A 288,358-nucleotide genomic window follows, 5' to 3' on the forward strand; every position below is an offset into this window, starting at 1 on the left:
CACAAACACCCACACCCAGGCAGGAAGCAAAAATAACTAGGCGCCTCATGGTATGCCTCATACCTCAACCCCTCCCCAAGCTCCCTCTCCTACACCTCTGGAGACACCTGGAGGGAGAGCAGGGAGGGGAAGAGAGTGGGCAACAAATCCACCCAGGGCTTCATCCATGCTGCCACAGAAAGTCAGATTCCCTTCCCTTGTGAGAAGCCAGAGCTCTGGGTTCCTCTCCCCAGGGCGGCCACACCACCTGCAATAACAGTTCCTGCTCCCAGCCTGCTCCTAGGTGCCTGTCAAACCTCCCGGATGAGCTGGCCCCAGCCTGACTCCCCGTTTCTCCAGCCTTCCCTGGCCTGAGTCACGTGTGTGTTTGTTTCTTCGGAGTACGTATATTAGTAGAAAGGCTGGAATGAGTGAAAAATGAACCCCTCTTCTGGGAACCCCCAAGCCAGACCCAGAATCTTTAGGAGACTCAATCACCAAAGGACCTTCCTCTTAGAAGGTCCAACTGTGTGTCCCTTCACCAGAGGTGCCCTCAAGTCCTAACTCCTAGAGCCTTTGAATGTGACAGGGAAACGGACCAGTGGGAGTCTGAAGTTAAGGCCAACGGGATTCTTTCTTCACCTACCAGCAATCACACCTGGGCCGAACTATGGCCTCAGGGCCTCGGTTGCCCTCATCTGTAAAAAGTGCAGGACAACCATGCCAGTTGTGAACTCCGAGACCCACACAAGGAGCTTTATGAAGCACTGAATGCCTGGCCTGGACTTCAAGCCAAAACGGGTTTTTATCTGTCCTAACCAAGACTTACGTCCCCAAGGCATGCTAATGCTAGTCTTCACCATAAGGGCACATCCCCCCAAGTCCCGGATTCTAAAACTCTCCATAGTTCCAAGAAGGAAAGGGCAGAAAAAGAGATTTAATAATACCAAGGAAATAGTCTTAAATTATTAAAAACCCGAGCTTCATCCTGGTTGCTAGGGTAAGGGAAAATAGTTTTAAGAAAATCTAATTTGAGAACCCATTTAAAGAGGCAGCTGGAACCATCAGGTAGAAACATACAAAAGAGCCTCTGTCCCTGGTCAGCAGGACACGGGAAGGCAGTGAGTATGGTCCAGCCTCTGCCCCTGGTCAGCAGGACACGGGAAGGCAGTGAGTATGGTCCAGCCTCTGTCCCTGGTCAGCAGGACACGGGAAGGCAGTGAGTATGGTCCAGCCTCTGCCCCTGGTCAGCAGGACACGGGAAGGCAGTGAGTATGGTCCAGCCTCTGTCCCTGGTCAGCAGGACACGGGAAGGCAGTGAGTATGGTCCAGCCTCTGCCCCTGGTCAGCAGGACACGGGAAGGCAGTGCATGCGGTCCAGCCTCTGCCCCTGGTCAGCAGGACACGGGAAGGCAGTGAGTATGGTCCAGCCTCTGCCCCTGGTCAGCAGGACACGGGAAGGCAGTGCATGCGGTCCAGTGGCAGCCGCACATCATGAAGGCTTGCCTCCATGCTGGGCTACAGAACAAAGAAAATGCCTTAGAAGACGTTGGTTTTATATAGTTTACCAGACAGAATCTTCTTCACCATCCCAGTTCTGGCTACTGTTTGGTCGAGTGGCTGAATGCCTGGGGTTGGGCTGGGGTTGGGTTTTGTTGTTGCTGCTGCTGACGTCTGTTTCAGCTTTGTTTTGTTTGAGACAAGATCTCATTATGTAACCCAGGCTAGCCTCAAAGTCCCGATCCTCCTGCCTGTGCCCGGTAAGTGTTGAGAGTACAAATGATGGCAAGCAGACTTACAACTGAGTGTGTGTGTGTGCCTCTCTCTGTGTGTGTGTGTGTGTGTGTGTGTGTGTGTGTGTGTGTGTGTGTGTGTGTGTGTGTTGCATACCAAAAGTACGTGAAGGGACTGTCAGGCTTCTTCTCGCCCTCGCCCTCCACCTCCACCCTACTGTCCCTTCCCATCACCGTTTCAGCGAGGCTGGTTGACTGCAGGTTCTTGGCAATTGCCTGTCTCTTCCAAGCAAGGCTAGGATTATGGGCATGGCCAGTGTTTCTTAAATCAAGATGCTGAGAATTCTAATTCAGGCCCTCCCGTTTGCACAGTGTGATAGTTAATTTCAGTTGTGTCCACTCGATGAGATAGAGAACGACTGACGTAAGAGACAGGGCTCTGGGAATGCCTCGGGGCCGCAGGGGAGGAGTTCCAGGGGAGGCAGGAGATTACTGTCTTCATTGAGTTCACTGGAAGTGGGAAACCTGCCCAACTGTGGGCGACACCATTCCCTGGGCTAGGAACTTGGACTGTATATAAAGTCTTGGGTTTTTAATATTTAATTAATTTTCTAATACCATCTCAGCAACACTAAATAAACGAGTTACTCATGACTCACAGTGTAAAGTGTAGAAACTCCCTTCCTGTGAGGCCTTTTAGAAACTGCTTCTGTTTCTAAAATATTTCATTCCAACTAAATTCTGAAGAAAATGCCCAGAATCTCCTTCCCAAAGGCAGTCTTCTCTAGAAACACAATGTGTTTACTCTTCTGGGCTGCAAGTGGCTACTCTTCCCTCTTCCCCTTGCTGCAACAACTTTCCTGCCTCAGTTTACACAGTCTGGAACCTTCCTCACTGCCATGCGCACAGGCTGTGTCCTAGGTGATTCTAGACCTATCAGGTTCACAATCAGTATCAACCACAACAGGAGAAGTTAAAATGTTCTAGAATAAGCCGCAGAGGACTAGAGGTTCAAAATAAACAAGCAAAAAGACTTCAGAGCAGGGTGTGGAGGCACAGGCACAGGGCATGGTGCCTCATGACTTGGTAGACTGAGGAAGAAGGAGCAGAAGTCGAAGCCCTCTGTGACATGCAAGTTCGATGCCAACTTGGGCCACACACACATTGGTCTCAATGAACAAACCATGAGCAGACAGCATCTCCAGAAGGCTCACACAGGAAGGTTTGTACCAACCCTTTCAAAACATCCTTCTTAACTATTTTTTAAAATATTTCTTTTAGGTATGTGAGTACACTGTAGCTGTCTTCAGACACACCAGAAGAGGGCATCGGATCTCATTACCGATGATTGTGAGCCGCCATGTGATTGCTGGGAATTGAACTCAGGACCTCTGGAAGAGCAGCCAGGGCTCTTAACCACTGAACCATCATCTCTCCAGCCCACATAAAGCCTTTCTTACTCTGAAGTGAAATACAAGTGTCTGAGGCACGGGACACAGATTTTAGGTTTTCCCAGATAACATGTCTGATGGAACAAAAAAGTCATAAAATGACACACTTTTCAAATCAATTGGCAGGTAAAACATGGATGGAGGTGGGTTACAGGGACGTGTGGCCAATTCTGTGGTAAGCCTTAGATGTTGTCACACAGCATCCTTAGCCCTTACATTGGTGGAAACTAAGGGCCCACATTCCAAAGGATTTACCTTTGGAATTTACCTTTGTTAGGTCACACACAGAGAAGGACAAGAGTGGCCATTACATAGGCTAAAGATATCCCAACACAGTTGGGGGTCTAGACTTGCAACATTTCAACCTCCTCTCATCACTGAAGTTCTCATCTGTCCCCCAGCCTTTCTCTAGGAATTCTTTCTTGTTCCCATCTCTCAGGTGCAGACCCTAGGTCTTGAGAGGGAGAAAGGGAGGGAGGGAGGGAGGGAGGGAGGGAGGGAGGGAGGGAGGGAGGGAGGGATCTGACTGTAGAAAGGGAGGGGCAGAAAGGAAGAGATCATAAGGCAAGAGAAGAAAAGGAAGAGGGTGGGGGAGGGGAGCAGAAATGGAAACGATGTGGCATTAAAACTAGAAGTGGGGATTGTCTGCCGGAGTGAGGGGGAGGCCAACAGGAAGAGGAGGTGAGGGGTGGGCATTGGGAAACAGATGACTAAGAACAAAGTATGGTGGCCTGTGTATATAAATACCCTAATAAACCCAATATTTTGCACTCTAACCTTTAAAAGTCTGAAAAAATAATATGTAAACAGACATAATAAATACGAATATAAAGAAGTAATAATTCTAAAGGAATTAGGCCTGTAGAAGTCCAGACAGTTTTGTGGGAGGGCACATACCTACATTTATCCTAGAGGAATCTCCCTATGCAGGGAGTCTGTCTCGGTATTTCCCATTCCTGTCCACCCATGCATGGTTCTTACAGAGACTCCATACCAGAACATACGGGAGGGAGGAGCAGGAAGTCCCTGATTCGAAGGATGCTCTGAGCCCAGCCTCCTTCTCCATCCCTTCCTCCACCCGCTCCCTCAACTTCAGGACCTATGACTGGAGACAGAGACCGTGCTCCAGACTTTGCAATCAGAGATGTTTTCACCCAAAGGTAATGGACATGCAGGACTTAGAAAGTCAAAGCTGGTCTCGGCTGGGGAGGTAATCACACAGTCAAACTGGTTCAGCCAGACAGCCTGCCAATTCTGGGTTTCTGCTCCGGGCTTCTAAAGGTGACCAAGCAAGTCCTCGGATAAGAATGCAAGTGAGCAAAATAACAAATTCTTCTGATACGACCTTTTCTTTCTCTGAAACACGATCTCACTGCCTAGCTCTTGCTAGCGTGAAACTCACTCTGTAGACCAGGCTAGCCTCTAACTCACGGAGATCCGCCTGCTTCTTCCTCCCAAGCGATGGGCTTTTGTTAGGATATAATACCTTAGTCCTCAAAGTCTCCAGGAAGACAGACAGCAGAGGCCTGGACCTAGCTGTCCCTGGAGAAGCTGCAGGACAGGTGCAGCTATAATGGCCTGTGCAAGAAGGAAGCTTCCTGGAGCACACATGCGGCCAGAAGCATCAGAAGGGCCCACTGTGGTCCGGGCCAGCTCCTGTTACAAGTCAGATGTTGGAGGGATTTGAGAGAGTCACTTCATTCCTTCTGACTCTCGTTGGTTCTATCACACAAGCGGCTTCCAAACCTACCTTTAAGGTTCAGGCACAAAAGCTTCAGGAAGTCAAGCGTCTGTTTTCAAGATGGGTATAAAGGACCGTACTAGCTTGCAGAGAAATGGCTGCACTTTCATAGACACAGAAGAAGGCTCCTACCCAACAGGTACGGACAACTCCCCCTGCATGCTGCTCAAAACAGCTATGAATGTGGTCCAACACAGAGCTATACACTTATTTAAAACATGAGAGTGTGTGTGTGTGTGTACACACGCACGCATACACACATACACACATGTGTTTCTGTGTGTGAAACTCCAGTTAGAATTTTTCTTGTGTCACAGCACACATGAGAAGGTCAGAGGTCAACCTGAGGAGTCAGATCTCCTTCCACCATGCAGTCTCAGGGATGCTTGTCAGACTTGATGGTGAAGTACCTTACCCACTAAGCCATCTTACCAGTCCTGACATCATTTCCATTGTGAACTTGGTAGATGACACTCCACTTTCAGCTTTCCTTTTCCGTCACTGTCTAGCCAGGGGTCAGATCTCCAAAACGAGCCCTACAATCAGCCTTCCAGAGTTGGCCTGGAGTGCTCACCCTTCGCTCGCCTCGTTAGAAGAATCCCATGCACACGCTGAAGCCAGCTGAGAATCCCTGCTAAGCTTTCGGGTGAGCTTCCCTCTGCATGATCCCAACGCACAGGGCCGCCCAGAGCATGGCTCCTGGATCTCAGCACTAACACTGAAGCTGTCACAGCCGGCTGAAACCTACTCAGTGACAGACTGGTGTGGTAGCAACACAGCAATCAGTGCTTTACCAAGCTCCCCCGAAGGGCTCCTGCTAATGCCCATAACTGACCCCCACCATAGAGCCAGGTTCACTGAAAAGTGACCCCTGCTCCCCTCCCTTCAGCCTCACAGCTTTCTTAACTGTCCTGTGGAAGAGAAGCCCTTCCTTAGGTTCTAGTTAAAACTGCATGAGATGGAAGTCTAGCATGAGGCCCAGAGGCCCCAGGCCCAGGTGAGGATGACATCACCCTGTGCATAGACTTCACTCCACTGTCTCACTATAGCTCCCTCTTTCTCTAAGACTTCCCGGGCTGGTGACATGGCTCAGTGGATAGAGGCTTGCCACCAACCCTAAGGACAAAAGTTAGGTCCCAAGCCTCCTGCAATCTGTCCTCTGACCCACACACATGCCTCAGCACACACATGCGCAGGAAGCAGACACACACACACACATACACACACATACAGACACACACACACAGACACACACATACACACACACACAGACACACACATACACACATACAGACACACACACACATACACACACATACACACACACGCATACAGATACACACACACAAACACACACAGAGACACACACACACATACACACACACACATACACACACACGCATATAGACACACATACACACACATACAGATACACACACAGACACACACACAGACACACACACACAAACAGACACACACACACACATACACATACAGACACACACACACTATATATATATATATATATATATATATATATATATATATATATATTATTCTATAAACAAAGAATACCTCTTTGCATCCTGAAGACTCCCGAATAGACTTTTGAGATGGAGTCTTCTTCAGGTCTGGCTTTTGAATGACCCTATTTCCATTCACCGCCTTCGGTCTCAAGAACGTTGAATAGATAGATGGACAATTCTGGTTACAATTCAGCAGTTATACAGAACACTTAGTGCCTACCTAGTCCCTTTCCAGAGAAAGCCCCCAACACATCAAGATACCCTGCAAACACGCACTTGTGGGATTTGACCAATGAGTGTGCTCCAGAACTAGAAAGGGCCGTGTGAAATTAGCAACTATACCAGCTACTACCAGCCCTCCACCTACAGTGCTCCCCAGACAAAAAAAAAAAAAACATGAATTCTGAAGAATGAGACCAGAATTTCTGTGGAGCAGTTCACATGACAGAAATGAGAACAAGGCGCCCACTCATGGCCACCATTCCAAAATGCTGGCTGGGTGCTGGGAGTAACACCAGTTTGTGTGTCCACCAGCTCCACGGGGACGGCGGGGCTGAACCACTCCCAAGGATTACCCAACAAAGGCAAGTCCTTCAGGGCAATTAACCTCTTGCCACATCAGATCTTAGGCTTGCAAAACCCAAAGGCACTGGCTGGTGAGATGGCTAAGCAGATAAAGGTGCTTGCTGCTAACACTGACGCCCTGAGTTCAATCCCCGGGACCCACACATTGGAAAGAAAGAACCAACTCCCACAAGTTGTCTCCTGACACACACACACACACACACACACACACACACACACACACACACACACACACACACAATGAAGAAATACATTTTTAAGAAAAGAACAGTGCACTATATTAGTACCTACACAACACGACCCACTGAAGATAAAACAGAAGCACAAGACACATCACTATCAGGCAACAGGTACCAGGCTCCCCCTCCGCCAGGCCTTCTGCTGGGTGTCACAATGCTGTGCTTAGAGTCCCCAATCCCAACACACGTCTCAGAATGCACCCACTTCCGGTCGCAGGATGCCGCCCGGCTGTCGAGTGTGGGCCAGGCACACTCACGGTCCGGGCTTGATCCCCAGAACTGAAGCAGACAGAGCGCAGGACACACCCCGGGCTTTCAGCCGTCACCACCTCTTCAAGGCTTCGTTTTCCTCACAAGAGCTTGTACACACACAAAGATTAGTAAATGAAGCCAACCTGTCCGCCACCTGTCAATCTGTCTTTCTTGATAGTCTACATAAACTCTAAGATGCAAAAAGGAGAGAGATTTTTTTTTTGCCTCTTACAACAGGCAGCTGGGAGAAGCAAAGTTGGATCCCTGCCTAAATCCCTGGGAGAGCCCACGCTCTGTTGCCAGCACCTTGACTGGAACATCAATATTGGACATCTGGCCTCGGACCTAGGAAAGAACGTTGGTATTGTTTTTGACCACCAAATTGTGGCTTAGGAAACTAATACCCTCATTAATCACTCCCTCTATTTTTCTCAAAAGCAATCTACACGAGCCAGTATTGTCGCCAGCGTGTGAACAAAGAGAGCCGACTCCTGGGTAGAGCAGCACACTCCAAGGCATAGGCATGGGACAGAGCCAGGTATGGACCACATCCATGTCACCTTCTAAAAATGCCTTACTGGCTCCAACGAACCGACACATGGCTCGTTAGCCTTCAGGAAGAATCTAGAAATGCTGCCCCAGTAACATTCAGCAAGCAGAGGGAGCTCTCGGCCTGTCCATCGACAGTGACACTGTCACCATGGCGGCCCTCTACCCTCCATCCTCTTCAGCATTGAAGCTGTTACGGCTTTAATGTAAGACATCTCAGGTCCACGCGATGGGACAGTCTCCACCTTGTGGCACTGCTTTGGGAGGTTGTGAACCGTGACATGATGGGGTCTGGCCGGAGGATGTGGGTCACTAAATAAACAGGCTTTGAGGTTTAACTAGTGGCTCCAAGTCAACTCCTCTGCCCTTGATTTGCTGAGGTGTGAGCAAGCTCTTCCTGCCACAGAGCTGCCTGCCACCGCGACGCCTCCACCATGTCTCCTAAAACAAGATAAGCCTCTTCTAAACTGCTTCAAAGCCCTTGACAACTGCACCAGGCAAAAGAGCTATGTAAGGAAAAGCCGTAGCTGGCCTTCCCTAAGGCATCTCTCATTTCACTGTAACCCCAGAACTGCTGCTAGCATCCCGAAGTGTGCATTATGTGCCTACCCCGGTGGTGCTCCTGACAAGCTGCTACTAGAAACCAGACATGGAGGATTATGGGTAATGGAGGTTCTCAATGAACACATCACTCACCATTCAAGTCTGAAATACACCTCCACCTCCACACTTCACTATAATACCAACCCAATTAATAACGATCGGTGGGAATTATGAAACATCTGTTGAACATACTGGTGTGGAGACCAGGATTCTACTCAGGAAAGGATGCAGTGACAGCTACCAGAAGGGCACAGTACCCTGTGAAATAATCACCGAAGACTTGAAATGATACTCAACTTGTGATGCCTGATCACGAGGGACATGCAAATCAAGCCACAATGTGATATCATTCCAGTCACTCAGACGGCCATCATCAGAGCACAGGGGGCGGGGGTGGGGGGGATGCGTGACAAGGCTGTGGAGAAATCGGAGCCCTTGTTGGGCAACCTTGGAAACAGCATGTGGTGTATCAGGAAATTCAGTATAGAAGCCACTGCAATCCGTCAATCCCTCATCTGGGTTAAGACCTGAAGGACGTGAATGGATACTTGTGCGCCTGATTGATAGAAGCATTGTTCACAGAAGTCAACAGATAGAAGGATGGCTGGGAGATGCCTCCCTCACACGCTGGGCCACGACTGCTCTTGCAGAGGACATGGTTTTGGTTCCCAGCACCCACACTGGCCAGCTAACAAACCCCTGTAAGTCTAGCTCCAGGAAATCCAGTGTTCTCTGCCGGCTTCTGAAGGCACCTACATTTGTGTGCACATACTCTCACATATATAATAAAAACTAATAATAATCATTTTTTAAGATTTATTTATTTATTATATATAAGTACACTATAGCTGTCTTCAAACACACCAAAGAGGGCATCAGATCTCATTACAGATGATTGTGAGCCACCATGTGGTTGCTGGGAATTGAACTCAGGACCTCTGGAAGAGCAGTCAGTGCTCTTAACCACTAAGCCATCTCTCCAGCCCCCCCCCCTTTTTTTTAAAAGAATGGAAGCAACCCTGTGATCATTTAAAGATAACCAGAAAAGGAAAGGAGCCACACAGTAGCAGGCTGCTCCACCTCAGGATGGAAGGAAATTCTGACACAGCATGGATGAAACCTGAAGACACTGTTGCCAAGTAAAATGGGCCAGGAGCAAAGGCCGAATGTTGTATAACTCTGGTGGTGTGAGACCGGTACATGCAAACCTGACACAGAGAAAGATGGTTTCCGGGGGCTGAGTACAGGGGAGAGGAATGAAGAGTTAAGGTTGACTGGAGGTCAAGCTTCCATTTGGAAAGAGAAAGTTCTAGAGTTGGAGGGTAGAGATGGCTACTTTGCAGATGTACTTAGTGGCCAGGAGCGAGCCATGAGAAGTGGTTACAGTGAAACACTGTAGCTCAACATGGTTAACCACAGTAAAAGTTCTGAACTAGAGCAACAGGTAATTAAACAACGCTGTGGCTAGCGGTGGCTCAGAGCTAGAGAGAGCACTTAGCTTAGACAGACTCCGGGTTCAATTCTCACCAACACACACACACACACACACACACACACACACACACACACACACACACACATGAGGAGAGGGGCGTGCACAAAGAATGTGGGGTTATGGGTGAGGCTTTATTTTTTGCTTCCTTTTGGAATCCTGAATTTCCATTCCTAAGAGCTGGGGATATAGTTCCGGCCTACCTAGATGTACAAGGCCCTGGATCTGATCACGAGTACCATAAAACAGAGAAACAAAAGCACGTGGCTTACTTAAATTCCCATTCATGAAATTTCTCTTCTAAGCACATGTGTTATTAGGTACCCAAAAGGGAGCAGACATCTGTCCCGAGGCCAGCCAGCTCACTCAGTGTCCATGGCTTCGGGCTCACTGGGTTCTGCGGTAATGGCTTTTCCCACTTCTGTAATATGAATTATCCTGAAGTGAAAATCCAATACCCATCCCATGTTTATGAAAGCCATTCCTTTCAGACAGCTGAAGCAACAGAGGCTGCCAAAAGGCACTTACTTCACAGCCACCCCACTGGAGATTTATATCGCTTCTGAGCATAAAGAAGCATTATGTAACTCAAGCGGTGGCCACAGGCCTTGAACCCAGAAGCTGAATTCAGGACTGGTTTTATTCTCCAATTCCCAGCACTGGACCAATTACAATCTCTCTGGGTTTATGCCACCTTCTCTGAATGGCAAAACACCTGCCTCATAAGCTAACCATAAATCCTGAAACAGGCCTGGGCCTTAAATGTGTCAGGGGTTTAGGCACAGCGAGCATGACAGACACAGCCTGCCCAGAGCAGGTGCACGCCAAACGACACCGCATGCTGACGGCATCCACAGGACACCGTTATACCAGCAGCTTCCTGCGCACATAAACTAAACCTTTCTTTAAATGAAATAGATGCTGTTTTCTTCTCTGCCTCTGTGGTATACTGAGCCACACCTAGCCCTGGGTTTTGTTTTTTTTTTCTTGTGTCTTAATAGATGGGACCTCACATAGTCCAGGCTGGTGCAGAACTCATGTTGTCAAGGACATCGTTAAATTCCAGATCCTGATGCCTGCATCTCCCGGCATGACCGGTCTGTGCCAGCACACCCGGGTTAGCCAGTGCTGAAAACTGAATTTTTAAGTGCCCACAAGCACTCTACCAACTGAGACACAACCCCAGTCCAAAGCCTATTCAACTGCCTCAACTCGGCCACCTTCTGTAAAATGAAACCTTCATGCTAAAACTCTTCTTTAAATTGTGTAGGTGTGTCTGTCTGCCTGTCTGTCTGTCTGTCTATGGTATATACATACTAGTTCAGGTCCCTGCAGAGGACTGAGGATCATCTAGAGCAGGAGTTACAGTTGTCACCTGCCTGATGTGGGTCCTGGGAATCGAACCCAGGTCCTCTGCAACAGCAAGTGCTCTTAACAGCAGAGCCACCTCTCCAGCCTGCTTTGTCCTAAGGTTGTTAGTGAAGTTGGCTTTCCACTTTATGATCAGGTGGCTGGAACTCATTGAAGGGCTGACAAAGTACCAACCAGTAAGTGTCATTTAAATTCAATAAGGCTTCTCAAGTTTTTCCTAACGATCATATTTTTCCTAATAATCACATCCTAGAGATTATGAAAACCTAAGCTATTAAACCCTGAGTCAATAACTCAACTTCTCTGAGCCCTGGTCTTTATAACGTAAGTGAGAGAGTAAAACAGACATGTGCGCTGGGCCGCTCTAAGGCATCAAGGCCAGTAGTGGTTCTAACTGTGAAGAAATTACCACCGTGCCCCACCATGAAATCATTACCACTTGTCTGCTGTGCGAGAGCCCTTGCCTAGATGGAGCCTGGGCATCAGACTCGTCACTGGCGTGAGTAGTTCACGAGTTCTCTAAAGGGATGCGTCCTCAACAAATCTGCAACAGTACTTGAAAGTCCCTCCCCCGCCAAAAAAAAATCTTGAAAGATAGTTCTGGGCAGATGAAATCACTGGGAACCAATCACATACAACACTGAACACAGCAATTTAAATAACAAATCAGAGTGTCTCTTTCCCGTCCTGGTAACACATCCTGGAATCTCATGGTGACCAGTTTTAGTCACAAACCACAAATTCTACCATTTGTCTTTGGTCTGGGTTTGGCTTGGCTTGGTTTTGGTTTTGGTTTGTTTGGTTTGTTTTGGCTTTTAGACAGACAGTTCCACATTGCCAACGCTGGCCTTGAACTCCATATATAGTGGAAGACTCTTACTCTCTGATTTCTCCACTCACACCTCTGAGTGCTGGGATCGTGGGCCTTTGCCACCCAACATCGAAACTGTTTTAAGTTTAGAAGAGTCAGTCATACTTCAGCTCCCAGCGGCAAAACAAGTTTCAGCACAATCTGAAGGGACAGCCGTCACAAAAAGCCTTAGATACCATTGCCATTGTCCCCAACACTGCTGTGTCGTGCTGTACTGTGTTGGGCTTGGCTTTGTTGGGAAATAGGGTTGACTGATTGGTTGTGAGTCTAGGTAGGGTTTTTTTGGTTGGGGGGGGTTGTTTTTTGGTTTTTCAAGTTTTTCCCATTACATTTGTTTGTGTGTTTGCCTGCATGTGTACCCGTGTGGGGATGCACAACGGCGCGAGCCAGAGAACGGCTTGCAGGAGTAGCTTCTCTTTCTACTATGTGGGTCTCGGAACCAAACAGCCATCAGCTTGACAGCAAGCACTTTTACTTGCTTTTACATGCTGAGCCATTGCCCTAGACAAAATTTCATTCAGTTTTTGAAATAGAATCATCGCCCTCTGTGTCCCGTACAGGCCTTGAATTCATGACCACCTCCTGCTTCAGCCTCCCAAGGGCTGGAACCACTTACAGGAGGCCCCATTCCCAGCTCCAACTCCATGTTTTAACTCCTTTGCAAACCAAGATTTCCACCTGCAAAGACAGATCAATCCAACCTAATATATAAATTGTATTTATCTTTCTTTTTAGAAATAGCATTGTGATGGTTAGTACATGCTTGGCCCAGGGAGTGGCACTATTAGGAGGTGTGGCCTTTTCGGAATAGGTGTCACTCTGGGCATGGGCTTAAGACCCTCATCCTAGCTGTCTAGAAGTCAGTATTCTGCTAGCGACCTTCAAATGAAGATGTAGGACTCTCAGCTCTGCCTGCACCATGCCTGCCTGGATGCTGCCATGTTCCTACCTTGATGGTAATGAACTGAACCTCTAACCTGTAAGCCAGTCCCAAATGAATGTTGTCCTTATGACAGTTGCCTTGGTCATGGTGTCTGTTCACAGCAGTGAAACCCTAAGTAAGACAAGCACCAAAACAATAAGACACAGAACAGCCTGAACTTGGGGTTGGGGATTTGGCTCAGTGGCAGAGCGCTTGCCTAGGAAGCGCAAGGCCCTGGGTTCGGTCCCCAGCTCCAAAAAAAAGAACCAAAAAAAAAAAAAAAAATTGTCCTCTGGCCTTCACATGTGCCTGTGTGTGCATGCATACACAGATAAACAGATAAAAAAAAATTTAAGTTATTTGGGCTGGGGATTTGGCTCAGTGGTAGAGCGCTTGCCTAGGAAGCGCAAGGCCCTGGGTTCGATCCCCAGCTCCGAAAAAAAAAAAAGATCCAAAAAAAAAAAAAAGAACAGCCTGAACCATGGCTGGGTGCAGTTCTCAGTAAAAATAGCCTAATGAAGTGAACGGCTAACTAGTTCAGTGCTGTCACAGGAAAAACCCCACATGTGCACTCACAGAGAAGACTGAGAACGGACATCCTTATGTAAACCGCAGCCATTGTCAGCTACAAGTAAGGCATCTGAGACACTGGGGAGCACTTGTCACCTCAGAGGACAGGACACGGCCATTCTGAGCACACTGCTCGGTGCTCTCAAGCTCCTAGGATCCACCATTGGACGATCGTATGCCGCTGTCTTTCTGTGCCATCAGCTTGTGGAGATTAACCACACAGTCTCAGTCTACCCTACAGCCATCATAATTCCCAAAACCAACATTAAATAAATAAATAAATTAATTAATTAAGTGCTAAATTCAGGATCCAGTGCCCACTAGCAAAGCCCAGAAGCAGGACCCAACAGTCTGTTTTCTTACTGCACGGTAACAAGTCTTTGCAGCAGGGAGGACTTTAATTCTGAGACTTTGGGAAGAGGAAACGAACAATCAGGACCAACCAGAATCCACCAATGTACAAAGCAGAAAGGCTAGCGCTCTTCGACAACTGGGTGCCCATGTGCCAGTAGCCACTTTATCATGGATGCTTCTTTAGCTGGCCCATCAGAAGAAACATCCAGAATCACCCATGAGCCACTTATCCTTTCCCATGCTCATGAGGAAGACCAAGCATCCCTACTCTGAAAATCTGACATTGGAAGTATTCCCCAGGTCTGGAGATGGCTTAGTAGTTAAGAGAACTTAATGTTCTTTCAGAGGACTCTGGTTCAGTTCCCAGAACCCACAGCTCACAATTTCCATTAACTCCAGGTCCAGGGAATCTGATGCCCTCTACTGGCCTCCCTGGGTAACTGCAGTCACAGGTACATACCCCCACAAATACACACCTGCACACACTTAATCAAAAATAAAAATAAATCTTTTAAGTACCTTACAAAGAGGAGGCAGGTGAAAATAATGTAATTATATTTTAGTTAAAATTTTAAACTTTAACTATATACATTTGGATAGATATAAATCCCTAAACTTATGTGAACACAGATTTCAGAGATCTCCCTTTTGGGGATTAGAGAAGCTGAACTGAAAACATCTATGCAGATATTCCAAACCCAATGTACTGGATGGTATTATGTCAACTTGATACAAGCTAGAGTTGTCTGAAAGGAGAAAACCTCAATGATCAAACGCCTCCATGAGATCCGGCTGCGGGGCATTTTCTTAATTAGTGATTGATGGGTGAGGGCCCAGCCCACGGTGGGTGGGGCTATCCCTGGGCTGGTGGTCCTGGCTTCTGTAACAAAGCATGCCTAGCAAGCCAGGAAAAGCAAGCCAGTAAGCAGCACACTTCCATGGCTTATGCATCAGCTCCTGCCTCCAGGTTCTTGCCCTGTTTTGAGTTCTTGTCCTGACTCTTTTTGGCGATGAACAGCAATGTGGAAGTGTAAGCTGAATAAACCCTTTCCTCCCCAAGTTCCTTTGGTCACGGGTTTTCATCACAAAATTCCAAAATCCAGCTTCTGTGGAGAAGCAATTTAAACTGAAGCTAATCAACTCCTGAAATAACAGACTTATTGCTGAGGTACTGTGGTGGGAATGAAGATTAATAAGACACGTGCTGCTGGGCTGGAGAGGTGGCTCAGAGGTTAAGAGCCCTGACTGCTCTCTCAGAGGTCCTGAGTTCAAATCCCAGCAACCGCATGGTGGCTCACAACCATCTGTAATGGGATCCGATGCCCTCTTCTGGTGTGTCTGAAGGCAGCTGCAGTGTACTTATAGATAATAAATAAATAATAAATCTTTTTTTTTTAAATCACATGCTGCTGCCAGCACCCTGGAGAACTACTAAGATCCGAGAGGACTCCAGGTTTAAGCATTTACCCCTTAGGCAAGGTGCTCCCAGAGGGAAAGGATGGAGCTAAAATCATCCAGTCGGAAGCTACCTGAACCCTCCCTACCTCGTCCTGTCACCCATCAGAGGCCAAAGACAGAAAGACAGCGCAGAAGTTGCCAAGTCGGACCCAACGTTGGACCCTCCCATCCTCGGTCTCCACCCTCCCCACCCACTGAATTCTACTCGAGGTCAAATCATTGCTCTTTAGAGACCATTTCCCTCCCAAAGAAAGTCCTCCTGAATAACACAATCAGAGAAGGCTCTGTGGAGCCCAACAGGCAGACGGGCTGTGTCCATATAAACGTCACAGGAAGATGAGAAAAGATGTTCAGAGTAGAGATCCAAGCCCCAACCACACAAGGAGGTGAAGGATCAACAGTTCAGAAAGGGAAATACATACGGGGGGCCCCGAAGATGGAAGCAGGGTCAATCAAGCACAGCGCTCGGGACAGGGAGCACAGGCACTCGCCCAGCGCTCACCTCTGCTGAAAATACCCAGGGTGAACCTTCAGCTTTATTCAGCACGCCCTTAGGAAACAGGAAGAGCGGAGATCACAGACTTGGAATCCATCGGTAACCTTTCAAACAGATTCTCAGGTCCAGGGATGGCGGGAAGCAGAGAAACACCGCACGGGGTGAGATGGGGGGAATAGTCACAGGGCTAAGGTCAACAGCCAGCGTGACCGTGGGTGGGAAGGAGTGGGGGCTCACCCAGGCCCACAGAGGACACAGAGGCGGCGAGCACACACTCCCCCGTCTATCTCAGATGCCCAACTTCTTCTTCAGAATTTCCTTTCGGGGAATTGAAGACCTTGTGGGTCAGGGCTGCATGCCCAGTTCAGGCCCAGGAGGAAAAATAAAGGACATAAACCAGGTCATGCTTCTCCTCCCTAAAATAGATCCTCCTCAAATGCTAAGCCAAAGTCACCGCAACATGGCCGCTTTGACAGGAGTCTGGAAACCTAAGAGCCCAAAACCTGGTGTCACCTTCCCTCCAACTCCTGGGGACACTGCCAATTCCCAACCCTTCCTCTCAGGACCATCTAGGTATTGCTGTGCAAAATGCTGCTCATGCAGAGGGGACTCCATCCTGCTCTGGCCGGTCTGGGGATGTTTCCTGTGGCTAGCCATCATTTACCTGTTGGCCTCTTTGCTTATTGGTCCTTGATTATTGTAGCCATTATAAACCCACGCTGAGTTTGATTACAACTCAGGCTACACAACAAGACCCTGGGTCAAAAAAAAAAAAAAAAAAGGCAGAAAAATCAAAACCTATGTAGGAAGAACTACTGGCAACATTGTCTCGAGGGGCAATCACATCTGTTCCCGTCTCCCAGGGACTTGGGTGTAAAAGGCTTTCCTATGAAGTACATGCAGACGTTTTACAAAGAAACTGATGCTGAGAAACTAAGCATCTCGGGTAGCATGGACAACAGCTCTAACCCCAAAATGCCCCTCTCTTCACTTGAGGCAGTCTTGTCTCCCATCAGGAGAGTGTGGTTTCTCAGACTAACACCAGGTACTCAGGCCTGCTGCGTGGCCATGAAGTTTCTAACACAACAGTCACACACCGTGTGACCCAACAACCAACCACGGGAGCCTCCTGGTGACAGACACCTGGACAACAGGCCCCTTCAAGTTCATGTGCAGCAGTCAGAGCTGTCTCGGCCAGCTGTTTGGCCACATTGCTGTCCCCAGAACAAACCTCCAGGCCCTGGGCCTCTGCCTGGAAATGCAGACTAGACAGAGGAGGCCACCTATTCTGTTCACCTGGGAGGCCTCGCCTCACACATCGAGGTTAAGGCCGGGCTGGCTCTGCTCCTGAGTAGTGAATCCAGGAGTTGAAATGATAAAGCAGGTCCCTACTGATTCCCAGAAGAAACAGCTCGACAGTTCTAGCCCCGCTCTGATTTGCACTCAAGGCAGCAACCCCGGCCAGGTCCTCTTCTGATGGTGGCCTCTACTTTTCCAGGCATGGAATCATCCCCCAGAGTCCCGCCCTCCTCCCGCTCTTTACGTTTTCCCAGCATCTTCTCTGTGTTCTGTGTGCCCAGAATATCACAACACCTCCATATGCACTGCCACCTACAGATTTCATTAGCGGACTGTTTACTGCCTCCTTCCCTGTTTGGAGGAGCTTAAGTAGACCCAGGCCTTCACCACTGTGAAGTGTGCAGTGTGAGCCTTGGATACAGCACAGACTCAGGCAGCCTGGTCACAGGTCTGAGTTCACTCTCTGTCCAACGCCTGCCCTTCATCATGGCCCATGACTGTGCCTGCACGTGAGACCACACAACACAGCCATGTTCTAGAATCTGCCACTTTGGAGCTACTGAGCAACAGGTGAGGTAGAAGGCCTAAAGCAAGGGCTGTATGTACCACAGGGCTCTAGAGGCCCTAGGCAAGAACAAAACCATCCTCTTCCAACTTCCAGTGGCTGGTGAACACTACCATTCCGTTTTGACTTCCAACTTCACATCTTTCCCTCTGTGTGTGTGTGGGGGGGGGGGGGGAGCTTATCATGTACATATATGTACGTTGTATGTCTGTATGTGTGAGAGAGGGAGAGAGAGAAAAGAAAGTGTGTGTGTACAAGTCACACACACATGGATTTTGAGCCCACAATTCCCCAGTAGCTTTCTCTTAATTCAATTGCAAGGACCCCATGTACAAATAATGACACGCTCAGACATTTGATAGTGTGAGGGACTTTGGGTTTTTATTTTGTTTTGTTTTTAGAAGGGCTGTTACTCAAGCTACTGCATGGGTTCTGGGAAAGGATGAAAATCACAAGCGTGAAAGGGAGCACGACATGGACACACACACACACACACACAGAGAGACCATATACACATACACACACACACCACAGATCACACAGACCACATACATATACACACACACCACAGACCACACACAAACACCACACACACCACAGATCACACAGACCATACACACACACATACATACATACATACATACTACATATATAAACATACACACACATATAGACTACACACACCACACACAGACACACCACACACATACACACACACACACACACACACACACACACACACACACACACACGTACACACACACGACACAGCAGTGTGGCCCATGCAGGGGAGGCCCTAACTTCTGAAAGCAGAGGTACAAACAAGACAAAACATTCGAATATGTACACACCAATGATTCACAGGAAATCTAGGGCTCATCCAAAGGCACAAGGAAGGGTTCACAGCGATGAGAGCAAATTTTCCTTGTGTGTACTTCACTACTTAAATGATACATGTATATTAGCATTTTGTCTGCATATGTGTCTGTACACCATGTGTGTTCTTGGTGCCCTCAGAGGCCAGAAGAGGTGCTGGATCCCTGGAAACTGGAGTTACAGACAGTTGTGAGCCACCATGTGGTTGCTGGGAACTAAACCTAGGGCCTTTGAAGAGCAGCCAGTGCTCTTAATTGCCGAGTCATCTCTCCAGCCTGTACTATTTAATGTCTCCAAACAAAGCAAAAGTAAGAGGACGGGCTTCAGAGGTAAGAATTCCAAGTAGGTGAATCTCACCAACAGAGTCATGAGTCAGAGAAGCAAAACACAAACAAGTGCAGGTATGTGCCACACGAAGTGTGGGAAGCAGAGACTTCATACATGCCTCATACATACACACCTCATACATACACGCCTCATACATACAGACCTCATACATACACACCTCATACATACATGCCTCATACATACAGACCTCATACATACACACCTCATACATACATGCCTCACACATACAGACTTTATACATACATGCCTCATACATACAGACCTCGTACATACAGACCTCATACATACACACCTCATACATACATGCCTCATACATACAGACCTCGTACATACAGACCTCATACATACACACCTCATACATACATGCCTCATACATACAGACCTCGTACATACAGACCTCATACATACATGCCTCACACATACAGACTTCATACATACATGCCTCATACATACACACCTCATACATACATGCCTCATACATACATGCCTCACACATACAGACCTCATACATACATGCCTCACACATACAGACCTCATACATACATGCCTCACACATATAGACCTCATACATACACACCTCATACATACACACCTCATACATACATGCCTCATACATACAGACCTCATACATACATGCCTCAGTCTCACACAATTCTATTGCCCTGCAACATCACAGCCATCTGCATCTGTGCCAAGTTCTCTACAGTGTTCACATAAGGTCACTCGTCTACTGACATGTGAGTGACACATGACCATATACACTGCACCATTCCCTTATCATCTGACTTGGGGCTTGCCCCTGAGACAATCCTGATGGGTGTTTCTGAGGCCATGGTGCGTCTCCAGATCTAAGTGCTGGTTCTACAGATGTGTTCCATCAATAAATATTCATCTGTTACACACTTAAAACTGTGTACTTTTATAGATGTGTGCTATACTTGATGTCAACATTTTTCTTAGAAAATATGAACTGGAGCGGTAGCAGTGCCTGCCTTTAACCCCAGCGTTGATCAGGAGGCAGAGGCAGGTGAATCTCTGAGTTCAAGGCCTGCCTGGTCACCAGAGTGAGTTCCAGGACAGCCAGGGCTACCCAGGGCAATCTTTTTGCAGGGATCAGGCAGGGAAGCAAACATATAATTCACTACATCAAGAAACAGAACCGTCCTAGCTATCCATCGGCAGATGAAAAGATATTAAAGGTGCACTACGTACACATGATAGACTCCTGTTCAGCAGGAAAGAAGTGTGAAATTGTCAAGTCCGCGGGAAAATGGATGGATCTGGAGTATTACAGGAACAGGGGTGACCCAGACTCAAAATACAGATGTCACATGCTCTCTCCAGCATGTGTTTATTGTTTATGTCATATATGTAAGTGGATATGAAACCAGAGTATCTAGAGAGATCAAGATGGGGCAGGGGGAGTGAGGACGGGAGAGGTGGCACAGGACGCAATCAGGAAGGAGGCTGTGGAGATGGGAGGAGAGTGTACACAAAGAGGGGAGATAGACAGGGAGAATCAAAACACAAATTGTGTTTGAAAAACGTCATAATGAAACCTAATACTTTCTATGCTAATTAACAATGAATGGGGAGCTGGGAAGATGGTTCTGTGATTAACAGTGCTTGCTGCTCTTACAGAGGATGTGCGCTCCATTCCCAGCATCCCCGTGGTGACTCAAACTTTAACCTCAGTCCCAGGGGATCTGACAACCTCTTCTGACCTCCACGGGCACCAGGCATATGCGATACATTCATACATACAGGCAGGCACTCATATACATAAAATAAAGTTAAAGTTGGTAAATAACTTAAAAAGCTAAGCAACATATGGGTCAATACTGACTTACAGCCTCCTGCCTGTCCGGTGGGGATGATACCGCCTGTTCCCGGTGCGTGTCCTGTTTGAGGACGTCAATCACTGTCACCAAGCAAGTCCAGTGCCACATGACTGCACGGAAAGGTCTACAGGATGCGATTTTCAAAGTTTCCCCAGAAGTGTGAGTATACCCACGCTTTCATGAGCCACCGGTGTCCCAGGTTTCAATTGGTGCCCTGTCAAAGGCTGAACTCGTAGCCGCAAGCAAGAGGGGGAGAGGTCCCTGAAAACATGGCTGTTCCTAGTTGAAACAAAAGGCCCCAAAATGGATTTTCCAGAAGCAATGCTCGGAGGAGGGGCGAGCTGTCACACCAAGACGGCCTGCCTTCAATGTCCCAGGGAAGCTGCTATTCCAGCCACCTACTAGGCTACCCATCACGGAAACACCAGATTTAAACAGGTGTCAGAGCACCAAGGGGCTCCGTACGTGGGAAATGCAGAGCCCGACAGCTGGTGCGAGAGTGAGGGTTACAGACCCATGTAGTCCCTAGACTTCCGGAGCCTGCTCTCCTTCACCTCTCACACACTTAAGCATCCATTTGCCTCTGAGCATACACACACACACCCCATATATAAAATCTCTCAGCAGGAAATATCTTCCACTCGTAAGTGGTCTCGCCTAAATAAAACGCCTTTGACAGAGCACTAGGAGCTATTACGTTGCATTAAGTGAAAGGAAGAAAAAGAACGAGTTCCTTATTCCATAATAAAGTCTGCTCAGCAGAGTGGCGTTACGTGGGCACAGGGCTGCCCAAAGGGATAAGAAGAATGAGGGACGACGACTTGGCCTTGAAGGCCCAGCCCAGCCCTGTGTGCACCACGTAGTGTCACCCTAGGATAAGCATCTTGATTAGCATATCTAGGTTCGGTGGCCTTCTGCACGTCTTTGGTTCTCTATTTACCTGCAAAAGGAATACTTCTTGAAGGTGTTTTAAAAAGATTTATTTGTGTTTATGTGTGAGCACAAGGATATTGCCAGAAGATGTCAGAAGAAAGCTTTGGACCCCACCAGGAGCAGGAGCTATGAGCTGCCTGCTATGAGTTCTGGGAACCAGATTCCAGCCCACTAGAAAGCAGGAAGTGCTTTTCCCTACTAGAACCAGTCCCAAGAGGATTTTTAACAAGAGAATGTGTGAAAAAGATGCAGCCACTCTCACACAGCCCCACCACTATGAGGTCTGCTTTGCCTTAGGGCCAGAGCAATGGAGTCAACCAGGGTTGAACCTTCTTAAGGACAGTGAAGGGAGGGCTGGAGAGATGGCTCAGCGGTTAAGAACACTGACTACTCTTCCAGAGGTCCTGAGTTCAATTCCCAGCAGCCACATGGTGGCTCACAACCATCTGTAATGGGATACGATACCCTCTTCTGGTATGTCTGAAGACAGCTACACAGTGTACTTATATATAATAAATAAATAAATCTTTAAAAAAATAAATAAATCTTTAAAAAATAAATATAAACAAATAAATCTTTAAGAACGGTGAAGCAAAACAAACCCTTCTTCCCTTGTTTTCTCCAGCATTTCTCACAACCGCAAAGCCAACGCGTTCAGGACTCACACACACGCACAGAAACTGGCAAGATGTTTGGAAGGCAGCATGTCAGTTTAAATCGAGGACCAGCCTGGGAGACAGGACAAGTTCCGTGGAGGAGCCATGTTTAGCATCCATGAAGCTGTGCATTCAATACCTAGCGTTAGAGGCAGGAAGAGCCATTTAACAGATAGCATATCTGGGGAGATTTAACCTGGGCTGACTGGAAGGGGTACAGATTCTGGGGAGATGGCTCAGCAGGTACAGTGTTTGCTACGTGAGCATGAAGTCCTAAGTTCGGATTCCCAGCACTCTAGTCAGAGTTGAACAGGATGTACTTCTGTAACCAATGTTTGGAGGATAGACAACCCCAGAGGTCCACTGGCCAACCAGTCAAACCCAAGTTCAATGAGAGACCCTGTCTCAAAAAAAACAAAGCAAAGAGAAAAAACAAAAAAAAAAAAACCAACATCAACCTCTGGCCTTCACACAAGCATGTATGAGTGAGTGTAACAGAACACACACGTGTGCACACACAGGCACATATGACACACACAAAAGAGGTTTAATCTCGGGTTTTTTTTTAGTGTAGGAGTGCCCTGTCTGCAATACACCTACATGCCGGAAGAGGGCATCAGACCCCTTTACAGATGGTCATGAGCCACCTTGTGGTTGCAGGGAATTGAACTCAGGACCTCTGGGAGAGCAGCCAGTGTCCTTAACCGCTCACCAGCCCACAAAAAAAATAAATAAAATAAAATAAAACAAAATAAAATATTGAGTTCTACTAAAATGACTGTCAGTGACCAACTGAGTGGAGCATGAATTATGGGGGGGGGGGGGGGGCGGGTAGCCTGCGGTAAAGGCTGATGACGTGGTACACGCACAAAACACAAAGCAGTCTCTGAAGTTGCAAATAAGTACAAAGTCGAAGAAAAATAAAAGTAAGAAAAAAGAGATTGGCAAAGAAGTCGCCGTGTTCCTCCAGTAGAACGCTCAGTCGCCATGTTCCTCCAGTAGAACGCCCACTCCATGGATGTTCTTCAATGCTCTTAATAATTCACGTAACTGTCAACACATCTTGAAAGAGCAAGCTAGTCTATAGGTACAACAAAGCCCCTTAGGCCCCACGTGCCTGTCCAGTAACCCTGCTGACCTTGTCAGTCTCAAGCTGCGATCCGCTCACTCTCCATACTCGGGACGCCTTCATCCCTTCTCCCCACAGCCCTCTACCCAGCCTATGCTTACGTGATCACGTGATCATGAAACGCTCGGTCATCCGTCCGTCTGCTGTTGGGTTATCCTACCACCAACCTGAGAACCCATTCTGTTTGAGATTGGGAACTCTGCTCCCCCTCCTCCCTGTCGCCAACACATATAGCCACCCTCAAGACACCCAATATTTTCTACCCACTGACTCACTGCCCAGGCTTTCTGTAGGTTGCTCTTGGGCTTAAGGTCCCAAGTATCCATGCTGTAGATAGTCCAGTCACAGCCGGGGTCCCCCAAAATGGAAGATGTGCTGCTCCAATACCCCTGCGGTTTTTTTTTTTCTTTTCCTTTTTCCCTCTGCTTGTTCGACGGGTTGCCTGACTTCCGTTCCCCCTCATATCTCTAGGCTGCCTGATTTGGGCTCCGGCATCTCATTTACACTGGCTGTAGGGCAGTTCATAAACCAGAAAGCAGCCCTAGAGAAAAGCTGAGTTCGCGGACCCATGCACTGAAGATCAATGGCTACAGAGAAAGGAGAGAGAGAAAGGGAGGTCACCAGCTCTGTAAGGTCAACACATGCCAGGCTCGGGGACACCGGGTTCAAGTCTGATCTGAAAAGGACCCTCGGTGGGGCTAATCCTGCCATTTAGACTTAATCACGGCACTCTGGCTGCCCCCATCCCAGCATCCTTTGTCTTCCCAGAGCCTCTCATTGTTGAGAGGATCCTTCGCAGTTAATCCCCACATGTAAGTGGATTGCAGAATAAGCTAATACAACTTTGTGAACTGAAAGTTTCTGATAGCTTCCATCCACGGTCGATGGACACAAGTATTCCACACTGTGACTTTTCTACTTGTCAAAGTCATATTTGTTTTGGTCTTTATTAAAAAAAAAAAAATACCTAGGGGGTGGGGAGATGGGGGCAGGGACCACATATCAATAGTTCAAACACTCTTTAAAAGTATTTCCAGTGAGTATCTTCCTTCTGACATAATAAAGAGTAGTGACTGAATGTAATCACACCGAGGATGGGAACACTGATAGAATGTTTGCAACCATCCTAGGGAAAAGAATGAAAGGCAAGCAGGCACACAGCGCACACTGGGAGACGGTTGAAGCTTGAGCCCAGGTGATCAAAGGCCATCGCCTGGCTAACACTGCCAGAGATCAGAGAGCTTTTACTGGCATCAAAGGAGCCAATTCAAAGATCTCGTCTGCATCTACTGCTCAGGAGACCAAGAAACAAACTTCAGCCAAGTCCTATTGAAATTGCCTTCATAATTCCAGAAAAGGGGCTTCTCCAAGCTGGAAAAAAATAAAAGTAAAAAACTTACCATGGCTAGAGTGATTTACAAACCCCCTCCTGCCACCCCCCAATTATTTAAGCTGTCAGACTGTTCAAAGGAAGAGTGCTCACAGTTTGCCTCAAGCCCTGGGTCCAATTCCCAGCACCACCAACAGCTAAAAACAATAAGGCTGCCTGGCTTGGGTGGTGCACACCTATAATCTTGGCACTTGGGAGATACAGGACAAGAGAATCGTGAGTTCAAAACCAGCCCAGATGCTTTGTTTCAGGCCAGCCTGAACTACACTGACGTCTGCATCTCAAGAGCTTGAAACAAGACTCTCCTGGCAAATGTACCCAGCCACAGAATCCAGGCTCCTGCAGGTCTACGCATCTCTCTGTGGTAGCTGTGGCTGTGCCCAGGGATCCTGGCAGAACTAGCTCCCTCTGCAGAAAAGGAGGTAAGGCTGTAGTTTTTTAGGAGCCCTATAAACTCACTTCTGCAGCAGTGGACGGGAGTCAGAGGTGCAACATCGCCAGCAGTTTTAACCCAAAGGCAGCTGGTGAGGAACCCTTCCATCTCCTCATACTCTAACGAGCTCCGTCAACCGTGCATGGCGTACAAAACAGGCCTAACCGGGATATCTGCAGTCCTTGGCGTGTGCATCCTGAGCTAATACCAAGCGGCAGCCTCTGTCAGAGAACCCCATCCAGCTTGGACCCCATCTGTCAAAGCTCTCCCCTGAAGGGAGCTAGAGCCGTAGTAGCACAGGCTGCCACAAACACTTTCAGGCTACCCGGGATTGTCCCATACAATTGGTGGGGATTCAGACAGCCAGGGCTGGAGGCAGATGCAACCCCCAAATTAAAGCAATTAACTGTCAATGGGGGGGGGGAGGAGGGGAAATAACCTGGGCAAAAAAAAATTTTTACATCTATTTTTAAATAATTTGTTAAGTTGCTTCGTTAAGTGAAAAACCATAGCTGCGCCATCTTAAATTTTAAATTACAATGAAACGTGAAAGTTCAATGGATATAATTGTAGCATTCAAATTATAATTTCTAATCACAGAACTCAAGATGAGATAATTACTCTAATGTTCATAAAAACTTTTCTAAAATGTCACAGTAGACCTTAGAATGGCACCCAGAACATTCCTCTGAAAACATTTCCAGTGCTTAGTGATCTGCTGGCAGAAGGATGGTGCTGGAGGGAAACGGGGCAGTATTTCTCCTCCACAAGACTTGAGCAGGGCAGACTCGAAGGCTAAGGGAAAACTTTCCATGACACAGCGGCCACCCTGAGTCATGAACTGAGAGGAGTCTCTCAGACTCAGGGAAGTCTGGACCACTGAAAAGTATGCCTAATTTGTAAAACGTCCCACTATTTTAAAAAAAGATGCTAGACTCACTCATTTGGAGACAATAATAATAACCTGATGATGGTGGTGATGATGATGGTGGTGGTGGTGATGATGATGGTGGTGATGATGATGGTAGTGGTGATGATGATGGTGGTGATGATGGTGGTGGTGGTGGTGATGATGATGATGATGGTGATAATGATGATGATGACAACGACGACCCAAAACAGTTCAACAAGGACCATACTCAAGTAGAGGCAATCTGTGAGTTCAAGGCTGACTTGAACTCACAGGCTACACAGTGAGACTCTGTCTTAAAAATAATTGTAATCAGAAGAACAACTGCATAACAAGCTCCTTCCCTACAATTTAAATGTATCAGTGTAACATTTGGTAATACTTATGGAGCTGGGGTAGGGCACAAGCCAGTGGTATAGAGCTTGAAACCATGCTGGGCCCAGGGTTCCAGCATATAGGTGCATGCTTGCACACAGACAGACAGACAGACAGACAGACAGACAGACAGACGACACGCATGCACACATTCATATTCTCTCTCTCTCTCTCTCTCTCTCTCTCTCTCTCTCTCTCTCTCTCTCTCCACCTCCAGCCAGCATAGTCCACACCATGACCTCACCACAATCGTAAATAAACCACATCGTTCTCTGCTGTGTGGACTTCTCTGTGCACTGCAGGCCGCTTGGAAGCATTTTTTGTCTTCTCCCTGGGAGCTGCCTGGTAGAGACCACCAAAAACTACTTCCATTGCTAAATACCCTCATGGAGGCAAGCCGGCCATGGTTGGAAATCCACCCTGATATCCAAAAAAGAAAATGTAACCAGGATGCTCTCCTCTCCCTTCTGTGGGCACTAGACACACATGGTACACACATAAGTCTAAAGCCAACAGCCGATCCTCGAGGACACGCCATTCTTTTCCTTCAACTTGTTTGATAAATAAAACAATCCGCTCACTAAAGGTTTGTTTAAATCTGTGTATGATTGTGTATAACGTGTGTGTGTGTGTGTGTGTGTGTGTGTGTGTGTGTACGCACACGTGCGCTGCGTTTGCGTGTGGGAACCACACATACAACACGTCACAGTGTATGTGTGGATGTCACTGGTCCTCACCTTCCACCTTGCTGAGGTACACAGGGCTTCCCCAGAGTCGTGGGGATCCAAATGTGTAGCTTGGCAAAGTGCTTTATCCACCAAGCCATCTGTCTCCCCGGCCCGACAGATACTTTAAGATAAAGTACTGTTCTTTTAGCTAATTTTATTATGAGCATTTGCCAGGGAGCATTTCTTTTCCCCACATGCATGCCTAGTACCCTCCGAGGCCACAAGAGGGCGTCAGATGCCCGCGAATTGTAGTCCATACGGTGGCGATCTGCCATGTGGGTGCTGGGAACAGAAACAGGGTCTGTCGAAGAGCGGCCAGTGCTTAATCACTAAGACACTTCTCCAGCCAGTAAGTCAGTATTTTAAGATAAAATGTTTCCCATGTGCCTTAACACAACCTTTAACTTAGTTATATAAGTAGAATTACAGGGAAAAAACAAAAACAAAACCCAGTAATCCACACCACTGTGGAGAAATAGTTTTGACAGAATTATGACCAAGAAAACATTTTTTATTGTCAGTCTTGAAAAAGGACAGTACGCAAAGAACATCCAGAAAATTAAATCGCCGTCACAGAATGAAGAAATGCACGCAAACACGTCAGACCTATGGCACATGCGCACAGACGGGATGGGTTGCCAAGAAGGTGCTCCCGCAGCTGGCATGCAGGGAGTCCTGCACTCAGAGCAAACAAATGAAGACTCAATGATAAAGAATTCTTACAGCCAATTAAATGACAAAGACCCAACTGAGGAATCAGCAAAGGACAGAATAGATGTTTTTGGAAAGAAAAAAAAAAACCAACACTCAATTAGCCACAGAGCACCAAAAAGACACTGCATTATCACCAGAGAAATGCAAATCAAAACCCAAAGGAGCCGCTACTTCTGGCTTTCATCAACAGGCCATAGAAGAGTCATCAAGGACACAGAGAAACCTGGAATCTCAGACCCTGTGGATAGGGAGGCAAGATAGTGCAACCATTGTGGAAATCACCTGGTGCGTTCTCCAAGAGGGCAACAGAATTATCATATGGCTGAGCAATGCCGTTCTTAGGCTGATGCACAGAAAAAATTTCAAAGTCAAATGGTACCCTACTGTCCTAGCCACAAGTGACCCTAATGGCCGCCAAAATACACAAACACACTGTAGCCAACCAATGGAATGCTATCCATCCACTAAAAAAAAAAAAAAAAAAAAAAAAAAAAAAAAAAACGACAGATCACAGATACATGCTGCCACAGGAATGGTGCTTAAAGGACGATGCACTGGGACTAGGAGAAAGCTCAGTGGATAACGTATTTGCTGGTTCCCTGGCACTCGCATTAAAAACCCACCTGTGACAGCACTGTAATCCCAGTGCTCAAAGGAAAGAAGAGACAAAACAAAGGCTTCCCCAGGACAGGCTGTCCAGCTAGTCTAACCAAAGCAAGTTCTAGGCTCAGAAGAGGCTCGGTCTCCGTTATAAATAAAGTGGAAATCGGTCAAAGCAGAAACTCAGTGTTAATCTCTGGTCTCCTCACACAAACTCATGCACAGCCAAACACCCATGAGCCCACCCATACCCATGCAAACACGAATGTACATGAGGCACACACGACACACGTATACAAACGTAAGAAAAATTAGGCTGAGCTGTACACAGCGGCACGTATCTGGGATCCCAGCACCAGAGGGGCTGAGGTGAGCGTCTTAAGTTCAAAGACGGGCTGGAGAGATGGCTCAGCGGTTAAGAGCACTGACTGCTCTTCTAGAGGACCTGAGTTCAAATCCCAGCAACCACATGGTGGCTCACAACTATCTGAAATGGGGATCCGATGTCCTCTTCCGGTGTGTCTAAAGACAGCGACAGTGTACTCACACACATCTAATTAATTAATTAATTAATTAATTAATTAAACAGTTCAAAGACAGCTTGTGTGGATACAGCACATGGTCTGTGTGACTGAAAAGGAAACAGGAGCCAACCCAAGTCCCCAGAGACCTTTCCCACGGGAAATCATCACCTGGAAAGTAGCCAGTCACTAAATCCATCCAACCCAGTAGATGAAAACAGCCCCTGAGTCCGCCAGCTCAGTTACACCTGTAACTTCAGCACTTAGAAGGGTGAGTCAGGAAAATCCCGAGTACAAGGTCAGCCGAGGCTACACAGCAAGAACGTCTCAGCGCAAACAAGCAACCACCCACAGGGCTGTTAATACAGCCCATCACACAGAAGAGGTTGTGAAGTTTGAAAATGACCTGCCAAGGCCTGGCCTGAGTCTCAGATCCCTCCCCACACAGCCTGGAACCTTCCAACAAGTAGGAGGACAGAAACAGCCTGCGAAGCAACCAACCTCCCCTCCGGGCCACTCACACACCAGTTCAGACCAGCACATCTCCACCTCCAGCCCGCCTCCTCACCTACACCGTTTCCACAGCCCCCAGTCCTCCATTGGAAACATTCCTGGGTTGAGCCTCACCCTGACAGTCTTCCACCTCCCTGGGCTGACCTGCCCGGTTTCTGGGTTCATTCTCACCTCTGCAGAGCTGAGGCAGGAAATCTGGAGCAGGAGGGAGACTTGATCTGTGTTTATGAGGTTCAGAGCTCTAAGGAAGATGGGAGAGTGGCAGGGGAGATGGATGAGGTCCCCAGTGGTGGCAGATTTCACAAAGGCAGCCTGTTTCTACAGAATATCCTGTCTTTCCCCACCGCTGCAGAAGTGTGTTTGGGACTCCTGAGGAAAAGCAACTGAAAGTTTAGCGTAGTTAAACAGCCTTTTCACCCTGCATCCATTCCAAGCCAGGAAGGGGCTCAGACCCACTACCCCAGTCTTGCAGCCCTCCCTCACACACATGTATACAGCAAGTCTCCTTAAACTAGTTCCAATATCTCCTGCCCAAGGACAGTTCCAAACGAGGCTGACCTGTAGATCCATGGATACAACGACAGACACACAGACACATAGACACACAGACACACACACAGACACACACACAGACACACACACACACACACACACACACTGTCTGTTCCAGCAATATAGATCCATGCTACCTTTAATTTGTAAACATACACAATAAGAAATTCACACTAGAGCCAAGAATCGTGGTACTCTTTCTTTTTTTTTTTTTTTTTTTTTTTTTGTCAAGTCAGGGTTTCTTTTTGTAGCCCTGGCTGTCTTGGAACTCACTGTGTAACCCAGACTGGCCTCAAACTCACAAGATCTGTGTCTGCCTCCCAAGGGCTAGGATTAAAGGTGAGCACCTGACTGGCTCCTGCGGATGCTGGTGACAGAGGTTGGGAAGGGGAAACTGTGTGTAACTATTAGTGTCATAGACACACTTGCACCGCAACATTGTGAGTTCCAAGGCAGCCAGGGTTTTCAAAGTGAGATCCCAACTGGGAAAGAAAGAAGGGGTCAGGAAAAAAAATCACATTAACTAATACAAGAAGTCACGGTAACTGATACAATGTGTCCAAGGGTGCAGCTTAGTGGTGAAACAGTGTATGCAAAGCCTTGGCTGGGTTGGAAGCCCAGCACTTCAAAAATAAATAAATAGAATAATCACAGCCACATACTTTAACAAAAGTTATTTAAAACGTAATGGAGAGACGGCTCAACGGTTAAGAGCACTGACTGCTCTTCCAGAGGTCCTGAGTTCAATTCCCAGCACCCACATGGTGGCTCACAACCATCTATAATGGGATCTGGTGCCCTCTTCTGGTGTCTGAAGACAGCTACAGTGTACTCACATACATAAAATAAATAAATCTTAAAAAAAAAAAAAACAAAAAAAAAACAAAAAACCACCAATACTTTCCCAGGTGTGACAGCACATACTGGAAATCCCAGCTCTGGGGAGGCTAAGGAAGGGAGAAGGTAGAGAGAACTGAATTCAAGAACACCCCGGGCCAGACAGAGAAACTCCATCTCAAAATAATAACCATTGTTTCCAGAACGTCATACTTAATGTGTTTGGACTATCATAAGCAAAGAGCAGTTGAAACTGTGGCTAGAAGGACATCGTAGCCTCTGGATCTAACTCCATGATCCATAGCTGCAGACACTGGAACAGATAAATGAAGGTTGTTTGGGGGAGGTGGATAGTTTCGTTTTATTCAAACACATCCCCCACCCTTCTTTTATTTCTACTTCCCAACTTAAAATGTTCCCAGCAGTACCACACTTCAGTTATCCTAGGTTTCAAAACTGTTGGGGTAACCCCCACACCTCCCACTTCAATCTAAGTCCCCGTTACAGCTAGGTTGCAGCAGGACCTAGCCCCAAAAGACCTTGGCCTACTCTGAAGCCAAGGCTCTGCTCAGCTGCCAGAACCTCCCACAGCCTCTCCGTGAATCATCACTCTTTGTTTAACCTCCTTCAGATGCAGACAGCTGATCTTCGAGTGTAACCCATCTTCTCACATCCTGTGACGGTCACTCCTGCTAGCTACAGCTCGACTTCTACACCCAGTGAGCACAGCCCCTTACTGCACTGCCTTGCAGCAGACTCCGTGATCTCTGGGCAACTGGGAGAGGACTTCTCCAGCTAACAAGAGACCTATGAGGTCGTCTAGAACGATCTACCAACCCTGGAGGAATCCCTCCTACTGCACATACTTGCAGCCCAGGCCCCTGTGAGTTGCTTGCTTAATGAGGTCCCCGGAGACCAAGGGAACAGAGGAAGTCTTATGCTAGATGGGTGTGGAAGAAGGTGGCAGAGGTTGGGAAAGGTACAGAAAGGAAACTGCCTCACTGTGAATGTCTTGTACACATTTACACTGGAACATTGTTCTCCCTCTTCATCTGCTCCTTGTTGGGGACCGTTTAATTTCTAAGTGCCTCTTTTATTTGTCCTTAATATTCTCAAGTAAGTGATATGGCCTACAGTGACGTTAAAAGACCCTTTTCCCTGTGGCACAAAAGTTACAGAAAATAGGATGTTGACAGAGAAAAGGCTTGAAGTGATCGGGATGAGAGAAAAAAAGACAGTGGTGGTCCTGTAGGTCTGACTTTATTGATCTTTTATTAAGATGACTAAGTCCGAAGAAAACAAAAAGGCAAAGAACTGTATACCCTAGACCTGTTCCCTGGATTCAAAAAAGCAACCCTGTGTATGCGCGTGCGTGTGTGTGTGTGTGTGTGTGTGTGTGTGTGTGTGTGTGTGTGTGCATGTATGTATATATCTGGCTAGGTGTCCAGAAAGCCTGAGGTTCTCAAAACACTCAGAAAGTTGGGGCTGAGAAGTTAGGATCCGCACAGCTTTTCCACTTGAATTAGATGAAACAGGGGGAGAGAAAATGCAGAAAGGCAAGGAAAAGTCTTTGTCCTAGCTCTTTGGATGAGCATTCGAGTGTAGTTAAAGTGTCAGCTAATGAGATTTCCTAACCTGGCTCCCTTTTAAGCTTAGGCCCCCAACTGACTTGATCTCTAGACAACAGCAGGGGGCAGGAATATTGGGCTTCAGCATCCCAAAGAGCTAGAGAATTCTCAGAGTTCAGAAAGGATTGGAATCCTTCCTGGGAGTAGAACTTTAAACAAGTTATCGTGTTCACTAATAGATGTCTAGTAAAATGCTACCAGCCTGTTTATGTCAATAGCGCTTGAGGAAGGGGGGAGATGGGGGGGGTGTCTCCTCTTAGGTTAACTGACAGGACCAGGAAATTGGAGAGGGGGGCAGGGTGCAGCTGTGAGTAGGAACCCCTGCAACAACCCTGGTTTTTGTTTGCTTCCTCCCTCCGACTGGAGAGGGCTTCTGAGGTCCACATTCAAAGAATGCGCTGTGGAACCCAGCTCAGTAATTTCCCCAACACCAAAAGGGTGTTAAAAAAAAAACCAAGAAGCAGTTCCTCTACAATATCTTAGCGTTTGTCAACAGAATCCAGATGCTTCTCTAAAACTAATCTGATCATGACTTGTTTTTGATTTGTCGTTTGCTTTGTTTTGTTTTGTTTTGTTTTTTCCAATATAAAACTGGCTTCTCCTTTTTGCCCAGAAAAAAATTTACTGGTGAAGAACCAGGAGAACAGGACACCCAAGTCAAAGCACACCTACAGATGGTGACCCTCCATGAACTCAATTCTCCCTTCCTCCTGCCTTCCCTGCTTAGCCGGCCTCCTCCTCAAGACCTTCACTTCCCTCCGTTCAAAGCAAATTCCTTAGCAACTTCAGTGTTCACCCCTCGGTCCCCAGCTCCTGCAAGTCCATACAAGAGCCTACTCTAGAGCCTAGTGAGGTTCCAGACTTTTCCAGCCACAAGACTTACTGGATTTCGCCTCTGCTAGGAAGTGTCTCCTCCCTCCAGACAGCCCTTTGTTCAAATGGCCCTCCTTCCCACCACTCACTGCTTTTTAAGCCGCTATCGGTTCGCCAGCAAAGGCTTCATACAGCCTTAAGGAAGAAGCATGAAGGAACAACTAGGACCCAGTGGAAAACCACACATAAAAAGACACCTCAAGAGATCAGATAAGAATAATTAAGTCTAAGGCCAAGTGGAACAAGTCCTGTTGGGACAAAAAGAGAAGTCCTCCAGCCTGGTCTAATAAAATGAGATAGAATCCACAAAATGGAAGAAGAGTGGTCTCTCTTCTCTCTCTCTCTCTCTCTCTCTCTCTCTCTCTCTCTCTCTCTCTCTCTCTCTGATTTTCTCTAACGGACAACCAACATAACTTCAATGTTGCCTGTATGGTTGTCTCTGTATTGTGCAGTTCATTTATGTTGTCATTTCATCAAGATCACCTGCTCCCAAAAGGAACCTCATCTCCACTCTACAGACGCATAAATCGAGGCTCTGAGACACTATAGCTCCACCAGAATCACCCGGGACGTAACTAATATTCACCGGGAACTGGACACCGGAACTCTTAGTGACTTCAGACCCAGTCTCTCAACCTCTGTTGCAGCTTTCAAAGTGTGCGCCAACTCAGCAAGCACCGGACCGACACCCCAACCGGGACGCTCTGCCACCTGGATGACGCCCAGCTGCTGCGCGGGACCGCATGGGTACCACAGAAGCAAACGTGAATTGCAGTGTTCCCAAGGGCTCGCGCGCGTCCTTCAAAACCTGCCAGCCACCACACAGGAAAAAGATAGATTAGATTCTGACCCTGGAGAATGGCCAGAGGATGCCACCGGAAAGGAATACCCGTGGCGTGGTCCGCGCCCGCTCGGTCCATCTTGACCGACCCCGGGGCAAAGATATCAGCGCCTCTCGATGCAGATCTGAGAGCGTGAGGTGGGGCGGGGCTGCTGCGAAGACGTGGAATCGGGTCTTTTCCCTGAAGCTTTGGGCCGGAGACCAAGGGAGGAGGCGTCACCTGAAGACATACAGCAACTTCTGACTCCTGGGGGCATGCAGCTGTGGCCTGGCCTTGAGAGCGTACCTCTGGCCCAATGGCGAGGTCCGTAAACAAAAGCCGACCTCACACGGATCTCCAGCCCAGTGGCCAGCCTCACCGTGCACAGGCATAGGAGAAGCAGAACAGGAGAGAGGGCCAGACCCGGATGGGATCCGAAGCGCGTACGTAAAGCACGGCCCCACTACCTGGACCAGTCATTGTCTGCCCACCCAAAGGATTCTGCTTTAAATGCCCCCTCCCTAGCCCACCGCAGGTCCTTCGCCCTGTGTGCCCATCCCCACGGCTCTCCCGCGGTGTGCCCGACCGGGAGCGCAGCATGAATGGCCAAGGTGAACACCCGGCAACGTAGGCGAAGGGACAGGCCCGTAAGTGCCCAAGTCCCGTACCGAGACACACGGACAGATCCAGGCACGCGCACGCGCGCGCACACCACACACACACACACACACACACACACACACACACACACACGCCCTCCCAGAAGTTGATTAAAAATCAGCCGATAAATACATAGAGATGAGGCCGCCGCAGGTCAACGCTGACCTGCTGCCTCCAGAAAGATCGAATGCCAACGCCTGTGCACTGTCACTTGTATTCGGCGCCAGCACCTGGGCTCCGCTGTCTCGCCTGGTTCCTGGACGCTCCTTGGCGCCATACAGATGTGCCTTCCATCCCCAGATTACCTCCCAAGTGTGTGCACACGAAAACAATACAAGCAAAGCCCGATCTGGGGGAGCTAGGACCCACCGGGAGCCCCAGTGTGCGAATGGGAGTCAGGACGTGCCCGTCACCGGCACCGCGGCTCCAGGCATTCTCATCGCCATCCCTCGTGGAGCCTCTGGCCAGTCGGCCCGCCCAGCTTAGGCCAGGGTACTCACCTGTGACGTTCATCCAGGATCTCGGAGACCTGGCCCGGCACAAAGCGGAGCCGCTGGGCCCCTGAGGCTGCGGGCGCCGAAGCCTTAGCGGCGCTGCAAAGCTACGAACCCGACGGCAGCGGCGCTGCTCAGCCCTTCGGCCGCTCGCGGTCTGCCAATGGGAACTGTCAGGGCTCCTGGGCCAGCGGCCTCGGGGGCGGGGCCTCGGAAGCCCGTGGGAAACCGAGCTCTGATTGGAGCTACGGACAATCGCTCCGCCTCCGTCCAGCCAATCCGAGGCGGAGGACGCGGGAGCGGGGCGTTCAGAGTTGGGCTGGAGTGTGACAACAGGCGCACGCCGGGTACCTGAGCGGCATCGGGGCCCTGGCTGGGTCCTGTGGCTGGAAGGATGTCGGGGGTGCACACTCCCGGGGGCGTTGACACGGTGCTCTGGCATAAGCAGCCTGGAGGAACCGCAACAAGAATAACGAGTCGTGCCGGCACGGGCCACGGAGAAGGAGCCCCTAACAAAGCAGCTTCGGGAGGGCCTGCTGGCCTCCGCCTCCTTCTCCAATAGGTCCGTGGAGCTGCCTGTCACCATGCATAGGTGGAGGTGGCCAATGACGCGCACGAATAAGCTGGAGTTGGCGCGCGCGCGCGGTTAGGCAGCGGTGGGATTGGTCGGAGGTAAAGGATTTTCCTGTCACCTAAGGCAGTGGAAGGGGGAACCGAATGGGGGGAGTCGAAGAGCCAAAAAACCTTGTACCTGCGACACGTGGTCTAGTTTGGGAAGCATGTGGCTGGCTCCAGGGAGAAGCAGAAATTTACTTAGGTGAGATAAAATCCCGACTTATCTCCTCCCATAGGAGCCGGATGATGTCGGCCACCAAACAGACTTTAGGTTGGCACAGTGACCTTCGCTAAGTATTGGACAGTCCAGGACTCACTGGGTTAGTGTCCAGCAAGTGAAGTTGAGCATTACGTTCACCTGGACATTGTACATGACTGATGAGGTCCGACATGCCTCGGTTCTCTGTAAAACCGTCGCAGTTGCAGCAGATTGTCTTTTTCAAGATGGTGTGGGGCACAAACAGCCTTAAAGCTACTGGCAAAACCGCTTCTCTAATCCAGGCCTGAGCCTCTCTCGGCTTGCCCCAGGGAGTGGGAGGAGCAGACACCAGGGTTAACTTGTAAACAGTGTACCTACCGGTCTTGAAATTGTACCTAGTGGCTTACTGAGGAGGCTGAAGTGAGTTGAAGACCAGCCTGAAACTTTCAAAAGGAAGAGGAAAATTACACCTTTTCATTCTGCACCCTCTGTCATCTCCCACATCCATTCTGCCTCTCACATGAATCTCCTCGAAGGCATCCACCTTACAGAATGATCGTTCCAAACGGGAAGATCTCAGTCTCTCGGCTCTGATCTCTTCTCTCTCCCCAGGGGTGTGTATATTCCCTCCAAGATTGAAGCATTCCTTCTAGCAGGGAAGGTCCTTAAGTAGAACGGAACACAACTCAAAATACCTTCAGGAGGTCCCTAAAACTGACCGGATTTGCTAGGCCCCTCCCTGCCGTAGTAAGCATTAAGAGCTGAGAGTCTCAGATGAGCCAAGATGCAGACTCTGAGACCAGACCAGCCTCCTGGAAGAGGCAGAAACCAGCCGAGCTGCCTGGAAGAGGTTTAGACCAACTAAGCCACTTAGAAAGGAGACTGTCCAACCTGTTGAGCTGCCTGCCGACTAAGCAGTGTCCTCCAGGTTCCCAGCTCTTGTGAGCTGTCACCATGCTGGGGTGGGCTTTGGTGATGCAGCTGTCTTTGAGTCATTTCTTCTGTTGTAAATAATCCCAATAAAATTCATTGGCTCACTAACTTGGACTTTGCTGATATCCGTACATTGGTCTGTCGTAAAATCCCTGCTAGAGTAGAAGGGAAGTATTGCCTCTCCCCAGGAAAACTTTTGTCACACAAAACCCAGACACTTCTCCTCCCTAGAACAATATTTCTTAGAGCCCAGCTTGGCTGACATTTACTCAGCTTCTGGTGAACCGGGTGTGCTCTCATAGACACCGGGGAGCCAGCCTCCTGTGCCCAGTAAGAATTAGTTGCCCACCCCTGGTTCTCCCTATGGCCTGCCTCTTATAGCACTAAATTGTCAAAAAAACAAACACAAACAAACAAAAGAAAAAAAGCCTTGTGTTTCCTACTCGAGCAGAGCACCCTACAAGTCAGAATATCCCTTTGCTGGGGTACACATCCCAGGGCCTAGCACATGGCACATTGTAAGTGTTCAAGATACATTTAAATAATAAATCTAATGAATAAGCTGTCAAGGGGTTGAAGTGGGCTTGAAGTGCTTCCAAAAGGTAAATTACAGGAGAATGTTTAGGTCAGCAGATCTCAGAGTAACTTGTTTACCATAACTCTGGCTGCAAGGAAATAGAAGAATCCAAACTTCTGACCTTCAGAGGCACCTAGACTTGTGTGTACACACACACACACACACACGCACACACGCACGCACGCACATGCACACCCTTGTCGTTTTATTTTTAAGGAGAAAGGACTGGGAGGATGGTTCTGTAGTTAAGAGTACTGGCTGGTTTTGTGAAGGATCTGGGTTTGACACCCAGCTTCTCAGTAGAAGCTCAAAGTCCCCTGTAACTTTAGTCCCAGGAGATTCAATGGCCCCTTCTGGCCTGCGTGGGTGCTGCATGCACGAGGTGATGTAGGTTAAAAAAAAAAAAAAAAAAAAAAACGTATACACATGAAATTGTGATGACTAAACCTTAGATTGTATGTGTTTTCAGGAAAAGTCTCTTATTTATTTATTTATTTTATTTAATGTATATGATTACACTGTAGCTGTCTTCAGACACACCAGAAGAGGGCATCAGATCTCATTACAGATGGTTGTGAGCCACCATGTGGTGCTGGGCTTTGAACTCAGGACTATGGAAGAGCAGTCAGTGCTCTTAACCACTGAGCCATCTCTCCAGCCCAGGAGAGGTCAAAGTGCCAAGGCCTCTGCAGGCCCCACTACCTACCTCTGCAGTGGAGAGCACCATCTAGGCAAATATTACTTAGCACTATATGCCAGCTACTCTTCTAAACAGCTCTGTAGAAATTGTCCATGCTCACATGCTAAAATTATTTTAGTTTCCTAGGTGGGTGTGATGGTTGTATGTGTTTGGCCCAGGGAAAAGCACTGTTTGTTTGTTTGTTTGTTTTTATTTTTATGTATGAGTACACTGTAGCTGTCTTCAGACTCATCAGAAGAGAGCATTGGATCCTATTAAGATGGTTGTGAGCCACCATGTGGTTGCTGGGAATTGTACTCAGAACCTCTGGAAGAATAGTCAGTGCTCTTAACCTCTGAGCCATCTCTCCAGCCCCGGGAAAAGCACTGTTAGGAGGTGTGGCCTTGTGGCAGTAGGTGTGTCACTGTGGGTTTGGGCTTTAAGACCCTCATCCTAGCTGCCTGGAAGCCAGTCTTCTAGAAGCCTTCAGATGAAGATGTAGAACTCTCAGTTCCTCCTGCACCATGCCTGCCTGGATGCTGCCATGTTCCTGCCTTGATGACACTGGACTGAACTCCTGAACCTGTAAGCCAGCCCCAATTAAATGTCCTTATATGAGTTGTGTTGGTCGGGAGCTGGAGAGATGGCTCAGCGGCTAACAGCACTGACTGCTCTCCCAGAGGACCTGAGTTTAATTCCCAGCAACCACAGGGTGGCTCACAATCATCTGTAATGGAATCCGATGTCCTATTCTGGTCTGTCAGCAACAGACAGCAACAGTACTCATATACGTAAAATAAATAAATCTTAAAAAAAAAAAAAAAAGAGTTGCAATGGTCAAGGTCTCTGTTCACAGCAGTAAAACCCTAAGACTGGGGAAACTGAGGCAGGAAAGTAACTTGTTCTTTGAATATGCGAGGGCTTGAGACTGGCAGCCTGGCTCCAAAATTCGATCGTTAGCCATAGGCAAACTTACTCACAAACACTCTTGGGACCTATGCGCATGCTCAGCCCTTCCCAACATGGCCGCTTCAAACAGGGTGAACAACCTTCCTGAAGGGTCAGTTAGTTCTTCACTGGCTCAGAAAAAGCTGATTTCAGGAATTTTTTTTTTTAAATCTTTCAAATTTGGTGGACAAGTCACTTTGAGATCTGCTTTCTATAAACTGTCCTTAAGAGCTCTACAAACAGAAACACCTCTAACCCGGAAGAACCATTTGCATAAGGACAGTAACTTCCTAAAGTGCTGGGAGCTAGTTCATGTAAGATAACTAGCTACGTGGTTTCACGAAGGCGGGAAGTACGGAAGCTTATGGCGTTTTCCAATATATGCCTCTGAGTAAGGTAACTCTGGCGCCATGCTTTGGGAATCCCGGGTAGGGACCTGGCCTGTGTCCACCATCCTTGTAACTACTTAATAAAGCTTGCTTCAGATTTACCTCAAAAATTGTGCTAGTGGTCATAGCTGGGATTTACAAAATCATGTCTTTAGTGACAATAAATCTCTAAAAATAAACCAGTAGGGTAACCGCCTTTAGCTAATTTTAGAACAATTTGGATGAAGAACACTTTGTCCATTACCCATGTGGGGGGTGGGTGGGGTTTGAGCACAAGGGGATGGCCACTGAAGGAAACACCATTTGAGCTCCTGTCCCAATTCTCTTGCACCCTGCTTGCACTGGCACAGACCTTGCCTCTCAGAACCTGCTCGGAGCTGACAACAGGGAGCCTTGTTCTCAGAGGCTGCTGCTGGGGCACACAGAATGAAGTCTGCGAAGGCCTCAGTTCCAGCTTTTGACCTCACCAACTGGAAGGGCTACCGTGGACTTCTGTGCCGTTTCTTGTGTCTGACCTCAGCAGTATGTGGTTACTTCACACTGTGGAGAGAAAACAGGGCATTTTGATTAAAACACAGACAAATGCCATCTGGCAGAATACTCAGCCATTTTGTCTCCTGAGGATACGGTTGACATCTAAAGAGAAGATGGAATTGGCAGTAAAGGAAAAAAAATAGAGTCATAAACGGCAGAATGAAGGGTTAGTGTGTGTGTGTGTGTCTGTGTGTGTGTGTGTGTGTGTGTGTGTGTAGAACATTTCTAGCGCATGACCCCAGCTTCAAGTCCAAGTCAGCTTTTCCTCCCACACCACTTAATTTTGGAAGTCTCACCAAGCACAGTGGTCTCTAAGTCACAATAAGGTTCTTTCCATGCCCAAGAAGATGGGCTGCCTACTACACTCCCAGCCTTGAAGCTCCGTTATGCATAGGGATATAAAATGACAAGAAAGGCCAGCATAGACTCCAGAAAGGATCCAGACAAGGCCAGGCAACCCTGTGACTTCTCATCTTATTGGTCACTTGTGTAAAGCAGGTGGCCCACCTCCCAAGGTAAAGGGGCCTATCCAACCCGTGGGAGACCTGTGGAGAGTACAAATGCTCGTTGTTAAAAAAGTCACCTTGCGGGGTTGGGGATTTAGCTCAGTGGTAGAGCGCTTGCCTAGCAAGCGCAAGGCCCTGGGTTCGGTCCCCAGCTCCGAAAAAAAGAAAAGAAAAAAAAAAAAAGTCACCTTGCTGATGGTCAGTCAGCCTAACCGAATCTGGGATCCCCTCCGAAGAGGCGGAGTCCCAAGGACGGCTTATTTAGATCAAGTTGGGCTGTGGGTATGAGTCTGGGAAATTGTCTTGATTGCCTTGATTAATGTAGGATAGCTACCCCCCACCCCACCCCCATCCCTGGCTTGGAGGCTTGGACTGTGTTTGAGTAGAGAACTCCTGGGCTAAAGAGACTGCTCTGCAGATGTACCTCTCCGGCAGAGCACCTAAGTCCCACTTTCAGCACCCAACTCCCGTGCTCAACTCTAGCTCCAGGAGACTACAAAACCTCTGTCCACCACAGGCTCCTTCCTTCCATCGTGTGCATATCCCACATGCGCGCACACACACACACACACACACACACACACAGAGTTTTTAAATTAAAAAAATATTTTTATAAGAAAAAAAAGAGAGACAGCTAGCCGAGTGCTAAGTATATATGCACTCATTCTCTTCTGCTCTTGACTCTGGCCGGGATGTGGTGCAGGCGTTGTAACCCCAGCACTCAGGAGCTGGAAGAAGAGGACCCCAATTCAAGGTCATCCTCAGCTACTCAGGGAGGGGAGCTTAAGTCGGCCTAGGCCACCTGAGACGCTGTACCAAAAATCAAACAAGCAAAACGCCCACAGATGTAAATAAATAAATGCTCTGGCCAAGGGCAGGGCACACCTGTGATCCCAACATTTCTGACGGGAGCAGAAGGACCAAGAGGCCACACTGGGCTGTGTGAGACCAGGTCTCCGAAAGGCTAAGGCTGCGTGCTTGGTTTGGTGGGGGACACTAGTTTAACCAGCGAGTTCTTATCTGAGGACAGATACTGAAAGTGGAGAGAGAGAATCCCCAGAGAGCACTTCAAAGCCCAGGCAGGGAAACCTCTGAGCCGTGAGCAACCCTCTACCAGAGAGAACAAGCAGGAGGAGCCCGGACACTCTCGGACTGCCGCTTTCGGAAGAACAGAGCCACACTGTCAAGGTCGCACTCAGAGTCCAGCAGTGTCTCCTTGCCGTTTGCTTTAGTGCTTCTTGTTTCTCGTGTTTTCCCTGAAACAGCACTTTGTGGAGACACTCTCCCTCTTGGCTGCCAAGGGGATCCCAGCAACAGCAACACTTCTGCAGAATTGGCAGGGACTGGCCTGTGGAATATTTCAGAAACTCAGAGGCGAAAGGGACAAACAAACAACCCACCCCTCCCACACACACTCCCACCCGCCCCCACCCCACCCCTGCAATCTCAAAACACATTTTTAAACAGGAGATGAACATCAAAAAAAACGTTACTCAGAATGCACCCAGGGGTTCTCAGAAGACATCCCACTTGATTTTCCTCTCCTCTGCTTCAGCTCACTCTGTCCTGATGATTAATTCATTTATTGACAGGGAGGAAGAGTGAGAGGCAGCTCCTTCCAAAGTGCACTCTGTGAGAGGACTGCAGACCGGGGCAGACCACGACTGACCAACCATCTGTCTGCCCCAGGTGGGTTTCCCTGGACTGACGACCTTCCTCCTCCCCACAGTCGGCGAGCCTCCCCCGACATACACTGGGTGGGATGCAGGGCTATGAGCTGGAGATCCGTATGCCTCCCGCCAGCTTGACTCTCAGTACGTGTGTCCTATCACCCCACTCCAGGAGAATGGGGCAAAAGGGCTGGTATGCCACCATGACAGTTCAGCACAGCAAGCTGGGCTCTGAGGCAATGCTCTGCTCCCGGAGGGAGACTAGCCTGGCGAGGCCACAGAAATCAGCCTGTTATTGGGATAGGGTGATGGCCTACACACAGTCATTGCTCCTATCTGTTGATGTGTGCAATTGCACACATGGTCTGGAAGGCAGCCTATGTGAGGTTCTCATGGACCATAATGATGTACAAAGTAATGGTGAAAGGCAAAGCCCATCCCCAGATCAAACACTTAGGCGAGTCCCTTAGCACCTCTGTGCTTCGTACCCTCAGCGGCAAAGCAAGGCTTTCTTGTAAGATTCTACACACATGGAATGGCTTGAGAAGTGAGTCCCTCGGACAGGGCCTGGCCTGTGTTGGATTCTGTGGGTCCCTGAGTCTCAATAGACGCCAGATCACCTTTGCAATGCTTATTAAGTATTCCTAGACACACCCCCGGGAGACCCAGGAGCCTCCTGAGCTCGGTGTGTTCACCCTAGCTACTCCAGCACATTGCCCACACAAGCCTCAACAAGTCTCCCCACTACAGCCTTCCCAGCCCCTTCCTGGCCCTTCCCTGAAGGCAGGGCCTAAACAATGAGACAGCTTAGGTTTGGCTGGACACGACCTGTCTCTGAATCTGTAGCTGCTTTCTTTTGTAGCTGCTTTCTTTTTTTTTTTTTTTTAAATGCTGACTTCTTCCTAAACAAATGTTCATTTATTATATATGAGTACACTGTAGCTGTCTTCAGATACACCAGAAGAGGGCATCAAATCTCTTTACAGATGGTTGTGAGCCACCATGTGGTTGCTGGGAATTGAACTCAGGACCTCTGGAAGAGTAGTCGGGTGCTCTTAACCACTGAGCCATCTCTCCAGCCCTGTAGCTGCTTTCTAAATGACCATAGAGCCCCATCCCTGCTCTACTCCTAGCTTAGAGAGAGGCTTCTCATCCGATGTACTCTCTAAGAAGCCTGCTCACATAGAAAGGTAAAGGAAAAACCATGCCTCTTACCTTTTAGTGACCCAGCCTTCTTCCTGACTTCCCAAAATGCTCCCAAACTCCCCCCTTTCCCATCCCATTGTCATAGGATGATCCTGGGGCTCCCAACCCACAAGCCTGAGTTCTCTCTGCCTGAGACTTGGCTCATCCTCCAAGGCCAAGCCAGAACTTAGCTCCCTTTGATGCTCCCTCCTCCTCCTCCTCCTCCTCCTCCTCCTCCTCCTCCTCCTCCTCCTCCTCCTCCTCCTCCTCTTCAGTTACCAGCGCCTACAACCTCCAGTTATCATTTGTTCGCATTACGCAGTGTCCATTGGTTTGGGGATTTGTTTAGTTTTATTTGGTTTGAGACAATGTTACTATACAGTTCCGGCAGGACTGGAACTTTCTTCAGTCTCCCCACATCTGCCTCCCTGGTGCTAAAATTACAGTTCACTCAGCTATGTAATTTCATATCACTTGGTGCGGTAACTTTCCAAAATAGGCTATCCACTGTCCAAGTGAAAGATAAAGAAAAAGACATTGGGTGACCTGTCCAAGGCCAGAGGGGCCTGTCCAAGATCAGTCTAAATCTTTAAGACGAGATTGCTAACGTTTGTTTGTACACAAACCCCAGCCCCTTAGCCTTTGCTTCCTTCAGAGACTATCCCGTCCCGTTGAGAGCTAGCAAACACTGGTGTTGGCCTTCAGGAGGTGAGAGGTCTTTCAGTTACTAGAGGTGGGCCTTTAGAAGGGTTAGTGACACCACAGTCATCTTCCTTTTCTCTCTTCTGCTTCTTGGATTTGAGGTGAGCTGTTCTGCCTTGCCATGAAGTCCATCCAACTGTTGCCCCACACAGACCCAGAAGCAGAGAGGTATGGCCGACCCATCAAAGGCTAGAAGCACCAGGAAGTCAAGAGATGTTAGGAGCGATGAACACTGTGTGTATGTTGACCATGGACTGGTTGTGACTTAGCAAGCATTGAAAACTTCCCACCTGCCTGTGAAGCCTGGGGCTATGCATCTGCAGGAGGGGAGATCATGAAAGACAGACTGCCTTCCAGCTTCTCTAGGATTCAAACATGCTCAGAAGAGCACCAGCCAAGACAGCAAGACTGGAAGGTCCACGTGGCAAGAACCTACTTAGCTCTGCAGGTCAGCAGTGTCCCTCCTCAGAGTGCTTTACCGTTCCTGTGGTGACTCCAGGCTGGAGCTCAGGGGAAATGAAACCAGGAAGGGGAATAACAATCGAAATGTAAATAAGAAATACTCAAGTTAATAAAGATAAAAAAAAGTTTATTAGGGTTTGAGGGCTCCTCTTTCACTGTGGAGGATGGAGTCTAGGTTTTGCTAAATACATACTCGGGTTGACCCATATGCCTAGTACTGTGGTGTGTGTGTGTGTGTGTGTGTGTGTGTGTGTGTGTGTGTGTGTGTGTGTGTGCCTGTGTGTTTTGAGACAGGTTTTTACTATGTAGCCCTGGCTCCCCTGGTTGTCTTTAAGTAGACCAGGCTGGCCTTGAACTCACAGAGATCCTCCTACCTCTGTTCCCTGAGCATTAAAATCATAGCCTACCACACCCAGCTAAAGAATGCTCTCTCCAAGGAGTGGTTGTTGCTTGTGCTGGGATCTTGTACTGGGCAAGCACATGCACTGGGCAAGCCCTGGTACTGGGCCAGCACCCCCAACCTTCACCTCCAGCACCCTCTGTTTGATTTCCCCCCAGTGATTGGTAACGAAATACCATTGACTATGTGACATGCATGCCAAAAATTACTCCCTAGGGTTCTGGACGCTGAAGTGCAAGATGTCAGCAGTTCTAGTCTCTTAGGCTCCTCTTGGAGACTGACAGAAGGCCTCCCTCTTCACTACAGCCTCCTGTAGCATAAACTTCCTCTCCTTTCAAGGACACCGGGCTGTATGAGATCTCTGGAATCTCACTCAGATTGAGTCATCTCTATAAAGGCCCTTTCTCTAAAGACAGACATATTCTGAAATACTGTGGGAGTGATTTGAATATCAAAGTACTAATTGTGAGGACTCAACGCTATTCCGAAAATACGCAACACCCCACCCTATCTACCAAGATGGGGCACGGTAGCCCACACCCTTAATCCCCGGAACTTCGGAGGCAGAGGCAGGCAGATCATTGTGAGCTCAAGGCCACAGAGTAAGTTCCAGGACTGTCGCTGCTGTTCTATAGAGAAACCAAAACCTTTCTTGAAAGCCAGCAGTCATTCTGTTGTGTTTGTATCCATTTTCTCAGGAAAGTAACTGCCTATTGTGCTAAATTAAGCTTTTGGTTATTACTTACTGTCACCAACAAAAGGTCTCTCCTCAGGAACCTCTTCTCTTTTTGAATAGAAGAGAAAATGTATCATCTGGATGGCTAAATGTTTCTTTCACAGCCTGTGAGAAGCCAGGCTAGGGGAAAAGGACTGTAACCCCCAGGTTCAGGAGGCAGAGGTAGGTGGACCCCGGGAGTTCAAGGCTATTTACATAGGGAATTCCAGGCTAGTGGGAGCTATATTAGAAGACCCTGTCTGGGAGTGGGGAGGAATGGAGGCGATAGAGAAGTAGGAGAGGGGCAGGGAGAGAGAATAGCTCAGCCTGGTAATGCAGGCCTATAAACCCAGCTACTTGGGAAGCTGGAAAAGATCACAGCCTTGGAGATTGAGACAGCTCAGAATAGGGAATAAAAGGAGCTGACGGCTCAGTAGGGGAAGGCACTCTGCTGCCTGAAGACCTGAGTTTGAGCCTCGGGACCCAATATGGAAGGAGAGAACCCTTCTCAAAGTTACTCTCTGACGCCACACACGTGTCTTGGCATATGTAGATGGATGATTGATAGATGATAGATGGATGGATAGATAGATAGATAGATAGATAGATAGATAGATAGATAGATAGATAGATAGATAGATGATAGACAGACAGACAGACAGACAGACAGACAGACAGAGCAGCTCAGTTGAGAGCAAGGCCTGTGACTGCATCCCTGATGCAGCAACTACACAGTGTATGTTGGCATGTTTTTTCTTTACTGTTTTCCTGGGTTTTTATATCTTATTTTACCCTAATCCCTTTCAACTCCCCAATGCCAGGTAGGATAGGAAGAAGGAGGAGAAATGGAATGTAGGCTTCTTTTGACTACTTCCTACTGATGAGGGGTGTTGAGCTTCTATGGTCCCTCTCAGGACCCTTGCATCTGTACCCTCTCCAGAGTCCCCAGAATTAAACTTTGTGCAGAGGGCAAAAATCATGCGGCACCCAGAGCATGAGACAATCATGACTAACGGCTGTGGACGAACAGAAGCAGTCACGTATCCCGCACTTGGGATTAAAAGGCAAACATATTCATATAACATACCTGGGCTCTGTAAGAAAACAAAGCTCTCGATACATGCACATGACAGAGGACACAAAGCAAAGCCTTGAACTCGGTGTGTGCACCCCGCTCATACCTGACACTAGTAAGCATGTACTTCCATATCCCTGGGGAGAGGCAGCTGAGGCTGCGGGAGCACTGTGCCTCGGGCCCAGGGTGGACGTCCTGAGCTGGGGAAGGCGGCCTCTCCTCCCTGTCTTCCGTGTGGTCCACATGCTTTCACCCATCATACAGTTCCATCTACAGGTACCTTCAGAGCTGCACCACACCTCGCAGCCAGCGCACAGCCTTGCTTTTCGATTTTCCCCCCTCACTGAAACAAGGGCTGCTTTCATCCTCTCAAAAGACATTTCAGATCTTGATATGGCAACTGGATTTCTTCTGATAGATCAAACCCCACCTTTCTAACATAAACTCTGATAACCAAAGGCACAGCACAGCACAGCCGAGAGGTCTCTGCCTCCTCCTCTGATTTACCGCTCCCGTGTAACTTCCGTGGGCAGCTGGCAGAAGCAAAAAACACTAGCAACTGGGTTTTCTTTGTGCTTACTTATCACTCCAAGACAATGCTGGACTGGACAAGTTGTACTTGGGCATTATCGTGACTCGTTTCTAATCGTCAGCTCCTCATGAGCAAGGACAGAATAATCTCTCCTATTAAAAAAAAAATAGCAAACCACTGGTCCAGCTCAGAAAACAGGTGCAGAGCAGGGCTAGGGTGCGCTTGTACTTCTGGTATCTTGCTGCGGTGTAACCCAAGGCCGCGTCCAGGCTGGTCAGCCGCTCTGTCAGTCAGCTAAAGTCCCCTCTATGTATGTAGGATTTACGGGTTTGGGGGTGTTTTTTGTGTTGTTGCTTGTTTTGGGGGCTTTGGGGGGGTTGCTTGTTTATTTGTTTGTTTGTTTTGCTGTTATTTTGACACAGGGTTTCTCTGTGTATCCTTGGCTGTCCTAGAACTCACTTTGTGGACCAGGCTGGCCTCAAACTTACAGATATATCTGCCTCTGCCTCCTAAATGCCGAAATTAAAGTCTGTGCCACCACCCAGCACACATATGTTTTTAATAGGTGTGTACAAAGTTTTTCCCCTCAAATAATTTTTCTGTTTATTTTTTTTATTTAGGCAGGGTCTCATGTACTCTGAGCTGGCCTCAAGCTCACACCATAACTCAAGGTGACATTGAATTTCTGATTCTGCTACTTCATCTACAGGTGCGTTCCACCATGCAAGTTTTCCACACGTAAGGGATGAAAGCCATCATGCATGCTAAGCAAGCACTCTGCTGACTGAGCCCCACGGTGAACCTCCCCAAGAAAGTTTTCTCTGAAGTGGTGAGGAAAATGTCCATCCAACCTCACTAGTACATTGTACAGGATATTTGATGGCTGTATTGAGAGAACCTAATCGTTGGCGAAATATACAAGCTTAAATGTTGTGTTGAAAAATGCAGTCAGGTGTGTTCTGAAAAGAAGCAGTTTGGGTGTGCCTCTAAAAGCCTCTGTAGGAGGAGGAGGAGGAGGAGAAAAGAAGAGGAGGAGGAGGAGAAAAGGAGGAGGAGGAGGGAAGGAAGGAAGGAAGGAAGGAAAGAAAGAAAGAAAGAAAGAAAGAAAGAAAGAAAGAAAGAAAAAAAGAAAGAAAGAAGGAAAGAAAGAAAGAAAGAAAGAAAGAAAGGAAGGAAGGAAGGAAGAAAGGAAGAAAGAAAGAAAGAAAAGTTCCTATTTTAAAGCAAGTTGGTTGGGAGAGATCTTGAGGTCTTCGATGTACGATCCAAAGCAAAGTCCTCTGGATGACCTTGAGCTACCCCACTGTAAAGGTGAAATGGTTTGGTCCTAATGACTGGACTTGAAGTGCTGCCCCCCCCACTGTGACGTGCATGGTTCAGCCTACCAAGTGTAGGTGAGGAACTAGAGACTTCTATAAGCAAAGGACCTTTGATAGGCTCTCTTCAAATTTGGAAGAGCCTTCTGGAAGGAGCTTCTGGTGAGAGATAGGGCTTGCAGGAACAACAGAGAAGCAGTTGCTGGAACACAGGTAATCAGTATTCTAGGAAAGGGAGTTAAGGAGCCCTCTTGGGTTTGGAGAAGCTCAAGAGAAAGGTAGACTAGCTCGGTAGAATGGCAGAGATTTCTAAAGTCCTAGCAGGTTAGTTATAGAATCGGGCTTGTAAATAGATATTTTGTATACAGTTAAGAAAAATAAAGTTACCTCACCGAGTTAACTAGTTTTAAACTCAGTTTATACCTCTCATGTCTTTATTGGTATAAATATTAGATAACTTGGTTACAGTATGTTGGGCTTGCCTACTGAAATACAGACTTGGTTTGTAGCTTGCAAGGTAGATGTTTAAGAGGAGGTAAATTATTCCATTTCTTCCGTATAATAAAACACATGAGTATGGGTACTGAATGAAGAAAAGAATATTGTTTAGCTTACAGTTTTTGGCAAAAATTCCAAGTAAATAGCTTGATCTGTTCAGTTTCTGGTAAGCATTCTGGCTATATCTCATCGAAGACACAGAAGAACAGCTAGCTATATGCAAAAGACACCAAGTTCTGAGAAGGCTAGGCTGATTTCATGAGAGGCTTCAAATTGGCAGTTAAGGTGCCTAAAACTCTGTTCCCAAGAACCGGGCAATTACAGGCAAGCCCAGGCCTCGGAAGCTGCCCCACCACCAGGCCTGAAGCAGGACAATGGGTCAGCAGCAGTTTCCAGACTTCCTTAGGTACTTCCTCAGCAACAGTTTCCAGACCTCCCCCAAAAGTTCCCAACCCCCACAACCCAGTAATGAAAGGTCCCTAGAGATGGACCCAACAGATTAACATAGAGGTCACCTACCCCGGAACTCCCTAGTGTGCTTTAAATGAGGCCTGTGAGCTCACTTGGATGTCTCTCTATTCTGGTAATGGGAGACCCCAGTATGCTGGACTTCTGCAGAATAAACCACTCTTTGTGTATACATACTATGTAAGTCCTGGTGTCATTCTTCAGCCAATCATGAACCCTTACAGTTCATGGGATTGTTTTTTGCTTTGTATAAACCCACTATTGTGAGAACTCACCAGGGTTCAATGAGAACCTATTAATTCTACCTCAGGGCAATATTCCCAGAACTTCCCCCCTCTACTGTACCCTAATTCTTCAAGCTTCCACCAACTCTCAGCATCACCACGCTGGGGACAAAACTTCTAGCATGTGAACCCTTCGGGAACACAAACTCAATTTAAAATGTAATAGAGAAAGAGGAAGGGCAAGGGAGGCATTGGGTGGGCCACCATCCAATCTGAACAAAGACCTCAGGCACCCCCAGGGAAGTGTCAAGCCAACTTCCTCCTTCAGAATGAGACCTCACTGACCTTTGAAGGAGCCACACCAGAAGGGGTCAGGCAAACCTCGGAGCTTCTCACTGGCTCTCAGCCCTTACATCTTACCTCTCCCAAGAGGGGCTTCTCCCAAAGATGAAGAACAGCAGGCCTCTGCTGAATCACATCCGTAAGACTTTTGGTGACTTGGCTCTCTGTGGCCTAACATATTAGCATTTGTTGCCAGTATTGGAAGAAGTACAAGGAGTATTCATTATGTCGCTGTGACAAAACCCCTGGCAGAAACAGTTCCAGGAAGCAGCTCTCCTGACTTTCAGTTTTAAGGGATACAGTCTATCATGGGAGTGGAAGGAGCTTATCACACTGAACACACAGTCAGGGAGAAGACAGGAAAGCGGGCTTATACTACTAAACCTCAGGGCCCACCTTCTGGGACCCTCCTCCTCCAGCAAGGCTTTACTTCCTGAAGGCTCCATGAACTTTCCAAAGACCACCATCAGCTGAGGACAAAGTGTTCAAACTCCTGAATCTATGGGAACTTCTCACAATTAATTTGTAATACGGAGATATTTATCATAAAACTGCAGGGTTGTGCCTTCTTTTGAAAATGAAAAAAAAAGAAAGAAAGAAATCAGAGATTCTGGCTAATTTAACCCAAGTCCATGGACACCAGACATAGGGAAAGCACATTAAACCACACTCAGTTATGTAAACCTGGCTTTTAAATTAATGCTCTCTCTCTCTCTCTCTCTCTCTCTCTCTCTCTCTCTCTCCCTCTCCCTCTCCCTCTCCCTCTCCCTCTCCCTCTCCCTCTCCCTCCTCCCCTGCCTCTCTCTCTCTGACACACACACACACACACACACACACACACACATACATTTTCTTATATTTATTTATTTAATTTCATATGCCTTTGTTTTGCCTGCATTTATGTCTATGTGAGGTTATCAGATCCCCTGAAACTGGAGTTAAAGACAGCTGTGGGGCTGGAGAGATGGCTCAGTGGTTAAGAGCACTGACTGCTCTTCCAGAGGTCCTGAGTTCAATTCCCAGCAACCACATGGTGGCTCACAACCATCTGTAATGAGATCTGATGCCCTCTTCTGGCCTGCAGTCACATATGCAGGCAGGATGCTGTACATAAAAATAAATGAATAAATTTAAAAAAAAAAGATTAAAAAAAAAAAAAAGACAGCTGTGAGCTGCCAGGTAGGTGCTGGGAATTGAACCCAGGTCCTTTGGGAGAGCAGAGCAGCAACACTCTTAATTTCTGAGCCATCTCTCCAGCCCCCAACTCTCCGTTCTCTTCGATGCTAACAAACCAAGTAGCCTTGTATTCAACTCCAATTACTCATTCTCTCAATTAAACATATTTCACAGTAAACAGGAATCTGGAAAAGAGAACGAAAATAAAATAAAATCCACCAACATGTACCTCACTCGTCCTGCACAACCACTGTGTAATTGGTGCTGACGGATATGAGTAACTCGTTCATTTGTAAGGAAACCAATCTCAGTGACATGTGTGACATGTTACAGGGTAATTGCATGTTTGGGGTGGATGGAGGTGAACCAGTTGTAAGAAATGTCATTTTAAAATAATTATTCTTTTTTGCTACAAAGCGTTGTTATCTGCAAACTTGGGCTATTCAATTCAAGTCTCAATGGGGGTTAATGCACTCCTTGGTAACCGGTACTCAAAATATGCCTCGCTCTAGTTTCTCTTCTCACCGCCATGACAGAAGACCAGACCAAGAGCAGCTTAGGGAAGGTAGCTAGGTAGATTGTACCCCAGTCAGGAAGCAGAGGAAGAGAAATAGCAGTTTTTTGTTTGCTTCCTTGTTTTTTCCTTTGGTTTGTTGTTGTTTTGTTTTGTTTTGTTTTTCTGCCCAGGACCCAGCCTATCCAATATTCTTAACAGTGAGTGTTCCCACCTCAGCGTAGTTTCTGCCTCATAGAGATATATGCCCTCCTGACTCCACATCCAGTCAAGCTGATAATAAGAATCAACCACCACACGACGTATCTGAAATCACAGCGGTCTGTTTGATTCAGGCACATAAACCCATCGTCAGAGCACACAGACAACCTTCAGGACTGTCTGCTCCATGTATCCTAACACAGGCCCATGGCTGTGGAAGGCACTCTTGGTGGCTTCACTCCTTACATGTGGGTGGAGCATGGACTTTGAGGGGTGGGACTGTGCCCAGCACATGCGTACCCCACAAGGGATGAAGCCCTTATAACAGGCCAGTATGATGGACAGTCACGGCCTCAAACCTCCCATGCACTTTCTAACCAAAGCAGACTCTTTATTGAGATGTCAGGAAGAGCATGAGGAGGCTTCTGAATTAGGTCTTTTTTTTTCATTTTTTTATTGGTTATTTTATTTATTTACATTTCAAATGTTATCCCCCTTTCCAGTTTTCCTCCAGAAAGTCCCTATCCCCTCCTCTCCCCTCCCATGAGGGTGATCCCCCACCCACCCACTCACTCCTGCCTCAGGGCCCTAGCATTCCCCCACCCTGGGTCATCGAGCCTCCCCTCCCAGTGATGCCAGATAAGGCCATCCTCTGCTACATATGTGGCTGGAGCCATGGGTCTCTCTATGTGTATTCTTTGGTTGGTGGTTTAGTCCCTGGGAGCTCTGGAGGATCTGGTTGGTTGATATTGTTGTTCTTCCTATGGTGTTGCAAACCCTGAATTAGGTCTTTTTAAAAAGGAAAACCCACTAAGATGGATATGGTAGTACACACAGCACTCAGAAAACTGAGGCAAGAGGGTGGCAAGTTTAAGTCCAGCCTGGGCTACATAGTGAGACAGGACACTTGATGTCTTTGAGGAGCAAGGGTTGATCGGCTGACCTAACGTGCTGACTTCAAGGCTCTTTTATTTATTTGTTTGTTTGTTTATTGTTTCTGCTTCCTGATCTTAAATGGAGATGCCATTGACCAAGTCGGGCATTGTTTTGTAAATCATATTTTATTGAAATCCTAGTCCCAATTACTTGCAGAGTGTAACTGCATTTGATGATAGGTCCTTTGAACAGGTAATTAGGGAATGGTTGGCCAAGAGGTGGCACAAGGCCCTGGGTTTGATCTCTGGCACCACATGAATTAGTCAGGAGTGCAAGCTTGCAAGCCCAGCACTGGGAAAAGAAGACGAGATCAGGAGCTCACGGTCGTTCTCAGCTACACAGCGAGCCCAAGCCAAGGCGGGCTATGTGAGACCCTGTGTAAAAAGCAGAGTCAGTCCTGAGGGCACAGGCCACTTCTGCAAGTTGACTGAGGAGAAGAGCAAGTGACCCTGCATCTCCTCAAATGGCAGAACAATCACAGGGGCCACCAACTCTTCCAGGATGTGCAGAAGCCATCTCAAGATGAGTCGGGTAAAACCCGGGAGGCTGTGGAAGCTGCCTTGGCCTTGGAAAAGCATCCGAACTCCCTGGACTCTGCCCACACAGACCCTCATCTCCATGGCTTCTTGGAAAACCACTTCCTGGATGAGGAGATGAAGCTCATCAAGAGGATGGGCAGCCACCTGACCAACATCCACAGGCTGGCTGCACCTCAGCCAACACAGGCTGGCTGTCCCCACCATCTCTGGGCAAGTCTCTCTGTGAGCAGCTCACTCTCAAGTAGAAGGTCTTCTCACTTCCACAGGGCTCCCTCCTCTGCTCCGTACCAAGTAGCCTCGGGACCTGCCCCTGAACTGAAAGTCACTAGGCAGCCCATACCTTTCGATGTGTCTGATTCTTTCTTTCGACTAACAAACCTAGGCCAGCAAAGTCTCCCATGAAGGTTGTGCAACGGCTGGGAGAGAGCTGGCTCACTTCAGTTCAACAAAAGACCCACCCTCCTCATAAGCCTCCTCAGAGGCCCATCCTCTCCCAAAGACTCCACAGTTGTTTCCTGAGCAGCCCTGGCTTCCACAGGAGTGGGAGGCAGCTGGGTTAAGTGAATCTCACTCCTCATCAAAGAAGCTTCTTTTTGCAGGAGATCTAGGCTACTACAGAGACTCACACTGGTCAAAACGATCTCAGTACCCATCAACTAACACATCTGGAGCACAGCCACTATTTCTGAGACCAGGGGACATCATGGAAAAAGAGTCAGAGAGACTCTAAAGGCCAGAGGACCAGGACATCGGCTGTGAGGCTGCCTTCCATGTAGGACAAGAAAGTTGTGTCTAAGAAATCTGAACAGGGGCTGGAGAGATGGCTCAGCAGTTAAGAGCACTGACTCCTCTTTCAGAGGTCCTGAGTTCAATTCCCAGCAACCACATGGTGGCTCACAACCATCTGTAATGGGATCTGATGCCCTTTTCTGGTGTGTCTGAAGACAGTTACAGTGTACTCATACATGAAATAGATAAATCTTAAAAAAATAAAAAAAGAAATCTGACTAGTATAGCCACCTAAACAAGACCTGCACAGTTCTCACACAGTTGACAGCCACTGTGGACGGGGAAATTTTCACAAGAGATGAAAAGTGCCAGGTAGTTAACGGCTGCATAGAAAGGGAAAAACCAACCAAGGGCCGGGTCCTCTGAGGGGTTGCGTAATACCAAGAGAGCAGCTGTAGACACGAATCCAGAAAAGCAACACTGAAGGGACGAAGGTGTGAGTGTTTGGGAGAAACAATAGTAACTATATGGAAGCACAGGTCACGAGTTCAAGAGTGGGAGAAGGAGGGTGGAAAGTAAGTAAATACAGTACTCGCGAAATTCTGGAAAACAAAAACAAGCTAAGGACTTTGTGAGCATCCACTTCGGCTCAGCCTGAGAGACCAGGTGCACTTGAGGAAAAAAAGGAGGCAGATGATGGAGTGCACAGAGGGTAGCCCAACCACCGCATGTGTGTGCGAGCACTGGCGTAGAAGACAAATGAGGCATGGTCTGTTGCAAGGACTCGATTTTCCCCTCTGCAGCACAGTCCCTCCATTCTGCTAGTCCAGTTCTAGAAGCCTGTTGCCCACAGAGAGCTTGCCTAAGGGATGTTGCCAGAGTCCTCCCCACTGGAGTCATCACTGGACCACATGGTCTGGCACGAGACAGCGAGACTCCAGGCCACTCCTCATGGCGAGGGGCAAGTGCATAAACTAGGTCATTCTGAATTTCCCCTCCAGTTTTGCTGTGTAAGCCAAGGACTGCATGACATTCATTCTTGTCTCCAAATAACACAATTTCAGACTTCCTATGAAAAAGATCTGGTCAGATAACAGATCCCACAGCAATCGGGGATCTCAGAGGAATCCTGAGTCCAGCCCTACCTGACTGCAGAAGCTCCCCCCGCCCCCTCCTTCTGCTGCAGTTACAAACAACCAATGCATATATTTTTATCCCATATGGTGTTTTGAAATGTGTTTCTCGTGGTGCCAACAAGAGTGTTAACAAAGACAAGGAGTGGGCCAGAGAGATAGTGTGGGTTGTGAAGAGCACAGACTGCTCTTGCACAAGCCCTACACTGGGTGGCTCACAATCACCTGTAACTACTGCTCTAGAAGATCCAATGCCTCCGACCTCTGCAGGCACAGACACACACACACACACAGACACACACACACAGACACACAAAGACACACAGACACACACACACAGAAACACACACACACACAGACACACACAGACATACACACACAGACATACACACATAGGCACACACACAGAGGCACGCAGACACACAGACACAGACACACACACATACACACTTATAAAACAGTGAAAATCTTATGCTGGGTGCAGTGGCACATGACTTTAATCCCAGCACTCAAGAGGCAGAGGCCTGTGGATCTCTGAGAGTTTCAAGGCCAGCCTGGTCTACAAAGCAAGTTCTAGGACAGCCAGAGCTAAACAAAAACCCTATCTCAAAAAAACCAACAAACAAAAACAAAACAAACAACCCCCCCAAACCTTAGGGGTATAAAGGAAGATGCATTAGAATGTGGAGCAGGGTTAAACAGGAGGGTGGGGGCCGAGGACCCCGAGGCCAGGCTGGACCATCTGCTTCTTTTTTTTTTTTTTTTTTCGGAGCTGGGGACCGAACCCAGGGCCTTGACGCTTCCTAGGCAAGCGCTCTACCACTGAGCTAAATCCCCAACCCCGACCATCTGCTTCTTAAGTCAAGTAAATCCTTTCTGGGATTGTATGGCCACAGGTCGAAGACAATGGGGTAGAGAGGAAAATGGAGGATGCAACAAAGAGAAACACGTGAGAAAAGGAGAGAATAAGCAGCGAGAAGGAAGATTCTGGGGAAAAAGGAGGAACCACCTCCCTTTTGGGGCTCCATCTGTTCCTCCAATAGCTTAGGCGAGCAGGAGCTGCTTTATAATTTACACAACTCAGTACAGAATCAAAACGTGTGGCCCCGTGTTCACACTTCACAGGTTTCAAGTTGGCAGCCAAGCATGGGGGTATATGCCTGTTAGTGCAGGAAGATTGTGAGCTTGAGGCCACAGTAGGCTGCAAAATGAGACCATGTCCCAAGACAACAATAGTATTGATAACAAGAATCCAATATGGCAACGGTACAGTACTAAACACGGTACCACTGTGGGACCCTGCGCAACTGCTCAGGTCACATGATCACAAAGCCTGTCCTGTCCTGTCCTCGGGGAAAGAACTGCTCAGACTTTCCAGGGTTCTGTGTCAGGTTATTTAATCCCATGAAGGGAGGCACGATTTATTCTCCAGCCCAGCCCAGCAGCTCTGAGAAGCCCTGCTGCAAAGACAGAGAACTGGTTTCACTTAGTTGAAACCAACACTCCTCAAATTAGTTTGGCCACAGGTCCATACTGAGACCCCCCACATGACCACTGTGGAAAATACTCAGAGTAGCAGGTTTTGAGTTCCTGGAGCCAGAAGGGGCAACAGCCATCATTCACAGCCCTCTCCCCTGAGATCTCTTAGCAATCTACTCTGCTTGGCCTCCATGATGACACTGGCCTCTTTGTGCCTGATCTGAGGGTGGAGGACTGGGAGGGACAGGGATCGCTGTGGCTGCACAAACTGAAAGGTTCCAGAAGATGGGACATCAAGTCTCCTGGACACCCCTACACCCAAGCACAGATAAGCCTTTGTTTAACCAAAATACGCTCCAATTTCTCTCCTCCTCACCACTTTCTAACAGGTCCAGGGAGTTTCTGGAGGGGCTTTGGAGTCATACACCTTAGTTACAGTGACTAAGATAGACAATGTATCCCTCCCGAGAAGTCCTGTCAGAACCAGCCTTAAGTAGCATTACTCAGAACCAGGTAGTTCCCAGAATGCTCATCTAGCTTTTCATTTTATTAAGAACAGCAAAGCTGGGGCTGGGGATTTAGCTCAGTGGTAGAGCGCTTACCTAGGAAGCGCAAGGCCCTGGGTTCGGTCCCCAGCTCCGAAAAAAAAAGAACCAAAAAAAAAGAACAGCAAAGCTATATGCAAAACATTGAATAAAATAAAACCCTGGAGCAGAGTTCTTTCAGAGTAAAGATTGAGACATTTTGTGTAAGTACCTAGTGTTGACTCTCCTCTCTCTACTGCCTTCAATGTATTAGACAGGTCACCGCATTCTTTCTCTGCACCTTTACTTTCTCACCTGTAAAATGGGAGAGTTGACAGTAACAAAGAGTCCTCTGGAAGTAAGAAAATGCACAAAGGTTCAGTAGTCAAGTGTTTACCATTCTTGCAGAAGACCTAAGTTTGGTTCTTGGTATCCCCCCATAACTCCAGCTCTGGCCTCCTCAGGCATCTGGACCTATGGGTGTGTGAGAGGACACACACACACACACACACACACACCCTCAGCTATAGAACAAGTGTTATGCCAACCTGGACTGCGTGAAACCCTGTCTTAAAGAGCTGAAGGCCAAACCAAATGAACAACAGTAAAACCCCACGAGCTACATTTCCAGTGAGATGTGAACAAATGCTTTCGATTCATAAAGAACAGAGACCGTGAAAGTGCTAGGCAGAGCCCCACTTTTGCCTCCCTGTTTTGGAAACATATCTAGGGTCCTAAAGAAACAGCGCCCAGTGTGCCTCTCAGAGTGCACTGCTGCCACCTTCTGGCATGCACTGGTATTACAGGGCTGGTAACCTTGCACTTGGAAATCCTTTTTTGTGGGGAACTGGAGAAAACTGAGGCTCGGTAGCTGGACCGGTTCCCATGCTCATTGTGCTCCTCAGGGTCAGGAATCTGGACATCACTGGGACCTTGTGGAAATGTAGATCCAGTCTCTGCATTCTAATGAGACCTTCCCTGGAACTGTCAGAGTATACCTCAGTAGCCAGAGGTTAAGTTTGGTGGTACCATGGTGAATTCTTATCACCCCAGCACTTGGGAAGCAGAGGTAGGAGGACCACAAGTTCAAGGCCAGTCAAGGAACCAAATGGATATATGACCTCAAAAATAAAATTTCCAGAAAGAAAGAACAGAAACACCTTCTAGCTGGAAATGGTGGCATAGGAGATCAGGAGTTGGGTGTTCTAGGTCAGCCTCAGCTATGTACAACCCTAGGGCCATCCCAGGCTCCATGACATCTACATCTCAAACAAAGATATGTTTGGGCTACAGAGAGTAACTAGGTGTTGAAGGAAGAGTCCAAGGAAGAAGGTACATTACAGAAATGAACCCAGACCTCTCAAAGGGTTCTACGGTGCTGGTCCCAGCCCTTTGGTACACACGTACACACGGTGCACAGAGTCAGGCTCTCCCCTCCTACACATTGCTTTTGTTTAAAACTCTATTTCCTACTTACTCTACTGAACACATTTTTCCTGTCATAGGAAGTACACAAGTTTGTCAGGGAATGATGAGAGAGCATCCCCATCACAGAGCATCTGCCCCCTCACCCTCAGGACCCTTTATGTGAAGTAGGCTCCAGTGATCCTTTATTCACGAGCTTTGAGTTGTTTAAGCAAAACATTACACGAATGAAACTTATCCGTTCAATACAGTGGTGCACTACAGAAGAATAAGCAGCACCACAAGGCCTCAGACAGAGCAGGAAGCCAGGCTGTCAGGGAAGCCAGGAAGCTGGGGTTTCCAGGACAACACCTTAGAGCAAGAATATTTAGCCTTTCTTGGGTGGCCAATCAATAACCAAGCATCCATTTGAGTCAGCTCGAGTAGACTTGGCTCTGCATAAGGAAGGGCAGGGCTGATTTCAAGCCTCCTGGGGAGTGCATGTGCCTGTTGCCTTGAGCTTGTGTTATGATTGCCCAAGGAATGCCCAGATGGTTCTGCTTGATTCAGATTTCAGCTCTTCTCCCTGGAGACTACTGGATCTCCCAAAGAAAACAGATCTGCTAGAAATAAAAATGAAGAGGAAGATAACAGGCAAGGTTTTCAATTACCAAGTATTGGCAAGTAATGATGCACAGGAGGAAGGGTTGCGCTAGCTCATGGCTTGCGAGCGAACACCGAACAGCGCCATGGCAGGAAAGTTACAGCGGTGTGGCTGGGCCTATGGGAGAGCAGTGGGAGTCTGGCTCCTCAAAACAGCCCATAAGCCTTGACCATATGACCTCTAGCCATCCCACTGCCGACTAAGCCACATGTCCAAAAAAGAAAGAAAAGAGAAGGAAAAAGGTTCTACAATTTCCCAGATCCGTATCACTGGCTGAGGACCAAGGGTTCGAGCACAAGAACCTACTGGAGACATTTCCCATCCAAAACATGGCAGCAGGCAAAACCAACAGCTGGACATCCATCCCTGCATTGTGAGGGACACGCATCATCGATTGACAGATGAGGATGCTAATAACACGTTTAAACGATGTCTTTACTATTCCAAGAACTAACGGCTTACACTGGGTATGTACTAGTCACGGCTCAGAGAGACCTTGGTCATCTTCGGTTCTTTGTCGCTTAGCATTGGGTTAAAACAGCTACTGCACAGTCGAAAGGACCTCTGCCCTCCTGAGGGCATCTCCTTCCCCATGTGACATTCTAACGTCCACTGGCTGCATCAAACAACTGATGAGGACCTTCTGCTCTTCTCTCTAAGAGCTAAAAGGAGAGATGGTACAGCTCTGGGGAGGTGCCGTCACCAGAGCTATGTAAGAGTCTTAGGAAAACAAGTCGGAGGAATAAATAGCCGCTGTCTCATAGCAACGCTGGGCTGAACAATGCTCAGGATGTATTTTGGTTAGAAATCCGTGCCTACAAAAAAAGACTGATGGAATTAGCCACTTCCCACTAATTACAGCTGATGACAGCCTTGGTCCACAGCTGGGAGAAGTGAGCTTCAACCAGGCAACTTGTCTGCTTCCTGGAATTCTGCAACCACTGGCCGGTGTCCTTGGAAAGCAAAAGTGAATGAACCTAGGCTTCGGGGTTCTGGGAAACTCTCCCAGAAGGCCCTCGGGCCTGTTTTCATGTTCTGTGCACTGTTCACAGCTACCTATAACAGCTCATGTTCCTAGCAGCACAGAGGAAGCAGGGCTAGGTCTTCCCAGCCTCCCATGGACATGCCAGCCAGCACAGAGCTAATGCACTCAACCAGACCTGCTGGGATGTCTATCTCTCTGCCCCAAACTCTTCTACACAGTGAAAGCGTGTCTGTACTGCAGACTGGGGAATCTGACATACAACAGTCCAGGTACCTAGCAAATATTCATGTCATGGACTCCTGTTTCAGCTCTAAATTCCGAGTGGATTTTGCCTTCTAAGCTGAACTTGTCTTTAAATGTTTTTATTTATATTTTCTTCTAACAATGTGCGTCTCTCCATTTTTGGCCAATGGGCTTCCATTCTCTCCTGTCACCGAGGTGTTTCTGGAATGTGGACACAATCATCATCCCTGGTCTCAAGGGTCATCCCGTGCCCCACCAATGTGCATATTGTTAAATGAGAAGTTAATGCCTTCTCTCAAACTCCGGAGCCCTGTTGTCTCCCGGGAAAGGTACACATGGTATCCTCTGAGATCACTCACTGCAAGGCAAAGGAGCTGGAGTTCCTCATCTTGCCTCTGACACACAGTTCTAGAAGGAACTAAACCAGGATGTTCACCTGGTCATCTTTTGTATTCATCACCTTCTTGTTACTGAAACAAACAAACAAAACAACAACAACCACCACTACCAGACAAGAGCATGGAAGGAAGGAAGCATTTCCTTTGGCTCAGTTTCAGTCCTGGCATTAGGAGCACTAGGCGATTGGCTACATTGTGAGGCAACTGGCCACATTGTTTCCATGTCACTAAGCAGAGCAGAATGTTTCCTTTATAGTGACTTCGCTACTCGGCCCTTGGAATGCTGCTGCCCAGACAGAGGGTGGGTTCACATCATCTAATCAATCTAATCTAGAAACTCCCTCACAGATGTGCTCAGAGGTGTTTCCATGGTGAAGCTAAATCCTGTCGTGTCGACAATCCAGGTTACCCATCACATCTTTGTGGACTCTGTGGGTAGAAAGGGGGATTCCACAGTGTCCACAGAGACGCCTCTACTGTGCTGACTATACCTGGGGCGCTCAGAAACTCAAACCTGAAACTCTGCTTTCAACCCCCAGCCTCTGACCATGGACTCTGGGAAGCAGGTTCAGGAAATGGATCCTTGAGTTGAAAGCCAGAAGAGTAAGAAGGATGGGACTGGGGTTACACATCTGGATTCCTCTCATCCTTAGGTCTCTAGCAGAGACGTCAGCACCACAGCATTAGCAGAAGCACTATCCACTTCCATCAATGCTGTCCCCCCTGATGTTGGGATGCTTAGAGGGAATTAATGCTTTCCTGGGTGACTGAACTAAGGTTGGATCACATCTTTTTTTTTTTTTTTTTTTTTAATTTATTATGTATACATCTTACAGCTTTCTGCCTGCATGTATGCCTGCAGGCCAGAAGAGGGCACTAGATCTCATTACAGATGGTTGTGAGCCACCATGTGGTTGCTGGGAATTGAACTCAGGACCTCTGGAAGAGCAGTCAGTGTTCTTAACTGCTGAGCCATCTCTCCAGCTCTAGATTATATCTTGACACATGAATAGTGGACAAAATCTAATATTTGAAATTTTACCAGAATAAATGTAAAATCTGGTCCACAGATTCAGAATGTCAAGGGCACATAAACAGCTGATCTACTGGAAAGGACCCAGCTTGGTTTAGCACAGCCTCAACCTGCCCTGCGTCTCCAGGATGGATGTGTCTGTCCCCCTTAAGGGCCCAAAGCTGCTGCTTTGTAAGCTTTGACAGAGTTGGCCAAAGCAAGAAAAAAAGAATCTACTGGGCTCTCTTCTGGTCACATCTGCATTCTAAGTAGGGCTGAGAGGAAGCAAAGACAGACAAGGCCTAGACTGTTAAGCAAACTCAGGTGAGTGCCTCTGGTGGTTGGGGCAGGGGAGGGGGTGGCATAAAAAAAGCCAAGGATTCAGGGCTGGAGAGATGGATAGAGATACCCAACAGAATCCCTCCTGAAATCAGGGGTGACATGAAGAAGTTATGGGTTGCATAAGAATTTAAAAGGGGGCTGGGGATGTGGCTCAGTTAGTAGAGTACTCATCCGGCTCCGGGTTCCACTGCCAATACCACATGCACCAGGTAGGCATGGAGGTAACCTCAGCACTTGGGAGCTGTAGGCGGAAAGATCAGAAGGTTATCATTGGCTACATAGCAAGTTCAAGGCCAGCTTAGGCTTCATGAGATACTGTTTCAGGGGGAGATAGAGGAAAACACACACACACACACACACACACACACACACACATTGGTATACATACACAACTGTGAATCAGAACCCGAATGAGAAACAATTTGCACAAACAGAACTGTGCAGAAAAAAAAAAGGAGGAGAAAAGGAACAGAGAGAAAGAGGGATGGGGGAGAGGTGAGAGGAGAAGGAGGAGGAGAGAGAGAAATACTTCATATGTACACACACACACACACAATTCTATGACCAAGTGTGACCATTATGTTGGTCACATACACAGCTATCTGTGGCCTCTTTTTTTTTTTTTTTTTTTTTTGGTTCTTTTTTTCGGAGCTGGGGACCGAACCCAGGGCCTTGTGCTTCCTAAGCAAGCGCTCTACCACTGAGCTAAATCCCCAACCCTATCTGTGGCCTCTTGTAGCCACAGATTGGACACACCCTGGGAGCACCACCACTTGTCACATGTCAGATGTCCTCCATGGTGTCTAGAGAGCACTTGTGTAAGGGCTCCTGAAGGACAGTGTTGTCCAGAATGTAGCCTGGTTAGCTGCCACCATGTGAGGATGCTAAACTAACAAGCTGCATATTTAAACAGTGCGCTTTGTCAGTTCCTCCTCAACAAAAGCCAAGTCAAATCCTGGAGGGAACAGAAAGACCCAGGACAAAGGAACCCCAAGGTTCAGAGTGGAAAGTCCAGAAGTGGGAGGTACTTGTGCAAGTGGCCGGCAGCAGCCATCCCCACTACACAGGACAAGGGAGAGGGCAAGGTAGGAACACAAGGGCACTGAAACTGAAGTTAGTTTTGTGGGACAGTGAAAGATGCCCTGGTTCCTGGTTGAGGAAGCTTGAACCACAGAGACCCTGAAAGGGACGGTAGGTGCTTAGCCTGACTCCCAGGAAGCCAAGCTGGTCACTAGCCGCAGTCCTCCATAGATTTGTGACCACCAGTCACATAAGGGCATCACCCTAAGCCCCTCCACAGGTAGAGGAGGTGACCAGACAGATCTCCCTTATAATGAGGTGCCTAAAGGCCTGGAGGCTTAGCCAATGAATTTCCCTTCCCAGACACTCCTCCCTGCAAAAGGTATCTAATCTCAGGCCCACCCTGAAAAGTGGGGTATGGTTTTACTCATCCACCTTCCATCATGACAATAAATGTCTTAAAACCATGAACTGTCTCTTTTCATGGGATCCTCCATGGGGAACCTTAGAGAAGCCCTTCACCTACAAAGCCACCACCTAATCTCCCGCAGAAGGCCTCCCTGCGCTCCCACCAGCCACCACCAATCCCAAGCCAGCCACCGCAGTCAAGCCAAAGACTCTCCCCAGTCGGACCATAGCCCCTCCATCCCAGGCTAGATCCAGCCCCATGGGCCCCCACTCCATTCTCAGCTCTTCTGTGGCATCCCAGAGGCGCCTGGACGCCCAAGAGCCTGAGAATCCAATGGCCCGGCCTCCTTGGAGGCCCAGGGACCCCCATATCTCTCCCGTGTTCTGTGCTCAGACCAGGCTTCCCCACCCCCAAAGCAGTGTCCTGAGGCTTCTCACAGCCCAATACCAGCTTGGCCTGTGGGGTAAGCACTCTCAAACTTCCCTTGTCCTGCCTCCCCAGCCCTGTGGCGGAGCAGACACGGGACCTCACCTAACCTACAAGTTTAGTTGTTCATATGGAAGACAGTGTTCTGTGGAATTTCAGAGTCACTTGGAGAGTTTAGTAGGAATTAGTCATGGGAAACCAAGGATGCCAGTTTTCCCTTGTTTTTTGAGTTAGGGTCTTATGGGTAGCCCCGGCTGGGCTCAAGTTCCTAGTGAACTCCTGCCAGCGTTACTGTTACTGGTGTGCACCACTATGCCTGCTTTCTGTGGTGCTGGGGGTCATAGCCAGGACCCCATCCCTAGCCCAGGGTACAGGACTGGATTTAGGTTGAGATGTAATAAAGAAACTCCGCTCGACAGGAATCCATCTTCAGGAAACCGTTCTGGAGGCCGCCCACTGTTCAGCAGTGGCCTTCGAGACCAGACTGGACTTGTAGCTTTACCGTTTCCCACAAGTGGTTGCATCTGTGATCTGAGGAGCTGGCCTACAAGCTCATTAAGACTCCAGAAAAGCAGACTGGAGAGGCGGCTCAAGGGTTAAAAAGGAGTGCTATTCTCTAAAGGGAGTAAGGCTCTATTGCCAGAACCTGTCATATGAGTCTGTAACCCTGGGGTTTTATGCTTTCCAGCCTCCTCAAGATCCCCTTACCCATGGGTACCCACACATACATATAATTAAAAACAAAATGAATCTTAAAATTAAAAGGCCATGAAAGTAAAAAACAAGATTACATGAGCACCTGTTCATTGTCAGCACAAAAATGTCATCACACGTTGGACGAGCACTGGAGCATTGATGCAGTGGCTGCCCACGAGGGCGCTCCAAGACCCCAGAGATGACTGACACGGGACAGGACTGAACTCCACACACACCGTTTTCTCCTATACTTGCCTGAGGTAAACATTGCCTTTTTTACCTAGAGGAAGAATTTTATAGCTTCTCCTTGGCACATCCAAATTGTCAGTTGTATGATCAAAATACATGCTGTATATGCAAGCAAATTTGTTGGCACTGTTAACCATGCATGCTGGAGCCTGAGACAGTTAATCTTCAATGTCATCTTGACAGGATTTGGAATCATCTGGAAGGTAAAACCTTCCACATGACTGTGAGGATGTTCCCAGAAAGGCTTAATTGAGGAGGGAAGACTCACCCTAAATGTGGGTGACACTGTGCATGGGTTGAGGGCCCCAGCTGACTGAAAACGAAAAACCCAACAGTGTCTTCCAACCTCCTGGCTGCGCACACACCACTTTCTTCCTACTCTTGCTGTCATGAGGTCCTCACCAAGGTGGGTTGCCTCAAACCGTGAGCCAAAATAAGCTTTCTTTCCTTAGCTATTTAGTCACAACCCCGAGAAAAGTAGCTGATAAAGGGCCATTACTGAATTAAATGAAGATTACTTGAGCTCAATACTCAGTACCACAAAAGTCAGCTTTCTAACCAAATTGCCTATTGCTGGGGTTCGGAGACTACAGGCTGCACAAAGGCATGCTTCCGACCCCAGGCAGCACAAGGAGGAGCGGTACAAGGCCTCTGAATGCTCTTCAGCACCGTGTGCCGTTACGAGTTTGTTACGATTTATTCACATACGGGACTTTCTACTTAATATTCCCAGACTGTGGGTGACGATAGATATGAAACCATAGGCAACAGAGAAGTAAAGAGAATAAGGTCTTCATATTATACAACAGTACCTGAGCTGTTTAGATGGGGGCACTACGTTATCTAGAGGATTCTCATCTCCATGTTGTGCAAAAGGTGATTACAGGAATCGCACATGGCCTGTGTCCAGAACATTCAAGCCACCTCCCATGCTGACATTACTGTGAGAGTGACCCGGGTAGGTAACATAGGCTGTGAAACACATCCGAGTGCAGCTAAATGCCTCCTGTTCAACCTAACGTTAAGCCCTGGCTTGACTCTGTGCTAAGGACTTCATCTCCCTAGAGAAGGTTCTGTGTGTCAAAGCAAAATGTCCTTGTGAGCCACCGTCCTTCTCTACACCACAGATAGCTCAACTCTGCTAATGCTTTTCAAAACAGCATCGTGAAACTGAGTGCAGAGTTAGCTTCAGGAATATTACTGTTGCCATGGGTAACGTGAATTCGAAAGAGGGATGAACAAAACAGCCTGTGGATATCCGCCCTCAAGTGGGAAGCTAAATGAAGTGCTAGCACACCTTAGAATACCAGAGACACCTGGCAAGGGATAGGACGTACAGCTCAGCAGCATGTGCAACCAGCCTCCATTTGCTAACCGCTGCTAAAAATATTCTCAGGATGATGCTTGTGTCCTGGCAAATACCCAGAGAAAGGAAAACAAATGTTTGAGGCTTTAGCCTACACCATCCAATATACTAGCTATGGCCACATGTAGCCATTTGGTAGAATTTGGTGGTAGCAACGGGAGTAGTATTTGAACCCATGCAAAGTTGAAATTAAGACACAGAACTGAGGCTATAGCTTAGTGTCCCCGAGTTAAGTTCCTAGTTCCACATATGAACAAAAATTTCATTTAAAAGCCAGATGTGGGGGCTGGAGATGGCTCAGCATGTTAAAAGCACTTGCTAGGACTGGAGTTTGATTTCCAACACCTACATCAGGTAACTCACAACTGCCCTGGAACTCACTATGTAGACCAGGCTGGTCTTGAACTCACAGAGACGGGATTGCCTCTGCCTCCAGAGTGCTGGGATTAGAGGCATGCACCACTATTCCCTGAAACCCCTGAGAACTTCTTACACATCAAGAGCCTGCTGAGGAGGCTTTGAGCTTTGGGAGATTCAAATAAGCAGTGAAGACCCTTGAATATAAGAAGCTACAGAGAGGTTGGGGATTTAGCTCATTGGTAGAGCACTTGCCTATGGAGTGCAAGGCCCGGGGTTCGGTCCCCAGCTCCGGAAAAAAAAAAAAGAAAGAAGCTACAGAGACCTCAAGTGGCGTTTGTGGGAGAGGGTGTGACACCTGTCTGAAATGAGTGAAAAGGAAGACAGATGTTACATAAGAGAGCCTTGGTTTCCAAGGAATAGAAGGTGAGGTGGTGAACAACAGAGCTATTAGCAGGATGGTTTAAGTAGGAGTGAACAGAGGAGAACTTCCCTATTGACTTAGTGGGTCTACCACACCCAAGTGTCTTAAGCTGCAGATGCAAACCACAGTTTGTCCACAGTGACAGAGCTGTTGACTCATAACGGTCAGGAAAATACACACCAGCTCTTGATCATATCCATCCCCCGCCCTGTACTCCCTCACTCACCAACACACCCTCTCTTAGTTCCACATCCCCTTTTCTCTTAGTCCTAAGCATATGGGTGCTTTGCTTGCATACCTGTCTGTGCTTCATGTACAACTGTGTACCACATATATGTGTTGCCTGTGAAGATGTCAGATCCCCTAGACATAAACACAGCTACCATGTGGGTGCTAAAAACTGAACCCAGGTCCTCTGGAAGAGTAGCCAGTGCTCTTACCCCATAAGCTATCTATTCAACCTCCGTCCACCCACTTTCTCAAGACAGGGTCTCACTATGTAGCCCTGGCTGGCCTGGAACTTACTATTCAGGCTAGACTAAAACATACAAAGACCCACCTACCTCTGCCTCCTCGGTGCTGAAATTAAAAGTTTCACCACAACCAAATACAGCACCGACTCCAGCTGAGCTGCCCAAAATGTATAGGGATCCATGAGTGCAGGATTATCTGCTGGAACACAGGCAACCTACCAGCAGCCATATCCCAGAAGAAAATTAAGTCTCCATGAACTGCCAATAGCTCCTTGGTCAGAAGTGGGGCTGCATGAGCCCTGCCCCATCCATGCTGTAGCAGTGACTGGTTTGATCTTGTGCAGGTTAGCAAAGCTGCTGTAAGAATGAGAGTTTAACAGTCACGTCATGTCCAGAATTCTGATACTCTCCAGGGAAGGCTTCAGACATTGTGGAGCAGAGATCAGGCCCTTCCAAACTCTGGAGAATTTGTGAACATAAGGGCACTGTGATTTTATAGCCCCATGGCTTGGGTAACTATATACTCATAGATATATTGGTAAATATAACAAAAAACGACTCCACGAAGGGTAAGGGGCAGGCATGGAGATCACCTCATGGATGCTTAATTATCAGCTAAATCCCAGAGGTTGTGACAGTTCCATGGAGCCCAAAAGGGTAAACTGTCTCTGGCCTGGGTAGAGACCTAACGTTCCAAGCTACCAGTGACTGAGTTAATCCAGTTGGGCTGGTTGGTCACCTGGCCTAGCCATCTCTCAAGAAGGGAGTTCACTTTAAGTAATGCTAAAGAGATAAGGGACAATTATCCCCTTAATGAGACATGCTTTTCCATCCCGGAACCTCTGTCCTTGCTCTAGAGTTTTGACGAGGTTCTGTGGAGTCTGTCTGTCTACCTTTCTGAATTCTAACTTTCTCCAGTGCTCCCCTCTCCACCATGAGGCTGCTTGCCCACCATGTGGTTGACCTCCAAGGCAGCTTAACTCAGAACCTTTTCTTCTTCCCTCCCTTCCTCTTTTTACGAAAGACTTATAGCTTGCCACCTGAATCCTTTCTTTTAGATTCTAATAAAATCGTCTTCAAGGTTTCTTTTGAGTCTGTCCTTAAATTCTCTTATTGATGAGACAGAGAATCCTAAGAGAGTCCCTTTAATGGCAATAACTATCCCAATTATCACTGAAATTGACAGGACCATAATTGGCTAGATTGTTAGTCTTGGTCTGGTGACCTGCACTCCCCTTCCCAGTGTCCCTCACTCTCCTAGGACACTGCTGTCATTCCGTTGTAACAAGCCTCTGCTTATGTGAACTGCACCCAGTTTCTTCTACCTACAGGCAGGTGGAGGTTGGCACAGGAGGAACACTTATATTCTATGGAGCCCTTTTGGCTCCCTGGCCAAGCCCCACCCCACTGCTTGGCGAGATGGACCATTCACATCTTTGTGGTCTTGACTTTGAAAGACCGTTCCCTTTGATCCAGAGCTGACCTTAGAATTCTTCCGCATGCTCTCTGTTAAACCAGGCAGAGTCTGGCCATGGATTGAGGCCAAGTGTTGGCACATTTGGTCGGTAGCATAAATACCTTATCTGGGCACCTCCTTTTCCTTTTATTTCACCATGGCCAGTGGGAACCTGCCACCAACTGCCAAGCCTCGTTGTTCCGACATGCTTCAGGTGCGGCAAACAGAGGTTCTCCGCCCTTTCTGCAGGTGTTAGGTAACAGTGCCTCTCCCTACCCACTCTACTGCGTCCCTGGAATGAGGTCTCTCCTGTAAAACGGCTCTCTCCTGCAGATTTTCATCCTCTCTGAGTCGAATTGCTAAACAAACCCAGTGACAAAACCAAGTCTAAGGTCAAAGAAGCCACAGTGATGTTTTAACTATGGAAAGGAATCCCTGCATTTCAACGGCCACTGGATTCCAACAAACCGAGCCAAGAAGGCTTCCTCTGATGGTGACACTGACCTGGGAGAGTGCCAGCTGTGTGTCATGATTGGGCAAGTATGTGATCTAAATGTGCCAGAGAAAACTCGAGGTGCTGCCCAATGCTCTTCCTCGTCCATCAGAAGGTTGATTTCTGGAGTGGGGCACAGTTGTGATGCAAGTCAAAACACAGGCCTGGAAGAACACAGACAATGCTGAGGAAACGTCATAGGAGCCAGGCATCCTCCAACCAGTGTCTGTCCTCCCAGTAACCACAGGGTAGGCAGATGGTTTGGTGTTTCCCACTTTGTACACAGATCAATAGAGGCTTGCAGGGACAACACTGGTGCTCAATTTTATCTGCCCAACAGAGAACAACACATTAATTAATTAATTAATTAATTAATGTGAGTACACTGTTACTGTTTTCAGACACAGTAGAAGAGGGCATCGGACCCCATTACTGATGGTTGTGAGCCACCCCATGTGGTTGCTGGGAATTGAACTCAGAACCTCTGGAAGAAGCAGTCAGTGCTCTTAACCACTGAGCCATCTCTCCAGCCCAGAATAAGATGTTTTAATCACTGGCTTCTCCTGTGTTATGTCTGTCTCCTGTGGTAGGTTACAGGTACCAAACACTGTCTTGCTGCAGATGGCACACAGAAACTAAAGCCCACTAGCTTACATAGACCATCGCCAAGGTTCCATTTCATACAAGGTACTGTGTCTGCTTTTGCAGAAAATAAAAAATGGTGGAGACACAGTGTTCTCACCAGGTGGTAAAGTAGAATATCAGTGGCTGGGAGAGAGGTCTCAGTAGTTAAAGCACTTGCCATCCCAGCAGGAGGACCAAAGTCTGGGTCACGGAAACTGACATCTCAGCAGTAACCCCAGCATTGGAAGACAGAATCCTCCAGCAAGCACACTAGCATACTGGCTGTATCAGCAAGTCCTGGTTTTGACTGAGACCTTACCTCAGCAAATAAAGTGGAAGGGCCACTGAGGACACCTGCCATCAACCTGAGACTTTGCACATCATACTCCTGCATGGGTGACCACACACATGAAATAAACACACACATACATGCACGTACACACGCACACACATACACACACAGGAAGAAACAAAGGAAAGGCACATTGATCCTTCCTATTTTAAATTCCTACATATAGCCAGGGTGAAGATCAGTTGATAGAGTGCTTGCATGAATACTTGTATGAATGAAGCCTGGACTTCACTCTCTGACACTGCACAAACTAGGTTTGGTGTTACGCCAACATTCCCAACCCTTAGGAAGTTCAGAAGTTCAAGGTCGTCCTCAGCTACATAGGAAGTTCAAGGCTCGCCTGGGCTACTGAGACCCTGTTCAATGTTGTTCTTTTTAAGGCTCCTGTATACAATGCTGTGGAAATTCCTCATTTCTATCCACCCAGAACTCTGAATCAACTCAACCATCTGGAATATTCCTTGATGGCTGGTGTCTCATCCTCTCCTTTACCCATGAAAGACAGTGCCTAAAGACTGAAGAAAGTGGAGCTAGGGATTTTTCTCAGCTGACAGAATACTAGCCCAGCATTCAGGAGATCCTGAGTTTAATCGTCAGGATCCCACAAACGAGGTGTGGTAGTGCATGACTGTAATCCCAGCACTTGGGATGCATAGAAGTTCAGGGCTGTTCTCATCTACACAGCAAACTTGAGGACAATCTGGGGTGCAGGAGAGCCTGCCTTAAACAAACAAGCCAACGAGAGGAGTGAGGAAAAGACAGAAATTCACAGAATGAGCAAGAGAAGAGGAGGTTTCCGTGCATGCCAGCAAGGGCAAAAGAGGTCAAGGGGCCACAGCCCAGAGCCGTGCTTCAATTTAAGAAGTACACACCCGAGCCTCCCTGCAAAGTGCAAAGACTTACGTAAGAAGTTGAGAGTCAGACTGGAGAGATGGCTCAGTGGTTAAGAGCACTGACTGCTCTCCCAGAGGTCCTGAGTTCAATTCCCAGCAACCACATGGTGGCTCACAACCATCTGTAATGAGACCTGATGCCCTCTTCTGGTGTGTCTGAAGACAGCAACAGTGTGCTTACATGTATAAAATAAATGCATAAATCTTGAAGAAGAGGAGGAGGAGGAAGAGGAAGGGGAGGAAGAGGAAAAGGAAGAGGAGGAGGAGGGTCACACTTGGATGGAAAAGAAATGTCTGTCTTGTGTGGACCAGGCTTATGCTCAGCTTATTTATGGTCATTAACACAGACTGTGACATTTAGTACTGTTTTATTTTCTCGAAGTAGATTGATAGGTAATTAAGAAGCCCCAGTTGGCCAGGCGTAGTGGCACATACCTTTAATCCCAGCACTCAGGACAGCCAGGCCCAGTTTCATAAGAACCGTATTTAAACTTTCAATATTCCATTTCCTGAAAACATAACATTTTGACAGAGACACATGAGATCACATGATGGAACATGAAAGATTTAGGCGATTTGGGCCTAAAATTGTCTGGAAGATTTTACAGCTGTGACCATGAATCCATCTTGTTTAATATCTGAGAAGCTGAGGAGAAGAAAAGCCTCGCCCGAAAGGTCGGAGTCAGACAGTTCGTCCCCACTGCACATACAGTACTTAAGTTAAAAAGTTCAGTTGACCACTTGACTAGAGTTCGCATACACAATTATCTCAAATACAAGGGAAAGTCCTAGAGCAAACACCACTGCTCTCAGGTTGTCTAAAAGCTCCTGTGGCACCAAGAAGAGGTGGTGGGAATGTAGGGGTCGAGCTGATTAGAGGTCCCTGGCAGAGCATGTGCCTGTGAAGTTACATCAAAATGCTTTTTGCCCACTCCCCACCCTACCCCCTTTCTCCCTCTCTCCCTGCTTCCTGGCTGCCACAAGGTAAGCAGCTTTTGTGTTTCCTCCACTGACCCAAAAGCGATGGAGTCAGCTGACCTCATCTGCAACAGATCATCTCAGGGGTTGGAAAAGACAGCACAACCACGAACGTCAGGAACTGATTGCATCTAGGGAAGAGGTGCTCTGACCTTAGGAAGGAACACACACTTCTGGAATACTCTCAACATGTAAGTTACTAACCATGGGACGATTCTGGAGACGTTTGACTCACAGTTATAAGCGCATTTATATATATATATACATATATATATACATATATATATATAATGCTGTATGATTAAAAGCTTATAAACAGTTTGTGCTAAATTTCTGGATGGAAGGGTTCAGAAATTATAAACCTGAACTATGCTTGAGAAAAAAGCCCGAAATCTTTCAAAGCTGGCAGCCCAAGCAGTCACAAAGAAAGCGCTGACACTGAGAATTAGCACGGCTTCGCTTAGAACAGAATCCAAAAAGATTTGGTTTCTGAGACTTTCTGCAGCCAGACGCCAGGTAGAGTATCAATGTGGCACAGCTAGAGAAGTTCCTCTTTACAGTGGGCACAGTAAAAAGACTGGTTAGAATGCCAGGGGCAAATGACTGTTGAGTGTTGAGGCCTGGTAATGACAGCAACATGACTCCCTTTAGGACCCAAAAGACAGAGGTGGAGGCTGGCGCAGTCCTGGGAAGTGCTGTCTTCTGGCCAGTGCAGTCCTGAGCACACAGCAGCAACAGGACAGCTCCTGGCAGGAGTTCTCTACAAAATAGGGCATGAGAGGAGGAGGGAGGGGAGGTGGGAAGATGACAGGATCTGGGGGTGAGGATGGGACGAGGGACGGTAAAGGGCCAAGCACACTCACAATGCACTACACACATGCAGGGAACCGTAATTTGCAAGATTGGGTTTCAGATTTTACATAGAATTACTAGGATAGTGGACCATGGGTCACACAAAGCATAAGACAAAGATGTCCTGTGTGCTAAACTGAAATGTAGTGTGAACAAAAGGCAGTTTATCTGGAAGACACTCAGGGTGGCCAATTTGGAGCAACACTGCAGGGCTGGGGATGTAGTTCATTGGTGACCTGCATGCCAGCCTGCATGATGCCTTGAGCTCCATTGCCAGCAAACCTGGGAACCTTCTTACCACACAGTGCGAAGGGGGAAGAGTACCCACTTCTTAACGCATGGAGGCCAAACAGGAGCAGGTGAATGGGTTAGGTTAGTGCCTATGGCCTTGCCAAATCTTCTCATCCTGACCCATACATATACATGTATAACAAACACAAAAATAATGCATGCATTTAGTACGCATGTGTTAACATGTCAAGTGTGTGTCACTTTACACTCTGAAATGAGTCCGTTGCATTTTATCACATTTTATTCGTCACCCAGCATAGACTATGTTTCCTGTGAAAATTCTGTCAGGGATGAGCTCCCGATGAGAAAAGCTGAACATTGCTTATCGCTAACATTCCAGAAATCCAGTCAATGACGGAATAAATACGAGAGAACCCAGAGGGCCCACACCCTCGCTGTTAGTAAGAAGACCTACCTGTTGGTTGTTTGTTTGTTGGTGGTGGTGGTGGTCTGTTGCGTTTTGTTTAACAGGACCTCACTATGTAGCTCTGGCTGGCCTGGAACTTGCTCTAAGTGGCTTGTGGCTAGCCTCTAAGTCCCAGATATGCCCCTGCCTCTGCCTCTGTTTTTCCTATTGTGATGTAAGGATGGAAGGAGTTAATCCCAGAAAGTGCGCAGTGCATGGTGCTCCCTCACTAAAGGATCCTCACAATAAGATACATTATTATTTTTTTAAGATTTGTTTTTATGTATGTGAATACTGTCGCTGTCTTCAGACACCAGAAGAGGGCATCGGATCTCTTTACAGATGGTTGTGAGCCACCATGTGGGTACTGGGATTTGAACTCAGGACCAATGGAAGAGCAGTCAGTGCTCTTAACCACTGAGCCACCTCTCCAGTCCCAGTAATACAGATTATTATGTTTGTGAGACGGGGTCTCTCTACAGAGTCTGGCTGTCCGGGAACTATGCAGACCAGGCTGGCCTTGAACTCAGAGATCTACAAGGCGTGTGCTATGGCACCCAGCTGAAGGTTTTCAGTGTAAGAGATAGAAAGTTCCAGGAAAGCACATGTTTAGAAGGAGCTATCGAGGCGACTCACCTTTGAAGTCAAAGGGTAAGAAGGCTGGAGCGGGGGCTGGAGAGATGGCTCAGTGGTTAAGAGCATCGACTGTTCTTCCAGAGGTCCTGAGTTCAAATCCCAGCAACCACATGGTGGCTCACAACCATCTGTAATGAGATCAGATGCCCTCTTCTGGTGTGTCTGAAGACAGCTACAGTGTACTTATATATGATAAATAAATTAATCTTAAAAAAAAAAAAAAAAAAAAAAAAAGAAGGCTGGAGCGGAGGGAGGAGTGAAGCCAATTGTCTCCATCTGGCCTCTGGATCCTTAAGGACAAGTCAGGGAGTCAGGGCTCAACGGTGAACCCTTGCTGCCACCTGCTGGCCACGTAGCCATCATTCTGTGACGTTGGAGGACGGAGCTTTTGGATAGCCCATCCTTTCTCAGCACTTCCCTGCTCAGCCGTTTATCTAAGCATTATTGGTAGCTGTCAATAACAAAATGTGATTTCTTGCGTCAAATCCGTATTGTTTTATTAGGTCTGTAGTGGTTCTAGGAAAACCCAACAGAACCTTGTTTTCATAAGGCAGTGGTGGAAGAAGGTGGGTGTTCAAGTGTATTCCTGGAGTTTTTTTTTTTTTTTAAAGATTTATTTATTTTATGTATGTGAGTACACTGTAGCTGTCTTCAGACACACCAGAAGAGGGCATCAGATCCCATTACAGATGGCTGTGAGCCACCATGTGGTTGCTGGGAATTGAACTCAGGACCTCTGGAAGAGCAGTCAGTGCTCTTAGCCACTGAGCCATCTCTCCAGCCCAATTCCTGGAGTTTTAATCCCAGGGCATTCACTGGCTGATTTTCCCAAATTACTTCACTGCTCAGAGCCTCCCTGTTCTCTGATTTAAAACAGAGCTGCTCACCAGGTTTCCGGACACCAGGGACGATCTGGAGTGGTAGAGAGTGTCTTGGAGACTTTCCCAAGTGACTGAAGGGACACAGGGAATACAAGGAAGACAGCACAACCTTGCACTCCACTGGCTCCCATCTAAAAACCTCTGTCTATAGTCAGGCAGCCAGCTGGCCTCCTGCCCCTCCCCCACACTGCCTGTCGGCCCATCCACTGCATTAATACTCTTCTAAGAAATGCTATACCCCCAACAATCCATCTCAGTGTCCCTCTTGAACCCCAGCTGAAACCTTTGAAGCAGAAGGGGATGCTTGCTCAACTGACTCTGTCCCCTGCCCATCAAGCTGTCCTGAGCTCTTGGGCATCCCAGGGAGATAGAGCAGCACCTCCATTCATATCACCCTTGTTGGAGGGCGACACTTGGTCCCAGGACACTCAGAAGCACTACTGAAGAGCAACGGAGTTCCTGTGATTTCCCACAAGTGCTGGTGACCTTATCCTCTCTTCTTGGCCACACTCTGAGGGTAGGAGTAACCTGTTCATCACATGTATGAGCAGCATCTGTGTGTGAATGTGTGTGAGACAGACAGACAGACAGACAGACAGACAGACGGACAGAGGAGAGAGAGGGGAGAGAGATCTTCATTCTATTTCTCTCCCCTGAACCCACAAGTCATCCCTTTAAGGACACGGTTTGCGAAAGTTACACTTGTTAAGTGTATGACATAAACCCTGATGGTTCATTTTTAAAGATGCCTAAATGAACAGAAAACATTACCCTCCTAATGTCTGCTAGCTTAGCTACGCCCCCAAACTTTGCTAAGCTATGCTCCCAAACTACAAGTTTTAAATAGAAGATTACTAACAGCCGAGCTTGCCTGTGAGGCCATGTATCTGAGCAGTACAGTAAAAAGGAGAAGACAGAGGGATGAACCCATGTGTTGATTTCATTAAGAAAAGAGACAGAGGGAAGGCTAGGACTTAGATGGCCTGTGGGCGGGGGCCTCCTGACTACTGTAAGAGGAAATGGAGGAAGGGTCATGGGGTCAGAGTTCACAGGCTGTTCTTTCCACACAATCTGTGTCTACCTGCCACTGGAGGCCTTGCAACATCATACAATGAGCTGCCTCGTTCCAGCTACAGCTCTTCCTATGGATCGCGGTGACTTGGAGAGAATTTCCCAGCAGGCTCAGTTGATGGCACTGTTTGGTAGGTCTAGGAAGAGTGGCCGTGCTTGAGAAACCCCGTCACCAGGCTTAGCCTTGAGACTACACGGTTCCACCCACTTCCGGTTTGCTCCTCTACTTCTGTTTGCCACCAGGGATAAGAACTCTCAGCTTCGGCTCCTGCTCCCATGCCCACCGCTTGCTGCCATTCCTCAATGCCATGAAAGACCCTTTCCCCTCCAGAACCATAAGCCAAAATAAGCTCCTTCCTCTGTTAATTTCTTCCGGTCATGGTGTTTTATCCCAGCAACAGAACAGTATCTAATACGTCAGGGTCATTTGTTTTTCCAAGGTTAGCAAACACAGATGGCATCCTACTTGAACTTGTAAGTAGGGTGGGTATGGGGACCTGGTCTTCTGTAAAGCATGTGAAATACATGTCAAAACAGCTAGCTGCCATTAGAAAGGTATAAATCCTAAGAGTGCCTGTAGTGACACCTGCAAACATCCAACCTCTATGGAGACTTCTTTCTTCTCTATATAAACATATGTGATAGTTTTATATGTAAACTAGGCACAGCAAGAGACTAACAAGATCCAGTAATAGAATAATTATCACAACAATAAACTGCAACAAAAATTATGTGATTATATGACGTTATTTCTAGAAATTTCCAATTATTATTTTCAAGCTTCAGACTATTGGGGTAATTGAAATCCAGAAAGTTGAAGCTTGGATATAAGGCTGGAGAGATGGCTCAGCGGTTAAGAGCACTGACTGCTCTTCCAGAGGTCCTGAGTTCAAATCCCAGCAACCACATGGTGGCTCACAACCATCTGTAATGAGATCCAATGCCCTCTTCTGGTGTGTCTGAAGACAGTGCCGGTGTACTCATATACATAAAATAAACAAATCTTAAAAAAAGTAAAGCTTGAATGTAGAGAGGACTACTGTCCATCAGCAGGAGGACTACTGTCCATCAGTGGGAGGACCACTGTCTATCACTAGTGTTTCTGCATGCCTCTGTCACCCTGCTTTGTTCTATAAGGGCTAACTTCCATGAGTTTCCTGAGTCCCTTCCCTTGGGCTCTGGGTTTGGTTAATGAGAGGCAGTGAGAAGAAAGCAGAAGGGGCAGGAGAGAGGTCAGTGTTTCTATCCAGTGGCGTGGTTAGCTCTTTCTCCTAGTTCCAGCAGGCTGGTCACACACCTTCTTCCCCTGGCTGTTTCCGTTACTGAAGGCCTTGGTATCCTTTGCTGTATCCATCAGCCTTGGCCAGCTTTATGAAGTCTTTGCAGAACTCAGTCTGATGTCCCCTACACCATCCTGTCGACAAACCAGAACTGTGATCATGCAAGGAAAGTCCTGGCCATGGACAAAAACTAGAAAGGACTTCAAGGAGAGTCTGGGCAGGGTGTTAGCTAACAGGATGCAAACCAGGACAGGGGCAAGGTGGGATGAGTCAGACTGAGTGAATGGTCCTGGCTTCAAGCTACCCAGGATGCTTGTGGTCTAGGAAATGTGGCCAGGCGGATCCCCTACAGCATCAGCAGTCTGCCCATACTCAGCTGGACTGTGCTCAAGAGCTGGGCAGAGACTTCTTTATTTTTGCCTTGGTCATAGTATTTTATTATAGCAACAGAAAAGTAAATAAGTCAGACTATAAGTAATTGAAGATTAAAACAGTTTTTCTTAATCATAAAAAGTTCATGATAAAATTGGGCACAAAAAGAGTAAAAAGCACTCAACATCTGTGCCTGTTAAGGTAGATAGCAATTCCACTAAATATTGCACAGTGTCCCATCCTCCTGCTTAACACAACAAATGGTCCTCCACTTCTGGATCATGGCAGCCAGGTACTCATCCCTTTTTCCCAGCCATTATTTTCAGATTGTGTCCTCCAACAACACTACCTCATGATGGCGGAGCTTCTGGGTCTCCCTAGCGCTGCCACCACCCCGTGCACTCGCCTCAGGCCTGGGAAGAAGGCAGAAGGGAGCCAGGCCTCCGAGCTGAACCATGCTGTATCCCTTGTTCCCTTAGGCGCGGATCCGGGCAGAGACACACAATTCATCCATTTATTCCTTTATGTGTTTAATTTTTCTCTCTGTCTCTCTGTCTCTCTGTCTCTGTCTCTGTCTCTGTCTCTCTTTCTCTCTCTCTCTCTCTCTCTGTGTGTGTGTGTGTGTGTGTGTGTGTGTGTGTGTGTGTGTGTGTATGCATGCATGTATCAGTTTTGAAAAGTATCCAGTTAGGTTAATGAATAGAGCATGGGTTTCCAGCAGCCTCCTCTGCTCAAATGACTCCATGGAGTGTGACCCCAGAAGCACCCTTTTTGGAATGTTCTCTCACTTCTACAGCCTCTGAGGAAGCTCTCACAGGTCATACATCATACTCTAGCACTCTCCGACTGGGGCTGGAGCTGCTGTGGGAACTGCTTGCCACATCTGCCTCTGTTCTATGGGCTTAGCATTTTCCCTGGGTACCTGGTCTTCAATCCTCACTTTTGTTTCCAGTTCTAAAGCAGCAGCTATTATCCACAGAGAGGAACTTAAAGTCATTTTAGGGAAAATATAGCAGACCAGAGATGATTAGCAGGCATGAAAAACATACGAACATGAACGCGCACGCGCGTGCGCGCACACACACACACACACACACACACACATTTGAATCTAGAGTCTATATATGAGGAAGTACAGTATCTGTATAAACCTTATTTCTTTTCACTGTTTTTCAGTTTCCCTTTCTCTCTTTCTGACCCTTTTCTCAATACCCAGGCACTTGATTTGGCGTAAGCTGAACAGAAGAACAATGGCAAAGGCTACAGAGAGATGTGACTGGACACAGTTCCAGACTGTGGCATGCTGCTAAATGGCTAAATTGCATCAAAAGGCCTCTGCACTAGATCATAACATGAGCTAATCTTATGTCGTGAACACAGCACATGCTTTTTAAAACAGTTCAATTATTTATCTATCTGCATCCGTGTGTACAAGGGCACATGCAAGTCACTGTGCAAAAGTGGAGGTCAAAGGACAGCTTGCAGGAGGAGTTGATTTTCTCTCTCCTTCTGCCATGTGGGCTCTGGGGACCGAGCTCAGGTCATCAGGCTTAGCACTGGGAGCCTTTTAGCATCTGAGCCATCTCCCTGCTTTGTAGACATGAGGTGAGTCATGTCCACGACCCAACATAAATACTTACTGGCAGAACAGCTTTGCTCTCTTTAGTCTTCATTTCCGATGTTAAAGAAAACTTCAAGTGTGGCTCTGTGCACACCAAGCACTAGGAAGTCCCGATGTGCCCTGTTATATTAGTCTTTGTCTGTGGTGGGTTTGGTTGTCTGTGTTTTCCTTTGAGAAACTTCAGGCTGGCCTGAATTCTCTGCCTCTCTTCTCAGCTTCCCTCAGGCTGGGATTCCATGTGTGTCTCAATGGTGAGGGTTAAGCCTCCTTAAGCTGTTTTCCCAGTGCTTCTGTGGTCCATCCAGGTTGAACTAGTTTTGGTGACTCTTGTGTATGAATTTGGAACTGTGGCAGCTGGCTGCTGGGGCAGCTTCTGATGAACTTCAGCTCATGATACATTGTATGGTTCCCTTCCCACTGAGATCAGGTTGAGCTGTGGATGGTAGAAGCCTGTAGAAATGATGGTGTGTGGTCTCCAAGATGGGGCCATAAAAACACCACAGATTTTTCTGCCTTGCTCTCCTGGACCACTCATTGAGGAAGGTCAGCTGCTAAGGTACCTGGGCACACCAGCAGCCGCAAGGAGAGGCCTTCCATGGGCAGCCAGCTCCATCAGGCCAGTGGTATGAAAATGTTCCTGAGAAACAGGCTCTCCGGCCACAGTTGAGCTTCAGCTAATGGTAGCCCAACCCAGCCAACATTTGGCAAAAGCCTCAGGATAGATATTGATGGACTGGCTGCCACCCCAGTCTAAAATTACTGAACCATGTAAATCATGACAGACAGACAATGAACATTGCTACCTTAAGTCATGATTCATGGAATGACTGTTTTCAGAATCTAATACAAAACCATCATCTGTCATGGTCAGTAAAAAAGAACCAGTATTACAGGAGCAGAACGACACAAGTAACTGTGCCTGACATTCACCTTAGCTTGAAAGCCATTCATCTCCTTCCATTTATCTTATTCATCTTGGTTATCTTAGCACCCAGATTCATTTCCAGATATTAAAAATAAGTATAATTAGGGCTGGAGAGATGGCCCAGAGGGAAAGAATACATGTTGCTCTTGCAGAGGACCGGGGTTCAATTCTTAGCACCTACAATCATCTATAACCATCCAGTCCCAAGGGATGCAACACCCTATTTGACTCTTGCGTGCAAAAGGAACATATGTGGTACACAGACATATATGCAGGTAAAACATACACATAAAATAATAAATCTTTAAAAGAAATAAGTACAATTATATTTCCAGTTCAAGAACTAAATCTGGAAATGATACTCACAGCCACAAAGCATTCATTCATCAGTTTAAGATCATAAAATGGAAAACTCGTAAGTCTAAGGGAATGTGTATCAAGTTAGTAGCTAAATTCCGTTCCCAAGTATAAGGAATCTAGTCTTCTTTGACTTTGGAGGAAGTGATTGAGGTGATGAACCGAACCTTCTTCAGGAGGCAAGCCAACCAAAAAGACATCTGAGGTTCTCTCTTACTTGAGGGGCCCCGTTCCAAATCTTCAGATGTGATTGTGTAACTTGGAAGTAACCACAGAAGCCAAGAAAGTAAAAGTAAAAGGAGACTTGGCGGGGCTGAGGGAAGCAAGAGAGAGGAATAGCAGAGCAAAAGTAATTCGAAGTGAGGAATGAGGAAAATGGATGGAGAGTAATCCTGAGAGGAAAAAGTTCAACACAGAAGGAGAGGGAGGGAGGACCCAAACAACAGCTAGAATGTCTGAAAAGTTGTAAGAAATCATATTATTAGCTATTCACCTAAAATTAAATATAATATAAATATTTATATAGAGAGTTCAAATGAAAACTTTCCACTTGAATTGGCAACACTCCCTAAAAACACCATAAGATTGTCTTAACAAAACCAACGCTAGACATGAAGTTACCTTTCCATGTAGTTAGTCAGGAAAATCTAAGAGGCTCCTAAAACATACAGGCTAGTGCTGTTGTCTTTGGTTGCCTCCCAGAAGTTGAAGGAAAGCCACCATTGTTAAAGATACCGCACAGTTTGGACACAGGAACAGAGGATCTGAACTGGGTCTGACACTGCAAGCCTCCTTTCATGCTTCTCTTGTGTGGTGGGTACCACAAGATGCCATTTGGCTTCCAAGGAAAGCAACCAATAGTCATACCCAGCCATAGCACTTACGGACTACAATGACCTGCATCTCATGAGCGCTTTCAGAGCACAGTAGTGGTGCCCATGTCTTGGTTGTTACCAATAGCTCTCTAATTGAACTTAAGGTCTGCTCAACAAACCTAGTACTGAAAGCTTAGCTAACTCTCTGGGGTTAGTGAGGTCATGATTTTGGAGGAGAACCTACAAGTCCCACCTCACTAAGCCTTCATTATCCCTAACTATACTCTAAATATTTAATCTTATTCCTCCATACAAGTGTGGTTCTCACTGTTCAATAAGGAAACTCTCTTTGCAACAGATAGAGACCATTTCAGAAAAACACAACCAATAAAAATGCAAAGAACAAACAAGTGGTTGTGTGGTGCTCAGCCCCAAAGAATACAAGCACAACACAGAGAACACAAGGACAGCACAGAGAACACAAGCACAGCACAGAGAACACAAGGACAGCACAGAGAACACAAGCACAACACAGAGAACACAAGGACAGCACAGAGAACACAAGAACACCATAGAGAACACAAGGACAGCACAGAGAACACAAGGACAGCACAGAGAACACAAGCACAACACAGAGAACACAAGGACAGCACAGAGAACACAAGCACAACACAGAGAACACAAGGACAGCACAGAGAACACAAGAACACCATAGAGAACACAAGGACAGCACAGAGAACACAAGGACAGCACAGAGAACACAAGCACAACACAGAGAACACAAGGACAGCACAGAGAACACAAGCACAACACAGAGAACACAAGGACAGCACAGAGAACACAAGCACAACACAGAGAACACAAGCACAACACAGAGAACACAAGGACAGCACAGAGAACACAAGGACAGCACAGAGAACACAAGGACAGCACAGAGAACACAAGGACAGCACAGAGAACACAAGGACAGCACAGAGAACACAAGGACAGCACAGAGAACACAAGGACAGCACAGAGAACACAAGGACAACACAGAGAACACAAGAACAACACAGAGAACACAAGGACAGCAAAGAGAACACAAGGACAGCACAGAGAACACAAGGACAGCACAGAGAACACAAGGACAGCACAGAGAACACAAGGACAGCACAGAGAACACAAGAACAACACAGAGAACACAAGCACAACACAGAGAACACAAGGACAGCACAGAGAACACAAGCACAACACAGAGAACACAAGGACAGCACAGAGAACACAAGCACAACACAGAGAACACAAGGACAGCACAGAGAACACAAGCACAACACAGAGAACACAAGGACAGCACAGAGAACACAAGGACAGCATAGAGAACACAAGGACAGCACAGAGAACACAAGGACAGCACAGAGAACACAAGGACAGCATAGAGAACACAAGCACAACACAGAGAACACAAGACCAGCACAGAGAACACAAGGACAACACAGAGAACACAAGGACAGCACAGAGAACACAAGGACAACACAACTCCTGCACTCCTGCTCCAGGAACACTGTGGAAGAACGATTGTAAGAGCCAGAGGAATAGGATGTCTGCTGTGAGATTTTACCTCCTAGAAATACTAGAAAAGCTATACCCATGAAGTCTCCTCAACATGGTTGCCTAAACAAGGATGGCATCAACAGATGCTAATACAGAAGAAGGAAATCTCATGGAGCCCCAACCCTAGACAACGGGCAACTGAGGATGCTAAGAGCCAGGGAAAAGAGTCTTTCCTAGGGAAGAGTCCCACACCCCAGTTGGTTAAACAATATGAGTGGTCATCCTGAAATTGAATACATACCTTATACAGAGAAAAAGAAAGAATAAAAGAGAAGAGAGAGTGGTAACTTAATCCTTAGTCCCAGCACTTGGAAGGCTGAGGATGAGGATTGCTACGAGGCCACCTGGGCTACATAGTGAGTTCCTAGGCTGCAGAGCAAACTCACTGAGCCATCTCTCCGCACCTACACTGATTTTTACAGTGACTTTATAGAGATGTGGTACTCCACTGTGAGACACACTCTTTTATTCAAAGACATTTTTACATGGTTTAAAGAATTTTTGGAGTTACAAATTATATATTTATATGTTTATTCCAGGCTGCTGTCTATCACCATTGACCATTTATGTAGTTTGTGATAAGTACCTTGGAGTGATATATCCGAAGGGTCCGTGGGGAACCTGGAAGAGAATGGGGGACAAGAGATGTGAAGAAGGACACCAAGACAAGAGTCTGATCAAGGCGACAATTTTATTTTTCCCCAAGACTGAATTTATACCATAACATGGGTAACAGAGGGAGGGGGGAAGTAAGAAACATTTATGCAGGCCAAGGACACAATATTCGTGTGGTCAGCGAATCGGCTGATGTTGACAGGATGTCAGAAAAATCACAGGTTTGTCATATCTATTGATCAGCAGGAGAATTTTATCATATTATTATTTTTCTTGACCACCGGATTTGTATTAGTCTTCTGCAGCTGGCTGGGGATTTTCCATGGACCTAGTCATACTTAATTCTAACCATAATAATAACATCAACAATGGAGGGCTTCAAGGGCATCGCTCCCAACAGAGTGAGATTTCTGCTTTGTCACACTATTAAAGATTCCTTGTCTCCTCTACAGACCTTATATCATTTTGTATTCCCACAAGCTAACTATACAATGGTTTGTTAAGATTTTTAGGCGTTACCATTCTGTTGGATGGTAAGTACATTCTAAGTGATCTACATTTGTTTATTTTATCATGTGTGAAGAGCTTGCATTCACCATGAAAATGGCCCCATAGGCTTTAATTCTGAGAAAGGGTTTTCTGTTGGGCTTTTAGTATTAAAGGAACACTCAATTCCTTTTCTTCCCTCCAGACAAGAGAAATGGTCATATTGTAGGAATGGGATCCTCAAGGTCACAGTCATCAACTGTGCCTAAGCAGAACACTTGTGTCACACCACAGCATCTGCATGGAGCAGGGGACTTCAGTGTCAGTCTCCACAGCACCTCTTCCTGGAGGCACACAGGTAATGTCTTCTCAGTGAGGCAGAAATTAGGAGATTCAAAGAGAGCAAATGGTTTCCTTGGACAGTGGAAAATCTAAGACTAGAAGCACATGTTCAGAGTTGTAGTCCGAGACTATAAACCTTGGCCATGGCTCCCAAGATCACTTCACGTCTCCTAACAGTAAGTACAGCGGCTCTCTCTCCTACTTCCAAAGTCAGTAACTCACTGCATGGCAGCTGTTACTTTACAGTTATGATTTTTTTCTTACAACACAGGACAAAGATTGACAGCATCCAAGGAGGAAAAACACACAGTTTCATGTGCAAAGCTTCCTCACATCCTTTGCCAGCTAAGTCTTGGATGACATCGAGTCTTTTTGGAAATCACGTGTGACTGTGTGACAAAGTGCAGGGCAGGAGCCACCACAGTGTTGGCGCCTCAGATTCTTACCAGGTCAGCCTTCTGAACATGGCTAGCTTCTCTGATGGTCACCTCAGTTTGCAATCACTTCAGGGGTCAAGCTGATACTGCGTGTCCAAATCTCTCACCATAAATTAGACTATCTGGCATTACCCAAGTCCTTTCAGCAGACAGCACTCTTATCCGATAGGTCATCCCAAGAGTTTAGAGATGGTCTTCCAGGAGCTGAGGACAAGGGTTTAGAATTCTTTATTTTGCACAGTCTACTCTCTCTGCAACCCACTATTTAAGGTGCCCTACTCACATTTATTTTATGTGAGTTTCTGTGCCCACATAACTCTAAGAAAGGAAAATTCAATTGGACCACAAAACATGACTGGGAAATAGAATCTAAACATCCAGAAGGGAAAGGGAAGGCACAGGGGTGCACACAGGCCAACTTTATAAAGAAAGAAATACAGTAAATTCTAAGTACAGAGAAGTCATGTCTAGAGTTTTTCTCTATGAAGCAAAGTTTTTCTCTCTAGAAGCAAAGTGCTGGCTGGAGCCCAATTTTTGCTGGTTTCAGTCCTGTTCTCTGACTGCACAGAGGACACCTAGGGCAAGTTTGGGAGTGGGGGTTGGGGGAGTCTGAAAGGCCAAACTCTGGTATCAAGCTGCATTCACACTGAGGTACGGCTTCAGCAATGGTTGGCTTGCAGCCCGTGGGTTCACCCTGCACTTACTTTCTTATCTTTGCTATTGGTAGTTGGAGAACACTGCAACACCATTAGAGCAAAGTTCAGCAGGAAGGAAGTCAAGGCTCAGAGGAGCAGGAGGGGAAAGAAAGACAAAGATGGAGTGCTGAGGGCACGGAGACACGTATTTGTCCACAGGGCAGGGCTTCAGGCAGAAGGGCTTTGGCAGAGGGAGTAAAGCGGCGCTGGGTGGGGTGGGGTGGCGGTGGCACTGAGCGGAGGAAAATCTGGGGCCCTGTGGAGAGCTGGAGGAACTGGGAATGAGAAAAGGGTTCTCTCTTTACCCCACAGTGTGCTTTTGCCACAAGCTGGGCTGACCTCGGAGGACCTGGCACATCTCTCTTCTCCCTAGCTCTGAGCCTACTCTCTGACTCTTAGAATCTCAGTTCTCCAGTCTTCCAGCCCCTGGGCTCCGGACTGCCTCCCAAAGGCTCCTGTGTTAACAGCCTGGTTTCCAGAAGGTGGTGCTGTTGGGAGAAGGTAGAGGATTTAGAAGGGACACTCAGTCCTCAACCATGCCTCAGAGTGTAGGATACTTACAGGGCAAGGCAGCTTGTAACTTAGGGTATGGGGTAGGTGACTAGAGGTGAGCTAGTCATGGTCTGTGTGTCTGTAATCAAGTGGTTTGTCATGAGATGTACAAGAAGAAAAGGGTCCAGTGTGATGGCACACACCCTTGGAGCTGGAGGTAGGAGGATCAGCAGTTTGAGGCCAGCCTGGGCCACACGAGACAAGAGTAACAATAATAATAATTAAAAACAAAAACAAAGAAAAAGAGAAAGAGAAAGGAGAAGAAAGAAGGGGAGAGAGAAAGAAGCCACAGTATTATCATGACTTAAGAATAACATTTTCAGTTTCCTGACAATGAAAGGTCACCCATCAAGTACCTGGACAAACACAGATGGAAGTCAGCAGTTCCTATAAAAAGTCTTTCAAGTTCCTGAAAGGAAACTTAGGCATTACTCCATCCTAAACCGCACGTCAGAGATCCCATCTACAGCAAAGCCAGTGGTGACTAATAAAAGGTAAGCATGTAACCTCCAGGATGAGGGACTTCTAAAGTCAATGAAAAGCAAGTAACTGGGGCTGGGGGCATGGAGCTCGGAGTCAAAGAAATAAGGAGTCCAAAGAGGGGCTAAGCTGTGCCTCACTACGAGAGCACTTTCCCAGCATGCCCGACACCCCAGCACAACAGAGGTCAAGTCAGTAGGAAGAACACTGGGGTGCAGGGCACATTCCCATGGCTTCAGTACATAGGAGGCAGATGGCAGCTGATCAAGAGAACCAGACTATGAAATTTAAAAGCTTTTGCACAGCAAAGAAAATAGTCGATCAAGTGAGAAGACAGCCTGCAGAATGGGGAAAAAAAAATCTCTGCCAGCTATATCTGGCAGGGCATTAACACTTTGAATATACAAAGAATTAAAAACAGACAGCAACAACAAAACAGAGCAGCAAGAAAACAAATAACTCAATTCATAAAATGGGCTATAGATTTGATCAGAGAGTTCTTAAAAGAAATAACACACATTTAAAGAGCCTGGCACCCTTAGCCGCCAGATAGATACAAACCACAATACTTGAGGCTCCGACTCACCCTAGTAAGACAAGCAATAAAGAAAACAACATGGTAAAGACACGGTGAGCATGTGGGAAGAGCAAGTTGGCGTTGGCAGGTGTGTCACTGACACAGCACTGGAAAGTACGTGTGCAGGTTGCACAAACAGCTAAAGCCCAAGCCACCACAGACCCAGCTGTACCATCCCCAGGCAAGTACTAAAAGGACATCACGCCCTGTGACAGACACAGCAGCACGTTCGTGTTCATTGCTGCTGGTGACAACACCTAGGAGATGGAGTCGGCCTACACACTCACCATGAATATTCATTCATGAATAATGCAGCTACGGTGCACACAACAGGGGTCCATTCAGTTATAAAGAAAAAGTATAAAATTGGCAGGGAAATGGATGGAACTGAACAATGTTATACCAAGTGAAGTAACCCAGGCCTGAACGGCAGATGTTGTACAGTTTCTCTCAATTGTAGATGGTAGACTTAAATTTTTAGATTTCCGTGTTTAAGTTGATGTGATCTATGTGGAGGCCAGAAAGGAAGAAAGAAGCCATAGGATACAGGGAGAAGTGAGGACAGAGGTGAGAGAATAGTAAAACATGTGTGATATGGAAAGAGAGAGGGTGGGGATTTTTATAAAGAATTAAATGAGTAAGTGAGAGGGCAATTATGGTTGTTGAGTCCTGGAGACTGAGGCCTTATTTCCTAAGAATGGCTCCCAGGTCCTCGAGAGAGGACGCTTCAGGACACACAGCTGCAACTGTCATCTCTTCTTTAGGCAAATGTCAGGGAGACAGATGTGGCCCATGGAGCAAGGACTGGGTGTGAGTGGACTAAGGAAGTCCTGACTTGCCCCGCATGATGGGGAGTCATGACTTTCTGTGCTACTTAAGATGTAGTTTCACACCCTAGCACAATGATATAGAGATTAATTTGTTTCACAAAAGTTAATAAAGCTGTGATGAGCAGCTTGAGGAGCAGATGGCCCAGTTCTGACGCACTTGCAAGCCTGAGAGCATCAGTTTAGATCTCCAGCACTCAGCTGAGGGTGTGGAGACAGGTAGAACTCACTGGCCAGCCAATCTGGTTGAATCAGCAAGCTCAAGATTCACTGAGAGTCTTTCTCAGAAAAAAAAAAAAAAGCATTGGAGAAAGATTAGGGAAGACACCTAACCTTTGGCTTACACACACACACACACACACATCAACATACACACACATCAACACACATACTCATCAACATACATATTAACACCCATACACATCAACACACAGAACACAACACATATACATACATACACATACACATCAACACACATACATACACACACATCAACACACACATCAACACACATACACATCAACACACAGAACACATATACATACATACACATACACATCAACACATACATATCAACACACAGAACACACATATACATACATACACATACACATCAACACATACATACACACACATAAACACACATACATATCAACACACACAGAACACACATATACATACACCTACACAATACACACAACACACATATACATCAACACACACACAGAACATACATACACACACACATACACATCAACACACACAGACATATACACACACATCAATACACACACAGAACACACACATACATACAGATATCAACATACACATGCATACACACACACACACACACACACACACACACACACACACACACCTGCCATACAGTATCTAATGGGGGGAAAACAACAGAACCAGGGTCTTGGCTGCACTACTGAAACTCAACAAACAGGCTCCACGAGTCTCATCAGCAGACAGAGCTCAAGTTCTAGGTGTGTGACCTCAGGTAAGCACTTCATGAGTTGGAGCCTTAGTCTCCTCAGCCATAAAAGGGGTAATAAGAATCTTTTCTCTTCAACATTACGGAGACACAGAAAAAGCGTTTGCTACACAAGACTAACACCTCAGCTTGATCCCTGGAATCAACTGTGAAATGGGGAAATGACTCCAGAAAGTTTTCTTCTGACCTCCACATGTGCTCCTTGATACACTGGCCTCTGTACATGCTTGTATACACACACATGCATGTACACACAGACACACAGGTACACATACACACACACATATCCTTTCAGGAGATACTGACGGTCAAATGCAAGGACGTGTATAGAGCCAAGCACAATGGATGCATGCTGACATAAGAAGACTTCTACAGAAATATGAGGTTGCCGCTGTACAGAACAAACTGTGGTGACCTCAGGTTCAGAATGGAGGAGACAGACTTGTACCTGGAAGGCTGCTATCAAACCATCTTTTGTGGCAAGAAGCAAATGGTGCATTGTAGTCACTGTTACCTAACTGGTTACATAACCATTTGGGGAAACTAACTCCACTTGAGAGCTGAGATTCAATGGCATGGTTGTTCAGAGGGAAACACTTGCCTCTCAGCTTGCTCTCCCTACTCAGAGTGTGCCCTAGTCCAGCATGATCACTGATGGAACTTACTGGAGGCGCACCACTTCCCTGCCAGGATACCGAGCGGGCTGCAGCCAACTATACTGTCAGAGCTCCGGGAGATTTAATACATGCATGTATGCACATATGTATATATGTATGTATCCATGCCTACACGTACATATGTAATATGCATGAATGTATATATGTATGTATGCATGCATGTGTGTACATATGTATAGATGTCTGATATATGTATGTGTGAGAAGCACTGATGACATCTCTGAGCCTTTCCTTCCTATATTAGGGCCAAAGCAGTGTGTAAACACATTTAACATAAACACAAGTCACTAAAACCTTAAAAGAGTGATTGATACGCATTCAGAGTTGACCTAGCAGGAGAGTAAGCATGGTTTCCCCTTGTGTCTTGGAGGAACAGACTTTATTATACATCCCAGCTTGTTCCTCTGTCTCCTGGGGGCTGGGACTGCACACAAGTGCCACCACAGCCAGCTTAAGGTAAGCCATTCTACATGTTCTAAACAGGGTCAGAACAGCTTTGTTTGCTTGGAGGTTGTGTATTAGGAAAGCCTGTTGCCCTCAGAGCACCGGAATAGCTCTTGTGTCTCTAGATACCATTCCTAGACGAGGAAGCTCACGGCACCTCCGATTCAGTGGATCTGCTTCTTTCATATAGACTTATAAATGGAATCACAGTACTTCTGTGACAGACTAGGTTCACTTGGCACAGTATTCACAAGGTTCATTTATATTGTGTTATATTGTAGTTTTAACTTTTTAGAAAAGTATTTATGTGTTTGCTTGCTTCCTTGTAGGGTCTAGGGGTGGGCTTCAGGTTGCCAGGCACTGAAGCCTGCGTCTTTACTCTGAGAACCATCTTGCTGGTCCTGAACTCTTTTTGAAGGTTGAGTGGCATTCACTGTATGTTCTTATCCCATAGCCTTTGTCTCCTTGACTCCTGAGAGACTTAATGTCTCGGTTGTTGTGAGCAGTGCTGCCATGGACACAGAAGTGTGGACAGCTCTCCAATGGTCTAGTTTCCATGGTGGCCCAGGTCTGTAATCTCAGCACTCAGGAGGCGAGGCGGGAACATCCAAGTTCAAGGCCAGCCTGGGCAGTACTGTGTGATCTTTTATTAAATAAATAAATGGCTTCCAGTAGTGTTGGCTGGCTAGAACAAGAGCAACTCAAGATGGTACCTACCTTGTTCCTCTGGCTTAAAGCCTTTTGGTTTTCACCACTGAGTTTGCTGTACAGACTGGGTACTTCCCTACTGTTTGTAACCTCTTGAAAGTTTCTTTATCTTGAAAAATGGTTTTGTCACATGCTTTTCCTGCGTGTATTGCTATGATCATGTTATTTTTGTCCTTTTGTATAATTTTTGTATGTGGAGGCACCCTGATATTCCAAGAAGTTCTTGTTGATTATGGAGTGTGACCCTTTATGTGCAGTTGTATTTGGTTTGGGACTGCTTGTGGAGGACTTTTTTTTTTTTAAGTTGACACCATATTCTTCAGGGATACTGGTCTACAGGGTTTTTTTTTCCCTTCCATTATCTTTGACTTTGGTTCTAGATAATATTGGTCACATGAAATGAATCTGAAAGTTTTTTCTTCATGTTTCTGGGAAAGACTAAGAAAGATTAGCATTAGTAATTTTTTAAATATTTGGGAGCATTTATCAATGACATCATCTGGCTCTGATAACTAATCCTATTAATCCAATAGCCATATTAGTTACAACTGTTCAGACTGCTTTTCCATTTTGGCGTTCTGAGGAGGGGTGTATACAACTGTTGTATCTTTCTAGTGTACTGACATCTTTATCATTAAATTACACCTCTGTGTCTTGTGAGTTTCTGACCTCAGATCTATTTTGGTGATAGACCATAGCCACTCTTGATCTATTTGGAGATACCTTCTCCTGTCCCTTTAGCCTCCTGGTGTCCCTTAAATCCACAGCGAGCTTCTTATAGAAAGCATATAATTTAGCTTTTTATTTTTAAATCCATTCAGCAATCATATGTCTTCTGATTGGTGACTTTAAAGCTTTACATTTAAAATAAGAACGGATAGAGAGGCTTTGCCACTGCACTTTTATTAACTGTTTTCTCTTGTTTTCATAGTTGTTCTGTACAGATTTTCTTCTCTTTACTTTTGTATTTATATTCTGTGGATTGTTTTTTCTCTCTTTTAACTTCCCTCAGAATCCTTAACTAAAAGTAAAGTCTTTGTTGAGAAGAAAAGGTCAGGATGGACAGGTGGTCCATTCGATGTATGTCACTGGCTTGTCAATTTAAATGAAGTCTTCTTATTTAGAAACAGGACAAGGAGTCAGGCAGAAGCAGGCAGATGTCTGTGAGTTTGAGGCCAGCCTCACTACACAGTGAGGTCTAGGCTAGCCAAGGAAGTAATCACACCATGCTATAGGCAGTGAGGGTCTCCTGGTGTCCACTCACACCAAGCCAAATAAATGAGGAGTGTGGCAGTGCAGACAGCAGCAGCAAGAAGCAGTCCTGGGATGAGGTCTTTGGGGCCCCACCTCACCAGAGCACACCCACTGCAGCAGAGTAAGGCAGTGGGCCTCTCCATGGAGCTCTCTTGCCCACTGTAGCTCTTCCTGCATGGTGCCTACCAACAAACAAACAAACACATAAACAATAAACAGAACAAGTCAGGACAAGAGATTTTTTTGAACTCACAATTTAAATAGAGTCCCTTCCTAACATACTTCAAACACACCTTATGTCCAGTGTCACTGTTCACACTTCTCTGTGTGACTCTCATGTTATGCCAATCACAGACGTAAGTGTCAAGTCCTTCCCAGACTCAAAGCACAGCTGCATCAGATTTTTCAATGCTCTGGACCTAATGCCCCTTCTCTGTAAGGATGTAATTTCACATAATCTGTTTCTGCAAGCTTATGTGAGGGTCAGATTCCATCCAAGTGAGAGAACAATGAGGAGGAGGAGCACACAGGTAAACATTTGAAAAAAGTCCATGGATTAAACAGAATAGACAGCAACTAGGAATAGAAAACATCTTACACACTATCATCAAACAATTTAAGATGTGCTCTGTCAGAAAATGCCTGCCTCACGTCCATGATGAGCTGCATTTGTTCACTAGCAAGTGAATAATCAAAGATTGCTCATCTTAAAAATGAAGCTGACTTCCCAGCTCTCAGACAGGAATTAAGAGGGGAGGACTGAAAATACACAAACATTCTGAAGGACAATTTAGAAGAAACCTATCGAGCACTGCATGTACTTCTAGCAGCTTGCGTTTTACAGTAAGAAATATGCACAGTGCAAAAGAATATACACACAGATCCAGAGAAAGCATGTAGCTCTGTCCTAACATCAGACAACTAAAACAGCCACAGGTCCAACAACAGTTGTAATACACTGAGTTGTGCTATAAAGGTGACCTTACTTGAGAAGCAGGCATTTGAAGATGTGATTAGTCCAGGAGGAGTCACATGTAGGATCTAAAGACTGGCACCCTTTTTTTTTTTTTTTTTTTTTTTTTTGTTCTTTTTTTTTCGGAGCTGGGGACCGAACCCAGGGCCTTGCGCTTCCTAGGCAAGCGCTCTACCACTGAGCTAAATCCCCAACCCCAAGACTGGCACCCTTACAAGAAGCAGAGACAACACACAGGGATGAAGACAGAGTTGAAGATGGTTGCTAAGCACTATTATGGAGTGATGGGGACACCAGCTAGGAACACCTAGAGCCATACAACTCTGAAGGATGGAGGAAGGATTTCCTTGAGCCTGAGAAGGGATAACCATCCTATTGATGCAGAATTATGAGGGAATACATTTTTGTTGTTAGAAGCTATCTCACTCGTTGCACTTATTATGGAAACAAAAGTAACACAAAGAGATCAGTTAAAAATGCAACATCCACATAGCTGGGGCATGGGGGTAGGGCTGGGAGCACGGCTGGGGGCATGGCTAGGGGCACGGCTGGGGGCACAGCTTCTAGTCTAGTCCTTTCTATCCTTTGGTTTTTAAACTATGTGCATAACCATAAGTAAAGTTCCATTTATTCACTTAAAACTTCGCTATATGGACATTATTTTTATACTTCAAAGCCACAATAAAAAGTACTATATTCTTTATTGCAATATTTACACTGCAAGAATTATAAGAAATTACCTAGTCTGACAGATAAGACAGTGGGTCCCAACTATGCCCATACCTTATTCCCCAGTCCCTGCAGTTTGTGCAAAGGGACATTAGAGTGGAGGCTGATTGCTAATCAGATGGCTTTACACTGCTCCTTGGAGCATTCATGTGGACCCGGTGTCATGACAAGGATTTGTAGAGATTTGTATGAGATTTGTATGAGAGGTAGTAGTGGGCATGTAGCTCCATCTGTAATATGCCTGTCTCACAACTGAGGGCCTGACTTTGATTCCAAGCACCCATGTGGAAACACCAGTCCCAGTCGTGGTGGGTGGTATCCTTGTTATCCCAACTTTGGCAAGGTAGAGACAAGGAGGTGGTTCTCTGGCCAACCAGTCTAGACTAGTTAGTAAGCTCCAGGTTAATAAGAAACCCTGTCTCAAAGGAGGTGAATGGCATTTCTGAGAATGACACCCAAGGTTCTCTACACTTGAGCACATGAAAATCTCTCTCTCTCTCTCTCTCTCTCTCTCTCTCTCTCTCTCTCTCTCATGTGTGTGCGTGTGTGTGTGTATGTGTGTGTTTGTGTGTGTATGTGTGTGTTTGTGTGCGCACACATGCAGAGGAGCAGGAGGAAAGTCAATGCAAGAGTAATTTAGTGTGAGAAAGGTTCAAGTGTACTTACTGGCTTTGGTCTTGACAATAAAGGAAAAGCCACAGTGTGGGAAAAGGAAAGAAAACCAACTGACTCTCCTAAGAGACCCTGTAAGGAACACGGGCGGGAAATCCGCTTGACTTGAGCTTTGCGAGAGCAGCATCAGACTTCTGACCTCCAGAAGGGTAAGAGTAATATATACTGCTTCAAACCACCAGTGTGACTGTTCTTTATAAGTGTTTCTTTTTATATACATTCATTCTCTGCCCCTGTGTGTGTGTGTGTGTGTGTGTGTGTGTGAGAGAGAGAGAGAGAGAGAGAGAGAGAGAGAGAGAGAGAGAGAGAGAGAGAGAGTCAGCTCACTCCTAGCACCAGGGTTGCGGGTGAACTCAGGTCTTCAGGCTTAGTGGCAAGTGCCTTTAGCAACGGAGCCACCGCGCCTGTGCAATGCGCGGTCATTTCTCAAGGCAGGTCTAGGAAACTCAAACATCAAGTTACTTGTCCTTTTAAAGAGGGAGAAAAACAAAACAAAACAAAAACAAAACCCCAACTCATTAGAAAGTGGAGAAGCGAACAGAGCTCCTGGTCAATCAGAGCCCTTTCCTTTTCATTCTAAAGCATGCACACAAAGGACTATAAGATAAACAACGCTTCCCTTCAAACAGTTGTATAGTAAGACTCCTGGCACACTTAAAATATGTCCCACTCTTTAAAAAGCTTATTAACAACATTTCTGGGACACTTCTCACTTTCTGAAACAAACACAGCAGTACTCTAGGCTCATTCCTGAATCAACTCATTAAAAGCCACTTTCTCACCTTGCCTAACTGGTCAGACTCGTCTCCTGCAATAAAACTGAACTATAGCTCTCACTTTAGATTCATTCCAAGACTTTATTCCAACAAAAATAAAAAATTTTTTTAAAAGGAACTCCCCCCAAAGACAACGCTGCCAATCCCTCTGGTCCATGAAAAGTTAATGCAGATGTCAGAGGCTCATGGTAACTGTCAAGAGTGAAAACAGAGCCTGCTCATGACTGGTGTGCCTTAAGATGGGGGAACCCTAAGATGTATAACCCAGCATAAGATTAGCCATGGAAGAAGCTGGAAAGGGAAAGAGAGTGCCAACCAGGTGGTATAGAAAGACATTATTTTAGTTAATATGAGAACATTGACATTTGCACAGTAACAGTATGGCTTCTTGTTGAATCAAGACCCATGGGAGTCTTATGAAGTCTATTTGATTTATTCAGACTAACTATGTAAAGTAAGAGTAATTGCAGGGCAGTATTGGAGTACATCTTTAATCCCAGCAAGTAGGGAGGCAGAAGCAGGTGGATCTCTGTAAGTTTGAGACTGGCCTGGTGTACAGAGCAAGTTCCAGGATAGCCAAGGCTACACAGAAAAATCCTGTCTTGAAAAACCAACCAATCAACTAACTAACCAAAGAAGTAAGAACAATGGTAAGAGTTTATTTTAGACTGAAACCAATCTCATCAGGCATTTTAAAGAACACAGCCCTTAGTTCAGGAAACCTGAATCAGGCCTAGTCACTACCATTTATTTCCAGGCTGTGATTATTTTCATGAGTCTATCATTTTAAATCCCACGTTTTAAATGGGACCATGACATCTGTCTGACTTGTGCATGTGAAAACAACATACGGAGGGTGAGGACAATGCATGGCTGAGAGTCAAGGAAGAGCAAGGGATGTGAAGGGGACGGCAGCTGAAAGGACACTGGGATAGTTGCCAGCACAGTGGGGAACACCTGCTTCTCTGGCAAAGCAAACGAAAGACCTCTGTCCCAAACAAGCAGTTTCTTCTGCAAATCCACACACCAAGTGAGCCTCTTATTCCAGAAACCATACTTCTCATCTGCTGGCCAGTTAGTCATTGGCTGTCTTAGTCTACCGCCCTTATCTCTGATTTCTGATTCCCCTCTTCATCTAGTTAAGACATTCAAGAACAGGCAAGCCAGGACAGTCTCCCATCTTACTTTATTACCAACTGGGATGCAAGTGAAGAAACCTTATCTCAAAATGGCTTAACTGATACAATGTCTGTTATCTCCTGAAAGCTTCCAGGGAAGGGCAGATTCTACCTTAGCTAATTAATAGGCTGGAAAGACTGTGTCTTTCAGCTGCAACATTCTTGGCTCCTTTTACTGAAGTTAGTTTCTATCATGTCTGCAAGAAGGCTGCCCTGGGGCACGAGAAGCCAGTCTAACTCTTCATTTTGCTCACCTTCATTTGAGAAAAAGAACATTTCCTGGAAGCTTCCGAGTGGTTCTCTTTCTGTCTGGAGGACCAGAATTAGGTGGCTTGAAAGCTCATGGCTAAGTTCCTTACTGGTGGTAAGAATGGGATGAGTTTTGGTGGGTTTAGATGCACAAGATCTTCAGTCACAGAAGGAAGGCAGACAACAGAACAAAACCTGTCAGTGTGGGATAAATGGAAAAGAGATGCCGTGGAGGTAAGCAACAATGCCTGCAGGATGGGGAAGACCATTTTACTCCAACTGTCTGTAGGAAATGTGCTTAAGGTGAAAGGGCAGGTCCACCGTGGGCTTTTTAGAGACCCTGAAAACCTAACTATACCCAAATGAAACCCATAATGAAACTCATTCCCAAAATGAAACTCATTCTTTCCTCAAACTTGTTCACCTACGCCTTCCCAACCACCTTAATTGCTAACAACCTCTTCTACTTTGCCAACATTCTGGCATTGCCACAGACTCCTTTCTTCTTGAACCCTAAAGTTTGATCACCAGTAAACCCTGTTCGTGTTGCCTTTAACTGTACCTAGATTATACCCTAGGAGACTGTGTGTCAAGATTCTGAGAGGATGGCTGGCTTTCCCTGCATAGTGTAAAACCAGCCATGTTCTGGTACCAGAGAAGTGGAGAGCATCTGAAGCAGCCTCATGGCACAGGATTGGCTGTCCTCATTAGGGGCAGTGGCAAGGAATGAACTTCATGCAGCTCTGTGGATGATGGATGGAATAAGAAACCAGACAGATGTGGATGAACAAGACAGATGTGAACAATAGATGTCCCATGAGGCTGCAGCTGGCCTTCTGGTTTCTGGGCGCATGAGAATATCTGCCATGGGTATGTCCATAAGAAGACATCTGGGGATGTGGCACAGGCTAATTTCCAATAGAGATGGTGAGGGCTTATGTCAGAAGAATGCAGACTGGCTTTACTGTTTTCTGGTTGGTTAGGGTCTCTGGGCAATAGGTCAAAAGCTCCAAATGACAACGAGAATGATGTTTTGAAAATATTAAACTGGGCTGGAGAGATGGCTCAGTGGTTAACAGCACCTGTCTACTCTTCCAGAGGTCCTGAGTTCAATTCCCAGCAACCACATGGTGGCTCACAACCATCTGTAAAGAGATCCGATGCCCTCTTCTGGTGTGTCTGAAGACAGCTACAGTGTACTTATATATAATAAATGAATAAAAAAAAAGAAAATATTAAACCATTGTGGTTTTTTGTTTTTGTTTTTTTTAACATCATATCCTCTGGTACCTTTCACTTCCAAGTTTAATTTTTGTTCCATAAAAGGAGTACTCACTTCCAAAAAAAAAAAAAAAAGGAGGAGGAGGAAGAGAAGGAAGAAGAGGAGGAGGAGGAGGAGGAGGAGAAGAAGAAATAGTAGTAGTAGAGTAGTAGTAGTAGTAGTAAGTACACCAAATGCTAAATATGTTTTCCTTAGGTCTTTGCATGTCCACCTGGGATGGAGCCATCCACACTGGGGGTGAACATGTATCATCATCAGCGACTCATTGGACTCCAGTTTGGACAATGATCTGTAGAGTTACCGTATCTAAGTATTGGTTACTTCTTAGTTGCTATGATAGATAAACTCCATGACCAAAGCAACTCATATAAAAAGCAGTGTATTTTGGCTTACGGTCCTAGAGGGTAAGAGTCCATCATGGTGAGGGAGAGGCAAGGCAGCTAGAGGAGCTCAAAGGGAAAACAACCCTGGAAGTAGGGCAAGAGTAAATAATCTCAAGACCCTCCCCAGTGACACACCTTCTCCAGCAATGCTGCATTTCCCAAACAGCGCCCCAACTGGGAACCAAGTGCTCAAATATCTGGTCCTATGAGGGACATTTCTTATTCAATTCACCGTATCCCACCTTCTTCTTTTAATTAAAAAAATTAAAATTAAACAGGAATGCTTAATTTTTATTAACTTTTTATTGATTCTTTGTGAATTTCACATCATGTATCCCAATCCCACTCACTCCCCCAACCCTCGTACCTGCCTTTCACCTAACCAACGCCTCTGGCTGTGAAAGCTGTAGTGTGTCACAATGTTCTCCACCATCTTTCCTTTGTCCTCTGGCTTCTGTTACGCCATCAATACTGGAACCTTACTGTGACTCCTCTCAGATATCCTGTTGTCATGGAGATGCTGTAGTTCTGAATCTGTAGAACCCGTACCTTCATGTATCCCAGCAGTTTATGGACAGGGTAAATGTTAGGGACCACACCCTATCTTTTATTGACCAAAAATTTTCTAAATTTCTTTGGGATCCAAAATCCAGAGTTAATTTTCTTAAAAGGATCATGGAATTTTACAGTGAGGCAATGGAAGAGTAAATGCTTGAAACGCATGAAACTCCGAGCTTTCTCTCAGCAGTGAAAAAGGAAAGAGAAAATGGATCTTACTACAAAACAGGGGTATCAAGTAGTTAGGGTGAAAAAAAACTACACAATAAGAAAGTCAGACAGTAAGGTAAAGTGATAGCTCTTTAAGGGGGGATGCACAGAAGCGGCTCCTGGAAACTTGTTAGAAACAGTCTAGTGTCTTACTCCTGGGACCTCCTGCCTGACGCTGTGCAGATGGCTGAGTGGCCACTTGTGCATTCCAAAGGTAAACAGAGGAAGCACACGGCCTGAGCCAGGCAGGTCCTCCCTACACGATCTTGATAGGTTTTGGCAGCAAGAGATTCAACAACAGAAGATCTTGAGAACTTCAGAGCACTCATGGTGTGTTTACAGTAGAAGTGGGAAAGCAGCAAAGATTTGAGAACGGCTCCATATGAAAACATTCCAACATCTTAACTGGTACCCAGTATCTTAGAGTTTTACTGCTGTGAACAGACACCGTGGCCAAGGCAAGTCTTTTTTTTTTTTTTTTTTAACAATTAAGTCAATTTATTGAAACAGTTGACTTAGGCATCTGCAATGATGACTTCAACCTCCACTCCTGGCTCAATACTGATGGATGTACTCTACTTAACAATCTTGGAAGGACTATGTAAGTCACTTGTGGATCCTCATCTGGAACCTTCACAAGGTGTTTTTCTGATATCGATTCTCAGTGTCCTGGTGGGCATGCACACTGATCCTTTCATTCAGATTCTTCTCCTTTGTGCCTCTAATCAAGTCTGCACAAACCTTTCAACAGCGACTTCATGTTGTGGCTGGTGGCATGGTTCGAATTCAGTGAATTGCCATGGGTATCTTTCTGGTATCTTTTTTTTTTCTTTTTTTTTCGGAGCTAGGGACCGAACACAGGGCTTTGCACTTGCTAGGCAAGCGCTCTACCACTGAGCTAAATCCCCAACCCCTCTTTCTGGTATCTTTAAATGCCATGGTTGAGGCATGGCTTCCTGAGCAAACAGCAGTGACTCAGGATGGAGATGACAGGGCAGAGCTCCATAGCAATAGGTCTCAGAAAAGACCCAAGGCAACTCTTATAAGGACATTTCATTAGGGCTGGCTTATAGGTTCAGGGGTTCAGTCTATTATCATCAAGGCAGGAACATGGCAGCATCCAGGTAGGCATGGTACAGGAGGAACAGAGAATTTGATATCTTCATCTGAAGGCTGCTAGCAGAAGACTGGCTTCCAGGCAGCTAGGATGAGAGTCTTAAAGCCCACAGCCACAGTGACACACCTACTCCAACAAGGCCACACCTTCTAATAATGCCACTCCCTGAGCCTAGCATATACAAACCATCACACCTGGTGACGGAGCAAGCAGGTATGGAGGAAAGGTATGAAGACAGGGAAGTCTGAGGGACATCGCCTGACCTGAGTCTACCACTCTGACATTTTTGAGGGCCCCTGTGAAGATATGAAGATGCTTTGTTGACTGGTGAAGGCTGTGGGTAGAGCAAAGAGGAGGACCTGGTGATGGGAGGCAAATAGTCAGAACCTCAGGCAACAGAACTAAGGCCAGTCCCACTGTAGCCACGATGCAGCAGATGAATGCTGGGCCAGGAGGCTGTGACAGAACCACATAGCTTGGATATGGTTCCCTCTGGGGCCTGGCCTCTGACAGCAGTGGTAAGGAAAAGGCAGCAGGTAGCTGGGCACAGACCTGTTCACGGTTTGAGGACAGCAGTTGAGAGAAAGGCTCTGAGAATAACAGTAACAGAGAAATCTGACCGCCACACATGGAACTCCCATTAGATCCTCTCATCTCTGTTCGTGGTTACAATATATACTGAACACAATCCTGAGGAGGCTGGCTGCTAGTCCTGGAATCCCTAAACAGCCAGGCTTGGCCGGACTGGTCATCTTTGTTTGGCCACTTAAACAAGCAATAGTGAAACTAAAAAATAAAATCAACAACACAAGCTGGGCACAGTGGCACTCACCTTTAACCCCAATATTCAGGAGTCAGAGGCAGGTGGGTCTTTCTGAGGCCAGCCTGGTCTACATGATAAGCTCCAGGATAGCCAGGACTACGTAGAAAGACCCCGTCTCAACAAACATACCACACATTCAAGACAAAGGAAAGAAAAGTGGCTGAGGTTCTTGCTATTGACCTTTTGCCTCCAGCCACTGGCAGATTTTGCCAGGACAAGACAACTGGTAAGGATCTGTTGAAGGGGAAGGTCAGGAGTTGCCTGGGGCTTGGGTAGGGAGAATGGATTAAGCAAGAAAAAACTTGTTGAGATGGTGAATGTGGTTGTGTTTTGTTTTGTTTTGCAAGACAGGATTCTGGGGATTGGGGATTTAGCTCTGCGGTAGAGCGCTTGCCTAGTGAGCGCAAGGCCCTGGGTTTGGTCCCCAGCTCCTAAAAAAAAAAAAAAGAAAAAAAAAAAAAAAAAAAAAAAAGGACAGGATTCTGTGAGGTTCTGGCTGTCCTGGAACTCACTCTGTAGACCAGGCTAGCCTTGAACTCATAGAGATCCGCATCTCTGCCTCGTAAGTGCAGGAATTAAATGCATGCACTGGCAGCACGCTGCTGAACTAGTGAGCATACTTTAAGAGTACATTTAGTAGAAAACAACCATTTGAATTTACTCAGTAACAACAAAACTAAAACCCTATACTCACAACAGTGAATTTTATGATAGGTAAATTATATGTTAACAGAACTTCTAAAACATGAATTCCTCTGTAGGTAGAATTTCACACCACATACATATCTATGTAAATATATATGCATTTAATTATATATAGGCATAGACATGTGTGTGTGTATGTCCCACACAAAAAATCAACAATTTCCTTCTCTATCAACAGAAAAGCAATTATTACCATGAGCCTCCCTGCTAAGACTCCTTTAGTAACTTGTCCTCTCAATTACTAAGAAGTTGCTTTGTCCGAATATATTGGAAATCTGGTTACCCTTGTTCAGTCAAATACATTTGCTTTTCTTTTGAAGTCATGTCATAAAAACCATTTTAGTGTTGGGGACTGAACTTGGGACCTCTTTCTTGCTAATCATACACTGCACCCGAGCCTCGTCACCAGTCAGGGGTATCGGTGTCACCCTGGGAGAGAGGACCTGATGACATTAGTCACCGTCATTTACAGTTTTGCTTCCTGAGGTTCCCATTACACTTGGTCAAGTGAAGTCTTGACTACTAAATGGAAAATTCCAGCAATCACTGCCCTTAAGTGTTGAAGTCCGTGCCTCATTCTGCATGAATCATCCTCTTGTCCGGCCTACATGTGTGCAATCTGTGGCATTAGTCACTTAGTAGCTGTGGCTGCTAACAGATCTCCTGTGGATCTCAGTGGCTGTGTTCAGTTAACTACTCAACTGTAAGACCAGGGCAAGCTGGATGGCTGCATGTGCCAATGAGAAGGTATGAAGCATGTTGGACTGTGGCTCTAGTAGAGGCCAAGGATGTGCCAGGTCAGGGTCTGAGCCCAAACACTGGAGGGAGAAAAGTAAACAGGAGAAGTCACCAAGTAATTCTTAGCCAAAAAGAAGAAAGTACAAGATATTCTGGAAAAAAGGAGAGACCTTATTCACCTACCATTTATTATAATCAAATTTCCTAATTTATGGTCAATAACTATTAGCCTCTTTCTGTGCCTAATTTATAAATTAAATCCCTTAGAAGAAGAAAAAAAGTACAGAATTTTACCCATAACCTCAACTGAGGAGCTTGGAGTGTGGCCTTGGTAGGTAAGAGGGGCTCACTGTATTTGAAAACAGCAGTGCTCCGATTAACCAAACAGAATGTATCTGTATTACTGACTTTCCTGTTGTGACAGAAGTTCATGGCCACAGGCAACCTAAGACGAGCTTTACTTGCTCATAGCTCTAGATAAGCATCCCTGATGACAGGGAGGCTGGACAACAAGCAGCAGGTGTACAGAGAGCACCAACTAGAGCAGGGCGAGCTATTCGATCTCAAAGCCCACCCTGAGATTTAATTCCACAGGGCTTCACCACCTAAATCCAAATCTCCCCAAACAGAACCACCAAGCAGAAACCAAGGATTTAAATGCCTGATCCTACTGTGGTGCATTTCTCATTCAAAAGCACTAGTTCCTTTTTTATATCCTTTGTCTCAACCTGACCAACAGTTTTGAGACACTTTGTAAAATCGTCAAGGATGATGATCCTTTGGAAGTCTTTTTTTTTTTTTTTTTTTGGTTCTTTTTTTTTCGGAGCTGGGGACCGAACCCAGGGCCTTGCGCTTCCTAGGTAAGCGCTCTACCACTGAGCTAAATCCCCAGCCCCCTTTGGAAGTCTTAATCCCAGTACTTACGTTGTTATAAGTCTTATCTTAATGACAGCCCTGTTAGACTGCAAGTCCAAGATGTGCTCTTTAGCCCACATCCCTCTGCCCTGCCCTGACATACCTGGGACACAACCAACCTGGCAGCCACTGTTCTGTTCTTTCTCTACCTGTGTGACGACTTGTTAACATTTTCTTTCACTTAGTTCTTCTTGAGGCAGAGTGTTACTCAGTGGTCAAGAAGTCAAGTGGCCACCCTGGAACTCAGGATCCTCCTGCCTCAGTCTCTTGAGTACTGGGATTACAAATGGGCACTGCCCCACACTGACTTTATTTTTAGATTGCACATATGACTAAGAGCATGAAGATCTTTTTCTTTTGTTATGTGGCCACTTTCACTTAGCACAGTGTCCTGTAGGCTGACTGCACTGCCTAGTATTGCAGTGTCTTCCTTCCTATGACCGAGCAGCATTCTATGTGAGGGAGTAGAGAGAGGGAGATCGCTATCAGAAGTTCTTATCCCCTCCACCATCCCCCACGGACATGCAGGTTATCTCAGTATTTTGTATATTGTGCATAAAACCTGGGAGCACAGATATCTCCATGAGAAACTAAATTAAATTCTATCAAGAACATACCAGCAGAGGGATCGCTGGGCCATATAGTAAAACTGCAAAAATTTTTTTTAAAGTTTTTAAATGATTTTTTTAATTTACGTTTGTGTACTGCCTGTATGAAGATGTCATATCCCTGGGAACTGGAATTACAGACAGCTGTCAGCTACCATGTGGGTACTGGGACTTGGTCCTTTGGAAGATCAGTCAGTGCTCTTAACTGTTGTGCAATCTCTCCAGTCAGCTCCTAATACTGCAAAGTTTTAACACTGTTTTCAATCATCATTCCCAGCAACAGTGTAGGAAAGTTCTCCTTTTCTATAGCCCCAATAACACTTAATGGTTGGCCCTTCCAGAACAACCGTCCTAATGGGTGTGAAGGGACCATGTATTGTAAAATGATTTATATTCCCTGCTGATTAGTAATCATACAACTTGTTTTCACAAGCTGTGTTCTTTTAAAAAATTTGTGTATATGTGTATGTGTGTGTGTGTGTGTGTATGTGTGTGTATGTGTGTGTGTGTGTGTGTGTGTGTGTGTATGTGTGTGTGTGTATGTGTGTGGACACTTAAGCCAGAGCATGTGTGTGAGGGTGAGGATAACTTACATTCCATCGTATGAGTCCAGGGATTGAACTCGGGTCCTCAGGCTTGACGATCAGCATTTCGACTCGTGGAGCTGCCTCACTGGCCCTCGCCTGTACTCTAAAGTACACTAAAGGTTGTGAATCAATCACTGCTCTAGAGAGACCACTTTAACTACTAAAAAGGTAGCACAATGGATACTCAGTTGGCTCCTAATACCAATGTGGCAGACCATGAAGCAAATATATCCCCTAAGGGGATGGCAGACACAGCATGCCTATATGGCCCAGACTTAGAAATAACCTGGGGCTCGGACAGGTGTCCAAATGGACTCTTCTGGCTTGATGAGTTTATGTGTGTTATACACACCAGAAATGTATATTCTAAACTAAGCCTGGGTTCCTCAAACTCCCTGTGGTAAACAGCAGTGACTCCCTCACCCTGTATATCCAAAGGCTGTTACAGTGAGCTCCAGTTTCATTATCTCTGCCTTTCTCCCAGTAACGGTTTCAGGCCAGGCCCTAACTTATCATGCTTCCCCAAAGGCTTCTCTGCCTCCAGCCTCACCCCCTCTCCTTTCTATGCACACACACAGATACGGAGTGACCATCTTCATAGGGAATCATAGTCAGGCTGTCTCTGCTAAACTGCCCACCATGCCTAACCTCTCAGGAAGAAACTGCCTTTGAGCACTTGGGACAATCTATGTTACACTTGCTTAATCATGTAAAACTTTCTTTTCATGTGTGAGGAACCATGCCTGCTGACCTCAGTCCCAGCCCCACAACCCATGTAAAGGTAGAAGAGAACCGACTTTACAAAGCTGTCCTGTGTCCTTCATACGCAAGCTGTGGCATGTGTGCATCCTGACATGCATCCCACATACTCGAAGTGCAGTGTGGCAGCCCGGTCCCTGTGATGAGGGTTGGTAACTTCCTTTTGTTGTTTCGGCTTGCACTGACAGCTTCCTATCTATCTTACAGCAATGTAATGTGCATTTATAATACAATACACACATTCAAGTTTTAATTTAGCGAGGCCTAAGTTCCTACAGGGATTCTGCTGTGCAGTCAGGCTGACACCTGCTCCACCGAGGTGCCTCTAACAGCTTGATACAAGGTGATGCAGGGGCTCCTGACCATCCGAAACCAAACTGGGACTTCCGAACAGAGAGCTTAGATAGGTTTCATTGCCACGGTGCCTAACTATACATCTAAATCTCAATTCATTTGTAAACTGCTAGGCCAGTGTGTTTACTCCTGCTTAGCAACGTGAATTCATTTTGTTCTGTTCTGTCCTGTCCTGTCCTGTCTCCATTCCTCCCCTATCTCCCTGCCCCAACCCTCTCATTGCTAACTTTCAAAAATGTCTCAGATACTTCAAGCCTCTCTGGTTTAATCTTAGCACTTATGATTATTTTTAATTGTTTAGGTGTTTTGGGTTTTTTTTTTGTAGGGAGGGAGGGAGTTGGAGGGTTAGAGATAAGGTTTCTCTGTGTAGCCTTGGCTATTCTGGAATTCACTCTGTAGACCAGACTGGTCTCAAACTTAGAGATCCTCCCAACCCTGTCTCTCCAGTACTGGAATTAAAGGCATGTGCCACCACCACCACTCAGATGTTTAGTTGGTTTTTTTTTTTTTGTTTTTGTTTTTTAAAATTACATTTAAATGTATGCAGGTAGGACTAATGCCACTTTTGACTAATTTGTACTCTAGTTCTGACTGTATTTGTCCCTTAGCTTTAAAAGAGTGTAGTGAGAATATCTTGTGTATGAATGGATACATCACCTGTCAAAAAACAAAACAAAACAAAACAGAACAAAAAACCAAAAAACTAAACCCTATAGGAAGGGTTAGAATAGAAGGTGGGGCATCTGGTGGGCAGATTCAAGCACGGGGAGATTCAACCCAGACACAGAGGAAGATGGGTGCATGCAACTAAGGACCAGGTAAACACCTACATAACGGGAATGTAGAAAAAAAGGATTATTAAGTTGTGAGATAGTTGGGGGACACGCCTAGCTATGTGGCCTAGGTGTTTGTAAATATATTTGAGTTTCAGAGTCATTATTTCTGAGAGCCTGGGGCCGGGAAGAAAAACCTGTGCTTACAGAAAACTCTTTACAACAGGAGATATCAATCTCCGTGTACATTTCATCTTTGGAGTTTTGATATTGTCCTGCAGTTCGTATAAAAGAATGTTCTGGGGTTAGAGATTTAGTTCAGTGGTAGAGCGCTTGCTAGGTCCTCAGTTAGGTCCTCAGCTCCAGAAAAAAAAAAAAAAAAAAAAAAAAAAAAGAATGTTCTTACCAAGGGTGTTGGGACAAAGGCCTTGGTGACAATCCCTCTGTCACAGGCTTGTGATCTGCAGATTTACACAAAATCTACAAATGACTGAGAATGTTGCCCAGACAGAAACGGTTTGAGTCACAGGAGACAAGTTCTTTAGGGAAGGAGAAAGGTGAAACAAAAGGGGACTGGGAAGAACTGTCTCCACAGGAGGAGGAGGAAAACTGGAAATGTAAGCGTGAGCTCCTGGTCTGCCTCTACCCACCCCTTACTCCACAGAGTAACTCCATGCAACTCTCAGGACACACGGAAGCCTACTAAGTCAAGCCAGAATAGATCGGTAATCTAGCCATTCTGCAGGCTAAAGGAGGAACATCACAGACTAAGGGCTGCTTGGACTACAGCTCAGTTCCAGGCTGGTCTGGGCAAATCAGTAAGAAGTGAGAACAGAGCAGAGTGTGGAGCTCATGGCATGGCACCTGCCTGGCCCCCTGAGCAATCCCAGTACCACAAAAACATCTCACCACCATTCCTGAGGAAACCAGTGTCTCTGGATGGACTGCCCTTACTCTGACAATCAGACTCAAGCCACAATCCAGCGTGTAACCAACAGGGTGGGAGACTACACTGCTGTAGGACTTTGATTTCTGGAGATGACGGCTCTCAGTGGAAGCAGTCTGGAACAGGGGGAAACATTTCACGCTATCCATGCTCCTTCCTAATCCCAGATCAAAATAACTGGACTGACTAGATTAAGAGTCAGGATAGCTCGAAGCCATAGGACTTTGGAATATCAAAGTTGGGATACATTGTCTGATACATTAAACATTTAGATGACATATGCCTTCCCCCAAACCGATGTCATATGTCACAATTACATCCTAGCATCCTGCCTTAACAAATACACTTTTGCAAGTCACCAAAAGGCAAGTTCAAATTTGGAATTCTTGGACTTTGAGTTCTGGGTAGCAGAGTGTATGTAGCAGGGTAGAGCTCGCTGCTTGCTTCTGGCCTTTTCTCTTTCCCTTACTCCTGGTTCTTCATCACACTGAGAGGCCTATGGCCAGCCCAGCTGTGTATCTTTAGTGACACTCTCCTTTTTGTCTGTTTAGGCCCTGGAAACCATATAGGGCAATGATTTGGGCATTAGTGTTCTAAAACAGAAGTTCTCAGGCCAGGGTTACAGATCAGTGGTAGAACCCATGGTTACTATGTACAAGGACCCAGGTCTAACCCCTAGACACCCAGCTCTGATAAAGACGACTTGGTAATGTATGGAGACATTTTCAGTTGTCACAAAATGGGACAACTTAACTTGGAGCTTGGGGGCAAAGGGAAGGATGCTTCCTGTGTGTTGTGAGAAGCAGGCGTGATGTTACTAAGCATCCTGTGATGCACGGGGCCACTGCCACATTGTCTAGCCAAAGATGTCAACAGCACCAAGGTTGTAGAACACAAACACCATTAAGTATCCAACCATTAAGATTCTCAAATCCTGTTTTTGGAGGACAGGTGAGGTCCTAGGTGGAGGTACGTTTTTGGGCTTCATGGGGCAGATGCTGCCCTAGGAAGGGTACAAGACTTCTATAGCCCTGCTGGGGACCCCATTGTCCTGGAAGGCGGCCCAACTCTCTACTCCTGTGGAATGGGAAGCCCTTGCTTGGCTTTCCAGCCTCCAAACAAGATACCACTGCAGCTCAGTTTGAGCGCTTCAAGAGTAGTAATCATTGTCTGAGGGAGGCCCTTTGTACCCATGGCCTGCTTTCTCGGCAGGTTTACAATGGACTGAAATCCAACTCTCTAACTTCCTGGAACCCAAAGAAAGTCTGGCTTTGGACAAAGGCCCTTTGGCTGGGATTTGTGCTTATGTAATTCTTCCGTATGCATGCAAGTCATCTGGAGAATACTAGTGAGAATAAGGACAACCACAGATATGTAAGCCTTTTACCTTACATAGACGTATTTAACAATGGTCTAATACGGCCTTAAGTGTGATCAGTAAGGAAGCGGCAGGGTACGTATCTGAAAGATGACAAAACGTGACTGGAGTGCCTCAAGAAAAAATGTGAACTGTGTATCTCTCACAGAAGACACACCTGGGCCGGCTATGTGCCTGTTTCCTTCAGTTGGATATGTGACCATCACTGCCTAGCGAGTTGTAAGAGTGACTTCTACTCCCAGGCCCTCACAATATCCGACCAACTAACATTTACCCAGGAGGCCCTACCCTCTCTGAAGGCATGCAAGTGGTTAGCAATTGCTGAGAGATGAGGCTCTTCTGTGGTGTAGTGTCTGTGTCCACCTATGCTCCCCTAAGTAACCCAAATAAACTTGTTTATCTGCCATACTGAATTTGGGCAGAATTGTCATTTCTTCAGTTTGTTCAGTACCTTTTCTGTCTGTGGTAAATAGAAGTAAGACTCCCAGGGCTGGAGAGATGGCTCAGCGGTTAAGAACACTGACTGGTCTTCCAGAGGTCCTGGAGTTCAATTCCCAGCAACCACATGGTGGCTCACAATCATCTGTGATGGGATCCGATGCCCTCTTCTGGTGTGTCTGAAGACATATTTAAAAGAAAAGAAAGAAATAAGACTCTCCAGGATAGTCATAGAGCAGAGCCCAGGGGTCTACATAAGTAACTGTATCCCAGTGTAGCCAATCAGTTCCTCCTGTTTCTCTGGCCTAGAGTTAGGTTTCGGTATTTTGCCATCCTCAGAATTAAATCCTGCCTCCTGAGTGTAGCAGAACATGCAGTTTTATGCATGAGCTCTTGGGAGACCACAGAGATTTCAATTTTAAAAAGAGACAGTTTTCTTTTTTAGTTGAGAAACAACTTTAACGGTCCCCAGCTCCGGAAAAAAAAAAAAAAAAAAGAAAGAAACAACTTTAAAAAGAGACAATTCTGTTTTTAGTTAAGAATTCTCTCTCTTACTGATACCCTTTCTTGGCTCCAGGGACTCCCCATATATCTTTCTAGACATTTCTGAGAACTCAAGTAAATATATGGTGATGTCTCCCCACCTTTTTTTGTAGTTTGTACCTTTTGCTCATTCCATACCGTCTTAGAAAATATCTTCCTTGAAGCACTATGTCTCACCCAGTGCATGGAGGTTTCACAAATGACTTCATCAGGCATCTTGTTCTCCAGCGCATGGCTGTCTGAGAACCACTTCAAACAGGCAAGAGGATACAGAATGTTACTATGCAAGTAACACCAGCTGGGGATGGTGGGGCAGACGAGCAATTCTAGTTATTGGGGATGCTGAGACAGGAGGATCTCAAATGGAAGTTTAGTCCCTATCTCTAAAGTTAAAAGAAAGCCAGGTACACGCCTCTAACCCCAGCAACTGGGAGGCAGAGGCAGAGGCAGGGAGAGCCCTGTGAGTTTGAGGTCAGCCTGGTCTGCATAATGAGTTCTGTGATAGCCAAAGGTATACACGGTGTGATATTTTTAAAAGGAGGTGTGTCTAACTGGCAGAGCACATGTCTGTCACGAGGGGTGTGTGTATGTCAAATCCCCAGTACCAGTAACAAAAACATTAGTGAAGAATAAGTAACGTGGTATGTGCCCAGGAATTAGAAACCTGCAGAGAGGGGTTGGGGATTTAGCTCAGTGGTAGAGCGCTTGCCTAGGAAGCGCAAGGCCCTGGGTTCGATTCCCCAGCTCCGAAAAAAAGAACCCCCCCCCCCCAAAAAAAAAGAAACCTGCAGAGAAAAAAAAAAAAACCTGCAGAGACACAGAGGTGTGTCTGGAGATAGAACATGGGCCTTACACATATTACACCGAGCATCCATCTTGGCTCACCCCAACTTTCACACAGCAACTGCGGCGCGCTGCAAAGTCAGTCGCAATCCGCATTTCTAGACAGAGCGGCTTCAGGCCTTCCAGGCGCGCACGCAGGCCTCGCCGAGGTTCTCGGTTTCCGCCGCGACTCGGCCGACGTCACAGTTAGAAGACAATAGCGACTTTCCCAGCTCTGTCTCGATTCTGGAACTTTCTCAGTCCGCAAGCTCCTGAAGCTGGCGCTCCCCTCAGCCCCGCCCCCAACGTGCCCCGCGGCCAGGGAACTTCAGGAAGGGTAGGCAGAGACCGCGGCTAGCGATTGGTTCCCTGCCAAGGTGGGAGTGGCCAGGCGCAGGCATATAAAAGCTCCGCGGCGCTGGGCCCTCGTTTTGCACCTTCGTTTCCTGCGGCGGCTTCTGTCGTCTCCTTGCTTTTTGCTCTCCCAGGTTCCGAGGCCGCCGCGCGTCTCCCGGGGAAGCATGGCGATGAAGGCCGTGTGCGTGCTGAAGGGCGACGGTCCGGTGCAGGGCGTCATTCACTTCGAGCAGAAGGCAAGGCCCGGGGCGCTGGGCGCAGGCCGCGGTGACGCGGGGCACCTGTGCGGGAGCACGCCACGCCCCCGCCGCGGCCTGAGCCCGTTAAATGCTGAGTCACCGCGGCCTTGAGGCAGGGGCCGGGCGCGGGAGAGGGAGGCCGGGGCGCCGCGGGGCCTTCCGGGCGGGTCCCTCTTCGCGCCCCCGAGTGGCCGGGCCGGCCCGAGAGAGCGGGCTTGGCATCCGCTATCCCTCTGGGGCTGCTGCTTTTCCGGTGTCCCTGTCCCACAGGGGCTCAGACCCTTGTGGCCACCGGCTGCATTTGTTGTAAGAATATTTGAACCTGGTGGTGCCAAACCGGACTAACGCAGCAAGCAGAACGCATTTGTGGCATTTTAAAGCCAAGCCCTGGCTATATTAGGTCAGGGTCGTGCCGCAAGGGGGAAAGAAAAGAGATGGCCTTGGGCAGTTGTTTTGCCACCAAGAGCTCCAAGAAAGAGACCTGACTCTGGTTGTTGTCTACGACAGCGAGTCTCTGAGCACAATTTGAAAAGTATACAGAAATATTTTCGAAACTACTGCAGTTCTGCAAAAACACATGCGTCACAAGGAAGATATTTGTGTGGTTAAGAGCGTGTTCAGAGCCTTAGGGGGTTAACATTGTACTCCTTTTAATCCCGAGAGAAATATTTGATAAATGAGCGTTATGTACTCTCTAAAGTGGTTTACATAAATGTGAGGAGACCGACACCATAGTGAATCCAAGTGTTTCCTTTATGAGGAGAACTGATAACGGGAATTTAGAGTTTTTCATAACTAGTCTCAGTTTCTTGGCATTTAAATGTATTTTGTTGTTTTCCTGTGTAAATTTTTTGTTTTTGTCTTTCTCTTCTTCCCACATAATTCACTGTGAGACAGGGCTTTTCCCCCACCCTGAGAAAGCTGAAGACTAGCTAGGTCTACCCCAGTGTCCACCTTCCCAGAGCAGCTTGCAGCATTCTTTGGTGACGCTGCCCTTTGTACCCGATCAAACGATAGTTAAGCATTCCAGGTTGGCAGCTGTAACAACTTGACTATCAAAACTGTTTGATTTAAACTGTTGCCAACTTTTCAAAATCAGTTTTTTTCTACTCAAAGTTCCTAGTCCCTTATTTTGTTGAAAACGTTGGAGAGTTAAAGTAGAAAGGTCCGGTATGAGTGTCCTTGTTTGTTGCAGTTGGTTGCGTCTTGCCTTTTCTCCCTGTTGCTACAATTTCTGAAGTAATACTAAATTTGAATTTTGGATGTTCTTTTCTTTTTTGTTAAGTAGCAAATTCTCTAGATTTGGATGCCTAATGAGACTTTTTTAAAAAGTAGCTCTGGTTAGACCCAAATGGATCCCCACAGGCAGTAGGACACAATTATTTTCTGGCTACTGGATAAAATTATGGGAACTGATAAACATCACTGAATGTGGAGTAGAGGTTTCTGGGCAGCCAATGTTCTGAAAGAGTCAAGCCTGACACAGTGCAGTAGCCATCCATTCCCTAGTTCTGACATTGAGCTGCCCCCTTTTGTTCCTCTGGGTGCTTTTCAAGTGCTGTTGAGTCCAGGTGTCTGCACACGTGCATCTGGAAACAAGTGTTAGGGAAGATGGGTAGGGAGGGAGAGGCCTAGAGCTAAGCAGCTCTAGAGTCACCCTGGAGGAAATGGGTCTACTTGGATTTGGACATAGGTTTGATTTTGTTTTGTTTTTTGACTTGTGCCTTTTACTGTGATTCAGAAGTATTAACACAAACTTGATGTCTTAATTTTTGTATTTTTTTAAATAAAGGCAAGCGGTGAACCAGTTGTGGTGTCAGGACAGATTACAGGATTAACTGAAGGCGAGCATGGGTTCCATGTCCATCAATATGGGGACAATACACAAGGTAAGTCTTAATCTATCTCTACCTGGCTGACTAGTGAGATGAATGGGACTGAGTCAGGACCAATTACTAACCATTTAAAACCATCAATTTTTTTCTTTTTCTTTTAGATTAAGTTAAAATAACCACTTAGGTCAACCTCGGAAAATAGCCACAAAAGTATTTTAGTTAGTATCGAGTATTTCTTGACTCCTTAAGTGGGAAGGTGAGGGTAAATTTTCTTAAATGTGATTATTATAGCTTGACTTTAATATACAGAAACAAATACGCACCTTCCTTATTTTGGATAATCCTTTGAGGTGTTTGGAGCTGGGGGTTGAGGGTGGGTGCTTTAGGCACAGTGTCTAAGGACAGCTATGCACGAGAGGCATAGTGGGACAGAAGTGACAAAAACTGAAGATTCAATATAAATGCTTAGAGTAAAATTTTTTATATTTGGGATTGGAATCAAGTCAGAAAATATAGTGGCTTACATTGCATTTAGTGAACTTTTACCATATTGGAGTAATGATCTGTGTTTGTTTATAATCTTTTAAGAGCCTCATTCATGTTGCTAGAGCCTTTTCTTCCTTTCCCTCTTCTCCCCTGCTTTCCCCTCCCCACATAGTGCATGCTAGCCTGGAATCTGTGCTGGAGCTTAAACCATTTAGTCTTAGATGTGCAGGGTTAAAGGCCATCAACCTGTGTGCAATGTACAGTAATTTGGCCTACAGTTACTTATGTTTGTGTTTGACCCATTCGGATAATTACTAAAGTTCAATCAAGTTGCTTTGCCTCTGGCCTGGTAGCTTTGGTTTGTTAAGTTCCTTCCAGAATCCTGCCCTGTACCTATTTCTTGGTCTGGGTAGAAATTGTAAACTATGTAAGTCCTATTTCCTGAGTTGTTGTTGCTGTTGAGATGTCCCTTGTGAATGATGTCCCTTAGCCCACATGTACACCTCTAATGCTGTTTACACCTGGAGTTGAGAAGCACAGCAGCCTTGACACGTGGGGATAATCTAAAAATCTGTCTGCCCCAAGTAAAAGCCAGATGGCTGAGCTGTTTGGTGGTGTAAGGTCTTGAAAGATAAGTGTTTTTATCATGATCTTAAAAGCAAAGATCTTTAAATGTGGGACTTTAACTTTAGAAGTGCCACTAAAGGTCGCTTCTGTTCCAGTAGAGGAAGGAACCAGAGCTAGACATGCTGTGACACTACCATGCTCCTGGCACTTGGAAGGCTAAGGTAGGAGGGTCATTAACTGCAGATATCATGGGCTGTGGTAGTGAGACCCTGTCTCAAATCTCAAAACAAACAAACATGACAGTCTAGTGAAAAAGCGGGTAGCTTGAAAATGCAAGGCCATATAGTCCAGCTATTTGTACCAGGGTGCTGCTTCCTGTTTGTATCACTCCAGCACATACCAGCTCCATGTTTGCTGTGTTGGAAGTTGTAAGAATTCCGATGTCATTGCATACAGAGGTTTACTTCATAATCTGACTGCTGGTTTCTGGTAAATAGGCTGTACCACTGCAGGACCTCATTTTAATCCTCACTCTAAGAAACATGGCGGTCCAGCGGATGAAGAGAGGTGAGCAGCATTCTCTCTATGCATGGTGGTGGAGAGGGGTCTGTGGAAAACACCTGAAGACAGAACTGAGTGGTCTCACTGCCTTTTCTTTTGTATGTTTCCATTCACCCAACTCCCACATCCCCAAGTACTGGAATAGTTTATATTGGGTGAAGGAGCTGACAAATGTGGACTCTTAAGTGATTTAGTTTTGTAGCATTTATTGAAGATGAACTAATACAAGTGCCAAAAGGAACCAATACAGAAAATATCATGGATAACAGTACTATCAGTCACTAGCAAAGTAAATCATTGTATAATATACTAATGCAGATAATAAAAACTAGTTGAGATTCCGTTTGTATGTGAAACCTTAGGAAAGTCCTACATTTAAAGAGGGGCTAGCTTGCTTTTGGAATGGAGGCCTGGGAGCAAACCTTTGCTAATCAGGAGCTGACATCCTTTTCGAAAGTCCTAGACTGTGGCTCTCTCCTTTAAACTGGAAGAGCTATGTGTCAAGGTATCCTGGCTACCTGTTTTGAAATTTGTGTTTCCAGACCTTTGTCTGGAAAAGCCATCATATTTGATAGTGTATGTGCACTCTTTAATCCACTCATAGCATTTGACTTCGATGTGAATTTAGCTATTGAACTCTATTGATGTGAAATAGATATCATTGCTTATCCACCTGGTGCTGTTTTAATGTTAGGCATGTTGGAGACCTGGGCAATGTGGCTGCTGGAAAGGACGGTGTGGCCAATGTGTCCATTGAAGATCGTGTGATCTCACTCTCAGGAGAGCATTCCATCATTGGCCGTACTATGGTGGTAAGTTTCCATATAGTAGTAGATGTAGGATTTCTTCTAACATAGTTATGTACCTTTCCATGACTTCGTGGTGGTGGTTAAACTAGTTCCTAAAAGATCACATAAATTGGTAAGAGTTCAGAATAGGAAAAAATATTATTTTATTGGATGTAATAGTAAAGAATTAATTTGCCTAGGTCAGTTAAGAACGCTGTTCTGCTGAAGTGCGGTAGAAAGCTGGTTACATTTGATCAGACTGGATCTGAGTTGAGGATACAATAGTCTTTAGTTTAAAACAGCTGGATTTTCTTGCCATGATTGCCCCCTTACAGTTAATCATTTCGTTGAGCTTAAAATCTGCGATGGATGTCAGTATTCAAGTCTGCAGGTTATCGCTTGGTTACCATATGGGAGCCGTCTTCCCAAGTTACCCTCGGGAGATGAATCTGGTTCATGCAGAACACCAAGTAGTAAAAGCTCTTGCCCACTTCGGGCAGCTAACTTTTCAGTAGGCACTTCCTTTCAGTTGACCCTTTATCCTTAGAATTTTCTTCAGCCCTATTGGTGAAGCAGAACAATCATTCATAAATGTTCTAAAAATAAAATTTAAAATCTTGTTGCTAAGTAAAGATATTTAGAATTGCCTCTTATGTGTAGGCCTATAGTTCACTCACCAAGAGATTTTGATAGAGAAATTTGTAAGAATGACTACTGTACAGTGGGGTGAGGGTGAGGGCTAAGATCAGCATGTGCCTGGTAGTTATTTGGGTCCTTAGTATTCATCTAGAAATAGCCACGAGCAAGGAAACACTTAGTGGTCTGCTTTTAGCTGATAGCATAAAAATTAGCTTATTGATTTACTAATAGATTTGAACATTTTCTAATATACATGGTCCTTTGAAGTATTGCTGGGAAGAAGTGCTAATTACTTGATCACCGAAACCTAAATGTTCTTAATTCTTTTCAAAGGTCCACGAGAAACAAGATGACTTGGGCAAAGGTGGAAATGAAGAAAGTACAAAGACTGGAAATGCTGGAAGCCGCTTGGCTTGTGGTGTGATTGGGATTGCCCAATAAACATTCCCTATGTGGTCTGAGTCTCAGACTCATCTGCTGTCCTGCTAAACTGTAGAAAAAAACCAAACCATTAAACTGTAATCTTAACAGTTGTTAACTGTGTGACTCCTTTGACTTGCTCTAAGGACTTGCAGTGAGAGGTGACTGACGATGTTTGGAGGATGTGTAGAACTTCCTGAATGTGTACAACTCATTGAACTAAAATCTGTTGTTTCTGTGCCAGACCTCACTGGTGTTAAGCTGAAATTCTCATTCAAGCCTCTCTCTCTCTCTGTGTGTGTCTGTGTGTGTGTGTGTGTGTGTGTGTGTGTGTGTGTGTGAGAGAGAGAGAGACTGAGACTTATTTAGAGCCTCGAGAGATAGAGACTTATTTCAAGCCTATTAATGTATACCAAAAAGACCTAAGCTCTATACACTGAGCATCAACAACAGACTCAATGAGGCTCTCATAGTATTTAATTTTGAAAGTGTTTCATGTGATACCATCAAAATGACGTGTGGTAGCCCAAACCGGATTTGATCTTAGAAAATTTTCTGCCCTTTGTTATCATCAGAAATTACTGAAAGCTCTCTTTAAGATTCAGAGTACCTAACCTTATTTTAAAATCGTATTAGAGTTAGAAGCCATGATTTAAGATAAAGCCCTTTAGTAAACTTGTATAAAACTCATAAAAGGCAAATAGGTAGCCTCAGCTAGCCAAGTTTAATACCTCCTCTACCTGCCAAGTGAAGTTGGTACCACCTGCTTTTTTAAGGTTGGCACTCAGGAAATACATAGCACTGGGAGATGAGACCAAGTGGTTCTGGCGGTTGTGGCTAAATCGACTTTTACAGCCTCAGTTAATGAAACTGAGTACCTTAATAAATACATCCCAAGAAAGAGAGCTTTGTAAGGGAAATATTAACCTAAAAGGCTCGTGACTATTTGGAACAGTTCAACTGAAATATTTCTGACAAATTTGGTGTAAACCATAGTCCTCTTAATTTTTCAAATACAAAACACTGAAAATTGGAAAAAAATAAGTGTTTCCAGGTTTAAAAATTTTAAGTTTAAATTTCCAATTTAAGATTGCTTATAAGGAATGCATCCATATGTAGTTCTGTTGAAGTTTCAGGTAAATCATACATAACTTATTTCCTTAATGAAGTTTTGATGGGGTGTGTGTGTGTGCGTGCCTGTGTGTGCGCCTGACTCAATGCAGACTAACTTGGGAAGCATCTGGTGGAATCACAAACCAGTGTTTATCAGCTCATTTCTCGGTATTTTTAGTTGGAAATACAAGCTGCAAGTCTGTCCTTGGAATCTGGCTTTGAATAGTCAGGTGCATGTTTTAGCATCTTCCCAGAAATATTCTAGTAGGGACTTAAAAAGCCCAAGTAGGGTCACCATAAAACCAGAACCTGGCATAGCTACAGACACATTTCTTACCATCATTAGGAAGATCTTAAAGAGTTAAATGTCAAGTGGGAGCATCAAAAAGGAGCTTCTCAGTACTCTAAGGTCTGATGAATTATTTTTGTTTAGCCTAGCACTTTGTAGTTTTAAAATCACATTTTCAGGATGTGTGCAAGAGAGGAAAACAAGTTCATGTTCTTCCACCTGTTTTGTCCCTGGGATCACACAGGCCATCAGGATTGGCAGAAAGTGTCTTTACTGGCCAAGTCATCTTGTCTTTCAAATGTAATTTGATGAAAGGAACTTCCAGACTGTAAATAAGAGGTGCTCAACCTGTGGGTTACAACCCCTTTGGAACTTATATCATTCTGCTTATCAGATATTTACAATCCATAATAGCCAAAATTAGTTGTAAAATAACAAAAATAATTTTATGGTTAGCGGTTGGCACAGCATGAACTATATTAGAGAGTCACAGCATTGGGAAGGCTGAGAACCACTGCTGTAAATAAATACCTAGCATTAAGTCCCTGACTCTAGACAACACCACCCCACCTTCTTGGGTTTTTTTGTTTGTTTTTTGTTTTTTTTTTTGTTTTTTTTTTTGACAGGATTTCTCTGTGTATAGCTTTTACTGTCCTGGAATTCACTGTGTAGACCAGGCTGGCCTTGTCTCACAAAAGATCCACCCTGCCTTTGCCTCCTGGGGGCTGGGATTAAAGGTGTGTACCACCACCTGGCAAAATTTGTTTGGGTAAACTTTTTTTGGTTTCTTGAGACAGGGTCTGTGTAGCCCTGGCTGTCCTGAACTTGCTCTGTAGACCAAGCTGGTCTTGAATTCAGAGATGCACCTGCCTGTGCCTTCGCTGGGATTAAAGGTGTGCACTACGACGACCCACTGGGCTCGGACAACACTTTTATGTCAGTGCTTCCAATAAATACTATTAGAGTCTTGGTTTGGCTTCACAAGTAGCAGCAAAGGTTCAGTGTACTTCTTGGGCTATTGAAGATGGTAAAGACAACAGGCAAAGCTTACAAGAAATGTCATACTGTACTTAAGTCTATAAAAAGCTTTCTGGTTGCATATGTTAACACGGGCCTCATTTTACACCTTGGAAATTTCAATGGGATGATTATAAACACGTCAACCTTCTAAATAAGTAATGCCCAAGCAATCAGGTAATTTATAGTATAATGTATAATGTCGGGAATCCAATTATTTCCCCTAACAAATCTTTACAAATTAATTAGGGCAACATTACCACAAAGCCAAGAGGGAAAAAAGAACTGACCTGCAGACACAAATTTCTTAGTTGAACTTTAAGATCACTAACCTTTACCTTATGGTCAAAATACTAAAAGTCAAAAGAATAAAACTCCAAGCACTGGCAAATACTACGTAAGTGTCTTTCTTTCCCCATCAAAGAAGTCTAATTTAGACTCCAACAATTATTAACAGCTCAATCTTTGATGGTTAACATCTGTCTAATCTTAATGCAGTGTATGAAGAATAGCACACATTAAAGTTTGTTACGAAAATAGAGTTTATTAAAAACATCCCTATTGTTTGAGGAGCTTTTCACCGTTACCTTTTCTTAAATTAAAAAAAAAAATAGAGAGCACTTCTAATTAGGATTTGTAAACTTTTAAAAGTCAAAACTTTTAAAAAGTTACAGCAAAAAAAGGGGTAATATATCTTCAGTATTTTTTGTTATTTTGTGGCTATTTTTAAATAGAAGGAAAGCAATCAAATTGCTCACAATCCCCACCAACTACTGTGGAGTGATGTAGCAGGAGCGAATATTATACAGCATCTGTACACCTCACGTTCTACACCCAAGTGTCACTGTCACATTCTGTCAAATCCAGTCTCTAGCGAGGAGCCTCTGCTGCTGAGCCAGAATCCTTCTCAGGTTCAACGGATGAGGTAGCCTCAGCAGGTGACTCTTCAGGTTTTACCACTGTGGCCATGGCCTCCCCCTTATTAAGTTCTGAAACAGTGTCTGTGTTTCCCACTTGGCTAAGGGGAGCTTCGACAGCTTTGTTACCACCTGCCCTGTCTGCCACCTCGTGCTTCTCCTTTCCTCTACTTTCTTCCTTCTCTCTACGGGACTCTCTATCTCTAGAATCCCTGTCTCTGTCCCGATGCCCACTAGAGCGTCTACTTCTCTCTTCCAAGTCTCTGTGTCTGTCCCGCTCAGGGCTCCTCCTTCCCCACTCTCTCCTTTCACGGTTGCTATTATCTCTCTCATCACTACGGCTCCCATACCGCTCCCGGTCATTTTCCACCCTACTTCCAAAAGATCTTCTTCCAAACCTTTCTTGGTCTCTACCTGAGTTGAACTGCTGCCTGTTATCATTTCTAAACTGCTGTGGCTGCTGCTGAGCTGGCGCTGGCTGCTGGGATGGCGCTGGCTGCTGCTGTGTCTGTGACTGCTGTGGTGGTGGTTGCTGCTGCTGCTGCTGCTGCTGCTGCTGCTGCTGCTGCTGCTGTTGCTGCTGCTGCTGCTGCGGTTGCTGTTGCCTTCCATCTCTGTCTTCTGATCCTCCTGGGCCTGGGCCTGGGCCCCCAAGCCCTGGCATTCCACCAGGCCTAACAAAGGGGCCATGTGGTGGGAAAGGCCCTTTCATTCCATGAGGTGGAGGCATAGCAAAGCCCCCTGGTCCTGGTGGCGGACCCCTGTGCATCATGTGAGGTGGCATGGGCCGAGGTGGCATCATAGGGAACCGTTGCAAGTGTGGTGGAGGCATTCCTGGGGGGCGCTGGAGTGGGATCAGGCCGGGTCTGGCACCGAGAAGACCGGTAGAGGGTGCCTGGAGCCCAATCACAGGACCAGGTGCAACTCCTTGAGTGCCTGAAAGAGAACACAAAGAAAAGTGTAAATGCAGTCTGCATTTAGCTGTCTCTGGTGGACGTGGAAAGAAAAGTAAAAGGCAGTCAGTCCTAAGCCAATTTCACTGTGAATTCTGCTGACCTAACCCTGGGCTAGCCAGTAACTAAGGTTCACTGTCTAGGCAGCCATTACAGGCAGAGGGCAGAATACGGAGGGACAGCTGTGAAGCTTCACTTGTCCTCTCTAGCAGCCCTCCTCAGAAGCTGTTTTATCAACACTTAAGACAGCTAAGACAGTCTGACTATGATATGTTCAGTGAGATCAAGGAAGGCCTGCATTCATTCACTGTCAGCTACTTAAGACAGCATAAGGGCATGGTCAGTGTTCTCTCAGCCCAAGCATACAGTCTGATTTCATGTCTTAATGTGCCTACGTGAAGAGGCCCATGACTTAAAGCTATCCCGGACGCTCCATGGAGTTATTATGAATAGGCACAACTGTCCTAGGACAGACAACACAACGTTGTTGGCCATGTGGGGCCCTCAGCAACACAGCCTCTCTTCCTCCAAAGACAGGAAGACTGGCACACTGGCACTGTTTGTAAATCACACTTGCCCATTGCTTTTCCTGCTGGTTTACCAAAGAGCCTGCTCATTCAGGCTCAAGAATCCTGAAAGCTCAACAACCCAGCATTTATAGTAGCAGGGTTAAGGCTTTGTTTTGGTCCTGATAAATCGGCATTAAATCTCCTTCTCTCCAAATCCAAAGACCAAATGGCACTGTGACGAAGAGGGATTCTGATAGTAGAAAAGGGTCTAGAGGGCTGGAGAGATGGCTCAGTGGTTAAGAGCACTGACTGCTCTTTCTGAGGTCCTGAGTTCAATTCCCAGCAACCACATGGTGGCTCACAACCATCTGTAATGGGATCCCATGCCCTCTTCTGGTGTGTCTAAAGACAGCTACAGTGTATTTACATATAATAAATAAATCTTTTTTTAAAAAAAAAAAAAGAAAGAAAAGGGTCTAGACAGTAAAGGACAATGGTCACACCTTCGCCCATGTACCACAGAAGTCTGATAAAGTTATAGCTTATGACCATCAGCTGACAATGGTCAGAAGTGCCTGTGTGATAGAAATACGTCGTAATTTTAGGTTGACAAGTAGAGTCAACTTACATCTACCCATTGTAGAAAATTAATAAAGTAAGTCCTGAAAGTTCCTACATTTTCTGTATGCACAGTCATACTAAGGGTGAACCGGAATTCACATCCCAGTTGCCATTCTTCATAATGTATGAGCTAATGTATGAAACACTGTAAGCTCAGAGACTCGGAGCCACACACAGTGTATGAGTGCACCAAGATGAGCATCCCTCAGGAACTACTTTGGATATCCACTTGAGTAGGCCAAGAAGGGGAAAGGACTGCCTGCCACTTTAAATGGTAAAACTTGCCTGCTCGGGTAACTGGACATTGTTACTCTACACATTTTGTTTAGAAAGGTGATTTTCTAGGACTACGCAGAACATCTTTAAATACAGCATCAATTACGCTTTAAGTCTTTTACTAGCTGAGAAGAACTTAAGGCCAATCAAACTCCAACTGGGTGGCCGTGAGTGGGCAAATGTGACAAGGACTGAGAGAATGTCCTGAGACAATCCTAGTCAACACTCTGGACTACCAGCTTGACTAAGGCCAGAATACTGAAGTGGCAAACTTAGTATTTTTAGTACACTGAGAATATGTCTCACAAAAGCACCTACAACACACCATCCCTCCCACTTAGCAGGGCCCCTTACATAATCCCAAGCACCATACGGAAAGGGTAGAGGAACCCAAACACCACTAGACTTGACTTTGCTATCATCTTTTATTAGAAAGTTTATCTTCAAGGAGTTAAGGACCAATGCTTACTGTTAGGCTGGTTTGTCATCTTCTAGTGCTCGCTACAGGTACACCGCAACAACCTCAAAACACTAAACATTCAGTCAAGTCTGAGAAAGCAAAACCATTCATGTAGGGTCATGGGGAGGTCCTTAACCACCAACCTGACTGGATTGGAAATGCAAGACCAATCCCACACCACAGATAGGATAAAGTGAAAATCTTTATTAACGTAAACCAGTTCCTATGATTAGTCTCATAAATTCTTCACAGGATGGATTTAAGATATGCAGCAATAAACTTGGCCAATGATAATCATGTACCAAATGAAATTAAGAAAAAACAAAACAAACCCCTGCCCAATCTACTGCACAAGTGTGAATGCTTCTATTTGGCATTTGCTGTAAATATTACACAACTGAACCCTTGTCCTTTTGTTAGCAATGCTGGGAAGACATGTTGGATGGGACGGGCTCTTAAGATGCTGAGAAACTCCCCAGTCCCTTCAAGGCAGCTTTTTCTTTTTCTTTTTTTTTTTTTTTTTTTTTTTTTGCTATTTTTGCAGTAACAGCACACTACTTCTGTAATAAAGGGTATAATTAAAATGGTAAGGTGAGTCCTGCAACAGGCACACAGGCCAACAAATACTAACTTTTCAGGGAATCTTCAGGCCAGCATTACACAGCAGTGAAATATAGAAAAGATACGTGAAATCCACAAAGAGCAATTAGGTTTGTCTAGAGTAAGCTGTGCCGCACTGCTGAGTTCCGTACTTAGAAACTTTTCAAAAAGCAACTACTTAATACACCAAAATTTTACTATGAACTCATTTAGGTTGGGAGTTAAAACCAAATCTTTCTTTCAATTGCTACAGATGCCACAGCAAGATGGTAACAGTACAGAAAGGTGGGGTTGACAGACAATGGAGACTCAGTGGGAACACAAAAGAGGGCTGGGTTGGGTAAGGGAAGATGTGACTGGGCAGAGGTTCACTCACTCACTGCTCAAGAGAACTACAGGAGGGTGGCCTTGGGTGCAGAGAGGAGAACCTCTCTACAGAAAGGTTTATGAAGCTGACCAGGTGGGCCAAGGCACTGCAGGGACCTTGACTGTCATGATAAATAACTTAGTCTTTGCCTAATTAGTGGAGGAAGCTAGAGTGGGATCCTGGGCAGATAGATGAATGATCCTGCAGATCTGAAAACAAACAAACAAACAAACAAGCCCAACTTCCTGGTAAGTGCTGTACAGAAAGCAAAGAGGGTCAGACCATTGCATTAGTGGTCAGGTTCTTACCCTCACGCATCTTCGAATGACAACGGGCTAAACTGTAAGTCAGGGGCTAGGGCAGGAGATACACTGAGAACAGCTAGTGGGCAGGGGTGAATCTGGGATCAAGACACATAGACCTCTGTATGAATGAAGGTGTCAATGCAAGATCAAGAACAGTGTTAGGGGACTAATGAGAAAGGTCGCATCTTAGCGCTGAACACTTGGACAGCCTTGCTGAATATGCAGGCAAGCAACAGATGATGTTTGCAGTCAGGGCAGAATCACAGCATTAATATTGGCCAAACAAAGAAAGATCTTAGACCAGAGAAGGCAACACAACACACACACTTTAGAAATCTCTAGTAAAGCCAGGTCTGGGAGATTGAAAAATAAAGGGGGGAGGGGATCCAAATGTCTGCCTGTAATCCCAGAACTCAGAATGTGGAGGCAGGAGGATGGTAGGCTAGCTAGGGTTAGAAAGCAAGGCTGGGGGTGAGGTAGAGGTGGTAAAAACAAAACAAAAAAACTGAAGCTAAACTCAATATAACTGCGTTTCCTAATCATCTCCAAAATGGCTGCTTCAGGTAAATCAGACACAGCTACGGCAAAAGAGATGATGGAAGGGCTTGGGGGGTGGGGGTGGGGGTGGGACAGGCAGAAATTTCTGAAGGTGAAAAGGACATATAAACACAGGGCTTTCAGCTGAAGCCCACAGAGGGCACAGATTAAATAGATCTTTAAAGAACGTGCAGAGATGAGGGCTGGGAGAGCAAGTTCGAAAGGCAGAGAATCTGATCCCCCATCTCTACTGGCCCAAGCTGGTCTTCCCTTTACTGAAAACCCAGGCATTTGACAGGCATTCCCAGCCACTGCCTCCACTTCTCGAAGGTAAAACTTCATCACTGGTAATTACTCAACTCACATGCCAGCCACCCTGTTCACTCTCCTTTCTGAGATTATGTTCTTAACCCCACCAAGCCTACACCTCCAAGTCCCCCTTAGTCCTCGATTCTCATCATGGCTACCTAAAAAAGCTCCAACACCAGTTTGATTTTTTTTTTTTTAAACTGTGGTATTTGGGACTGATTACAGGCCCTGCCATTTTGAGTCACAGTTTGATCCCCAATATCCATTTTAAACCTGGGTCTAAGCATGGCTGTCACTTGAACCCCAAGTATACTGACTTGCCTCCTCAAGAGATTTCCTAAACACAAAACCACACGCTCTCCTCTGCCCAGCAACCTTACATTTTCCTAACACATATTCCCACATCCAGGCTATGTATTTCATAGGCTACTGTTTTCTCCTCAGTTCATTTCTAATTAATTTATTTATAACTTTAAAAGGTAACATTTCTACATTCTCTAGTGTGCTCATACAAAAACTTCAAGCCATGTTTTCTGCATATATATATATATCCTGGGAAGAAAGCTGGCTCCATTAGTGTCATCTCCCTCCTTTCCTCCCCCAGCCCAGCCCACCCAGCTACTTTTTACTTCTGTGAACTTGCCTGTTAGCCAACATTTCATAAAATGGAATCACATGTCATACAATACGTAGTCCTTTGTGAGTGGCTCCTTCCACTTGGCATTTTTCCAAGGTTCATCCAAATCGTGTAGCACGAACAAGTACTTCACTTATTATCAAACAGTCTTCCATTATGTGAACACACCATTTTCTATTTTTATTGTACTTGGCTTTTGCAGTGTTTTGTCCTTTTTTGTTTTCTTGCACCTGTGACAGCTGGATTCATCCACTCCTCCCTATTAACCTATTGCACCCTTCTTTCTTGTATCAGCCTTTCCAGAACCACCCACTATCTATGAATAAAACCAAAGATAACCCCCTTTCTCTGCCATCTTTCAGCATTCAACCATGTGTGTTCCTAAAAACTAACTCTCCTCAGGGATTTAAACCCAACCAACATCCCATTTTCTCCTGTCCCTACATGACCAAACTTATCACCTTCATTTTAAGGGCTAATGTCAAAGGCTCAGCACTTTGTTTTCTCAGACAGCATCTTGCTGCTTGTTACAGGTTGTCCTTAAACTTAGGTTCCTCCTGTTTCTATGTCCTGGGTTTTGGGACTGCACAGCCCTAAGCCACCACAGCAAGATTTAGGAGTTCTGAGCCAGCAATAGCACTCAGGAGCTCATCCCTTCCCCCTCTTTGCCCTTGCATGGCCTCCAGAGCACTTCCCATATTCTAGTCCATTGGCTACATCTTTTTATTACTCTCTGCTGGACAACAGTGCAAGAGGGTAGTGGAATGGAAGACTTCTACTGGAGCAAGCTGGTGCACCTTGACTTTAACCCTCACAATTATAGCTATGGGACCTTAGCTTACTTCTTCTTATGCTTCAGTTTCTCCACCAACTGATTAAACTTCTAACTGCTTAGAGCTGCAAATAGAAATGTCTTCAGCTGTCAGCACCTTATTTTCAACTGTAAAATGCTTAAAGATTCTAGAGCCATGCCCATTTACCAATTCTGTTTCTCAAACTCTGACATGGCATATTATCTGCTTGGCATTGGAATGTCTCTCTCTAGAATTTATCCAGTTTACTTGTGAACCCTCCCCCCAATGGCCACCACCCACTCTCAAACCTGATGATCTCAAGAATGAAGTTACAGCACCAACTGCTCACATACATGTGACACATGTTTACATTTGGAGTGGGACAGTGCTGAAGGGCCTACCTTCAAAATGCATCCAGATCACAAACTTGTACCTTCCACACAGGGCCGCTGTTCTCTTGACAGCTCCCAGTCTGTTCCTTATAAAAGGTTTTAGAACCCAGCACTCCTTCCATTGCACACCCGACTGCCACAACCTCCCCTATATTCATCTGTCAGTCCTCGGAGACTGCTCTACCAGTCTCTTGTGGTTCCTCAAGGCAAATAAAGTTGCTTCTTAATCCAGGTTGCCCTTTGCTGGTGGACCTGAAATGCCAGATTTCCGTACTTACGTGGTTTGTTTTCCTTCATCCTCTACTTGGGTTTCTTTCTCAAAGCTACTTTCTCCAAATGCCCACTCTGGCCACCGTACTGACAATGGTACACTTCGGTATCTTCACCTGCTAACACACCTCTACTTTCTTTCTTCAATGCAAGGGCTTCATGTGATCTTTATTACTTATTTTCCAGAGGAATGGACACACTAGGGAAACCGATCTCACTTTGTCCACTCTGCTCTTGGTACCAAGTAGGTCCCCAGTAGACATGGACCCATGAGTAACACTCATTTGGATAGTGGTTACAGAGGTGGTGACCAGCCTTATCAATAAGATACTTTCCCCCGAGTAGAGGCTACAGGTACCAAAGTGTTGAGAATCTTTTCAACATAAACCCTGGAGATTCTGAACTTTGAAAACACTGCATTTCCCCCCTTCTTTTTCTATTCCTAACTGCAATTGTCTATCACTGTTGCTCTTTAACTTTGACCAACATACGGTCACTGTAGTATTTCCCATTGGGCAGGGTGGGTAGGTGGGTGGTGTTTCTTATACATGAGGGAACTTCATTTCTTTAGGTGTACTGCTGGGAATCCAGCAGACAGCACACAAGAGCCCAGCACACTGAATCAAGTCTCCCTTCAGCCCACTGCCAATGACCCTCAATTTCTCACTAGTCCTTGCTCATCTGTAGGTACACACACACATGTATTTATTTAATCAACCCATCAACAGGACATTTGTTTTGATATCCTACCTTCAGAAAGCTGGCACAAGAATACAATCAACATGTGGGTTTCCTACCCTAGATTTACCAAGTCACAGTATTTAAGGGCTTCCCCTTGAGAACAACCCCAGGCAATGCTTGCAGTGGACTGTGTTGAAAGTTGGTGAAAACTTAAGGAGCTAATTTTCAAGAATGAGAGAGAGCACATTTCACTCACTGTTAGAAACAGGACCTTACATGCCAGAGCGAGCTCTGCGAGGAGTTGGAAGAAGCCACACACTGAGATGTCTCACCTACCTGAGTAAATGGCATATATATATACCGATGCAAGAATTGTAATGAAACCTGAGCACCAGCAATCGTTAAAGATGCTCTGAATTTTTTTAAACAAAATAATAGACACTGTATGGCTAATTAGCCTCCAGCATTTATTACTACTTTAAAAAGTTAATCCATGTGCTACTTGCTAAGTACCGCAAGGTAAAGGACAGATAGGTACGATAACTGAGTTCCACTACTGGGTAGGACACTTGACAGAAGTTAATCTTCCATTACTCAATTTCTGTAGGCAGTGTTAGCTAGAGTCACCTGTGTCTATGAAATCCTTTCTAGGTTCCCGAGTTTCTGCCCTCCCACTCTCAAGGTGTCCCTCAAAACAAGGTGAAAGGTTTACTTCAGGCTAGTCAACACCAGGAAGGTACCGACAGCCTCAGGGACATGGAGACAATGTAGTACCTGGAAGTTCCCTGTAAGATTCTCCTCATGTTCTGTTCGACGTGCTTTCCTTCTGAGATAACATGTTGTATTTATGTATAAAAAGTTTTATCCTAGGCAAATTTCTGTTGCAGAGTGACATTACTTTTGTATCACTCACAAAACAGCATTGTATATTAATCTGAAGGGACCATAATGAGCACTTCCAAACCATTAAAGGAACAACACCGAGGTAGGTACTTTTAACGCTTCCCAAAGAACACTTTCATAAGACAGTGTCAATGGGCTTTTGGTACATCCTCCTAGCTTGTAATTTACTATAACCATATTAAAGTTCAGTATTAAAGTATTAAAATACAGACATTGTTTTAAAAAAACTAGGCATTACTCTTTAAAAAACTATAATTTCTCTAATTTTCTTTTTCTCCCCCCCTTTGTTTATTGGATTTTTAAAATAATTTTCTCTTGATAAGTCTGTTCTTTAATATTAATGATTGTTAACATTAAAATTTAAAATATTAAATAACAGATTGTTACTTTAATGTTCTAATTTAAATATTGTTTAAAATCACTAGTTATAAAAATTATAAAATTCAAGAGTGAGCAGCAAACTCCACAGCTGAACGATCAGAAACCAAATACCCATTTTCAAACAACACCAAAATAGGGTTAAGACTATTACTCTTCTAGGTACGTATTAGGGTTCTTAATATAAAAATCAAACATTTTATATAATTTACGAAGCAACTGAGTCCTCAGTTTCTCTTGAGAAGACCTAGTCTGAGATCCACTCCATGCCTGCTATAGCTATGTAGGGACTCAGTGTGCCAAGCGATCCACGGGCAACTCAGCTAAGCAGCCGCCATGTGAGTCCTGCTTCAAAACCACGGGACATCGCAAAGAAAAGTAATCTTACGTGTAGTATTACTCTCGAAGTGAGAGGTCGTTTATAAACATCACCATCTGCAGCTGCGTAACAAAGGCAGGGAGGGTGTGACAGGAATGGACAAGTGATGTCTGTCAGGAGAAGGCTTTACTGTCCCACAAAAAGAATCAATTCCAGCTGCAGAGTTTGTGTCTTGAAACATATTCTGGAGATCCTTGTAACACAGGACAGATAGGAGGTAACACAAACACATTTTTTGTGTACTTTTTTTTATTGTTTGGAACACCAAAGTAACCCAAACTTTACATTTACAATTAGCTTTTTAATAAATGTGCTATACATCACATTAGCAATACACATCATACAAAGGTTCCGAAAGGCAAACACAGACGTTTATACAATCAAAGAAAGACTGTTATTGCCACCGTCCATCTTCTCTCCTAGGTGACTGACAACTGCAGATGCCATCTTTAGCTTTAACAAAGCACTATGGGTTTCAGCTACTTTGGCCCATGAGATACTAAATCTAGTACTCTTTAAAATCAAGTAATAATGAATAATAGTTGTTGTATGCCTAGTCATTTATATTTTCAAATGATCAGTACTATTAAAGAATCAAAATGTTCTCAAAAATATGGTGGAAAACTTGGGTCCTTCTGAATTCAGCGTTGCTTTTTGGGTCATGGGAGTGGAGTGGAGGGCCTAAGCTCAGCTCTAGTAAGAGGCTGCTCTCTCTTAACCAGCATCCTAACTCAAGCCTGAGGACAGAGTTCTCGAACAACCCCAAGGCACTCCACTATCCTTCCCACTAGTTAGGCCTCAACATGAGATTTTGGTCTGCTTATCTAGTAAGCTGTGCTACCTCAAAACTACTGGCACATATCAGAAATAACTGTGCCAAGGATACATGTGGATAACTACTGCAGAAAGACCTGCCATACTGAGTTGTGTTATGAAATAAAATGCTGCTGATTTAACGTATTTTCTGAGCATGTCAGATAGTGGAGCGTGAGTACTTGCGATCTAGTCTTCTGAACCTTAGAACACACAAGCAACTATACAAAGATAGACTGTTGTTCACAGTGTGCTTTCTACCTGAGAGCACACAAGAGCTGATGACCTAGAGTCCAGCAGGGTCAGCAGACTGCAGAGGCAGTGCTTCTCTCTAGATGTCCTCAGCCCTCCTACCGTTTCTTACCCGTGACAGCTAAGTGCCTCCCAGGTGGCAGGCATTCTGTGTTAACCACTGAATCATCACCATTCCCTCATGTGTCCATGTTATTTCCCTTTACAGACGAGGAAATGGGACTTTGGCATTAGCCTCTAGGAAGATTGTTCTGGTCAACATAGCATCTCATTTTACAGCCTTATGGAAACATCAGAGCACCAAGAAAAGAGGGAATACCTAGTCACTAAGTCCCCACAAGGGGGACACCACCACCTGCACCCAGCTCGTGGTCCACTGGTACTGTGACAGCATAGTGTGATTCTTGCGTTCCTCAATCAAAGTGGTGGAACTGTGATGCTCTTGAATACATTCTCCTTTATTCGAATGCATATGGAAACACAACAACAGCACCTTACTTGTTAAAAAGCTCACCCTGCCAGGCAGGAGGGGCACAGGTGAGCACTGTGACAGTTACTGGTGATGGGTATGTCCAAGGGTCGGCTTCCTTTGTGATTCTTGTGACAGAAGACAATGTGAGAAGAGTGCTGGGATGGTGGGTGTGAGGGACTAGTCCTACCATGCCATTGGCCCTGGGATGAGAACAACGGCCGTTTGGGTGGACACCCACTCACTCACCTCGTCAAAGGGCTTGCTCTACTACAGGGTGAAAACCAGCTCAGGAATGTTTTCACAATAAACTTCTGATTAAACCTTTGTAATAATAAGAAAACCAAAGCTTATTTATTTCTCTGAAAGGTCAAGATTTATGTTACTATCTTTGTTGTTTCAAGATTTCTTTCTTAGAGACAGGGGCTTGCTATGTAGCTCAGGCTGGTCTCCAACTCAAGATCCTTGGACTGCAGCCTCCCGAGTGAGTTCTGGGTATACAGTGCCACAAAGCCCAGCATGTTTCCAGATTTCTGACTGAAGGCATGCACAAGATTTTCCTTCTGTTAACGGAAACTAGACTATTCAATGTTAGTTTAAAGTACTTATTTTAATAAAATAGTTTCCATTTTTATATTATTTTAAACCTTCCAGGATTTGAAACTACCTTCAAACTTCAATTTTTGTCTTAAAAGTTATAAACAAAGACGATTAAAAGTGAAGAGTCCTACATTAAGTCACTCATTTACCTACCCCCCTTAATCACAGAAACCAGTGACCTCTCTCATGACCTTCCACCCTGTGAGGGAAGGATAAATGGAAAGGCCAAGAGGCAATGAGAACCGTGGAGGGAGACTCGGTGCTCTGCAGCCGTGCTGTGCTTACCATGTTAAACTTTTAAGCTTACGAACTTTTGTTTTATTTCGTGTTGGTTGCAAAAGTTAAGTCTGTTGGTGGTAAGAAATAAAGGGCAGGGTCTTCAGGATCTGGGGTAAACAGAAGCAGGTACTCACTCCCAACAGCAGTACCTATGAGCAGGTTAGCAAACTCTTGGAGATTATAACTCTTGGATCTTTCTACTCACTCAGTAAAGTTATGAAGTCCAAAGAAAACCACACATGTACACAACTTTGTAAGTTACAGGCAGCCTGTCAACTACAGACCTTAGACAAGTTGTTTTTCAAGTCAGAGGTATGCACAGGTGGACATGAGAAGGGCTGATTAGAAAACTGCATCTGATTCAGATTCTAAGATTCTCATGCAAGTACTTTAGAAATACGGAAAAAGTCCTATCCAAGCGAGGCCAGGTCATACTGGTGTGCCACGGTGCTTCTCTGCCATTCCCATATAGGGCAACCCTCGAAGCGCCCTGCATTAAACAAATCACCTCCCCAGATCCTTCTCTAACATTCTTTTTCCTGTTTACTATGGAAATTCAAAGTAAAGCTCATTATAAGCCCTAAAGTGCAGCCAGAACGAGGGCAGTATAGCCATTTAAAAAGAAATTGGTATGTTTATCATAAATTAGTTGCATGCACAAAGAAGACATTTCAATCCAGAAGCTCTTGGAGAAGAGTAAAGTGCTTTATCTGAAATCAGCATCCCAAGTCCCATATCCCAGGTCACCAGCTGATTCTTTTCTAAAGCTACATAAGGTTCTGAGAGCAAATGTACACACACACACACACACACACACACACACACACACACACGTATACCTCTGAAAATAAAATGGACTCACACTCATAAGAACTAATTTCCCATTAGGAGAATCAAATGTTGATTATACTTGGTAATATCACTTCAAGTATGACTTATTACCTTAAAAGATGGTCTAGTATAAAAACTATGTGATGGGAAGCACGTAAGGGACATGAGGGTAACTGTAAAACCTCTAGGCTGACCTCTCCCTGACTGCAGTGGTAAGGTTGTGGAAAGGAGCAACTGCAGCAGAAGAAAAGCAAGGAGCTAGTGAGAAAGGCCTCAACTCCACCTCAACTGTACAGCTCTCACTGAAAGACGCCATTCTGCTAGGACTGTCAGATATGTTTGTCAGTCTATGTACTTGAAAAGCTCCCAAAGTCCAGGGGTTTCAGATAGATAAGAAGAGAGAAATATCTACAAGGAGCCAGCTGCTAGAGCTGTAAGTATGGAATCATATTAATCAAGAACACAACTATAACAATTACTTTCACAGAAAGTAATCACATTTGTATACCAAATTAACACATGCAGATGGAAATGTTTTATTCAGGACAACTAGGCATAAGGTGACCTGGTAAAAACAACTGCACAAACCATTTAAGATCTTCCTCAGAGGAACACGGCATTGGGCGTTACTCCGCCAAAATTCACAGTATTTTTAAAGAGCCAAACTTGAAGGGGAAAAAGTACCAATAAAAGAATAATGAACTTACCAAGCAGTGAAACAGGCTGGGTTACAGGAGGGGTGGGCAGACTCGTGGGTGCAGCAGGTGGCCCAGCAGAACCATACATTTTCGCACTGTCAGCAGACTCGGCATTTCCTCTAGCCCCAGACACCACTGTTGGAATGGGATTTCCAATAGATAAGTCTTTTGTAGTGTCTTCATTTATACCAGCGATAGTAGCTAAGGAATAATCACATTGACATGTGAAGCTGAGTGATTAGTCACGCTCCCGGTCAACAACTTGTCCCAGACTACAGACCCTCCTAATTGTTCCCATTCCCTCCTACCCAACTCCAAGACGTCAAGTCAGCATAGAGGAAAGACATGCTTACAGTTTGGGATGCTTATTGGTGGAGTGTGAGGTGGAGGAATGGATACTGGTGGAGTTATAGGAGGTGGGGGTCCAGGAGGAAGAAAACCTAGAGTAAGAAAAACCATGTCAACTCCTGCTACATGATTCTATCTCAGAGCCTAAAAGAGTATTCCCAGTCGAGTCGGTGTACCTGGTGGTAAATGCATTGGGTTGAATCCTGGGCGCAAAAATGGTGGTGGAGGAGGAGGAGGAGGAGGAACACCAGGGCCAAAGCCTGGAGGGGGGATCCCTAAGGGAGGAGTGAAAGCAGGCGGCTGGAGAGCACCAACGACAGGAGGGCCCGGCTGATGCGGTGGGACCTAGAAAAATGAAAAACATACTTAGCTGCTTTCAGTCTATGTGTGCCAAGAAAATAAAAGCAGGAGCTTTTAAATTGTCATTATACCACTATATTTATTAGAATAATGAGACAGTAGGCAACCTGTGCCTACCTAAATGCTGTAACGCTAAGCTCTGCTCTCTCCTGTAAGATGGCCATTCTGACTGGCATCAATTAGTCTTCTGACAGTACAGCATGTCTGAAGATACTCCAGGACTGAAATTTTAAAAAACTGGAAATGCAGAAAGGATAGCTGGCAATATACTTGGTAAATTAATAAGATGAATTATCCCAGAGTCAAACTGTACTGCCTTTCTGGCTATCTAAGCGTTCTAAACTGGAAACATGCCAACTTGAAGAAAGTTTGAGACTAAGTGAGCTGATACACACTCAGTGATGGTGTCTTGACACTGAACACCAACAAATGCAACTCAGCGTTTAAAACCACCAATAAGCCAGGGAGGTGTATCAGCTCATGTAGTCCTAGCACTTGGGAAACAGATAGAAAAAGGCAAATTTGAGGGTAGCCTGAGCTACATGACAACAAACAACAACAAAAACAGCCAACAAACATGGAATTCCATCTTCCACAAAGCAGCTGGGGCTTGGGAAATGTGTATCTGAGTTCAGCACAGTGTAACTCCCTGACAAATGAAGGCCTAGTAAGAAGCAAAATAACATCCACAGTAGTTCTGGATTTCATCTCTAGGACATTATAAATCAGGGCACTGAATAGTCTACACACTTGTGAAACAATCTAAATTTAATCTGGTTTTATTAATATTTATGAAAAAAGCTGGAGTTTACAAATAGATTTAATACCAAAAACAGAGGACACTACTATGTGTGTCTACTCACTTTTTATTTAGACAGAACAGTGAGATTTCAAAAGCAACCTTTCAGACCTTTGAAGGTTAGTCCATGTTCTCAGCCTCTCACCTGTGGAGGTGGTACTGTTATAGGTGCAGGAACAGGAAGGGCAGGCACAGGCACGGGCACAGGCTTAGGGATGGGGGACACTGGCTCTGTGTGGGAGGCTTCTGCACCTCCATTTTGGGCAACTTCATTTTCAGGCTTTTTGGGGATGCCTTTCCAATCTGTGAATTAAACAAAGGTAACAATAAATATTTGCCATTTTCATGTATAACTTCAAATATATAAAGATGAAAATTAAAGATTAGAAAATATTAGCTTCAGGCTGGAGAGATGGCTCAGTGGTTAAGAGCACTGACTGCTCTTTTCAAGGTCCTGAGTTCAATTCCCAGCAAACACATGGTGGCTCACAACCATCTGTAATAGGATCTGATGCCCTCTTCTGGTGTGTCTGAAGAAAGCGACAGTGTACTCATACATTAAATAAATATATTAATTGAAAAAGAAAATATTAGTGTCACTAAACAAATTTCTGTTACTATTTTTAGTAATTATGTAAATGAACAAGTAACAATAGATCTGGGAAACAGATGGACCCGGATGACATGGCCAGTTCTAACAGCCATCCTCTCAGTCACCCCTAATAGTAAACACTAACAGAGCCCTTTCACCTCTTTTGTTATCTTCTAAGAAAGGAAAATCCAGAAAGTTATCGTCCCATTCTGTATTCCAGGGCTTTCCTGGTTAGTAATCTTCTATGTCATCAATAAAACCTCCTAGGACCATGACTTCCAAAGTCCCTTCCACTGGCTGAGTCTCTTTATCCTGGCCACAAGCATACACCTGGACATGGTGAGTTTATTTGTCTGATGAGAAATACAATCTGGCTCCTTCCTGTAAGTGAAAGCGTTCTTCAAATGGGAAGGGGGAGCAGGGTGTCCCTGCTTTTGGTTGTCAACACGCTTTACACATCCTTTATTCCCACAGCAATCTTACTACTAACTTGGCACTTGTAATATTTGTATCCACAAACAACTCAACTTCCTGGTCTAATATTTTGTGTGTGTGTGTGTGTGTGTGTGTGTGTGTGTGTGTGTGTATTTGTGTGAGCGCGCATGCACGCGTGTCTGTCTGTCTGTCTGTCTGTTCTCTGGATATTTACATTTTTCTAAAGAAATTATTTCTGAATCATGGATTAAACCATAATACAGAGGTGAATGTCATCCTATCTTACTAGTACAGAATCTCTCTCTAATCAAGGAGCCCAAACCTAAGTAAGATGCTGTGGTGCTGAAAGTGTTCTGATCTGGGGGCCCTGTGCAGTCAGTTTGTGCCAATGAGGAGTAACGAGGACTAAGTTGTCTGTTTTCAGTGCAAAGGTCTACTTAACCATGAGCCTCACGATCTCTACAGTTCATACTTCTCCACTACAGTCACGTTATACAGAGAAAGATCACAGTGTCTTCAATTTTCAAGAGAGGCAGTCTCCTGCCTGGGACTTAATCTGTCACATGACCATGACCTGTCAGTGACAGATGGGTCTGCTTACCTGGGTTAAGTGTGTCACTGTCCAACATGCCTCCTTCACAGAAACTCTCCAGCTCCTCAGCTTTGACTTTGTCCCATGGAATGTAAGTAACACCAAGTTCAACATCCCAATACTGTTTAAAATCCGCCTTTATTCCTTTGTTTAAGGCCCAGGCAATCTACAATCGGTGAAAATACACAAAGAAAGGAAACAAAGTCATAAACCTTCAGTCTGCTACTCTCCATCATTCTACTGGAGCAGCCTGGACTCACTGTCCCTGGACATTAAGCTTCTCTTTGCGAATCAGATGAATGGTTCTGCTATCTTCCCATTCTGTCTCAGGATAAAAATCTCTATACATTCCTCACAGCCAGCACATAGTGGAGAAAGATCGAGTTATCAGGGAGAAGCCCAACACACTGGACACCGATTTTCAGAGTCTACAGAGAGGGCAACATCTTTTTTCAGTCTACATTAGAGTAGAACCAGGAAGTAATTGCAGCAGCACTGAATCTGACTCCTCAGAGGGCAGCTGTCCATGCGCTTCTAATATTCTTTACTTTTGTTGGGTTTTGGTTTTTTTCAGAGTTAATTCTAAAAAGGGGTGGTAAACCTTAAGTTGTGAAATATCTACATTTTTATATAAGAAAATATTTTATTAGAAAATATCCTTAGGGGGTTGGGGATTTAGCTCAGTGGTAGAGCGCTTTTGCCTAGCAAGCTCGAGGCCCTGGATTCGGTCCCCAGCTCCGGGGGGCGGGGGGGGATCCTTAAAGCACCAATTATAGCTAGACAGACGAGGCACTGTATGCTGCAATTCCAGGACTCAGGAGGAAGATGGAGGAAGATCAGGAGTTCAAAGCCAGCCTGGTAAGTTAAGTACATAAATAAATAAGGTGGCTGGAGGTATAAGGGTTACCTAGTATACATTAAGAGCCCTGGTTAAATTCCCACTACTTTATTAAAAAAATAAATCGTATCAATTAGATTTTTATGTTAGCTAGGTATTGTTAGTACACATCTTTAATCCCAACACTCAGAGGAAGCAGAAATAAGCAGCCTTGTCTACAGACCAAGTTCCAGGATACCCAGGGCTACACAAAGTAACCCTGTCTCAAAACAAGAAAGCTCGTTAGCTTAGCAATAAACTGACTCCTAATGACATTCTGCTATACCCACAGACCAACTCCTGCCCTAGCCATCTCCAGAGAAGGATTTTTTTTGGGGGGGGGGGGGAATTGATAGGAAATAAAAGACCAGCATCCTAAATGGGCTACCTTCATTAAACCCTCCCCTCAGGGTTCAAGGAACTATGTGGAAGAGAAGGTGGAAAAAATTTAGAGCCAGCGGGGCCTGGGTAACTCCAACTGTTGTACTGATGCACTTATGAAATCAGACATGGCAGCATGTCCTGCACAGGTTCAAGCCAGATAGGGTACCAGCTCGAAGAAGTAGAAGCCAGGCTCCTGCCTCTAACTAAGAAGTTACTGAAACTGACATCTGCTTGCAAAAGAAGCATTAGTTTTTCCAAAGGAGCCTCGCTGTGTTTATTACCCTCAGAGGAGGACCCATCCCAGTAGTGCATGGCTGACTTCAAAACAAACTCTTTTTCTAGGGGGTGAGGGTAGACTTTTTATCTCTAGCTGCTTTGGGCATTTTTGTCTTAGTGACTTTTTGCTTGTGTGTTTGGGTTTCTGATTTTCAGGAGGGTGTAATGTTTTCTGTGCTTTTCCCAATCTCATTTTATTGCTTGTTTTCCAGACCAGGGGTGTGGTGTGGTAGGGGGGGCCATGGAGATTCGGGAGGTGGAATCTGGAAGAAGCTGGGGGAGAAGAAAAGCTTGATAAGAATACACTACATTAAAACACTAAGAATCTAAGAAAATTGTTACATAAACTTTTATGTTGGTTAACATTAAGGTAACGTTTTGTTCTAGCTGTGATACTGTGGTTTAGGAGGTAGCTTTTATGACTTAAGCCATTCCCAAGCAGAAAATTACAATTGAAAGAAAACCTCCAACAACAATATATTTACACGTGAAACCCTTTTATAAATGATAAAAATGTACCTTTATGGATTTCTGGTTCACTTTATAGTTTCCTCGGCTCAGTTTCTGCAGGGCACGGTATGCGTCTTGCCTATGAACCATAACTATGTAGGCGCAGCCCCTGGGAGGAATCATCTAAGGGGATCAAAGAACAGGACAGAGGATTTAGTTAGCCACAGCCGTTCTCCTTCACCAGGGCTTTACAGTGCGAGGAAGGGTCCAGGCACTGAAGCACACAGGCACACACGCACAACAACGTCTCAGACCCCAGTACCACCACCGAAACAGGAAGAACCTGTGCTGTTCAATGTTGGCAATTCAAATTTGGTCTTAATTAAACCATGCAAATGTTGTTACAGACTTTCCTAGAAAGGTATTTTAACTTAAACATTGCTGTCTGAGAAACATCTACTACAGAGAATGTGAAGGAAGCTGCACCTGAGCGCTCAAGACCTCAGTCTCAAAGACAACTGAGCACACTTGCTTAGCCAGCACCTTACAAGCCATAAGTACTCACGTTAATTGATTCAATTGGACCAAACTCTTCTAAGAGACTGGCAACATCCTGCTGAGTAGTCCTTTTGTCCAGCTGTCCCACCCACAGTGTGGTGCTGCAAACTGAAAGTAAATCAGTGGTTACAATCCAGCAGCACTGCACATTAGCAAGTGTCATTACCACAGGGCACCCCGGTGCCGAAAGTTTAAATAGAAAACCCCATGTATAAAGTATATAAACTTAAAAGTAGGTATTTAGAAACTAAACCAGGACACAAGAATTGAAAAAGCAATGGTCTCTCTGTGACTAGACCGAAAAATGGCTATGAAGCCTCAGGCCCTAACAGCAGTGACATCTGCTAGCAAGAACAGAACAAAGGGCTAGAACCAAACAACCCAGCCTTAACAAGCAGCCGCCCATTCCTAGCTTTCATGCAGTTTATCTGTATGGTGGCTCCTATGTAAGAGCCTCGCTTTAAATACCCACTGATCACTGTTATGATTTAAAATGTAATAGTTAATGATGTACAAGAATATGCCTACTATGTATGTTCTCAAAATGATGACAACCCAGCTAACCCAGTCTAGAATCTTCCATCAAAGAGGGAAGTAGCCAGTGGAAAGACACACCTCCTATGTGCAGAAGCACTAGAAAGACCATGCAGTACATAAGTCAGACATACATACACAAACCCTATTCAGAATAAAACTCAACCACGATACTGAACCATTTATGGCTTTGCTAACAGTCATAAAACTATCTTAAAGCCACAGCGTGAGAAAGAATAAAGGGACGGTGAAGACAGATTCACTAGTTACCACTTGCAGTCTCTGACTTGATCTGAGGGAGGCCTTTCTGCCGCCGCTCCCTCTCTTTTTCTCGATCCCGTCTTTCTTGAGAGCGAGAGCGAGGCGAGTGCCGGCGCCTATCCCTGGACCGGGACCGAGACCGACGGTGGCGGGATCTCCGAGACCTAGAGCCAGACCTAGATCTTCTTCTTTTTGGTGACCTAATATATTTCCAAAGATGGATAGCACACAGAGAAAGGGGAAAAGGCACATATTAAGTTAAAGAATCCACAAGTACACGAATCAACATTTGGATCTGTATGAACTCAGAAACAAGGAATATACAAGGGTATAATTTATACAAAATAAATAAGGCTGGCGTCGTGTAACTGTGTTCTCTGTTTAGCATCTCTAACACTACCACAACTCCCATCTCCATGGTCTAAGAAGTCCATGCTCTGCTCAGGGCTGGGTACACTGCTGCTCCTCTCCCTTTCTTGTGAACTGTGACTTCAATATGTCATTTCATTTCCACTTCTGTTGTCAGCACAGAACTTACAACTCCTGGAACACCACACACACACACCCACACCACACACACACCCACACCACACCCACCCACACCACACCCACCACACACACACACACACACACACACACACACACACACACACACACACACAAAGTCACTCAAACAAAATGTGGGTAAAATTGGTGACACAATAGTACTTGGCTTTGGGGAGGAGGTGTCTTTTTAAGGGCAGGGTCTCATGTATACCAAGCTGGTCTCAAACCTCTGATGCCTCACTGCTGGAATTGTAGGCGTGCAATACCAGACCTAGTTCAAGCAATGCTCGTGATTGAGTCCAGGGTCTTAGGCACATGAGGTAAGTACTCTGACTTAGCTAAACCCCCCGACTTGATTAAAAAGACAAAATAAAATCAGTATTATTTCTGGTACCTTCTCCTTGTGTACCAACTATTACTATTTTGAACATCAGAAAAACCTAAAGCTGATTGACATCCGTTTAATCACAGCACCCAAAGGGCAGGGGTAGGCGGACTGCTCTGAATTCAAGGCTATACACTGAGTCTGTACATTGAGTCCCCTGACAGTCAGGGCTATACAGTAAGACCCTATCTAACAACGAGAGAAACAACAAGAAGCAGCAGTGCAATGAGGTCTCCCAGTCTTCTTAGATCAGAGCCATAGCTCATCCTTTAAGTTACCTGGATGCTGACCTGGATCTCGACTTTCTGCTCTCAGGCACATGCCGCTTAACCTCTGTGACACAAGGCTGCTCTACTTCCATTTCCTTTAAAAAAAAAATTGGAAAAAATCAGAAATTTAGAAACTGTAAGATATACACATACATACTAATTTTTTGGTTCTCGGATCAAATGTTTATTAGTCACCATTAATAAAAAACAAAATCTTTCACAGTGTTTGCAAACTAAGGGGGAAGTTCTCTACTTGTGGAAGTTACTTTGTATAAATCACATATCGTTTTAACAAAACACCAACCAACACTGTAAACTAGGCACTGGCTGAATGAACCTCTTCCTTCCTCTAGCTCAACCCCCACACTTGATAGTGCTGTGGTATGGAACTTACACTAAACTGTTGGGAGCACCCAGGGTAGAACTAGTGAGTGACACCCAAACAAACAGCAACAAACCACAAGGAAAGTGTGCAGACCAACCTCATAGACTATTACCTGCTGATGTGGCTTTTGTGAATGGGGTTCATTTTGTGGTTGAAAAGTAGGTTGGAAAGTTGGCTGTACTGGTGGAGTTGGAGGCATTCCAGGCTGGGGCATCCCGGGCTGGGGCATCCCGGGCTGGGGCATCCCGGGCTGAGGCATCCCGGGCTGGGGCAACCCAGGCTGAGGCAACCCAGGCTGGGGCATCCCGGGCTGGGGCATCCCGGGCTGAGGCATCCCGGGCTGAGGCATCCCGGGCTGGGGCAACCCAGGCTGAGACAACCCAGGCTGAGGCATCCCGGGCTGAGGCATCCCGGGCTGGGGCATCCCGGGCTGAGGCATGGGAGGAAATGGAGGTGGTGCAGAGAGAAGCCCAAATCCTGGCATCTGTCCGTTAGGAGGAAGTGGGACCTTTGGTTTTAAAGAAGCATTAAATCTATTAAGTAACAGCAACAAAAATAGTTTTGAAAAACTTTAATACATTTTAATTAAGAAAAGCTACCCAGTTTATGTGTAACTTTTTTCTAAACCATCATTATATATTCAAGTATGACATACTTGACAAGTTCCTTAACTCATTCAGAATTCTTTTTTTTTTTTTAAGATTTATTCATTTATTATATATAAGTACACTGTAGCTGTCTTCAGACACACCAGAAGAGGGCATCGGATCTCTTTACAGATGGTTGTGAGCCACCATGTGGTTGCTGGGAATTGAACTCAGAACCATTGGAAGAGCAGTCGGGGCTCTTAACCGCTGAACCATCTCTCCAGCCCCTCATTCAGAATTGTAAACAGTGATTTAAGTAAGGTGCAGCTTTATTTACACAAGGTGGCAATGACAGGCTAACCTTAGCCAAGGAGGGGCTTGATTGAGAATTTCTTCTTTCAACTTTTAAACAGTAATTGAGCTTTTTAGAAGAAAAATTAGCTTTAAGAAGTGGTTTCTTGATTCCTTGAAAAAAAATTGTGTTTGCTAGGCATGATGGTGTGTGCAGCAGAGTGTACATGAGTTAAAGACCAGGCTGGTCTACAATGCAAAACAAAGAACACTGGTCTTATATAGTGCAGCTCAGGCTGGCCTGAGACATAGGATCCTCCTGTGTCATGCACTCAAATGCTATGCTATGTGTTGACACCACACCCAATTAAGCACACAATTCTAGAAATGTTACCAATGGGCCCCCTGACATATCCCCACAGACTCTCTACAAGGATTATTATAATGGGAGTGAGTTTCACCCCTAATTTAGATTCATAGTAAAGTGAACCTACAGTATTCCTGTAACTCTCTGGTGTGCTATACATGCTTTTGTTGCATAGTGTAAACACCAACACAACCTACATAAGGAACAGAAGGCTCTCTGTAGTATCTGATCACCACAGCATGCAGGAAAGAGACTAGCAAAGTGCTGTGTCACTAGGAAGTTTCTTTAGAGAGTCAATGTCACTAAATTAGTTTAATTAAAATACCTATTATTATTAGACTGTGATATCATGTTTACACACTTGTAAATCAAAAGCAACTCAAGGTAGTTGGCCCTCCACAGTGCTCACTGGAGCTGCTGCTCTCCTTAGCAGATTCTGTAGTCACAGCAGTGCTCAGAAGTACAAGGTCAATCCAAGAAAATGCCCATACCTGATGCTGCATGCTATCCTGCTGCAGTGCCATCATTCGAGGTTGAAACTGGTCCACATTTTGATGCTGTGTGTACGCTGGCTGCTGCATGCCGTCTCCAGGGTACCCACTAAGATGAGGTGAGCACTCATTACCCACTAAAGCACTGAATGCCCTAAGTCACTTCTACAGGGCGGAATAACACTCTGGACTAATAGGCAATCAACAAATTTAGTACAATGCAAAAACCACATTTTAAAATGTCTAACTCTGATAAGGACACTATTCCCAATAGAAATTTCTTTAATATAATTTTATAAAACAGAGACTGCACTGCACTGTGTTTTAATCCCAATTGTTGCTGAGATTATGCTTTGCAACTGTTACTATCAGGCTCAGGAAGCACTCACAATGGCGCCTGTGGAGGAGGGGGAGAGGTAGCAGAGGACGCAGGCACAGCAGGAGCAACAGCAGGTGTGGCTGCAGCGGGCACAGGAGGTGCAGCCGTGGCAAGGGCTGTGGTGGCAACGGCGACAGCATCCTCTTTCTTCGAGTCTTCCACAGCTTCTGGCTCATCATCATAATCAAATCTGTCAAGCAGCTTCTGTAACGTGTACGGAAATGTTCCATTTTAAAACACAGACGGAGTCACTAACAAGAAACTTTACAGAAATAACACGTTTGCACCAGCCATACCCCTACCATACATTCAGTATACACAATTTCTTTTTCTCCTGCAAGTTCTGGGGCTCTTGGTCCAAAGATAGACAATTTTGCCATAAGTGCCAGGTTAGAAAAAAAAAAAATACAAGTTTAAATTCTATTTCCCTTTTCCAATTATAAAAGTAGTGTTTTTTTTTTTCCTGATCTGCTTATATCATAGTAAATTTATCAGTACACTTATCTAAAATATCCAACTTGCTTAGACTGACCTTCCGGTGCACATGTTAACTGGTGTATGCTTTCAGGCAGCTGCAGTGCAGACTTTTACCCTATCCCTATAAACACATACGCCTGTGTTATAATCAAAGAAAAAAATTACAGTGTAGGACAGGGCCAAGAGTCTCTTCAGCTGTTTTACTATAAAGTTTCTTTCTCAAAACTTCATAGCTCACACCAATTTTCCCAAACTTTTCTTTTCTTTTCTTTTCTTTTTTTTTTTGCCTATCTGGGGACGGAACCCAGGGCCTAGCAAGCGCTCTACCACTGAGCTAAATCCCCAACCCCCAAACTTTTCTTAAACAACAACAACAAAAACCTAACCTGCATAATCTGTAAGTTCATAGAACTAGAGCAGTAATTTTAAAATAAGACTTATTGGGCCAGTGCAATGGGTAAGCTACCTGTCTTGTAAGCCTTGAGTTCATCCTTAGCACTGAGCGAAGGTGGGAGGGGAAAAAGAAGACTACTCAAAACGTTCTAACCTCGGGCTGGAGAGATGGCTCAGCGGTTAAGAGCACCCGACTGCTCCTCCAGAGGTCCTGAGTTCAATTCCCAGCTACCACATGGTGGCTCACAACCATCTGTAAAGAGATCTGATGCCCTCTTCTGGTGTGTCTGAAGACAGCTACAGTGTACTTATATATAATAAATGAATAAATCTTTAAAAAAAAATGTTCTGACCTCCATGTGTACCGCCCCATATGTAAATCACTCCCATCATAACTTTAAAAAGAATTAAGCTTATTTTAAAAAGGGAATGTAATATACTGAACAGTTACTGTGGCTTCTTCTAAAGAGATTATATATTTTGTAATCATAATAAAACATGTCATATAGATCTGATTTCATACTCTACATAGAAAAGGCTCAGGAGATCCAGCTAACTTTTCTCTCCAGCTATGCCTAAGCACATTGGTTTCCACTTCAGTTCCTAACTCACATTTCTTAAGCTGTTCTGCCTGGAAACTCTAGGGTACATTATGAACGGATTTCTAAGTCACAAAGGAAGGGGCTTCCTTAGACAACACACTACAAAGAACGACACAAAGTGTAAAGAGTGTTTGGTGACGTAGCAAAACTCTTCGTTTTTTTTTCCCCCTGAAACAGGATTTCTCTGTGTAACAGCCTAGGCTATCCTGCAACTCTCTTTGTAGACTGAGCTGGCCTCGAACTCAGAGCTGCCAGCCTCTGCCTCCCAAATACTGGGATTAAAGATGTATGTCACCACCACACATGGTAGCAAACTTCTTTATCAAAGAGCAGTTGGTATTTTCTGAATAGAATCTGTATTTCGGGTACTATGCAGATATACTAGTTTATCTTATGGTACTAAAGAGATACATTTTTTTCAATTTTAATATTCATACATACTGATCTGAAAAAAGATTTGAAACAATTATAAAACTCTCCAGTTTTAGAGGAAATGGAAGGTGTAGAAAGATCTGAATAAAAGTGCTCCCAGTGTCTAGCTTAAAACAGGCTTTACTGAATGGAGAGCACAGCACACAGCATGCACATCCACACCATCGCCCTCACATAATCTTTCTTTTTTGCAAACAATTCCTTCAGGTGAAACCACTGCCGTGGGGGCTGGAGAGATGGCTCAGCGGTTAAGAGCACTGTCTGCTCTTCCAGAGGTCCTGAGTTCAATTCCCAGCAACCACATGGTGGCTTACAACCATCTATAATCAGGTCTAGTGCCCTCTTCTGGCCTGCAGGCACATACACACAGGCAGAAAGCTGTATGATGTATATATACATAATAAATTAATAAATGAAAAAAAATATTAGTTAAAAAGAAAAAAAACCCCACTGCCGTATGCAAGAAGAAAAGCAACAGCAACAGATGGTGCAGAAAATGACAAACAGTACTACCCAGAGATTCCAAAGACTAGAAACCCAAGTATGAATGAAATAAAAAGTCCCAAAGTCTACACAAAGAAAACCATTTACTGAAGTAAATGAACATTCTGTAGGACTCTCAGTACATCTGAAAGCTAAAGGGAGGCATTTATGATACTGTCTACTCAACAAGTACATTGTGATGGCTGACTTTGTGTAAACTTGGATATCTAATATAGGCACCAGTTGTTAAGTCCAACAAAAAAAAAAAAAGACATTACTGCAATTACTGCAGAGGTAAAATATTTTAGATCACGTCAATAGACCAGGAACGCAGCAAGTAAGTGGCCCCCGGACATCTGGACATGATCTTTCCCAAGAACTGTTTCCTCAAGAAGGGCTTCCAGGGAACACAGCACAGAACCTGCCCCAGTTTCTAGCCTGCTGCCCTTTGGGATGTTCTCAGGAAGGTCTACATTGCTAACGCTATATGGACTTAGAGCCTGCTCATGTACCTGAAAAAAAACCTTAAATTTGCTAATTTCTATACGTACACAAACTAATTCTTTAAGAAAATCTCATTAGCTGCAAAGATGTCTTAGCAGTTGAGAGCACTGACTGCTCTTAGAGAGGACCCAATTCAGTTCCCAGCACCCATATATGATGGTTCAAAAAGCATCTTTATCTCCAGTTCCAGAGAATTTGAAGCCTTTTCTGATGTCCACAGGAACTAGGCACTCACATGGTTCATGTATATACACCCAGGTAAAACATTCATACATATAAAATAAATCTAAGAAAAATCTTCCCTTCCATTTATCTACCCGACCATAGATACCACTTGTGGTTTATTTGCAAAACCCATACCTAAGGTCAACAGCACAGCGAAGCCTGAAAAAGAAGAAAGTCAAGTAGAGGTACATTTGGAAATAAGTGTGCCCTCTTATTTATGTCCTGGGTGCTCAGGAATCTGAATATGCTAAGATTTTTTAGTTCAATCCCCAGCACCAGATACATGTTACTTCAACCATCAAGATGCAAAAATAAACATTGGCGTGACAAAGCGCTGGCCAAAAACCAACCAACCAAACAAGCACTAAACATGAACACAAGTAAGACATCATAGTAAATTAAAAAAAAAAAGGGTAAATTAGGTATTTTAATAAGTAAAATAAATATATACGCTTAGCAAAACCTTAAACCATACTGTAAAAAACTCCACTCCAGAAGGAATAGAGACAAATATAATGCACAAACAGATTTCCAAATGATAAATAACAAGGGATTTATATTCACCTGTACACGGAACCAGACCTGCGCACACACATTCAAACGTACCTTTTCAAACCAGTCTACTTTATAACTCTGTATTGTTTCTCCCTACAAACACAAATTCAGGAAGGGTGTGTGTGTGTGTGTGTGTGTGTGTGTGTGTGTGTGTGTGTGTGTGTGTGTGTGTGTGTTCACCAGCTCTAGGCTGGGTATGTTCATTAACTGTCTTTGGTCTTTCTCTGGGTCATAAACTTGGCTAGACCGTCTGACAGCAAACTCCACACAGCACTGGGAATGTGACCGCAGTCATTATGCTTACCACAATGCAAGCACGTCCTAGCTATACCACCTCTCTAGCCCCCTGTGAGGTTTTCCCCCCCACTCAAAATTTAACCCAATCTTTCTTAAAGTCAGTAGTAACTCATTAATCACTAAGATAAAATAATGAAAACTGGAATTCACCTACCACATAATTACTTAGTACTGGTGATAAAGTTTTTTTTTCCCCCTGGAGCTGGGGACTAAACCCAGGGCCTTGTGCTTGCTAGGCAAGCGTTCTACCACTGAGCTAAACCCCCAACCCCGGTGATAAAGTTTTTATCTTATATTAGACAGAATCATAAATTTTAGAGACCATGATATTAAGCAAGTCATTTAATGCTATGATTTTCAAATATATATTTTCTATTTTTTTATGTGAAACCAGAACAAGAACTTTTAGACAACCATAACCCTAAGAAAGCCATGAGAGACAGAAGAACCATGCGGTATAACCCTGCAGACACACAGCCCAGGCACACCTTCAGTATAGCTAGTGTGTTTTACTGTCAGTTGCTCCTCCACAGGCTCATGCTCAACCCTGGTCCCCAGCTGGTGGTGTGATTGTTTTTCTTTTTTCTTTCTTTTTTTTTGGGGGGGGGGGGTGGTGGAGAAAATTTGTGTAGTTAGTTGTAAGAAAGCCACCAGGGGAACAGTTCTCAAAGCTTCACCTGGTCCAGGTCCTTTTCCTTCCCCTTAAAAACTGAAGAGATTCATCTGCCACTTGGTCCTGCTGCAGCCAAGGATTCAACTCTCTGACACCAAGAATCAAAATAGATCTTCCCACTTTCAATTTGCTCTCTTGGGTATTTGGTCACAGTCACACAGAAACAGAATTTCTAAGGATAGCAAGGCCCACTGAGTAAACAGAAGAAAGATGCTGAAGTCCCCCTAGGACTCACGTCACAGACATGGTAACTATGTTTATCACAGCAACAGCAAATGTCTATCAGTAGCAAAATAGATAACCTCAGATGCCTTGTCTACTGTAATCTTAATAACCGTTCAAGCTGGATGCAGACAGACCTAACAGAAGATCACACAGAAGCACAGGCCCACAGTACATTACTTCTGGAGAAGACACAAAACAGACACTAAGCACCAGTGGGAGGGGTGGACGAGTGGGCTAGTGAACAATATCCTTTTGCTCACTTTTCTTTATTCTGTAAATGTTTTATATCGAGCCTGTATCACACACCAGGAAAAATAAACATTTTGATGTTGAGGAGAAAAAAAAATCACCAAACCACAAACAAAAGAACAACCCAGGGAAGCTACAGAAGAGAAGTCTCACAAGCTGCTCTGGGTAAGACAGACAGTGGGGTGATGTGAGAGAAGCGTACCTTGTCAAATGCAGTTTTTTGCTCAGGTGGTTGTGTAGGAGCTGTCTTTAACTGAGCTGTGATAGCCTGAACCTGAGCCATCACAGCACTGTCAAGGGCGGGAGACTGTGGTTTTGGAGGTTGTTGAAAAGTCTGAAGGATCTGCTGAAGCTTAAAGAACGGAAGAACTGATAAACCACAGGACAAAGCAACATCATCAAAGTTAATTTACTGAAAAGAAAGAATCTTCAGAATGACTAAGAACAGCACAGGCCTAAGTAACGGGAAGCACCCAGCCTTGACTAACATATACTGGGTTTGTGAGTGAACACATTACAGTGTACATTGCTTATGGTCAGAATGTATGTTGACCATCCCAACGATACAATCAAGGCTCAAAGAGGAGAGAAAACACATTGAATTATGACAGTAGGTTTTCTAGAAATACAGCAAAGTTCACTCCATATCATCTTGAATCAATCAGCAGTACTAGAATTGTTAGCAACAACACCTGCCACTCCAACAGCTCTCAAGTTCTCAAAGAGGTCTTCTCTATGCTCACATTTCCTCGGCAGCCCTGACTCCAAACATTAGCTCACTGGTAAAGGCTACTCTGATGGAGAAGACATTTCTCAGGTGGAGATACATATGAATTCAGGATACATGGAAACAAGAGGAACGGCATCTAGCTCTGCCAGCATCCGGTCACCAAGCAGCTTACCTGCTGGCCTTGAGTTGTCTGAAACAGTTGAGCCACGGCAGCAAAGGCATCGGAGCTGGGCAGCTGTGGGACAGCAGGCATGGAGTTTGTGGGAGCTTGTGGAAGTTCAGAAGAGACTTTTACTGGGGGTGGAGGTGAGCCTGAAAAAAGCAAAGGGTATCACATACTTCTTCCCCTTTAAAATGCCTTTTGAATTTTGCTGCTCAAACAAAATTCTGCCTAGTTTAACATACAGCAAGATGGACTGATTGTGGTTACCGAAGACTTATACTATATGAGAAATGACAAAGGGCATATTCCCATCTAAAGTAAACTCCAGGAAGAAAAACTGTACCTTCCAAACGCAAATCAATTCTTCCAAGGGAATTTCTACCAGCGAAGAAACAAAACCTTTCACATACAGAAACTATTCTTCTGTTTGTTTGCTTGCTTTTGTTAAGTGCTGACAAGTTATCCTCCCTCCCTCCCTCTCATCTGAATCCACACCCTTTGAAAACAAACAGGCAGCTAAAGAACAATACAAGAAAATATGGTAAGACAAAAGGAAACAAACTGGAACAGGACCACACAGACAGACACACAGACAGAAGGCAGGCAGAGGCAGTGCACTTGCAGGAGCTTCTGTCACTGTACCTTCATTGTTGGTGACATTTTCTGCTCCTGGAGCAGCATTGCTGGTTCCTGCTGCCATGTCCAAAAGCGGCTGAATGATTTCAATTTTGAACACTCCGTTTTTTTGCCAAAGATTTAGCACACGAACTATTTTACTCTGTTATATGTAAGAAAATGAACATACAATAAATATTTATAGAAATAATGTATCCTATCTGATTTTAAAGAGAATTACTGTTTCATAAGGGAGAAAATCCATCAGAATTATCACCCAGTTAAACTCTAATCTTTCCTCAGTGATACAATCCAATGAAGGAACATAAACAGAACACATACCTGGCAAATAAAGAGAAGGTGAACACTTTAAGAGCCATTTCTAAACACACACACACACACACACACACACACACACACACACACACACACACACACACACACTTGCAATTCCCACAATGCCCCTCTTAAAGCAAAGTGTCTCTATTCTCATTACTGAGTATTGTATCTAAGACTCTGTTCTGGAAGACAGAAGAGATGATCTAAACTGTCAAGGGGCAACTTGTGGCCTTTCACAGCTAAGGAGAGGGCTGCTTAACTGTTCCCACCTATACCTACATATTGCCTGCATAGGAACTGGCCTTCTCCTTAGGGTTTCCCTTAAACCTAACACAGGAACAAGAAGAAACAGCATTATTCTCTCTTAGTTTGAACAAACCAAGTTTCCTAAGAATTCAGAGAAACTAAAGCAGCAGGTTACATTAGTGTTAGTAATTGTTTACTGTGAATTCCCACCCAGTTAGAGTACAGGTAACATATCTTTCATGTTCTTTCTGTGAAATCGTGTGTGTGCGCGTGTGCGTGCACATTGCAGTCTTATTGTAGATTAATCACTTACACACAGGTATGTTGGGGAAGAACAACTCTGGGTCTTCCACAGTAGGCAAAAACCTGATGAATATTTTCCCTTAGACAGAGCTGCTCACTGTCTTGTTTCCATAGCGGCCTTCGCTTGCTGTTATTAGCAATCTACCCGCTAAGTGCTGAGATCAAAGGCATGTGTCTCCATGCCCACTAGCAGTATGTTCTCTAAAGTAAGATAATGCTTCCTGAACAAACCTTTTTAGTTTCTTTGAACTGCAGGATATTTAACATGTAATGCATCTTCTCTAGAAATTCTTAGTGTACAAAGATACATAGCTGTTCGCTTTAGCAGAAGCTTTATACCCACTGAGAAGTTACTCCTCACACCCTACTTTTCAGCAGGCTCTGCTCAGCTCAGGGTCTATGACTCTGGTTCCTTCTACAATTTAACATTATAAAAGTCCTTGTGTAGAGGCCTAGTGAATGCACCATTTCACACAGAAGCAAGAATAGGAAATGACCACAGCAGAAAAAACTGAACTTAAAACTCAAGAATTCAGTAATGAAGATATTACCCAGTAACATGACAAGCTTCAAACAACATGAACTTAAGCATATAAAAAGAAAGTAAGCTCAACAAAAACACAAACTGTTAAGTTATTAACCATACCTTATCTTCAGATGGACAAAGATATAAATACTGGAATGTAGCAGTTATATTCTTAGAGAATCTTGGCCCAAAAACATCTTTATCAGTTCCAAACTGGTGCCGAGACTGTCTCACGATGGAGTCAATGACATACAGGCCTGGAACCTTGTACTCTGGCTTACACTGCAGGGGAGGAGACAAGCTTAGTGCAGGAAAGTGAAATCAGTAGTGCACACCTCCAACCCCTGTACGGCAGGGGTAAAGGCGAGTGGGGCTCTGTGAGCCCGACCTAGTCTGGTCTACTTAGTGAGTTCCTGGCCATCCAGGGCTACACAATAAAACCATCTCGGGAACTGGAAAAAGAAAAGGAAAAAAGCTCTGAACACATCTGACACCACTATTCACACATACTAAGCTCACAGTTGAACACATCTGCTGTGCACTGTGCAGAAGATGCTTACGTGCTCCAGCTGTCTGTCTATCTGGCTGTCAGGTTTTTCAACAGTGACATTCTTTGCTACTTCAAAGTCCCAGGACTTTGTTTCCCCAGATCCTGGACTTCACCTCCAAAACTTTCCAGAGCTACTTTACCAACCCACTTTCCTACAATTAATTCAGTTATTCTGAGTCTGGAATAACTTTTTGAAGCTACTAAAACATACTTTTAATTAAACATGCTAGTTTTACTTCTGTTAAAATTTTTACCAGAGAAATAAAAAGAGGAAGGTTCATTTGGGTCTACAAATCTGACAGAAACAATTAACCAAGCATTAGAAAAATGGGAATTTATGTAGGAAAAGACATAGCCCTTCATGAAAGATAATCAATTCAGCAACAAAAATAAAGCCTTATTTGATGTAAGGATTTATGTAAAAAGAACAACATGAATGTACATCTCCCTTTGAGGTCAGCCACTAGAGTTTTGTTTTTTTTTTTTCCTTTTTCTTTCCTTTTTTCCGGAGCTGGGGACCAAACCCAGGGCCTTGAGCTTGCTAGGCAAGCGCTCTACCACTGAGCCAAATCCCCAACCCTAGAGTATTTTAAATACAAAGTAAAAAGTTGGAGAGAGAAATGTATGTTGGCTAAATAAGCCATGGTAACAACCAGAGGGTTATTTTGCAGAAGTTTACAATGCACGTAGTAGGAAAGGCAAGTCAGCAGCCAGTACTGTATCCACTTTTCTTACAGATGCACATGAATCAGCTAAACACAAGTGGACGAAGATGGACATACTGAGATAACTGGAGGCGGAGGCACACGTAAACTTCCGAGTTTCCCATTTACTGCTTTGCCCTTTGATCTGCTATAGAAGCTTCTAACTGATATAAACACCTACTATGTACTTCTTGGCAAAAAGGATTAAGACTTTGACGACCGTGGAAGTGATGGCACACACCTTTATTCCCAACATTCAACAGGCAGAAGCAGGTGGATCTCTGAGTCCCAGGCTAGCCTGGTCTACAGAGTTCGTTCTAGGACAGCCAGGGCTACACAGAGAAACCCTGTCTCAAAACAACAAAACCAAAACCAAACAAACAAAAACCCTAAGACCATTATCAGTTCTGACCTGAAAAGACATGCTACACACACACACACACACACACACACACACACACACACACACACACACCTCACACACTTAAGACAACATACAAGTAAAACAGCTTAATCATGATGATAACAGAGAAAAGTCAGGAAAAATAAAAGGTAACGTCATCTGAAAATCTCACCTGAAAATTAAATGTCAACAGAGTGGATGGGCAGAGTATAGAACAGGCAGGCCTCTTGGGGCTAGGAATAAACACTATTCTCAGGACTAGAATAGTGCCAAGCTCCAACCTTCTTGCCAATACTCAATGAATGGTAGAAATATGGGAAAATACCTTTTAAAACTTCTAAATGCTTAAAATAACTCAATACATATTTTTAAAAACATTTATCATGGGCTGGAGAGATGGCTTAGCAGTTACTGTTCTTCCAGGGGTCCTGAGTTCCATTCCCAGCAACCATACTATAGCTCACAACGTGCGTAATGGGATCTGATGCCCTCTTCTGTGTGTCTGAAGATGGTGACAGTGTACTCATACATGAAATAAATAAATCTTAAGAACAAAAGATTTATCATAAATATATTGAGTGGTTTGTCGGGGTGTGTGTGTGTACGTATACATACATACATACATACATACATACATACATACATACATACATACCATGTGCATATCTGGTGCCCACAGAGCCCAAAGAAGGCATAGGACTTCCTGAAACTGACATTCTGGAAGTGTTAGGAGTCCACGTGGGTGGTAGGAATGGAACCCAGGTCTTTTGGAAGAGACTCCAGTGCTCTTACCTGGTTGAGCCATGGCTCCAACCCCACTAAGTTTTCTAGAATGGTTTTTAGAAGCATGCATTCAAATTTCAATTCACATATATAAATGTGTATCATAAACATGATGCAATAATGAAATCGTTACCTTTTTGATGAACTTTTCTACTATTTGAACAACATGCTTATAAAGCTGAAAAAAAAAACAAAACAAAATTAGTCGGTTTATACATGTCTGTATTTTCCACAATTCAAAACCCTGAAATGTCCAACTTAAAAGAATTAGCAATTATCCCAAAGAGCCGTTAGAAATAGTTCACAATCAACAACTTTAGAATCCCGAGAAAGGAATTAATCAAAACAAGACTACACACTCCTTCATCAATCTTCATGTATCAAGGTATGAGGTTATTTCACTAGGGACAGAAACAGAGCCAAAACTAAGTAATACTATTTCTTAACTGTGCCATTCACTCAAATGTGAGCTTGGGTAACATAGCCCAAGTCTTGACTTCCCCCTTCCCCACAAGCTGGTTTATAAGGATTGAAATATGGCAAAGTGCTGTGAATAGATGTCACAATGCAAATGCACAGTAGTACCAAAAACCTTCAGCAAAACTTAATTCACAAGATAAATTCTGATGTTTAACAAACTTAAAAAAAAAAAATTCAAAGCAGAGCTGGCAAGATGGCTCAGTAGGTAAGGATGTTTGTTATAGAAAGCTGGCAAACTAAGCTAGATCCCAGGTAAAGGTGGAAGAGAACTTTCAAGGTGGTTTTCTAACCTCCACGTGCGTACCACCTCATGCCCTACCTCTGCCACCAATAATTAACTAAACAATTAAAAGTATTCCTAAATTAAATATTTTTCTTACCTTAATAGCTTTAATAGCAGCTTTAGTAATAAGAATCATCTTGGCTCTAGAGATGGGTGGTTTCATATCCATAAGTGAGAAGAGCTTAAAAACAAGAAACAAAAATAACTCACAAACTCAATTCAGAGGTCAATTCCCACTGTTTTACACAGACGTTTCTACCTATTAGCCAAGCGAACAGCAAACATCTGTAACTACGATGTGTCAATCCGGCTATGTATCCAATGTCACTAACAACTCTACAGTCTGTCTGCATCATCACTTAGGAAGGTCACAGCAAAGAAAAAAATGTATGAATGCAGAGGCAAAAGCATTAAAAAAAAAAAAAGCTATAGATTTTCAGTTCCAAATCTTTCTGAGATGTTGGAGAACTTCCATAACCCTAAGGTTCATTCAGATAAACATGTAAAATGTTTAACAATAAATTTAAAATGCCTTGTAAAGTTCCAACTATCTATGATGCTAGTGTGAGAATTTAAAATTTCTTTTCTTTTTTTTTTTTGGAGCTGGGGACCGAACTCAGGGCCTTGCGCACTCTACCGCTGAGCTAAATCCCCAACCCTAAAATTTCTTTTCTTAAAACCTAGCCCACCTCTGAGAATCAGAACTCAGTTTAGTACATCGTTCTAGCAATCAGGGAACCCCATGACCACACACACAATATTCTCTACTCCAAAGACTAAACACAACTAAGGCAATAATAATCAGAACTAGAAGGGTTACAAGCACAAACTCCTGAGATTAAGCACAGGTTTTTAAGGTCTGGGGAGGTCAGTGCTAGTGTGGCAGCCCATGCCCTTAATTCCCTTGGTACTTGGAGGCAGGGGCAGGCAGATCTCTGTGAGCTCCAAAGCAGCCAAGGATAGAGTCTCTGCCCCAAAACAAGAACACCCAGGGAGATGGTTCAGGGGCACAGGACTGAGCTTGATCCCTAGAAGACACATAGAAAGTGGTGTGTGGTTGCTTGTCCTTGTAATCTCAGAGCTGGGAGAAGTAAACTAAAGTACATGACACTTGAGCTTGAACTTTCTCTACACACACACACACACACACACACACACACACACACACACACACACACACACGGTTCTCCTTGAGAATGACTCTAAATGGAAAAGTAGAAAAGCTGTAGTGATGGGTGAAGCTATGTAAATCAATGAACAAATTTAACTACTTCAACTTAAAATCCATAGACTCATAAACACACAACACCGTTTACTATCGTCTCCATCTCTATTTTTAGATGAAGGGCTTCAGAATAGTCAATGCGTGGCTCAAGAGTATATTTTATTGAAGCCTAAGCTAGTATTTGTCTAATGCCAAGATTGTACATAGTGATTTCAATAGTAGGCAAGTCATTTCTTTTAAAGTCCAATGAGGGGGCTGGGGATTTAGCTCAGTGGTAGAGCGCTTGCTTAGCAAGCGCAAGGCCCTGATTCGGTCCCCAGCTCCGGAAAAAAAAAAAAAAAAAAGTCCAATGAGCATACAAGATGTTACTGCCTCCAAGTAAAAAGAAACTGTCATAATCATTTTAAAAATTAAAGCATAGGCTCTCACACAGCAACCGTCAATATCCAGGCAAAAGATTAACAAGAGATGAATAAGGTAGCAAGGTGACTTCACCACCTCTAAGATTTGCTTTCACAAAAAAAAAAAAAAAAAAAAAAAAAAAAGGTGCTAAAAGGGAACCTAGAGCCTACTGAAGCTAGGGATACAAAAAAAGTCCAATACAGCAGAGGAAAGAGCTGCACTAAAGAGTACCAGAGTCAAGTGACACCCTAAAGCCCAGAAAGGCACATATAGCCTTTTCAAACACTCCAAGGCTAATCAGAACGCAAACAGACCCTCGTCTTCTCGTTGAGGAAATTACCAGGGTATAACAGACATGACGGTTTTGTTTATTACAGTTGTCTATGTTGTATGATGTGAGCATGTCACAGTGCACATGCGGAGGACACCAGGGAGTCAGTTTTCTCTTTCTGTTCTGGATCCCAGGGATCCAGCTGCCTGTAAACACCTTTACCCACTGAGCCACCCTGTACAGCCCATGAATTTTCCCATGGGTGACTCCAAAGACCAATTGGTTAAGTTTTCATGTAAGTAGAAATGTCTTCGGGGGTTAATTTTTCACTCAAAAGCTCAGCAAACAGCATACTCTGCATGTAGAGAAGCAGCAGAATCATTTTAAAGCTTTTTATTTAGAGACGGGGTCTGTGTATCCTGGCTGTGCCTGACTCAGGAGTAGACCAGGCAGGTCTTGAATTCAGAGACCAGTCTGCCTCTGCCTCTCAGTTCTGGGATTCAAAGTGTGTGCTACCATGCCTAGCTTATGCTTCAGAACTGTAAGTAAGCAACACAGGTTTCCAGGACACCTAAGCCTCTTTTTAAACAACCTTGACTCTCCTTGACCAACTTTTCTTAACTCTTCAAGTTGTGAATTTGTACTTGATGCAATCTGAGAAAAATGCTTTAGGAAAATGTGAAATTTAGAGATTTTAAACATTTTCTAAAGCTGATAGCTACCAATATCTTACTGACTTGTCAAAGAAACTCTGTGCTCTCTAGAGCACTGGCTCCCTTAGATACAAACCTACCTTCATGGAAACGCCTCCCTGGTAACCATGTGCTCTGACACACATCATCTGGGGAGAAACACCAGGAGCCCTTGTCAGGTAGACATGTTTTCATGTTACATACGAGTGTACTAAGGTACAAGTTGCTAGCTATGTTAACATCCCAGCCCTAAATTACTACAATACTGTGTGTGTGTATTTGTGGAAAGCAGACATCAACTTCAATTGCCTTGCTTAAGGAGATGCTCACCTTAAAAAAACAAAACTAAACAAAAGCCTGACCATTACCACCACCTCCACCTCCACCTCCACTTCCACCTTCACCACCAAGCTAAACCCTGGACAGCAACCCAGGGGGTGGGGGGGTGGGGGTGGCGGCTATCTGTTCAATTCTGAGCTTACAATTACATGCTAGCAGGTCTGGCTTTTTAAATAAATCCTGAGGATTCAACTCAGGTCCCTCCTTGCAAATACTTTACTAACTGAGCTATGTCCTCCGTCCTTATTGTCAATGTTTTGATGGGTAAATGGTCGTACAATTTAATGTCTGCAATACAGTGGCAGGAAGAAAAGGTGAGAGACTTTGGCTGGAACAAGAGGAAGGCCGCTGGGATGGGCCTGTGGAGGCTGCACCTGACCCCTACCCTTGCTCCACTGTGGCATGACATGTCCAAGTGACAAGGATAGCAAAGCACTACAGAAGTGCTGGAAAAGCTGCTCAGTGTAGGCCACTTGCTTCACGTGTAGTACACAAGACCCAGAAGCTTGCCCATGGTGTTCAGGGTCAGAGGGAGGGCTACTGGTTTAATGTGAAATGATGCATGAGATCTCTGGTTTTGAGGTCTCAGCTCTGTGAGCTCAGCAGCGCTCAATAGCCAGCCTTCTGTTGTATACAGCAAGAGTCTACATTCTAAGCACACTCATACAAGCCTCCCTAGGCTTGTTGCCCCCACTGCAACTGCTTCTCAATTTGCTCCCAGGTCTCTAAAAACAATACTGTATTACTTACTGTCCTATGAATTATTAATTATGCTTCCAAATGGAATTATCTAAAAGAGCCCATAATAGTTGTGATTTTTTTCTTTTCCTGCGCTCTATGCCTACCCTTCCTCACATGGACCAACCCTAACTATTTCCTTAAGATCAATTATGCTAAGACCATGACAGCAGCTCTAAGAGAAGCTCTAAGAGTTTACAAGTATAAGGCCAGCATGGGCAACTTGTGAGAGTTTGTCTAAAAATAGAAAGTAAAAAGAAGTGACACATATACTGTTCATCAGTTCTGTATTTATGAATAGCTTCCCTCATTCTAAAGTAAATAATTTACTATTTAGTCCTTCCTCCACTCATCTAGAGCCAAACTGCAATTGAATAATCTTACTGGTGCCAAGGCCACCAGTATTGGCTGAGCAATCTCTCAGATTTATAAAGGCCGACCTTGTGACAATCCAAGATTCTGATTACAGTTACCGAGTCTTCGTAATCTTATTATTCGCAGTCAGAACACAAACCCAATAGTTAACCAACTGCCCACTAAGTTTGCCTCTACCACTAGCTAATGCTGTGAGCGATTCATCGGCACAACGGAAATCGTACCAGTCTGCTTGCTTACGGGAAGGTTAAGTGTGGAGTACAAACGTATTGGAGCACCAATGGGGCACCTTGTAGAGTGAGTGTCCGCGGGGTCTCAGATGACCACAGCACCTTGGAAACCGTTCCTAGCAGTGCTTCTCCCAAACTACAAATTCAAGTACCAACGGAAACCTTAACATATTCACCCTGTGGCACTTACTTGCTCCCCACTGAAGTGGAATAGAATGTGCACGTTCGGTAGTGTACTTCCAATCATCTCTAGACCACTTATAAATCTAGTAAGCAGGGGTTAGAGAGATGGCTCAGCAGTTAAGAGCACTGACTACTCTTCCAGAGGTCCTGAGTTCAATTCCCAGCAACCACATGGTGGCTCACAACCATCTGTGATGTGATCTTGGCACCCTCTTCTGACATACAGGCATATATGCTGGCAGAACACTGTATACATAATAAATGAATAAATCTTTTTAAAAAATCTAGGAAGTAGCAAGTACTATGTAAAAACAAGTGCTCTGATGTACTGCTTAGGTAATATAACAAGAAAAAAAGACAATACTACAAGATACACAACTTTCAAACAAGCGCTGGTGGGAACAAGGACTCTGAACTAAGAGGAAACTTGAGCAATATTGCGTCTGCACATTGCCACTCACAAAACTGCTCAAAGTGACCTCAAGTCATATCCCTTGGAACTCTCTACAATTTCACCCCAATATTTTTATATACATTCTTATTTATTTTATTTAATGTATATGATTACACTGTAGCTGTCTTCAGACACACCAGAAGAGGGCGTCAGATCCCATTACAGATGGTTGTGAGCCACCATGTAGTTGCTTGGGATGGAACTCAGGGCCTCTGAAAGAGCAGTCAGCTCTGAGCCGCTGAGCCACCTCTCCAGCTCTCACCCCAGTATTTTTAAGCCCACACTGGTGAGTTTGCGGTAGGAATGTGTCAACTATACTGTTTCACAGAACTCTGTAGTTTTGCTTGTAGGCACATGACATTTAAACACCTGAGTCTAACAGTAAACCATAAGCAGCAGCAGGCTCTGGATCGCAAAAGCACAAAGCCTCATTGGGCACGGCGTGCATTAGGAAAAGTCGGTTCACAGCACCAGTCTGAGTTAGGCTCTGTGGTCTACAAGTGGAGGACAATTTGTAAGAAAGCCTAAAGTCTATCCTCAACATTGTCCTCTCTCATGCTAGCTTGAGCTGCAAAGTACTTTAAACACAGAGCTTACAGTCATCCCCCTTCCTTTCGTAAAAGACTTAAGAAAAGGAACAAGTACTGTGGCTCTTTTGGAATTCATTCAGCATTGAGGCTCAAAGCTAAGTAACACTCTACTAACTGCACAAGCTTGGCAAATGCCTTAGTTTTGTGAAACCATACAGAATACTACACACTAGGCAATTTTAAAAGGTATGTGGGACAACTACGTTCTCAGCCCATCATGCAATTTTTAAGAAACTTTTGTTTTGGGCTGGAGAGATGGCTCAGTGGTTAAGAGCACCGACTGTTCTTCAGAAGTCCTGAGTTCAATTCCCAACAACCACATGGTGGCATCTGATGCCCTCTTCTGGTGTGTTTGAAGACAGCTACGGTATACTTATATATAATCAATCAATCAATCAATAAATGAAACTTTTGTTTTTAACTGGGATCTTACTCAAACTGAAGGCAATTCTCATACTGCAGTCTCCCAAATGCTGGTGGAAATTTCTTACAATTCTATAGGCTAGAAAGTTCAAGGTGTCCCTTCCTATGTGGAGAAAGCATCCATCTCATAACAAAGGCAGAGGGTAACAGAGTATACAAGGAGAAAGGGGGAGGGACCAAGTCTCCATCTTAATAACCTGTTTTCCTGATAAAGGCAGTGGCTTCCTGGTTTCCCAGCCATCTCTGATTCGGTCTCATCTACCAACACACTTGCATAAACAAAATGAATATGGTTCCACGTATGAATCTAATCATTCATACACATCAGTAATTCTAGACAACCTTTCCAAACCACAAGATTTCTTTCAGTTTGTAAAAAGCCACATTAATAATAGTTCTTATCTCAATCCACAAGGCTGAAATTAAATAAGGCAACGCACACATCTCAAGCCTAATCCCTGCTCCCCCCCTACCACCACATACACACTCAGTAAATGAGCAATATAATGCTCTGGAAATCTTTTTTAAATCTTTATTACCTTTGTCTGTGTACTATGGTGTGTGTATGGACAGAGCACAGAGTCATAGACCACTGCTCTGCCACTCACTAACTTACTCCCGGGAAACAGGCTATGTCAGTGACCCTGCAGCTAAGCTCCAGCAACACCCCAGTCTCTTCCACTCAGTACAGCGATGGGGCAACAAGCGTGCTCACACAACCCCACCAGCCTTTTACATGGGTGCTGGGGTCAGGTCCTCAAGCTTGCACAGCCAAGTGTGCTTCACTTTTGTGCCAATGCAAAGCTACCCAAATGCTACACTCAACAAATTCCAGACTTTAGTAGCTGCAAGTCGGTTCCAAAGGTTAGAGCTGCACATTCTGTTCTGACTTACAATTTAGCCTGAGGCAGAGCAGGGGTCCCTCTCAAATAACAGAATATTCGAAGTCTGACTACCATGCCTTACCCTTACCTTAACTACTATAATGCAAATGATTTCTAAATATAACTATCCCAGGTTATTTTTTAAGTGTGACATCCTAAAATCCCAGTGTTCAGATGTATTCTCTAATATACTGCAAGAGTGAATTAGTCTGACTACTTTTCTACTGATACAATAAAAGTTTACAATGTTCCCCAAAAAGGCTTTACGCGATACATCTTAGACTCTTATTCGTCAAGCATCAACACTGTGGAATGGTTGAACTTGGCTGAACCCTGGACTTCAGTAGAATTCATTTCTTGTATTTCAGCTTCTACATGCCTATGGTGCATGGCCTTTCCATCTACCCCAAAGCACCAAGCATGGTGTCTTCTCCCTCTTACACCACTTGGAGCATCTTTCTTACTACAGTCTCTGCCATTCTTGGATAAGGAGCCTTGTGATTATACAGGGCCCTCCCAGATAATTCAAGTCTCTATACAGAGACCACTAAACCCCCAATTGTTTTGGTATGTAAGCTAACACAGTCCCAGGTTCAAGGAAACCACACTGTTGGGACCTATCTATCTGTATGAGAGGAGTATTTATCACTTTAAATAAAACAGTGCTCTTTTGCCTTATTAAAATCTGCCATCAACTTAAACCCTGTTTTCAATCATCTCTAACAAAACTACATCTTCACAGTGACTATGCTGGGCTTTAATAGTCTTTCCAACCTATTGAGGTAGTTTGGAAATCATTTAACTTTCATTCCACTTCATAAACTTACTTCGTATGCCTTGACTAAGTCATTCGGTGGTTTTGAATAAAAAAGGGGGAGGTGGGGGAACAACTTCTAGGATGACCACAACTGAGTCTTAATATTTTTTATTAAAACTATTTGATACCCTTATCCGACCCCCATTTTTCTAAATGAATTCAGAATAAAGTTATAGCTAATACCTTTCTGAGAAAAACTGTTAAAGTCTTTACTTGACAAAACATTTTTGTTATAAACTGTTAGTGAATACGTTCTGTTTACCAGCAACTAGCAGACTAGATATTCCTAAGAGAAACAGAACCAGAAGAGATAAGGAAACTAAAATTATTAGGAAATTACAAAGTGGTCTTAGTTTTTGCATGAGTGTCATTTTGCCTGTAACATGTGTACTCTAGAACCTACAGTTATGGACATCTGTAACCACCACTGTGCTGCTATGACTCTTAATCCAGGCCCTTTGCAAGAACAAGTCCTCTTAACCATTGAGCTGCCTCTCTAGGCCCAGTCTTAACTGTTTACGGAAAGGAATATATGGTGAATGTTTATGTATGATTGTATGCATGCGTGCATGTATGAGTCTGCCATTGAGGCCAGAGGTCAAAGTCAGATGTCCTTCACCGTTCTACCTCGTTTGAGATAGGGTCTCTCCGTGCATTTGGAGGGCATTCATTGGCCAGATTGGCTGACCAGCACCTCTCTCTCCCTTCCCAGTGCTGGGTTTCAAGGACGCCTGACACAGCAAGCACCTTAACCACTGGGCCATCTCTCTAACACCTTAAGCATCTTTTGAAATTCTTAAACTTCTTAAGTACTTTTCCCTTAGTTTCTTTCAAATGTACTTAGCCCAATCTTTCTCTTCCTTAAACTTGAAAACTGTTTCTCTCAAATTTACTTCCCAATGGATTACCAGTATACCCACCACTCTCTCCTTTGCTAATATCATATAACCTCCAAGATGATAGAGCATTTTCCCTTTAAGTCTTGTTATTCCTATTTAATTACAAAGTTTAAGGAAACAAACCAAAACCCAGGATTGTACAATGGGACAGCAAAGGCCCTTGCCATCAAGCCTGAGCTGGCTCCTGAGATCCACACGGAGGAGAGAACTGATTCTTGAAAGCCGTCTGCTGACCCCCACATGCACATGTGGTACAAAAACAAGGGAGAATTCGTCTAAAAGTCATATAAATATCTGCAGGGACAGGCAGGTGCCAAAGTCTTCAATAAGATGCAGGCATCAAAGGCGCTCCGTTCCATTCCACTCTTGTTTTTTCATTCAGAGTATCAGATGCACAAGTTTTACCCAATCAAAGATTAAAACCAACACAACTGTGATATTGAATAACATAAAAGTACTCATAAATTTCTCAACAAAGATAACTGTTATTTCTGGGGAAAAAATGCTTATCCAGCTAATTATAGCCTAAAGATAACTCCATAAAACTTATTGCTAAAGTAGACCAGGGGTAGCTTACAGTGCCTTCTAACATAGCATTTCATTTTGGGTCTTAATATGTTACTTAACAAAGCAATGTTGAGGAAATATTTTCTCCTAAGATTGGGGAAACCAGACTGGGGAAGGCCAAGCACAATAAAACAGGTACTACTGTGCTGTTCTCCATGAAAGGAGAAGCCCGTGTCTATAGCTACCACGACAGGGACAGAAAACAAGAAAGGGACTGTGAGACTGTTCCCCAGGAAAAATGCTTGCTGCTTGCTAAGCCCACGACTCCTGCAAGTTCTTTCACTTCCATAGGAGCAGAGCCACATGTGCCTCCTCGCTCCATTAACGGAAGCAAAACTCTTCAAGAGACACTATAACTGAAATGCACACAACTCGATTAGCAAAGGAAATCAATAAACAGTAAACTAAAGAGCAACCTTACCAAGCAAAGCTCAAAATATAAATTAAAATGGGCTAGAATTCTATGGTGTTTGATCCAGCACACAGCCAGCCAGCGAGACATGGCTGAAGCGTTTTAATTCCTCAGAGAAATATTGAGGTACAATAACAAAACTAAAAACAAAACAAAAACCTATAACCTTTCACCAACTCTATATCCAAAAATGTAGCAATGTAACAATGGAATGCTCTCAAACTTCTCACAGTTACTATTCAGAAAACAAATGAATAAGAAGCAGTGTTCTGTTACATGGCTGTCGTCACATGGGAAAGAATCTCAAAGTATGCAGGAGGAAAGAACACTAGAACACCTTAAAATTAACAGGTGCCGAATTTAGTGAGCTTACTTTATGGACCAATTTAAATCTGTCTAACTTGTACTTATTTCAAAAAGAAGTTAAATTATGAATGTAAAAGTTAACTTTAATTTGGGTCTAGGACTTTTTTTTTCCCTTTTTGAGACAAGATTTAACTATGAGGATGGCCTCAACGTAAAGTTCTGCCTGCCTCAGCCTGAGTGCTAGGACCACAAGTATGTGCCACTGTGCCTGTTTTCAAGTTATTATAAATGTAATTAAATGAATAAAAAGGCTACTAGCTGGGCATTGTGGCACACCCTTTTAATCCGAACAGACACAGGCTGATGTCAGAATAGCCAGCCAGAGCTTATGTAAAGAGACCCTGTTTCAGGGGGGAAAACCCAAAAAACACAAATATATAAACAAATGAATACCTAAAGTACATAAACTTATCAATGTCAGGTATGACTTGTCCATGAAATAAATTCTATTTGATCGCAGTCTACTCTGCAAATTTTGGAACCTTTTAGTACTGGCAGACTGAACTTAGATATATATCCAGCTCTTCTTGAAAATCTCTAATAAATTTTTTTAATTACAAAAAAATAGTAGTTTAAAAACTTTCCTCTTAAAATTCTTAGCAGTGGGGGTTGGGGATTTAGCTCAGTGGTAGAGCGCTTGCCTAGGAAGCGCAAGGCCCTGGGTTCGGTCCCCAGCTCCGAAAAAAAGAACCAAAAAAAAAAAAAATAATAATAATAAAAAAAATTAAAAAAAAATTCTTAGCAGTGATCTATAAATATAAAACGCAAATCTCGGAAACTATGGATGTATGTCTAATTTTTATTGGCATCTGTGCATTAAAGGGTCCTTTTAAAAATGTCTTATTTCGGGCTGGAGAGATGGCTCAGCAGTTAAGAGCACCCGACTGCTCTTCCAGAGGTCATGAGTTCAATTCCCAGCAACCACTTGGTGGCTCACAACCATCTGTAAAGAGATCTGATGCCCTCTTCTGGTGTATCTGAAGACAGCTACAGTGTACTTATATATAATAAATAAATAAATCTAAAAAAAATGTCATTTCGAGCTGGAGAGATGGCTCAGTGGTTAAGAGCCTTGACTGCTCTTTCAGAGGTCCTGAGTTTAAATCCCAGCAACCACACGGTGGTTCACAACCATCTGTAACTGTATCTGATAGCCTCTTGGTGTGTCTGAAGATAGCTACAGTGTACTTATATATAGTAAATAAATAAATCTTTTTAAAAAAGTCTTATTTCTATATAAATTCTATTTTTTTTTAGGGGCAAATTCTTCGAAGCCTAAATGTTTAACCAAACCCCTTTCAGTTGCTTATATATAGACAGGCCAACCATCAACAGAAAAATAGTTCAACTTCAAAAAAGTTTGTTTAAAAAATAAGCAGGGGAAAGGTACTGTGTTGCTTCATTGCTCCCACAAGCAGTGTCTTGAATTCCTCTTCTTTCCTACCCCTTTTCTGTCCTTCTTGGTACTGGGGACAAACCCTTGGGTTTGTTAAGCAAGTGCTCTCCACAGTCCAACCCAAGGTCTTTAGTTTGATGTAAGTACCATATTCCCCCCCTACTTTATAAAACCATTCAGATCCTGTTTCCAACAACAGACCTTTTCCATTCCTTACCTCCATTTTGGTTCATAGAACTGCTGTCAATCCAAAACTCCTTTTCCTTTGCTCAAGAAATGTGCCAGAAGGTGATTGATTCTAAGAAATGCTAACACTGGCAGGAGGGTTAAAGGTGCTTGCCGTCAAGCCTAATGACCTGAGTCCAATCCCCAGGACCCATGCAGAGGTAGCACTAACTCCCTATGGTTATCCTGACCTGCATGAACACACTGTGGTACACACACACACACACACACACACCCATCATACACAAACAATAGTATAGTTTAGGCTGTTCATTTTTTATCTCTGCCATTGCTCTATTTCATTAACACAGAGCCAGGTTTCAAACACAGTTTTATTATTTTGCTTCACCAGTGAACTTGAACATTAGTATCTCCTCGAAATCGCCTGTGAAGAAATCTTTTCCATAAAATATTTCCACTTAGACATCAAACAAAGAAAAAAAGAGCTTGTTGGAGAACGTAAAATCATTTTATTGGAAAACAATTAGAAAAGTTTTAGCATTTAGACAGTTATTACATAACACTGGCTATAGTGTCTGATTGTTAGCAATGAGCAAACACAGAATTTCTACCCCTCCTGTTTTTCCTTGAATTGTCTCTTCTGGATAACTTCTTAAAAAATCATGTCAAAAACAAAATTCAATAAAATTTAGAAATCAACAAAATAATTTTTTCTTTTAGTTTTTCAAGACAAGGTTTCTCCGCAGTCTTGGTTGTCATTTGCTCTATAGATCAGGCTTGGCTTCAAAATCAAGAAATCCTCCTGGTTCTCCCTCTGCCTCTGCCTGCCAAATGCTGGGATTAAAGGAGTTTGCTGCCACTGTCCACTCAACACAATAATTTACAAAGCCATGTAGTTGGCTAACAGATATTGGTTTCAATCTGACAAATCCAGATCAAGCGAGAAATGGTGAAATGGTATGTCATAATATAACATTTGAGTTTTAAAATGTTTTTAATATAATAAAACTATATGCTAAAACTGTACAGTTCACTGGATTTTAGAATACTGAACAACAGTGAAGGGCCTGTATATAAATTGGGACAGCCACCATAGTGACACACACCCCCCACTATCCCAGCACTTGGCAGAGCCAGGCACTTCTGCTGCACATTCAGAAGTAGTCTGGGCTACAGTGTTACCTGCTACCCAGAATTACAAAGTAAGACCCTGTTCTCAAGAAAGAGAAAAAAGATTTGCAAGTATCAACAATCTCCAGGGCTTGGCAACCCTTTCTATAGTGGACTGACTCCTATTGTTTGGCACCTCTTAGGAGTTAGGTGATACACACATTTTAAAGTGTGTACAGGTGTACCTGCACAAAGCCTTTAATCCCAGCACTCGGTAAGCAGAGGCAGGCAGATCTGTGTGAGCTGGTGGCCGGCCTGGTCTACATAGGGAGTTGTGCGATCCAGAGAAACTTGTGGAGCTCACCCATTGAGCAAGGCTACGTCCAGAAGCCCTCTGCCTGTCTCCCCAGTGCTAGAGTTACAGGCGCAGATTACCAAACCCAGATTCTTCAGTGGTGCTGGGATCCACAATAGGTGCTTATCCTTGCACAGCAGACATGACCAAATGAGCCACATCCTCAGCGTACACATTAATTTTTCAGGGATATCTTGTTATTTAAAGAGTTATATGGTTCAGTGGAGTATCTGCTGCTCTTGCAGTTCAGTTCCCTGTACCCACATGGTGGCTTTATTGCAATTCTCAGAAATCTAACATTCCCTTCTGGCCTTTGCGGGCGGTGTGCACCTGGTGTACAGACATACATTCTGGCAAAATACTTATACAAATTAAAAAAAAAACCTTAGATACATTACAATAATTATATAGTTATACTCTATGTAGGTAGGGTTTTATTGCTTCAGCTAAAAATTAATGCTAACCAAGAACAGGAAAAGACAAAATAGAAATTCCATCAAATACATGAAGACACTAGAAATCTTTCAGAGGGAGATGGATGACATACTACAAAGTCCTGCTCTAATAACACAATAGCACAGAGAGGCAACAGCACCATACAATAGTAAGGGGCTATGATGTATTAGACCAGGTCTAAACAATATTTTCTGTTTATTCTTTATTTATCATAAGCATTTGTAATATAAATACCATAGGAATAAAATATCCCTATCATCCTAGTATCTTCTTAGTTCAGACTCTTTTTTTTTCTTTTTTCAGAGCTGAGGACCGAACCCAGGGTCTTAGCGCTTGTTGCAAGCGCTCTACCACTGAGCTAAATCCCCAACCCCTTAGTTCAGACTCTTAAGTCCTAAAGAGTAGAACAGTGGCTCTTGTTGAGATTTGCCCAGTCTATATGCAACCTAGAGTGCAAACCCACCAAGTATGAGCGCATCAGGAAATAGCCATCTCCCCACCTCAGGCTGTCAGTTCCAAATATCCACCCCGAGATTTCTTTGGGTCTGGTGTCTCCAGTTTTGTGATAAACTTGTGTATATTCCTGTGCTTGATAATATACTCCACTATGCTGGTTAGATCAGTGCCTCCTCCCTGCTGAGACTATATTTCTAATATATTTACAAAGAGCTTAGTGTTGGCTTCAAACAAGTATGTAGTAAATACGAAACTTTAAAACAGAAGCCCAGTGAACAAAAATTATGCAGTGTCATTACTAAGTGACAAACAGTAATTGGGATTATAGATGTATAAACACGAAAAATCAAAACACTGGCTTTGGGGTAAAAAAGCATCACTGATTAAGACAGATGTTTGTGGTATGTGGAGCATGTGGAGGCCAGGTGACAACCTGATGGGATGGCCCATTTTCTGCTGTCTACTCACCTCTGATAAAATATAACAACAAAAAAAACAAAAAAAAATTAAAAAAAAAAATCCTAGTTTCTAGTTCTTAACTGCTTCCCAGAGTTCCACCTGATTTTCAGATTAATCTACCACAGCTCCATAGTAAGGTGTCTACTTACATACATCAGTGAAGAGTTTTAACTATAAAGCAAGGAATATAATCAACAAGCCACATGAATGCTGAACACAACAGTCATGGTCAGGGTTATATAATACTGTGTTATCAAGATATATTTAAAATGTGATTTCAATGTGTACAGACATCCATACAAGGTAACTTGAAATGCTTAAACTGTGTCTTCTTCTATCCCATGGCCAAAAACCTACAACTTATTTCTGTCTTTAAACAAAGAAAGCCACCATTTTGGCATCTTTTAAAAAAAAGTTATAGATTATCCTCAATTCTGTTTAACCATATGTAGAAACCAAACCTTTCTATTACTCAATTTATTATTTATATAGCTAGCTTTTTCTGGAGCTAAATACTTGACAAAAATGTTAAAGAGGAACACATTTTTATCAAGAACATTAGGGATAAATAAGTGCTGTTGGAATGTTCTGAAGAGACAGATTTCCTTCCATTACTACTGTGTAAAGAAAGAGACTTCAAACACTGACAGAGATCACAGTTGGGAATAGAAGAAAACTGTAACTAACGGGATCCAAACACTCCTGGAATAGCAGCACTGCACAGGGAAATGCAGTAAGAAACTGCTAGCAGTTAGTATGCATCCCTTTCACAAAGTAAGAGCATTCTGAACCCTTTTCCCACTCGGACTTCTCAAAAAAGAATGACTAAAAAGTATTAACATTGCAAGTTAAAAAATAGAAACAGTCTCACCAGAAATCTAAACTCCACTGAACAACTGTGCCTACTAACCAAGAGGTAAAACATCACGGGAATTACAGTGTAAACAGGGACAGCAAGCTCCCAGCTGACAGACTTCTCCTTTCAGGGTAAGTGCTGAGTCAAGAGTGGCCTTAAAACATTAGCTCATAACCAAGTGGTCACAGCTCTGTCTGACTTAAAGATAAGCTGGGTCTTAAACTACTCTTACTTTCTTCCCCTTCACTGCAAAGCAGCACTGTGTGCACGCCACACCTCAGTGCTAACACTCTCAGAAAGCCTCTTCGATGGTCTGAGTTCAGAACGTATTCATGTCAGGACTCTAGATGCTTCCTCTCCTTTCTTATTTTCTCACAAGCACAACAGTGCTTCCCAGGGGCTGTTACTACATGGAAAGCTACCCCTCCCACCCTGCCACCAGTATATTTTGGGTTTAAACTTCTAATACATATATAAACATAGTTTGCTGTTGCCTTTAATATTATGAATGTAAAGGAGTCAAAATGCAACGTGAGTACAACTGTCAGCTCAGCGGATATACACAGGAATACATTTGACAAAGTTCATTGCAGTTTATCAGCAAAAATGGATTCTTTGTAGAATTTAAGCACGTTTAATATGCATAATAAGCAACATATGTACAAATACAGTCTCTGTCTTATTGTTCACAGGCCAAAATCCACCATCTGATTGTCCCTGCTGGAAGCAACAAAGAAAAAAGGGCTATTTTTAAGTAACAACTCATTTTCATTTTTAAAAAATTTACATTATGTTTATACTTTCAAGATTTTTAAATTTAGATAAATGGGCAGGATATATTCTTTGAAAGCCTAAAACTATAATTAAAGGGGTTAAAAAAATCTGCAGGGGTTGGAGATTTAGCTCAGTGGTAGAGTGCTTGCCTAGCAAGTGCAGGGCTGGGTTCGGTCCCCAGCTCCGAAAAAAAAGAAAAAAAATCTGTAACTTTCTGCCTCCCAAGTGCTGGGATTAAAGGCACCCATCCCCCAGCTAAAAAGTCCTGTAACTTTTACACATTCCATAAACTTCAGCAGATTTTTAAACTTTTCACACTGAGGAAAACCACAAAGCAACACACAGCATATTGGCCAACATGGACCCACCTTAGTCCACCTTCAAGACTTATCATTTAAAAGAAAAAAGACTTATTACTCTCTTTGAGAGAATAGTGCATCCAAACAGCAATTAATGAATGCCTTTAATTACTTCCCCTTTCTTCTTCTTCTGTACTAAGCAGACTTCAGTGACATCATTCCCAATCTATCCTCTTCCTTTTACCACTCCCAACCTTCAGCTGCTGCTTTAAACTCACCTTTTCATATCCCTTCCCTGAATATGCTCAACTCTATCCTTTAAAGTTCATTTCGTATATGGATGCTCTGTCTGCATGTATGTCTGTGCTCGGGAAGAGGGCATCAGATCCCCTGGAACTGGTTTTATATGGTTCTGTGAATAGCCAGGTCTCCAGCAAGAGCAGCAAGCACTTTTAACCGAAGCAATGATGACTCCAGCCCTAAAGCCTCTTCTACCTAATGGAGACTAGGGTTTATGCCATATTACCTGAAAAGCCCAATTTCATCCATAGTGCCCACCTCTTACCAAAACTAAAACCTTAATGGCCTAAACACATGGCCTGCCATTCAGCAGTGCTAGTTCACTGTTAGCTGGCTTTCCATCACTCATAAAACAGCCTTTTCCTCTAACTGCTCAAAACTAAACAACTAGAGAGGGCACTTGACCTCTTACTTCCTTATCCATTCAACCCTAAACTTCAAATTCCATCAGTGGCCTTAAGTCTGCTGGCCAGACCCTTGTACTCTACAAAGCATATCAATTAAGAAACATTACATTCAAACACTGTCTCTGCCATTATTGAGAAATGTGCGCCTGGGTAAATTTTTATTTAACTTCTTTGAAAATCTGCCTCTATGTATATAACTGGATGTCTGTGCAAGGCTGTAGGAATACATATCTGTTAAAGTAGACACAGTGCCCAACAAGCCAAATCGTATTCTCCTCCTCTCCCCTGCACCCTGGAATTTTTTGCACCAGCACCCATCTGAGAGTGACTCTGTCCCTGTTTTGGCTACTCCCAACTTTAAATATGACATGCCCTATTGCTTGCCAGAAATAACCATGTGACCATTCATTCCACACAGTGACAACTTAACCTATTCCACAACCAAACACACTTTCTTTTCCACTACGTGTAATTTTGAAGACTGGCAGCACCATCACCGTCTCAGCATCTAGAATACAGTGACAAAAGCCATTTATGGAACTGCCAGGCACCAAGGTCCTGAAGTACTTTGGCTCACATCCTTTCATGCTTCTCCTGACCTACACCTGCCTCTCCTGACCACCTGACACCAGCACAAGCTCAACACAATCTTGCCATCTAACTACTTAAAACTTCAATGTTGGGGTTGGGGATTTAGCTCAGTGGTAGAGCGCTTGCCTAGGAAGCGCAAGGCCCTGGGTTTGGTCCCCAGCTCCGAAAAAAAAAAAAAAAAAAACAAAAACAAAAACTTCAATGTTTACTCACAGCCAAAATGACAATCAAGTACTTCAGACATGAAACATCATACCACACACTGCCATCCGACTAGTTCCCAGAATCAAACTACTGCTCACTACTCAGCCCTGCTGCCCCTTCAATCTGCCTCCTCTGAAATCCTAAAACAGATACCTTTTCTTCTGAGTTTTCACTGATACCCCATAGGCACTCCACAACACAGAGGAAAAACTGTTCTTTTTCTATTAGACAGACTCCTTAAGTGAAAGAGAACTGGGGTTGGGGATTTAGCTCAGTGGTAGAGTGCTTGCCTAGGAAGCGCAAGGCCCTGGGTTCCAAGGCCCTGGGTTCGGTCCCCAGCTCCAAAAAAAAGAAAAGAAAAGAAAAGAAAGAAAGAGAACCAGTGTTAAGAACAGTGGAACAACGGAACAGTTTTAAACCACCAGCAATTTGGGAGATTCAATGTTACAAGGACCTGACCTCATCAGTAATATTTTTTGAATGGGGAAAAAGAATGAGCACAAGGGGGGGGGGGGGGGGATGAGCACAAGACTTAGGTTTTAATTTGCAACTTGGCCCAGAGAGTTGGCAATGGCAACCCTCACCTAACAAATGTAACTTCAAGTTCATAAACTAGGATAAAGGTAAATTAACATGAGAAAATGCTTAGCATGCCATCTAAAATGTCAAAATGCTATTTCCCCTTCTCAAAGATTACACACACACACACACACACACACACACACACCTACCTACCTAAGTTTCATATTTCAAAGCAATTCAAATTGACTGCAGTTTTAGGCTATTTTTCCTCATCCACTCAACCAGGAGCTTCAAATTTTATTATCCTTAAAAGGTTTGGTAGCCTTAAGCCTTTAATCTGTTGATCACTCCCTTAGTAGTCTAAAACCCTGATTAAGTGAAATGGCTAACATTAGAAACTTTAACAAAGTACTTGATATCACCTTCCACAATACCTTAAAAAAGGAGTGTTTCTGGTCTTTAAAAACATTAAAAGTCGGGGTTGGGTATTTGGCTCAGTGGTAGAGCGCTTACCTAGGAAGCGCAAGGTCCTGGGTTCGGTCCCCAGTCCCAGGGGGGAAAAAAAAAAAACATTAAAAATCCTCCTTGTTCATTAAACCTTCAGGTTAGCTCTCACCTCAAGCGGTGTGCCTGAAATCTTAAGACTGTGGCATTTGTGTAAGTCCCCATCTATTCAAGAACCATTTGCCAGGCACCTGCTATGATGGGAGCAATTTTATAAAGTCAATGTTCAACGTGAACACTTGGTGCATCATCACTGACTTCTGGAAACCCACATTATTTTACTGTTTTGAAGATCATCTCTGGGCTGGGGAGAGAGCTCAGCGGTTAAGAGCAATGAAAGCCCATCCAGAGGTCCCGAGTTCAATTCCCAGCAACCACATGGTTGCTCGCCATCTGTAATAGGACCCGATGCCCTCTTCTGGTGTGTCTGAAGACAGCAACAGTGTAGTTATATATTATAAATAAATCTTTTTAAAAAAGAGAAAATCATCTCTAGTCAACCCTTTCATCTCACTTCCCACCTGATGCAACTACTGTGGTCTGAGGAGACATGGATTTATCAGTTGAGGAAAAGTATTTTGAAGCGTAATCTGTACAGCAATAAATATTCTCAACTGCAGAATTAATTGGAGAGTTCCCTACTAGGGGGCTATGACTAGAAAAAGGAGTAACACCCTAATACTACTGCGAGTTGAACCATAGAAATCTCATTGTGAGATGGAGCAAGTTCTGACACCACATCAACACGTGTCAAACTATGACATCAGATTTCTTCAATGCTGGTTTATCTTTAGCATTGAAACGAGAAACATAATCCAACCCGACCCACAATAGTTTCCACTCTGCAACTGCGTTTTAAAGCATCAATGGTCGTCTCCTCCTCTCAAATCCACTCAGATAAATAAGATGGTATGGACTTTATGCTCCAAGAGCAGCACCTGGAAGTGAGACACGACCAGAAAGCTATTAAGGTGGTAGGCAGCTTTGTTCCCGGTTTGGGGAGGTTTTCACATGTAAATGTTCCTGAGTAAGGGAGCTGAGGATTAAGTACCCTGAGAGGGCGGTGCGAGGGTAAGCAAGTGGAGACCCAAGCTTTGCCTTTCGGGCAGACTAAACGGGGCGTACACTTCGCTCTCCCATTCAACTTTTTAGGTGTCACGATGTACAGAAAGGGTACGTTCTGGACAGAAAGGCTAAGAAACTACCTCTCTGTGTTTATTTGTGAGCGTGTCAATCCAGGAGGCGGGAGGGCAGACACCCTCTCTAACTCCCCGCCAGCCGGGATCAGAGTCCAGCGGCCGACGCGCCGCGGCCTGAGCAACAGGAGAGCTGAGGCGGCTGCTACGCCGGCCCCACGACCCGCGGGAACTCCCGCCCCTGAGTCCGTCCGCCCGTCCGCCCGCCCGCGCACCGTTGCAGCTCCTGGCGGGATCCGGGCCCCGCAAAACCGATAACGCGGCTGGGAGCACAAGGACCACGTTGAAGCCGGAGCCGGCACAGGCCGGAAGGGGGAGAAGGGGGCACTGGCGGGGGAGGGGCGCGGGGTCAGACCCAGGCGGTGGCCGCGACCTCTCCCCAGCTTCAGGCCCGCTGCCCCGGAACCCAGGGCAGGAAGCGTCCCCGCCCCGACTCGGTGCTCTAAAGCCCTCGGGCAGCGGGAGAAGCGACCGGGCTGGCCCGCAGCAGACTTGCCCTGAGCACCCCTCACCTCCTGGTTGAAGGCGTTGACGGCGTCCATGTTCGCGTTGCGGCGGCGGCTGCTCCGGGCCCGCCGGTCACATAGACCTCGCGCCGCGGCTGAGTAGGGCCGGGAGCCGGCAGGGCCCTAGGGCGTGGGGGGGAGGAGGACGGGAGGCGACAAGCGGCGAAGGCCGAGCAGGAAGGGGCTGCGGCCGAGGCGGCGAGGCTGGGCCGGTCGAGCGCAGACAGAGGCGGCGGGCCCCTGCTCAGTTCTGTGAGCTGGAGGAGAGCTGGGAGGCAGCGGCAGCGCGGGGCTCCAACATGTCCGTTTGGTGGTGGCGGCTGCGCTCTGCGTCGCGCTGACACGGCCCCCCGCGCCCTCACGCACTGGCTCACACTAGCCCAGCCGGCTAGCGGGCGGGCCTCTCTGTCTCTCTCCTCTCTTTCGCCAGCAGGATGGCGGCAGCGACCCGAGTGCACGCCGCGCGAAGCACCCTGGGACAGCTCGGGCCTCCAAGCGCTTCCTGCGCACGGCCCCGCCCCGCTCGTGCTTGGCCCCGCCCCCTCCCCGCCCCCATCGCGCGCAGAGCAGCTAGCGCGTGACGGAGCGGTGTAGCGCGCTTTCCCGCCGGTTGAGGCTGCGGAGGGTCCCGTTCTTCTGGGCTCAGGGTCCGGACGAGGGCTCCGGGGGTGCATTGTGGTGCCGTCGTGCCCAGGCAAGACTGCGCCCCGTTGCTGCGACAAACAAAGCGCGGAGGATGAGCATCTGCAGTCTCTCAAGTCTCTTGCTTCGGTCTCTTGCGTATGGATCTGGTGAAAGCCCTGAGCAGCCTCCGAGGACTGGGCTCCCGAACCCCTAACGCTAATTTCCCCAAATCCTGTTGTGTCTTTCTCGGCAGAAGTGCTGTTCTGATTCACTTTCCTTGAGTTCTCACCGCCTGCCGCGCGCTGCGACCGATGTCTGTCGGGTGTGTGAAAAATGAAAGTTTTTCTGCTACAGAAACCTCACTTTTGTGAAGAGGGCAGGTTCATGGGAGCAGGAGTATAAAAGCAAGAGGGCCTGACACAGGCTGGAAGTCCGGGACTACTTCCCGCAGAAAATGGCGAGAAGCCTAAAAGAATTAGAGAAAGGAGGGACCCTCTGGGCCTTACTCATTGTGCCATCACCTCTCCTTGAAGGACAACTTGCTTGGAAAGCAATCGGCCCTACCGAGACCATTCCCTAACAAAGTTAGGATTTTGTTCTTAAGGGGGCTTCGTGCAGGTTGGCATCCTGCAAAGTATGCGCACAGAAGGGTGTGAAAGTAAGTGGGGTCAGGGACAGCATGGCTTCGGGCCCTGGAGATATGAGGCTGAAAGTATCAGGCAGTGAAGGAAGCACATACTTAGGGAGTGGGTCTGGCACAAAATGGTGTCGGGAGGGAGGATACACAATGCTCCTTGAAAGACGTGAGTGGTGGGTTTGAGTCAACTTGGTAATAATTTCAGGAAGGAATGAGTTTGATGGAGTACCGGTTAATCTTTGCTCCAATCCTCTGTCAGTACCTATCAACAGTGCCTCATTTTACAGTTGAGTGAAGCCTAGTTGAGTTAATCACCATGCCCAAGGTCATCTGGCTGGATAATTATCTTTGGAGGCTTTATCCATTTGAGCTGCCCCTGGGATAGTAAGTGAGGGCTTCTGGGGTATGGGTCAAGTCCAGTAAAATGGCTAAGAGGAGGTAGATACCTGGGAATCAATACTGCACAGCTAAAAGGAGGCAAAGGGGCAGACAGACAAGGACCAGAGGTGTTTAAGAACAAGAGGTTGGGAAAAACAAAACAACAGCAAAAAAAACCTGTAGGGTGTGATCCTGTCCAGGGCTATAGGTTCAAGTTCAACAGTTGTAAGGATCAGGAAATATCTCTCCATAGGATACTGTGGTTAACAAGAATTAACAGTAAATTTCAAAGTAACCATTGGAGGGGATCCTGAATCTATCCCACGCACAGAGAAGTAATCAGACTGGTGGCACATAACTTAAATCCATTGCTCTGGGGTTAAAGGCAGGATCTCAGAGATCAAGGCCAGCCTGGTCTACAGAGCAAATTCTAAAACAGAAAAGCCCTCGTTTAAAAGACCAACATAAGGGGCTGGAGAGATGGCTCAGCGGTTAAGAGCACTGACTGCTCTTCCAGAGGTCCTGAGTTCAATTCCCAGCAACCACATGGCGGCTTACAACCATCTGTAATGGGATCTGATGCTCTCTTCTGAAGACAGCTGCAGTGCACTCACATAAATAAAATAAATAAATCTTAAAAAAAAAAAGACCAACATAAATAATAAAAATCTGCTTTAATGACTGTCTCACTTACCCTGAGCTAACCATTAGTCATTGTATAGTATAGCTGTTCCACACTGTACCTGGTAAATATGTCTAACTATTACATAGCAATTAAAAGTTAAATCACTGGAAAGTGCTGGGTATGTTGGTATAGTATCCAGAAACTTATCTTTTTTTAAAAAAAAAGATTTATAGGGGTTGGGGATTTAGCTCAGCGGTAGAGCACTTGCCTAGCAAGCGCAAGGCCCTGGGTTCGGTCCCCAGCTCCGAAAAAAAGAAAAAAAAAAAAAGATTTATTTGTTAACTATATATAAGTATATATAGCTGTCTTTAGACACACCAGAAGAGGGCATCAGATCTCATTACAGATGATTGTGAGCCACCATGTGGTTGCTGGGATTTGAACCCAGGACCTCTGGAAGAGCAGTCAGTGCTCTTAACCATCAAGCCATCTCTCCAACCCCACCCCAGAAACTTATCTTACATGTTGGCCGGAGTGCTGAGGACAAAACCGCAAGCAATGCTCATGACAGAAGGCAAGGGCAGGTAAAGAAATTGACAGGCAAGTTGAGAAGGCATCGGGGACACTAGGATAAGGGGACAGTTTGTATGAAGGTGTGAAGCGTGCTCATTTATTTGCTGTATTCTTGGCTGGATCCTGTATTAGTCCTTTCCTGTTTTTGTTTTGTTTTGTTTTTTTTATTAAATCGTGTGACACACTTCCACCATGGCATGCATGTGTGTGGCAATTCTCTCCTTCCTAGTGACCAAACTCAGGATAACATTGAACAGTGCCATCTCGCCAGTCTTTTAGTTTATTCTGCGAAAGATCTCACCCATTAAGGGCTGCCCTCAAACTTGATGTGTAGTTGCCTGGTCCTCCCACCTCCTCCTCCCACATGGACCCCCTTAAGTGATTTTAGTTAATTTCTTGTTGCTATGACCAAATACTTGGCAAGAAACATTTTTTTTTAGATTTATTTTTTATTCATATGAGTACACTGTAGCTGTCTCCAGACACACCAGAAGAGGGCATCAGATCCCACTACAGATGGTCACGAGCCATCATGTGGTTCCTAGGATTTGAACTCAGGACCTCTGGAAGAGCAGTCAATGCTCTTAACCACTGAGCCATCTCTCCAGCCCTAAGAAACATTTTTGTTTTGTTTTTTCAAAGGAAACAAAAGGGGTTTCCGTGTAGCCCTGGCTCTACTGGAATTTGATATGTAGACCAGGCTGGCCTCAAACTCATGAGATCTGCTTGTCTCTGTTTCCAGAACACAGAGATTAAAGCCATTCATCCCCACTGCCCAGCTGAGATTTATTTTGGCTCAGAGCAGTGGTCCTGAACCTTCCTGATGCTTGACTGTTTAATACAGTTCCTCCAGGTATGCTGACCCTCAACCATAAAATTATTTTTGTTGCTACTTCATAACTAACTTTTGCTACTGTTAGGAATCACAATGTAACTGTTTCCCTTCTAGGGAATCCCTGTGCAAAGGGTCATTGGACCCCCAGAGGGGTTGAGAACTACTGGCTTAGAGGTTTAAAGGGCTGTGGTTGCTCAGGTAGGGAAAGGCAGAGCCATACAGCCCGTGGTGACAAGAGTGCAGCTGGAGCCCCTCGGTCCCTCACATCTTGATGGAGCAGGAAGAAGAGAGTGGGTAGGAAGTAGGGCAGCTCTCACTCAGTAATCCACTTCCTCCAGCAAGGCTCCACCTTTTTTTTTTTTTTCTTTTTCTTTTTTTTCCCGGAGTTGGGGACCGAACCCAGGGCCTTGCGCTTGCTAGGCAAGCGCTCTACCACTGAGCTAAATCCCCAACCCCTAAGGCTCCACCTTCTTAAGTGTTCAACGGCTTTTCAGAAACAGTGAGGACACACGGGAGACATTTGTTCTGGGATCTGGAGAATGATCTACAGTAACCATATGGACTGAACGAGCGAATTTATTAAGTATATAACTAGCCAAAGTAAAAAAGAAGTAATAGATAAGCTCTCTAGATGACTCTTCCCATGGCTGAACTTCTGGCTTCTCTATCCCGATGCAGGCATTGTTATATCATGGGGAAAGCAATAGCAACTTCTGTTGGGAACGCATTTGCAGAGTTAAGGGCCCAACCCATGCCTGCATGGGGGCTTGAAGAACACTTGAAAGTCTGAAATGGACATGGGGACCCTGTTTCCACGGCTAGGTTCCCAAGCAAAGCATTGGCCACTGCATCGTTTTATACCCAAACCACAGCAGAACCCGGGCTTTCTTTTTTCTTTTTTCTGGAGCTGAGGACTGAACCCAGGGCCTTGTGCTTGCTAGAAAAGTGCTCTACCACTGAGCTAAATCCCTAACCCCAACGGGCTTTATTTTCAAGTCTACTCATTCTCTATCACTTCATGTTGCCTCCCCTCTCACTTGAGGTCCTCTGTATTTTCCAAATCCACTTGCTTCCATGAGAGCTGTCACCCACAGAACAACTAACACTGCATTAGAAAATTCAGGAGTTAGTCGATTTCTAGACTCCCACCCTTGCCTTTCAAGATACTCATTATCTGCCAAATATTAGTTAAACTCTACACATTAAAACCCAAATTTGATCCATCTTTGAATACATCTGCATACTAACAAAAGTGGGCTTCCACCCTCAGCTAAAACAACTCCTGCCCCTCCCTCCACTCAGGCAGTAGGCGGAGCTGCTGACCTTTCATTCTCTGCTTGTTGAACACCTACTTCCTTGTAACAAGCCGTTTCCAGGAAAACCTCCTTGCCCACCTCTTCCTCGGTCTCAGGCACTCCCCGAATGTTTCCATATATCCTGGGTAGCGATTGTCACCCTGCACTGCTGTTATCTGAGCCTGTATCAACCCAACACTGCACACCCCTCTCTTTCTCTACCTCTTCATTAGCTACTTCTCCCCCAGTGGAGCACAATACTTGAAAGACACAACTTGAGAAAAGACAGTTTTATCTTGGCTCACAGTTTAGAAGGTATGGTTCAACATGGGACGGTAAACGTGGTGGTCGAAATGGGTTGGTCCATGGCAGAGGGAGCCAGAAGGCAGAAAGCTTGGGCAGGTACTGGGTAGGCTGTTGTCCTCAGTATTCTCTTCCCAAGACTAGGACTTGCCTTCTAAATGTTTACAACTAGTTGGCACCAACGGTTCAAACGTGAATCGTGAAATCCTGAGTACCTCTTTCTGTGACTCCGGAAGACTCTAAACTAGGCTCATGCAAATGAGATTCTTCCTTTTCAAGCAACAGGATTACTTCTGTTTTGGACATCAAGGCAGTTACTCTGGGTGAGGAATTAGAAATTTGAGACAGAATCACAAAGGGCTTAGGTGAGGATGACAGGCTCAGCTTTGGTGTTCTTGGGAATCCGTGCACCTCAGCTGTTGAGCTGCAGAGTGGTCATTGAACAAGAGAGTGGAAGTCCAAACAAGCACATCTTCTGTGTCCCATCCTGAGATTTGATTTTAAAGCTCCATGTTTTCTGAGGTGGGTAACTTAAGACCTACATACATACTGGAAAGGGCCTTTTGAGTCATCCCTTTCCCCTGAGGGACCAGCCACCGGACGAAGGTATAGAATAGAATACTTTATTCAGGGCATGGGGAGGGGAGTTGAGAGGGTAGTAGAAGCAGAGGGGGGGGGGGGGGGTAGAAGCTGGCCATCAGCATGAGCACCTGGAGAGGTGGGGGGAAGGGAATGGAGAGAGAAAGGGCAAGGGGACAGAGCAGAGAGCAAGAAGGGATGAGCAGGGATTGGGGAAGCAAGCAGGGATGGGGGAAGCAAGCAGGGGTGGGGGAAGCAAGCAGCCCCTTTTCCAGAGAGTCAGGCACACCTGGCTGTTGCCAGGTAACTGGGGCGGAGCTTAAGAGAAAATGCTAACAGCTTTACATTGACTGTTGAGTGTTTGGGAGAGTTAAAGGAGGGTGCTGAGGTTTGACCTGTTACTATGTACTGTAAAGCTAAATACTGGTCCCCCAAGGTCTAGTTACCTCAGGGAATTCTCACTACACTGGGTGATACTATGTAACCTTGCTCCTTAATTTAAAACTTGGTTGAATAAAGATGCTTACAGCCTGTGGCTGGGCAGAAGAGAGGTAGGTGGAACTTGACTTCCAGGACTGGACATGAGCTCTGAGACAGAGACCACAAAGAGGAGAGGAGAGGAAGACAGAAGAGAAGGTACCATGGGGTAAGGGATCCTGAGAACCAGCCATGAGGACTAGCCAGTCGGAATAAAAGAGGCCCAGACAGACTATGGCAAGTTATATGTCAGGGGTATTGACAGGGAAGTAGTCAAAATAGCTTAGAGGTTTGGTATCTGTCCAGCTCTAGTGCTTTATGGCTTACTATAAATGTAAAGGTCTTGTGACTTTATTTGGGAACTGAATAACCAAAGGTGGGGTAGAAACCCCATTTAGTTTTTGCTATAAAACAAGGGCTCGTGCTCTCTTTGGCTGCAAATATACTAAAATTGGAATGACACAAGATTAGCATGACTCCTGCGCAAGCATGACACTCAAATTCATAAAGCGTTCCATAAAAAAAAAAACAAAAACAAACAAACAAAACCCCAAACAAACAAACCAAAAACCAAAAGCACTGGCTCTAGAGATGTGTGCTGTGAGCTAGACTTTGGGAGCCTCCACTGCAACTTTAACATTTCTCTGTTCTGAAGGGTTACCCCTGCAGCCATGTCTGCACAGCTACTGCTAGATTTCCACCTGTCTCCCGTCAGACCAGGCAGATCTCCCGTGGCCACATTCTGAGGCAAATGACGAAATCTCACAAGGGCTGTACTCTGTGGCCAGCCCTTGCTGCACCAGAGTGGACCTACTTAGAAATGTGGCGGGCGGGTTGTAAACAGATGCGAGTGATAAGGAGCAGCAGACACATCAACCACCGCCCACTCGTCCTCTCTTTTGGAGCACAGACTCACGCAGACCCATCTGCTCACGTGGAAGTGGATTGGGAAGCTCCGAAGGCCGGAACCTCCGAACAGCTTGACTTTGAAAAGAGTATAAACAGAACCATCATTCAGAGGACAAAGAATATGGATGGATGGGAGTTATATTTTGGTCAGTCCTGTGTCCTTTACAGTTTGTGAAAGGGACGCTGGCTCCAGTCACAGGTGTGGCCAGAAGACACCTCCCTCCCTAAAGGCTCAAGAGACTACTTTCAAAGAATTGAAAGCAAATGGTTCTTTTTGGTGTTTCCTTCCAGATGGGCCCCACCTGACTCCATTCTGGGCTAACTTCTGTCTTCAAGATCTCCATGCTGCTATTGCCCAAAAGGCAGCGCAGCCTAGAAGGCAGTGGGGGAAAGAAGCGGGACTGTTAAAAAGGAAGCTCTCAATGGCATGGGCAGTTGGGATTTTAGGGAATGTTTTTTCATATTTTTCCAAAAATATACAGAAGCCTTACACAAGGCATGTGGTATCTCTGTGTGTGTGTGTGTGTGTGTGTGTGTGTGTGTGTGTGTTGAGGGGACATGCCACATGTGGAGGTTAGAGGGCAACATTGTGGAGTCAATCCTCCCCTGGGTTCTGGGGTTCAAATTCAAGCCTTTCCCCGTTGAGACATCTCACCGGCCCCATGAGGCAAGATTTAAAAGGAATCCCAGTACCATCTGGGTCTACAGTCTCTCGGGCCAGCAGATACATCAACATGCGTACAAGCAAAAAAAGAAAACAGGAGAAAATAATGAACGAAAGGTAGGTGTAACGGCAGTTACATTTGAACAAATGAACAAATGCAGCCCCTCAGTATCCCCAAGTATGACAGAACCTGAGGTTGCCTGAGTCCTTTACTCAGAGTGCCACGCTCTTAGCACGCCACCTAATGCAGTCAATACTGGGCAGGTAACTGCTCTCCTGCACCGTTTGGGGAATAAGAAGAAAATACCTGTTACCTGTTCCACACAGGTATATATTTTTTCTAAATGTTTCTGATCTGTGGTTGGTTAAGCCTCAAAATAACAGAGGGCTGATCCCAAAGAGGCAGTTATATGGCAGCCAAAATGAACCGCCGTGGTTCTCATAGAACACGCATGCCATCTGCTGAATTGCCACTCAACACTTGCCGCTAGAATTGCCTGACAATTCTAATATCCCGGTCTTTGATCTTGAAAATCCAAGCCCGCTAGAAGAAGCACTCTGTCAACTGAACTACACCTCCTGCCTAAGCTCAGCATCCTTCACACTCTTCCAGTCATACATCACAAAGCGTGACAAGGTGAACCCACGGAGATTTTCCAGGGAAGGCGCCTCATAGCTTCCCCCAACTTTGAGATAATACATACAGGAGTTTGGGATAGCAAGAGAAACCACTGAACAGACAGAGACGCACAATGAAAGAGATTTAGATTTTGGTTTCCTGTCTCTGGCTTCCACTTCTGTTACTTGGGGAGTGAGGCTAGGAGTTGCTTTGGTTTGGATTTTAAATGTCCCTTCTAGCACAGGGGTTGATAAAGTCTTGGTCCCCAGTTGGTGGACCTGATTTGCCCTCTGTGCTTCTAGGATCTCATTTTAGGCAGTGCTGTTTTGAACCCAAGGCGGAATTCCAGTCCTCTACACACTGGGTTACCTCTGCAGCCCCTCGTGGGGTTCATAGGTCCACAGCTGAACAACTGTATACCAAAATTTCTGAAGCCATGAGGCAATCAACCCTTCCTCTCTTTAAGTTGGCTCTTTTAGGGTACTTACCATAGCCAGGAAAACAATAGCCAACAGAGGAAGGTGAGATTTCTTCTAATCCAAGACTCTGCTTTAATTTGGTCATAGTTTCCATAAAGACAGTATGTATCTATGCATGTATGTATGATCTTTATTTTCCTGAGACAGGATAATTCTGGGGAATTATCCACCATGCTGGTCCCAGGTATGGAAGTCAGGTCATCAGGCTTGGCAGCAAGCACCTATATCTGCTGAGCCGATCTACATCTCTTCTATTGCCTAATAACCATGAAGCTTCAAAAATTAGTCTTATCCCAAGAGGTAGCCCAAGATTTCTTCGAGTGAACTTTTTTTTTAATAGACATTTTATTTTCAGTTGCATAAATTAAAGTTTATTGATAACACAATAAACCATTCTTCAGTCAGCATTTTCAAGCTCAAAGAATAAGACCTGATTTACAATTTATATTTTGTTTCACACATTAGGAACTCCATCCATGTCAGCTGTGGAGTTTTAATCCTGAGAGATACTGTTGGTTTCTTGTAGAGATAAATATTGATCAAATCCTTAAGTTTTGCTATCCAACCATTTTTCCTGATCTTTCTAAGGCCATACATTCCGTACTATTCAATGGATTTGTAATAAACTTCCAAAATGAAAAGGAAATGCCTTGCTCATTGTTTGCCTGAAATCTTGGTTTGAGTTCATCTTTTTAAACAAAAAAATAAGCTCCCAAAACACCCACAAGTTCAACGGCTAAAACTCCTTTAAAGATCTTCCTGGCCAGGGGTTCCATGGTCCATGCCGTTCTGAGGCCTTGGCAACCGGATGGCCTCTTCAAGTGAACTTTAACAATATAACTGATATGTTTTAGAAAACCAAGGATATAGATGTAGAGCTCGGTTTGGTACTGTAGGAGGGGAAACCCGGCAGGCCCATGTTGAGCATCCCCCCACCCCCCCCCCCCCCCACCCCACCCCCCCGTCCCCTTGGCTCCCCTCCCCCGCAAAGTACCAGCCACACAACAGGTGTAGTTTAGAATAGAGTTTATTTACGGGCATGGGAGGGGGACAGGGAAAGAGAGGGCCAGAAAAGGGGGTAGGGGGAGAGAGAGAGAGAGAGAGAGAGAGAGAGAGAAAGAGAGAGAGAGAGAGAGGTGGGGAGAGGGAGAGGGAGGGGTGCCGGCCGGGGACACGTGAGGAGAGGGGGAAAGTTGTTAGGAGGGGGAAGGGAGAGAGAGAAAGGGGGCAGAGAAAGAAAAGGGGCACAGAGAGAGAGAGAGAGAGAGAGAGAGAGAGAGAGAGAGAGAGGAGAGAAGGGAGGCCAAAAAGTCCCTTTTATAATAAGCCAGTCCCACCAGGCTGTTGCTAAATAACTGCTGGGCGGAGCCTAATAGGAATGCAAACAGTCCTTTGCCAGAGACTTGATCTGAAAACTAGACATCCCTTGTACCCGCTGTTCCTCTGAGCACAGAGCTTGGCTGGGGGATGGGCATCTGCTACATTTTGGTCTAAAGAGCAACAAGAGGCCCTATTCCTTGGGTCCCGGGGAAACATTGTTCCTACTCTAGAGAGGAGGAGAAAGGCAACAATAGCAAGTTCCATGTGTTTGTCCTATTTGCCCGCATCTGGACACTAGTGTGAGACTGAAGCTGCCGCTGGATGGTGAGGAGACACCACGGAGATTCCTAGAGAAACCAAAGCCTAGCCACTGGATACGACAACTCCGAAGCCCGACAGACTTGCAGGTCTGCAATTATGAGAGCCAGTGCCATTGTCATTGCTCACACCAGCTTGAGTTGTTTATCTTTCCGGGTTTTGTCATTGAGAATAGCTTGATTGGGTTGGGGATTTAGCTCAGCGGTAGAGCACTTGCCTAGCAAGCGCAAGGCCCTAGGTTCAATCCCCAGCTCCGAAAAAAAAAAAAAAAGAAAAAAAAAAGTTAACGAGAATAGCTTGATTGAGCCAATGTAGAATCATCTATGAATATTTATAGGTTTTCTCCGCTGTAGAAATAAGCCAATTCGGCCAAATTACAAGTTAAAAAGGCAGGTTTATTTGGAAATAGGCTCCCGTCGAGTTCTTCAGTCTCAGAGGATGAAACCAGAAAATTCTAGTCACAGACTGTGGCGTGCAAGTTTTTTGTAGACTGTAGGTAAAGGCAAATGAGTTGTTTGCTTCATGCTGGGCTTGTGGGGTGGGGTGGGATGGGTGGCTCCGGGTGGCGGCTGACTTCTGGTGAGGGGGGTTGGGACAGGTGTCGGGAATGTTTGGAATGCGGGATCTGGCTTTTTGGCACCTTTTCTATTAGGAGGCTTTCTGGGTGGGCGGGGTTGGAGAGAGGGAGGAATGAAATTCGCTGGGCCGTGTGGGGGTGGGGGCAAATTTGGGGCTCCAACTCGTAATGATATTCTCCAAAACTGGAGTACCTTCATAGTAACCTCTACTGTCTTGTACAAAGAAAGCTGCGTGAATATGGATTAGATGACAACATGACAATTATAAATACCGATATAAAATAAATTAGTATTGATTGATGAAAGAATGAAAGTGTAAGAGAGGAACGTTAACTTTTGGAATGCGGCATATTAATACCTTATTTCACATCATTTAAATAAACGAGGCACTGTCAAATATTCAGAAAATGCTGTACAAGTGGAAGACAAGCAACCTTTCCTGTATTATTGTTATTGTTATTATTATTATTATTATTATTATTATTATTATTATTATTATTATGCATGGTAGCACCTGGGGGGATTGCTTTGTGATACAGCTTTAGGCAGCAGGAATCTGTTTTTCTCAATATGAAGCTTCTAGTGCAACAATTTTTATTATTTTTTTAAAAAGATGTATTTATTTTATGTATATGAGTACACTGTAGCTGTCTTCAGACACACCAGAAGAGGGCAACAGATCCCATTACAGATGACTGTGAGCCACCATGTGGTTGCTGGGATTTGAACTCAGGACCTCTGGAAGAGCAGTCAGTACACTCAACCGCCAAGTCAACAATTTTTATTCATACCTGTCCAAAAACAAATCATAAAGGCCAGGGCAAGGAAGAGGCAGGTTTTTTTAATTCATCCACGTGGTGCTCAGCTTTCTGGTACTGTCATAAATATTCCTGAAAGATCGATTTATAGAGATAGGTTTATTTTGGCTCCCAGGTATGGAGGTTTCAGCCTGTCAACCATACTGCTTTAGACCTGTGGCAGCCCGCTGTGTTGGGAGTGTGTTGCAGAGGAAAGCCACTCAACTCAAGGCCAGGAAGCTAAAGAGAAAGAAAAAGGTCAGCAACCCTTGCCTCTTTCCAGGGCTCACTTGTCTATAAGGCCCACCACTTCATAGGAGTATCTCTCTTGGGACCAAGCCTTTACCATGGGGACCATACACTGGAAGGAGCACATTGGCTCTGAACGGTAGCAGTCTCAATCCCAGAGGGCTGAAACGGCTCCGCTCACCATGAGCAGATTTCAATTCTACTAGAAATGCTTCGTTCGTTTCCTGTGTGCTGATTTTCTTAATAAAAAACAAACAAACCCCCCCCCAAACAGCAAATGAGCTGACGGTCCTCTTAGAGGCCCCCTTCCCGTGGTTGGTATTCTCCTTCTATTCGATAGATGTAAACAACCGTGAAGACATCTCCACACGCACAGTCTGAAATGGGCAAGTAAGTCCACTCAACAGGAAGGGTCCACAGCATGCCCACTGACCTGACTTAGGGAACTAAGACTTAAGGTGGCCTTCTTGGCCTCCCCGGGCCTTCATCTTCCTTTCCACACGATGGGAATTGCTGTTAGAACTTATTTGACACTGAGTAGCTAGTTCTCAGCCACATCAGCTGTCTGTAGGGTTTTGCATGTGGTAACAGGGACATAGGTTATCGTAGTACAAGGCTTGTTTGGCAATCCTTCATCCTCAGTACCCTTTCTGGACAAAGGTAGGTACCCAAAGATGATATGAACTGTTCCTTCTTCCTTTGGCCCACGTGGCTTTGTTGAGTCCCCACCTCCTTGGTAGAAACTCCAAATTTGTATGAACGGGAAATGGAATGCACCCTTTACCTGCCAGAGCTAATTGTTGCTAACCTAACCTAGGCCTAGTCCTGGAAGCTCGTAGCCTCCGCTCAACCTAATCTAGGCCTAGAATGTTTTCAGTCTCTGAGACTGACTGCAGAATAAGCTCGTCCCTTCCTACTTCTTTCCGACCTCTGGCAGGCTGGTTCGACTCAGCTCTTCTGGCTAAACTCTCTTCAGGCCGACTGACTCAATCTTGCTTCTCTCTCAGCCTCTTCTAAATTGCTCTGCTTGGCCTCAAACTAACTCTGGCAATCTGTTCTAATCTCCTGGCTCCTTCTCATTCTCTGGCCCATTCTGTCTTCACCTGTGTCTAGCTTGTTCTCTCTCTGCAACCTGTCTCCCTATAGCTGTCCCAGTAAAATTCTTCTCTTCTCTCTGCACTGCTCCCTTTCTCTTTCTCCTTCTCCTCATGAGAGTTGGGCATATCCTATTTTTCTGTCAAATCTCTCTCTGATTCATCACTTTGTTGGCCACTCAGTGAGGTATCACTTCCAAACATGGCTGCTTCCTTCTCTAAACTAACTGCATCTTCATTGGGATTAAAAGTGTGTACTAAAGGCCGAGCCACACTGGAACACAATCTCGAGTTTCATAGTGTGATCAAATATCCCACAACAGGGAGCAGGCACGGCTCCTGAAACCCAGTCCATGGGAGTGCTAATGGATGCAACCATTCTCAGGTCACTGTCTCGTTGTTACGGTTTTATTGCTGTGAACAGACACCATGACCAATGTAAGTTTTATAAAGGACATTTAATTGGTGCTGGTTTACAGGTTCAGAGGTTCAGTCCATTATCATCTAGGCAGGAACATGCCTGCATCCAGACAGACATGGTACAGGAGGAGCTGAGAGTTTTACATCTTCACCCAAAGGAAGCCAGGAACAGATTGAGCATCCCCAGGCAGCTAGGAGGAAGGTCTCCAAGACCACCCCACAGTGACACACTTCCTCCAACAAGGCCACACCTTCTAATAGTGCCACTCCCTGGGCCAAGCATATGCAAACCATCACACCCTCCTTCTTCCTATCACCTTTCTTTCCAGGAGACTTTTTTATTTTTTGAGAAATAAGTGAGATAGTATTTTAAGTGTTTGTCTTAGAATACGGCCTTTAATAAGCCATATGCTTTTAAACAGGAAACAACGGTGTCTCGCTCCTGCTATTATCACCACCACTGCAGGTAATCTCTCTCAAGCATTTCCCTTCTAATATTTGTGTCACCTTGATCTTGCTTGTCTGTGCCTATTATGCATGAAAGCATGTGTTATGTCAGGGTATGATGTTTCATTTCATGAGGGGCAATGAAACTATGGTTAAATGCAGCCCACTGACTGTTTTATACATAAAGTTTCATTAGAACACAGATTCCCTCATGTATATACACGTCAATGATACAATTGCTGATAGAGTAAACAATGCATGCCTTGCTCACAAGGCTTGAAATACGTTATTACGGGCTGGAGAGATGGCTCAGCAGGTTAAGAGCACTAGCTCTTCCAGAGGTCCTGAGTTCAATTCCTGGCAACCATATGGTAGCTCACAACCATCTGTAGTGGGGTCTGATGCCCTCTTTTTGTATGTTTGAAGAGAGTAACAGTGTACTCACATACATAAAATAAGTAGATAAATCTAAAAAAAAAAATAAAGAAAAGGAAAGGAAATATGTTATTTAGCCTTCTGAACAAACAGCAGAATTCTAAGATACATTTCTAAGCTACTTGCCTGGAATGTAAGGCCTACAGCATGAAGGAAACGGCGTACCTTTTGTTTTATTTTTTTATTTTATTTTTAGAGTTCATGTTTGTACTGAATCTACACCATTTGTCCTTCACTCTTGCCCCTTCAGCCTCTCCCATCCCCCTCTCACATCCACAGCCTCATTTTCTCTAATCATTGTTGTTGCCTATGTGTGCTATCTAGTTTTTATGCCCTCTTGACATATTTCTCAGTGGAGAAAAATGTTCCCAGCTGAGCAAGCCCGTGGTCCATTTACGGATAGAGAAGGGCCAGCTCATTGTGGGTAGTGCCACCTTTCGGATGATTGCTGGTCTCGGGCGCTATAAGAAGGCAAACAAGTGTTTTTGTCTGCATAGGTTTCAAGGGCTGACCGCTTGAATCAATTAGGGGGCTCATTTCTGGAGAACACTGATTTTTTCTCTCTCATCAGTAATGATGTAGATTTCATCTAGAGGCGGTGCCTTGAAAGATTCCCTCATCCACGCTGGGATGTCAACTGGTATTGTTATTATTCAAGTCTCGTCTGGGCAACCTCAGGGTTCCAGGTCAGATCCAGCATGGTTTTTCCAAGTCCTGTGTCTCAAGTGCATGGTATCTTCAGCAACGGGGACTACGTAATAGGGAGGAATTCATACCTGGTGCTGTAAACCTAGACAGCTACCCATGGCTGGTGAGGCCATGGAGCCTAGAGGAGAAAATACTTTGCCACTTTCTCCAACTAGCAAACTCTTACAATTCAAACAAGATGCACATTTCTACCGGATAACTGAAGCTGAAATGATTCCAACAGAACTGCTCACCCAGCTTAATGACATCACTGATAAGGCTCAGTTATTATTGGTTATTATTATTAATATTATTACAAGTTATAGGTTGCAATTGCCCAGCCCTGTGGATCCATCTGTTTTTGGTGAGGTTTCTTTCCCTCCTCAAAGATGGCTTATGCTCCTCTCCTTTGCACAAGAAGAGTGGCTCACTCCCCTCTGGGTAACAAAGTATCCAGGTCTTGTGCTCGGCTCTCCTCAGTCTTTAAGATATTTCTGAGTTCGACCCAGGCTTCCACTGGGCTGCTTTTATACAGTTTCATTCCTGAAGATGACCTTTCAATCCTGGACATTTTTTTTTTTCTTTTTTTTCCGGGGCTGGGGACCGAACCCAGGACCTTGCGCTTCCTAGGTAAGCGCTCTACCACTGAGCCAAATCCCCAACCCCAATCCTGGACATTTTGTTTTCTAAATATGTGCTGATAAAAAAGTCAAGGGGAAGTGTTGGATGGATCAGCTACAATCTCTCATGTTTTTCCCCTGGGGAAATAGTTCAAGGCCCAAGAAAAGAGCAGGCTCATAAACAGAATGAGTAAACATTCTGTATGGCTGCATCTTCTGTGATATGGGGTGGGTGTGATAGCCAAGGATGATCTATTAGCCTCTGGCTGCCTTTATTACATCATATCTCCTTGTAGTGAATTGCTTTCCTAAGGGCCTGCGTCCAGACAGATGATTTTAGCCCATTTGTCTTTACAGCATCTTAAAATTATCCAAGGATTCTCCCATAATTCTTGCCATTCTAAGAGTCTGTCTCCCCTAGGTGGAACACCTATCATTTTATAATGCCGTGACATCTGTTCATAAATCTTTAACGTGTGCGCTACTCTTCAGATCGACAGATTCTGTTCTTATTACCTGTGACATTTTCATTGACTTCTTTTGCAAAGTGACAGTATCTCCATCCCAGCCAGAGGAGGATTTAATACCTGACATTTCCCACATGCATTTATCAGAATCATTCAGAGGTTCCCCTCCCCCACTTGAAGTATGTGTCCCAAGGCTTCTTTTCTCCTGAATCTATTTCCTAGAAAACTGTTCTCTAGCAATCATTTCATTAATGAGCTGTTACCTGAAGCACAGCTGTCTGGCCTCCGCTGTATCATGCCTTAGTGAAAGAGTGTTTGAACTCTTTCTCATTAAGCTGTAAAGGAAATGCCCAAATCTACTGCTAAGGAAACAGGACCTTTTTCTTTCCCCCTGAGAATGACTCGTATTACTGATCCTGAAACAAACCATCATAATGGGATGTACATGGTCACTTTTGCTAAATTTCGCTAATTATTTTTATTGATTTTACCAATTTGCATGATTATTACCCCATTTGTTTGACTCGAGTCAGGTTTTTGTTGTTTTGTTTTTTGTCAACTTGACACAAGCTAGAGTCATTTTAGAAGAGGGAACTGAATGAAACAAAAAGAGAGTGATAAAAAGGAAAGGACATGACTGTTCCTAGGCACTGTGGGTGAAAGTTTATTATAGAGATGTGGGAGAGCTTAGCCAGAGGCAGACACATCTGGGAGAGTCCAGAGTGGTCATGACCCTGAACCATGTGGGGAGGAGGAAGAAGAAGGGAGAGAGGACAATCAGCTGCAGCAGCCAAGAGGCCCACGATACAAAAACAGGGCAGGCAACCAAAATGGCTGACTTATAATGGGAAGAGCCTCCGGGGGGAAAGGCAGCCTAACACATGGGCTAGAGGGTTCAGGGTAGAGGAGAGCATATATCAGCTGTAACAGGTAGGGACTGAGGGATGCTGGGAGAACCTGGAGCCCAGGTCTGCTTTGATATGTAAAATAGGCACCTCAGCCACTTACCCAGAGTTAGAAACTTAACAGAAACCTCCCTTGAGAAAACGTCTCTATCAGATTAGCGTGTAGGAAAGTTTGGGATCCATTTTATGAAGTAATGATTGATGGTGGAGGCCTCAGCCCACTGTTGGGGGTACAACTCCTGGGAAGGTGGCCCTGAGTTGTTTAAGAATGCAGGCTGAGCAAGCCATGGGGAGCAAGCCAGTAAGCAGCAGTCCTCCATGGCCTCTGGCTCAGTTCTTTACCTCCTCATTCCTGTCCTGTCTCCCCTCATGGATGAGGTGTGACCTTAGAGTCATAAGCTGAAATAAACCCTTTCTCCCCGAGTTGCTTTTGGTCACAGTGCTCCTGTGGTTTTCATAGCAATAGTCCTAGACCGCAAACTAGAACCACTCCAGCAGCGCAGTTGTAAGAGAACATGCACCGCCCATTCCACTGTGAGACGGAGCCATACTGACTAGTTTGTGACACAAAATTACAGCATTGTTTGCTTGCTTTTATGTTACTAATTCATAATGACCACTTTTTATAATTTCTGTACTAGAAACGTTCTACGTATTTTCTAAGATACTTTTGTCTTTCAGTTAATACCTCTGTCATTACTCTCTGCCTTACTCCCTTGAGAAAAAAATCTCGCACTGGGCCTTGAGCGCTCAGCTAGATTGGCAGCCAACAAGACCCAGCATCCTCCTGAACTCATGACCTCAGACTCGGGTGCCGGAGTATTTCTCCTCCCCGAGCCATCTCCTCAGGCTCTATTTAGATTTTTTTTTTTTAAGATTTTATTCATTTATTATATATAAGTACACTGTAGCTGACTTCAGACACACCAGAAGAGGGGATCGGGTCTCTTTACAGATGGTTGTGAGCCACCATGTGGTTGCTGGGAATTGAACTCAGGACCTCTGGAAGAGTAGTCGGGTGCTCTTAACCGCTGAGCCATCTCTCCAGCCCCTCTATTTAGATTTTTAATAGGGAAACACACTTATATTCCTCGGAGGGTCACATTGTACTATAACACACCGTTGTACACGGAATGCTGTGTCTTTGTCTCTTTATGTATGTGATTTTAATCATAAGTGTTACATATACGCGTGGGTGGATGGACAGGTAGAACTACACATCCACATCAGTACCATTCTGAGGGTGACTCAGACCCAAGTAGCTCTATTCTTTGTTTTTACTTCCTTTCAAACACCAGATACATTTAGTAGAATGTTTAAAAACACCCGAGAAGTTTCTCTCTCTCTCTCTCTCTTTTTTTTTTTTCTTTTTTCTTTTTTTTGGAGCTGGGGACCGAACCCAGGGCCTTGCGGTTGCTAGGCAAGCGCTCTACCACTGAGCTAAATCCCCAACCCCGAAGTTTCTCTCTTAAAGATTCTTTTCTGTGGCCTGGTTATCTTCTGTTTGGCTCCACCTTTTAAAGACCCCCATGTAATGCCTGGTTTTGTGTGTCAACTTGACACAAGCTGGAGTTATCACAGAGAAAGGAGCCTCCCTTGAGGAAATGCTTCCATGAGATCCAGTTGCGAGGCATTTTCTCAATTAGTGATCAAGTGGAGAGGGCCCATTGTGGATGATGCCAGCCCTGGGCTGGTGGTTCTGGGTTCTATAAGAAAGCAAGCTGAGCAAGCCAGTAAGAAACATCCCTCCATGGCCTCTGCATCAGCTCCTGCTTCCTGACCTGCTTGAGTTCCAGTCCTGACTTCCTTTGGTGATGAACAGCAATGTGGAAGTGTAAGCTGAATAAACCCTTTCCTCCCCAACTTGCTGCTTCTTTTTTTTTTTTTTTAAGATTTATTCATTTATTATATATAAGTACACTCTAGCTGTCTTCAGACACACCAGAAGAGGGCATTGGATCTCTTTACAGATGGTTGTGAGTCACCATGTAGGTGCTGGGAATTGAACTCAGGACCTCTGGAAGAGTAGTTGGGTGCTCTTAACCACTGAGCCATCTCTCCAGCCCCCCACCTTGCTTCTTGATTATGATGTTTGTGCAGGAATAGAAACCCTGACTGAGACACCCCACCATTCTCTCAAATTACCATACTGCTGATCTAACACATTTACCCTTAGAGGACAAACCATACACAGATCATAGTACACAGCCAAGAGCTTTCCTAATAGGAAACCAAGCCTGTCAACTGGATTGTATCTCTAAGCTCTGTGATGTGCAATGGCAGACTAGAAAATATGGAAGGTGAGAATAATAAAAGAAGCTATGGTGTTATTCCAGGAAGGCCTCAAACTTACTGCATCGTCACGAGTGATTCTGAGTTTCTGATCCCTCCGTCCCTACCTGTCTTAGTTCTGTGATACAGGCTGGCAGCACTATATCTGGTTTTAATCCAATACCGAACCTTGAACCCTGGACCATGTGCATGTGAGGCAAGCCTCCACTAGTTGAGCCATAACTCAGCCCTTAGCTGAATGCTTTTGGGAAGCCGTTTTTTTGTTTTTGTTTTTTGTTTTTTGTTTTTTGTTTTTTGTTTTTTGTTTTTTTCTCCCTTCCTCACTCTCCTCAAGGATTGAGTGGAGATATGGATGAAGCAGACTTTTGTGAAGCTGCCACAGAAGAATGACTGTGATTTTGCAAATGACTACTCTCTTCCAATATCCATTGTCTCACGGAGAAGCCTGTGTTTGAACTGAGAGTTGCCAAGGCTGAGTAGAAGATTTTTGAGAAGCAACTGCTGAAGTTTCCATGCTCTTGGTCACACCATAGGCCTTCCTATTTCAAGCGTTCAACTTTCTCTTTAGCTTCAGTGCACCAACTTTGACCAAGTTTCTGTTCCTCAAATAGTTTCATAAGCTGAATCAGGTAGGAATGTTTCATAAACTTGCTATTGTCTAGCTTTTTTTTTTTTTTTTTTTTTTTGGTTCTTTTTTTTCGAAGCTGGGGACTGAACCCAGGGCCTTGCGCTTCCTAGGTAAGCGCTCTATCACTGAGCTAAATCCCCAGCCCCCTAGCTTTTTATAGAATAAAAAAAATTTATTTATTCATGTATGTGAGTACACTGTCGCTGTCTTCAGACACACAGAAGAGGGCATCAGATCCCATTACAGATGATTGTGAGCCACCATGTGGTTGCTGGGATTTGAACTCAGGACCTCTGGAAGAGCAGTCAGTGCTTTTAACCACTGAGCCAGCTCTCCAGCTCCTTACTGTGTGGCTTTATGTGAGTCTTTGCTTAATGTGGGCAGGTTGAAAGAGGCCTTGACTGATTTCCACGACCTCTGAGGTGGAGCCCTATTCTAGCACTCAGCAGCCATAGGATCTTGAATGAACCACTTCACTTCCTTCTGTCTCAGACCTTTGTGTGTGCAGAGTGATCCAGTAGAACTCTTTCTTGGGGATTCCCTTCGCGGACGACTTACAAATGACTCTAAAAGGCTGGGGGTGTTGCCCACTGACGGAGGATATGCTTAGCGGTGTGTTCAGTCTGTTCCACTGTGTCTGGCTGAGGGCGAGAACCACCACTTGGTCCAGTGTATCCATGCTGTATACATTACCAACTGGTCAATAAGCAGCTATCTCAGTTACCATAACAACCATCCAGGCACCCCAAGTAACTCCTGTTTCACTTAGTAATGTCTCCAACGTGTAAGAATAGTGGCCCTGGCAATTTTATTATTTATTATACTATGCCATTATCATTGTTGTTCTATTTTCTTATGAGTTCTATTTTATTCCGAGTGTCTCCCCCCCACCAGCCCCCACTCTATCTAGATGTTAAATTTTGTTGAGGTTTGGGGACATGGGAAATGAAATACAGTATCCAAAGTGGCACTGACTACCCTTTCAAGCATTTGCAGAGGCATATGCTTGAACATCGGAACATATCTCCCGCTAACAGCCGGATTTCTACCACTATGATAAAACACACAAGATAATTAGCTTACTAAGAGTGAACTTTACTTTGGCTACTGGTTCTAGAGGAATTTCCAGTAGATGGCTGGCCTTGGGCCTGTGGCAAGGCATCTTATAGTAATGCAAGCTTGGGAGGGTGGACTGGGAGGGGAATAAAATCTGGAGTGTAAAAATCAATTTAAAAAGAAATGCAAGCTTGAACTGGAACACCAAAAAAAAAAAAAAAAAAAAAAAACCCCAAACAAACAAACAAACACCCCAAAAAACAAAAAACCAAAGAGGGAGAGGAAGGGGCTGTAATTCCACAATCCCCTTTGAGGGCATGTTCCCAAAGACCTAAGGTCTTAAGGCCCCTCACCCTGCATATTCAAACATCACTCAGAAGGGTCACCTTTGGGACCTTTGTGACATTGAAGGTCCAGACTACAACAGGACCAATGTAACGGCAGTGCTCATCCCCAAGGGATGCAAGGAGGATGCATTCAGTGAACGACTGAGGTCAGGCTTATCCATCAGAGCAGAGACACACACACAGCTGGTCTTCCGTGTTTTCCTTCCTCTCATCTGAGGCCTGAATAATGTAGGGCACCCCAAACTTGGGCTTCCAGTCTCTAAGAGGCATGAGAGAGGGGAGTGCAGAGAGAACAGAATCTCCCCAGGCGGGAAGGAAGGACTGGCTGGTGATATCTTACCACACTGGACAACTATGTGAAAGAGTTTCCGCAAGCACGTGTGTGTGTGTGTGTGTGTGTGTGTGTGTGTGTGTGTGTGTGTGTGTACAGTAGGAGTGGGCAGAGGGAAAAGTCACCCGGCACCAGGTCAAGTTAATCCGAGGGAATTTCCCTTTGAGCTGAGGTGACGAGATAGTCACAGCCACACATGTCTGATAATCTCTGTTGGCTATTTTTCTTTTCTGTTGGTAAACATTAGCTTGATCATCTCCCGTGTTCCCTAGAAGGGAGGAGGCTTCAGCCTCTAAGACTTTTTTCTCTGGAGGTTTCTTGCTTCCTGAAGACCTGAAGTGTAAATATATATACACCGTGACCTCAGAGGTCACGGGTGTCCTTATCTGTGTCTCTGCAGTTGCAATTGTTATATGGAATTCTATGCACTGAGGCAATGCACTCCATATATGTATTCATGTAGCAATGCTCTCAGGCTCTGCGGAGGGTGAGCACAGCTATTATACTCCCATTACTCCGACTCTCCTCATGCACACCGATGACAGGGCGCTGTGAAATGGGTGTGTATCCCTCCTTCAAAGTTCAAAGGCTGAAACTGACCCCCTTCCTCGGGATGGCATTGAGGGGTAAGGAGGGTGTGAAAGAGAAGCCCTTGTGAATGTGACACACGTCCCTATAAAAGGGCCCCAGGGAGCACTCTGGTCCCTCCTTCCACCATGTGTAGATATTCTTAGAAGTCAGCTGTTCACAGAGTGGAAGAAGGCTGTCATTAGAACTGAATGCACCACCACCCTGAACTAGGACTTCCAGACTCTAGACTCTAGAGTTACAAGAGATTAAGTTTTGGGTATTGTGGTGGTGGTGGTTGTAGTGTGTGTGTGTGTGTGTGTGTGTGTGTGTGTGTTTGTGTGTGTGTGTGTTCATATGTGCCTGTGTGGAGTCCAGAGATGCCATCCACCATATATATGTATATATGTATATATATATATATTATATATATGTTCAAGTATATATATATATATATACCTAAACTTCAACAGCAACAAAGACTCAGAAAAACAAGTTCTATGTTGTTTAGAAGTCGAACCAGGAGTACATATAGGGAAGCATGCAGATACACACACACACACAGATACACACTAACACACACATACTAACATACACTAATGTACACATACTAACACACACAAACACACACAGATACACACACACACACTAACACACACAGATACACACACTAACACACACACTAACACACACAGATACACACACACTAACACACACAGATACACACACACTAACACACACAGATACACACACTAACACACACACTAACACACACAGATACACACACACTAACACACACAGATACACACACACACTAACACACACAGATTCACACACACTAACACACACAGATACACACACACACTAACACACACAGATACACACACTAACACACACACTAACACACACAGATACACACACACTAACACACACAGATACACACACTAACACACACACTAACACACACAGATACACACACTAACACACACACTAACACACAGACTAACACACACATACTAACACATACAGACACACTAACACACAGACTAACACAAAGACTAACACACACATACTAACACACGCAGACACACTAACACACACACACTAACACACACACACTAACACACACACACACTAACACATACACAGACATATATATAGATGGTATTTTTTTTTTTTTGAGACAAGGTCTCTCAGTGGCCTGGAACTCACCACGTAGGCTGGCCAGAGACCCCTCCCTCCCCCAGTGACAGGATTACAAATGTGCTGCCATACTCAGCTCTTTGAGAACGTAAGTTCTGGGAATGGAACTCAGGTCCTCGTGCTTTTAAGGCGATGACTTTACCAACTGAGTTATTTCCCCAGGTCTCAACTCCTGAGACAGAAGGTTCTGCGATCACCTCTCTTAGTCTTCCCTGTGCTCTGCAGTTGTCCCAAATTAAAGACTCTGCTGAGACCCTAAGAAAAGCCACGCCAGCATCCTCGGAGGCAGGGGTTGCCCTGCACCATCAAAATCCTCAGAGACAGGCCGTACCTCACCATCAGCATCTGCTGGCTGACAGGGGCCGCGCCGCAGCATCAACACATCTGCAATTGGTCCCCGGTGACTTACGAGTCTTTCTCCTTTCTTAATTAGTGGGGACATGGTAATGATTCATGGTATCACCTGCTACTGAGGTCCATATTTCTACCAAAGCAGTTGGACTAGCCACGAGGGAGCCGAGAAAGAGGCTCTCGTCCCTGTCTCCTCAGTCCTTGGTCAAACAAAATAACATGGCTGATGAGGTTGAGGCCATGCCACCTGTGCAGTGGATGTCCTCACAGGAAGCTGCTCCCCCCAGGAAACCTGCCTATGCTTCCTGCTCTTCCTATCTTCCTCCTCAGCTGCCCTCTGCCTTGTTTTGCTGTGTAGGAAAGTGAAGGAAGCCCATGGTTTGGGGAAAGTCCTATAGCCCCAACTGTTTTCAGTTTAATAAGACTCAAGTTGTCACCAGGAAGTACCATATGGTCTAGTCATGTCACCTGTTCTTACTTGTAAACAGAACTCAACATATGTCTAGCTTTATAGGTTCCTGTCCATTATCTGCTGTGCTGTAGAGTATCCGGTGGCGTGGATCAGGATGCCTGAGTAACAGACATCTTAAGCTAGGTTTGAAGGTGCATGATACCTTTTCTGCAGCCAGATCCTCTCAATAGACCAGGGACAGGTATTGGCTTTCCTAAGTCTTTCACTTTCTCCTCTTCTGAGAACTGTGCGTGCTGTTGGGTGCAGCACAAGGAGTAATTCGTATCCATGAGCAAAACTGTGCGCATTCTACCTCAAAAGGAGTGTGCGTCTCACTAGATCCCAGACCCTTTCCAGGAAGGCACCTAATGGTGTCCTCTGCTCGCCCGCTCACCTTACCTAGCAAGGCCCTTCTCTTCACAGCCCTACACCAGCTGAACACGTGCTCTACTACTGAGCTCAACCCTTGTGATGTGTTTATAAAAGATAAAGAGAGGATATGTCCCGGGTTTCGGCACCAATGTTGTGTTTATAAAAGGATAAAGAGAGTGGGGATATGTTCTATGGAGGTCTGAGGAAAGGGGGTACCTTGGTGGGTAGACATCCCTTTCTCCTGAGGATAGTATAGAATGGAGTTTATTCAGGGCATGGGGAGGGGAGTTAAGAGGGTAGTAGAGGCAGAGAAAGGCAGAAAGAGAGAGAGAGAGAGAGAGAGAGAGAGAGAGAGAGAGAGAGAGCCAGCAGAGAGGCAGAGAGAGAGGTAGAGAAGTAGAGAAGTAGAAGAGGGGAGGAATAGAGGAGTAGAGGCCGGCCATGAGCACTTGGAGAGAAGAGGGGAGGGGAATGGAGAGAGAAGGAACAAAGGGGCAAGAGAGAGCAAGAGGAAGCAGGAGCAAGTGCAAGAGAGGGGGCAAGCAGCCCCTTTTATTGAGTCAGGCACACCTGGCTGTTGCCAGGTAGCTGTGGGGGTGGAGCTTAGAATGCTAACACCTTGGCCTTAGCATCATGTGTGCTAGAATCAATACATAAATAAAGAACCCATCTACAGGCCCAGGGGCCAAAGAATACATGAAACTGAGCTCACAAAGCAGAATTAGGGCCAATGAGTGGATAGCGCTGACACCTCCCTTCAGTAGTTTCTCTAGGGCCTGAACTTGAGCAACAACAACGTCTCAGACAAACAAGTTCATAACACTCTTTATATGCTGTTTAGAAGTAGTCGAACCATGGATACATTCAGGGAAGCAGGTAGATACACCAACCAACCACAATAGAGACAGACCAGATCAGATAGGGTAGTTCCCTTCGAGGGAGAGGGATGGAGGGGAACCAGGGTGGGATTTCGGGGAATTCAGCTATGTAGGTGATGTACTGCATGAGTGACTGTCAGTTCCTTAGCTAGCTAGTCAGACTGTAAACACCACAGTACCCAAGTCCTCTCTTTTGGTTGTACCGGGGACGGGTTGGTGGCCCCACACACGCTAAGCAAATGCTTTGTCCTTAAGCTACACCCCAAACGCTGGTTTCTTATTATTTGACTCCTTCATGTAAGAGAATACTTATGTGTTCGTTATATATTTGTAGTAGACATATGTGTGTATGCATATATATTCCTTATTTATTTTAAATGATATATTTAGCAGTAGAAAAATGAACAAATAAACCACCTCTTAGGAAACTTTGCCTTTCCCAGAACACCTACACCTCTCTAAGTTAAAGGCCCTTCCCATGCTGCAGCCACCCCACGCTGCAGCCACCCTCCACACCCCTTAGATGTTCACATTTCCCCTCCGCCCTTGCTGCACCGTACAAGGCCTGACTGTGCAAAGTGCTTTACGTTGCATCATCATTTTAGTCCTAATCACAGCATCTCGGTGCAGGAGCTGTCGTTTTCCATAGGTAACGTACAGCATGTGAGAAAACAGATGCCCCCGAGCTAAAGCAGCCGACTCAGGTTGACAGGGTTGGAAGAGGGCAGAAATTAGTCTGAGGTCCACGACGGCTTACAGAAGAGTAGGGATACCATGTGGCTTCTCCCCTCTGGTCCTCTCCTCTCTTGGCGGTGCCTTTCCTCTTCTTCGTGAGCATCCACACTGTACTCTACATGCACAGCTCTCTTTGACTGTCATAGTCCTTCCCAAGATAGACTGTATAGCATCAGCACCATGGGATATGTTTTAAAAGGGGTCAACTGAATGGAGCGAGTGGTGGATGGTGAACTCGCTCTCTGAGAACTAGATTTTCTTTCTCCCAACTCCCTTAGCCCTTCCAGTTTGAACTAAGCATCGGGGTATGCTTAAGACTGGACTGTTGCTCTGTCAGGCTTTCTCAAATTCCTCTTGGTTGTGCACACACCTTTAGTCCCAGTACTTTGGAAGCAGAGCCAAGCAGATTTTTATGCGTTTAAGGCCTGCTACCTACTCTACATGTGAGTTCCAGGCCATCAAGGACTACACAGTGAATCAGTCAGTCTGTCTGTCTTTCTATTTGTCTGTCAGTTTGTCTTCCTGTCCATCCATCTGTCTGTCTCTGTCTGTCTCTGTCTGTCTGTTTGTCTGTCTGTCTTTCTCTCTGTCACACACACACACACACACACACACACACACACACACACACACACACACACCTACACTTCCAAACGTAACAGAGAACAGAGAGGAGAAGGAGTATACACAGAAAAGCCTGACACGAGATACGGTTATGGTTGAACAACTGACCTTTTTGAAAGCATGTGTGACAGTTTATGAAGTGGTTCTCCATCTTTCCAGTCAACCGTCCTCTTTTCTCATCCTTTCCTCTCCGTGTTGCTTGTTGCTTTTTCTTGCTCTTGCAGTGACATTATCTGGGGACCCGGTGTCTGTGGATGGGTTGTAAGAGGTCCTTTGATGGCTTTTCTTCTCCCTTCAGGTGTACCAGATATGCCTTTTGGGGCACCCTTAGAGCTCAGATCCGATCACACAGCTCAGCATCCAGTCTTTAGGGGCCCCACTGCCAGCCCCGCCCCAGACTGTGAATCCCCACCTCTCTGGCATACTCTTTGCTATCTCTGCTCTCTCCGTTGACTGGCGTCTACCAATGCCATTCATTCCTCTGGGCCCACTTTAAACACCACTGTATTCATTTTCTAAGACATCACACATACAGATATGATAACGTTTCTCAAAAGTTTTTGATGAATTTTCATAAAGATTTTATAAAGGGTTAGTAGTATTTCAATCTTCTTTAAACCAGAAATTGACAAGAATAAAATTCCTAGATTTGGGTAATTCACGGTGAAAAAGAGTAAGTTTTGAATGTCAAAGCACCTGATTTCTCTTACTCAATGTTGCTTTCTTAAACAAAACAGAGGATTTGCTGCCATTTTCTAAGACACAGGTTGTAGGCAAAACCTCATAGGTTATAAAAACCAAATGGAGAGTAGACTTGGATCCAGAACCTTGCTTTTGGAATCTGCATCTACTTTTTAAGAATTTGAAGAGTAGGGGGCTGGAGAGATGGCTCAGCGGTTAAGAGCACCAACTGCTCTTCCAGAGGACCTGAGTTCAATTCCCAGCAACCACATGGTGGCTTACAACCATCTGTGATAAGATCTGATGCCCTCTTCTGGTGTGTCTGAAGACAGCTACAGTGTACTCACGTGTATAAAACAAATAAATAAATCTTTAAAAAAAAAGAATTTGAAGAGTAATTTCTTTAAAAAAAAATTTATTGGGGCTGGAGAGGTGGCTCAGTGGTTAAGAGTACTGGCTGCTCTACCAGAGGACCTGAGTTCAATTCCCAGCAACCACATGGTGGCTCACAACCATCTGTAATGAGATCTGATGGTCTCTTCTGGTGTGTCTGAAGATAGCAACAGTGTAGTCATATAAATAAAATAAATTAATCTTTAAGAAAGTTTTATTTTTATTTTATGTATGTTGGTAATTTGGTTGCCTGTATGTCTATGTGAGGGTGTCAGATCCCCTGGAACAGGAGTTAGAGACAGTTGTGAGCTGTCATGTGGGTGCTGGGAATTGAACCCAGGTCTTCTGGTAGAGCAGCCAGTACTCTTAACCACTGAGCCATCTCTCCAGCTCCAAAGAGTAATTTCTTTTTTTGGAGCTGAGGACGGAACCCAGGGCCTTCAAAGAGTAATTTCTAAAATAACAAAAAGGAATTCCAAATTTACTTGGAGATGACCATACCTATTTTGTTACATTAAGTATGTCAACTCTGTCCACTGGCGAGCTGTCTTGTAGTCTTAAATATCAAATAGAGAGGAGGAGCCGGTTTTACTGTTAACAGAGAACCAAAAACGTGATCTTTCAAAGCGGTTTAACCTACTAAATGCGTCTATAGATGGCCATCTTTCTTAGAAAGTATAGTCCTTCTCTTTGTGCTGTGGTTTGGTCTGCTGCTACGTATTGTAATGCGAAATTCTGTATCCCAAGGTCTGGTTGCCTCAAGATGAGTGAATTCTCATGTATGCCAGCTTTTTTTTTTTTTTCCGGACCTGGGGACCGAACCCAGGGCCTTCCGCTTGCTAGGCAAACGCTCTACCACTGAGCTAAATCCCCAACCCGCCAGCTTTTGCTGTGCAAACCTCACTCCTTAATTTAAAACTCTTGGTTGAAAAGATGCCTACGGCCTGTAGTTAGGCAGAAGAGAGGTAGGTGGGGCTTCAGTTTCTGGCCTTGGGGTCTGAGGCAGAGACCACAGAGGAAGAGAGAAGGAAGGAGGAAGAAGGCGCCATGGGGTAGGTAGACTGTGAGCGGATGGCCATGAGTGCTAGCCTGTCGGAGTAGGAGCAGCCCAGACGGAACATGGCAAGTGATATCTCGGGTTATTGACAGAGAAGTAGACAAAGTAGCATAGAGGGTTGATATCTGTCCACCTTCGATGCTTTAGGGCTTATTATAAACATAAAGGTTTTATGTCTTTTATTTGGGAGCTAAATGATTAGAGGCGGGGTAGAAACCCCCAATTATTTGCTGCACCATTTTCCTTCCTGAGATGGTATTGCATATGCTCAGGCAACTCAAGGATAACGACTAGCTAAGAGTTATGGGAACCGGGTATAAGTATATTCCTTCCATTTGCAACGCAAGCGACGTATTCCTACAGCCTTTAACCGTGAACCCTCTGATGAAGACCGACCAAACGGGAAAGCTGACAGGTGAGCACCAAGGCGGAAGCCTCGTGAACGTAAGCTATGCTAACCCTGACACTCACCCGGAAGGATAAGACTTAGGGCAAAGTCTTCCATTCAGAAAGCCACAGCAAACTTACTCTTAAAACTGGGGTCATTTAGGCTTTCCAGCGTTTATTGGGAGTACTCAGGGTGCCCTATGTGAGACCCAGGAAGCCAATGGTAAGTCTGAAACGGCAGTGCTCAGCAGGGCCTTGGGAACTCTCACTGTAACTCAGTGGCTTGGCGTCTCCGTTCTAATGGGTCCAGCTTAGGGCCACTGGTTATCCATTGCGCTGCTGTCTCATTGCCAGTGTCCCGGACAGACCAGAGGGAAAAAGGCGGAGCGAGGTTGGGTCTGTGTCCCATTCATCCTCTCACTCCTGCGCCCATCTTAGTGACCACGCAGAAAGCCGTGTTAAACGGTTCTCATCCAGAGGCCTTACTGCTTTATACAAAAGTGAATTTATTTCTAAGATTTTTCTTCTATTGGTTTTGGAGAGTATCTCTTAATTTAGTGGTGCATTCCTTATTTAGTTTTATCCCGTATCTTTTAAAAAGAAGAAAGGCTGCACAGTTGAGCTGAGGTAGAGTCAATGCATTGAGTAGTTCTCCTGTAAAACGGTATTTGAAAAGTAATTCTTTTCTTTTCTTTTTTCTTTTTCTTTTTCTTTTCTTTCTTTCTTTTTTTTTTTTTTTTTTGGAGCTGGGGACCGAACCCAGGGCCTTGCGCTTGCTAGGCAAGCGCTCTACCACTGAGCTAAATCCCCAACCCCAAAAGTAATTATTTTTACAAAAAATTATTGATTTTTTTTTCTTTTTTCTTTTTTTTTTTTTTTTCGGAGCTGGGGACCGAACCCAGGGCCTTGCGCTTGCTAGGCAAGCGCTCTACCACTAAGCTAAATCCCCAACCCCAAAATTATTGATTCTTTGTCCTCCTGAATATAACTTTAAGGTTGTGAATGTTGAAAGATTGCTTTGTTTTTAGCAACACTTTTCCATCCCCTTGTTCTCCCCCCACAGTAAAAAAAGAACAAAACAAACCAAAAAAAAAAAAACAAACAACTTTAAGTAGCTAACATCTGTGAGTGTTTTGAAGAGGAGCCCATTTTGTCAATAAAGACGAGTGTTTAAAAAAAAAGAAATAGGAAAAATAGAGGATTTGTTTTTAATTATGGCCAATGAAATTGCTTTAAAATTATTCAACACGTGGCATCCCCCACCCCCCGACGCTCCCTGGTCCCGCAAGAACGTCATTCACAAACGTTTAAGATGACTGTGATTAAGTACTTATTTACCATCCAACTGAAGAATCCACATTAATGGACACACCCGCTCTGAACAGTAGAGGGCGCTTATGTACACAATATAGAACACTGCTTGATTTTTTTGAAGAGCAGCTGAGCGGGTGTGCAGACTCCATGCTGTCATCCGTGAGCCTCCACAGGGATGAATTCGATGAATGGGATTACTGTTCCAAGAACTGCCTCTTCATGTTTAAAGGCCTGCTTCCTAAACCACAGGTCACACCCACTGGGAGCCATATGTGGTAACTCAGTTTGAAGGTCATGAAAAGTCTGCAATTAATTCAAAACGAAACACATAATGAATCGGAGGTGCTTCCAGTGGGGCCTGCTCATACTGCATCGTGTGACTAACCTCACCGCAGCCCTGGCAGTGAAGGACTTGCAGTCATGCTTTGAACTGTTTGTCCATGAACACTGTCTGAAGCATGTTAGTCTGGTTCAATTGTATATAACAGACTTCAGTGATTTTACTGTCCATTAAAAGTTTATATATTGGGCTGGAGAGATGGCTTAGCAGTTAAGAGCATTGACTGCTCTTCCAGAGGACCTGAGTTCAATTCCCAGCAACCACGTGGTGGCTCACAACCATCTGTAATGGGATCTGGTACCCTCTTCTGGTGCGTCTGAAGACAGCTACAGTTACTTATATGCATAAAATAAATAAATAAATCTTTTTAAAAAGTTTATGTATTATATATGATTTATTTTATGTATGTTGCTTTCTTCTTCAGATGCACCAGAAGAGGGCGCCAAGATCACAACAGAGGTGGTTGTGAGCCACCTTGTGGTTGCTGGGATTTGAACTCCGGACCTCCAGAAGAGCAGTCAGTGCTCTTAACCACTGAACCATCTCTCCAGCCCCATGTTTTGCATTCTTTTTTTTTTTTTCTTTTTTAGGAGCTGGGGACCTAACCCAGGGCCTTGCGTTTGCTAGGCAAGCGCTCTACCACTGAGCTAAATCCCCAACCCCATGTTTTGCATTCTTATAGGAAAATAATGCTTTAGTTATAGAAAACGAAGATTCTCTATGCTTGCCTCCTATAATTCTTCAGCATGTAAGTATCAAATGAGTGTGTCTCTGGACAGTGTTGTGTCAGGGTATTTGGTTTTGAAGATTACTGTTTGAGTTTCTGACTTGGGTTTAATAAAAAGCTTCTAAACGAGGGGCTGGAGAGATGGCTTAGCGTATAATGCTCTCCCCGTTCTCGAAGAAGGACTAGAGTTTTGTTCCAAGTTTGCAACTGTGTGTTACTCCAGTTTCAGGGAATCTGATGCCTCTGGCCTCCAGGGGCACCTTAGCTCATGTGCAAACCACATTCTCATATGTATGTAATTTAAAAATAATATAATTTAAAAATTGTTAAATGAATTTTGACTTAGGATTAAGACAGAATTTTCAGCAATTTCTGAAATGTCGCTAAACATACTTCTGGGTTTTGTTTTTTGTTTGTTTGCTCATTTGTTTTTATTGTGTATAGTAGCATTTGTAGCAATGACCACTATAAAAGCAAAGCATGTATCAGCTCTAAAGAACACTGCAGATGCTATATCATGTTTACCCCCAAACCTAATTCTTTATGCAAAAGCACCATATACAGCTCACTAGTCTGCCAATTTACTTTTGTTTATAATAAATGGTAAAAGTTATGAATATCAAGAATTAGTCCAGTGGGCCCGGGAGGATCTGTGGAGCTGGCTGGCTAGCCGGTCTAGCTGAATCAGTGAACTCCAGGCTTTGTGAGAGATCCTGTGTCAAAAAACACGGAGGAGAAGCAATTGAGGAAAACTGAATATTGACCTCTGACCCCCACTTGCACCCATACAGAAATGGGCACGTGTGCTCTCACATGCGCACACAAGCATGCATAAACGTGTGCACAGACATTCCAAAGTATTTCTTGAGCAAAAGGCGCTTGCCAGCAGAAAATGTCAACGAGTTCTTGGTTTGCAGCAATGGAATAAAGAGACTGACTATGGGCTTGAAGGCGTTGCACCTTGTCTAAAAGGAGATGGGAACAGGAAAACACCGTCAGTAGAGCTGCAGCGGGGACACTGTTAGCAACCAGGCATCTCTACCGTCTGCCCCAGCGACCTAGCGCAGGACACATCATCACTGGCTGCCAAGATGTAACACATTCTCGCTGTTGCCACAAAAGGCCTAACTTCCCTCTGTGCGTGAGCCTCCTCTCCCCGCTTTCTTATTCCCTCCACCTTTGCTCAGAGGCAGCCTCTGTATACCCCTCCCTGCTAGTAAACCTCCCCTGTGAGATCTGTCACATAGTGTGACTTCGTGGCATCCATCACTTAGGTCATAACAGACGCTGACATCTTTTGATCCCCGTGCACTCAGGTGCACGCGGCTTTGAGGTGCCAGGCAGTGCTTACTGGGAGCTGCCAACTCCCTTGGAGAGCTTGGCTCTGTTTCTCTAGGCCTGGCCTCTCTAGAATTTCACAACTGTGCCTTTCAAGCTCTGCTTGGAATTCCTCCTGCATGCCTAATGGGGACCTCAAAATTAATTGGGCTGAAACAGGGCTCACGCTCAACTTTCTATCCCAATCCCCAAAGGACAATAACCAGTTGCTTCCTCATCGTGTCTTCCTCACGTCCAGACGCAGCACCAGGATGCACTCAGCTCCCCAGGCCAAAAAGTCAGTTACAGGATTCTTACCTTTCCCCAACTCTTCTAACTCAAAGTGAGCCCTACCTAGTCTCTTCCTAGGCGTATCCAGCTCCGCCCCCTTCTTGCTCCTAGTTTAGCGTAAGCCACCATGCTCTCTGGCCCAGACTTCTACCAAGGACCCTCTAATGGCCCACGCTTGTCTTTCTAGTGCAGCCCTGCCTAGCTTGATACCCCAACCCTCCTTGCCAGCGCATTTCCATCACCTTAGGATGCAAAGCCAGGGTCCTTCCTAAGGCCTCGAGTGCCCCAGCTGCTCAGATCTTGAACAGTCATTAGACTCCGGCCTGCGCCCCCCCCCCCCCCCAGCCCTGCGTGTGCTGTGGACCTTGCCTCCAGACTCCATCCACATCTCCTCAAATCTGCCTTCCCGTGTTACTTTCCTGAATCCCTGATGAGGAGCAATTTAGGGGATGAAACGTTTATTTGGGCTGCTGTTTGAGGGATGCAGTCCATGACGGTGAGGAAGGCCTGGCTTTGGAAGGGTAGCGCATCCAGTCACATTTCATACGCAGCCAGGTAGCAGAGTGTGGACAGGTGGTGGGGGATGGGCTATAAAACCTTATCATCTCCCCACAGTGACCTCCTTTTGTCAGTGACTCCTATAGGTTCCACAGCCTTCAAAAAAAGCTCAACCAACTGGGATGTCAACCAAATGTTCAAACACACAGTCTGTGAGGGGAGGGGGCCACATTTCACCTTCAAGCCACAAGCGCTTTCTTTCTTTCTTTTTTTTTTTAAGATTTATTTATTCACTTAATGTATATAAGTACACTGTTGCTGTCTTCAGACGCACCAGAAGAGGGCATCAGATTCCATGTGTTTTCTGGGATCTGAACTCAGGACCTCTGGAAGAGCAATCAGTGCTCTTAACTACTGAACCATCTCTCCAGCCCCACAAGCATTTTCTTGATGTATCTAACTCTCAGATGTCATCTCCTCAGAGAGGCAGCTCTAGATCTGTCCTTGTTGCTGTGGTAAGACACTCTGACCAGAAGTTTTGTAAGGGAGGGAAGAAAAGGAGGTGCTTGGTGTATACTTCTGTGTCTCAGTCCATCACTGAGGGAAGTTGGGGACAGGGGCGCAAACAGGAGATTGAAGCAGAAACCATGCAGGAAGGCTATTCACTAGCTCATAGGCTTATACATAGCTTTCTCACACAGACCAGGGCCACCTTCCTAGGGAATGGGGCTGCCCACAGTGGGCTGGGTCCTCCTATATCAATCAAAGATTAAGATAGCTGGGTATGGAGGCAGAGGCAGGCGGATCTTTGTGAGTTCAAATCCAGCCTGGAGTTCCAGGCCAGCCAAGGCTACATAGTGAGATCCTGACTCAAAAAATTTTTTTTTAATTAATTAAGACAATCCTCCATATACATACACAAGGCCAATCTTATCTAGGCAATTTTTAACTTTTGGCCAACATCTCAAAGGACGTTAGAGCATGTCACATTGACAATTAAAGCTAATTAGGACAGAGACCTTCTGATGTAATCTAACGTGACCCGCCCTACCCAGACTCTGTATGAAATACTCAACCACCAACTGGTGTCACCCACCAGCTCCATCATGCAGCAACCTGGTACCTCCATAGGCCATGTTCATGGGCTCTCTGAGGTAGTACATCACATCTCCTGGGATTCCAGAATACAGGGAAAGAATTGCGAACGTGAGCTGCCATCAAGCAAGCAGAAGCATGTGTTTCAAAGGAGCCCCATCACTCCTAACCTAGTGACATCTCTCTTTTACTAGAAGCAGAGGCTGGATGATTTTAGAATCCAGGCCAAATATGACTGCATCCATGGAAACAGACACAGTGAATCACCACTAATGCATCAGGCTTCTCCCCGGGATTTCCCTGACACATTACACCTGTCTTTCCCTTTAGTGATGAGCATTCATCGAACATCCACTGTGACACACAGAGGAAAAGTCATTATACATACAAGGAACTGTCGTGACGTTTCTCCCCGCCTTCTCTACACCCGTCCTCCTTCTCTTTTCTATAGCGTAGACCACAAGTGCATAAAACTCTCCAAGCTTGCTCCTAATGCATGCTTCATTATCTGAGAGGCGGCTGCAGGGACTGGTCAGCTAAACCTGTCATGACAGCAACCTGAAGTGACAACTTGACCACTCCATGGTCATTGAGGAGAGATAGTCTATCCTCTCACCCCCTCTTCTCCCCACTCTGCCTCATTTTATCTTATATGCATGTGAGTTCCTGTGTGTGTGTGTGTTCCTGTGTCTGTATGTGTATGTGCATGTGTGCATGTGTGTGTATGCACGTGTGTATATGTGTGAGTGCATGTGTGTGTGTGTTCATATGTCACGGCGGCTGTGCATGTGCCCCAGGATGTGTTTGAAGGTCAGATGGCAGCTCTCCTGTTAGTCCTAGCCTTCCACATTTTAATCAAGACAAGGTCTCTTGTTATTTTGCTAGGCTGGCCCGCCGGAGCTTCCAGAAGTTAGCCTGTCTCTATCATCCATCTCACTTTGGGATTACAGATATGTGGTACGATGCCTGGCTTTCTGTGGGCTCTGGGGACTCTTGTTCAGGTCTTTGCCATTACATAGAGGTGACTTTACCTACTGAGCCTACCCGGTCCCTTTTTGAGACAAGGTCTCAGGAAGACCAGGCTGGTCTTGAACTTGTGGTGTAGCCAAAGGTGACTTTGAAATAGTTTTCATTTAATTTTGTTTGTGTGCACTTTGTGTATGAACACGTGATGTGTGCACCTTGATGCAGGATGCATTTGCCTGTGTGCATGGAAACCAGAGAAGGATGCCAGGAGCCTCCCTCGATTGCCTTCTGTCTCATGGACCTGGAAGATTGGCACTTCGGGTAGGCTGACTGGGTAATGAGCTTGTGGGATCAGCTGTCTCCACTGTAAAATGTCAGGGTTCACATGCCCTAAGACATATCTAGCTTTTATTTATTTGTTTGTTTGTTTGAATGTGTGTTCCGAGCGGTTTGACTTGGGTCCTCAGGCTTGCAGAGTAAGTGCCCTTGTGCACTGAGGTATCTCTCACCCCACCTGCTGGGGTTATAGGCATGTGTCACCACTCCTATATACTCTGGCCTTTTAAGGTCTGAGTCCACCATAAGCCTTAAAAATCAACCAAGTTTTAACATATGCAATGGAAACGCCTTAGAATACCACAGGACAAATAAACCTTATGCTTTTTTTTTCAATTTAAAAAATTTAAAATGTAATTATTATTATCATCATTATTATTGTTGTTGTTGTTATTGTTATTATTATTATTGCATGCATGTGCGGGTGTAGCATACATGCCTCAGCAAGACTGTGAGGCCAGAGGCTGATGTTGTGGAATTGGTTCTCTTTTTCTACCTTTATACAGGTTTGACAGATCAAACTATGGTTCCATCTGCACCTCTAGCAGTTGAGCCGCGTCTCACTGGTCCCCAGACTCCTCTTCTTCATTCCAATATGTCTGTCCTCTGACTCTCCAGCTATAGGAACTCCCTCCCGTGAGCCTGTCCTTCCTCAGGGGCTGCTACAATGTTGCCCCTCCTCATCTTCCATGAAATCCCTTAAGTGTGTGGAGTAATGTCTGATTACGGTCATTAGCACACACGTGGGATTGGCTGACATCGTAACTCCCCTGTTATTTTCCCTTAGAGAAGCTCTTGACAAAAGAATAAATTCTTTTGTTGCTATTGTCTTACTTTTTTTTTTTTTACAAAATTTCAAGCAAGAATATACTGCACACTGGGCATATTCCCCCTAAACCCCCTCCCTCCCTTTTTGCACCCTTTCCCATTATCTCTGCTTCCCTAGGCAACTCCAACTCACTTCCACACTGTATGTACATATGGGATTTTATGTATAAAATTTAGAAATCACAGACTAGAGAGAACATGATAGTTGTTCACAGACTGGCCTAATTTGATGATAACTAATGTCCTAGCTTTAATCATCAACTTGACACAATCTTGAGTCACCTGAGAAGAGAATCTCAGTTGAGTAATTACGTGGTTCTTATTGGTCTATGGGCATATGTATGGGGGATTGACTTAAAGCCTGTGTTATAGGAGGTTCCAGCCCACTGTGGGCAGCACCATTCCCTGTGTAGGTGGTCTTGGTCTGTATAGAAAGCTAGCTAAGCATATGCCATTATGCCAGCCAGCAAGCAGCTGCCTCTGTGGTTTCTGCTGAAGTTCCTTGGCTTTGAACAGGTTCCCTGGTTAGAGGTGATGCTGTGTGGAGGAGCAAGCAGACACACCTTCAAGTTCTTGCTTGAATTCTTGTCTGGAATTCCCTCAGTAATGGACTGTGACCTCACAATCGTACAAACCCTTTCTCTCCTAAGCTGTTTTTGGTTATGGTGTTTGTCACAGTAACAGAAAGGAGACGAGGGCAATTATTATCTTCAATTATATTCATTTTCCTGCAGATGGCATAACTTCTTCTATGGAGGAGAATAATTCATGTCCATTAGAGATGGCATCTAATGGTTCGTTTTTACAGGTGCCTCGGGCCAGCTTATGTTCAGCCATATATGAGCAAAAAACACGATAGCTAACGTCTGCTGGTTTATCTCCCTCCCAACTCTGCTAAGCTACTCCCCAAATTAGAAGTTTAGAGTAGAAAATTGCTAACAGCCAGGGTCAAGGTCAAGTTTGCAAGGTCACAGGCTGCTAAGGTTTAAAATAAGGATAATACACAGTGTAGAGAAGAACCTGCCCAGGCAGAGTTTTTATTGAGAAAAAGACAACTGTAGGCAACTGGCTGTGGAATGGATAAGACTTGGTTGATTGTTCCATCCTGGTTACCAAGAAGAGGGGAGAAAGGATTGAGCATGTGCTATTTCAAGCCTCTGTTGGGGCACCTGCCATTCTAGGCTGATGCTCAGCCTCCCAAAGTCTTAACCAAAACTAACTCAGTTTCACTTCTCTGAGCACTCAGTACACTTTTCTATTTTAAAACGATTTACTTGTTTATTTTAGGTGTATGGGGTTTTTTGTCTACATGTACGTTTGCATACTATATGTGTGCCTGGTACCCATGGAGGCTAGAACAGGGTATTGGATGGTTATGAGCCACTAACTATGTGGATGCTGGGAAACAAATTTGGGTCCACTGGAAGTGCTCTTAATTGCTGGGCCATCTTTCCAACTCCAAATGTGGTGGAGATTGGTGAAGCCTGATGCAATATATACATATATATATATATATATATATATATATATATATATATATATATATATGCTGGTTTTGTGTGTCAACTTGACACAAGCTGGAGTTATCACAGAGAAAGAAGCCTCCCTTGAGGAAATGCCTCCATGAGATCCAGCAGTAAGGCATTTTCTCAATTAGTGATCAAGGGTATGAGGGCCTATTGTGGGTGGTACCGTCCCTGGGCTGGTAGTCTTGGGTTTTATAAGAGATCAAGCTGAGTAAGCCCAGGGAAGCAAGCGAATAACATCCCTCCATGGCCTCTGCATCAGCTCCTGCTTCCTGACCTACTTGAGTTCCAGTCCTGACTCCCTTTGGTGATGAACAGCAATGTGGAAGTGTAAGCTGAATAAACCCTTTCCTCCCCAGTAGAAACTCTGACTAAGACAAATTGGTACCAGGAGTGGGGTATTCCTGTGGACACGTGACCATGTTTTTGGGAGAACTGTGGAAGAACTTTGGAACTTTGAACTAGAAGAGGCATTGAGTGTTAAGAGCTCCGTGGGATGTTCTATAGGATCTTGGAAGATAATGTTGAGAACAGTGCAGAAGATGGATGCCTGCCTTGTGAAATTTCAGAGGGAAGATTAAAGACTCTTATCATAGCCATTGCTCTTTTGATTGTGAAGATTCTGTGGTTTTGGTTAGCCAGGGCTGAAGAATCAGCTGTGATTAACAAGATATCAGAACTACTAAAGCAAGACCTTTGCATTACTGGGACTATTGATGATGGTCAGCTGGAGCTAAGAAATTAGCAGTGATTAAGAAGAGGCCAGTATCATTGAGGTGAAATCTTCTGGGAAGTGTTTTCTAAGAGCACCAAGAGGCTGTGTCCCAGAGATAGCCAAGGTTGTGCCTTGTGCTGCACTGGACTTGGTAATGTGTAAGAGTCACCGAGGTGATACTGATTTTGAAGGCACGAAGGGGTCATGAAGAACAGCTGAGGCTTGGCACTGTGAGAGGCCATGAAAGACCATTAGTGAAGGTGCAGTCTCAGTTGCAATTGATGACCTAGGACTGAAGGGGTCATGCAAAGGAGTTGAGGCTTGGCACCATGAAGAGAGCCTGTGAGAGGCTATTGGTGAAGCCTGATGCAATGGAAGACAGCAGTGTTTTGGAGATACAAGTACCATGAGATAACCACCAAGAAGAGCAGCAGCAGTGGAGCACAGACAGCTGGAGCCTAGAAGACCAGGTGTGTGCCACAAAGGGCAGAGCTTGAGAAGTGACCCAATCCCTTGGAGGAGCCCAGAAGATCGTGAGTGGATCCTAGACACTGGATGGTTAGAGTTTGCTTTTGATTGTGACTGTGCCCTGATATTTTTCCCTCTTGAAGGAAGAAAGTATTTTAGTGGAGCTCACAGTTAATAGACTTGTAAAAATAGAATTAATAGAATTTAATAGAATTGTAAAAAGACTTTGAATTTTAAAAGAGATTGGATATTTTAAAGGGATTGAAATGTTAATATGTAAGAATTTGTAAAGACTGTGAACTTTTAAAGTTATTTAGATCTTGGGGATGAATAATAAAGTAAGGGTTGAGGCTTAAGAGTGATGTGTTTGTGTGTCAAGTTGATAAGGGGTCAATTGTACTGACTAGTTTTGTGTGTCAACTTGACACAAGCTGGAGTTATTGCAAGAGAACAGAGCCTCCCTAGAGGAAATGCCTCCATGAGACCCAGCTGTAATGCATTTTCTCAACTAGTGATCAAGGGCGGAGGGCCCACTGTGGATGATGCCAGCCCTGGGCCTGGTGGTCCTGAGTTCTATAAGAAAGCAAGCTGAGCAAGCCAGGGGAAGCAATCCAGTAAGCAGCACCCTTCATGACCTCTGCATCAGCTTCTGCTTCCTGACCTGCTTGAGTTCCAGTCCTGACTTCCTTTGGTGATGAACAGCAATGTGGAAGTGTGAGCTGAATAAACCCTTTCCTCCCCAACTTGCTTCTTGGCTATGATGTTTTGTGCAGGAATAGAAACCCTGACTAAGAATATATATATATATATATATATATATATATATATATATATATATATAAATAGTTGTTCAGAGACTGGCTTAATTTGATGATCACTAATGTCCTAGCTTTAATCGACAACTTGACACAACCTGGAGTCACCTGAGAAGGGAATTTCAGTTGAGTAATTCATATATATATATATATATATATATATCCATAGCAATAAAACCTATTTAATTTAGGCTGGGTAGTGGTGGCACATGCTTTTAATTCCAGTATTTGGGACGCAGAGGCAGGTGGATCTCTATAAATTCTAGGCCAGCCTGTCCTACAGGCTGAGTCCAGGAGAGCTAGGGCTACACAGAGAAACCCTGTCTTGATGTTGGAAACCCCTTCTCTTTTTTCTGCCTATGAGCTATGCTGTCTTGGGTAAACAGTAGAATACCCTGAGGCTCACCTTCTCCTGTGAAGAGTACCTGCTGTATGGGAACTTGCAAGCTCCCTACCTTTCTTGTCATCCTCAGCGGCAGTGGTTGTAGCCACTTCCTCCCCTTTCCTCTCTAGTGCCCCTATTTCCACCTCGTTCTGGATAAAGTCTTATGAAAGTTAGTTGCTTATTAATACATCCACACGGGGATGCGGTTCTGCTTTCTGCCTCACCGCTGGGGTGTGGGAACTCTGCCGGGCAGATGAAATGTGGAACACTAGACTACATTCATCCTGCGCAGGGAAGCTTATTGGCTAAACCCTCAGGGCCCATCTAGGCACCTCATTAGCATGGAGAACTCTTCTTATCTACACGCCCATGGTCACATTCCTATATGGGGAGTGTGGTCATGTATCCCAGGCCAGGAACCTGGTAGGGAGCAGGGATCTTCCTACTGTCCTCAGGTGGGTGCCTGGGTGCCAAGGTCTCTTAACCCACTCAGCCTTACCAAGTTTTCTGGCACATTCCACTGCCCTACACGTAGATTTCTGGGGCAGGCGGTGGAAGGAGGAGGTCAGCCTTCAAGGTAAGAACTATCCCTGTCTTAAACTTGGGAGTGGCCTGTTTGTCGACCACTAACAAACAGGTAGTGTCTAAGCGGCACTGTCCTCTTTTCGGCTGGCTTCTTCTCTTGCTTGGTGGAATGCACATTGCTCTGGGCATTTGAACCTGGTGTTTCCTTCTTGGTTTTAACTTCTGAAATGTTTTGCAAAATGTTGGGGGAAGACAGCATTGCAGTTGGGAGTCAATTGCATTTTTTTTTTTTTTTTGGTTTTTTTTTTTTTTTTTTTTCCGGAGCTGGGGACCGAACCCAGGGCCTTGCGCTTCCTAGGCAAGTGCTCTACCACTGAGCTAAATCCCCAACCCCAATTGCATTGTTTTTTTTTTTTTTTTTTTTTCTGGCAAAAAGTTGTTTTCAGTGTATGTGGAAAACAGAACAAAACCACCAAAACTAATCAGAAGAAGAGAGTGTGTATCCCTGGGTGGCTAATCATGGTCTGCTCACACAGACATTGGATATGGAGAGGCAGCCCTCTTGGTGAACATTAAGGCAGTTCTTAACATAGCGTGCCAGAGATCCTCCATCTGCTCATGGCTTCTGAGAGAAAGCCAGTTTGATGGGAGGGACAAAGAATGGTCAATGGCTTCAGACAGACTGGAGGGATAACTTCTAAGGTTCTAGAGTGTAGCTGGGTAACTGTGGTATTATTTGCTGGATACTTCAAAACAACCCAAAGAGAACGTTCTCTGGGTTTGAGACAGTAAGCATGTCAGTTACCAGATCTGAGTTACACATTGGCCTCATGGATTGAAACACTACACTGTACCCTATAAATACATGAAACTGCTGTGTGTTATCCAAAACTATAAAATATATATCCTCAAGTTGGCACCTCTGAAATTCTCTACTTACACCTCACCCATCACTCTGCATTCAAAGGGGAGGGTTGGATCAGGACAATCTACTGAAGGAACAATGTTGTTCAGTGAGGGTTCATCAGAGACATTCTCCTCAGTCTTCTGGAAATCCATGGGGCATTTATAAATTTATGATGTATCCAAGGATGACTTGATCTCCTGATCTGCCAGCCCCATCTCCTAAGTCCTGGGATATAGGTGTGTGCTACCAATGCTCAGATGTAGGGCATATTTTTGTAGTGACAGTAGTTAGAGACATTCCTAGTACTTTATAGATTAAAAACCAGGACTTTTAGCCACTCTGTAAGATTTGGGGTTTTCCTCCACGATGAAGAATTGTCTCCAATGCATGCTATTATTTTGTGCATATGTATATGAATGTGTGCATGTGTGTGTGCATGTATGCATTGCACATGTGTGTGAGCATGTGTGTATGTATGTGTGCATATGTGCGCATGAGTGTGTGTTAGTAGTGCATGTGTGCATGTGCATGTAGAGATCAGAGACAGAGATTGTGTATCTTATCAAATGCTCACCACCTTATTTTTTTGAGACAGAGTTGCACTGAACCTAGAACTTGCCAATTTGGCCAGTTTGTCAATCCACCTGCCTCCACTCCTCCAGTGCTGGGGTTGAAGGTGTACACTCCCATGCCTGCCTTTTTCTCCCATGTTGGTGGTAGAGATTAAATCCTAGTTCTTGTGCAAAGCAAGCGTAAGAGCTAGAGGACTCATTTGACTAGGTGAGTTATCTCTCTGGTCATCTGCATTATTTTTAAATTGTTAACTATATTTATTCTCCCTGTCCCGTCCCCCCCCCCGTGTGTGTGTGTGTGTGTGTGTGTGTGTGTGTGTGTGTACATGCACATGTAGGTCAGAGGACAACGTGTGGGAGGGAGTTCTTTCCTCCTACCATGTGGACCCCAGGGTTGGAGCTCAGGTCATTGGGTTTGGCAGCAAGTGCCTTTTACCTACTGAGCCGTCTCTCTCTCCGCCATCTGCATTATTTTTAATGTCTAGCTGGTCATTAATGTCAGTGAAAAACTCATTGATCACAATGTAATGCCAGACTCGAATTCCACTTTATACACAAAACAGATTATTTTTAAACCTCTGTGAACTACACTTAATTAGTTATTCAACATGTTTATGTATGGGTGTGTGCATGCCATGGCACATGTGTTTATGTATGGGTGTGTGCATGCCATGGCACATGTGTTTATGTATGGGTGTGTGCATGCCATGGCACATGTGTTTATGTATGGGCGTGTGCATGCCATGGCACACCTGTGGAGGTGAGAGGACAACTTGCAGAAGTCTGTCCCCTTCTCCCACTGTGTGGTCCTGGGGACTCATGTTCTCAGGCTTGGTGGTGGCTTTACCTGCTCAGCCATCTCACCTGCCCACAAATTCTTCTTTTTAAAATTTAAATGAAGTTACTTATTAAATGGTACACAAGACACAAATGTCATACACCTGCACGAAGTCCACACGTCCATGCACATGTCCAAGTGTGCCACATTTAAGTCAGAGTTAATGGAGACCAATGCTTTTTATATTTTTAGTAAGCACAGAATTTCCCAGTTGTGTGACTACCACTTCAGCACGCTCTGATGCTATCCCATTTCCCATCCCTTTTGTTTTTCTTTCCCTTTTCTTCTCTTCCTTTCTTTTCTTTTCTCTCTGAACAACACACTATACTACTGTCACCTCAGGTCAACTCAAGGCACCTTTAATCCCACCAACAGCCACCACTCCTCTTTGCCTTATAGCCAGCATATTTGTAGAGTCTGGTGATGGTGATCGTATCCTGCCCAGGACAGCTACAGAAATGCCTCTCTCCTTTTTCCTAAAAACTAACACATACTTGCATCAATCATCATCACCATCACCATCATCAAGAAACAGTCTGGAGAAGCAGGCATTCTTCAATCTAGATTCAGCTTTATTATCATTACACTTCATTGATCTAGGCGTTATCCTGAGTGGTGTCTGCTGTCCCTAAATTGCAGTGACAGGAATAGTGTTTGTGATGGCCAGTGTAACCCATTCTTTCTTTCCTTCGTAAGGAAGAAGAGTTAGCTGGTGACTAACTTCTCTATGCTCGCCCAGCCAATGGGAGCTGAGGAAGACCCCTGCCAACATCCTCAGGTCTCTGCCCACTGCTCCTGCTCCTCGCTTCAACTTTACAAAGTCATTTATTTCTGTCTTTTCCAGGCCTAAGAACTGTGGGCTTTGACCTTCAGAAGGCATTTCATTCTTTTGACTTAACAAAGTGTGTGTGTGTGTGTGTGTGTGTGTGTGTGTGTGTGTGTGTGTGTGTGTGTATTTGGGTCTGAAAGGCACTTACGATAATTGGATCTGACGCTCACGTGGTTTTTGCTGCATTTGCTGCCCAAGGCTCATAATGAGTCAAGGAGGCGACTGCCTGGCATTCGCTTGCACTGCGCGGTATCAAGAAGAGGCAGATAAATTGGAAGAGGTCTGGAGGAGATCAGCTAAAATGAGGAAAGGGAGGGAAATTGAAGCAGCGAGATAGAGAATGCTTCACTGAGCAGCCAGTCAGCTAGAAGAGAGTGGGTTCTGGGATGTCTATGAATATTTTCAAGCTGGAAGAAAATGGTAATTGCTTTACTATTTTGGCGGGGCTAAGAAAATGGACTAAGTAGATACAAAGAAAGTGTATTGGGTGCCAGCACCAGCTGTAGTAAAAACCTTAACTCTCTGTTGACCTCAGCTTTTGACATTCTATTTCTACTATGGTAGATGGCTAGGGTGACCACTTGTCTAGTATGGCCTGAAACTCATGATTTCCTTGAATTTGGGGCTGTCAGCATTTGAGGCAGGACAGTCTTGTGCAAACCAGGCCAGTTGTTCCCCACTGACTGCATTGCTTGACCACTTGTGTGTGCGAGCCGTAAACTGGGCCTAGCCTACCACTGCGCATATTTGGCCATGAGAACACAAGAGCAGGATACCAGAAGTCTTGTTGGCACAAGGACTTCAAATCTTCTCAAAGACATGCTAAAGGGATCCCTGTCGCTCACGGTTGAGCCACAGAAGACCCCACTGTGCAGCTCTGCATCTACAAAGAAGCAAAGCCTGTTTGCCTGGACTCAACCCAGGGGCATCTGGATTCTTTGAAAAGATGGAGTACGTGGCCTGAAGTTGCTCAGCACGATTCATTATAGGACTTCTACATAAGCTGAGCCACCAATGATTAATGGTCATCCCTCTGAACGACTCTCACTAGTCAGAGTGTGGTACTCCTGGAGGCCCCCACCCAGGGAGGCCAGCATCAGGGCACCGGGTCCACAGGAGCAAGTTGAAAAGCGTTTGAAGACTTTCAGTGGCAGCAGGAGGCAGGGTGGTCACTTTTTAGTTGTAAGAAATGACAGTGATAAGTCAGGCCCTTGGACAATAGACAAAAAAGGAACCATTGAAAACGAGGAGAATAGCATCTAATGAGAAAATCCCTCTAAGAAGTGGGGCCATTTGCAGAAGCTCTCACGAATCCTAACGAAACCTCCAAGCCAAATAGTATCTCTACTTATATCCAACTGTCAAAATCTAAGTCTAATTCTGCCAGAGCAGAGGGACTCAGGGTCCCCGTGCCCAGGGACAGTTTACTGGGAGAGTCGGGGAAGAAACAGGATGGAAGTAAGTTGCTGAAAAGCAAACACAGGAGGAGAGGAAAGAAACATAGTTCAAGGCTGCCTGGTCTTGTCTGGTGAGGACTGGGCATTTAGTAATCAGTCTCATGAACCCTGACTCAACAACCATAGACTGACTTGCATGCAAGATAAAATGGCTGGCCGCCATTAACGCAAGAGCAGTGTGCTGCAGGTATGATCTGTTCGTCCTGGACGCATCTGGAGGGCTGAAGAACACGGCGCAAGTAAGCAGTAAGGGAAATGCCTGAAATTAGACCACAGAGAGGATGGTGTGTTGCTACAGTTTGCCTTGGGTGCCCTGGTTGTCAACGCAGATTAAACAGCTCTGCGTTGAGCTGGAGAGATGGCTCAGTGGTTAAGAGGACTGCTCTTCCAGAGGTCCTGAGTTCGATTCCCAGCAACCGCATGGTGGCTCACAACCATCTGTAATGGGACATGATGCCCTCTTCTGGTGTGTCTGAAGGCAACGGCAGCGTATTCATATACATAAAGTGAATAAATAAATCTTTTAAAAGAGCAGCTCTGTGTCTTTGGTCACCGTCATCTACCACTTCTGTAACATCTGCTTTGGTCCCCATCTTCCATAAGAATTATCTGTCATCTCGTCATCTAGGTCCCGGGTGTGCCTAGTTCCAGGAATTTAAGTCCAAGAAGGCCGAGGAAGACAATGCTTGTAATTTTCTGTCGTGGCAGCTGACTTCACATTCCCAAACTCATGAAATGGGGACTTCATGGCTGGGTAGTGAGAGAGTGACAGCTGTTCTTGCGGTACCCACTTCAGTGGCTCAATGCCAACATAGACAGGTGCTGGTGGTCAAACTCATGCTTCCCACCTGAGAGAAGATGACACCGTTCATTCTGTCACAGAGAATATGCTTCCCTGTTAACGCCTAGTTGAATTCCTTCAATGTTCTGAGTCTCCTTAAAGTTCAGGATTTGATTCGTTGTAATCCACGGTGTCTTAGGGTTTCCACTGCTGTGAAGAGACACGGTGACCAAGGCAACTCGTAGAAGGACATTTCATTGGGGCTGGCTTGCAGGTTCAGAGGTTTGGTCCATTACCATCAAGGAGGGGAAGCATGGCAGCGTCCAGGCAAGTGTGGCACTGAAGAAGCTGCTGAGAGCTCTGAGAGTTCTACATCTTGTTCTGACTGGCTTTCAGGCAGCTAGGAGGAAGCTCTCTCAAAGTCCATCCCCAACAGTGACACACTTCCTCCAACAGGGCCACCCCTTCTAAGTGCCACTCTCTGGACCAAGCATATTCAAACCATCGCACAGGGGTACCTGTAGTTACCCCCACCTCACATAAAATAATGAAATGGGGCTGGAGTGGCGGCTCAGTGGGCAAAGCCTAATTGATGGTAGCAACTCAGTTTCCAGAAGTTGTGTGGTGAGAACTCACTCTCTAACCTGTGACCTCTACATGCATGGCATGGTATGTGCCAAAGTGCATTCACACACACACACACACACACACACACACACACACACACACACACACACACACGTTTAAATAAATGAATATAATAAAAGTAGTGAAATAAGCGGAGAAGAAAACTTACTAAAGTATCAGCCTCTATGTTTCAGTGAGAAGAATTAATAGTGTTTCTTTTTTCATATCTGGCTAAGAGCCTTGTGCTGTCAGATGCATCTTCCCTCCTTCAGAGCCACGTTCCCTTTGAAATCAGCCAGCCCCTCACACGGACCAGACTCTTCTGGAGCAATACGGTCTTCATCCCAGGTAGTTTTCGAGTGTTGATGGTCAAGACTGTCCCTCCTGCTAGACTTTTATCATAAAAATTGCAGTATGAGAAGACGACACGATTTTGTGGAGTTCATCCACTGGTTGGCTGGCTCTGTCCGTTGTGGCGGCAGCCCCACTTCCTGACAGACAAGTGAGAGCAAAACCAACAACTTTAAACATTACATTGTTGTGTATTTGTGCTTGCTTGTTTGTACATGTGCTCCCCTCTCAGTGTGTGTGTGTGTGTGTGTGTGTGTGTGTGTGTGTGTGTGTGTGTGTTGGTCTGTTTGCCCAACTAGTTCTGAGGGACACTGTACAGTGTAGGTCAGAGAATTGTACACACAGAGTCCTACTGACTTAGTTTTCTTCTGCAACGTGTTTTTCTTAGCAGCACTGCGTGTGGCGTTGGTGATGTTGCTCTAACAACAGGAAGTGTAAATGCTAATTCAAATCCAGAGCAAGTCTGCCCTGTAATGGAAAGGGCTGGTGGAAGGAAAGCCCTTCTACCACCAGGGGGCAGGCTGGTTCCTTCAAGAAGGAACTGAGCTAAAAGCTGTCGCTGTTGGAGCCCATGTCTAAGCTAGGGAGTTAATCAGGTCAGCTGTGGAGAAGGAAGCCTGCATCATTGACTCCACTCACCGATTCCACTTTGGATTTCCTGTCAGCCTGGTACATGAGCCCACCAGAGTCACTCATTGGCAGGGAGAGAGTTGACTGGCAGCCACCAGTCTTCACCTTTATCAACATGGGGTGAAGGTCTTTGGGGACTGTACACTTGAGACACATGTCTAGGTGCCCATTCTATGGCTCCATAATCTCCCTGATACTGATTTTCTAGTCTGTTTCCTCCAGGTTCCTGACTGGCCAACTTATTATCAACCACTGTTGAAGAATTGATAAAGAAGGAAAGGTTGTGGGACTGGAGAGATGGTTCAATGGTTGAGAGCACTGACTGCTCTTCCAGAGGTCCTGAGTTCAAATCCCAGCAGCCACATGGTGGCTCACAATCATCTGTGATGGGATCTGGGGCCCTCTTCTGGTGTGTCTGAACATAGCTACACTGTACTCATACATATAAAATAAATTTATCTTTAAAAAAATGATAATATGGAATGTCAAGCTTCCTCATCCAGCAAAAACAGGGCAATAAAATGTCATACACCAACCCTGTAGGACAGTGGTTCTCAATCTGTGGGTCACAACCCACTTGGGGTTTGCATATCAGATACTTATTATTACTATTCGTAGCAACCGCAAAATTACAGTTATGAGGTAGCAACAAAATAATCTTATGGTTGGGGGTCAGCACAACATGAGGAGCTGTATTAAAGGGTAGCAATATAGGAAGGTTGGGAGCCACTGCTCTAGGATATAGGATGGTTTCCCTTGCCCACCGTTTTTAGTGGCCACTCAAGAGTGTTGGTGTAGGGTTATTAGCCTAGCGAGGTTGGCACAGGCACATCAAGCAGACCCCCCCTCAAGCTAACCTTGACTTCCTCCTCCTTGGTTGAGCTGACCTAGGGAACTCTTGGTGAGCATGGAGGTGGGGCGGGAGAAGGCAGAGGTAAGCCTCGTGTTCACCAAACTGTTTCCACCGTTGGCGTGAGCACTCACACACATCATTTTTTTATTTGCCCAGTTTTTAAATTTATTATATATGAGAACACTGCCACTGTGCCACTGTCTTCAGTTACACCAGAAGAGGGGATCAGGACTTGTTACAGATGGTTGTGGGCCACCATGTGGTTGCTGGGATTTGAACTCAGGACCTCTGGAAGAACAGTCAGTGCTCTCAACCGCTGAGCCATCTCTCCAGCCCTTATTTGCTCAGCTTTTGATTGTCCTCCAAACCGATGTGGTCTGCAGGTGCAAAGGTTAATTACTGGCGATAGATCAGACTTGTTCCTCCACGGCAGGAACGAATTAAGCCAGCCATAGTACTCACTGCTTGCTTCTGTTTGATCCGAGGTCCTGGTGAAAGGCAGCCGGAAGCATCAACTGATCATTGTCAACATCACCTGGGGAGTCTACTCCTGGGGGCTGTCCCAAGGAGCCACATGTGTTCTCTCATAAAAAGATGGCTAGGGGTTGTTTTGCTCTCTGGGTAGAAGTCACGAACAGCAAAGGGCAGGTCCCTTCCCGTTGATGACCTTGAGTCCCAGAGATTCACAAGCTGGCCTTAGAAATCCAGAGGCCTAGAGCTGTTAAGTCTTGGGAACTGGAGACTGGAGGCTCCGAGCTTCCAAAGCAGGAAGCTTACTGTACTAGAGGCCAGAGGCTTAGTACTCTAGGCTTAGAGCCGATTGCCCAGAGGCCTCCTAGTGCCACAGCTCCTGAGTGCTGAGGGCCAAGTCCCTGAGCTCTTTATAGCCTCTGACGCAGTGGCTGGCCTTGCAGTCTTCATACACACAACCTCCACTTTCAGATCCTTACGGCCTTTTTGTCCTCTGGAGTCTCTACCACCTCTCAGGCTCTCCGTGTCCACTGTTGTTCTTATGCCATCCGACTTTTCTGATGATCTGAGTGCTCTCTGGTACTCTTTAGCTCCTTGTGTGGTCCTGGACCAAATGAAAGGGAGATAAGGAGGAAGGCGTGACCTCTCCCTTCCATCCCTCTCCATTTCCTCACAGTGTGACCGGCTGCCTCCCATCCTTGTCCTCACTGTTACAGCCAGGGCTGCTCTTGCTGCCAGCACTTCCCCGACACAATGGACTGTACCTCAAACTGTGAGCCAAAGTAAACCTTCCTTTATTTACATCACTTTTGCCTTGGATGGTAGAAGAGGAGGAGGAGGAGGAGGAAGAGGAGGAGGAAGAGGAGGAGGGGGAAGAGGAGGAGGAGGAGGAAGAGGAGGAGGAGGAAGAGGAGGAGGAGGAGGAGGAGGAGGAGGAGGAGGAGAAGGAAGAAGAGGAGGAGGAAGAGGAGGAGGAGGAAGAAGAAGAGGAGGAGGAAGTAGAGGAGGAGGAGGAGGAGGAGGAGGAGGAGGAGGAGGAGGAGGGTCATGAGTTTGAGGCCAGCCTGGGTTCCATAGTGATTTCCTGGCCAGTCTACAATATATAGCCATGGCGTACATCAAAGCAACATAAACACTACAGAAAAATCAAAATCTGAAAACCAGCCATCCCCTTACAGCTTGGCTTGTTTGAGGGGAAAGTAAACATTAAATGTTTACAGCTGGGAGCATCAATAATCTTAATATTCCATGAAATAACTCTTTGGCAGTGGCGTGTGTGTGTGTGTGTGTGTGTGTGTGTGCGTGCGTGTGTGTAAATGTATATGTATATAGAGTATTTTGGTCATCTCACATCCCTTACTTTCTCTTACTTCCCTCTCTCCCCTACTGAGTCCCTTCTTACCTACAAGCCCTCCACCTACTTTCATAACGTTTATTTATTTTGGTGGCCTACTGATTAAAATTGCTTGCATGAGCATTGTGTGTGTGTGTGTGTGTGTGTGTGTGTGTGTGTGTGTGTGACTTACTGGGATATGGCAGTTTAACATCAGCTACTCCACCGCTGAAGATCACCACTGCGGATTCCTGTCTACGGTGGCTGTATCTCGTACACAGGGAGAGGTCTCACATTGTCAGTGTCGTGCTGTGGTCTGCAGAGCAGGCTGGCTCACAGATGTCACGTTCTAGGAATGGGTCGTAATGATTTTATCCACACGGGTTCTTGGCATACAAATAAATACCATTAAGGATGGGAGGTCCCCCCCCATCAAGATGGAGGAAAGATATATATCTCTTTTGGGGGATGACAGTGGCCACCCCACATCTAGTTAGTCTAGAGCAGATTGAAAGACTTCAAGTGAAAATTTTAAAGAATTCCAATGCCAGAAGATGAAGCGATAATGAGGAGTTTGTGGAAACTCCTTTTCCTACCTCTGGAATCCAACATAGGCCTCCACGAGAGACAAGAATGGAAGAAATACTTCCCGTTCTCACACAGCTCTGGCCTCAGTCCTTCACCAACGGATGATTGTTTTCTTTTCAATATTTTATTTTTAAAAGATTTATTTTATTTATGTATATATGTGTGTCTGTATGAGTGTCTCCTGTGTATGTAGATGTCCACAGAGGTCAGAAGAGAGTGTCAGGTTTGCCGGAACTGGAGTTAGAGGCAGGTGAACGTTGTCTGATGTGGGTGTTCAGAACTGAACCTGGGTTCTGTGGAAGAGCAGCCAGCACTCCTGACTACCCAGCCATCTCCGCAGAGCCACCTGAGCCTTGTTATCAGGAGAGAGAATGGTAACAAAATTCCAATTGCTGCCTACGTTAGTAGGCACTCACTAGACCCTCCCAACACACATCGAACTGAATCCAGAGCTGTGGAACTGGTTCTCTCTAGTACGCTCATATCACCACGCAGCCACGCAGCCACGCAGCCACGCAGCCACGCAGCCACGCAGCCACGCAGCCACGCAGCCACGCAGCCACGCAGCCACGCAGCCACGCAGCCACGCAGCCACGCAGCCACGCAGCCACGCGTGATCTGCATGTTGTGCTTATTATTGAGGGTCAGTTGTGTGAACCTCTCTTTTGTTTTTGTTTTATTTTTTGTTTTCGTTTTTCAAGACAGAGTTTCTCTGCGTAGCCTTGGCTGTCCTGGACCTCACTCTGTAGACCAGGTTCGTCTGGAACTCTCAGAGATCCACCTGCCTCCGCTTCCTCAGCGTTGGGATTAAAGGCGTGCGCCACCACTGCCCAGCAGCTCTGAGCCTCTTCATGCTACCTGTACTCCTGTACGGTTAATTAGATCGTAAGTTTTACACGATCTGTTTTATTTAACAAATGGAATGTGTACAGATAGCAGGCACGGTCTTCATGTCCAGAATAAGTCAGCAAACAAAGAACAAAATATCCTTTTCTCCACATCATCTATACTTTATCCCAAAAGATACACACTACCTTTTAGAGAGCTCAGCTGAATGCTTTAGTGAGGACTGACATGTAAATTGCTCAAACTGTGGCTTAATTTGGTGTGTTTGCGACAACTGTAAGAAGATTGGAAGGAATACTTCATCGTTCTGGAAGGATTCCACGCTCAGAATATTCCACAAGTGTCCTTAAATTCTTCTTCTATTTTAGGAAAATCAAAACTAGAAAAAGCACGAATACAGTTTATACAAAAAAAAAATCAAAACCTCAAAGACATCCAATCAGCCGACCCAAAAGAAGGCCTTTGGCCCGCACAAAGCATTTGAGGTAAAAATTTACTCTTTCCCCTTCTCAAAATGAGTTTTTACTGTGCAAGGGCCGCTGGTTCCAAGTGGGTCGGGTGATTTCTTCTCGTGGTGTTTGAACCCCTCTTCAATCAGAATTGCTAGGGAATAGCAGTTTTGAACTGGAAATTCTGAAGTGGCCTCTGGGCAACTGCAGTTAGACAAGCTTCCTGGGGACCTACTCCAGGAGTGTGTCTGCCACTGGCTCTAACCACTCAGGAAAAACCTCTGAGTCTTGGTCTTTGTTTCTGTCTCCCCTCCCCCTCCCCCTCCTCCCCCCTCCCCCTCCCCCTCCCCTCTCTCTCTCCCTCTCCCTCTCCCCCTCCCCTCTCTCTCTCCCTCTCCCTCTCTCCCTCTCCCTCTCCCTGCCATCCTCTGGGTCTTTCTTGCTCCGGATCTTGAGACTTTGAAGACCAGAGGTGTATGTACTAGTCACTGGGGAGACCCAGCCTATGTTTAAAAGGCAAAGCCTTTCTGCCTTCTCAGTCTGAGCTGTGTCAAAGGCAAGACAGACCTGGTACTAAAAGAAAAAGTGAACATGTGTTTGTGTGTGTATGTGTGTGTACATGCTTGTGCACATGTGTGTGGAAGCCAGCCATCAGTGCTGGATATCTTTCTCAGTTGCTCTTTACCTGACATTTCTGAGGCAGGACATCTCACTGGACCTGGAGGTCATTGACTCAGACGGGCTGCTCAGATAGCAAGTGCTGAGGCTCTTGCCATTTTTTTTCTCAAAGCATGGGTTCTAGAGAATCAAACTCGGGCCTCATGCTCACACAGCTAGCTCTTACCAACTAAGCCATCTTGCCAGCCTGCAGTGTGTGATTTTTGGTACCCAAATTAGGCATTCCAGGGAAATTAAACGGTGGTCAGTCTCAAACCCTTTATCAGCCTGTGACTGACTGAGTTACACACATGACTATGCAGTGATACAGGATTATCGTAGTTGTGTAGCATTCCGTACCGATTCTAGGCATTCGTAGGATGGCGAGAGTCTCGGGTTGGCCCAGCAGTCTGGATTGACTGGCTATGAGACTTTGAAAATTAAATCTAGGACGGTCCTGGACAGACTGCAAACGTTAGTCACCATAGAGAACAATCAACTTAAGAGCAAGCACAGAGAGGAGGGCTGTGTGGAGGAGGAGGTCTGAGGGAGCGTTCAGTCTGGAAGAATGGTTAGCCACCCAGAGCTAGGGAGAAGAGAGAATTCTAGTTCAGACGCATGAGCCACCTCAGAATTCCTGGCACCACTTGCCTAAATCCGGGTATTTTAAACACGGCGTGTTTCTAGCAATCACTTGGCGTGTTGCTACAAGAAGTGTGACAGAGCTAATAGTCCTGTAAGCTAAAGTGGTAACAATTCCGACTTGAATACAGGTTAATTAGCTGGTGTTTGCAGAAGCCTTGGAGAGTAGGCAGCACCCCCACCTCCACCCCAGCTAGATATTATTAGCCACTCAGCGCCACCTTGAACACATAAAACCCTATTTCTGCACTTCCACCAGCCCTTGTTTCTTCAGACTTCTTTGAAACAGCAGTTCCTGCAGATTTTAGCACAAGCTTCTCCCTGGAGCTGAAGGAGTCACGGTGCCCATCACCTGGGTGATATGGTTCCAAACCAACTCCAGGACTGTAGGGTCATCTTCCAAACACAAGTCGCAGCCTTGTGGAAAGGTTATTGTGTCTCCTCTATGTGACATAGTTATAGATACCTTTTACACTCATTGGTCATGTGTCCTTTTTTATATATACACATGTAACATCATAAATCATGGGATAGTCACAAGATGTATCATTTATCTTATCTCTGTGCGCGCGCGCGCACGCGCGCGCGCGCGTGTGTGTGTGTGTGTGTGCACAGGAGTGCCCAGGCATGCACACGTGTGCATATGCATGAGTGCATGCATATACACGGTGTTCTTGTGGGAATGTAGAAACTAGAGCTCTGCCAAAACCAGAACACTAAACAGTCTTTAGAAAGACAACTTCTTGGGGGCTCTCTCCTGAGACCTCTAGGCAAATGCACTGTGTCTTTTAGCTCTGGAGAGCGCCCCCGCCACCTTCAATACGAGCCATCTCCCTTACTTGTGTATTAAGGCTTAGATGGCAGGTGAGGTCACTGGATTCTGAGGGATGTGACCTTGCTGATGAAGTGGTGGAGACTGGGATGCGGGCCTGCCTGGAGGAGCTAGGTCACGGCAGCGTGCAGCTGAAGAGTATGTCTTGCCTCTGGTGCTTCCTGTCTCCCCCTTTGCTTTGCAAGTTTGCTCTACCACAACCTGAAATCAATGAGGCCAAATGCTGGGTGAACCATGAAAGAAACCTCTGAAGCTGAGCTTCCTCCCAGCAGACTTCAGACAACTGGCCTCTGGCCATTGGTTTCCTTTTGCTTTAGAAGTGAGGAGTGAGCCCTCTTGGTTGGAGGGAGCCTCCTTAGTGTTGACAGTCATCTGGTTATTCTTGCTTTCTTCTCTCTGTCCTTTATGGTCGTCTTTCACTTGAGTGGAGGGAAAATCCTCTAATGATATCTTAAAATATCATTTCCCCCTCACCCATTCAGCAGGCCAAGTCGGTATTTCTCTAACACTCTTGAAGAGCAGAACACATCTTGACAGTCATTGCAAGCATTAGTCAATTCCGAATTGGACCTGCCCAGTAGAAGTTTCTGCCATCATGAGATTGTGTTTTTGTTCCCACTGTCTACAGAAGCCGCAGGCATCCTTGTGTGCTTCAGATATGACTAGTGCCAGCAAGAAACCACACTTTATACAAATTTTATACAAATTAAAATTTTAAACGGCGGCTCCATGCAGCCTGCGGCAGCAGTATAGGGCAATGCAGTTATGGGACATGTAGGCACTGTCTGTGTTTTCTCCTCCACTTCCTGGTTGCAATGTCTTTATTGGGACACCCAGGCCCATCCCTTCCCTGCCTCTAAGCTCCTTAACCCTGAGAAAGTAAGCACTCAGCTCGTGCCCTCTGGTTTCTGTTACCCTCAGACTTCTTTACAGGTTGAGTGGGAGGGTGGGCCGGGCAAAGCTTGTGGAAATGTCAGCTACCCAGGTGAGAAAATTCCAGTTGCTATGCGTTCTCTTTATTGACACAATAGGGTTACCTGCTTCCGAGGGGGGCAACAGCTAAATCTTAAAATGAGATGCCAGAGTCACGGGTGGATCATGTTGCTGTTTCATTTTAATATGTGTTTAAACTAATGTAAGCCGTTTGAGCGGTGCCTACTTGGAAACAGCATATTATCAACATTGTAGAAGAAAGCCTGTGGAAATGATAAGTACACAGCCAGAGAGTAATCCAAAGCATGAGTTCTGAGCTCCGGTGGGGGTTCCATCACCTTGGGATGGAGTAAGCTGACCAAGACTTGGGAAAGGTGGTTTGTACGACGACGGTGTTCCTGAGAGAACACCGAACAGGCATTGCCCAGGAAGAGAAACACTTATTTGGCGAGCAGTCTTCAAAGTCAAGTTGGAAGCCCTGTGAAGAGGAGAGGCCTACGGACAACAGCACAGGAGATGCTGTGTATTGGGAAGGATCCAAGGTCCCCCAGCGGGACCAGGTAGAGGGTCTGCTACAGAGACTATGTAAGGGACAATTCTCGGGCTGGAGAGATGGCTCAGTGGTTAAGAGCACTGACTGTTCTCCCAGAGGTCCTGAGTTCAATTCCCAGCAACCACATGGTAACTTACAATCATCTGTAATGGGACCTGATGCCCTCTTCTGGTTTGTCTGAAGACAGCCACAGTGTACTTGTAATCAATCAATCAATCAGAGAGAGAGAGAGAGAGAGAGAGAGAGAGAGAGAGAGAGAGTTTGTTCTCCAGTTTGAAGGAAAGTCAAGAAGTCTGCTGATTTGGTTCCCACGGGTCTTTCCTGGCTTCCCAGAATCTCCTCACCATGCCTTCACACCACAGAGAGAACCCTGGTTCCCTCGTCCTCTTACAGAAACAGTTCCACCCTGAGGACCCCACCCTCCAACCTTACGTAAGCTTCAGCAGGAACCTGACTTGCTCATACCTTTGGGTCTCAGGACTGTGATGAATTTCTGTTGAGCCACCTGCCCTGATATGTTGTGAGAGGAGCCGCAGCAGACGGTTGCTACCACTATTGTGATGTATTAATTAGACTCCATTAGCCTTCTGTGTTATGTCTGTGTTCTCCTGTGTAAAACGGGGCGGTCCTAAAGAGGCCTCAGCTGATCAAAAGAGGGGCTTGGACTTGAACGTGGAGATTGATGCCTATGTGGCTGGATGCTATGGATGGGAATAGATTGCACCTAACAGATTTCATCCAGCAGCATGGAAGACCCAGGCCTCAGGAACAGGTTCTGTCTCAGGGGAAGCAGAATATTACTTTTCTGTTAGATCCCACTGTGCCTCGAATGCATCTCCACGAAAGGATGGGTGGGAATCTTATCCTCTGACGTGACAGTGTTGGGAAGGGAAGTCTTACAGGACATGTCAGTGACAGGGAAGGGCTCTACCCTTGTGAATGGATCCCTGCCCATTACAGAAGCCTGGAGTCTGCTGACTAAGCCCCATGTCTCTGATGGTCCTTTCTCCTCTGTGTGCTATCCTCCCCTTTTACAGGATGGCATCAAAGACAAACCCTTCCTTCCGTCTTGGACCTTGCAGACTCCAGAACTGTACTAAATATATTTGTGTTCATTGCCAATCACCCAGACTCCAGTATTCTGTCGTAGCAGTACAAATTGCACTAAGACCCATCCAGCAAAACCCTCTCATCTACGTATGGCAGTCTACACGGGTAACTAAAGTGGGAAACTTGTTTAGTTTGTAAATTACATCTCAAATAAGCTGTCAGAAAGGGGAAATGAGCCACAACAAAACAAATACAGAGTGGTCCAAGTTACAGAAGCTTCCAACTCCAGCAACTGTTGGCAATGTGTCACTCAGGAGCGGGGATAATCCTCAAAGATTTCAGGGGAGTGAGTGTAGAAAGACAGGATGTGTCAGCTCCCTGAAGCTGGAGGGGAATGGCTGAGGGAGGGTGAATGTCTTACTGTGTGGCAGCTCCCCTCATGCTTTCTTTGGGACAATTTACACAGATCTTATGAACACTGTTGGATGCAGGATGTTTTGTTTTGTTTTGTTTTTTTTTTTGGTTCTTTTTTTCGGAGCTGGGGACTGAACCCAGGGCCTTGCGCTTCCTAGGCAAGCGCTCTACCACTGAGCTAAATCCCCAGCCCCAGGATGGGTTTTTAAATAAATATGGCTGTGAGTGATAGCTTGAGCCTGTAACCCGACATTCAGAAGGTTGAGGTGGGAGAAGACCATGAATTCCAAGGCCAACCTGGCTACATGGTGAGTACCAGGCCAGCCTGGGCTACATAGTGATTACTAGGCCAGCCTGGGCTACATAGCAAGATAGCCTTTCAAGAAATAAAAACACCAAACCAACCAACCAAACAAAAAATACCACCCAAAACAAAAAATAAACAAACAAGCAACCCCCCCCCCTCCAACTAACTAAAATATATAAAATCGAAGAAGGATATTGTAGAGGGTAAAGAGTGAGTAGGAAAGACACTGAGCAGGGCAGGGCCCAAGGCTCTAGGCTGCTTGATGATACCGGTAACCTGGAGCGATTGAGAGTGTTTATATACAGCAGCCAGAAGAGAGCATCGTGTTCTAAAGGGTACAGGCTCTGCATGCACGATTTTTGGGGCAAGAGGAGGGTGGGGGAGAAGTCCCCAGAGAGCAACAGTGGGGCCTAGGAGCACACCACGGGACCCTGGGGACAAGTGCAAGAACTCAAGATTACTTCAGAGTAGCAGAGTGTGAGCATGGAGGGTGAAGGACGGGAAGGGGGTATCCTGGAGAGCGCGAAGAGGCTAGGGGAAGTGCGAAGACTGGAGATAACAAGTCGTTTGGCTTTGGGGGTGCAAGACATACGGAAATACTTCCCTTCAAAATGAAAGACCTCAAAAGGTTGCGACTGCCGTGAAGGTGTCTAGATAATAGGAGGTCTTTCCAAATTCTTTTGGGGGCTTCACTGAGGATCCCACTTCTGTTTGGCAGGTTCATGTGGCTCAATATTCTGGAAGAATCTGCAGCATTGCCTCCTGTAACCTCTCAGAGTCAGGAGGAGAAAGTGGGTCCTGCTGTGTTCCAGGGTTATCCTGGGGTCTGGGCTGCACACTTGCAGGGCCCTCTCTGCCCCTTTGCTGTGAAAACTCCATGCTTACATTCCCCTTAGATACTGACTGTGGGACTTCTCTCCGTGTCTCTGCCTCTTTCTCCGTCTCCTCGCTCTCTGGGAACCTTTCTTGGCTCAGCCTATGGGAAAGCAGAAGTGAAGCCTGAGGGAAGAGACTCCCAAGCAGAGATGGGAAAGATGAGTAGACTCCGTCCTTCCCAGTGGGAGGAGCAGGTCTTGGTGCCAAGATGAGAGACGCCATGATTGCAGCAGCAAGAGGGAGACGCACAGGAACTGTGTGAAGTCTAGGTACCTTAAGCAGTTTGAACTTGATCTTTCCCCTGTGGCTATTGAAGGTTTTGATGCAGGTGGCGATACAGCCAGCTTTGACCTGCATCTAATGAGCACCTAGTGTGTTTTGGGAGTTATCTACGTTATCTTATGAATCCTCAGCGGCCCCGAGTGGGCACGATCTCCATTGACCCATCCATCACTTCTTTAAAGTTATAATTATTTTGTTACTTAACGTGTATGCGTGTTTTGCTTGCATATTTGTCTGTGTAGCACATGCAAGCTTGGTGCCTATACAGGCCGAAGAGGGCACCACATTCCCTGGAACTGGAGTTACGGATGGCTGTGAGCCGTTACTAGAGTGCTGGAAACTGAAGCCGGAACTGCTGGAAGAATGGACAGTGCTTTTAACCCCGGAAGCAGCTCTTCAGCCCCCATTGTCATCTCTTTAAAACCGAGAGACAGATAGATGCCTTTGGACGGACGATACTCATGTTTATTAAGGAAATAAGACTCCTTACTCTGAGAGTCAAATCAGTTTGGAAGGCTAGGTGATCCGGGTACCTGGTCGTCAGTTCTTGTCTTACGAGGTTTTGAAAGGAATGGAAAAACAGCAATGTGTCCGACTCTTAGAGATAGAATTGTGATCGGTCCTAAACCCGTCACAGGTAAGCTGCTTTCATTAGTCAGAGCCTCAGATTGCTGTTCCTTTGAGAGTGCTGGGGACTGTGGGTTTTGATCAGTGTTGATGGTTTGTGGAAAAGTATGTTTGGTCCCCTGATAGAAGGCAGGAAAATAAGGGATCCAGTCAGGATTCCTATGGCAACCATCTTGTGACCATGAAACAACAACAATAAAAGCCAAGAAATGGAGGGCGACAGAGTGGAAGGAGAGAGCCTGAGTGAATGAGATCCAGTGGCAGCCTGGATGCCCCAGCGGCAAGGGCGCCCCACCAGGAAGAGGGCACTTTCAGGAGTTCCGGTTTGTTCTTGATCTCCAGCCAATCATGGGCCAGCTACTGTGAGAAGCCAGTGAGGAGGGGGCAGGAGGGAGAGGCGCGAGTCTGGGATGCAGGTGATGGGAAGCCAGATTGTTTTATTTTCTAAGTTTCCTCGCTCTTTGAGTTTCCAGATTTCCACCGTTTCTTTTCCATGTGTCCCTTCTGTTTGCCTTCATCTCTCCCTCTCTCCTTCCTAGAACCCACATGAGGCTCACATGCTACATCTGGATTTTGTGAGAAAAGGAAATTCTCCCCATGGATTTTTCATTATTCAGTCAAAGTACTGGAAGTGTGCCTCGAGGGCAGGCATCTGAACTCCTCCGCTAGGCTCTTGAGGACATGGCAGACATCATGAGAGAAGGTGGTGATTTAGAACTTAAGCGATCTAGATCAGAAAATGCCTGGTTGGACTCTGGGCTGAGTAGGGAGACACAACAATAAAAATGACAGAGACAAAGGAAAGAGGATGAAAAGGAGATTGTTTCCTGCCGGTGCCCTTTTGGTGGCGGACCCAACCTCAGCGGAGCTTCTGTGATCCGGTCCTCAATAAGAAGCTTGGTCTGCTGAATCCCCGTGGCCTTTTCTTCAGCAAAGACATCTTTCAGAGATGATTAGGATACTTCGCACACAATGGTGGACACTGTTAGCATCCCTAAAACAGGGCTAAAGAGATGGCTCAGTTGTTAAAATACTTGCTGCACAGACATGGCAACCTGACTTTAATCCCAGAACCCATGTGCAGAAGCCAGATGCTCGCTGGCCAGAGAACCTAGCAGAATCAACAAGTCCTGGGACCCAGTAAGAAATCTTGTCTTAGAACAAAAGGTGGATGGCTCTTGAGGTACGACTACTGAGGTTGACCTCTGCCCTTCACAGATACAGGCGTAGTCAGGCATAGGCACACGCACAAACACATGCACATGTGCATGCGCACACAGATGCACACACGGGTGCACACACCAGTTATTGCCCCCTTCATTTCATTTGGACAGAACCCCATGTTTAATTACCTTCCAGAACATGATCATACCATTGAGATTAGGATGAGGTTTAAGTGTCTCCAGACCCAGGACAGAAGATGGTGCTTTCCTTTTGCTAGGATGCCAAGGTGTGGATGTGGGTTGGGTGTGTCTCCCAGAGGTTCCTGTGATGAAAACTCAGTCTAGTGTAATAGTAATGAGGTGGTGGGAGCTTTCAGAAATGATCTGGTCCCAGGGGTGCCACCTGCAGAAGGGGTTCGTGTACTTCTTGTGGGGACATTAGTGTCCACAAGGTTAGTGCCTTAGAAGATGAGCTGTAAAAGACCATCCACCATGCTGTGACACTCTTGGGATCTCCACAGAGGCCACCAGATGTGGCCACCAGATTTTGGACTTCCAACCTCCCAACGGTGAGCCAAGTAAACTTTTTCTTTCTAAGTCACCCAACTTTATTTGTTTTGGCTTACAGTTTGTGAGGGTTTCAGACCCTTCTGATAGAAAAGGCTAAAGGGGGTGGCTCAGATCATGGTAGAAGCATGTGGGGGAGACTGTTCACATCATGGTAGACGGGGAAAAGGAGAGACTGAGGAAGACTTACAAAGGTTTGTTTCTAGTAACCCAGTTTTTCCAGCTAGGTCCCCCACTTCCTAAAGGTTCTGACACCTCATACTTCCCTATAGCAACCCATATTCAAGCATTTAAAACATGAACCTATGCATGTACAATTTAGATTCAAATAATAACTCCAAACATTCATTTACTCAGCATGCATTAGAGATCTCTCTAGAGACTGGTTTGTAAGTGCTCACATGGGTACAGTTTTAGCCAATGGGACAAGGGGGGCAGTATCTGCCAATGGGATGTGGACCAGTGTGGTTGAAGCCCATTGGAGCAAAAGTCTCAAAAGAGTTATAGAGAATGACTTGGCCATTTGGGTCCTTGTTGTCTGTGAAAGAACAGCATGGCACACAGGGGCTGCTCCTCCAACCTGGGTGCTCTCAGAGCAAGAGCACACATGAGGCAGACTTGAAGGCGTTTTAGGCCACTGGAGCAAAGCCACAGCAGACCTGGACCTTTTATTCAATAGAAATGAGAAATAAAGGCTTGATGCTGGGAGGCTCGGGGATTTGGGGATTGCTTACCACCTGGAGAAGGCTGAGCATGTATTGTTTATTATAGATTATGAAAATATCATAAGGCATAGATCTTACAAAATCCTTAATTATTCATTGGCAATGAGGAGGGATCTCCCTCTCTCTTTTAAAGATTTATTAATTTATTGTATATAAGTACACTGTAGCTGTCCTCTGACACACCAGAAGATGGCATCAGATCCCATTACACATGGTTGTGAGCCAGCATGAGGTTGCTGGGAATTGAACTCAGGACCTCTGGAAGAGCAGTTAGTGCTCTTAACCACTGAGCCATCTCTACAGCTGGAGGCTGGCTCTCCTTTCAGAATCCTGTACCACTCGTGGCTATGATATCCTTTCCTGAGTTTGTCTCTATTAATCTTTGTGCTTAAGATACGTGTCTAAAATGTCTTTAACAAACGTCAACTCTGCCTATAAAAAGGAAACAGGATCTTGATACTGTGCTTAAAGGAGAATGGGTGGGGCTTGGGGACTTAGGGCAGGTACTGGAAAATGCTTAAGGATATCTCTAGAAGTAACCACTCCTGGAGAAGGCAAAAGTAGAACTCTGGGAATGGGCTCGGGCAGTCAAATGATGGAGGTGGGTGTGGGAGGCACGGTAGCAGGACTGCAGGTTTGCACAGAGCTGTGGCGGTCCCAGCATTAGGGAAGGAGTCAGGGGAGGGCAGGGCGGGGATGTGTAATTTCTGATGATGCTGGTCATCCCATCGAGATCTCCTCAATACTTGTCTCACCTCGTTTCCTTGGTCAGAAAATAGAAAATATCTCCTGTTGGATTTTGATGTTGGTGCTGTGGTTCCATGTATTCAGGAGACTATGCAGCCCATGTTCTTTCTGACCTGAACTGTGTATGTTGGCTCATGTGTATGGCTTCTTTTCTGAGTTTGTCTCTTTGAATCCTTCTATTTACTTAACTTAGCCTCAGATCTATTCTTTTCTTTTCTGTGTACATAATTTTCCCAGGGAACAAACTGACATGTTCAATTTCCTATATAGCTTCCTCCCTCCCTCCCTCCCTCCCTCCCTCCCTCCCTCCCTCCTTCCCACCTTCCCTTGTCCCTTCTTTCCTTCAAATCTCAGCAGTGATTTGATGTCATCAATTCAAGACATTTCACGAACATTGAGATGTGGGTGGCAAGAATTTAAGTTCATACCTAATAACCACCTCACCTTTAAAAAAATATTTTAAGACTTTTTTTCAAAAGGAAAAAAACTAATTATGCGCAAGAGAAAAATCACTTAGAATTAATTCACTAGGAATTAAACTAAAATTAAAAAGGTAAGGATGTTAACAATCCTCTGAAAATAATTCAAATTAGAAAGACTAATTATGGAACCCCTTTACATAACTTGGGAAACAGTTCTCCAAGGCAGGGGAGGAGGGACAGCAAAGGGAAGCAGGAAGCTGGCTCACAGAGAACAAAGGTTCTGACCGGTGGTGGGGCTGGTGTGAGTGAGAAGTTAGGTTCCCTTTGCTCGCTGATGCCAACTCTGCGTATGATCTCTTTGGGTGTTTGGAGAGACTGCGGGGCACAACACGAGATACATTCAGTTGTGGAATCAGGGCCGAAATGATTCCTCTTGATGGCGGAGGAAGCCAGGAAGGAAGGAGCCAAAAGTCTTGATCTGAGCTGCCAGCTAGTTTTCCACGTGACATGGCTGAGCCAATAGTCTTCACAGAGCAAGACGATGAAGTGGATCATAAAGGGAGCGTTCTATGGGCGGACGGGTGTCCCACCCAAAGCTTTCCCTCTCATTAAGTTTCTACGAGAACAGGCAGAGACCGGGATCAGAATTTCAAGGTGTCTGCTAGCCCATTTTCATGGAGCCAGAAGGTGCCAGGCCGGCTGCTGGCGGAGAAGAGTCATCCATGGTCTTATCCGGTTGTGACTGCAGGGGCTTGATATCAACCTGCCAGGCATGATGCGAGCTCAGGTGCAATGGTGGCGGGACTGATAGGAGGATAACTAGCTGCTTTCTGATTGAGTTCGAAGCCCACCCCGCAGTAGGAAAATTACGACTGGTTCCCATAAACCTGGTCAGTGGAATTTAGTTTTACTTTGCTAGGTGGATATGGGTGTCCGCTGCCTACTAAATATTTATGTTTATAATATAGATCAGTGCTGCTCTCAGCACTGGCTAAGGAAGCAGCTGTTTGCGGTGGACCACAGTGAGCTGTGGAAGCCTACTCAGTTGAAGCGCTGAGAATAAGTGAGCATTGAGCGCTCAGTCATAGGGGGACGTCCATATCGCCCCTTTCCAAGGCTCAGGGGACATGGTGGAAAGGGAGGAGGAAGGAAGATGAAGAGCTGGGGACATCAGGAGCGTAAACACTATCTTCTGCACAGGGCGTGGCCAGTGCCTTTGTGAAGTCATAGCGATCTGCACAAGGCCTCGTAAGCTGGGGCCTGGGAAGGCGCCAGGAGCTGGCGATTGGCAGGTGATGGTTGCTAGAGGAAGGGGAGTTATTTTCTTCAGTGTTGTAGTCACTGTGAATCTTCCCACGCTCCAGTCAATCACCCTCAACTCATTCAAGCAAACCCTAAGTTAAACTCAGTGGGTCAGGAAGACAAAACAAAAGAAATACACAGACAGAAGGTGATGTGAAGATGGGAGAGGGACTGATTGGGGAGAAGAGGATCATGGGAAGATGGAGGCAGCGAGCGAGGTTATAAGAGCCAAAAATGACCAAAATACGTAATACACATGCATGGAACTATTAAAGAACAAAACGATCTGAGGGCTGTTTTCTGACTCTCTATCAAGGTCATATTAGCTAATTGTTGGAGGAAACCGAGCGGTTGGCCTGTGCTCTTGAAGGGGAAGTTGGGTCCCACCCCGTTCCTGTCCTTCTCACTCTGTTCCCTCTGCACTGGCTACTCCACTGAACACTCTCTCACCCCACAGTGCAAGGTTAGCAGGACCGAACAAGCGTGCACTGAAAGTGTGAGCCAAAAGCAGCCTTTCCTTTCTGAGGTCGCTGTCTTGGGCCAAAGGAAGGCAGCGCAGGTCGAATCCCTATGTCTGGTTTATGAAATTAAACCAACACATCCCAAGATGTATATTAAAACATCCTAAAGATGTGTGCATGCGCAAAGGACATCCTGGACTGAAGGGAATCTCTTCTCTCTCCTGCCCTCCCACCCCTCTCTTCACTCCCAGCAGATCAGAGTGTGATGGTGTTTACAGACATGTGTTTTGCTTGTTTTCTCAACCAGCCTGTGGCCTTGACTCTCTGTTCTTGCCAGTCCTACCTGCCTCAGTTGCAGGAGAAGGCGTCTCCCAGTCTTCACATTTTATGAGCTTGACCATCCTTCAGAAACATGCTCTAAAACAATGATTGACAGGAGAAAAACAGGATGTGACGCCCACGGTTGGCCAAAGTGTATGGCTATGAATAGATTCCATAAAGTGGGATGGGATATCCACATATAACCCTGCTGATAGACTCATTTGCTCAAAGAAAGTAGAAGCCGGTGTCTTCATCAGGGTTTCTATTCCTGCACAAAACATCATGACCAAGAAGCAAGTTGGAGAGGAAAGGTTTTATTCAACTTACACTTCCACATTGCCGTTCATCACCAAAGGAAGTCAGGACTGGAACTCAAGTAGGACAGGAAGCAGGAGCTGATGCAGAGGCCATGGAAGGATGTTACTTACTGGCTTGCTCAGTTTGCCCTCTTATAGAACCCAAGACTACCAGCCCAGGGATGGCACCACCCACAAGGGTCCCTCCCGCCTTGATCACTAATTGAGAAAATGCCTTACAGCTGGATCTCATGGAGGAATTTCCTCAAGGGAGGCTCCTTTCTCTGTGATAACTCCAGCCTGTGTCAAGTTAACAGTCAAAATCAGTCAGGACAGTCTGCAATCCACACTTTGCAGGGAAAGGATCTGTTGTTTCTGCATCCCTTGCTGCTACATATGTCTCCTTCCTTGCTGCTTCTGGCTCATAGCTAAGGCTTCCATTTCCCTTTCTGTTCTGACTACAGCTCAGGACTTCATCACTCACTGGTCCAAGAGCAGTTTGCGTAGACTCCTGACCTCTAATAATGTCTTCTCTTGGCAGATCCCCATCCACTGACCTCTGCCTTTGTGAGCTGGCTTTAAGTTCTCACTATCTGTCCTATTTGGAGTTGAACTTGATGTCCCTCTCCTATGTGCCAGGCTTGCAACATTCCTAAGTTTTCCTCACTATTTTACCAAGTGTCACAATCGTTTTTTTTTTTTTTTTTTTTTTCAGAGCTGAGGACCAAACCCAAGTGCTCTACCACTGAGCTAAATCCCCAACCCTTAGTTTTTTGTTTTAAACTTTAACAGTAACCAAGAAGGCAATCTGGTTGCAGCTGCCTGGATGGAGACGTTGAGCTATAAGAGTAGGTACCAGCTGCCCCATTTCCTCTGGATAGAACAGATCTGAGAGTTGCAGTCTGGGGCCTGGCATATCAAAGGCAGGGACACTCAAATTCCTGATGGACAACATTTCCCAGATAAACCTATTCCTGTTCTGTATGTGTCTCCTTGTGTGTTGGGCTGCATCCTCATAGCAAGTGGGTGGTCCCCTTTCTAATCTCCACAGAGGCATAGTCATTTCATCAGAACATACATACGTATGTGGCTTATCCCTCTGGAAGGTTGTGTGCAAACACTGTTGAAAGAACTGAGGGGGTAGCCCTGTCAGCCGTGTGCTTGCCTGGCATGCATGAAGCCCTCAGTTGGTACCTGCAATCCCAGCCCTTGGGAAGTGGAGGCAGGGAAACCAGACTACTCAAGGTCAACCTTGGCTAGCTGTTTAATTTGAGGCTAGAAACAAACAAGCACACCCAAAACAAGCAAATTTTAAAAGAAAAACCACCACCAGAGATGTGACTTGGAAATAACAGAGTAAATATAAGCAGAAGGGGTAGGTAGAATGGAGCAAAAGATACGTTTATGTAGAGCACACTGGGTATCAAGTCAGCTGTAACAGAAAGAGAACTATTTGCAAGTTGAGTAATGTGCCTGTCAGCCAAGTGGCTCTCACAGTTCTCTAGAGTCGCTGGCTGGAGAAGATGCCAGATAGCCTCAGTTGAGTCCAGTAGCACCAGGCTGGGGTCTGTGTTTTAGATGAGTACTTATAGTATTAGCTTTTTAGATCACAGCATTAGGAACCATTGTCTGGAAAGAATACAGCTTGTCCATAAGGAAGAAAAAGGCCCCAGCTGTTATTTTGACTTATGGAAACACCACAGTAGGTAAATTTTGGTTGTGAGCAAAGATGGTATTACGCTTTATGCAAAACCAAGTAGCAGGAATCTTGGAATTTCTGGAAGCTTCAAGAGAGGTGGAAGAGGCTTATTTCATAAGAAGAAGATGCCCAACAGCTTGGTAGGAAGCCAGAGGCCAGGAAGAAGATGGGTTTAGAAGTAGCAGGGATGAATGTGGGATTTTCCTGGGCAGCAACACAGAATCTTGCTTAAGTCACTTGCTGATTGGGGCTATGCATTCCTTCTATGAGCTTGAGGCCTCACTGTCTGCTGTACAAACTGCTCTCGACCAGTGAGTGATGAAGTCCTGAGCTGTAGAGTAGTCAGAAAAGAAAGGGAACTGGAAGCCTTAGCTATGAGCCAGAAGCATCAAGGAAGGAGACATATGTAGCAGCAAGGGATGCAGAAACAACAGATCCTTTCCCTGCAAAGTGTGGATTGCAGGCTGTCCTGGCTGATTTTGTGTGTCAACTTGACACAAGCTGGAGTTATCACAGAGAAAGGAGCCTCCCTTAAGGAAATTCCTCCATGAGACCCAGCTGTAAGGCATTTTCTCAATTAGTGATCAAGGCGGGAGGGACCCTTGTGGGTGGTGCCATCCCTGGGCTGGTAGTCTTGGGTTCTATAAGAGGGCAAACTGAGCAAGCCAGGGAAAGCAAGCCAGCAAGCAGCATCCCTCCATGGCCTTTGCATCAACTCCTGCTTCCTGACCTGCTTGAGTTCCAGTCCTGACTTCCTTTGGTGATGAACAGCAATGTGGAAGTGTGAGCTGAATAAACCCTTTCCTCCCCAGCTTGCTTCTTGGTCATGATGTTTTGTGCAGGAATAGAAACCCTGACTAAGAAACAGGCTGTCCTACTTTCTTTGAGCAAATGAGTCTATCAGCAGGGTTATATGTGGATATCCCATCCTACTTTATGGAATCTATTCATAGCCATACACTTTGGCCAACCGTGGGCGTCACATCCTGTCTTTCCCTTGTTAATCATTATTTTAGAGAGCACTATTATTTGTTTTTTTGAAACGCTTCTGTAACACTGTGTCTTAGTTTGCTTCTCTGTGATTGTGATAAAATACCATGACTAAAGCAACTTGGGGAGGAATCTTACACTTTGTAGTTCATCACTGAGGGAAACTAGGAGTAGCTGGAACTGAAGCAGATGCTATTGAGAAAGGCTGCTTACTGGCTTTCTCTCCATGTCTTACTCAGCCTGCTTTCTTATACAGTCCATAGCCACTGGAGATAGCTTTGGGGATAGCGCTGCCCACAGTGGGCTAAGCCCTCCCACACTAATTATCAATCATGAAAACCTGCCCATAGACTTGCCTACAGGCCAATCTGATGGAGGTATTTTTTTTCTTTTTTCCCCCTGTTTAAAGATTTATTTATTTTATTTCACTTGAATACACATTAGTTGTCTTGAGACACACCAGAATAGGGCATCAGACCCCATTACAGATGGTTGTGAGCCACCATGTGGTTGCTGGGAATTGAACTCAAGACCTCAGAAAGAGCAGTCAGTGCTCTTAACCCCTCTCGAGTCATCTCTCCAATCCTAGAGATGTTTTCTTAAGTGAGGTCTCTTACCAGACAACTCTAGCTTGTATCAAGTTGACAAAAATTAAGCAACAGAGATAGTGCGCCATGCTATGTCAGCAGCTTCATGCGTCTTGCATTTCCTACACCTCTTCATTGCATGGAGGGGCCATGTTGAAGAGTTGCCCCATCCTACCAAGGCCTGTGACATTCATTTCAATGTGTTCCCCTTGTTAATTTACACTTTAGAAAAATTGTGGCCATCTTAGTGCATGTGAAGTGACATTCCACTATGGTTTTAATATCTATTGCCTGAATAACAATAATATTGCCATCTTTTTGTGGGCTCTGTGGCTATTCATGTTGCTCCTTTGGACAGGTGTCTGTTCCGTGGTGCACTCATTTGAAAAAGACTGAGTTCTTTGTTGTTTGTTGTAGGGCATCCACCAGTGAAGGCTAAGTGGACATGAGCAGCAGAAAGTTTATATGAGCAGTGATTACACTGTGTGTTCAGGATCCCAGGGTAGTCCAGAGCCTTTCTCAGGGTAAGCTTTTAAGCACAGAACCATATTCTGGGTCAACACATTTCAGGTAACAGGAACAGTTAGTCAGAAGCAGAGGTACAGAAGCAAAAAAAGCAAGGTTAGTAATTCTTTTCCTGTGGAGTGATCTTGACACTCTTGGAAAACACCAGTTGGCCATATTGAAATAGATTATTTTTTGTAATTAAAATCATACCTCCCTGGCCTCGATGTTTAGTTTTATACCCATTGTCTTTATTTTGCTGTAAGCAGATGGGAAAGTATAAGCACCCGTTACTGTTGAAAAATACAACTTGGTTATCCAGAGTCTCTAACAATTCTGTATAACTGTGAGGGCTTGGATTTTTCCAGAAAAAAGAAATTACTCTGAGCATCTCAATAGGGCTATGTGTCAACTGCTTCAGGTCCAACTCTTCTTCCTTCTCCGGACTACGCTACGGCACTCGGTAAGATTTCTCAGCTGATCTCACATACGCCAACCCAGGAATTCCTTCTGCAGGAGACTGAGCAACCTCTTAGCACCTTGTTGGTGTGGCGTTTGGAGCCATTAAGCCGTTCAGATGCTCAGGGTCTACCCTTCCTCCCAGAGCTGGCTGAGTAAATCATTAAAAGACAGCAGCATGTCTCTCGCTGCCTTGCATTTGTTCCAGCCCAGAGGCCACACTTCCGAGCATAATGTCTTAGTGGGCTGTGAGTCAGTGCCCAACTGAGGAACTGAAATTAGACACTGGGTCTTTTGAGGCTCAGTTGAAAAGCAGGCCTGGAACTCAAGCTTAGCTTTCTAGCAACTTTCCCCCCTTTATGGGTGTGGGTGTATTTTTAGCACTTTTGTAGCTAAATATGTTTTGTAATTCACATATATATATTCTTGGAATATTGTATATAATATATATGCTAAGGATGTTATATATATATATATATATATATATATATATATATATATGGAGATACATCCCAGGAATGGTTTCAGTTGCATGTAACAGATTTATTTTTCCTCACACAGTAAAAAAATGTCCAAAGGTAGGTGGCGTCTGGAATTAATTCAGTCACTCAAAGATTTAAGGACTGGCATCCTTGTAATTTTTTATTGTTCACTATCTCAAGATGGCTTCACTCAAAATATTATGTGTGCAATTATTTCTTTTAAAGATTTATGGGGTTGGGGATTTAGCTCAGTAGTAGAGCGCTTGCCTAGCAAGCGCGAGGCCCTGGGTTCAGTCCCCAGCTCCAGAAAAAAAGGAAAAAAATTTATTTATTATATATAAGTACACTGTAGCTGTCTTCAGACAGACCAGAAGAGGGCATCAGATCCCATAACAGAATATTGTGAGCCACCATGTGTTTGCTGGGAATTGAACTCAGGACCTCTGGAAGAGCAGTTGGTGCTCTTAACCTCTGAGCCATCTCTCCAGCCCTATGCATGCATTTACAAAAGAGAGAATGAAGGAGGCATCCCCAGCTCACACACAGAAGAATCTTTCCTGGAATTATGGGGCTGTCCCATTATGCTTAGTAGCTAGGGTAGCATTCCATGGCTACCTGTAATTGGAAAATATCTGAGACTCCAGGGAACCAGTTGACACGGTTGGATTCAATTGATATTGATCCTCTTGTGGATGGGTGCTGGGTGCATAATCTTCTATGATGATATTGGAGCCATGTTTGAATGAAGGGAAGCAGAATGTCAGATGCTGCCACTAGCACACACACTCCCACAATGCCATGTGTCTCCTAATGTGCCTGCCTTCTGCCTCCTGCCTCATCTCTGCTATTGTTAGAGTCTCAGAAGTGATCTTGTCTTCTGTATTCCTCTGTTGGGCCTGGATAGCGGTTTGGCACGTGGTTCTCAGTAAAAATGGGAGGATTTCACCAACAGACTAGCATATGCCAGGGAGTATGGCAAGGGAGGGCTAGGAAGTTGATTAAAATCTAGTGGGGTTAGGATGGAAAAGTCAGGTTGAGGTGTTGCCGGCAGGATAATAGGCTCCATGTTTTCAGGGCCCTGAGTTTAAGCTTTCTGACGTGTTTCCTAATGACGTCCTTCGAATGTTGTAAGCAATTTCTTTTCTTGCCCTTTAGGGGTGGGGGAAACATTTAAAAAAAAAAAAACCAAAACTCATCAATGATCCAATCAAAGAAATGTCATTCACAACAAAATAAACCGAAGAAGAAATCCCCCAATGTTGCAATTGGGCGGATTTCAACAGCTAATTTATATTTTAGTATGGGAATGTAAATTAAAAGGCTAAACACTTGAAAGCCCCAAATTATTCCTGGTCTGACATTAAAGTCAGGGAATTGATCACATTTGCAGAATATAGCTAGTAAAAAGTGCTAATTTATGGCTAAGTAATTAAACAGGCAGACAGATGGTGAATCAAATGAGTTTTCCTCACATCCCAATTTGCATACTGTTCCTGATGGTGCCTGTTCTCACTTTGGTGGACGGTACCCTCCAGCACCGAAGTACATGGGGAGATATGTAAGTCACTTTCGCTGCCACGTATTTGGAGATGCTAAGGGGGAGATCTTCAGATCATAGACTTGGCAAAACAAGTCCTCGGTCAGGGGTCTCTCTCCTGCTCTCAACATGCTGGTTTCCCTTATAGGAGAGGCAGGCAATGGCAGATAACAAAATTCTCTCTTCTCCACTGAGTGATAGAAAGGGCAGTACACCACTTCACCCCAGCTTCTCAGTTGAATGGCAGCCGACAGCTCTCCCTTTCTCCGTCCTGGTTTCTCCTAAAACAGAGTTCATGTTGCTTAACTTGCTTCAGGGAAGCAGGGCAGAGCGATAAAAGCAAGAGTTCTCTTTTTGATAATGAATCAAACACCTATTGGCTGAGTAACCTTGGATACATTAGTTTAACTACCATGAGCTAAAGTTTCTTATCAGCAAAAGGGGCATGCTGGGTAATTACTCCATACGAAACCTGGTCTTTAATAACCACCACTCAAATGTTGGCACTTATTATCTCTAAGATTCTCCTCTGCAGTAAGAGCCTCCGAGTCTACAAGTTAAAGTACGAAGGAAAGTGACTTAATTACAGTGAATGCAGCCCGTTCCTACCTGCGCAAACTGGCAAGTTCTGGAAATTACTAGCAGAGCTTATTTAACTTTCCAGATAGTATCTGTGCTGTCCTTGACTCCACGGTACCACCAGAAGAAAGACCGTAGTCTCTTATAGGCTGTGTGCCTAGGTGCTGGGGCAGCCGCTGGCTGTGGCCCCTGGACCAGTATTGTGCTTATATTATCCTGTAATATGGCTGAAAGGGGACTTGCACAGGAAATGGAGTCTTCTCTGTCTCCTATGACTTCAATCCCTTCAGCAGAGAGGATTGGAAGTGTGTGTCCTTGGGATTAGCAAGGTGCTTGAGCTCTCACCCATCCTCACTTACAAGGTGTCACCCTGGGGAGAGAAGCGATTGTCTTTTGCTGGATTTTGAACCCTCCTGGATAGACACTCCCCATGACCAAGTTCCAGTTGGTCGTACGTCTCATTTCATGTCCATCTGTGTGTGGAAGTCAATTATTTGGGGTCATAACAGATGAAAAATAAGACTAAAAGAGATCCCAGTGTCCATCACCCCTGGCAACCAGGTGCTGTTTCTTGTGCATTCTCTTGAATGTCTCAGTGACGCCGCTGTGCCCCTTCCTGGAGAGTGAGAACCAGTTCTGCACGAGGCGATGGGAGCTTTACTCTGACTTTCTTATGTTGAGATCCGCCCCCGCCTACAACATAGCTGTCGCCACTTGTTCCAGGCCCGCCAGCTATTTCATATTGTTGCTGTAATATGCCTGCCAGTCACTGACACAGGAAAAAACAAAACAAAACTTGATTCAGAGCAGGGTCATGCTGACCACACCCTGTTATGTTCTGAATGTTCTGAGGTTTGTTAATCTTTTTTTTTTTTTTTGGTTCTATTTTTCAGAGCTGGGGACCGAACCCAGGGCCTTGTGCTTCCTAGGTAAGCACTCTACCACTGAGCTAAATCCCCAGCCCCGTTAATCTTTTCTTTTAAAGATTTATTTACTATATTTATATGAGTGCACTGTAGCTGTTTTCAGATGAGGGCATCAGATCTCATTACAGATGGTTGGGAGCCACCATGTGGTTGCTGGGAATTGAATCTCAGGACCTCTGGAAGAGCAGACAGTGCTTTTAACCGTTGAGCCCTCACCCCAGCCCCCAGGTTTGTTAGTCTTAAGAAATTCCACAAAGCTACACATAGGGCCCATCAAGTTAAAGTTCAATATGAACTGTTGTTATGTCTAAAATGGCTTGAGTTGGAGCTGACCTCTGGGCAACACTTCCTGCACTTGGGTATGGGTATGTGGTGTGTGTGTGTGTGTGTGTGTGTGTGTGTGTGTGTGTGTGTGTTTCCTTTATGAGCTGAAGAAAAGGTGTTCAGGGTCGTAGCCTCAGATAATTCTGAGTTATGGTCCTGATCAGTCTGTCTTAGGGTGTACATCCCATAAACCAAATCCCTGTCTGGCTGAGATGGTGTTAATGTGGTTTGTGGGTGACTCTTGGACCCCAATACTTACTTTATTTATTTAGTGACAGGGTTTCACTAGGTAGTGCAGTCTGGTCTCAAACTCACAAAAAGATCTGATACCTGCTCTGCCCTTCTGCCTCCAGAGTGCCAGTATTAAATAGGTGTGTGCACCACGCCTGCTCCCCTACTTAAATCTCAAGCAAAATAACATGAGAGGGAATACCAGTTCTCCTAGTCAATGTCCTATTTCTCTAAAGGGACACCACGACCACGGCAAGTCTCATAAAGGAAAACATTTAGTGGGGGCTGGCTTACAGGGTTCAGAGATTTAGTGCATATCATCATGGTGGGAAGTGTGGGGATACAGGCAGACATGGTACGGAGAAGGAGCCAAGAGTTCTACCTCTGGATCAGCAGGCAGCCGGAAGAGAGTGGCACTGGGCCTGGCTTGAGCATTTGAAACCTCAAAGCCCACCTCCAATGACACACCTCCTCCAACAAGGCCACACCTCCTCCAACAAGGCCACACCTCCTCCAACAAGGCCACACCTCCTCCAACAAGGCCACACCTCCTCCAACAAGGCCACACCTTCTCCAACAAGGCCACACCTCCTCCAACAAGGCCATACCTCCTCCCAGGCCACACCTCCTCAACAAGGCCACACCTCCTCCAACAAGGCCACACCTCCTCCAACAAGGCCACACCTACTCCAACAAGGTTACAGTTCCTATTCTAGTCCCTAAGCATTCAAAGACGAGTCTGTGGGGGCCATTCCTATTCAAGACGCCGCACTGGATTTTTTCCACTCGTGCCTCCGTCCATTCATCCTTGGTGCCCAGGAAGGTTATTGTTATGATCGAAGGGATGGACGCAACAGAGTCACGACAGATCTCACGTGGGAGTTTTATTGAGGAGAGGGGTATACAGGGACTGCCTCTGGGTGAGGGTGGAGGGGAAAGAGAGTGGGGAGAGGAGGGATTTGCCTTTTAAAAGGGCTGTAGCGCATGCGCAAGGAGAGGATACACGACTACCCCGGCAACAGCAGCAGTAATGTGTCACATCTTGGCAGCTACTGATGATGTCTGCTGTTGCTGGGTCCCTGGGCAGGCATGGAGATGCCTTATTGCAGAAGTAGATGGCCTTCATTGCTGTTTTGCCTTGGGTTTGGCCAGAGGAAGGCACTGGCAGTAGAACAGAGGGTAGAAGGTTGAACTTTGGGGATTTCTTGTGTTTCCTCTTTGTTACGTGGCTTGAGTTATCTCTCTACCAATGCCTTGTTTCCATTGGGCTGTCAAAGGAATGAGTAAGCTCCTTTCCACTTAGTGCTACCACAGCATCACTGTTACCCTGTATCATTGCTATTTGAAAATAAAAACACCAGGGTTAATATGAACTGAAAATTCTCTGGAAGAAAAAAAAAAAGAGCTTAAAAAAAAAAAACCACTTCGAAAGCAGCTGATTTAAAAATAATAAAATCAGGGCCTCAACATAGGACGTGCCTCAGAACCAAACCATCCAAACCAATCAAACCAAACGGAGTATGATCCTGGGAAGAGAGTGGTGGCGGGATGGAGTAGATACCCACAGGTTGCCCTTTGTCCTCTCCATGCACTCTATGGCATGTAGGTGCCCGTGCACATACACATGCATGTGCAAAAAACTAAAGATGTAATAAAAATTCATAAAAGTAAAATTAATGTATGGCCTTACCCTTTTATTGACATTTTTATATCTCTAAAAGTGTTTTCAAGTTTATTCCTTAATTTCTTTTTCTAATTATTTTTTTTAAAGAATACTTCATTTAATTTTGACAGTTTTGTGACTCTGTCACATTTTCTCCTCTAATAGACCCTAACACCATTGCGCTGTGCTCAGAAAGCAAACTTTTTTTTTTTTTTTTTGGTTCTTTTTTTTTCGGAGCTGGGGACCGAACCCAGGGCCTTGCGCTTCCTAGGCAAGCGCTCTACCACTGAGCTAAATCCCCAACCCCAGAAAGCAAACTTCTAAAGATGAGATTGATGGTCTGGTGCAACGCCCTTCCTGGAGAAGTTCCTCATGTGCTCCAGATGCCTGGGCATTTTTCTCCTGTGGTTGGAGAGCTCTGAGTGTGTTACCGTTATTATAGGCTTTTAAGGATTCCTTTTCACTTCCAATTGTTCAAACCTCCTGAAGATCTGATGGCTGTTTCACCTATTACTGAAAGTGGAATTTGAGCTCTTCAAAATTATTGATAATTAGTGTATTTTCCCTTTATACCTGTTCTCTTCCCCTCTTCATTCTTTGCTTCCTGTAGTTTAGGGCTCTGTAGTGGGATGTGCATGTGTTTATAACTTCGTTTTTTGATGAGTTGTTGTAAACCTTCTCCTGGCCTCTAGAGTTCTGAGGTAGTGAGTTCCGTTAAGTTGTGCTGATTTCTTGCTACTTTTATGGAGGGCTACCCTTCTGGAGGCCCTTACTCCCGCTGTCCTGCCCTGCTGGCCTCTTTCTAATGAGACCAAGGTCCTTGGAACTTCCAAAGAATGATATTGTACTCACTGTGCATTCTTAGAAACACCTCTTCCGGGCCTGGAGAGGGAGCCCAGTGGTTAAGGGCACTGGCTGCTTTTGCAGAGAGGATTGGTCCCCAGCACTGATGTTGGTGACTCCTAAACACTGGTAACTCTAGGTTCTCGGGATCCGACCCCCTCTTCTGAACTGTGGGCACCAGCATACACACGCTGGCAAACACTCAAACATGTACAATAAAATCTTTTTTTTTTTTTTAAGATTTATTTATTTAACGTATATGCACTGTCACTATCTTCAGACACACCAGAAGAGGGCATCAGATCTCATTACAGATGGTTATGAGCCACCATGTGGTTGCTGGGAATTGAACTCAGGACCTCTGGAAGAGCAGTCAGTGCTCTTAACCGCTGAGCCATCTCTCCAGCCCATAAAATCTTAAAAAAATAAAAAAAATGGTTTCCCCTTGGACCATCGCTTTTATTTAAAGTCTGAAAACAATTAGAAAAGACTGGGCTGAACTAAACTTGACCCTATTAACAGTTACCAAACTGATCACATTCACAGGAACATAAGAGGCGAGGTACGGTCTAGAGAACGCATCTAATTTGCAGATTTTATTTTAGCGTTGCTGGAGAAGTTAATCCGGTGAATCTATGTTAAGTGTTCGCTCTCCTGACCGTCTTGATAGCTGGGGTGCTATTTCTTGATCTGCATCTCACAGTCATCAGCATTAAAAATAAGAGGCTACGCACAGGGCCGAAGAGAAGGCTCCACAGTTAAGAACATACACCACTCTGACAGAGGACCCAAGTTCACTTCCCACAACTGCCATGTTAAGCATCTCACAACTGCCTGTAACTGCAGTTCCAGGGGACCTGGCACTTTTCTCTGGGCGTTTGCATAAGTGCACTCCTATAGGAACCACAGCCCACTCCTGGGCTCAAAATTTAAAATAATCCTATTCTATGAGCGGCTGCCTCTTCCTCAGAATGACTCTGATCATGTCCCTCTCAATAGAGAGACGCTTGATGGGGATTTGCCCACTGTGTAAAGATTTCATCCAAGGAGAGGCTCACTTTGATTTTTGTCCAAGCCTGCTGACATCCTACAAAGGTTAGCAGCAAAACTGTGGAAAATAATTAATGATTAAAATAGTAAACAAGCAAAAGGGCATAAGAAAGGAAATCCCACGGAACTCAAGATGTGAAGGGTAAAGCAGAGTGCTGGAAACCAACGTGTGCTGAAATAGCAATGTTAACTCCTTCACGAACCACTAGTAGGAAAAGAGTAGCTAAGTTACTGTACTCGTTAGTTACACTTTCTTTTAATTATTGGCCAGCCATTCCAAATTTCATTTGTACTTTGCTCCGTCCCAGATACACCGTGCCACAGGTGCATCCTGGGCCTTTGGTCATATCATCACTTCTTGAGATGTCATTTACTTTCTTAGATTGTATGGGCTACATAGTGTAGCCTAAGACTGGAGTAGAGCTCAGTGGTGGGGCGCTTGCCCAGTGCACAAAGCCTGGAGTTCCATCCCCAGTTGTGTGTGTGTGTGTATGTGTGTGTATGTCTTAGGGTTTCTATTGCTGTGATGAACCACCATGACCAAAAAGCATGCTGGGGAGAAAAGGGTTTATTTGGCTTACACTTCCACATCACTGCTCATCACTGAAGGAAGTTGGGGTGGGAACCTGGAGGCAGGAGCTGATGCAGAGGCCAGGGAGGGGTGTTACTTACTGCCTTGCTTCCTATGCTGGTTCAGCCTGCTTTCTTATACAACCCAGAACCAGCAGTCCAGGGATGGTATCACCTACAAAGGGCTGGGCCATTCCAGACCAATCATCAATTAAGAAAATGTTCTACCGTTTGCTTACAGCCTGGTCTTATGAGGACATTTTCTTAATTGAGATTTTCCTCTTCTCAGATGACTTCAGCTTTTGTGACATTAACACAAAACTATCCAGCATGGTGTATGTATGTGTGTATATGTGTGTATATATGTATGTATGTATGTGTGTACATGTATGTATGCATGTAAATGTGTTTACATATATGTAGGGATGTATGTGTGTGAACGTATGCTTGCATATGTGCTTATATGCATGTATATATGTAAGCACGTACACGGGTCTATGGTCTATGCCAGTTATTTCTTCTTCTCTAAGAACACCAAGCACAGCCTCTTGTCCTAAATAGTTATTTAAAAAAATTTTGTCTTACATTTGGGGATTTAAACATTAAGAACAAGAAAGAACAAAAAAGACTTATAGGCAAAATAGGGTCAGAAGCAATTTAAGTAGAACCTTATGGCTGTGTGTTAAAATGGTAGGACAGCAAACCTAAGAATAAAAGATAAAAACAAAACAAAAACAACAACTGAAGACATGCTTCAGGAGCCAAGGTTGTTTACTTCCGAAGGGTGTTCTTGTAAAGGGCTGGGGGAACAGCTCAGTGGGCCAAGTGCTTGTCTCTCAAGTACCTCAGTTTGACCGCCAGGACCCCGAGGATGACACTGGAAGTTGTCCTCTGGCCTCCATGTGTACCGCTCCACATGTATGCACACACTGGTACACATAAATAAAAGAGGGACACAGAAGCCTCCTCCTTAGCTCCTCGATGTGTGGATGAGTGGACAGGTCTGCCAGTTAGACCGAAGGCTTTTTTTTGTTTCATCTCTCAACTTTGTATCTGTTTGTCTGTCTGTCTGTCTTAGTCAGGGTTTCTATTCCTGCACAAAACATCATGACCAAGAAGCAAGTTGGGGAGGAAAGATTTTATTCAGCTTACACTTCCACATTGCTGTTCATCACCAAAGGAAGTCAGGACTGGAACTCAAGCAGGTCAGGAAGCAGGAGCTGACGCAGAGGCCATGGAGGAATGTTACTCACTGGCTTGCTTCCCCTGGCTTGCTCAGCTTGCTCTCATAGAACCCAAGCAGCCCACGGATGGCACCACCAACAAGGGGCTGGGCCCTCCCACCTTGATCACTAATTGAGAAAATGCCTTACAGCTGGGTCTCATGGAGGTATTTCCTCAAGGGAGGCTCCTTTCTGTGTGATAACTTCAGCTCGTGTCCAGTTGACACAAAAAAACCAGCCAGTACATTATCTGTGTATATATGTACCTACCTATGTATCTATCAATGTATGTATGTATGTATGTATGTATCATCTATCTATCTATCTATCTATCTATCTATCTATCTATCTATCTATCTATCTATCTATCTATCTATCTATCTATCTATCTATGAGCCATAGTTTCTCTGTGAAGCTCTGGTTGTCCTGGAACTTCAGGCTGGCCTCAAACTTGGGAGATCTGCCTGCCTCTGCCTCCCAAGTGCTGGGATTAAAGGCGTGTGCCACCACTGCCCAGAGTTCAAATTTATATATTTAAATACAACCCCAAATACTGTGTTCTGAGGCAGAGGCTTCAGGGGTGGTTAGGTCTTCGATGAAGCACTCACGGATGTGGTTAGTTTTATCCCAAGCCCTCAGAGAGCTTTCCATTTTGAATTCCTTCTGCCCACAAGGACAAAAGCAGCCCTGAGAAATCTGCAGCTAGAACCTGACCACACCAGCACCAGGATCCTGGATTTCCGAGCTTTAGAGACATAAGAACTAATTTCTGTCATTTATAAGTCACAGGTATGGCGTTCTGTAGCAGCTACACGAGCTGACTAACCAATTGTCCTTTTGCTAAAGCTACAGCTGTTCAAAGGCCCAGTTCCTCCTGTGAGTTTGGCTCCTTCTCCTTTCCTCTTTTTCAGGACCTGAGCGCTACCATGACACTGACGCCAAGCTCCCAGTGCTCCCAGCAGCGCCAGCCCACCAGCGTGCTGGTTCTTCCTCAGCTTTTCTGTGTTCGCGGTGGCGCCTCCTTCCTTGTGTGTTCAGCTGTACGGTTTACATGGATTTGAGAAACCCGCAGTTAAAGCAGCCTTTCTGGAAGAGGGGAGAGTTCAGAAATCATTTCCTATCTTTTTTTTTTTTTTTCTTTTTTTCGGAGCTGGGGACCGAACCCAGGGCCTTGTGCTTGCTAGGCAAGCGCTCTACCACTGAGCTAAATCCCCAACCCCATCATTTCCTATCTTAGTCTGCTCTTTTGCTAGCAAAATCCTCCTCTTCCACTGTTACCTCAGAAATGTCTTCTGCTAAAAGAGTGCTGTTACTGAGAGTGATATGAGCCTTAGCATCGTTCTGTCTACCAGGTCACGCTTAGGGAAAGAGGAAAAAAGAGAGAAACTTCCGGGAGCAACTGTATCACTTTTCTGTTGCTGTGATGGAATATCCTGTCAAAAAAGCAACTTAGATGAGAAGAGGGTTTATTTCGGCTTGCAGTTCTGCAAGGGATAGGATCCATCATGGTGGGAAGGGCGGGGCAGCAAGACCGCAAGGGCTGCCTGGGAGACCGGAAGTGGACGCATCGAATTTCATCAGCACTCAGGAAGTAGGGAATGGGGTGTGATGGTTAGTGAGACTGTTAAGTCACAAAGCCCACCGCTAGTGACATACCTTTTCCAGCCTTACTCTGCCTCCTAAAGGTTCCGTAACCGTAACTGGGGAATGGCGTATAATCCTATGGATGGGGAGGGGCAGTGTTTTTCGTTCAAACCACCAAAGTAGTTTTACATTGAAAGCACGATTTTGGGCCAGTTCTCTCAGGCTTACTGGTTTCTTAGCATCATCCAGAGACAGAGGGATTGAGTAATTGCTTTAGGACTCATTGCCAATGTGTAAATGATCAGATCTGCCCTTGTGCTTCTTGTCTATTTACTCGCCTTTCTGCAGCGGCTGAACCACTGAAAAAGATGTGACAGGAAACACTTAAGAGGGCTGGTTAATAGCCATCATTAACGTCTCCGTGAGAATCGTGAGTGCAGGAACATAGGAACAACTGGCTGGAAAAGACGTGGGCCTTTCCCGGCCTTGCTCCATCCCCTTGTTGGCACACATGAATTTGACCATCACATCTGAACCCTGTAGGGACCAATCATTCATGAAAGAGGATTTAAAATTCTCTATAGTTCCTTGGAGAGTCCTCAAAGAATTCCTGGGAATTAATATACCTGCTTATTTATTCAACAAATATTCACTGACTGTTAGCCAGATGTCTGGCACTGGGTTGGATTTGATCCTTGGGGAGGTTGATCTGCCAAGTTTCTGCTATCACTCTGTCCACCAGAGCGTCTCTGTCAGTGTCTGCGTTGTAGCTGAGCTCTTTGTAATGCACTCTGCTGCTCAAGGGAAGTTGGGAATCTGATGGAACATAAGGGTTGCCCCAATTTAAAACTTTTTTCATTAAAGCAGACCTTTTTGAGGCTATGGTCTAATAGAGGTAAGTGAATCATACATTATCAGCACACTGATGGACATATAATGGAATCTGCTGGTCATGGGAGGCTGCATAAATGATCCCCCCAAAGGTCAGTAATCACAAAAGAGTAATTGCTCATTGCTGTGGTGCATGGTTGTTACTGCTGAAACTCAAGTTTGAATTCAGTTGTCCTTGTTATCAGTATGGAGGCACCTTTTAACAGGCAGCATGGTTGGTGGTCAGTCACCCCCAACACCAACTCCGTTTAGCTTGGTTAAGCGATTGCTTATATCCTTCTGCTGTAGACGGCATGCATCTCCCTTTCCCAGGTAGAGCCTGAGATTTCCTGTGATACGGAGAAAATCATGGTTTACAGCTTGTTAGAGAGCAGTCCCTGGAGCTGGGATGTAGCACATCCGGGAGAGCATTCGAGTGAAGAAAACCATCCTAAAACCACGAGGCAGGAAGAAACTTGATGCAATGAAAGATGAGACAAGAAAATAGGAGGAAAATTATCTCTGTAATGAAGTATGCACTCAGGCATCCCCAGTGCCTCTCCCTCCATGTGGCTGCCTGCAGACTCGCTAAGTCCGCCCACTTTCTGAGTTTTGACACAGAAAACTATAACTTTTTCTCTTTCCATCTCTCCACACTATACCATATCCAAACCTAAGCTTACTCTTTGGACAGTCTGGGCATTCTCCATGCTCTGGGAACTGCCTTATCTTTCCCTGTAAATGCAGCTGCCTTCTGGCTTGCATTTCTGCCTGTGTCTTGACTCCTACCTTAGAAAGCAGTGACTTTTTTCTCTTCTTTTTCCATCTCTCTCCTCCCAGCAGCTGAAATCCCAATTTGCCAGCTCTGTTATTTCCTCTGTGAAATGCTGAAAAAAAAATTGTCCTCTTATTTAAAAAAAAAAGAAGAGTCAGAGCCCTTAAACATTATTGGGAAATACAGAGTAGCTTGTTAGAGGGGGCGCTGTGGTGGCTCAGTTGTTAAAGCCAGGACTTGAACTCATGCAAGCATTGGGACCAGAGCTCAACTTCAGGATCCACATAAAAATGCTGGCTGTGGTGGCCAAGTTCTGAAAAGGTAGAGACGGGAATCCTGTGACTGAGTGAATACATCTGGGTGCCTGAGGAAAAACCTAAGTTTGACCTGAGGCCTCAAGACACTTCTACACACATGTGCATCTGCACATGTGTGTATACATACATACCACACACATATGCATTCACAAAGACACATACCACACACCTACATACCACACATTCATACCAGACTCACATACCACACATACATACTACATAGATATACTTGCACACACACACACACACCACACACAGGCAGCACAATACACACATGCATATCATATCACACACCATGTCACACACCATAAATAAACACTAGGTGGAGAAGTGGAAGCAGGAGGAGTTGTTGTTGTTGGAGGAGGAAGAGGAGGAGGAGGGGGAAAGGGAGGAGGAAGAAGAAGAGGAGGAGAGGAAGGCTGCAGCAGCAGCAATGGCAGTGGTAAATCTGGCCTCTCATACTCTGCACATACTTGCCTGTCCTCCACTATGAGATAACACAGCTCAAGGACTTGCCCCATTTGCAGCCCCTGATCTTGGAATTCCCATTCTCCAAAGCATGACCAAAAGGCATAATTCACAACTATCAGACATTCTGTTCCCTCAACAGAAATCAGCTGATGACTCCATGTCTGTCCACTGTGCTGCTTCTGTGACTCCACTTCATCAACTGTGGGACTCAGTCAGGAACATCTCCAGTCACCAACAGGGGGTGGGGAGAAGGACGCGGTGAACCTTGCATTGACTCTTTCCGATTCTGCCTGGAAGTTACATGTGACCCTCTATTGACTTTTCATTGGATAAGAAAGTGGCTTTCCCGATGCCACTGGCACATGGATGCATAATCTCCCCATAGGGAACAGCAGCAAATATTTGGGAATGATAACGAAAAGACCAAAGCACTTAGTAAATATTTGCTGATCGAATGTTCCTATGCAGTAAGTAATCACATCCTAATGTATCATCTGGTTGAAACCCTACACACCACACTCTCAGAAGCCCACGATCACAAAGAGCTAGAATGAACCTGAAATACAGATTTCATTGTCATGTACAAGTTACAGCCACTTTAAACATTCCACCGCTGGGTAAGGAGACCCCAGCCTCCATTTTCTGGCCTATATCCATTCTGCTCTTTTGAAATGTATAAGAAAATGTTAGAAAGAGGAAAGTCTGGCTTACAAAGAAACTCACATCAGCAGAAAGCCAGGCCGTAACTCCCCCTGGAGTGGAAGAGCTGAGCTCCAGAGCCAGATTGTATCAAACCGGGCTTTAAAAGTAATCCAGAGCCATCCTATGTAAAACAAATTTGAGGCCAGCAGGAAGCCTCAAAGGGGGCTGCAGAGTAGGAAGGAACGAAATGGACTCCAGACTGTTGGGAGGATTTTCTTGATTGAAACAAGACCAACTTACAGAACTGCGCTCTGTGTGAGCCTATAATTCCCCAGTTTTCTGCAGAAGGAGGAGGAGGAGGGGAGGAGGAGGGGGGAGGAGGGGAGGAGGAGGGGGAGGATTGGGAGAGGGAGGGGGAGGGGAGGAGGAAGAAAAGCATGAAAGTAAGCACAGAGAATTTTTGGAGTAGCTGGACTTCAATAGAGGAAAGATGCTTTTCTGTTGAAAGAGACACCTAAGCTGTGGGTGAGCCATGTAGTGGGAGAGGTAGTAACTGCACACGGGACTCACCTCCACCCATTTGACGTCCAACCTAGACCCTGAAGCTGGATTGAAGAGGCCACATGCTATCTCCCTCCTGGACTCTCTTTTGTCTGTTTCTGTTTGATTTATTCTACAGGCTGGGTTGCTGCCATAGTTTTTCTTCCCTTGAGCCTTGGCTGTGAAGGCCTGATGTCTGCCTTGGCTGAGCTTCCAAACATCTCTAGAGGCACCCGCAATAGAGCCGAACTTTCTCCTTATTGCTGGTCTGAGTTGCCTCTGCCCTTTGCAGCTCACAGGTCTCCTTGCGAGTTCCTCCAAGGTCTCCTGGCTTGGACTCTGTGCCAGCCAGCAGGCAGTACATCTTTCTGCAGCAGGGTCACCAGGAGCAGGGCTCAGCCAGCACCACTGTCTTTCTAGACTCCATTATCCCAAGAGTTGTCACATGCCAACATCCTTGCGCCTTCCATTCCGGTCCCTTTCCACTGGGCATGCCCCCTAGGCCCCCACCGATGACCTCAACAATGGGATTACTACCTGTGACAATGGCTGTCATTGTCCAACTTTCCTATCATAGTCATAGTTTCTCTTTTCCCATCAAATGATAGGCAAGCCAATCGAAGGTAAAACATTGTTAGATCTTTCTCCCTGTATCATCTGATCTCTCCCAGTACCATGCAAGCTGTTGGCTCTCTCCAAGGAGCAGACACTGAGATGTGACCAGATACACAGAGATGCACTATGGCAAAGGATTGTGAGAAAGTGGAAAGGGTCATGAAGAGGTGGGAGGGAAGACCGGACAGGAACACTTTTGACTAGTGTGCAGTACTAAGAGGGCCAGTTCTTCAAAGAGCCAGGGCATCCCTGGGCCAATGCTGGCAACCTGGGGCTCCTGTTTCTGGGTAGGATCAACCACAGCATTTGCAAGGGTCAACGAGAAACACTTAGGGTTTCTTGTTAGAAAATTATAGATAATTTCAAGACATCAATGTCAGATTTTCACTCAACAAAAGTCAAGTGGCCTTGTGAGCACAGGACCCCGTGTGGGTCCTGTCGGAGCTTGAGAGACTGACAGCCCGAGTCTTCATGGGCATGAAGCTGGGTGTGGGCTGTGGAAGTGCCGCCCGGTGCTGAGTAACAGGCTGGGTAGTGTGAGCTCAATGACATACTGACAGATCTCAGAGCCCAGCAGTCGGGTTTATGGACAGTGAGGTTTTCTGAAGTTGGTCTCCAGAGCACTTTCTCAGGGTCCCCAGACTCGGAAAAAAGTTTCACATGTGAGGTTTTTGCTGAGTTAAAATGTTATTCTCTATTTCTAGTCCACAGGGCTTTTTTTGTTGGTGGTGTGTATGGTGTGCATGCATGTATATGCGTGCGTGTGTGTTGTGTGTGTGTGTGTGTGTGTGTGTGTGTGTGTGTTAGAGAGACAGACAGGGTGACAGAGGCAGAGAGACAGAGAGATGAAGAGATAGAGATAGATAGATAGAGACAGACAGACAGGGTGACAAGAGCAGAGAGACTGAGAGAGGACGAGATAGAGATAGATAGATAGATAGATAGATAGATAGATAGATAGATAGAGACAGACAGACAGACAGACAGACAGGAGGGTGACAGAGGCAGAGAGACAGAGAGGTAGAGATAGAAACATAGATAGATAGATAGATAGATAGATAGATAGATAGATAGATACAGACAGACAGACAGACAGACAGACAGGGTGACAGGAGCAGAGAGATTGAGAGAGGTAGAGATAGAAACATAGATAGATAGATAGATAGATAGATAGATAGATAGATAGATAGAGACAGACAGACACACAGACACACAGACACACAGACAGACAGAAGGGTGACAGAGGCAGAGAGACAGAGAGAGGTAGAGATAGAAACATAGATAGATAGAGACAGACAGACAGACAGACAGACAGAAGGGTGACAGAGGCAGAGAGACAGAGAGAGGTAGAGATAGAAACATAGATAGATAGAGACAGACAGACAGACAGACAGACAGAAGGGTGACAGAGGCAGAGAGACAGAGAGAGGTAGAGATAGAAACAGATAGATAGATAGATAGATAGATAGATAGATAGAGACAGACAGACAGACAGACACACAGACACACAGACAGACAGAAGGGTGACAGAGGCAGAGAGACAGAGAGAGGTAGAGATAGAAACATAGATAGATAGATAGATAGATAGATAGATAGATAGATAGATAGATAGATAGATAGATAGATAGATACACAGAGAGGTGGAGGTCAGAGGGCAACCTCAGTTGTGAGTCCTTGCCTTTCTCTTACTTTGAGACAGAATCTTCCTGTTGTTCACTGCTGTAGATGTCAGGTTATCTGACCCATAAACATTTAGGGATGCCCTTGTCTCTGCCTCCCATCTCCATGTGAACACATACTGGGACTACAGGCGTGTGGGTGACGGCATCTGACTTTCACACAGGTTCTGGAGAACTCACTCCTCTGACTTAGGCAGAAGTGCTTCACTTGAGCCATCTCCAGGCTTTCCTGGTCCCTTTTTATTTTCAATGTTTCGGGGCTTGCTTTAATGCTCGAGCATGGTGGAGTTGACTTATATTAGTGGTATGGTATGGTGACTGACTCAGTGTTTGCCCTTGGATGTTAATTGATGTCCCAATGTCATTTATTGGACTGCTATTTTTTCTTTCCAACTTACTGTATCAAAGGTCCTAAGGTCCCATGTAAACACACAGCAGGAAGATAGTGGGACTTTTGCCCGAAGAGGAGATCCTGTGCTCGCATTCTATTGAAAACATCGGGAAGGACTGGAAGAGAGGTGTCCCCAAATGGCTTTCGTGATGCATAAACCAAATAAAAACAGCGTGCTGGAGTCAGAGGAGATTTTCTTCAGAGAGAGTTGTGGTAAACTCTGAGCTCTCTCATCTCCAAGTGGTGGCTTCTCTCTTGCTCTCCATCCCAGGTCTGAGGAAAGAGGCTGCGCACAGGACAGAGAGCCACTGTTCCTAGCCTACGGTGTCAGTGCTGTCTGGTGTCTAATGCTAGACACACATCTCAAATTTGGAGCAGAGGAGATGGCTCAGTGGGTAAGACCTGAGTTCAGGTCCCAGGCACCTGCATAAAACAGTGGATGTGGCTGCGTGAACGTGTGACTACAGTTCTAGAGGACAGGAGTAGGGGACAGGTGGGTCACTGGACAGCCAGTCAAGCTGAAAAATGGCTCCAACAAGAGACTTCATTCCAGGGGATTAAGACAGAGGACAACAGAGGAAGGCACCTAGCATCCTCCTCTGGCCTCCAGTGCACATTCATGGGGTGCCTGCATCTCCATGCACAGGCGTAGATCTGCACACACACACAGACGGGAGGGAGGCAGAGAGATACACACAGAGAGATAGAAAGACAGACAGACACACACACAGAGGGAGAGAGGGAGACAGAGATAGACACACAGAGATAGACACACAGAGACAGGCAGAGAGAGAGAGAGGAAGATAGACACACACACACACACAGAGAGAGAGAGAGAGAGAGAGAGAGAGAGAGAGAGAGAGAGAGAGAGAGAGAGAGAGAGGCAGACATAGAGAGCGAGAGACTGGGTCGGTGTGGAGGGGCCACCCATATCCAAGTGTTAAGATGATTTATGGTTCTCCCGTGCAAGGGGAGGTAACTGTGATCTCAGTTGCCCCTGTGTCCTCTCCAAGAGTGCCTTCCTCATTCTGTCCCTCCTGTGGGCCTCACAGGGGATGATATTACAGTAGCAACCGCCTTGATCCTTGTTCTCAGATGCCCCCAGAGCTGAGGATGGACCAAGAGACACTGGAGCATCTACCCAGCTGGTTGTCTCTGCACTGGGCTGCTCTCTGCTCATGGCCACTGGTCCTGAACTCAGGTAATCTTCCTTCTGATTTCTCAAAGGATGCAGAAATTCCCACTCTGCCAACCCCAGAGAATTGCAGTCGTGCCCCACTTCTATGAACAGTCCCACTTCATTGAGTCGTCTCCGCTTTCCCTTCCAAGTGTGACTTCTGTTTCCAGTGAGAAGGAGCCCCCATGGGATGCTCTAGTGACTTCCACAAGACGATACTTAGGCTTTTCCTTTTAACTGTAATTCCAGCTGTTTATTGTAGAGGCCTTAGGAACGAGAGGCTCACTGCAGAAAGGAGAGGCTCGCTGCAGGAAGAAATGAGATGCTTGACACAGGAGGGTTTATCCAGACACTGCATTTCCTCTCACCCAATTCCTAGGTGGCCTCATGTAGGCCCAGAGCTTAAAATACATCTCAGTTCTCCAAGCCAGAGACTCTCACATTGATGACTGAGGCGCACCTTCTCCCTTCATTACCGTTCTGAACATCCTAAAAGTCCTAATTGTCTATCACAGTTATGTCCATTACTTGGACTTGAACCCAGGACCCTGTACATGCTGGGCCAGCACCACGTCACTCAAAATGTCCCGAGCATCCAAGCCTTTTTATTGATGATGTCCAGTAGAACTCACAGTCTCCCTCTGCCAGCATGTCCCCAAGCTACACTTCACCCTAAACTCTGCTCCTCCTTCAGTCACCCTCCTGTAGTCAGGGCACTGGCCATATTTGACTACCTGAACCCTCAGCCCATGGTCACTTATATCTGTTCCCCTGTTGCTCCCCAGTGTAAGCTTGGTGCGGCCCTCCCAAATCCACATGCCAGAACCCCAACTTTTAATGTGATCATTTATAAGATGTGCAGCTTGCTGGAGGTGACTGAGTCACAGAGCAGCCCTTGAGGACTCAATGGCCTCACCAGGAAAACGGTGGAGGTCCCTCAGTGCCCGGAAGACAGAGAGAAGAAGCATCATTTGTGAAAGAGGAAGGATGCTCTCAGAGGCACTATGCTGCCCCATCAGTGTCTGGGGATAGGAGAGGTAAACACTCGCTGCTCCGGACATCTGGATGTGTGCTTCTGGTTCAGCTGCCCAGGCATGAGCATCTTCTCCTCCCACACTGACCCCACCTTCAAGTACTCTTAGTTTAACTTCCAGCGCTGCACCAAGTCTGGCTGTCCATCTCACCACCCCACTGCCGTGGATGGTACTCTCCAAAGGACCTTCCTTACTTCTCCGCGCATGATCTTTTGAGGGCTGCCCGGTTTTGCCGCTGTCAAGGAAGCCAGCCAGTGTTTTTACTTGTTTGCTGAAGCGATATTATAAAAACCTTGCGAATATAAAAAAATCACATAGGGAAATTAACCAGACCCCAAGTCTACACATCTCACTGAACTCCTGCAGTTAGAGTCACCATTCTGAAGCTGTAGAGATCCACACTGGGTTTTGTGGGTTTTTTTTTTATTGAATATCATTATGCACTTATTCACAACTGAAAAAGGGAAAATCCACAACAGGGTCAAAACTAGAAAAATTATTAGTTTTGTGTCCTCCATCCATTGCCTGTGTCCAGTTCTTCCTCACGACCCACTGCCTGCCCTTTGTGTTCTTTCTACATGCTGTACTGTATGCTCATGTATATCTTTACATGCACACACACATGCATGTACACACACAAACTCACACATACATGGGATACCATGATCTGCATACATGGGGGAACATGCAAGTTTCTTTCACACACACGTGCACACATACACATACATGCACACACACCTGCATGCACACACCCACACAGACACACACACACACACGCACAGGCACACATACACACACACACACATACACAGGAGACTACGATCTGCATACATGGGGAACGTGCAGTGTTTTCCTTTTTGAAGCTGTGTTACTTCACTTAATATTATATATTTCTTTTTTAAAAAATAATGATAAAGCCTTTGCCAGACATGAATGGGCACCTTTCAGTTTCTTTAAGATTTATTTATTTCATGTATGTGAGTACACTGTCTCTGTCCTCAGACACACCAGAAGAGGGCATCAGATCTCATTACAGATGGTTGTGAGCCACCATGTGGTTGCTGGGAATTGAACTCAGGACCCCTGGAAGAGCAGTCAGTGCTCTTAACCACTGAGCCATCTCTCCAGCCCTTATTGTACATTTCTTATGTTGGAGTTACAGCTCTGCAAGTGTCATGTTCAGCCTTCATGTGGGTTCTAGGAACCCTTATGCATGGACTGCAGGCACTTTATCCCCTGAGCCCTGACCCCTGCCTCACTCAAGCCCTTCATCTCCTCTGCCGATTGTGCAGTATTTTTGTACTTTTGTTATCTATAGTGTGCTTCCTGCTGCAACATGCTATTCTGTTATCTTTGCTGTGTAAAAAGCCCCTCAAACTTAGTGGCAAGTGACAGTAACCACTTCATCATGTCCATACAGTCTATGGATGAGAAATTCAGAGAGGGCACCGTAAGGGTTAACTGCTTTTCTGTTGTTGGTGAAAGCAACATAAGGAAATCTTCCTTTGATTTACAGCTCCAGGTGCTAGATATCCATAATGGTCAACCGCATGATGGCTGGAGCAGGAACCCGAGGGACCACATGTCAACTCACATAGTACACACATGCATACACATTCACACACACTCACAGCAGGAGCAGGAAACTGAGGGACCACATCTCAACTGCAGGGACACACACATGCACACATGCATGTACAGGTGCACACATGCACACACACATGAGTGCATTCACACAGCAGGAGCAGCAAGCTGAGGGACTACAAGGCAACTGCACATAGGACACACACACATACACACGCACACACACACACACGGCAGGAGCAGGAAACTGAGGAACCACATCTCAACTGCAGGGACACATACACGGACACACATGCACACAAACACACATTGTAGGAGTCATTCTTCATATTCCAAGAGATCCTGGTGGAAGTGGCTCTACCAGCCCCATCTCAACTGTCAGACCACATCATCTCTGTTGCTTTAATTGTCACCTATCCATATTTACAAGGAAAGGACATGGACTTCTCAGTTCAAATCTCCCAAAGTCAGGTCCACAGATAGAGTGGAGTTGAGTACACAAGCGGAGTCCAACCAGGCAGAATAAATGCCACAGCCTTTCTACACTCAACTCGGAGTCAGTTCTTTAATATATTTCTGTTAATTTTTTGGTACATATATCATGCTATTTTAATTCAATGACTACTCCTAGAAAGTACTATTAGCATTATAATATTATCTACTTTACAACCCTCAACATTCACAAATATTCTTGGGCTTCACAACATGACCACATGGTCCCACATTCTGCCAAACAGTGTACTGTGTTTGCTGGGTTTCCTAGTGGTGACTCCTGGATCCCTCCTGCCCTCGCTTATCTGTAGGCCGCATGTTCCAAGGCTTCCAGTAGATGCCCGAAGCCACATGTAACACAAGACTCTGCGTGTATTGCACTATTCTCAGGGCCTGAGGGTGTGGCTAAGTGGCGAGCACGTGGGTAACACACAACATGCCAGTCTTATAATCAGACCGTTGTAAGAAATTACTGTGATAAATGTTATGTGTACATGGTCTGTAGCAAATTGTCTTGAGGGCTGTGGGTGACTGTCAGGGTGATGTGCACAGAACAGGGTATAACTTCTTTCCCCCATCCCCAACATTTAGATTCCACAACTGCTTGAATCTATGGGTGCAGAACCCATGGCCACAGAGGTGCCAACTTTATATTAGATATTTTATATTGAATATTTCTGGGATGATTAAGATATATTTATTGAAATGTTTTCCCATTTCCTCTTTTTCTTTCCTCCCCTTCCCTTTCTGATTTTATTTCTTGACAGCCTCATGTAGCTCAGGCTAGCCTTAAACTTACTATGTAGCTCAGGCTGTCCTCGAACTCCTGTAAAATCTGGGATTATAGGCATGTGTCACATTTCCATTTACTCCCCTTAAAAAGCTTTTATTAATATATGTGTTTCATTGTGACATTTTCATACACATACACAGTGCATTTTATAGTATTCACCATACACTGTTTCCTTCTCTTTCCTCCTTCCCACCTATTGATCCCTGTCCTCTTCCCAGACAGTTCCCCTTCTGCCTTCTTGAGGTTTGTATGTGTGCACATGTGTGTGTGCATGTGTATATGTGTATGTGTGCATGTGTGTGCATGTGCATATGTTTGTGTGTGTGCATGTGTATATATGTGCATGTGTGCATGTATATGTGTGTGCATTTGTGGATGTGTGTGCATGTTTATGTACGTGCATAAAGGGATTCTTTTAAATTCCTAGAATGAAAACTGCTGGGTTAAAAAATGAATGCATTTACAAGATTTTAATGTATGTATATAATCATATACATATATACATATATATATATATATCTCACAATATGTTTTTTTCATTTCTGAGGAACCAAAACTGAACATTCTACAGTGTTCTTGTTCTTCTTGCAGATCTTAAATTTAACTTATTTTTTTTAAAAATCAGGCATAAATGTGTTCTTTGATCTAAATATTTACCTTTATGATTTTAGCTTTGTTATAGTTGGCATTTCAATAAAATCAGTACAACTGAAAAGACATATCCAAAGGGCTTCTAAAAATATCACATCACTGTGGAAGCATTCAGATTTGAAAATGAAGTGTGCCCATAGGAATTGAATCCCATTGAAAACCAATTCCTCTCAGATTCGAGGAGCAAAGAACATTGCGCGGTAAGAGTCGTGACAGCCACATGTCACCCCAACTCACAAACTCCCTTACAAAAGCCAAACAGAGGAAAAAAAAAATCAAGTTTTGTTTCGATGGAATACCATGCTGTACATCTTAAAATAAAATAAGACAGTGTTTTGTAAGCCCTAATGTTTTACAAAAACATTTTCTGAATTTCTAATTTTTAAAGACCCATTTTATTTAACTGTGCTGGTGTTTTGTCTGCATGTGTGTCTGTATACCACATTCATGCCCAGAGCTGCAGGAGGTCTTAAGTGGGTATCAGAACCGTGGGATGGAAGTTATGACAGTTACGAGCCAACACGTAAGTGCTGGGACTTGAACCCATGACCTCTGGAAGACCAGCCAGTGCTCTTAACCACAAAGCCATCTATCTAACCCTGTGAGGGGCTGTTCTGTCTGCTATGGTTTGACTGTGGCTTAGCATTTTCCCCCCAGAGACTCACATGATTGAATCTTGGTCTCTAGTGTAGCACTGTGTGCATGGTAGCTGTAGAAGGTAGTTAGTGGGGTGGCTACTTTTATGTCAACTTGACACAAACTAGAGTTATCTGAGAGGAGGGAGCCTCACCTGAGACAATGCCTCCATAAGATTGGTCTGCAGGAAATAGGGCCATTATCCTAATTAGTGATGGAAGAGGAGGGTCCAGATCAATGTGAATGAGTACACCCTCTGGTGGTCCCGGGTTCTATGACAGAGCAGGCTGAACAAGCTGTGGTGGGCAAGCACTCCCCTTTGGCCTCTGTACCAGCTCCTGCCTTCAGGTTCCTGCCCTGCTTGAGTTCCTGTCCTGACTTCCTTTGGTGATGAGCAGCGATGTGGAAGTGGAAGCCAAATAAACCCTTTCCTCCCCAGGTTGCTTTGGTCACGGTGTTTCAGCACAGCAGTAGCAACCCTGACTAAGACACTGGGTCACTGGGTCCTGTGAGAGTAGATTGTTATAAAGACAATGCGTCTGGCCTCAGAATCTCCACACCTTGCTTCCTGTCTTGCCAGGAGACTGCTATGCCTTTCTGTTATGGGATCCCCATCATAACGATCATCTTTCGTATTGTGATGGAGTAAGACGGCCCTGTCTAGAGGTAGAACTGAAACCATCTAATCTTGGAGTCTAAACTCTGAGCCTGATGACCCTTTTTCTTTGATAGAGAACACAGTATCATGATATTCTGTTATAGCAACAGGGCGAGATATCACATCTTGCCGTTTCGCACAACGAAATACAGCCTTTGGCTGTATTGATGAAAATGGGCACTAACTGATGTATGGATTAATTCAAATAGTTTTGCTAAAGTTTCGAGGAAAAGAAATGTGGTTGTAGAGTATAGAGAATAAATCTCACACTTGTAATGCATAGTGGACCTCTCTAAAACAAATCCCTGGATTTGTTTTAAATGCGGCATGTTTAAAAGTTGCACATTTTGGGTCAGCAGAGGTGGTTCAGTGGGTAAAAGTGCTTGTCTTCGTGCCTGACAAACTGAGTTCCATTTCTGGAACCCACATGGTGGAAGAGAACCAGCTGTCCTCTGACTTCCACATACATGTTGCAGCACCTATGCACCCCCATGCACCTATGCTTGCATACGCAAAATAAGTATATAAAATGTAACTTGAAAGCTGCAAATTCTGTGTGGTTTCATAATATTAAATTAGTTTATTTGGTGTGATGTCGAACTTCTTCAACAGTATGAGGCCAGTGGACCTTTAAAACATTTAACTAAGGCTGGCATAGTGTCATAGCTCACAGGACCTTGAGGCAAAAGGATCACTAGTTTGAAGCTACCCTAGGCTATATGTAAGACTCTGTCTCAAAACTCCAACCAACTAGCTTGTGGAAATATGGCTTAGTGGTTAAAAGCACACACTACCCTTCTATAGGACCAGATTCGGTTCCCAACACAGTATCCTGCAGCTCACAGTTGGCTGTAACTCCATCTCCAGGGGCTTTAATGCCCTCTTCTGGAATCTGAGGGCATCTTGCACTCACATCTATTAGTCTTTAACTGCCTCTTTTTTATTTTTATTTTTTTATTGGATTTTAAAAATTTACATTTCAAATGTTATTTATTCCCTTTCCTGGTTTCCCAGACATAAGGTCCCTATTCCATACCCCCCCCCCTTCTTCTATGAGGGTGTTCCCCTCCCCATCCACCCTACTTCCCACTCTGACATTCCCCTACACTGGGGGTTCAACTTTGGCAGGATCAAGGGCTTCTCTTCCCATTGGTGCCCAACAAGGCCATCCTCTGCTACATATGCAGTTGGAGCCATGGGTGGGTCCATGTATAGTCTTTGGGTAGCGGTTTTGTCCCTGGGAGCTCTGGTTGGTTGGCATTGTTGTTCCCATGGGGTTGCAAGCCCCTTCAACTCTTTCAATCTTTTCTCTAATTCCTCCAACGGGAAGTTTTATTAAGTTTTATCTAAATATCATGTGTCAACCTCATTATTATTATCATTAATGCATCTATTTACTGGCAATCTATTAATCTGTCTTTCAATCATCAACCTATTGTTTTTGTATATTTTTTGACTGTCTAGATTACCTATTAATTGGCCTATCTAGTGATTTATCTCTCATTTTCAGTCTTTCGGCATAGCGATTCATTGGCAGTAACAAAGGCCTCAGAAGAGACACAACAGAGGGTCAGGGTCAGGAGGCAGGAGCAGAGGCTTGTTGGTAGGCTTGAAGCATAAGGCTTGAAGTTGTCTCTACTCCAGGATGCCTCTGGTAGGCTTCCGTCGAAGAGGGGCTCGATAGCCTTATCTTTAAAAGCATTCACTCTTGACTGAAATTTATCGTTTTATGAATTACATCTTTAACTACTGTGATGTAATATTTGTGTGCTAAGAACAACAAAACACACAAAAAAGATTCTTCCCTTTCCAGAGGAAGAAATCTGACCTGCAGAGGTGAGAAATCACTTGGTGGTTCCTTGCTGGGACGTGTCGGGAAGTGTGTCCGCCAGCAGGGGGCGCCCACCTCTTCTGGTCTGCGTCAGGCCACCTACCCGCTCTAGGCAGCACTCCACCGTTAGTTTGGGTTCTGACCATTGACTCAATACCATCTCCGTGGCTCCATCCCGAACCACACAGCGGTTGCTCATCCTGTGCTCACTACACACTCTCCCTACTGCAGGCTGTGTGCAGAAACGGGCAGTAGGCAGCACCCAGCCAGGCACGGTCAATGAGTTTAGTATTGATGGTAACCTTTCCCAAAATCCACAATGCAGCTCATCACAGAGCTTTATCTCTGTAGCATAAATATTTATTTTATTCCAATGTGCTTTTGGGGTGAACATATTCTCCAGCTGGTCTCAGTTTTCTTGCAATTTCTCCTTTTCTGTCTTGTTTATTACTGTAAGTTAAAAATTCATTCTACTTTCGAGGCTGGCCTGGTCTACAGAGTGAGTTCTAGGACAGCCAAGGATACACAGCGAAGGAGACCCCGTCTTGAAAAGTAAAATAAAATCATCCAACCCACACAAATTCGTATTGCTTCCCTCCCAGGAGTCAGGCTCCATACACGGCACAGTTAAACTAAAATCCCAGCTCTCGTGGGGCTGTAGTTCCTAAAAGGAATACAATCAGTAAGCAAAATAATAAGGAGATGATGTAATTTCTCAGTCAGCAATAAATACTCAAAAAAAAAAAAGCCAGAAGATTAAGGAGGTGGGTCACAGGGAGGTGGATCTGTTTATACTATAGAAAAAGTCACAGAAAAGGCATAAGATAGTGACATTTGAATAGAGACAAGATGGTTAGAGCCAGCTCTGTGGGGGTAGATATTCTAAGGAACAGGCAATGCAGGGAGTCCACTGGGGAGGGGGCTTCTGCACCCGGAGTGGGGTGACTGTAGGGGGATGGGAGTGGATGTGAGGCATGGGGAGAGTGTGGTACATCAGGGTGAGGTGCAGATCTCAGGGCCTTGTAAAGCCACAGGAGTGACATCAGTGTTGATGTGAGATGGGACAGATACCACTTCCACCTGACGAACACACGCAAGAGGACTGTGCAGGACGGCGTCTTCCCTGTGAAACGTCTCAAATGTCATTTCTCCTCAGCCTCCCCATCTGGGACTCAGAGTCTGAGAATCCTACATCCCCTGAGGGTGGAGGTGGAGAATAATTTTTCTTGCAACAGTACATCCCTTGGCTCCTGTGGTCTGCGCCAGGCACAACTGTGTTGAGAGTACAGCATTCCTGGAGGGGCAACCATTGGCATCTTGTGTGACAGAATGTTTCTTTTCACAGGGAATGTCATTGTGGTGGCTGCTGGGAGGCAGTTGTGGGGGTTTGGTGCGGTGTCACTGCCCACTTTCCATTACATTGAAGTTGTCACACCTTCTGAAGCCCAGAACCACTCTCATCTCCCCCACAGACAAGAGTTGAGATGATGTTCCAGGCTGGGTACCTGCCGTGAGCCCAGCACACAGCTGTGGGGAATCTGTATGTGTGCCTGTTTGTGTGTGTGGAGCACATGTGTGCAGTGCCCAAGGAGGCCAGAAGAGGGCATCAGATACCCTGAAACGGGAGTTACTGATTGGTGTGAGACACTCATATGGACGCCAGGAAAGTGAGATCAGGGTCTTTGGAAGGACAGCAGGTGCTTTTAACCATTTAGCCATATCTCCAGCCCCTGACTTCATATAGATAGATAGATATAGATAAAGATATAGATATAGGTATAGGTATAGGTATAGGTATAGGTATAGGTATAGGTATAGGTATAGGTATAGGTATAGGTATAGGTATAGATATAGTGTGTGTGTGTGTGTGTGTGTGTGTGTGTGTGTGTGTGTGTGTGTGTTTTGGCTTGGTATAGAAGCAAGGGACTCCAGTTAGGTGAGATGGTAGTGGCTGGGATAGGGTGACAGGGGTGAGAGCAGATGATGACCACAAGTGGGCATGGTTTGTCTGACAGAATAGATACAATGGTTAACAAGGAGAGGAAGCAAAGGACGGCTGCTTGATATTTGAGTGAACTTGAGTGAAGCCCAAGAAAAGAGAAGGGAGAGGTGTGGGTGGTGGCATTGGATGAAGTCTGTCTGAGGTCTCATCAGATGGCCCAGTGAGATGGAGAAGTCAGCCCATGAGATTTGGAATGAAGGAAGAGGTCCAATCTGAGGGTTATAATCCAACCTGAGATTCACAATACCCAAGAGAGGCATGTGTAGGCTTTGAGACATTCTGGGTTGACTTCTCTGAGAGTGGCCTCCATAGGCTCATTTTCTTGAATGCTTTGCTATGCAGTTAGTGGAACTGTTTGGGGAGGATTAGGAGGTGTGGCCTTGTTGGAGGAGGTGTGTCACTGAGGGTGGGCTTTGAGATTTTAAAAGCCCATGCCATTCCTAGTTAACCTCTCTCTCTGCCTTGAAGTTATTATCTCACATGTAAGCTCTTAGCTACTGCTCCAGAGCCAAGCCTGCCTGCCAGCATGCCTACTGTCAGCATGACCATAGATCCCGCTAACCTCAGGAACCGTTAACCCCAAATTAAATGCTTTTTTTTTTATAAGTTACCTTAGTCATGGCATATCCTCACAGCAGTAGAAAAGTCACTAAGGCCAATGAAAGTGTGAGCAAAAATAGACAAGTTTAACTTACCAGGGACTGAGCTAAACACTGCTTTACATGGTAAGGAAACTGAGGCACAGAGGTGAGTTGACAGCGTTTTCCCTATTGAGAAGTCATTGTTGGGGTACTGGTGATGCCAGGCTGCCCATGCACCTGCCATTATGATCGAGGAACCCCTATTCCTCAGCCTTTGCACTGAGCACAGTGAACAGCTCAGTGGGTCAACAGGGGTCACAGTTGGGCACACCAACTCTGGGGACACAGCTCAAATCCAGAATCTTTTATTTGCCAGTTTCAGAGAACAAAGAACACACGGATTTCTCAGGTTGTCTTTCAGGCATCGTTTCTCCTGCCTTCTGCCTTTGCTCTGCTGTCTTTTCTCCAGCTACCATGCCACTCCTGCCAGCCTAACCCTTTCTAGCCAACTCTCATTTCCTGGCAGTGCCAGGCTGATTGTTTCTAATTGTCTTTGACTGCTTCCAGCTGGGTCTTGTAGTTGGTGTACTGTGGGAGGACACAAACATAGGCTCAGCCATATGGAGGGAGGAAAAGGAGAGAAGGGAGAGCAAGAAGGAAGCAGCTGGCACAAGTCAACCGAAACATCTTCCCCGGGCTTACCTGGCCTCTTGCGAATGATGTTTTGAAAGGGTTAACTCCACCAGGTTTGAGAATGGCCTCTCTTTGACAAATGATTAAAATCATTGATTCCCCAAAGGCAACAATGTAGCAGTAACTTTAGAAAGTCATTTGTAACATCTAACTGAGGGCAGATGGGGTCTTGCTGTCCCTGAGCAAGAAATCGTCACTGAACACTCAGTCAACAAATACTCTTTAGGCAAGTCTGCAGCTCAGACGCTGTGTGGGTACTGAGGGGCAAAGTGCAAACCCCACAGCCACAGGCCCTGTCCCCTGAACCTAAAAAGCGAGTAAGCAACATGGAGGATAGAAGGGGGATGGGAAGCTGAGTAGTACACCGTGAAAAGAACAGAGGGTTCATTTCATCAGCTATGGAAGCTCGTTGGTTGGAAAGGGTTTCTCCTAATGGAACACCCATCTTGGGTGAAAACCAGCCAGAAGCATCAGTTTGGAAGTAAGTATAGAGCTAGGAAAGAAAACCCAGACGAGGACGGACAGACTTGTTTAAAAAATACTTTATTTCAAATTCTCTCTCTCTCTCTCTCTCCCCTTTCTCCTTCCCCCACTCCCTCCCTCTTCCCCCTCCCCCGTGTGTGTGTGTGTGTGTGTGTGTGTGAGAGAGAGAGAGAGAGAGAGAGAGAGAGAGAGAGAGAGAGAGAGAGAGATGTGCATCGGAGTGCAGGTGCCTTTGGAGGCTGGAAGCTAGAAAAGGGCATTGGGTTCCCTGAAGCTGGAGTTGCATACAGCTGGTTGCAAGCAGATCAGTGTACATGCTGGGAACTGAACTCTGGTCCTCGGGAAGAGCAGTGCAGGCTCTTGTCGAGCCATCTCTTATTCCAAAGACAGAGGACCTGTAATGCCTAGAGGAACCCCACAAGCCTGGGAGCTTCTTCAGTGGTAGGTGGTTGGTCCTCTGAGGTGTTTCTGGAATACCTCATGGGCGAGTGACACAGCGCTCACTTGCAGGGCACAGCGTTTACTTGTCTTATGAAATGAAGTTCTGGAGTCACTCCTTATTGAGCAAGGCCACTTCAAACAGTAGAAATTGTAGTTCAAAAACCAGTTAATAAGCTCAGGCAGGGCTGGGATTTGAACTTCTCTTTCTCTTTGGCATCCATCCCAGCCAATAGAATTAGCAGTGCACTTGGACCAGACCCAGGCAGCAGCAGGCTTGAAGATTTAATGGGCCTGTGTTTTCTCTCTTCTTCACCCATTTCCTGACCTCTACTCTGGGAGGGTATAATCAAAACATTAAAAGGAAAGAAAGTCTCTATTTCATCATAAGTGACTTCCACTACTTATGAAGTGCTCCCCACCCCATAAATGATGGGTACTCTCTGGGATTTGCCTTAAATTGCAACAAATGAATCTCTAAATTTTCACAAAGAGCTAATTTCCTAAAATTAAATTAATGCAACATTGGGAAACTTTAAATCCTTTCCTGATGGAAGATTCACCCCAAAGTGGACCTCATCCTCCCTGCACTTTGAACCCAGCATCCTCTCCCTCTCCCCACCTCCTGCCTTTTAAAAATTCAGTCACTGAATTAGAAACGCGATAGTGATTGGATGAGCCCTGCAGAAACTGTAGGAGCTAAGACATCCCTTAGGTACAGCAAGAAAGCGGTAGAAAGCTTGTCTTTTAACATGGGAAATCCAGAGTAATGAGACCCCAGCCCGAGACAAAACTAGCGTCGGTCACAATAGCAAGGGTGGATGGAGACTTACAATATGTGTGGTTCAAAGCAATAGATGCCTAGACTTGAAAACGGGCATTTTGGGGGTTACTCTTCAGATATGTCAGGGACCTCCGCCTGCCCCAAGACTGGGTGGGTGACAGCTGTATCCCCTCCCCCATCTCAGAGCATTAATGTGGATCGATGATGTCATACCTGTTTACTGCGGGGTAAACAATGAAATGAACTTTGTGAGGACCGAATCCTCCCTTCGAGCTCAGATGATGTGTGATCAGAGGTTAAATTTGCATTAGACGCGGGCACCTCAACAGGTCGCATTTTGGAAAGCCCTGTCTGCATCCCTTTTTTTTGTGTGTCTCTCATTTCGGATCAGGAAGATATTGGGGATCCTGGAGATACCGGGTAGGTAGGTGTCTCAGGCTGTTTATTGTTTATGTGAGATCAGTACCGTCACAGAGCCCGCAGAACAAAAGCATCCAGGAGCGGCGAGGCTCCGGTCCGGCTCACCCTGCAAAACATCATCGCTATGGAAGGCAGAGAGGGGGCAAACGCCCCGGTTCCTTTGCTGCCGCCACTACTGTTAACTGTGGCGGCTGCTTTTTCCCAGACAACAGCAATCTAGTACGCGTGAGAGCCCCGACACACAGCCTTCTAGGTACCCACCCACCCACCCATCCATCCACCCATCTTCCAGAATCCCTACTATGTGCCAGGTTCTGGGCTAGCTACCCAACTCTCTCTCCTACGGTTCAGAGCTTCTCTTTCTCTTTCTCCCTGCTCACGGTGGGTGCGGTTGGTGAGGAAATTCACTCTCGAAAGGTCCAGAAAGCTGCCCAAGACCTGCGCGATTTGCACCCCCAAAGCCCCCACCCCCGGAGGCGGCAAGTCTTGGGCAGCCCGGGAGCGCGCGTCTACGCGGCCGCGCGGGGTCCCCCTGTCTGGCGCTCAGGTGGCTTCGCCGCCCACTCCGCCTCTCCCTTCCCCTCCCCTCTCCAGCGAGGGTCGAGTTCGGCTGTTGCGCGCGGGGAAGGAAGGAGGGGCTACGAGGGATTTGAAAGTGCTCAGGCTGCGGAGTGGAGCTCGCTTCTGTCCCCGCCGCCCGCGAGCGGATTAAATTTCTGCAAATTCAAACTGAATGGGGCTTTCTTCTGCTGCCTTCCAGAGGGCGCCTGCAGCCCGCCGCGCGCTCCTCTCCGGCGGGAGCGGCCCCGGGGAGCACCGCTGACGACCCTGCGGGCCAGAGGGCGGCGGCGCCTGGGCTTGGGGGACTCCGGCACCGGATCGTACCCCTCTCGGACCAGCAGCCGTCCGCTCTCGCACCGGAGCGGGACACCAGACGGACCGCAGGCGCGATCTGGGCGATCGATCCTCCGAGGACGAACTTCTCGGGGGCGGGTCCCCGGTCGCCCCGTCGCCAGCTATTGTCTGCGCGCGGCGCTACACGGAGGCGCGGGGGGCGTGAGCGCGGAGACCCGGGCCGGGCGGGGCCAGGTCCAGGGCGGCGGCAGGAGGAGCCCGGGCAGCCCCGGGAGCCGAAGGAGGAGAGGCTTCAAGCGCGGGAGCCGAGCGAGCGCGATGCCGGCTGCGGCCGGGGACGGGCTCTTGGGGGAGCCGGCGGCGCCGGGGGGCGACGGAGGCGCGGAGGACACGGCCAGGCCGGCGGCGGCCTGCGAGGGAAGTTTCTTGCCCGCCTGGGTGAGCGGCGTGTCCCGCGAGCGGCTCCGGGACTTCCAGCATCACAAGCGCGTGGGCAACTACCTCATCGGCAGCAGGAAGCTGGGAGAAGGCTCCTTCGCCAAGGTGCGCGAGGGGCTGCACGTGCTGACCGGAGAGAAGGTGAGCTGGGGTGCGCGGGCCTGGAGAGAGGACTCGGGAGCACTGTCCCGCGAGCACTCAGCCTGGTTTTCCAACCCAGTGTAGCTAGACGCACACTCAGGCTCTCGCCGTGGGTCATCGGGCACCCACTGATGGGTGATGGTAGTGGTGGGGTCGCGTTTGTGGGGTGGGTAGCCGGGTAGATAGATGTACCCGCGAAGCTACCCCGCACTGTCTTTCTGTTTTGTTTTGGAAGGGTGCCGCCTGGCGGACGCCAGAGAAAGGAGGGGAGAGGTGGCGTTGGAGGGTCCTGCGGTAGGGGCATGGTTCAGTGCAGAGGCGGGAACTAGATCCAGGCTGGGGTTCAGTCTTGCTTTTGGAATGTGCGGCGGGAAAGCAGGGCAGCCAGTCCGAGGTTGCTTAGCGTTTCGTCCCTCCTGGCTCAGGGGAGGACGTGGAGGAGAGTTGAGGCCCTGAACGCTACCCTCACCACCCGCGTGGGCTGGGGCAACTGTTTGAATTGAAGTAAAGATCCCGCTTTTGGCAGGTGCAGAACTACGCAGGCCCTGGACTCTAGAAGTTTGGCGATACCTTTTCATTTTTTTCTAGAAGACAATAAAGGAAAGGGGCCCCTCCCCCACACCCGGAGGGACACTACTTCGACCTAATTAGAAGTTAGAGAGTGAACTCCTCCCGGGCCAGGTGCGGGCAGATCTCAGGTGTTAACTTAGATTTGTGAGAAGAAACCCTAGAGGCTGACTTACTTTTGAGTCTGGGTGGCCTCAGACAGGGAATTGCTCGGGGCTGCCAAGCCGGTATTTTTGCAGAGACCCAACACTATCTATCACCTAGGCGGAGGGTTGTCCATGCAGAGTGGAGGAGGGGAATTCAGGGGGTCTTAGGAGCCAATAGCCCGAGGGCCAAACCCTTGTGCCTGCTGCTCTAGGTTCCCCTACCCAGCCTAGGAGTTTGTGACAATGTTGAATTGTGAGAAGTCTGGTGACAGGTCAGAGCTGCCACGCTAGCCTCCTGATACCTTTGATTTCCTCTTGGTTTCTGTTGTCCTGGAGACCCCTACTTTTGAGCACTGGGTTCCATCACCCTTAGAATTTATCTTCTTTTTCTGTAGCCATTCCAAGCGGGCTGCCCCTTTATACCGGGTAACAGGGTTAGACCAAGTCATTTTCAAAAGTGTCTGCTGCCTGAATTTCCAAGCCAAACAAAACAAAACAAAACAAAACAAAACAAAACAAAAAAACCAAACATCATTCACTATGAACTCACATTAGTTCTTCAAAGAAGAACGGACTCTTCAGACCCGCCCTAGTTGTTCTAACTGGAGTAAAGGAAGGTTTGTTTGCTCTTTGGTGTACAGTGGGCTGTCTGCCAAGCACACCAAGGTCCATTTGGGGTGCTGTGATGCAGGCTGATTTCTGTTCTGTCTGGGAGAGACGAGGGACTTTGCGCTCACAGTCTATAGGATTTGGTCTGGCTATGCGGATCACCTCTCTAAAGAGATCAGAACTCCTTAGAGCTTCTTGCCACATTGGGCTGGACCTCAGTTCCTCACTAGGGCAGTTTTGCCCCATGGGATAATTCCTTTGTCCTTGGCTGCACTGCCTGGGGTATTCAGAGTTCAGTCCTGATTCAGTTCTGGACTCCTGTGTTAACTCCTGCCTAGCAAGGGACTCCATCCCTTGGAATAAAGTACAAGGTATTTCTGCCAAACGGGTCTAGATGAAGGGTCTCCCTTCCTCCTGTTTTTATGACGACTCAATTCATCTTTGCAACGAGAGGAAGTTTGTTGCGTGTAAAATTGTTTCCCTGGACCAGTTGATCTGATCTAGTTAAAGACCCTAGTCCTCAGTGCAGACAGAGAGGCCAGGGAGGGATACTTATGTTGCAAACCTTGCTCTTTCCTGCTCTGCTTTTCTGTAGCCAGGAGGAACCCTGCTCTGGGGACAACAGAGTATGGGGGGGGGGGGCAGACCTGGATTTTAGCTTCTTCAATGGTGTGCTTTAAAAAACAGTGGTGCTATTCATAGCTTTTTATCTCCCTAACCCCACACCTTTAATACTTAACTAATGGATGTAGGCTTTAGCAGATTGTAGAGATGAGACAGAGATGGGGAGGGGAAAGAGTTAGTGGGAGAGGGGGAACCATTGGTGAGTCCCTGAGCCCCTGGCCCTCCTTTGTTTTGGGTTTTGCTTTATTAATCGAAGCTAGAGGGAAAGGGGAGGCCACCTCAAGCTATTTGCAAACTAAACTGCAGGCCAAAGAGCTTCACCACTGGACAGGCAGCTTCTGTGGAAGCCTGCCTCCAGGCATACCCCATCGCAACTTTCTTGGGGTACATAGGTTTAGTTAAAGCATTTCCTTTTCCTTTCCTTTTTAGTGGGTATGGATTTTCTCTTTTAGGAGGGAGGGATAAATCCTGCCATGGAAACTAAGCATGCCCTCCCTGAACCACCGTGTCAGAAGGGTCCGGAGTAGCTTATCTTGAGGAATGCGTTTGTGGAACAGAGGATGAAAGGAAGACTTGGGCACCATCTCCAATTTCATCTGTTTCAGAGCCAATCTTATCAAAGCATGCATTTTATTTTGGTTGATTTTGTGGTTAAATCTAGACTTTTGCTAACTGAAGGCATCTGAGGCAGTGTGGGTGGTGGTGGTGTGTTTGGTAAGGTGCACATTTCCAGAATGCTTTGGATAAAATCCTCCAGGGTTTGCTGGGAATTCCCAGCTGAGACTAGAAGACAAACAAGTTCCCCTTTCCCCACTTTCATTTGGACTAGGTCCTATCTCATCTAGAGGCTCCTATTGCCACCGAGACCTGCAGGGCAGGTCGGTGTTTTACCGCAGTGGCTTCTGAAGTTGTTTGCTTAGAAGCAATCTGAATCTAGATGGCCCCTTTACTGCTGAGCACAAAGGACAGCTTAGACCTAAGTTTTGCTTTCCTTTAGCTTTTAAGCGAAGACAATCTCTGCCCATCTGGCTTTATAAAAATAAACATTCACTCGATCATGTGAGGTTCTTAATTTTGACATTCTCAGTTGTGGCTGAAGTGATGTTTGGACCAGGAGACATCATTTGTTAGATTCTGCAAACATAATTCTCCATGACCTGCCGTAGAGAACAAAGCTGCTGGGCAGGAGTATGGGCTAGTGACTTTTACAGACTGGGAAGGCTCTGCTTGTTGCCTCGAAGTGGTTCTTGATAGGTAGGAAACGCCTGTGCTGGGCCCACAAGAAGTCACTATCGCATTTTAAAACTTGAATAATAAAATATAGCTGAAATGGCCCGGTGGTTAAAGGTGTGTGTCGGCAAGCCCGACAGCCCAAGTTTTATCCCTGGTAGATTTATCTTGGGATTGAAGGAGAAAACCACCAACTCCTGAAAGTTGTCCTCTAATCCCCCAACTTTCACAAGTGCACTTCAGTGTGTATCCGCCACCGGTAAGTGCAATAATATTAAAGATATCTGTGATCACAGTGAAGGAGCTCAGTGGGGAAAGTCTTAGAGCATCTCAGGCACAGCTGGCTCGGAAGGGCAACCTTAGCAGCAGAGCAAACCGCGATGCCACCCTCACCTGTGATCGAGACGCCAAGGTGGGTACCATTAAACGGTCAGTGAAGGTACTCAAGGAGCGCATTCTAATCTTTGACTTTTATTTGAAAAGTCCGTTTATACATTCCATTAGAGCTATTCTGGGGCTAACAACAAGGACCGCCTGCTTAGTAAGTTGCAAGTCATCACGCGCAGAGTGCGGCAGCACCAGATACCTGGAGTGAAGAAGTTACTAAAATTACCCTTTACTACGTTTTTCGCGGAGCAGGAAATATGACTAATTTTAGAGGTGGCCTTTTGGCAGATCTGTTTTTAGCAACTATTTCTGAAACAAACAGGTGCTAAATCCTGTTATTTCTTTTCAAGAGAGAGACATTTCAGGAGCGATGATAGTTCTGAGGTGCAGGGCGCACGTGGAGAACTGGAAGTTCCTATTAGCCTTCAGCGGGGCTCCTTGGAGGAAGGAGGCGTTTTCAGAGGCACCTGCCCTGTGGGTCCTGTGTGCGAGGCGGTGCCTATAATTTCCTGGATTACAGGTGGTGTGGTTGTGGGCACACTCTTTTGAACTTCCTGCCTCGCCTCATCTTTTTGAAGTACTTGGGGGATGATGGAAATTGGCACGTAGGGCTTCTTTCTCAGCGCTCACTGACACGGGGCCAAGGGACTTCAAAGGATACTGTGAGTCAGCACCACCATGCAGAACGGCGCCCACGGGGAGGAGCATACCTTGCATTTTCCCTGCTGGTGTCCGGCTCTACTTACTAATCTGACTCAGGTCTGTGCGCCCATCCATGTCTGCAGGTTGCTGGCTATTCCAGCGCTGTAGCAATCATCCAGAGTGGTGATTATCTTCCCTAGAGGGGTAGAGAGTGCCAACCACATCCATCTGAAGAGATGGGCAGTTTGGGTTGATGGCGTGGGTACAAAGTAGCATTTGTGCAAAGTAGCATTTGTACAAAGTAGCATTTGTACAAAGTAGCCTTTGTACTGAAGTTTGTTGCCCCTCTCAACTCTCCGTGATAACTGAGAAACTTGCTGTCTTGCCTAGTTGAGCCCAGTCAGTGACCTTAGCTCACCAGTTCTGGCTTGTTGTACATCATTGGGAAACGCGATCTTGAGCTGCTTGCTTGGTCTTCCTACCTCCACCTCCAGTGTACAGGATTATGGGTACCTGCCGTCATGTTCGGTTTAGCCAGTGCTGCAGGTTGTTTTATTTATTGTTATATCGTTGAGAAAGACACCATGACCAAGGTAAAAGAAGCATTTAGTTGAGGGCTTGGTTACAGTTTCAGAGGGTGAATTTGTAACCGTCATGGCAGAGAGCATGGACACATGCAGGCATATGTGGTGCTGGGCAGCAGCTAAGAGTTTACATGTGATCCACAATTAGGAGGCAGAGAGGGAGACTGGGCTGGGCATGAGCTTTGGAGACCTCAAAAGCCTACCCCTAGTGACACACCTCTTAATCCTTCCCAAATAGTTCCACCAACTGGGAACCAAACATTCAAACGTGAGCCTCTAAGGGCCATTCTCATTTAAACCACCATCGTGAGCAAACCCAGGCCTTCATGCACAGTAGCCAAGCCCTCTAACTGATTGAGCCACACCAGCCTCACCCTCTGCTTTGCCTGGGCTCTGCCACACCCAGGTGCTGTCCTGCTCTGGATTCCCTGCTCTCTCTTGGGAATCTGGTTAGCTGGTTAAGGTCACCAGCAGCAGACGGGCACATCCTGAGCCTTCAACCCAGATGCCGGATTCTTGACCTTAGTGCAGAACAGAGTCTCAGGATGTGCAAGAAGCAGAGTTGGACGTTATTAGGAGATTTTAGGGATGGTAAACGTCTCTGGTGGGTCAAGATGCTTGGTGCCAAGACTGGTGATCCGAGTCTAATGTCTAGGGTCATCTACAAGATGGAAGAAAGGAACCAGTTCCTGAAAGTTGTCCTTTGACCTCCACAGGTGTACCCCCAAACTCACTCTCTCTCTCTCTCTCTCTCTCTCTCTCTCTCTCTCTCTCTCTCTAAGTGAGAGATAATTTCAATAATTTGAAAAATCATAAAAAGAGATTTTAGGACCAGGGACATACCTCAGTGTGGAAAGTGCTTGCTGTGCAAATGGAAATACAGAGTTGGGATCTACAGAGCCCAGGTGGGCAGGGCAGGTCACCTGTTACCCTAGGAAGGAGGAGACAGAGACAGAGAATCCACAGAGCAAGCCGATTGGCCAGACTGGCTGAAGAGATGAGCTTATGTGTGTTGCCTCAGTAGGTAAAGTCGGGAGCGACTGAGAAGACACTTGGTATCAACACCAGCCTTTTGTGGGCATGTGCATAGCCACATGTATGCGCGCGCACAGGTGAACACGTATATACACCCATACAAATGTACACAGGAAAGTCTTAAATGTGAGGTTAATGGAGAGGTGCTTAAGGGGAGGGGAGCGGACACTCACAGCTGAGTGTGCGGGCTCCTCCAAGGGCAGCTCGTCTCAGCAACAGCTGGGCATAGGGTTCGGTGGCTTTCAGGTCATATCTGAAGAGGTTGCCGAGAAGCCCCCTTTTCTCCCACCCTTTTTTCAAAGGGTGAAATTATGATTTTAGGGTGGCCCTAAAGATGCCTTGGAAGGGATGGCAGTGGGGTAGAGCCATGCATCAGGAGGGTTGCACAGGGGCGTTAAGACCTGTCTTTTACTGTAGATGGGGTTTCTTTGTGAAATTTCTAGAACATGGCTGGCTTACATCTCGGAGTGGAGGGATATAGAGGGAAGGGCCCTATGTCTTTAGACCTTAAGCATCGTTCATTATTTATTTTATTTTTTAATGAATTATTTATTTTTATCGTATGTGCTGTTTTGCCTGCACGAATGTCTGTGTGAGGGTTGGATCCCCTGGAACTGGAGTTACTGACAGTTGTGAGCTGTCATGTGGGTTCTGGGAATTGAACCCAGGTCTTCTGGAAGGACAGCCAGTATCCTTAACCACTGAGCCACCTCTCCAGCCCTCCCTGGTTCACTGTTATCTTAACACCCTGATGTAAAGTGTCTTTCTGTAGAAGGGGTATTATCTCTACACAGACAGACTTCGCAGCAAATGTTAACTGGGCTGGCATCCTTGACTCTGAGCAAGACTTGCAGGTGGGGCCTCTCTTCTTTCCAAGTTCCTCCAGTTTCCCCAGTTGTTCTAGTCTACCGTAAGAGACTAAGCAGGAAAGTGTGGACAATCAGAGCCTGGATATCACACTCCGTGGGGGATGCTGGCAAATTCCAGAGTCCTTGTCTTGAGGATCAGCGCTGTGGCTTCTGTTTGCCGGTGGATTCAGGGTCTTCTGTGCATTTTCTCCTTAGATGCTGGCAGCCACTCTGCACAGGCGAGCGCCTCCTTCTCGGGTCTTTAACTGCAGTGAAAAGGAAGAGGCGTGCCCTGAGCAGCTTTTCTTTCTGACTTTCTCTATTAGTCTGCTAGGGCGGCCATAACAAGTTACCACAGATTAGGATAAGCAACAGATATTTTTTGTGTTGCGTTGCTGGAGATTGGAGTCCAGAATGAAGGTCTGGAGAGAGCCACGCACCCTCGGGAGATTGTTTGCTTCTGTTTGGGCTCCGTGCTGGTAGCATTCTTGGTAGCCTAGGCTTGTTAACATGGCCCACCAATCTCTGCCTCCCTGAGCAGCTTTTCTTTCTGACTTTCTCTATTAGTCTGCTAGGGCGGCCATAACAAGTTACCACAGATTAGGATAAGCAACAGATATTTTTTGTGTTGCGTTGCTGGAGATTGGAGTCCAGAATGAAGGTCTGGAGAGAGCCACGCACCCTCGGGAGATTGTTTGCTTCTGTTTGGGCTCCGTGCTGGTAGCATTCTTGGTAGCCTAGGCTTGTTAACATGGCCCACCAATCTCTGCCTCCCTTTTCACGTGGTGCTGTTCCTCAGTATGTTTCCTGGCTGAGCCACTACCGACGTACAACAAAAGCACTGGGTTTAGAATCCATTCTAATCTAGTTTTGCCTCCTTTTAACTTGATTATGTCTACAAAGACTCCATTTACAAATAAGACCGTATTTATGGACCACTAGAACACTGCTTCTCAGCTTGTGGGTCTCTACCCCTTTGAGGGGGGCATCTAAGGACCCTTTCACAGAGGTTGCATATCAGATATTTACATTATGGTTTATAACAGTAGCAAAATGATAGTTATGAAGTAACCAGGAAAATGATTTTATGGTTGGGGGGGGTCACTACATCATGAGGAGCTCTACTAAAAAGTCATAGGATTAGGAAGGTTGCAAGTCACTGGCCTAGAGGTCAGGACTTGATGCTGTCTGTGTGTGTGTGTGGGGGGTGGGCAGTTCCAGCTGCTACAACTTAAGTCATTGAAGGTATCATGGGTGATTTCCTGGCAAGCTGACCCTTTAGAAGACAGGAATGTGTCTCGGAGTCCCCAGGGACTCGGAGAGAAAGAGAGTTCTGGGGATCAGAGTTGGTGAGGTTGGTTCCTTCTGAGACCTGTGGGGAAGAGTCTCACAGACCTTGCCCCTTGGCTTGTAAACAATTGTCTTCCCACTGTGTCTTTCTGAGTTTTTGTC

At 45.5% G+C, this 288,358-nt stretch overlaps 4 protein-coding genes, 8 long non-coding RNA genes, 1 other non-coding gene and 1 pseudogene across 45 annotated transcripts in view; 8 read left to right on the forward strand and 6 right to left on the reverse strand.

Annotated features, from left to right (window-relative positions):
• Tiam1 (TIAM Rac1 associated GEF 1) overlaps positions 1–36,050 on the reverse strand; it is a 320,703-nt gene extending 284,653 nt beyond the window's left edge. For 4 of the 7 annotated variants that reach the window (XM_087576456.1, XM_087576450.1, XM_087576455.1 and 1 more), the window contains exon 1: positions 35,891–36,050. The gene's annotated coding sequence lies outside the window, so the exon portion shown is untranslated. The remainder of the gene's footprint in view (positions 1–35,890) is intronic. The other 3 variants (XM_087576457.1, XM_087576448.1, XM_087576451.1) reach the window with 1 other exon arrangement.
• Positions 2,704–8,393, forward strand: LOC102552925 (uncharacterized). 5 transcript variants are annotated; one of them, XR_015633259.1, is made up of 6 exons: positions 3,452–3,602; positions 4,260–4,476; positions 4,921–5,043; positions 5,414–5,550; positions 7,744–7,863; positions 7,945–8,393. It is a non-coding gene; the product is annotated as an uncharacterized LOC102552925 (long non-coding RNA). The 5 variants fall into 5 exon arrangements; XR_015633260.1 differs by lacking the exon at positions 4,921–5,043 and having other exon boundaries at positions 3,443–3,602; XR_015633263.1 differs by lacking the exon at positions 4,921–5,043 and having other exon boundaries at positions 3,450–3,602; positions 4,260–4,323.
• LOC148002511 (uncharacterized) lies at positions 24,264–26,863 on the reverse strand. The gene is made up of 2 exons (XR_015633258.1): positions 26,627–26,863; positions 24,264–25,210 (listed from the first exon to the last, which is right to left on the reverse strand). It is a non-coding gene; the product is annotated as an uncharacterized LOC148002511 (long non-coding RNA).
• Positions 36,051–93,176: 57,126 nt separating the features above from the next.
• LOC148002512 (uncharacterized) lies at positions 93,177–112,307 on the reverse strand. Of its 8 annotated transcripts, none has more exons than XR_015633271.1 (5): positions 112,123–112,307; positions 111,358–111,486; positions 110,708–110,873; positions 98,126–98,315; positions 93,177–93,725 (listed from the first exon to the last, which is right to left on the reverse strand). It is a non-coding gene; the product is annotated as an uncharacterized LOC148002512 (long non-coding RNA). The 8 variants fall into 8 exon arrangements; XR_015633267.1 differs by having other exon boundaries at positions 111,376–111,486; positions 112,091–112,307; XR_015633265.1 differs by having other exon boundaries at positions 112,091–112,307.
• A 180-nt stretch (positions 112,308–112,487) lies between these two features.
• Positions 112,488–118,064, forward strand: Sod1 (superoxide dismutase 1). The gene is made up of 5 exons (NM_017050.1): positions 112,488–112,652; positions 114,448–114,544; positions 116,041–116,110; positions 116,799–116,916; positions 117,865–118,064. The coding sequence occupies exons 1-5, from the start codon at positions 112,581–112,583 to the stop codon at positions 117,970–117,972; spliced, it is 465 nt and encodes a 154-aa protein (NP_058746.1). The 5' UTR covers positions 112,488–112,580; the 3' UTR covers positions 117,973–118,064.
• Scaf4 (SR-related CTD-associated factor 4) lies at positions 116,294–176,925 on the reverse strand. Of its 14 annotated transcripts, none has more exons than XM_087575439.1 (20): positions 176,457–176,925; positions 156,104–156,187; positions 155,377–155,421; positions 152,924–153,085; positions 151,417–151,552; positions 150,784–150,923; positions 144,777–144,970; positions 144,388–144,496; positions 142,764–143,159; positions 142,288–142,361; positions 141,076–141,266; positions 140,279–140,379; positions 139,783–139,896; positions 137,736–137,892; positions 136,253–136,410; positions 135,125–135,293; positions 134,954–135,040; positions 134,610–134,735; positions 121,702–122,223; positions 116,294–117,453 (listed from the first exon to the last, which is right to left on the reverse strand). In XM_087575439.1, the coding sequence occupies exons 1-20, from the start codon at positions 176,484–176,486 to the stop codon at positions 117,401–117,403; spliced, it is 3,048 nt and encodes a 1,015-aa protein (XP_087431565.1). In that variant the 5' UTR covers positions 176,487–176,925; the 3' UTR covers positions 116,294–117,400.
• A 79-nt stretch (positions 176,926–177,004) lies between these two features.
• LOC148002513 (uncharacterized) lies at positions 177,005–179,482 on the forward strand. Its single transcript, XR_015633273.1, has 2 exons — positions 177,005–178,580; positions 179,184–179,482. It is a non-coding gene; the product is annotated as an uncharacterized LOC148002513 (long non-coding RNA).
• Positions 179,483–183,197: 3,715 nt separating this feature from the next.
• On the forward strand, positions 183,198–183,300 carry LOC120095710 (U6 spliceosomal RNA). The gene has a single exon (XR_015633835.1). It is a non-coding gene; the product is annotated as a U6 spliceosomal RNA (small nuclear RNA).
• Positions 183,301–185,994: 2,694 nt separating this feature from the next.
• On the reverse strand, positions 185,995–186,223 carry Cebpzos-ps1 (CEBPZ opposite strand, pseudogene 1; annotated as a pseudogene).
• Positions 186,224–186,658: 435 nt separating this feature from the next.
• Positions 186,659–216,912, forward strand: LOC134480969 (uncharacterized). 2 transcript variants are annotated; one of them, XR_015633731.1, is made up of 3 exons: positions 186,659–187,174; positions 188,597–188,718; positions 208,216–209,465. It is a non-coding gene; the product is annotated as an uncharacterized LOC134480969 (long non-coding RNA). The 2 variants fall into 2 exon arrangements; XR_015633730.1 differs by lacking the exon at positions 188,597–188,718 and adding an exon at positions 215,638–216,912 and having other exon boundaries at positions 186,823–187,174; positions 208,216–208,539.
• A 17,161-nt stretch (positions 216,913–234,073) lies between these two features.
• On the forward strand, positions 234,074–234,557 carry LOC120095607 (uncharacterized). Its single transcript, XR_015633732.1, has 2 exons — positions 234,074–234,204; positions 234,470–234,557. It is a non-coding gene; the product is annotated as an uncharacterized LOC120095607 (long non-coding RNA).
• A 6,652-nt stretch (positions 234,558–241,209) lies between these two features.
• Positions 241,210–257,772, forward strand: LOC134480972 (uncharacterized). Its single transcript, XR_015633016.1, has 2 exons — positions 241,210–241,502; positions 257,571–257,772. It is a non-coding gene; the product is annotated as an uncharacterized LOC134480972 (long non-coding RNA).
• A 21,672-nt stretch (positions 257,773–279,444) lies between these two features.
• Positions 279,445–288,358, forward strand: part of Hunk (hormonally upregulated Neu-associated kinase) — a 116,341-nt gene continuing 107,427 nt past the window's right edge. The window contains 1 exon segment of one of the 2 annotated variants that reach the window (NM_001191662.2): positions 279,445–280,234. In NM_001191662.2, coding sequence (NP_001178591.1) covers positions 279,974–280,234 — 261 coding nt within the window. In that variant the 5' untranslated portion in view covers positions 279,445–279,973. 2 annotated transcript variants of the gene reach the window in all.
• Positions 286,558–288,358, reverse strand: part of LOC148002514 (uncharacterized) — a 2,782-nt gene continuing 981 nt past the window's right edge. The window contains exon 3 of the long non-coding RNA XR_015633017.1: positions 286,558–287,172. This is a non-coding gene — a long non-coding RNA (uncharacterized LOC148002514). The remainder of the gene's footprint in view (positions 287,173–288,358) is intronic.

Source organism: Rattus norvegicus, chromosome 11, assembly GCF_021556685.1.
Source record: "Rattus norvegicus strain SHRSP/BbbUtx chromosome 11, alternate assembly SHRSP_T2T, whole genome shotgun sequence".
NCBI classification, from domain to species: Eukaryota; Metazoa; Chordata; class Mammalia; order Rodentia; family Muridae; genus Rattus; species Rattus norvegicus.

Coding starts and splice junctions, on each gene's coding strand:
- Sod1 (NM_017050.1), top strand. CDS start 112,581: ATGGCGATGAAGGCCGTGTGCGTGCTGAAGGGCGACGGTCCGGTGCAG. Junction 112,653..114,447: donor TCATTCACTTCGAGCAGAAG/GCAAGGCCCGGG, acceptor TTTTAAATAAAG/GCAAGCGGTGAACCAGTTGT. Junction 114,545..116,040: donor ATATGGGGACAATACACAAG/GTAAGTCTTAAT, acceptor TCTGGTAAATAG/GCTGTACCACTGCAGGACCT.
- Scaf4 (XM_087575432.1), bottom strand. CDS start 176,486: ATGGACGCCGTCAACGCCTTCAACCAGGAG. Junction 143,160..144,387: donor AGGATAGCATGCAGCATCAG/GTATGGGCATTT, acceptor TTAAAACCAAAG/GTCCCACTTCCTCCTAACGG. Junction 140,380..141,075: donor CAAGTCAGAGACTGCAAGTG/GTAACTAGTGAA, acceptor ATTTACTTTCAG/TTTGCAGCACCACACTGTGG.